Source organism: Aptenodytes patagonicus, chromosome 21, assembly GCF_965638725.1.
Source record: "Aptenodytes patagonicus chromosome 21, bAptPat1.pri.cur, whole genome shotgun sequence".
In the NCBI taxonomy this organism is placed as follows: domain Eukaryota; kingdom Metazoa; phylum Chordata; class Aves; order Sphenisciformes; family Spheniscidae; genus Aptenodytes; species Aptenodytes patagonicus.
In genome coordinates, this window is record NC_134969.1 from 1,652,239 (window position 1) to 1,929,505 (window position 277,267).

General features: G+C 52.0%; 14 protein-coding genes and 1 long non-coding RNA gene across 32 annotated transcripts; 9 read left to right on the top strand and 6 right to left on the bottom strand.

Moving 5' to 3' along the window:
* Positions 1–3,598: 3,598 nt before the first annotated feature.
* TFAP2E (transcription factor AP-2 epsilon) lies at positions 3,599–27,153 on the bottom strand. 2 transcript variants are annotated; one of them, XM_076357106.1, is made up of 8 exons: positions 27,094–27,153; positions 26,539–26,985; positions 26,163–26,214; positions 10,748–10,966; positions 7,821–8,049; positions 7,417–7,535; positions 4,570–4,711; positions 3,599–4,151 (listed from the first exon to the last, which is right to left on the bottom strand). In XM_076357106.1, exons 1-8 carry the CDS (start codon positions 27,118–27,120, stop codon positions 3,863–3,865), a joined length of 1,524 nt encoding a protein of 507 aa, XP_076213221.1. In that variant the 5' UTR covers positions 27,121–27,153; the 3' UTR covers positions 3,599–3,862. The 2 variants fall into 2 exon arrangements, with proteins under 2 accessions (XP_076213221.1, XP_076213222.1); XM_076357107.1 differs by lacking the exon at positions 10,748–10,966.
* A 6,434-nt stretch (positions 27,154–33,587) lies between these two features.
* NCDN (neurochondrin) lies at positions 33,588–37,393 on the bottom strand. The gene is made up of 6 exons (XM_076357417.1): positions 37,205–37,393; positions 35,831–36,817; positions 35,382–35,608; positions 34,982–35,206; positions 34,617–34,759; positions 33,588–34,323 (listed from the first exon to the last, which is right to left on the bottom strand). The coding sequence occupies exons 1-6, from the start codon at positions 37,304–37,306 to the stop codon at positions 33,887–33,889; spliced, it is 2,121 nt and encodes a 706-aa protein (XP_076213532.1). The 5' UTR covers positions 37,307–37,393; the 3' UTR covers positions 33,588–33,886.
* Positions 37,394–37,772: 379 nt separating this feature from the next.
* KIAA0319L (KIAA0319 like) lies at positions 37,773–72,984 on the top strand. The gene is made up of 21 exons (XM_076357595.1): positions 37,773–37,840; positions 39,113–39,279; positions 45,134–45,831; positions 51,181–51,472; positions 53,595–53,696; positions 54,552–54,649; positions 55,812–55,899; positions 57,160–57,252; positions 57,936–58,068; positions 59,162–59,390; positions 60,472–60,595; positions 61,158–61,290; positions 62,195–62,343; positions 62,664–62,815; positions 63,006–63,144; positions 63,491–63,650; positions 65,838–65,980; positions 66,221–66,343; positions 66,889–66,979; positions 67,343–67,434; positions 69,442–72,984. The coding sequence occupies exons 2-21, from the start codon at positions 39,138–39,140 to the stop codon at positions 69,627–69,629; spliced, it is 3,369 nt and encodes a 1,122-aa protein (XP_076213710.1). The 5' UTR covers positions 37,773–37,840; positions 39,113–39,137; the 3' UTR covers positions 69,630–72,984.
* Positions 72,985–76,664: 3,680 nt separating this feature from the next.
* LOC143169656 (interferon alpha-inducible protein 27-like protein 2A) lies at positions 76,665–83,084 on the top strand. Of its 2 annotated transcripts, none has more exons than XM_076357142.1 (5): positions 76,665–76,824; positions 81,450–81,538; positions 81,929–81,967; positions 82,351–82,509; positions 82,844–83,084. In XM_076357142.1, the coding sequence occupies exons 1-5, from the start codon at positions 76,682–76,684 to the stop codon at positions 82,936–82,938; spliced, it is 525 nt and encodes a 174-aa protein (XP_076213257.1). In that variant the 5' UTR covers positions 76,665–76,681; the 3' UTR covers positions 82,939–83,084. The 2 variants fall into 2 exon arrangements, with proteins under 2 accessions (XP_076213257.1, XP_076213258.1); XM_076357143.1 differs by lacking the exon at positions 76,665–76,824 and adding an exon at positions 81,067–81,166 and having other exon boundaries at positions 81,479–81,538.
* A 303-nt stretch (positions 83,085–83,387) lies between these two features.
* On the top strand, positions 83,388–84,770 carry LOC143169654 (interferon alpha-inducible protein 27-like protein 2A). Its single transcript, XM_076357140.1, has 3 exons — positions 83,388–83,505; positions 83,865–84,026; positions 84,492–84,770. Exons 1-3 carry the CDS (start codon positions 83,457–83,459, stop codon positions 84,611–84,613), a joined length of 333 nt encoding a protein of 110 aa, XP_076213255.1. The 5' UTR covers positions 83,388–83,456; the 3' UTR covers positions 84,614–84,770.
* Positions 84,771–86,138: 1,368 nt separating this feature from the next.
* Positions 86,139–134,598, bottom strand: LOC143169845 (zinc finger MYM-type protein 4-like). 5 transcript variants are annotated; one of them, XM_076357553.1, is made up of 29 exons: positions 134,426–134,598; positions 121,751–121,793; positions 120,272–120,802; positions 118,626–118,693; positions 117,864–118,034; positions 114,953–115,031; positions 114,272–114,524; positions 112,202–112,376; positions 111,873–112,085; positions 110,403–110,553; positions 109,615–109,730; positions 109,418–109,483; positions 108,568–108,718; positions 108,121–108,293; positions 107,597–107,747; positions 105,842–105,982; positions 105,515–105,552; positions 104,160–104,304; positions 103,030–103,154; positions 102,511–102,682; positions 101,425–101,478; positions 101,124–101,303; positions 100,501–100,595; positions 99,773–99,944; positions 97,882–98,033; positions 96,418–96,529; positions 94,824–95,072; positions 93,797–93,926; positions 86,139–92,330 (listed from the first exon to the last, which is right to left on the bottom strand). In XM_076357553.1, the coding sequence occupies exons 1-29, from the start codon at positions 134,465–134,467 to the stop codon at positions 92,123–92,125; spliced, it is 4,356 nt and encodes a 1,451-aa protein (XP_076213668.1). In that variant the 5' UTR covers positions 134,468–134,598; the 3' UTR covers positions 86,139–92,122. The 5 variants fall into 5 exon arrangements, with proteins under 5 accessions (XP_076213668.1, XP_076213666.1, XP_076213665.1 ...); XM_076357551.1 differs by having other exon boundaries at positions 103,030–103,151; positions 109,211–109,483; XM_076357550.1 differs by having other exon boundaries at positions 109,211–109,483.
* A 378-nt stretch (positions 134,599–134,976) lies between these two features.
* LOC143169809 (uncharacterized) lies at positions 134,977–146,843 on the top strand. The gene is made up of 3 exons (XR_012996942.1): positions 134,977–135,371; positions 138,280–139,349; positions 146,229–146,843. It is a non-coding gene; the product is annotated as an uncharacterized LOC143169809 (long non-coding RNA).
* Positions 146,844–147,783: 940 nt separating this feature from the next.
* Positions 147,784–163,478, top strand: SFPQ (splicing factor proline and glutamine rich). Of its 2 annotated transcripts, XM_076357498.1 has the most exons (13): positions 147,784–148,511; positions 148,890–149,078; positions 149,173–149,474; positions 149,589–149,684; positions 151,052–151,248; positions 151,544–151,628; positions 151,922–152,039; positions 152,245–152,293; positions 152,373–152,494; positions 155,131–158,323; positions 161,481–161,525; positions 161,821–161,895; positions 163,399–163,478. In XM_076357498.1, the coding sequence occupies exons 1-10, from the start codon at positions 147,861–147,863 to the stop codon at positions 155,266–155,268; spliced, it is 1,947 nt and encodes a 648-aa protein (XP_076213613.1). In that variant the 5' UTR covers positions 147,784–147,860; the 3' UTR covers positions 155,269–158,323; positions 161,481–161,525; positions 161,821–161,895; positions 163,399–163,478. The 2 variants fall into 2 exon arrangements, with proteins under 2 accessions (XP_076213613.1, XP_076213614.1); XM_076357499.1 differs by lacking the exon at positions 155,131–158,323.
* A 3,555-nt stretch (positions 163,479–167,033) lies between these two features.
* TMEM35B (transmembrane protein 35B) lies at positions 167,034–168,286 on the top strand. Its single transcript, XM_076357118.1, has 3 exons — positions 167,034–167,158; positions 167,537–167,717; positions 167,809–168,286. Exons 1-3 carry the CDS (start codon positions 167,051–167,053, stop codon positions 167,937–167,939), a joined length of 420 nt encoding a protein of 139 aa, XP_076213233.1. The 5' UTR covers positions 167,034–167,050; the 3' UTR covers positions 167,940–168,286.
* A 2,142-nt stretch (positions 168,287–170,428) lies between these two features.
* On the top strand, positions 170,429–171,433 carry LOC143169834 (platelet-activating factor receptor-like). Its single transcript, XM_076357527.1, has one exon. It carries the CDS (start codon positions 170,429–170,431, stop codon positions 171,431–171,433), a length of 1,005 nt encoding a protein of 334 aa, XP_076213642.1.
* Positions 171,434–174,427: 2,994 nt separating this feature from the next.
* DLGAP3 (DLG associated protein 3) lies at positions 174,428–202,603 on the top strand. Of its 2 annotated transcripts, none has more exons than XM_076357292.1 (12): positions 174,428–174,512; positions 191,158–191,241; positions 193,878–194,958; positions 195,989–196,194; positions 196,627–196,741; positions 196,878–197,112; positions 197,633–197,973; positions 198,101–198,186; positions 198,877–199,301; positions 199,618–199,709; positions 199,910–200,053; positions 200,565–202,603. In XM_076357292.1, exons 3-12 carry the CDS (start codon positions 193,936–193,938, stop codon positions 200,781–200,783), a joined length of 2,886 nt encoding a protein of 961 aa, XP_076213407.1. In that variant the 5' UTR covers positions 174,428–174,512; positions 191,158–191,241; positions 193,878–193,935; the 3' UTR covers positions 200,784–202,603. The 2 variants fall into 2 exon arrangements, with proteins under 2 accessions (XP_076213407.1, XP_076213408.1); XM_076357293.1 differs by having other exon boundaries at positions 196,675–196,741.
* Positions 202,604–203,509: 906 nt separating this feature from the next.
* Positions 203,510–204,820, top strand: SMIM12 (small integral membrane protein 12). Its single transcript, XM_076357369.1, has one exon. It carries the CDS (start codon positions 203,786–203,788, stop codon positions 204,062–204,064), a length of 279 nt encoding a protein of 92 aa, XP_076213484.1. The 5' UTR covers positions 203,510–203,785; the 3' UTR covers positions 204,065–204,820.
* A 6,477-nt stretch (positions 204,821–211,297) lies between these two features.
* Positions 211,298–222,220, bottom strand: GJA4 (gap junction protein alpha 4). Of its 3 annotated transcripts, none has more exons than XM_076357242.1 (2): positions 222,151–222,220; positions 211,298–213,583 (listed from the first exon to the last, which is right to left on the bottom strand). In XM_076357242.1, the coding sequence occupies exon 2, from the start codon at positions 213,560–213,562 to the stop codon at positions 212,531–212,533; it is 1,032 nt and encodes a 343-aa protein (XP_076213357.1). In that variant the 5' UTR covers positions 213,563–213,583; positions 222,151–222,220; the 3' UTR covers positions 211,298–212,530. The 3 variants fall into 3 exon arrangements, with proteins under 3 accessions (XP_076213357.1, XP_076213355.1, XP_076213356.1); XM_076357240.1 differs by lacking the exon at positions 222,151–222,220 and adding an exon at positions 220,761–220,825; XM_076357241.1 differs by lacking the exon at positions 222,151–222,220 and adding an exon at positions 214,595–214,657.
* Positions 216,561–222,217, bottom strand: GJB3 (gap junction protein beta 3). Of its 4 annotated transcripts, XM_076357246.1 has the most exons (3): positions 220,761–220,832; positions 217,885–218,669; positions 216,561–217,576 (listed from the first exon to the last, which is right to left on the bottom strand). In XM_076357246.1, exons 2-3 carry the CDS (start codon positions 218,637–218,639, stop codon positions 217,561–217,563), a joined length of 771 nt encoding a protein of 256 aa, XP_076213361.1. In that variant the 5' UTR covers positions 218,640–218,669; positions 220,761–220,832; the 3' UTR covers positions 216,561–217,560. The 4 variants fall into 4 exon arrangements, with proteins under 4 accessions (XP_076213361.1, XP_076213359.1, XP_076213360.1 ...); XM_076357244.1 differs by lacking the exon at positions 220,761–220,832 and adding an exon at positions 222,151–222,217 and having other exon boundaries at positions 216,561–218,669; XM_076357245.1 differs by lacking the exon at positions 220,761–220,832 and adding an exon at positions 221,443–221,468 and having other exon boundaries at positions 216,561–218,669.
* Positions 222,221–226,083: 3,863 nt separating the features above from the next.
* On the bottom strand, positions 226,084–229,749 carry LOC143169788 (gap junction beta-5 protein-like). 5 transcript variants are annotated; one of them, XM_076357413.1, is made up of 3 exons: positions 229,453–229,749; positions 228,670–228,767; positions 226,084–228,235 (listed from the first exon to the last, which is right to left on the bottom strand). In XM_076357413.1, exon 3 carries the CDS (start codon positions 228,209–228,211, stop codon positions 227,381–227,383), a length of 831 nt encoding a protein of 276 aa, XP_076213528.1. In that variant the 5' UTR covers positions 228,212–228,235; positions 228,670–228,767; positions 229,453–229,749; the 3' UTR covers positions 226,084–227,380. The 5 variants fall into 5 exon arrangements, with proteins under 5 accessions (XP_076213528.1, XP_076213527.1, XP_076213526.1 ...); XM_076357412.1 differs by lacking the exon at positions 229,453–229,749 and adding an exon at positions 229,222–229,441; XM_076357411.1 differs by lacking the exon at positions 228,670–228,767.
* Positions 229,750–277,267: the final 47,518 nt, after the last annotated feature.

A 277,267-nucleotide genomic window follows, 5' to 3' on the forward strand; every position in this document is an offset into this window, starting at 1 on the left:
TTTACCCTTGGGATAGCTGACTGTTAGGGAATGAAGAGTTTTTGTTAATGTTCTTTTTTACTTGTCAAGGATTGTCATGTGGTTTCCCTAGACTTGTCATTCATTCAAAATTAATTCAAAAAAGATTTTTTTTTTCAATTCCCCTTTAGGATTGAAATTCCAGAGTGTTCTATAACAAGCGTAGAAACCATGAGCCTGAATCTATTTTTACTCTTTGACACAATCCCATGTATTTTCCCACGATAACATTTGTAATCAGTATGGGAATTTATATCAGGGTTGAGCCGTGAACTGTGTAAAATGCCTTTTTTTCCTCTTAGGATGGAAAGGCAAAGAACACATCAGGGCATGGCCTTGTTTGACAGTGAGCTGGGAGGGGAGCTCCAGTACTAACTCATTACAAACAATAATTGGCCTGGTACAACCTCTGAAAGCTGTGCTCTTCTCAGGTATCTCTGTGGGCCTGCAGAAATGAAGGTGCCCAAAATTTTGGGAAGTGGAAGTCTCAATGCTTTTAGAAAGTTGATCCTACATGACACATCCGTCATCAGTCTTGAGCATCTGTGGCGGAATCAACAAGTGAATCCAAATCATCAAACTTCCTCCCAATTAAAAGGTAATTGGTGGCATCCTGGCCTTTCAGGCACCAGACTGTTCCTCATAAAACATTCAAAAGCCTTGCAGTTACCCAAAGAGGAAAATGAGGGAGGTATTTTTCCACCCGATGGACGTGGCATGTAATTACTGTAGGCATATCCTGATTCTTTGTCTGTATTGCTCATTGCTGCTATGTCTAAAAAGTCCTTGATATTCAAAGAGTGCCCTAACCAAGTCAGGTTTTCATAATACGATTACATTATGAAATTATATTTCATGCCTGTATATTATAGTGTGCACACATATACTTTCATCATGTATCGGAGTGTAGTTTGCTCTTCTCTGATATCATGCACCAGAGGATGTCTACAAATTGAATTATTTCAGGATAGTTATCCTAAATAACTCCATGTAGAGAAACCTGTATTGTAGCAAAAAAAGCACCTTACTCTCCTTTATCATAATCCATTTTAAACATGGATTATGCTGATGCAGAACAGGGCACTCCTATTTTGGAATAATTTTAAATAGGAATAGTTTTTGTGCTTTTGGCTCACACCCTGCATTATCCAAAATAGCTTTGAAGTGTAAACAAGCCTCTAATGTGTCTCTAGTATTTCCATTCCGCTCCCTGGCTCCTCCTTGTTCCCTGGCTCTTCCTTTGGGAAGGTCCAGAGCAAAACCAGACCTGCGGAGCCCGTCATTTAGGTCTTTGCTTTCACAAACTTCATAGCAAGGGACACTTCCAATCTGATTCCCACTTTAAATGCATCCCTAAGCTTTTGAAGGGAGTATTTAGATGCAGGTTTCTGACTCTGAGCCATCCCCACAGATTATATTAGTACATAAAATGTTTCCTTTCACACTTTTCTGAAAGGGAGAAAGGTTTGTATTTCTAACCTCCTGTGGTCCCTTTTGGGACAGGGTTTTTTTTTTCTCTATCATCATCAGCCTATTCTGCAACCTCCAGGCAAAGCTGATGGGTACAACTCTGAGAAAGGTCCGATATTACAAGTGCTGTAATGACTCAGACCCACGTCCATCTGCCTAGTCTCTAGCCGTGATGAGGAACGGATGTGTAGGGAACACTGCAGACATGCTCTCTAAAATCGTCCCTCTTCCACTGTGTCAAAAGCCATTTACGCGTCTGCTTCCATGAAATGCCACGGCTTCTTACTTGTCTTCTGTTCATTTATTTAAACCTGCTTCCTGACTATTTCATTTGGCGTCCTGCCTCTAGTTTTAGTGTCATCATTCCCTGTTTGTATTCGTTTATACCGTTGTTCTCCACGCCTCTGTCATACACCGCTTGTGTCCTTTACAAGTGGTGCAGCTCTAATCCCTTGGTCTTTCCTCGCACAGGAGTCAGTTCCCACCTGAGATCTCCCTGGCTGCTTTTCTCCGTGGCTTTACCAGTTGGGCTGGCCAGATCTGCAAGTGGCATTCAAGATAGAGGAATACCATGCAAGCACATGTATGTCATGCACTATAATCCATTTTCTGGTTTGTTAATCCTTTTTTAACAGTTCCCATCATTTTGTTTGTATTTCCAGCCTCCTGTGAGTAGGAGGTGGCTGTTTTCCGAGTTCTATCCTTAATAATGCCACAAACATAGCAGCTAATTTAGAGAGCTTCATTGCATATAGATTAGTAGGGTTATTTTATCTGCTAATTTATCACTCATTGTCTTGATACCATGAGGTCCTTCTGCAGCTCTTCACAGACAGGTTTAGATTTGACTATCCTGAGTGGTTCTGAAACATCTGCAAACGCATCGTTTCACTATTCATCTCCGGCATCACCAGAGGCGCCGGCCGGCTCGGCTGCGATGGCTTGTGAGATCAGGGCATTAACCCCAGCTCCTGTCATTCTCTGAACTCTCTGTTTGTGACTGCACAGATCAGTCAAACGTTGGCCATGAAACTGGAGGATATTGTTTCTTAAAACTATATAATATTTCAAGATACAACCACAGAGGCAGAAGGGTCCTTGTTCACAAAGACGATGGAGGTGCTTTCTTCAAATAAAAAGAGGTTTATTAAGATAATGAGAATGACATTGTGGTGTGGGTGTTGTACATCTATTGCAGCATTAAGAGAAACAACAGCAAGTACAAAATCCTGCAGAACTTCTATAGTCATTATCATCACAGCCTATCTTGTCCATGCTACGGTTTTGTGTATCCAAAACTTCATTCCCATTTCTAATGGCAGAAAATCCAAAGACTTTCATCTTTCAGGGGAAAAAAAAAAAGGGGGGGGGGGGGGCCCAAACAAAAAAACCCAACTCAATTTGATATAAATAACTTGCACTGGACATTTTAAAACTTTCAGATTTTAATTACACATAAATAAATATATACAGATTTAGAACAGTTCAGTTTGGCCTAGTTCAAGTTCTGCTCCTTGTGCTTTATTAATTATTATTAATTTTAGAAACTTGTGTGCTGTTATCTGTAGGTTGTGGAGTTTTAATTAGTCCTGGGTTTAACTTAACCTGCTTTATCCCCAGCTGTGACCATAGCAGTCAGGAAGGCTCTCCTCGAGCGGTTCCTGCCCTGGGAACCATCGCGTGTGCGGTTTGTTCCTCCCCTCGTGGTACGGCTCAGGGATCCTCAGCCCCAGGGAAAAATCCACGTTGAGTCTCAGTTTGAAAACTGTAAACGAAGTCTGAAACTGCTTTATAATCCAAAGCAGTTCTGCTGGCAATTTTCTCTTGGCCTGGCTTGAGGACTGGGCTGTAGGTGGGGAAATAGGAAGGTTTCCTCTGTGTTTGCCTGTCAAACCAGCTGATAAATCCAGGTACAGCCAGTGATCCAACTCCCTGCCCTCTGCTGCTCGCGCCTCTGGTTCTTGCATTGATGAGGCTTTTGCTCGCTCTTCTCAGTTTTTCAGTTGGAACGAATTCCTGGAGCATGTCAGGATTTCACTATGGGTTTTTAAAAAACGAAATAAAATAAAATTGCACATGACTTGGCTTCCTGCATCCACGATTTAAAAAAAAAAAAAAAAAGGCAAAACCCAAAAGCCATCAACCTGTCTTATTTCTCAATCTCACTACGTCCATTAGAGTTGTTTTCTTCTTAAATTCTTTAAATCTTCTTTTTTTGTCTTTTCTTTGTTTGCTTTACGAGTTTCATCCCAAGTTCAAATGTAGCAGTTCAGAAAACGGTGCACTGGGTCCTCTTCCCCCCCCCCAGTGCTGTTAAGCCTTCCTATTGTGACCAGGGAAAGCTCCCACCGGGGAGAGGGAGGGAGACAGCGCGTTATTTCCGATGCTTCACTTCTTTTTCTGACGCTTTGGAGTCTCCGGCTGTGTGCCCGTTCCCTGTGCTGTTCATGAACATTTTATCCAGCCCCTTAAGGGACTCCACCAGGTAGTTCTGGAAGGCTGTGAGCGCTGCACAGATGGCTGGGCCCCCAAAGCCGTGGGTTATCAAGCTGAAATGAGTCAAACAGCTCTGGATGCCGGGCTCTAAGATGAGTGAGGGGCGGCTATTCCCCAGCGGCGAGCGATCCTGGGCTATCAAGTCTGCAAACTCTTTACAAATTTGCCTGAAAGAGAGAGGTTTGTGTTACCATAAATGCTCTTGGAAAGCTGCAGGGACATAGGTACGTTTGAGGTCTCTTTTCCTGCTCCTTGCCCAAGCAGCTGCCTCCCCCCCCAGGAATTTTCAGCCCCAGCCTGGGGAAAGCCCCTGCGTGCGGAGTTGGAGCTGGTGCAGATGCTGCTGCTTTGAAGGGGCACGTGTGGCAGTACCGAAATGCTCCCTGGCGTTAGGTTAACGTCTCCCATGTAGGAGCAAGCCCTTAAATCCATGCAAATTATTCGTCTTGCTGCACGTCTTTCAGATCTGCATGCAGCGTATGAGACCATCTCTTTGCTGCAGAAGAGTAAGCTTTCAGGGCTAACGCTGCCCTTCTGGCCTGCGGGTACCTAACGCAGCGGTGGCTCATGGCCATCTGTACTCACTTGGTAGCCAGCAGCATGTTTTTCCTGGTGTGGAGCTCCGTGGGGTCGGAGTGCTGTCGGCAGAGGTATTCTGCTGCCGCCTTGGCTGGGAACTCCGTTTCGCACACGTACCCAAAATCCCGAGCCAGGTGAACGGCTTCGCCTACGAGCAGGACAGATTAACAAGCTGTGTCAACACCCACGTGAAAGGGGAGCACTTTCTGTAGCAAATTCAGCCATCCCACTGATGTGGCTTATTTCTGCCGGGACTGGAGCACTTTCTCATTTGCCACCCAAGAGCTCTCTGGGTGGCAGAGGTGTTTCTCACTTGGAGGCGTCCCTTGCTGCATCTTTCTCTCCCTACTTCTTCCAAAATTTCCTGCTTGGCCTCTCCAAATTGAGCAGAGATTTAAACAGGGGCTGGAGGGTGAAAAAGCGACCTTAGCCCCATGACTGCTAGACAAAACGGGGATGTGAGAAACGGGCAGAAGGACGAGGTTTACATCTTCCCGCAGTGAGCAGGGGCCCTCGGGCTGGACGCGCAGGCAGCGTATCCATCACCCTGTGGAAATGCCCACCCATTGATGGAATTGATCTATCTCCAGGCATCCCCGTGGAAATAATCAGAGCTGATGGCAATTGATCATGCCCAACACCCGAAATCCTGGTTGGGCAGGCAGAGCTAATTTGACTTGCCCCCCTGCTGCTCATACATATTAGGCCATCCATCCTAATAGCATTAACCTAGATCCCATCACAGTCTCCCAGCTCCCGGCGCTCAGTCTGTGAAGCCATGTTATGGGAAAGTGTCTGTGCTTCCTGCGTAACAATAATACTTTCCACTTTATCTCCTCTAAAGGAGGAGCCGATAAGGTAAACCTAGAGAATCGGAACTGCGGTTCTTTGTATGTTAAAAAACAATCAGAAAGTAATAGCTGCTGAAAAACAGTTATTGTGACAATAAAAAAAGGCTAAGTGACCTCGCAGCGAGAGCCAAGCCTGGAGCCAGGATTTATTTCCTCCATGAGTGTGTGCGAGTGGCTACACAGCTGAATGTTTTAAAGGCAATTTGGATGCTGGCTTAGAGAGGTTTCGGCAGAGGGGACAAGGCGGTCCAGCTTTTGAAAGTGGTGTTAAAGCCACACCAAGTCAGAGCCCAGGGGAGGAGAGGCTGGAGGAGAGCGCTCGTGGGGCAGGAGGCCACGGCAGGCAGAGGGGCCACAGGAGCCTGTCTGAAGGCACACCTCTTTCTGAGAGCTTAAGGATGTTTCTGAAGTTGAAATATAGCCCTACTGCTCCCCTGGGTCCATGCTGGAGCTACTCCCGTGGAGCAGGTGCCCAAGAGAGGGCAAGTGCTCGATGTACATGGCAAGGGCTCCCAAAGGAAGCTGTGTTTCCCCCTGCAGCCCTCGTAGTGCTCCCTGGGTTCCCTGGTACCCATTCTCCCCCATCTATATGAATGGCCGTGGGTCAGTGTAAGAAAAAGTATACCATTAGCACTCAAAAAAACACCCAGTGTTTTTTCTAAATGAACAGACTTTGGGAAGGCAGAGGGGAGAAAACAAATTAAACCAAGAGAGCAAATGTCCAAGAAAGAGGGTGCCTGGGGCGTAGGGGCACAAGCCAGTTTCTGTGTACTGAGTAATGACAATGCAATAGCACCTTCCTCTGGGTGAAACATCTCCCAGTACCATAACACTTATGTGCAGGAGGAAATTATATCCATCAAGCACACATGGCACCACTCTTTTATTTACTATGAGCTGGTAAGCGGTAACCAAAACATCAGCAGCCACCTGAAATCAAAATGTACATTTCTTCCTTCCTTCCTTTCTTTCATTCTTTTCTTTCTTTTCTTTTAATGGAAATCAGCATTTCATTCAGCACGAACCAACTGCCCCCAGTAACAACCTCCGCCTAATGAAGCGGGTCATTTAATTTGCTGGCAACAATGGAGATGATTTTCTATTCAGAAACTGCAGGCAGCTGCCTCCAACACGCTGGGCGCAAACACAATGGATTCCAAAGCTCGAAGGGAGTCGGAGCTGTCATTGCATTTGTTTGCGTCCCGTGTCCTTTTCTCCAAAGATGCAGTGGTGACATCATCATTTCCATAGTGCAAAAAGTAGGAGGGGAGCAAACAAACAAGCGGCTTTAAGCAGGGGCACCTCACGCGTCAGGGCAGGTCGCACGCTGTGCTGCCCATAGCACGTTTTCCATAGCTTAGCCTTTAATGCCACGCTCCGAGGACTGCTGCTACAAACTTTACCTCCACCTGCAAGACCTCAGAGCTGTGCGGCATCTCCTCGATGTCTCACTTGTCCCCTGCTGACCCAGGGGAGGAGGGCAGGACTCAGATACGGGGCATCTCCTTCTTACGGGGGACAAGACACGGACCTGAGTGTGGTGATGGAGCCTCGACAGAACAGGTCGATGCTGCCGGAGGGCAGCACAGTCGGCAGCACTTGAGTTGTGTCCTAAGCAGGCGCGCAGTGCTACAGAACAGCTGCTAAATTCTTGGCAGCTTTATTCAAGACTTTTTTGTATTTGGTTTCTGACTTAGCATTATTAGAACTAGTTCGCAGAAGTGAACGGTACACTTAGACACTGCCGAAAGGAAGCTCGCAGCCCTGTTCAGGCTGTGGATGCCTTTTCCTAAAGGGCTATGACTGGTCCGACAGAAATGTCTGAGTTTCAGAAGACATGCTTGAATCAGCATGGAGACTTACACGGGGATATTTCCAGTCTCAGTTGGCGCTGACCGCTGCATACTTTGTTTTAAGTGTTCTCGTTTGTGGAAAGCTGCAAATGAAGGGTATTGAAGTTTTGGCACTCCCATCCTCCGCGGGAGTGGAGAGCAACTCTTACCTTCCACGAGGGATGTCAGCAGGGTGACGTTGGCAGCTTTGCGCCTTCCTGCAGGTAGATTTAGTCCGATTTTCTCTAACCTTTCCCTTAAACACCGACCCCCATTTTTTGATTTTGCTCTGAAAAGAGAAAAGAAGGAGAGGAAAAAAATTATAATGTAATTAATGTTAAAATAACTATAACTAATTCCAGTTTAAGCTTTTAGGTTTGAAAGGAAAGAAGAAAAAGCAACAAAAATGCTATTCCCCAATATACCACACAGCAGTAATTTCTCGTCTCCGTTAATCTGAGAGGTAAGAACTGGTGCTGAACACAAAACCTGCTTTGGCATTACCCCCTGCATTTCAGCGCACAGCACAGCCCTGCGTCCTTGGGCTGTCCCAGGGCTCTCGGGAGCAGCTTACCTGCGGAGGACTCCACCGAGGAGAGAGGCGTTGAGACACTCGGGGGGTGAGAGCCTTCTCTGCACCTCCCCGACGGTCACCTTGTACTTGGAGGTGGAGCTGAGAAGAGAGAGGCGGCCAGGCACGGAGCAGAAGACCTCGTTGGGATTCGTCACCCCTCCGATCAGGCCATCTTTGTTCATTGACAGGGTGGAAATGGTGGTGCCATTGGCCTTCGAGGGGATGGGCACTGGGAGACAAGGAAGGGAGAGAGGAGACCATGGCTGAGAGACTCCAGAGCCAGGGAAGCCGCTCGGTGACTCTCCTGGCAGCTTTCTATCCCCCAGCACCCGTGCACTGCCATCCGCAGACATCAGCATGGCTGGCTGGGGTATCTGTTAGGTTTGTATTTTCCTCGATAAAAGAAGAGAGGTGGGGTGATGAAACTAAACTAAATGAGGAAAAAAAAAAAAAGAAAGAAGCTTGGATTCTGCTCTCGCCTGCTTTCCCACGCCTCCCAGCTCTACTGTAATTAAACCCAAGGTTTTGGGCTGGTCTCCTGGAAGGCTAAGGACTGTTCGCAGCATCGCTGTCTGGACCTGTGACCAGCTTCCCCTCCCTGCCTCCTCTGGGCACTCCGTGGAGGTGGGGTGGCAGGGCGAAGGGCTGGGTCCTCACGCTGGCCTGGGTGCCATTCCTCTCCCGGCTTTGGGACGGGATCGCAGCTGCAGCCCAGCTCTGCGCAAGCACACGGCTGCGTCCCACCAGGCAGGATGAGCAGGGCTGAGCTCCGACCTTCGTGCCCTGCATAAAACCCGGGCGATGCTGGGGTGACCCAGAGCCGTGTTTGCCAGTATGCGCCCACAGGAACCACTGGAAAGACTTTCTTTCACTTCAGCTTTGGGATTAGCTCCGCAACAAGCCGCAGCCCTAAACTTTCATCACCCCTGGCTCAAAGGAAGCTTGAGAAGATCAAACCCAATTAATCCGGCACAGACTTCCTTTTACTTAATGGACAAAAGTCAGTTAAGGCAAGAGGTTAGACAGGCAATGGTGACTGCAGCATCGCATCGGGCCCATGGCATCATCACACCCGGGGTGAAGTGGGCATGGTTTTCCCATACGTCATTCCAGTAAGAAACGTTCTTAGACGCAATAAAGGTTTATAGGTTAAAACTGTGGCTGAAACGTGCCAAATCTCTTTGGCTTTTATGTTCTGAAATTAATAACCAATTTAACTCTGGAAAAAAAAACAGGTTTTGAAAGAATCCAAAGAGGACTGCAAATGCCATCGCTCCAGATCATTTTAGCCCTGGCATTCTTTGTGGTTCCTCGGTAATGACTGTTCCACAGTGCACATTCAGATGGTTCCTGCAAGCAACGCAGCAACGAATACCAGAGCGAGATGCAGGTTTTGTAAAGGAAATACACATGCCCAAAATGAAACAGAAAACACGAAAATTACTTGGGGAGGGTACGTAGACTGGACCTATTAGGGGGCGCTTACAATCAGCATATTGTAAATACAGCTCAACAACTTGTTAATACGGCCATAAAAAAGTAGCACATGTTACATAAAAATGGCTAATATTTTAAGACCAAAAGATGAATGGAAAGGAGCTAAGGTACATTAAGTTTCCTCTCAGTGTGAAACCTGGACAAAATCAGGGGACTGAAGGGCAAGATGCATTGGTGCCCTGCTGGCGTCAGCCACTGCGGTGTTGGCGTTTGCCACGACTGTAGCTGGTTGAGGGATGTTCAGGGAAGAACAAACACGGGACCACCACCATGCGACGTGGGAAACCAGAGCTATTTCCAGGAAGCGGCAGCTTCAAAGCTTTCTTCCACAGTCCCAGAACAGGTTATATTTGTCTCTAGGGGACACCCTTAAAATAAAAAGTCAGAGCGTGTTTTACAAATATCCATGTGTTACTGCCAAGGCGTGTGTCACTTCAGGTCCAGGTACCCAGCGGATGGGGGTTCTGCTGCAGCAAGGGCCACCCCCAAACCAGACACCCCTGGCGAGCTGGTGTTGCTTGTAGTATCAAACACTTTGTCTGTCCACGAAGAGCTCTGCATAATTTATATACTCGCATATTTGTACAAGCCTGAAATCGTGCGGTGGCGTGCATTCAAGCTGCATGCGTGGCTGGGGACCTGCGTACACACGAGGGACTGAACGACCATGCAGGAGAGAGGGGAATCGTGCCTCGCCACACGTGTCCATGAAACATGGCATCTGGGGAGGAGGCAAACCCAGCTGGCACCAGTGTGAGTTAACACCGGAGCCTATGGAACACCGGGCTGGAGATCGGTCCGATACAGCTCCAGCGTGTTTGCGAGTCATCCCACATGCACCAGCAGCGTGTGGGGAGGTGCAGGGCAGGGCGGTGGGAAGGCACGGATGGATGTTGATGCACAGCAGGGTGATGACACGGAGACACCACGACACTTTTGAAACACGTACTGGCTTTTTTAGGAACGATGCTACTGTCAGAAACAAATCCCCCGGAGAGCTGTAACCCAGAGCCTACCGCTGTGAAGGTTAATGCCCAGGGCAGTCAGGTGAGCCCTGCTCCGTGCCACAAGCAAACCGTGCAGGCACCGGGCATCCGTAACAGAACATGAATATTGGCATTGCTCTTCTGCCTCGAGGCCTCAGCCAAGGCAAAGCCCCGTCACATTCGGCACGTGCAGGCATGGGACAGGGCCGCCCGTGTCACGGGGAGCTTGCACCCTCAGCAGCAGGGCACAAAGAGTGCGAAGGGAGAAACAGAACGGGTGGCTGGCTCAGCATCACGCAGAGGTTAGCGGCAGCACTGGAAACTGAGCCGGTCTCTTGAGTCCTGTAACAGTGCTTCATCCATTAGACAACGTTGCCTCAGTACAACAAGAATAAACATAGCCACATTCGCCATTAATTATTAATTATTGTTATTTGGCCTCACCTGCTGCTGTTTGCCTGGTCTGATCTGCAGCTTGTTTGCCCATAAACATGCTGCAGGAGGGAGACAAGCTACCATTAAAGCCTGACAGCTTTGTTTCCTTGGCTTTTGGGGAACCAAAATTGTCTCTTGTCATCTGAGTAAACCAAAAGTCCCCCTCGATCTTCAGTTGCTGCTTTCCTGCTCCCGCAAGCAGCAGGTGATCGGAGCACCTGAGCCAGCCTGCAGACAAGAAGGAAGCATGAGACCATTGCGGGTCGGCACGGCACGCAGCCAACAGCCCAACGCCCCGGCACACGAGCACGCCGACCCCCTGCGTCCGCTGCCACCATGGGCAGGAGCTGTGGGACCCTTCCAAACCAAGACGGGTGCATGCAGGTGCCTGGCCCCACTGGGAAGCGCTACGTGCTGCTTCGCACAGCCTCGTGTCGACGGTTCATCCGAGCTACGGGGCAGAGAAATAAACTGCTGGAGCAGAGACGGGGTTTTCACAGGAAGGTTTCTGGGCACCAGGCGCTGAATAGCCACAACGCGAGCGGGAGGCAGTCGGTGCCATCATGCCTGAGCGGAGGAGTGGTCGGGCAAGGCACGGACCTGAGCCCCACACAGAGCTTTGCAGCTGGGAATAGAAATGTCACGTCGGTGTCACTGCACTGGTTGCCCCTTCTGAGGTTTCCTGGGTTAGGCCATAGGAGACACCTGCCCTTGGCACGGGGGCAGGACGTCGCCTTTTCTCAGTGAGACGGCTCTAGCCCTGCTCATCCCCATGGCAGGGACTTGGGCAGGCTCAGCTCCCACTCTTGACCATGGAGGACAAGGTTTTCAGCAGAAACATGCCCCAGCGATGCTCGTTCATACAGCGATGGGCCGACGCATCACACAGGCTGACAAGGAAAGGGTTAGATGCTGGTGCCCAAACTGCCGGCTGCCCAGGTGCTTGGCCCCCTCCCTCCGGGCCCTGCCTGATGAGCGGGACAGGGCTCAGCTGGGGTCACCCTGCCCCAGGAGGCTATAAAGGGCAGGACACAAGCTGTATTTCTCTCTGTAGAGCTGTGTTTGGATTGATTCAGTCAAGGGAAGGGGAGGGAGAGGACATTGGGCTGTTAGTGACTGCTCAGAATCCTCTTGATGAGCATGAGGTCTTTTTCTCTTCTTGTGTCCATCTTTGCTATCTGCTCTTATTATTATTGTTTCCTAGCTGGACCCGTGTGAGCTCTGCAAGCTGTGTGAGTGGAGGGTGAGCTGAGGAGCCTGCAGCAGGGCTGGGGAAAGGCTGTTCCCAAAAGCTGGGAGGTGCAGCCAGACCCACCAGTGCTGGTGGCCTCTGATCAGGAGCCTCGTGGCAAAGACACAGCTGAATCTGGGGGAGCGAGAGGGTGAACATCCGTGCTGTGCTACTGGCAGACTTGTTCTCAAGCAAGAAATGCTGTGAGTGCTGGGGGCTTTTGGGAAAATGAGCTGCCAAGCGGGTTAGCATTGCCTGGGGAGCTGGGGATGGTGGGAGAGGGACCGAGGCCCTGAGCACGGTCCTGGCAGGGTGAGTTACTGGAGAGAATGTAGATGTGTCTACATGGGGGAAAGGAGAAAAAAAAAAAAAAATCTTAGTCTGCTCCCTGAAACCCCTCGGTCATTGAGGCTTGGTTGCTACACTATGTCCCCTTGAAGTTTGTTTGCTCTTTCCTTTAGCTGCCAGGCTCTCCTGGGAGCTTTTTTTTCCCCCATGAGAGGGCTGCTTAGTTCAGATTCATCCTGCTACTTCTAATTCAGCAAATCCAAAAGGCCCTGACTGGTGTTGCTGATACTCAGCTCCTCACGTAGAGGTGAGCTTGGCTGCGGATTTCACAAACTAAAGCCCCAGTGAAGCGTTTTGACCTGGTGAGCCTCCGGTCCTGGAGATGCTGCAGCTGGGCTAGGGAGCGGCGGGGCTGCACGGCACACGGGTCAGAGGGATCTGATTCGAAAGGGAAAACTGATTTTGAAATAAGGTTATGCTGACAGACCTCAAAGAGCTTCACAAGTTGCTAATCCCCAGCCCAGTACTGGTACAGAACCAGCCACTTCAGTCATTAGCTCGCTCCCAGTGCCTGTGTGAGCTGGCTCATTATTGCAGCTGGGGAAAATTGAGGCACAGAACAAGTTAAATGATTTACTAAATATCAGGTATATGAGCATGATCTGAATGCATGCGCTTCTGGTCTGTGGGAATGCTTTTCTAAACAATCTGGGCTTTAGCTATTGCCCAAGTGTGAGGAAGTGCTGTATAGAAAACTGGTTAAGTATGGCCTCTGTTTTTGTAACTCCAGACTTTCTTTTTAGTGCTGGGAATAGAGGTGTTTGTCACTGCATCATCTTGTCTCATGATGCCCTTGTATTTTGAAGTTAGCTGCTGAGAATGGCAGTGTCAGTAACAGGTGTATGACCTCTTGCTGAATGTGGGAAGGGAAACGATCCTCATTTCTTCTGTGTAACGTCACAGGAAGCATTTCCATGAGGCTCAGCATCTCGCTGCTGCCTTTAATGTTGCAAGGCAGGTACCACTGGCAATACGTTATACATTTCACGTGTGCATTGAGCGGCAGTGCAGAGTGACACAAACTCCCACACGAATCGCCTGCCCTGGTGCTGCACAGCAGGTACACGTGGCTTCGTCTTCCCTTTGAACCCGCAAGGCTTGTGATCTCCCAGAGATGCCTTTTTTTGTGCTGAGTCGGATCTAGTTTGTCTTTTAAACATACCTTGGGTGTAACTGTCAGATGATGAAACTCACACAGCTCCATTTGCTGTAGCATGAAAACCCCTGATTTGAAGAGAGCGCGATTTCAAAACAGGTCCTGCTTTCCAAGAACACCAAAGGCTTCATCCCCTGACTTTCCTGAGATGGAGAGCACCCTGCCCGCGTGCAGTTCTCTCCCCATGTCCTGCACAGCCAGCAGTCTGGAGGTAGCAGGGAGCCCGCAGGCTGGGACGGCTGCAGCCGGCTCTGTTTCGTGACACTGGGCAGGTCACCTCCCCAGTTTGGGCTTGACTGCCTCCAGCAACAAAATGGAGATAATAATAATATCTACCTGGGATGGATGCTGTGATACCCAATTAAAACTTGCCAAGTGATCCCTGGATGAAAGATTTCTCCAGGTGAGAAGTCCCTGGGTGGTAAATGTAGCCAGAAGGAGTTGGTCCAGCGCCTAAGCACGGGATGTGATGATGCTCCTCGGAGAGGCAGGCAGGCGTGGAAAGGCAATCCCCATGAACACAAGGTCCTGATACCTCCAGCAATGCTGCAGTGTGATGGGATGCCACAGCCTTGTTTCTGTGAGGGCTTTTCGCGAGATACCGGGCAGCAGGGTGAAAGAGAAGAAACACCACTGAACTGACGATCGCTCAGTTGTGAATCTAGTGGATGGAGTAAGGAGCCTTGTGCCTTCAAGGTGTCCCAAGATAAAGTTTCTGACACTTTTGTTCTGGTTTGCTGAGGTGCGTCCCTCGGCTTTTAAGTTCCAGGTACAAAGAAGAAGGAGGAAAAGAAACCCATTCTTCAAAGGCTTTTACCCAGGGAGCTAGAAAGCCTGAGAGAATTTCCTGCTTTTCCCCGACGAGTTTCAGCACGGACTGATCCGCAGCCCTGTGCCTCTGCTGCCTCATTGTCCCTCTCCTGTGTGGTCCGGGGTGACAATACTTCGTCCCCGAGCTCCTGCGCTCCCTCTCCTTCCTTGTCTGTGTTCACAAACATTTGTGTCTGAAATTACCACTATGATTCCTACAAACAGCTATTTTTACATGTAACTATTCAGTGCAAAAGGCGCATCATGCAGCCTGGGCTCAGGCTCTGCGTGTGGGTGCTGCCGGGAGCTTCGGGATCGTGGTGCCCGTGCTCGAGGGCTGACTGCACGCCATCAACTTTGGGTATTTTAAGGCAAAAGAGATTTTACCTACAAAAAGAAAAAGGCGAAGTACTGACTCATTTCCATATGAGAAATGTGCTACCTGCTTGCAAAATGATTTGTAAGCAGGAAAATTTGTGGTACTTGGAAATTGAATTGCTTATCGTGGTGTTATTTGTTCAGTTCCATTTCCAGCTGGAGCTCGGGGTGCTGCGAGGGGAAAAACAAGTCCAGAGGGAACATGCAAATCACTGCCCGTCTTACAAGTCTGTTTTCTTCTCTCCTTAGATACTTTACAGGTAAATCCTCCTCCTCAGCAGCACTGAATCCCTGGATATTGGAGCTTTTGTTGCAACATCTCCTTCAAAAGTGAGAATGTGCTACAGCTTATATGGCATTTTAAAGAGGTATCAGTTAATCCTTTTAGGAGACTACCTGGGACAAAGCAATCTCTCATCTTCGGGCACAGCGCTGTCTCCAGCCACCCCAAAAGCATCTCAGCCCCCCGGTCCCGCTCCAGGGCCACGCGTCGGTCAGCTCGGCCACGTTGGGCATCGCTGCAGATCTAGGGCAGCCCAAAAAAAGGCTGCGGGAGGCCTGTGTCATGCTGCCCTGCAAAAGGGATGCCTGCACCGTGCAAACCTATTTCGGCTGCTCCTGGCTGCAGCTGCTGAGGTTTGCTTCCATGATATTGCAGGTCCAGTGATGACAGCCCCGAGCCCCCCCCCAGGTTTTGTTCCCTGCAGCAGATCGGCTGTTCCTGCAGCTCTGCCCCGCTCTGGGCAGGCAGCGGTGGGAAGCTCTGGCTGATGGATGTTTGCGCGTAGCCCCTGACGAAAGGTGCTCCAGAAAGGTGAGGGATTACTGCTGTCTTTCAGGAAGAGCTTTCAGTGAACTAATCTAACCTTCGTTTGAATGTCTCTGATGTAAATTATAAGACGGAGATACATATATAAAGAAGTATCTGCATGTGGGTGTGAGCCAGAGGCGACTGCTCCTACCATCACTTTAAAAGCCCTTTTTCACTGAGGAGGTGCTGCAGAGTTCAGCTGCTTCAATTTCCTGGTGTTTCAGCAGAGAGGTATTTATTGATGGTCCAGGGAAGGAGGTCAGTGCCATCAGCTATATTTCAAACCCGGTCTGTAATTATCCTTTCTTCCCAGAGGGGATTATACAGGTATTTTCTTTATCTTGAATGCACAACCTGAACCGAGTCCCCATGTCAAAGAGCCTCTCTAGGAAACGCAGTAATCAGCTCGAAGGCCTTTTCAAATGGAAGGATGGAAAGAATCTTGGTTTTATCTCTGGGCTTTCCAGATTGCTGAGTCCTGATAGGGAAATGGATCTCGGACCCTCGGAAGAAGAGAGGGAGCAGGGATACAACTCAACAGCCTCAAACTATTCCCATGAGAAAGCTCATCAGGAGAGGTCCCATGCCTATGCAAAGCTCCCGTACTTAACATTTTGTTTCCAATGCAAATCAATACATTAGGTTACGAACTAAATTTTAAGGTGCCATGTGATATTAATTGCATTTTTCTTTCTGTGCCTCCGTTTTACCCAGCAAAGTACCTGCCGTGTGTCACTGCAGGTCTCTGCTCCTGGGGAGCTTCGGGCCGGATCGATGGGGCAGGAAGGTTCAGCCTCCCCGAGACCGGCAGATACGACGTCTCAGTTACGGACGGTACCTTCTTTAGTACATCATGTCTTGATAGGAACGGCCAATCAATATAATAACAAAATTTACTCAGACCTTTGCAAAAGCACCCTGTGCTCCTTCAGGGCTGGGAAGGGGATTAGTAAGCGGTTTGCAATTAATAATTTCAGCTAACGCATTTCCCTGCTTTACCATTTAGGAATGACTCGGCCTCAGATGTGCTGCTTGTTCAGAATATTTTGTGAATCTTTTGAAACTGCTCACAAACAATTTGTTGTGAGTTCCCACACATTTCCCTGCCGTACTTCATTTTATGGATTGGGCCGTGCTGTCTGGGGAGCCTCTGATGTAGCAGCCTGAACAGTAACCTCAGGAACACCCCGCTGGAAAGCAGCAAATATTAATGATTAAAATGTCCTCCTAATGGGTGAAACCCAAGTGCTCGAACCTTTGCAGGAAATGAATAAAAAAGGATTTGGATTCTGCTTTTGAATGTCAAAGTGTATTTGCAGATATTTACTGCACGTGGGTTTTGCTATTCGTTGAAAGAGCTGCTCTGATACAGCAGGGCCCCCGTCCCCCCCCCCGAACGCTGCACTCCTCACTCGTGCCTTTGCGACTTCATTTGAAAAGTCAGTTTAGTGAGGTAATTCAGATTATTTCATTCCCCTGATTCAAAATTTTTTTTTTCTGAATCTGCAGCCAATCCCTTTCATATCTGATTAGAAAAATAACAACTATTTGAAATTCAGTTCAATTACTTAACTGCTCTGGATGGACCATGTAGCTCTGCCTCTGCTTGTATAGAATTCGTGTGCTTCACAGCAAAAAAACATGGAAGTGTCGGGAAGGCAAGAAACTGAAACGGGAGGCTGGAGAGCCCGAAGATTCAGGCCAGAGGAACCAGAAACCTGCGCTGCTCCGTGCTGACACCAAGGAAAGTTTCTCATCCAATGTCACCCCCAGCCCGGTTCAGCCGTGCCGCGCGGCAGCGAGCGCTCCCGGACTCGCACACGCTCCACGGCTCTGCCCTGTAGCATTAACCATCACAGGTTTATTCATTTAGCTGCACAAACTCCCATTACATTTTGGCAACCAGTCTACGGGATCTTTATGTGTTTAAACAGTATAATCCATTTTACAGTAACATGCTTGAGAGGTTTCCCTGTATTCCCTATAGAAGCGCCTGAATTTGTGTGGCTTGGATCTACATAATCTAAAAAGGGAGAACAAAGATGCAGTGTCTTTTGCAAGCGGCGGCGGATCCTATGTAAGCCACGGTAATGTTGCTATCAATTTGTTAAAATGTATTTAGATTATTGAAGGGCAAAAGACCCTTCAGCAAAGATTAGAGACGAATAATAATAAATACTTCTCTTCATATAGACCTTGCTGCCAATCCGCAGAGCATGCAGGAGGGTTTCGATCTGAGCCTCAGACCGCAGCAGTGTAAATCTGTCAGTTCACCTGCCGTTCCGGAGTCGCCGGCTCACCCGGGGATCGCTCCGGGGAGAGCCACCGCTCGCCCACTATCACAGCGAAAACGCTTTTACTTTTCCTTGCTCAGAAGCTGCCCTGGGTTTCTAGCGCCCGTGCACTGGTGGGATGTCCGGCAAACCAGAAGTGTTGCAGCCGGGTCGGCACCATGCCCTGGCCAGGACACACGTACCGGACCGGGCTGCCAGGGCTCACACCGGGAAACCCCTCTGCAGCGGCCGGGACCCACCACGGTGCCAGGCACGTCTTTCTATGGGGAAAACAACTCTGACCAGCCACAGAAACAGCATGGGAAGAATCCAGCCGGCTGTGCAGGAGGGGGCACATCTGCACACAGGGGACTGAGGCGCAGCTCTTGCGGTGTCTACAAACCCTCTCAAGACGTTTCTTCAATGACTGCCCCTGTCTCTTGCTAACTTGGATCTTGTGCTTGAAGCAACCCTGAATACCCGTGGTCAGGTCCTCTGCTCACACCTCACCAACCCCAGGACTGCGGCCCCCGCTTTGCCCGGTGCATGGGGCCATCTCGGGGCACCCATGGAGCCCTGAGGACATGCTGTCCCCAAGCAGCCACCACCTCGCTGGGGACACCGCTTGCTCCCTGGGACCTGTCCGACCAGTCTGGAGGGAATAGGGCCTGACCCGATCCCTCGCTCCCTGGCGCCTCGGCACTTGGGTGACTGATGTCAGATAAATGCCTGAGATAGAGGGTGGGGAGGCTCGGCCTGGCTGGAATCCCAAGCACGCGCCGCAGGAGCTGCGACGGCTTTTTAGGCTGCAAAGGTGAACCTGCTCGCAGCTCTTCTCATCCCGCTCCGGAGCCCCTTGCTCCTGAGCTGCGGGCACACCGTATTCTGGGATATTTAATTGCAATGGGTAGTTTGGGCTCATTTCTAGCAATTCTTTCTTGCTCCTTTGTGCTTCTCTGCTCTTCTCTACCAAGCCACAACACTTAACCTCTCTCCAAACTAAAGGCAATATCCAGACACGGCAGAGCTGGGTGTGGGGTAGGGCACAGAGGCGAGAGCTGAGCATGCAGCAGTTCCAAGCATTATATCCATATTTGCTAATTAGTTCCTCCATTAAGAATTAAAATAAACAAACAAATGGAAGGACAGCAAGAATGAGTAATTCCCTAGGATCACACAGGAAAGGGTGGGATGGTTTAGTGGTTAGGGTGCTAGTCTAGGACTTCAGAGAACCTCATTTAGGCTCTTCAAATAATTAAGACAGATTGCAAACATTTTTTTTCCTGAGATCACGTATCTTGGAATATTACTAAACAGGGAGGAATGGTCTACGTTTGCCTCTGCTCTGCTGCAGATTTGGTGTGACCCTGGGCACGTCCCTGGGCTGGAGGCACACGAATGGGTCCCTGTGTGTCTGCCCGTGTCCATGCTGCCACGGGTTGGTGCCCTGCGAGGCATGTGCCTGCTGCGTGGCACCGTCTGCAAAATGAAGATCTCGGCACCACCTCCTTTGTGGGGCTGACGTGGGGACAAGCACCACGGGGTGTATGTCACCCGGCCGAGGCCGCTCCTGCTGGCCCCACTGGCAACCCACCAGTGGACAAAGCAGTCCTCATGGGAGCCGGGGCTGTGGCGTGGCAGTGACCCGCTGCCCAGGAGGGTGGGAGCATGTGCTGTGCTCTTCTCCAAAAGCTTTGGAGAACTGTGCCTTTACACAGTTCTTCAAATTACAGAGGGAGTACATGGGGTGATGGGGTGACCAGGGACAGCCAGCCCCTGGTGACCCCTTTGCCCACGAGCATGTGTGGCTGCAGCCCTGCCCGCCCCAACGAGCAGGGTCTGCAGCAGCCAAACACCAGCCAAACCACCGAGCTGCAAAAATGGAAATCAAGGAGGAGCTGCTCCAGAGCCAGCCCAGCGTGTCCGCGGTGCCTCGCTCGGTGCTGTCCCATGGAGAAGCCTCACCTGGGGTCCAGCTTCTGGAGGAGAAGCGCTGTTGGTTTGACTCACAAGCCACATGCCAAAAAGTAACCCAAGCTGGCTTTTCTGAACCTACCCTTTAAGAGCTGCTCTTTACTTCTAACAAAGAAAAAATTTCATTTAAAAACATCTAATTAAACAGTAAGTCATGACAAGGTACGTGAAACTGGGAGATAACACATGCCTGGGAGGCACTGGGGAGGTTGAGACAAAGCCCAGCGCCTTCACCGGTACCCGCGTGTGTTATCTCACATGAACACACACCTGGTTTTATCCTGGTGCAATTATAGGACATTAAAAATATAATTTTAATGGAGGAACGGTGATCTGGATGCGGTTCAGAGTAAAAACTTTCTTTTAAGTCTCTCTGTTTGATTAGTAGGTGTTCCTGCCACGCACGCATGTGTGCGCAGGGAGAAGCGCCCGGATCGGGAGGTGTGACTGTGTTTTGATGAACGCTGTATCTCGTGGTGTGTGCAAGGGCTTGTCTAAACTTTAAAGCCTTTGTGAGCAACGCTAAGGCAGCAAAGCCTCCAGTCAAGACCCGGCTTGTCCCAGGTGAGCCCCTTTTCCCGCTCAGGCAAACTACCGCAGCAGATAAAGCTGCAGAAAGCCGGGAGGGCTCTGCCAGCAGAGCTCAGCACCCTGCATCTGACTGGAGTCCAAGCACCCCCGCCCACGTCCGTGGACAGTCTCATAAAAGACGTGTCTTTGCAGCCCCGGGTGTTTTACAGGATGACCTCATTTATTACCTTGCTCGTCACAGGAAATGATGTTTATCTAATCTACCATTCTTTCGGGGGTTTTTTGTTGTTTGTTTTTGTTTTTTTTTTTTTTTCTCCTGCCACATCTGGCTTCGCGCGGCATTTCCTACAGCTCGATCCCTCTCCGCCCTGAAACGAAGGAGAAACGGCCCCGCCGCCGCCACCCCGGCCCCGCCGCCACCCCGGCCCCGCCGGCAGCCCGGTCCCACCGGCAGCCCGGTCCCGCCGGCAGCCCGGTCCCGCCGGCAGCCCGGTCCCGCCGGCGGCCCCGCACGCGAAGCCCACGGGGAGACTTGGCATCGCGACCCGGACCCCGCGTGCGGTGGCGAGCGGATCTAAGGATCTCGGTCTCAATCTCCCTCCTCTGCTGCATTCTTTAGTAGTGACAGCTACTTTTTGCAGTATGTCTAAATGTGGGCTCGGAGCACTCTGAGGCGCAGCTTTCCGTCCGTCTGTCCAGCATCCAGCCAAACAGGTCCACATTCCTGAGCAGAAACGCTAGCGCTGCCACTCGGGAGCAGCCGAAAAGCCTCGGGTGGAAATTTAAACAAGTCACAAACACGAAGGAGAGCGCAGCGGCCGAATCCTGCTGCCTCAACGCGAAGCCAGGCGAGTTCAGCCCCCACCAGCCACGCAGCGCCTGTGCACCGTGCGTGCCCGGGTGCCAAAGCGAGCCCACGCTGGCTACAGCCTGCTCCGCCTGTACTCCGGGTTGTAAGATGCCAGAACCTTGCCCGAGCGGGGTGCGCAGGCCCCCCGCGGCCCCCCCCGCGGCCCCCCCCCCGGCTCCCGCTGCTCGCGGGGCCCCGTCTCGCCCCGGCCCACGCCGGCGGGACCCCGGGCTGCTCCCGCACCCCAGCGAGCCCCCGGGCTCCGGGGGAAGAGACCTGTATTTTTCTCCGTAAGAAACAGGCTCTGTCAGAAGCTTTCCGCTGATCCTGAAAGGATGTCAAAGCAATAAAACCCCTCCTTATTTTATGACCAAGCTGCGGGATTTTTTGCTAGCGAGTGCAACGGCGTAATGCTCGGTTTCATAAACAGAAAATCACCCTCTCCTTGCCCAGCCGAGGGAAGGACCCGCACCGGGAGCTCGGCGCTGGCTGGGTCTCCAGCCCGTTGCCTGGGGGTGTCGGGGCCGGAGGGGAGTAGCTGCCCCAGCAGGGCAGCAGGTGAACAGCGCGGAAAGCGCCTAAAGCAGCCAGAGCCTGGGACTAAACTTTTTCGGAGTTAATGTCGCTGTTTTTAAGTCAAATATCTTCCTGGTCTTACATAAATGCTTGGGAGGAAAAAAAAAAAAAAACCACAACCCACAAACAACAAACCAAACAAATAATACAACAACAAAAAAAGACACAGAAAACCATTTCTGAAATACTTTTGAAAAAGGGGGAGAACGAACAAACGCGTATGCGAAAGCTATTCATAAAAGCTCTGCCTATCTATCCAAGACTTTATCCATTTAATTCCCAAACCAAATATGACCTGTTCGTCACGCCAGCACGGGGGGAAGCTCATCCTCCGTTTTTCAGTGCTATTCACAGCTCCCCGTGCTGGAAGCGAAGTCCCAGCTCTACCTCCGTCACACACAGCATCCCCGCGGCCGAACCCGGCCCCCCCCCCGCCCCGGCTTTCCCCCGGGACCCCGCGCATCACCCGCGGCTGCGCCCAACTCCTCCGGCCTGGGGGTTGTCCGCGGGAGTAACGAACCGGAGCCAGCCCCGGGAGCGATGGTGGAAATGGAGTTTTGAACGCCTGTTTTCAGCCCGGATCTGCCTCCCGGCGCCGTCCCCGCCGGCGGGACCCGGCTCCCCCCGCCCGGCGATGCGGGAGCCGCGCAGCCACGGCCGGGGCTGCGGGACGGGGACCCCGGGGCCGCCCCCCGAGTCCTTGCCGAGGCGATTCCCCCCCCCCCCTTCTCCTCTCCCTCCGCCGCTTGCTAAATTCGAGGCCACCTGCGGCAAAAGGGGCCGGAGCGCTGCGGGCTCGGGAAAACGCGCATGTATCAGGGGTGTATCAGGGCGCTGCATCCCTCAGGTCTCCAAAAAAGTCCCCCGTAATGACATTAACTGCTAAACCGTTGAAGTTTATTTAAGAAGGAAAGGCGGGGGGGGGGGGGGGGGAGAAGCAAACGCGCAGCCAGGGATACTCTGGCACCGCGCAACCCCCGCTGCTGGGGCCCGTTCGTGCGGGGGGGACATCTGCAGTTGCAGCCCCCCCCGCGACGGGGACGGGCTCCGGAGCCCCCCGGGGCCGCGGGAGGTGACGGGCTGCGGGGGCACCGCCGGGGGCCGCGGGCGCTGCCCTCCCGTTTCGTGCTATTTTTGGCCGGGGGTCCCCGCGCTCGGCTTGAACGAAAAGCGCCTCCGAGTAGAGGAGTCAAAGGTGGCGTTGGGGATTCGGGGCAGGTGATTAATATTTTGTTGAACCAGGACAACGGTATCTCGGCAACTAATTAAGGAGAGATTTATCTGTTTTCACATGCACAGATTTATATCAGGTTTCTGTCCGAGGGCCATACCGTCAGGAATTCAAGGATTAATCATCCCCCGTGCGGTATTTGAGATCTCGGCGCGATTTATGTCAAAACTGTGCTTTTTAACGTCTACCCTCGCTCCCCACGGAGAGAGGCGCACCGAGAAACCCCGCCGTCCACCTGCACACCTCCGCGCCGTCACTGCCTGCCTGGAAACCGCTCGGGATTTGTCTCCGATACCTTTAATTTTTTTTCCGAGGGTGTAATTCATTCCTGCCGCGGGGTCCGGGGCTTCGCCTTGGGCTCACCTCTCGCCCCCGTTGTGGCTCCGGGAGTCAGCTCAAAGCAGACGGAGCCAGCGGAGCAGGAACGACCCCGTATTATGTATTAAAAATTCTAAATAAATCAGGCTGCAAAGCAATTAATTCGCCCGGTTCGAGCGGGGGGCAGCGGCGTTTGCCGCTACCGCCCGGCAGCTCCTGCGCTCAGCGCTTCCCCCGACGCCGAGCAAACCGCCCGGTTACTCGCCTGTCCCGGTCCCCGGGGGTGACCGGCCGCCCGGGCTGCGGCGGGATCGGGGACCCCCCACCCCCCCGGCTGCAGCTTCCATAATTCCTCAGCTTTCTTTTGAGCTCAAATCGCTCGATTTGGGGCATCGCTTCCAGGGCCGCCCCGCAGAGAAGTGGGAGCGCGGCCATCGAAATACGGGCGAACGGCGACCCGGACGCCGCCGGCGCCCGGCCCGAGCCCCGGGCAGCGGTGCAGGATGCGGCCCTGCTGCGCAACCGCCGCGTCTGTTCCCGGGACGGAGCCGCGGCCCCGAGCGGACCCCCCGGCCCCGCTCCGGCTCCGCTGCGAGAAACCCTCCGGCGCCTCCGTCCCGGCCGTGCCGCGGCTCCCGGGATGGCTGCTGGCCGCTCTGGGGGGGCCGCGCCGCGTCCTCCCCGTCCCCCCTCCAAACACACACTTTGCTCTGGATTTATGGATTTCCCAGGCTGCTGCAGCAAACTGGGGGGCTTTGAGCTCCCGAGCAGGACGGGGACACCCCGGCAGCGCATCGCCCTCATGGCTGCGGTCGGAATCCGACTATTCTCCAAAACACACTTGGCATCTTTATTCCAAACACAGTAGGGAAAAAAAAAACCAAACAACCAAGAGAACCGGCGTGGGAAGAGCAAGTGTCTGTAGGCAGAGGGGCTGCAGACGCCCCGCACCCGCAGGCCCCGCTTTTCAGCCGGGGTTTTTAGTTTTTATTTCGAAAGAGAGACTAGAGGATCCGCAGGCACAAATCTGGCACTGAACAACAACAAATCCTCCCGAACGGAGACGAAGATTTCTAAGTAATGGCGCGTTTTGAAAAAAAAGGAGGGGGGAAAAAAAAAACCAAACCCCACTGCAACTTCAACCCAACTTCCAGACAAATATTCTCATGGCAGAGTGTTTTACGAAGGTGCCTCGAGCGCTGCTGGCGCTCGCAAACCAGCGAACGCGCGGCCAGCGCTCCTGCCTAACCAGCGCGCACACGCACCCCGCAGCTTGTTGCAACCATTTCTCATGCAAGGATATTTAATGAAATGCCTCTCCTGTGTTCTAATTAAAGCTAAAATAATTACGGTCATTAATGCTCCGCAGAAATGCCGCGTGTAATGAAGCCGTGTTCTTAGAATAACAATTTTCATGGCAAAGGGGCTGTGAGGCACCGTGAACGCCGCTCCCCCCGTGTACGACCGCCACCGCCGATGTCGGCGGGGGGAAGAGCCGCACGATCGGGATATTTTTCCCGGATTGCCGGGGCTGGGCAGGTACCGGGGGTTCGGCTGCGGCCGGGCACTGGGAAAGGTCCCCCGAGCCGCGGCGGGCCGGTACGGGACCGGGACCGGGACCGGAGCTCGCTGCAGCCCCGGATGCTTCTAATGGCCTAAACCCTCCCGGTTTCAGCGGCGGTTTGCCCGGGCCCGGGCCGGCCGGAGCCAGCCCTCCTTGCCCCCGGGGCGCTCGGCGTTTCACCCAGCAAGCCCGCACCCCGCTGGGCTGCGGGCACCGGGGCTGCCCGCGCTAAACCCCCGCCGAACCCGCACGGGCGGCTGCGGTTTCGTTTGCCCGCCTGTGTTGGAGACCGAACCACGGAGCAGCAGTTAAACAGGTCCTTTCCATCTACGTATTTTTGTAAAAAATCGCGGGGAGAAGCCAAGAGCAGCGCTTGAACGTTGCATACGAGTTACCGCCCCGAGCAGCCGCATAAATCGCTCGCGTCCCCCCTGCTCCCAGCAATGGCCCGGTGAAGTTTTTATTAGAAAAATATTTTACGACGTTGAGCTGTTTTAACCGCGGGGCTTTGTTTGGAAGCAGGGGGGCTGCTTAGCAGGTCGGGGAGAATCAGCGGGAGACACCGGGGGCCGTGCGGGGCCCCTGCCCTTAGCCCCGCTTCCCCGCTCCGGCCCCGGGAGGGAGCGGCTGGCCTCCTCGCCGGTCCCCGGGGCAAAGCCCCGTTTCTGGAGCCGCAGACGGGGAGTCCCCGCAGGCCCGGGTTGCTGCCGAGGCGACGGGCGAGCGGCGGCGGCGGGACGGGGGCGGCCGCCCGGGGGTCTGCGGGATGCTCTCCGGCCGCAGGGACGGGCAGCACCGGTTCCTACGGCCGCGCCACCTCCTCGCCCCCGTTAAACGCGTCCTTCCCCCCGGTACGAGCCCCGCCGAACGGGCCCGCTCCGCCGTGGCCCCGCGCTTTCCCCGCCCGAGGCGGTGCGGAGCGGTGCGCGGCCCGGGCCACCTCCCCCGCCGCCGGGCGCAGGGCTCCGGCCCGGGGCGGCGGGACCGGGAGCGCCGGGAGCTGCCGCCGAGCCCCGCCGGGGCATCCCCGAGGCTTCCCACGCAAACCGTCCGCGGCCGCCGGCGGGGGGGGAGGCCCCGGTGCTCCCCGATAGCCGGGTCCGCCCGTCCGGGCCCCTCGGTCCCCGGTACCGGGAAGGAGCGGCGGCCTCGGTACCTCGGGCCCGGGGCGGACGGACACGCTGGCCCGCCGGGACCCGCCGCTTTCGTTTCAGCCTCGCCGGGGACAGCAGCGAGCCCTTCCCGACGGGAGGGGAGCGGCCCCGCGGGACGGCTGTCGCGGGGGGAGACCCGACGCCGGGGAGCCCCGAGGGCAGGAGCGGGGCGCGGAGCCCGGCCCGGTGCCGCGTCCCGCGGTGCCGCCGCGCTCTTACCTTTCTTGATCACGGACTGATCGAGCAGGTTCATCCCGCCGTCGTCCACGGCCTGAAAGTACCGAAGCAAGAGCCGTCAGCCGGCGGCTCCCGGTACGGACGGGCACCGGGCCGCTCGCGGCGTGGGGACAGAGCGGCCGGGGCCCGGGCCGCCCGCTGCTCCCGGCCAGGAGGGATCGTTGGGGCACGGACGAGCTCTTGCAACGGGGCTCCCGGCCCGGCTCCTTGCCCGGGGGTACGGACGCCGCGGGGCCCGACCCGTACCGGCCGGGACACCCCCCCCGCCCCGGGCGCACAGGCGACGGCGGGATCGGTCCCCGCCGTGCGCCCCCGCGGCCCCCCCCCCCCCCCCCGGCCTCCCTCCGTCCCCCGGTACCTGGATGTCCTCGATGCCGTGGTGGCCGAGGCCGTGGAGGCCCAGCGGGCCGTCGGCGAGGCCGTGTCCGCCGTCGGGCAGCCCGTGGAGCAGGCGGGGCACGGCGGGGTACTCGCGGCGGGGGTCGAGCCCCAGGGCGCGGTGGGTCTGCGAGAGCAGCCCCGCGTCGTCCTGCCGGCCGCGCTGCGGGGGCCAGGCGGGCTGCTGGTGCTGGTGCAGCGGGCTGAGCGCCGCGTACGGGTCCCCCAGGTGCGGGTAACCGGGCTCCTGGCCCTGCGGGTAGGGCAGCGGCGGCTGCGGGTACGGCGGGGGGAAGTAGGGCGGCTGGAAGTCGGCGGCGGGCGTGTGGCAGAGCGGCGGCGCCGAACCGTAGGGCGCCTGGTTGAGCGCGGGCAGCTGCGGCAGGCGGGCCCCGGCCGGCGCCCCGGGCAGCCCCTCGGCGCGGTCCTGCGGCGGCGGAGACAGCGGCGGTGAGGCGGGCGCGGACCCCCGGCCCCGACCCCCCGTCCCGGCCCCGTCCCGGCCCGCCCCGCCCGCGCCCCGGCCCGCACTCACCATGCCCGGGTAGCTGTGCACTAGCATCTGTGCGGGCCCGCGGCGAGCCCCGGGCGGGCCGGGCCCCGGGGGTGCCCCCGTCTCCGCCCCTCTATCCCGCCGGAGCGGCGTCTCCCATCGCCCGCCCGCTCCTCTGCGCCGGCCCCGACTCCATGCACGCCAGTTATAGCGGCGGGGGCGCGCCCGCCGCGCCGGGAGCGCGCGTCAGAGCGCGGGGCCGGGGACGCGCCGCCCGCTCCCGCGGGGCCCCGACGGCTCCCGACGGCTCCCGACGGCGGACGGCGGGCGCGGCGGGCCGGCGGCGAGAGGCGGCCGGGGCGGGGTTCGAGGGGCGCCCGCCGCCCCCGGGAGCGCGGCCGGTGCCGCTCCCCGCGCCGTCGGGCGGCCCCGCTCCCGCCGCTCCCGTGTCGCACGGTGCCTCACCGCCCCCCCCCCCCCCCCCCCGGTGCTGCCCCCGGCTCCCCCAGCCCCGGGCCGCGCCGCCTGAGAGCCCTGTCGGGGAGCGCCCCGGGCCGGGCCGGGGGCCGAGCCCCGAGGGCCGGGAGGGCCCGGGGGTGCCGGCGGGCTGCGGGACCGCGCAGTGCTCTACGGTTTGACTTTATTAGCCCGAGTAGGGAGCGGGTGCCCCGGGCGTGAGCACGGCGAAGGCCCCGGCGGCAGCCACAACCTCCGCCTGACGGCGGCCGGAGCGGGGCCCGGGGCCGGTCCTGCCGGGAGAGCCCGGGGCTCCCCCCGGGGCGCTTCCCCCTCCTCCCCGACGGGGAGAGGGGAGCCCCAGCCCGGGTCTGGGGAGAGAGAGAAGTGTCTGGGGGTGCTCCGTGCCTGGCTCCTGCCCGAGGGGACGGGCGGGAGGGCGGGCGCCGGGCGAGACAGAGCCGGGGGAAACCGGGGAGCGACGACGGGCAGCCTGCCTACCTCCCCGGCCCTCCCCTCCCTCCTCCATCCCTCCCTCCTCCTCTCCATCCCTCCCTCTATTTGGGCCCTCCCTCCGGGGCAGGGCGAGGCGGGCCCGCAGCACCGGGTCCCCGAGCGCGGCACCGGGCACCGGGCACCGGGCACCGGGCACCGGCGGGGCGAGCCGGGCGGACGGGGCGGCCCCGCGGGGCCCGGGGACGGCGGCGGCGGCCCTGCCAGCGGCACAGAGTGATCCCCATTGACCCCCACACCGGTAACACGCCCACGCAGGCGGCTGCACACGCCCACGCCCACGCCGGTGCAGTGATGCACCCGCGCAGTGATGCCCGGGGATGCACACCAGCACAGGCACACGCACAGCCCGACACGCACTCGCGGCACTCGGACACCCACGGACACACGCGCAGACTCGCGCACGCCCCGCGCGGCCCACGGGCGCCGTGGCCGGTCTCCGGGGCGGCCTTGTCCCCGCGGGGTCCCCGCGGTCTCACCGTGCCACCCGCCGGGAGCGGGCTGCCCATTGCTGCGCAGGAGTTTCCATTGGTGGCGGCGTGTAATTTGTGTGCGAGCAGAGAACAAACCCTTTACCCCCAACTGTAACACACCGTGATGTGTGATAGACATTAACAAACACAATCCCACATTGCATTTAATTTAATTCCACTCTTCCTGCCCCGAGCTACAGCTCCCTTCATTTTCATTTTTCCTCTGAATTCCCACAACTCAGACCTCTTTGATTTCCAGGTTTAATTAACAATGCTCATTAAATGAATTTTTATTCATTTCTTTTAATATTACCCTGCCACCTGTCTTTAGGAGGCAAGGGCTGATCATTTATTCTAATTTATTTCTATTAAAGATGGCATTTAAGGGAGGGAGGAGGGATGTGCAGAGGTGTAAAGGGCTGATCTATTAAAATCTCTTCACCCCCCCCCCAAACACTGTTCAAAGATGCTGCTCCTGAAAGTTCTATATTTATTTTCCACCACATCCGTTTCATTTGCTAGGAAAAATTGGATTGGACATGCTGTATTTTGCAGTTATGTTCCAGTTCATTCTTAACATCCCTTGCTCGTCTAGTCCGTATAATGCCGAGTCTTTATTCATCAGAAAGAGGTGAAACTGTGCAAAATCCAGGTGGGAAGGGCCACGAGCCGGCCTGCACACAGGACTGTGGGGTGAGCAGGAGGATGCTCCCCGGCGGCAGCTCGGAGGGAAGCCGTGTTTCCACCCAAAAATGAGACAGAGCAGGGGAAACCTGCAACACTGACAGACAAAGGGAAGGAAAAACAAAAGGCAAAGCTGCCCTGCTGCCACCGAACACGCCGGGCAAACTGGGCTCGTGGCAACGCGGTAGGCTGGGGCAGGGGGCCGGGGAAGCCCGAGCCTGGGGGGGCTGCAGGGCTGCCAGGGGTTCAGGTCGGGGCTTCTCACCCCCCCAGCCCAGCAGTGCCCAGGAAGGGGACAAGGGGCCTTGCAGCAGACAAGAGCGAGTGGCTGTGACTGCTGTTGGGGGTGGTGTGTCCATGCCAAAGGCGAGCTCTGACTGTTCCTCTCCCCCGGGCTTTGTGCAGCCCCCAGCAGCTCCTCCACCCTGGCACCCTCTCCGTTGGCAGCACAAGCAGCACCTTCCCAGCCCTCGGGTCCTGCCCAGCAACACGCTCAGAGCCCTGCAAGCACCCGAACAGTCCTTGCAAGACGCCTGAGAGCTGCCCGAGTCCTTCACTGCCCCATCCCCTCCGTACAGCTTTGCTAAGAGCGTTTTCACCCGCCTGGTGGTGAGGGCAAGCTAAACCCATGGGCCTCCCAGGGGCAGGAGGCAGCCGTTAAGCCACCAGTGATGATGACGAACAATTATTTGCTTTAACCTGCTGTCACAAGGTCCCAGGCAGGGCCGAGGACTGTCACACTGGGTGCTGTACACACGCTGTCCCAGCAGCTGCCTCGTTCTGTTACTGGTTCAGCATGGCCAGAGCAATTGCTGGGGGTCATCTAAACACAGGGTGCTCAAACGCGGCTCTCCACAGCAGCCTCCTCTCTGGAGGCTCTTTAGCCTCGCAGTTTAAGGATCATGTGCACATCCAGCTGTGCTCATGTTTTGCTCTGCCAAACGTCCTTTGTGTTTGCTAAGAGAGGGACACGATCATGCTGAGGTCCTCAACGAGAGACCTGCCCCCTCACCCCCCAGCTACGGGGAGCATTTGCTGTCGGTCTGGGCCAGGTCTCCGCCCCAGGGACCACTTGTTGCATTTGCACCCAAGCCAGAAATCTCTGAAAAACTGGTTTTGTAACAACGGTCCCAGTGCTCCTACCCAGGGAGATCAATGTGTTTGCCGGCTCTTCCAGGGGTGCGTGAGGGTCTTGAGGCAGCAACCTCTGCTTTTGAGGGTCAGCAGCGAAAATACCTGCCAAGCAGGGCGGTAGGGGCATGGAAATAAAGGTATGTGAGCACAGCTCTCTGCCCCAGTCAGAGATGAACCGGTTCTTCCCCAGAAGCCCAGCTCCCATTTCTCCAACACCTTGGAGAAATTTGCACTGGTCCTATCATTTCCCACATCCCCTCCCTGGGAATCCAGGTGGGAAAGGAAGCTCCTTGCTATGGGGCTGGAGACACAGGCAGGGCTTCAGGGAGAAGGACAGAGACCCTGTCAAGGTGTGGGCAGGGAACGGGGCAGCCCCCCTCGCTGCTCAGGCCTCCCACCCTCACCACCCCTGTTACATCTCGCGGCAAGAGGTTTGTGGGAGGGGGCTGCACTTGGTTCCTGTAGCACAGCAGCCAAATAACAACCTTATGAAATATTTAATTTTATTGCCAGTGCTTTTGGGGTGATATGAATAAACACTGTAAGATAACGTATGCCATGGTCGGGTTTGCAATGGCGTTCTGACATTTAAGCTGTCAAAGCGAAACAGAATGTGCATCTGCTCCTCCGGGGCCTTATCCATCTTGTCCAAGCCACGGTGAGCTATCATCTTGTTCCTGGAGAGCTCGCTCTGGTGTTGAAAATGCACCAGGAGATAACGCACTGTTTGGTCTGGGATCCCCCTCTGTGCTGGGATCTCAAAGTGCTGTGGCAGACAGGGGACGTTAGGTGATGCCATCATCCACCTTTCTGGCACTAGAAGATCGATGCCCGCAGATGCCAGCTGCCAGTGGCAGAACCTGTGGTTGGGCTTGCAAAGCTCAGGGTGGCTGAGGAGTCACCCCACAGCCTTTGAAGCCTTGGCCAGGCTGCTGGGGCACCTTCTCCCTCGCGCTGGGCTGAGCCATCCCGGGCACGCCGGGGCCTGCAGACCGGCACAAGCAGAGCCAACGGAGACGCCCACATGGCAGGAGGCCTCTACCAGCTCCGGTGCTCTCCCCTCCTGAACGTGCTGCACTCTCTGTTGTCAGAGCCCAGGGGTCCTGGGAGGGAAACCAGCTTTTTAGGCGTGCTCTGTCTGACAACGTGTTTGGAAAGTGGTGTCCTGGGACAAGAGAGCAGTGATATTGCTCAAGGAGCCCCGGCATCTACACAACGCATCTCCTCTGACATTCAGCCCACTAACATCCCAGAGCAAGGCTGGTGTCTCACCCCATCCACTGTCAGCTCACGGGCAGCCAAGAGGAGTGTGTTTCGTGTTATGCAAAGAAACAAATATATGATGAGCCATCAGGGTCTCTGGGAGGGTCCAGCTCTGGCAAGGCATGGATGCTCCTTCCCACACCTGATGGGACTTTCCATTGAAGAGCGTGAGAATGAGGGCCAGGTGCTCCTCTCCAGGCACCTGCTGGTGGCCAAAACCCACTGCCCTGCGATGTGGTAAAGGATAAAGCAGAGGACTTCCCCAGGCTCTTGGTTTGCTTCCAGGGAGCATGGCTGTGCTGTGAGCAGGTAGCCTGCCTGGGAATTAAAGACCAGCAGCTAAAGGCCTCCAGGTCTAGGACCGCTCTGGTCTTGGACGGGGTCCTGCAGGCCCAGACTGGATCTCCGGTCAGGTGTTGTGGAAGCTCCTACCACTGCCTGCGGGGATGAACAGCCGCCAAGCCAGCACTGCTAACCACAGCGAGCCCAGCGCAGCGCTGGGGGAGAGAGGAGAGCATCCTCCTGCTGATACAGGCGCGTATCTCTCATTAGTGCTAATGATAGCCTTTCATTAATTGGAAGCCCGCACCCTTTGACCAGAGGCAGAACAGCGTACGGGACTGGGAATAGTCAAAGGTAAAACATTTGAGGGTTTGGATGTTTTTTCTGACAATCTGAAATGCGTTTCTGACTCTTCCAATGCATTGATGTTTCCCTGCGGTGCAGGCATGAGGTGTTCTTGGCAGGATGGGCAGACCCTCCCAGCCCACGCTCTAGCAGAGTTACGCTCTTTTCCAAGGCCAGGAGGCTCATTTGCTTGTTTGGCTTGCATCGCTTTCTTCTGGTAGCACCTACCTTTGTTCCAACTTGCATTGACTTTTCAGGGCTGAGCTGAAAAGATCAGAAAGATACTTTTCCTGAGCAACAGCAGGCACCTCCTCTCCGGTTGTGTAAGGCATTTGCTTTTGTAAAATGGTGAGCTAAAAATATGTGTAAAGCAGGAATGCGCCCAGACTCAGCCCTCCTTTTGAGACAGCTCCTCGCTCGATTTTTCTCTCAATCAGACGGTTCCACAGCCCCCCCGGCGTGAGTTTTGAAGGCAGCCGGGATCAGTGCCTTGCTCTGCCCGCTCTGGGCAGAGGCTGCTGCTCCCAAAGAGCTCCTCGACTGACACCTGGTGGAAAAGCCTTCCCGGACCCGGCTGCGGTCCGAGCAGGGAGCTCTGCTCCGGCCACAGCCATCCTCCGTCTGACGAGCTCCGAAATACCACCCCGGCCCGGCTGCTCTTTCTGGGAGTTTTTACGCTCGGGCTCACAGGGTACCCGAGAGCTGGCAGCCCAGGCTGCCAAGCCAGCGGTACGAGTGATTTACTCCCCCATCGGACATGTGGCCTTTCTCTTCTGTAAAGCAAACTACTCCCCGGTCTGCAGGGAGTCCGCGAGGTGTAATTCACATGTTTCTGCTGTCACAATCCCTACCCGAAGGCTCTGAAGAGAGCCAAGGCCTTTGCAGGTTGAACCCCTCACCTTGCAGGAGTGGAAAACTCCCCCTGTGCATCCCATCCCTGCAGCGAGAGGGAGCCTGAGCAAATACAAATCCTCGCGGCCGTGCCTTGTGCAGGTGTTTTACAGGGCAAACCAGGCAACAGCAAGTGGTGCTGCGAAGGTTTTCTAGGCATGAATTTGGGATGACGGTACCAGTCGTGGATACGAGCAGGGGGGGTCGTCCCACAGCACGGCAAAAGGGCCTTGGTGCAACTTTGCCCCAGAAGGAGACAGGTCAGAGTTATCCTCGCTGCTACTGGTAAATTTTAAAGCTCTTCCCGTTCCTGCCTTTTGCAGCCTTCTACGTCTAATGCCGAGTTACTTTACTGACACGTGCAGGCCTCTGACAGAAAATAAGGTGACATCTTGAAGGGCTTACTGTGACAAAATTGGGAGAGCATGTTAAAGGGAGAAGCAGGCAACCTCTCAGGGCTCTGGGCAGAAATAAATCCCGACACTGCATGAGTTTGAAAAACAAAGCAACAGAAAACACCTTTAATGATAAAAAGTACTTTTTTTCAGAAAGAAATACTGACAGAAGGTCAAGCAGGTGCATGTTCAAATGTTCTGAGGCAGCAACGGTTCTGCACATCAGGTAGTGGACAGTGCAAATCCCACTGAGCTCTGCTGCATCACTCCAGTTTCAGAAAGTTTGGTTACTTAAACGTTTTTTGTCCCCATCCGGCACCAAAGGGTGCGTGAGAAATGTTGAACAGATCTTGTGCAGGTGTCTGGCTTCATTTCCCACCCCGGGGTGCTGCTGGCTCTTCACTGCTCAGACAGACACTGTTCCAAAGCTGCCATACCGTAAAGGTTGGCCCACTCCCCGCCGTGGTGTGACAGGATCACGTCCCTGCACGGCTTGCTGGCTCTGGCCAGCTCTACCAGCACGCCCTGGAAAGCGGCGATGAGTTCAAAATCCACCGAGGCTGGAGCGACGCGGGTCAGTAACTCCGAGAGGCCTTCCAGCCACCGCGCCTGGAGGACGGCTTGCGGCAGCCAGGGGAAAAGCGGCACGCAGCCGGCCAAGGCCTGCATCCCCAGGAACCAGAGCTCACGGACGTCAGCCCAGGCACTCGCGTAGGCAGGCGACACGGCCGCGGCCAAGCCGTCGCTACCGGGGTCTGCTTGGGCGGTGTGGGCCTGTGATAGGAAGCGAATGGCGGCTCCGAAAAACTCCTCGGCAGACTGGGTCCCCTGAAGAACTGGAAGAGAAAGGAAATGAATGACTCAATACAGAGCTTGCTCGGCCAAAGGAGGGACCCTTCGGTGGGTCTGTCTGCAGCAGGGCTTTCAGGGAGAGCAGAATACCATCCCCATCAGCCTACTGAATCTTCTGCATATTCCTTGCTCCTCCAGGTTTTTGGTTTTGTCACTTTTCCAATGACAGCAACTGGACCCGTTGCCCTTATATTTGCTTTTGCCAGCCCAACCACCCAGACCTGGTCTCTGCCCACGCAGAGCAATGTGCAACTTTGCCAGTGGGAACTCTTCTTACCTGCTGAACTTGCAAGGATCCTGGCCATCATCAGGCCCAGAGTCGCAATGTTTGCTGCTAGAACCAGGTGATCTTTCTGGGGCAGCAGAAGCGGAAGAGACTTCAACAACATGTCCATCAAGGAGGAAAAGGTTTTGTCTCGCCTAGAGAGAAAGCAAACCCTGAGACACATTTCCTGAGCAGAGCCAGAAGCACCTGAAAATGTCAAGGTTAAAGGCAGTGTCAAAAAAGTAATACAACTGGTGTTGAAAAAGGGACATCCCTCTTTCAGCATAGTGTCTTAAAAGATCCTGCAAGCTCATTTCACAATGCACTCTCTTTCTTCCCACTGACAATCTTAAAGCAGGCTCCTGCGGCTCTGTTACCTGATGAGGTCCGGTGCAGTCACGACCAGGTTAAGGAAAATCCCACACGCCGTCTGTAGACTCATTTCAGTGCTTGTCAGTGGAGTCAGGGACCCGGGCTCGGAGGTCAGCACCTCCCACTGATGGAGGAAGTACTCACACAGCAGTGCTGGTGCTCCTTCTGAGATGAGGATGTCCCGGGGCCTGTCCTCTGCTGTTAAATGGCAAAAGCCAGGTAGCAGAAATCTGGAAGGGGAAAGACATTGGGAACGTGAGGCAGAATGGGTCTAAGCTCTGCATTTACATCCAACTGGGGGGAAAAAAGAGCCATGGAATTGGCACTGCAGGGAGAATGGAAAATAGAAAAAGATTTGAACAGGTTTGTGCTAAAACACATCAACTCTGTGCTTAAAATACGCACCTCAGAGCATCCTGAGGCAAGCCAGAGCCCTCGGTGCTGACCAGCTCTGGCTGTGGAAGACCCGCAGCTGGGCTGCCCTCTTTGAAAAGCTTCTTGGCATAATGAACAAGGAAAGGCAAGAGCTCACAGATTTCCTGCTTGAGGGAGGATGTCTCTTCTGCCATCCAGGCTCCAAGGATTCGAACAGAAGCAAATATGAAAGGATCTTGTAGCTCCTCCTGTTTAACCTGCATGAATAAGAAAGCAGACAGAAAATGACACGTTAGGGCCGCTGTCCTATCGAGGTACCGCAGGCAGGAAAACCACAGTGGGTGAAGATGCATGTTTTGCTCTACACAGCTATGGCCATGAGCTGCTGAGCACCCATTAAGCGTCCCAGTGAACAGCTATCAAAGCCTCCCAGAAGAAACCCACAAAAACACGCTCTTTGCCTGAAAGCCCTGCATTACCTGTCTCAAGTAGAATATTACAGCTCCAAATGCCTCCTCCATGATCCTCACAAGCTGCATTTTCTGCACCTCTTCTAGCAGTGGTTTCTCTTCTCTCAGGCACTCCTGGATCCCCATCTCAATAAGGACATAGCAGGCTGTTACCACTTCTTTCTTCCCCTCCACCTCCAAGGGATCTGGCTCCTCTAGGGTCAGGCGGACCTCCACACAAGCCAAGTTCACCAGCAAGGCCAGGAACTTGCTTCCAGCATTCCCTGCTGGGATCCACTCTGACCCACAGGCCTGCACGAGGCAGGCAGCAAGCTTCAGAGCAGGGTCCCGCTGCGACTGGCTGAGTTTACTGCCCAAGATGTTAGCCAGCCCTTTGTAAAGTCTATGGAGGCACTCACAGCCCTGCGAGTCCTGTGTGAGGGGTGGCGACAGGGGGATGAAGTGTGGCAGAACCTCACACAACTCAAATTTGGTCATGTCTTCAGTCTTGAGAAAATCATTGGTGAGCTTGCTCAGCACGGCCAGGAGGTGTGGAGCGTCTCTCTGCCAGCACTTCGCCTCTGCTATGGCCAACAGCCCCAAGAGCAGCGTCAGAGCACGGTCAGAGCCATAACTGCAATTCACATAGGCCTGGCACAGGGCAGACACCGTCCCTTTGGTCACCAACTCCCTGGGGCCCCTGCTAGTGGCCATGACAGCACTCAGGCACTGGTATGCATCATCGATCATGGACGTGCTGTCTGGATTGCAGGAGGAAACCAGGATGTCATTGAAGGTTGGGATTTTGTTCAGGATTTGGGAGTGACCAGCTAACTCGGGATCGGTGCAGAAACATGCCAACAGAGTAAGGCCCAGTGCCCGGAAGGTGTGCTCGGGGCATCCCGCTGGGGGCTGCCTGGAGGTGAGCAGGCGATTCGGAAACGTGAATCCAATTGCGTCAAAGATCTGGCGACGGGTCTTAGCGTCTACTTCTCCGGCTCTGACCGCTTTGGTCACCTGTAAGGCAAACCAGGGGTGAGTGTGCAGCATAGCAAGAGCCTTTGCTAAATTTACAGGATTGAACAGGCAAATAAGAAGCCTAAACAACTGTCATTAGTACAGAGAAGTACCCACTGAGCTGGGCACTTAGACCAAGTGCTGACCCAGAGCTTTACCAGAGCGCGGCACCGCTGACTACCCCTCAGCACACCCAAGCCAAGGCCAGGCTCCCTCCACTTGGGAACACCAACGCGTGGAAGCACCTTGCCCCGAAGCCCCCAGCGCCAGCGAGCACAGCTGCAAAGGCCGCTCGGTCACTCTCGTTTCCAGCGGCGGGTTTCGCCTTCCCCCTGCCCGCTCCTGAGGCGATGGCGCCCACGGCGCCGCCCCGCAGCGGTTCCTTACCAGGAGCAGGGCTGCGAACTGCTCGCTGTCGTTTCTCGCGTCTCTGAGCACGCCGAGGCACCTCTTCAGCGTCGAGTTTCTGTCTCCGGCGTCCGAGGCCATGGCCAGGTAGGTCGGTTTACGGACGGGGAGTAAAACCGGCGCCGCCGGCACCCCGGGTCTCTCAGCCCGTTCCCCTCACCCGTGATGCCGCCCGCCGCCGCGTGCCGCCTCCCAGCCAATCCGCGCGCCGCCGCCGCGCCGCCGGCCAACCGCCTGCCGCCTTGTTGGGCAGTCCCCGAAGCCACCGCCTCCGCGCGACCTGTGGGCAAATCACCCGTGGCTGCGCGGCCTCCTCACCCGCTGGCTGCGGGAGGGCGGCACCGCCCCGCCCCGAGCCCGGACAGCCGGCTCCGGAGCCCCGGCACCGACCGGACGGCGCCCGCAGCGGCCGTCCCGGTTCCGGGAGGCGGCGGTTCAGCTTCCGGGTGAGGGGTGAGCGGGCGCCCGCCCGCCGCTGCCGAGGCGCCGCTGCCATGGCCGCGGGGCAGGAGGCCGCGCTGCCCCCCGGCCCGCCGCGCTGGAGGCCCGGCCCGGCCCCGCCGCCCGCCTGAGGCCGCCGAGGAGCCGCCTCGCTCGCCTCGCCATGCGCCCCTGGTACGTACCCGCCGGCGGCCCGGTGCGCTCCCTCCTCCCGCCCGTCCCGGCGGGGCCCTGTCCCGGGGGCGCTGACAGGCCGCGGGCGGCTCCGTGCAGGGGGTGGGGGATGCTCGGGCCGGGTGCGCCGGGGCCTCCGCCCTCGGCGCCTCCTGCCAGCCGGGCTGGTGCGGGGCGAGCCCGGCTGGTGGGCGCCTGCGCCCCGGCCCCGAGTCACCTCGTCCCGCCTGGACAGCCCCCGCGGGAGCGAGGTGTTTGTCCCCGCAGGGGCTGGCGGACCGGAGACCCGGGGGGGGGGGAGCCGGAAAGTTTCCTTAACGACCTGTTGGCTGAGCAGCCTCCCATCGTGAGCCCCCTGAAGTTTTCCTCCCGCGCCCTTCCTCCCTTTCAGCCCTCCTGCAGCTCCCGCTCGGCGCTGCCGGGCGGTCGAGTGACATTCCCTCCAGGCTGAACGAAGGAGGAGCGTTTAAGCAATGCGCTGATAGATCTCTGACAATATTCCCTTTTGGTTCTTCAGAAATGGCAGATTTAACTCCTTGTGCCTAATGGTGCTTCGTCACTCTTTGAAAACAGATAATACTTATTACTCGTGAAGTAATTAATGTTTTAATATCGCATCACCTAGAGCTAATTTAGATTTCAGTAGCATATGAGGCTGTAAAAGAGCCTTTGGCATTAGAAAGGCTGAGAAGGAGCATCGATGTTTTTGTGATCTGTGCCCCACAGAGCGAAATACGAGGCAAAACAGGTCTTCAGCCCCGTGTTTCTCAGCATTGCTGTCGTCTTGTTTCTGTTTGTTTCTGGCTGGTACCAGCCAGCACCAACATGCAAGCGATGACATCGCCAGGCAGATGTGCTGGGTTCGTCAGTGCCAGTGTTGTGCTCGTGGTGCTGGCTGGCTGTCCATTCCCTGTGGTATATCTAAAACTGAAATTTCCCAAATGCATCTTTGGAATCCGGTAGACTGTGATATTAGATATTTTGCCACTGAAAGCAGTGGGGTCTGGAGGAGGAAATCACAAGGGTGATGGGAAAGGCCATCGTGGTGGCCCGCTGCAGTTCAGCACCAGAAACTTTGCTACTATGGGTTTTGCTTTAGTATTGTATATTGATAGTTACTTAGCAGCAGCTGGACTAAGTCACAGCAGATAAGATAAGACATTCCTTTTCCTCCGCAAATGCTCCATGTTCTTCATAATGTCGACTGAATCTGTGCAAGAACATACCAATTGCCGGTGGATGTTTTGTGTTTCATATCTTATATGTTTCTAGAACCCTGCCGCTGCCCACAAAGGCCATGGAGGAGAGGTTGGAAGCCAAGTTCAGCATTAGCGCCCGATTGCTGTCACGATACTGCCTGGGAAAACCTGCAAGGGAGCTGAGAAGTCTGCAGCTGTTCTACCTGTGTGCTTGCCTGTGTGCCTTGTGCTCCTCAGCAGGTGATTCTTCTGTTCTGTCTGGGACTGTGTCTATATTTTTTATGATATTTATCCCTCTTGCTTGTTTAAAATCTTCTGAGAGGAAGGTGAAATTATTTGCTGCTAGACATTGTAGCTGGTTTAAAAAACAAACAAAACCCCACCCTTATTAGTTACTAAATGAGCTGTCAAAAGGGTAGGAGGGATGTGGAGCATGAGGGGGTCACTTCTCATAACACTGTATTGCTCTGATAACCAACTGCTATTTTGAGTAATCAAGTGGTCAGCAGCAGGGTGTCTGTCTGTCCCACGCAGCTACTGTTGCGCATCTTCACACGTGGTGCTGGCTTTCAGGCATTTGCCTGATACCTCATAGAGAGCTTTCTCTGAGCATTTCTGCAAAATGAACAAGTTATACCCTGGAAAATAATTTCATCTAAGGAATACTTGAAGCAAGTTGGGAAGGCAGGAATGTTTTTTTTATCTCTCAAATGTTTAAGGCTCTCCCCAAATGCAGTATGTCAATAATCTGTATTTGCCTACAGGCAATTGTTATGTTTGTTTTTTTATTTCCTGTTCAAACTTGAGTAACCGACCTCCCGCTCAAGTAAATAACCAAGTTAGTGGCTTGTATGTAAGTTTTCCTGTAATGGATTGTGTGGGTTTTTTTTTATTTAAAAAGTTCAGACTCTGACTTTTCAGAGAGACGTGTTAAGTTCCTGTGAATGTTTTGAGGCCACATCTTTACCAAGAGGTGGTATTTTTCCCATGCGTGCATATAGCATTCACCAGATCCTTGTTCAAGTTTTAGTGAATTATAGGTTCGAGGCAGTGGTGACCTCAGTATATATCAACCTGTGTGACAGCTGACAGCTGCTTTCTTTTTGCTGGAAGGTTGCTGTCTTAATAGTAGCAAGATTTGAAAAGGGGGTTGTTTTGCTTTGTTTCTTGGTTACGTGGACATGTTCTCTAGGCTGCTGCAGTGTCTCTGTTGTTTCACCAGGCCTTCCTGGACACTTACCGAGTGACAGATTTGATTAAGCTAATGAGCTGCGTGACCTTAATCTGCTAATTTAGAACCTGGAAAGACATATTTGTATTCCTGGTCCTAGCAAAGGGTTCTCGGTGCTCTGGGTTTGGATGGTGTGTCAGGTGGATCGTGTGTTTCCTTGTAGAATGGGCTTCCTGCGTGGCATTTCCAGTCTTCAGTAATATCTTAGAAGTCTAGAGCTAGAGCTGTGAATCCCGTGTCTCTCTTAGAGGGTGTTCTGGACAGCGCTGCAGTGTTTGAGGGCTGGTCTGCTTGGGAGAGTTAAAACCATGAAGGCTGATGCGTGTGTGGAAATAAATGTAATTATATGTGACGTAGTTATCCTGATGTGGACACTTTTTCCATTGTAGAGTTTTTGTTGTTTTGGTCTTGTTTGTGTCACTTAGGCAGCAGAGTTTGTTAAACTGAAGAGGAATTATGGCTGCCTAGAAATTAGTGTGATCACGTGGAGTTACGTAAGAGGAACTGTGTTGACATAATTGGTTACATGTGACAGATTTTAAAAGTCCATAGAGTCAAGTCTGATCATTGATCTGATATCAGGAGGGATTAACTGCCTGAGCAAGTCTGTGAACCTGAGCTTATTAATAGAAACTGTTCTTGTTCATTCCATTCCCCTGCTGTTCAGCAAAGCTGTGAGCTGCATTGCCGGGACAGGAACTCCCAAGTTCCTGAGAAGCGCAGCTTTTTTTGTACTGATATACTAGGGAAAAAAAAAGACAAAAACAACATTAAGAAGTGACTAAGCACACCCACTGTGCAGGCGTCATGTGGTTTGTGTTGTGCTAGGCTGGGTAGGCTGCTGGGGCTTAGGAGGGAGCTCGTTCCCGGGGATGTTCCTGCTGACGGGTTTCTCGTGCTTTTCTCTGAAGCTGCTGGCATTGCTTCTGTTGGTGACCGGATTTACCGGTCTGCTGGTCTGACCCACCCACGAGTTCCTGTATGCGTCTGCTGTGTGTGGTAGTCTAGGGTCCGGCACAAGGGACTGGAAGGGACTGAACAGGCTGCTCTCTCAGTAAGCAGGAGTTAGTACCTCTGCCTGTACTCCCAGCTGCCTTCTTCTGTTTGGTGCAGGTCCATGTCTGCTTAGCGCAGGTGCTGCCCCAGGTTCTGTGGAGGTCCCCATTTGCAAGACTGCGAATAGCAACGTGTGGCTTCTCATCACAACGATTCGTTTGGCCCACAGTGTGTTCCTGCAGGACTCTCAGGGAGGAAGTGTTTTGTGAACAGACCGGGTGAATTTTCCTGGCAGAAAATCTTTCATCTTTCCAGAGATGAAATGCAAGCGTAGACTGAGGAGCTCTGCTTTCTGCCATGGCACGTAAATAGTTGTGTGAATGCATGATGCCCACCAAAGACCATGGGATTTGCATAGATGAAAATCAGTATGGTTCTGTGGAAAATGTACATCTAGAATGCTGGGCTGGCATGTTGTGAGTTTCCTGTTCGCTTCTACTGTTCCTGAGAGTTAACAGAGTTTTAATCTATCCATGTACAGCAATTCAGAAGCCATATTGGCTAATTTCAAATAAACATGTCCTAGGTGGGCATTAGCAGGGTTCTGGAAATGAAATCTGGCCAAAATATAATTCAAATCTCTGCATCTTGATTTAGCAGTGGGTTAAAAGAGAAGCAGAATGCTCTCAGCATGGTAGTGTTGTGTCATCTGGGCTAAGTCATGGCTCTGGCATACCTAGGAGATGCTTACAGGGATTCAGGTTTTACATTTTAGATTAACAAATACAATACTTGTGTATGTAGTGATTTTTCACAAGGGATATCTTCCCTGGGAAAACTCTTTTAAATATGCCCTATTCTGTTTGTGCTTAGTTTTAAGACTGTTACTAGAAAGCTGCTGCTGAACTTCACTGGGTTCTGTATCAAGCCTTAATTTGAGTGGTATGTATGAGCCAGGGCTGACATCTAAGGAGAGATGGATGAGCAGTGATCAAGGAGGAGGAGGCATTTTAGGGATGTGGGAAGCAGCACATTTCCCTTTTGCACGGGGTATATGAGGGACAGTGCTTCACCTTTAATAGAAAGTGATTTTTTTTTTTTTTAGGCTAACTTGAGTTAATGGATAAGATCTCTTGAAATTCACAGCAATAGTGTTACTCTTCCATTTGTTACTTGTTTCTCTAAGTCTGGGGGGTGTACACCCCCCCACCCTGTACTCTGTCCTAATTCCAGGCCCATCAGGTTAATGCCAGGTGCTTGTCCCTGCCTGTGCGCACAGTTGTGTCAGGGTGACTGTCAGTCCAAGCACTTCGGAATGTAATGAGGTCGGTTGTTGCCCTGGGCAGACAGGCTGCCGGTCTGCTTGCTTTCGAAGGAAGTGCCATGTGTTGATGAAGTGCGACAAGGATGGTGCTGATTTTAAAGGTGCTGTTGTCAACTTCTCTCTCTGAATGTATGCAATGTTTCATTTCCACGTTGCAGTTGGACGTTTCTTGAGTGAAGAGCTTCCCTTCCTTCTGTGCAGTTGTGGGTTCAGACACTCATAGGGAGCTCTGGTCCCCTGTGACTTGGTCACAGATCTTGAGTGCATTCTGTTGCAGCTGATGCTAGCTTTCTGGAGCCTTGTCTTCAAACTGCCTTTGCTGAGCTGGTTTCACAATAAGCTATAAATAACACTTCTGCTTCCTGCTTTCTGATGTCTCAAAACCAAACTTTTCCTCGTGATGGTGTGAGTTGCCTTTTTGGGTTGAAATTCTTGGTGTAGCAGGAGATTCCACACAAAAGGTGCATGAATATGGCCATCACCCTTTATTTTAAACAAGTGGCTAATCCATTCTGGGTGAGCAAATCATTGTATGTGGATACCTTTAATGATCAGGAGTACAAGAGCTGTTACACCTATTGTGGTGTTTGGGATAACTGAATTACAACGAAATATGTCCTCCGTCTTCCCCTCTTGCTTTCTTTGGTCGTACAAGGTTATCCAGGTCATACAACATTATAAAAATGCTATGACTTTGCCCTTCCTCCTGCACTGCCCCCAGGTGCAGTCCTTTGCAGGAAGGGCAAAGTCATAGCACTTTTATATCACTAACTTTGAGTATTAGCTGTGATTCAGAGGGTCAGAGTTCCTTGCCATCTCAGGAGTGTGAGGTAAGTGTCTTCGTGGCTGGAGTTTAAAGTCCTGAAGTCAAACGCTTCAAATAGCCTAAAACAGCCAGTGTGGAAGACACCTGCATCCGTCTGTACTGTTCTAGTCTCACAGAGTTTTCCAGGATTGGTGCTTCAGGAGGTTGAGGTTGACAACTGCTTGTGAGCTCCAGACTTGATCAGAAAAATACCTCCCCCTCTGCACTTCTGTCTGTGTCGTGGTTGATGCTTGGAAAGCTTCCTGCTATGTGAGCCTGCCGTGGCTCAGCAGGGCTGTTGGAGTTGTGCCGGGCAGTTGGGGACCTTGCATGATTTCTTTCAAGAATCATAAAACGCACTGCAGTGCCATCACCATTACTTCTATTTGATGGGTGATGACATGGAGATTTTCTTGTGGCCTTTCTCCTGTGCCTCAACATATTCCATCTTTAATGTGTTGGAAGTGACAGGAGAAGTGGTGTGAGAATTCTTCTCAGGGGAGACAGACAGACAGATCAGTAGCCTCTACATCCATGCCTGTTAACTTGGTTAGTTCCCACTGTAGTGAATGTGGGTATAATGCAACATGAACTCTGTATTCATTCAGAGTTACTGGAATAGTAATATGTTACTGAACTTTTCTTTATATGCTGTCAAGAAATGGGGATCCAGGGTATTATAATTTAAATTCAGACTTCTTTATTTTAATGGAGAAAAAAGTTTCCCATTTGTGTTGTGTTCAAAAACTCCATTCTTGACAGGCCAGGAGCCAGAGCATATTCTCTAGCTGCACCACTTAGAGTCCAGCAACATAGTTTGTAAAGTAATCTTCCAGTGACCTATTATCCCTTGGATGCTGAACACAGCACAGTGTAACAGTCCCATAGGTCTTTAGTCTATTTTTAGGGAGTCCTTAATCTGCAGAGCTCTGAATTTTGGAAGCCTTTAATCCATTGATCCCTGCAAGCACTCTTAATTTTTCGTGCTGAGAAAAATAAAATAAAAATCCATATGCAAAGCAGTTGCTGCTTTACCGCTGATCTGAAATCTGAAGTAACTTTACTCTTAAAAAACATGTTTGACAGGAAAATTCTGTTATAGAAAGCACTACAGTGGAGCAGGTGGCAAGGATAGGCCTTGCAGACCTCTGTTCTAGAAGATGTAATGACTTCTCAAATGGAGCAATTTCAGCCGAGTAACTGACTTCAAACATCAGCATGGAAGAGGAAAACATGCCTTTATACTGTGAACCAAGCCAGTGTCACTGTTTCCAGAATTCTCCTTCAAGGCAAACTATGGGCAGAGAGGCAATGCTGTTTACTGGGTTACAGTAAGAAACTGCACTCGGGATTCCTGGGTTCAATTTCTGTCTCTTAACTTGCTGTGTAACCTCAGCCTCACTGTTCAGTCTGTGCCTTACAGTCTTCTCTGAAACAGGAACGTTTCTGGTTTCACTTCTTTTGTTGTAGATGGATTTAGTTCCATTGCTATCAAAAAGGGTGGTGGTCCCGTTGGTAGGAGGTGCAGGTAGTGGATTGTTGCTTAAAAGTTTATAAAAGTACTGGATACTGAGGCCAGGTATAGATTCTGAGAAGCCCCCATTTTACTGCCCTGTACCCTCTCTCCCACATTGCTCCTGTGCCCTAAATTCATCTTGAGAATAGTGATGAGGATCTATTGTCCACTGCTTTAAAGGATTGAGAATTGTCTGTCTTTATCTTCCCTCCCCTTTCCCAGATGCAAACTGGAACAGAACTAAATGCGAGCCGGGGAAGATCCTGTTTGGTGGCCGTTTGAGATCGTGGGGAGATCACCATTTACAGCTTCTGGAAGGATTTCATACTGTATTATCCTGTCAGATTGCTTGCTGCCAGAGCCCCACCTGTGATGCCTTTTGGTTCTTGGAAAATATGTGCATCCAGGTGAACTGCTCTATGCCTGGCATGTGTCAGGCAAACAGGACTGGCTTTTCTGACTCTGTTTTGGTGGTTTTAAAGAAATCAAAAAGCACAGAGCACTCCTTAAAGTTTCAAACAGAAGGTGATGTGAAGACCTGGTTTCACAAGTGGTTGGACTGGGGCATCCCTGTCCAGGGGAAAAAAAGACTGCGGAGGTCATTCCAGAAATGGAGCTTGGCAGGTGACAGGGTGGAACTCCTGAAAAGGGATATAGCAGCAAGCCCCAGCAGTGAGGCTGCGGCCAGAGCATCAGATAGCAAATCTAGAAGCAGCCGAAGTGAAGCAGAGCGCTTGAAGGATCAAGTACTGAGGCGCTTAGTGGCAGACAGGCCTGTTCCTGAAGGCCATCCAAATCAAAAGAAAGACTCGCTGAAAGATGGACAGAATCCAAGAGAGCAGAAAACCAAAAGCCCGTTCCCTCCTAAAAGCAATAATGTGAATAGATCAAGTGATGCAGACGATGTTGGCTTGCTACAGGTAAGTGTGATTGCTGGGGCTGAAACGGGGCTGCCTTGGACAGCTGTCACCCTCCTGCTCAATCTTGCTTTACGTAGACTTTGACTTAAAACTGCCTAAGTGGTAGGATACCTTTCTGGATGTCTGTTTTCAGCCTCCTGTCAACAAGGCAAGGCCAAGGGTTGGGTTTTTTGTTTGGTTTTAGTGGGGTAGGTTTTTTTCCCCCCCCCCTCTTCCTAGCTGGGATAAACTGTCTTTGGGAAGGTGAGGGGAGGTGGAGGCCATGATAATGCTCATCCTTGTATAATCACACAGCATGCTTGCCAGATGAGAAGGAAAGGTAATATGTGATATCAGTGGGAAGTCCCTGGGAGTTGAACACTGTTACCCGTAAAAGTACCTTTTTAGATCCACAAAATAAAATAAGCTGTTTTCCTTTGAGTGCTGAATCGAGGCAGTAAGTACATTATTTTATAGACTCATGCATAGAGTTTCCAGTGTACTTTCATGTCAGCCTGCTTGCTTGAGTTGGCATCTTGATGCCAACTTTTTTGTTCTGTTTTTGAAGACTGCTTCAGTTTCACAAATCCACAAAGGCTTACATTGGCGTTGGTTGAATAAAACCAGTTTGGTCTCTACTCCAAACATGTAAAATGTTAATCTAGTAAATCTAGATGTTAGTCTTAAAGAGAAACTGGCACATTTGAATTGTTAAATGAAGTTTGTATTTTTAAATCTGCAAATAGTTTTTTGAGCCTTGTCGTACAAAAAAGCCCATGCGCTTGTGATGGTGAAATAGAAAGAATTCTACTTTGTGAAACTGTTCCTTAAATACCTTTTGCCATGTTTCTAGGATTTGGCACCGTTGAAGCCTGATGCCTTCTGGAAATTTGACTGAATTTATTTCTCTCCCTTGTATTCAAATCTTGGTTCCAGGTAGGGCTGTGACTGGTCTGAGCTACCACCCTGCAGAGCAGGATGTGGAGAGCAGCCAAGGGACACTGCTGAGAGCTCCAGGGCAGCCCGGGTGGCGTGTGAAATCGTGCACTAAAACTTTACAAATGTTTGATTTTCCAGAACCCCACAGCATTTAGGGCTGACTCAAGATCTCAGTTTTCTCTCTCCCCCGCAGTATTGCAGCATTTCCACCGCCTCCTCCTAATATTTGAGATTTACACAGTGACCCCATTCTCTCAGTTCTTATGCATGCAATGGCTGGGGAGACTTCTGCGCAGCCAGTCTTAAATGTCTTCTGCTGCTCTTGGGTAATAGTTGTTATATCTCCCTGCTTGTTCAGTGTGCAGTGTTGCATTCTGAGTTGTCATATTATTACTATTTGGTGCCTGTCCAGTAAACTGGTTGCAAATGTTATTAAATAACATGGATTAATCAGATTCTGAATATTGCTGAGTATCCAGGATTTCCCATCTTTAGGAAGCACTCTCCATTGTCATTAAGGTGCACTTTTGGATGTATGCTGGGGAAAGTTTTTTCTTCTCCTTACTGGTTTTTGCTAGTAAGAAAGTCCAGATCTCTTGACAAAATGCAGGTTCATCAAAATAAAAACTTCTTACTAAAATATATTCGCTGTGATGGAATTCCTGGCAGTCACATTTTTGAGGTTTAGGGTAGAGTTTTTGAGGAGGAGAAAGAATTAAAAAATCCACCTTAACAGGAGTATTGAGTTGAAGCCGGTTCTACCCAGCCCTGGGCTAATTCCTTGATTATTGAACCATCCAACTTTCACTGGCAAAATATGAGGCAAGCTATGCAGCTGTCCTTGCATTGCTGATCTGAGAGCAGTTTAATTTAGGCCAAGGATATAACATTCAAGGCTGTGTACTTGGGACACAGCCAGCCTTTGCAGGAGGGAGATGCTAAAGCAGGGAGTTTTCCAAGTTGGGTTGGTTATGAGCCAAACTAAGTAAAGTTACACACATGCTGAAATCAGTAGAATTTCACCTGGGCTAGATTTGGTCCAGTACACGGAGCACATGGCTTCAGCAGGTGAATGCTGTGCATTTAGTACTGTGTTCTTAAAGAAGGTTTGGCAGGTGGGCTGGAAGGTGGGGAGAATACTGGATCATTACTGCATGCAAAGCAGTTCATACCTGGGAGCATCAAACATCTGAAGTGGGAAAGGACATTTGAGGTCAAAGTGGCTCTTGACTCCTCTCTAAAAGGGGAGAAAGAAATTAATGTGCATATTCTCCTCTTCTGTCGATGAGCATTGAATGTGTGGCAAGGCAAATCTTTTCCTTTGCTCCTAGAGACTCAGGGAGAAGTCAAGTGACTGTTTTAGGAAAACGTTGCCTCACTGAGTTTTAATTTTCCTCTTGCTGTTCTGATAGCTCCATAGCCATCTGCAATGTCCTTTGCTAATGTGCAGCTAGCATTAATTTGTGGTTTTACTGTATCCATGCTATAGAGCCAGAGATGGGTGAAGGAGAGTGTGCCAGGATAAACTGCAGTGCACCCTGTTCATCAGCCCTTAACTAAGGAAGAGAAATTTGTGCTTTTCCATGAAAGTGGGTGACATTTTCCAGGCACCAATTTTTTTCTGCCTCGTTGTAGAAATACTTGTCAATTTTAAAATATAGCAATGCATTTAATAACCGGTCAGGAGAAGCGTTTAAGCGCAGCACTGCTAATGAGAAGGGCTGCTGCAGCACTGCAGCAGCTCTGCAGGCAGACTGTGGAAAAAGCTACAGCCTTTAAAGTGGAGTTGTTACAACAGAGCCAGAGAGCTCATTCCTGCACTCACAATTCTGGCTACTAGTGTTTGACTCTTGCTGTCATGCTTCCTGCTAGTGCTGGGAGCTTTTTACCCTACGAGGAAGGAGGAAAGGTCTCTCTTCACAGCCAGCACTAACTTTGTAATGGTTTGTGACGTTACCCACGTTTTTGCGTCTTAAGGGTCTTCACAGGTACAGCACCTAGTGCAAACAACTAAGGGCACAATCTAAACTGAAAAGAGCCTATTTTGTAAATCCAGACCAGGCTTAGCAAAGTAAGGCCCATTTAAACTAAAAAATAAAAGAAAATTCCAGAGCACAGGTATTTTTCTTTCAAGTAACTTAGGTTTAAGTGTTGATTCTGAGGCATATAGCTGCTTTAGTTCCATCTTAGATGTAGGACTCTCATACAAGGAGACCAGGTCACTTGTCCCAGGCCAAAGGCAGGTAGGGATCGTAGGAGTGTCAGACACTTTCGATTCCGTTCACTCAGGCCAATATGCCACTTCTTTCTATTTTCTAAGCTAATAAGATAGGACAGCTGGCAAACTTCTAGTCTCCTCCTTGTTTATCCCGAAGAATGAAATCTTCTGTTCTTCGCTTTAAAGAATTCTGGGTTATGGAGTAAAGATAAGAAGTGTCTCAGCTTGCAAGCATTAGAGGCATTTTTGACTGTTATGTTGCCCCAGGCAAAGCTTATCTGATTCAAGCTCTCTGCAGACGTTTGGCTGTCAATTCATCCTGAAGACTTCTGGGAGGAAGAGGATCTCTCTTAACTGTAAAGTTGGGGGTTTTTAGGCATTAAAAAGTGAGTCAAGGAAGCATCTAGCTCACTGAAAATGTTGCCGAGTAAAGTGGATACTCGGCTGCTGTGCCCAGCGGGCAGATGCTGGTCTTCTGCGTGCTGTTTGTGACAGCTGTTCTTGCAACCCGTCTGGGTTGATTCTTGCTAAGCAAAAAGTGGTTCCCCATAGTGGTATGAAGTCACGGAGGCTTTTTGCTCCTGTGCCTTTCCTGAAGAGTCTGTTTCAAGTGTCTGAGTTCCTGCCTGGCTGTTCCCTCTTGTTGTGCCGGTATTTCTAACTTTATCTTATTCGATTACTTGGCAAAAGGGTGTCAGTATCCTGAGTTGACCAGAGTTATGGATGGGTGTAAGATGCTACTGCTTGGGATGGCCAACTGTCCTGAGGCTGCCGATGAAGAGCAGCACAGAGCAGTATGCCAGATTTTGCCTGCATCTTTGTTCCAAAGAATCCATAGTTTTGTTAAAGATAAAGGAAGCCCATCAACAAGTAAGCAAATAGAGGAAAAACTGCTTATGTCTGTAACACTAACAAATAACGTTTGATTCCTTGGTCCATAAAGCTCAGACGTTAATGAAACATATCAATGAATTGAGATGTGTTAAATTCTGTGACTGAGGGAAAGTTAACTGAGATACGGGGAGAGGAAATGATTTGCCCAAGACTGCAAAAAAACCTTCTTGCAGAGAAGCCTTCAGTGCCTTCATTGCTACTCTTGGCTTGGCTGGCTGTTTAGTACGTGCAGCATGGCTTTATTTTTACAACTGGCATTTAGTGTTTTCTGAAGCCCAGCCTATTTACTGACCAGGAGGTTACCCACCATGGTCTGGAGTGTTTTTCCAGTTCCTGTTTCCTGGACTGAATGCCAACAGCATGGTATAAAAGCTTGGGAATATTTCCTCCAAGATGAGCTTTTGACCAGCACCTCTAGTGGGGAGTAGTGGTGGGCAATTCAGCTCCAAAACACTCTGCAAGTCAAAGATGGTAAATTGCTCCATTTTAAATATTTAGCAGATGTTCTCAAAATAGAGTTAGCTCGACAAAATGAGCTACACACATGTACTTCATGGTGGAAGGTGAATTGTCAAGAGTATTGCCTGGCAGGCTAAGAACTGGAATGGCTAGGTGCTGTAAAAGGAATTTTCTGATGAAAGAAAGGAAATTGTTCCTGCCACTTTGATTATTTTCAATAAAGTGGCTCATCTTGTATGGATGTGAGCAAACTTTCTGCCTGCAAGCTCGGCTCCCTGCCCCAGCAGCATCTCCTGTGGCATGCACGCAGGGAACTGTTTGTGTCAGGTCACCTTGCTTTGAAGAGTGATTCTGAAATAAATTTCCTTTTGCTGCAATGATTCGATTATTACATAAAAATGCCATTGCAATCCTCCTACTTTGTGCTTGCCAACTGCACAGCTTTAGAAAAAGGAATACGTGGCCAAAATACATGGCCCAAATGAACCCCAGTTCCTGGTCCCTGTTTCTTGCTTCTGTCTTATCCCACCTCTCCGTTCTTTTAGCTCCGCTCACTGCAATTTTGAACCTAGATCTTCTGTCATGTTTGCCACATCAACAGCCATGGTACTTAAGATTTTGTAGTTAAATCTATGGTCTTAACCGGTGTTCAGCTGAGCTAGAAATGGCCTATCTGCTGTGGAGGAAGAACATGGAGAAACAACTTGGAAGAGAAAGCAGTAAAACATCCTGCTTCCGGGAAAAACAAACCAGGGACTTTTCAGCCTCCCTAACTGGAGGAGGTGAAGTGCTTAAACACAGTAAAACAAAACTGACGTTCAGTGTTTTAAGTCAAACTAAGACAACTTTTTCCTTTACAGACCCACACAGGAACATCTGCACCAGAACCATCAGTGTTGGCTACATTCTCCAGTCCTGTAGCACAGGGCTTGACAGCCACAGGGAAGACCGAGAAGCCTGGGCAGCCAGATGATGCTTTGGTCCATCCTCACTCCTCAGATGTGTTGCCCACAGTCAGCCCCATGCCGGGGAAAAGCACAACGAAGATGCAGACAGCTACTTCTGTGCCAAGTGGTGTTCCCACAAATGGCAGTGTTTCTACAATCCAGACCAACACTGCTGCGTCACCGAGTACTACTGCCACCACACCAGGTGAGAACATGCAGTGCTCCAGCAAATGTCATCTGTTCAGGTTTTGGTGACAAGCCGTTGCAGTATTGAAAAATATGAGATAATTTCAGAAATTATGGTACCTTTGAAAAAGTGCTGAGATACATGCTTCAGTGCACGTGCCGGTTGGACCCCATTAACTCGTGAGGTCTGAGAATGGGACTTTGGCATCATAAATCTGCGTGTGACCATTGGATCTATTTCCAGGAACAGCTTGAAAATAATGCTGATATCTTAATTCCCAAAGTGAAACTTGAGACGTGGTGCAAGGCATAGTCCCGTGAAGCATTCGTGCAGTAGTCTTGACACTCTGCTATCTATCAAGTTGAGCAGAAATCTTAATGTCTGCTTAAAATGGGGTGTAACTGATTCTTTTCTCTTCTGTCCCTGAAACGTCAATGCACAGTTCAGCCATGGAGAGCAGTGTACTTGGCCGTTAGCCCATGCTTTGCTTTGCTTTGCAGCAAAATGATGTTTCTGTTTGCACTGGTATTTCTTAAAACAAACTATTGAAAATGTATAAAAGCCAAAATGCACTTTGGACAACTCTGTTAACTCACCCAGGCCGTTAGCTCACCCCGTAAGGATGTGTACGTACATTGAATGGTGTGTACTGGTCGTGTGATATCTCAGAATTCAGTTAATCCAGTTTGCTGAAGTATTCACAGCTGAATTTCTTTTGAATTTAGGGTTCCTTTCCCTTACAAGGGAACAAATGGAAAGTGTAAAGGAAACGCTGCATCCAAAGACATTTTTGGCAGGAAGGTCATTGGATGCTTGTGCTAACAAGTTAGTATTCTTTTTAAGGGCTTACCCCAGCTAAAACTGGAAAATATATTTTAAACATCTTCAGTGGCTTGTGTTGGAAAAGTAACGTAGCCAGGGCCTCCTAAATAATACAAAGATGATGCAAAGGGTAGTTTTTCCAAGCAGGGTTTTGGTTTTTTGTCTGTTTGTTGGGGTTTTTTTCCCTACTGAGATCAGATTTCTTTTTGCCTTGGAACTCTTTGCAGCTGAAAGACTGATGGAGTTGTAATATCCCAGGATCTGGAGTAATTGAGAGGGGAAAAAAAGAATTTGATGAATTTGGGTTTTTTTAGTTAACTGGTTAATTCCAGTAGCTAATAAACAGATGGAAGAAAGGCTAAATGTTTAATGACATTTTCCCCATCTTTTTTAACTTGGATTTTTTTGTGCATATTTCTGAAACATTGTCTTTGACAGGGTCAAACTAGGGTAAAGCAACTTTAATTCTTGTTTTCTATGTGTAATTCTCAGGCCCGATAATAAAAAGACAAAAATAAAGCAAATGGGGAGGGAAGAGGAGGATGAGGAGGCCAAGAGGTACTCTTAAGAAATGCGATCAACTTTCTGGTCATCTTAATGCTAATAACAAGCAGGAAAAAAAATGTCACTGGCCATAGTTTTTGAGTCTTTACCCAGTAGTCTTTAAAAACAAACTACCTGTCAATTTATTTGAAATGGAATAGCAAGAAAAGTCTTAAGAAAGGGATGAAAAGAAAATATAAATTAAAGGAACAGGTTTGTATTTTGATTTCCCATACTCAGTGTGGTGGCTATGCAGATTTTTAAAAAGTCTCTTAGCCCCCAAGCAGTTTTTCAAAGAAGAAATACCGTGGATTCTTCATATATTTGTGAAGATCTGAAATTGCAGTTTGGTAAATAGCAGTTTTTGTCTTGCTGTGCCATGAGACTGCAGCTGGGTTCTCTGCCGAAAACCTGTCAGGTAAAACCCTTCCCATCCTGCTGGACCTGGGTGAATAGATTCCCCTGTACAGGGCCCGAGGGTCACGTTTCAGCTCTTTAGAAAAGGAGCAGGAGCTGTGCAGGAGCTGCAAAGAGAGAGAGATGACTGAGTAATTTTGGGCTTGCCTTGAAATTGTAAAACCCCATTAGTGCTTTTGCATTAACAATGAGAGCGAAACCTGAAACGGGAGCTATACTGAGTGATGGGATGTTTACAAAATACAGCCGTTTGTGGCTGTTTTTTATTCCACAGACTCTGAAGCCAAGGTGGTTTTATGTATGTATCTAATTTTTTTTTTTCCTGTTCCTCTTTCAATTCTGTGTTTCTCCCTCACAGTTATGAAGGAGCTGGTAGTTTCTGCTGGAGACAGCGTTGAAGTGACCCTGCCAAAGAATGAAGTTCAGCTGAATGCGTTTGTGCTTCCTGAACCACCACTTCGTAAGGCTTCCCTGGGAATTCTGCTAAGGGCTTGTGATGGTGAAATGGCAAATAGGCGTGTTATACAGCGTTAAATAAGGACAATCTTGAAAACGTCTTTTGTCAGAGAACACTTTCCTGTAGAAATTTTTCATCCTGTGCTATTACCTCATGCTGCCTCTCACAGAAAATAGCAAGACGCACAAAGCATTGAAAGTGCCACAAAGTCATTAGATTTGGGAGACAGCATATTCTTAAAGTGGTATGTGAGGAAGCAGTGGCTCCTCGGCATCTCTTTGTGATGTTTACTGATAGGCAACAAGCTGTCTTAGCAAGTGATCTCTCATTTGGTGGATTGAAATCTGATTTGGGGGTTGACATGCTGAGGAACGCATTTCTATACGCTCCTCATTTCATCATGCAAATTGTTCACAGGTACTTGTAAAGTTCATATCTATAGCTCTGTCCACAATGGCAGTGGGAGACTGCAGAGGAGAGGCAAGCATGTTACATGTTGTGCAGCAACAGGGATAGATGCATTCCTGTTCAAAAACTGGCGTTATGTTGTGTCTGCAGGATTTGAGGGCTTGATAAGACTTTTCTCTCTTATTATCTTGGAGCTGTGATTGCTCCAAAGCTCTCTAATGCCTTAGAGGCTGAAAGATGGGTTTTGGCTCCAGAGTAAATGTGTTTAGAAGCACAGATTGTCTCTTTCCTGGGTACATTCCCAAAAAGCTGCAGCCCAAACTCCAAGCTGTCTCATTTCTCCATAGTGCAGCAGCATGTGCCTTGTAAATGTTTAATACCTTTACTTTTCTTTAGCCTGGCAGAAAGGCAGTCTTTTAAAAACAAACATCTGGACTTTTTTTTTTTAAGGAACCACTTATTCCTATGAGTGGGAATTGATTACTCATCCAAAAGACTACGGTGGAGAAATGGAAGGGAAGCACTCCCAGACCCTTAAGTTATCTAAGGTAAAGCTTTTGCTGCTTCGTATCCTGTTGTGTTAAGTGCCAAGTGGAGAAGATGGGGACCCTGGCAGCCAGGAAAGACTTGTATGTGATTTCAGGATGAATAGGAAATTGCGTGATGGGCAGGCAGCCAACATTTGACTGCAAGCCCTCTTCTAAGGCTCTTACAAAAAGGAGATTGATCTGGCATGAGGAAAAGAAGAAATTGATTTCAGGATCTAAAAGCTGCTTACAAGCAGTATGTCAAGCCATACAAATGGCACAATTTAACATTAACAAAGGGTTGTGGCTATTTCTGCTACTGAAACAGTGTGGTGGTCTGTTTAGGTCTGAAGCCTTGTACTACCCACTGGAAAAGGGACTTGCTGATTCCATTAACGAGAGCTGTGGAGTACCTCGTAACATGTCCCTGGCTGCTGCTTTTAGACAAGCTCTAACAGTGGAAGGATTGCCAGTTTCTGCACATGGGGATTTTTAACAAGGAAATGGCTTTAAATGTTGTGGGAATATACAGTTCTGTATTTATGAGACGTTCCTTTGAGCACCTTGGATTCTGCTGCACTCGGAAAAAATCTACAGGCTTTAGTCACAATATCATGCAGAGAAAAGCCCTTTGAAAGGAGCGTGTCTGTCTCTGTCAGGGTTTCAGCCTTCTGGATACCATGATTGTTGTCCAGCACCTCGTTCTTCGCCCTCTCATCTTGGTTCAACAGTGAATGATGAAGGGGTGACTACCTGACTCATGTCACCTAGAAGAAAGAGAAGAAATACTTTCCTTTGTAAAAATAAGAAGAGATTTTCTTCTCTTACATGTAGCCTTTCTCATCTCAGATGCAATCTGCTAGTACAGATTCCTGTGGCCAGACAACCTGAACTAATCTGTTATCTCTCTTCTGTTTGCCTATTGTTGCTAGAAAATAAAGCTTGACTGAAAATCCTGTGGCACCTGTGGTAGAAAGAAATATTAATCTTTGGTTTCTGCATAGCCATTCCATTTTGGCATGGAAACCATCCTTTGCTGTGTATGCATTGGTTGAAGCATAATTGCCTGTGTTTTATGCTGCTAATGTGCTACTGTGCCAAAGCATGGTAACTTGACCTTCTAATAGCTCCTGACAAGGTGCTACCATCCTGAAGGTAAATAATCTTTTGTGTTTACTTCCAGCTTACTGTTGGTCTGTACGAATTCAAAGTCATTGTTGATGGGGAAAACGCACATGGAGAGGGTTACGTGAATGTAACAGTGAATCCAAGTGAGTTGGTGGAATTGTATCTTTTCTTAACTTCATCTGTCTCTGACAAACCATGATACCCGTATCATCGTGTTCTGTTTATTTGACTGGACCCTGGTTTAACGTAGTGAAAATCTGTTGTGCTGTGAACTCAGTATATATGTATGTGTATTAAGTCATTTCCTGAGATGTGAAACTATTGCTAATACGCATAGCTACTTCTGCTATACTGCATACAGGCCAACAACTCAGTAAAAGAGCTGGAATACTGATACAAAAGTGCTTAGCAAATGCCTTGCCCTGGAAGGCCACTGCTTCAATAAAAACTGGCTGTAACCGGCTAAAAAGCTTACAGCAGCAAGAGCAAAAAATGAAGGGAAGCCAGAGCTTTGAAGCTCCTTCGGAGGCTCTTTTCTTCCCTGTGCAGTAAAGAATATAATTCCCAACTACAGGCAGGTTACGTCAAATCTCATTCCTTACTGTAAGACATGGTTTGCGGATGAGCTGGTGTAGGTACAGTAGCTTGAGCTGACTGTCTGACCAGGTCTCACTTTTTAGATGGCCTGTGTAAAGAGGCAACCACAGGTTCTGCGTCTCCTTTTATGCAAAAAAACCCTTTATTTTGCACACTTCAGCAAGACTTTTTTACAACCTTTGTGGGCAAAGAAGTGCTCTTGCACTCCCTAAATTAGCAAGAGTGCGTGGCTGGCCTTCTGGATGCTGTTGCTGATCATTTCCTTATAAGCAGTGAATCTGCAGCTGGCAGCATGCATCAAAATCATTCATTTTTCGGAGCAGCAGCCAAACTTTGGCGAGAAGCTCTAGGTGCTGCTCTGTTAGAATGGTCTGTGCTTGAATGCTTGACCCAGTATGGGAGAACTGATGCAGTGCAGCCATTTCCAGAGCAGCAGTGTGGCAGTTCGCCTCCTTGCTTTTTTAAATCCTTTTTGTTAGCACTGTTTCCCTGCATTGGTGTATAACTTGCTGAAAGCACGAATCACTGTCGTTGATTGTGCAGTTCTCTACAGTCAGGCTGATCAGTAGTTGTCTTGGAGCTGTATGGCACAGCAATTCCACACTTTGGACTCCTCTCCTGGACTCGCTGACTGCAGGACTGAGGGGGTAGATAGGGCTGGGGAGAAGGAAGAGGATGTGCAATATGTATTCTGCTTGCTACTTCTGGTGCGCAAAGGCAGAGTAGTTTTGCAGAGTTCCTTGGCCAGGGCTTTCTATCATGATCTGCCTGTAGATGTCATTGTAACAGCTTGGGTGTTGTTGCAGAGCCTCGGGTGAATCAGCGTCCTGTTGCCATCGTGTCCCCACAGTTCCAGGAGATTTCACTCCCAACCATTTCAACTGTTATTGATGGCAGCCGTGAGTACCTGCTGTTTTAAATGCAGTAGTCTAGCAAGCCTGGTTTCTGTGTGTTTGGTTCTGGGCTGGCCCTTTGGATGAAGTTTTAGAGGAACTGGCTGTGACACTATCAAACACTAGTGAAAAGAATCAGCCTCTCTTGCCAGGAGAAGGGGACATGCACACAACAGCACCTCTCCATGTTTCCCTTTTGAAGGGCACTGGCCCGAGCCAATCTCCTAAAAAAGGAAAAGCTCTAGAGGTTGCTACCTAGAATAAAAAAAATTACTGTCGGTCAAAATTACTGGCCTCTTGTGTTAAGCTTCAAATGTATTAGTTAGCTAACACACCACCTTTACTGATCCTGGCCCACACCAGAGCTTTTCAGGAATGTCTTTAAATATGTTCAGGTTGTCTTACCCCCAACTAGTATTATTCTGTTATTGTTTTGTTTGGGTTTTTTTTTTGCCTTCCCCCAGCACACATACAAACCTGGGATTAAGTGTGTTCGAGTATACCTGTGAAACAGGGTAGAGGAGAGCATACAGTTTGGGTGTCTGAGCATAATGGAGACCTCTGGGCTTGGACCAAAAATGCCTTTGCCCGCTAAGCCCAACACTGAAATGGGGGGCTGAACATCTGGGTTTTGTGAAGCAGCATTTTCTAACTCCTTGTATGTGCATTTTCTTCCATAATTTAAACAGAAAGCACTGATGATGATAAAATTGTCAGCTATCACTGGGAAGAACTGAAGGGTCCTTTGCGGGAGGAAAAAGTTTCTAGTGATTCTGCCGTATTGACGCTGACCAACCTGGTACCCGGGAATTACACATTCAGGTACGTTATACCTGGAAGAGTTGATCAGTTCTCATCCCTTAAGAGTAAAATGTACAAGATTCCTGAAGTGTTAGTCTGGTTTAAAAACAAAAAACAAAACAACAACAGGGAGAGAACTCTATTTTGTGATATACTCTCTCTCCACTCCTACACTTTGAGGTAGTTTCATAGCTTTTCACCTCAGAAGAGAGAAGCTATCCAGCTACTTCTTATTCTTAAGCTGTAGCACTGGTTTAAGATGATGGCAGAAGGGAACGTACGGTCTGCCAGCGCTACAAAATGTCTCTTGAAATGTCGAACCTAAACTGTTTGGGTAAAGGCTTAGGAAGAAATGCAGTCTTTAAATCCAGTTTTTAAATGCAATGTGTTTGTCCCAGATAAGTGAATGAAGCCTAATGGTTTTCTGCATGTATCTGAGTAATAGGTAGTAGCTGATTTTACTTTAATGTTTGTTCTGTGTTTTTCCTTTGGTCTGCTTTTTGGTGTGATGTCCATGCACTGCATCAGCAAATCTATTTAAAATAAAATAAACCTGAGTACCTATAACTGAACACTGTTTTCCTCTTAAGCACTTGGTATATGCACTAATCAGATCGATGTTCAGGCCTAGATTTAGCAAAAAGCAGTTCTGTTTTGTGGTACTAGCCTACCTGAGGAGGCATACTGTGTTCAGGCCACTTGTGGGTTAGTAATGAACGTCTTCTGTTGGGAGGCAGTGTCATACTCAGGGAGGTCTTCTTCCATCACAACTGTGTATGCGAAAGCTGATGATCTTTCACTAAGACAGTTTTATCTTCGTACTAGTTAGTAGATTTCAAGTGAGAGACGGACGTGACTGTTGAATTTCTTGCATCACTTTGCGGCTGATAATTGGGCATTTGGAGGAAATTTCTGTTCAGAAAAAGCACAGTTGCCTCCAACCATAAGTTTTTTTCACTCCTCAAAAAAATTACTATCCTGTCCTTGAAAGTGTCTTAAGTTTCTAACTCTTCTTTTGCATTTCAGTTAACTCCAGCCAGTGTTTTGTATTCAGCTCTGATAATCATGACTCTTCACTGCTTTTGCTTTTTTTTTTTTTTCCTCCCCTCTTCAGTCTAACAGTAGTGGACTCAGATGGTGCCAGCAATTCCACCACTGCAAACTTGACTGTGAACAAAGCAGTGGATTATCCTCCAGTGGCAAATGCGGGCCCAAACCAAGTGATCACCCTGCCTCAGAACTCCATCACCCTCTACGGGAATCAGAGCACCGATGATCACAGCATTGTCAGCTATGAGTGGCTGCTCAGCCCTAACAGCAAAGGGAAGGTGATGGAGATGCAGGTCAGTGCAGTCTCCTGTACTTATCTTGGCTTACTCACTAGCTGGCTTTTTTCTATAATCAAACCATTTTTAATTGACTGTTAGCAAATATTTCTTATAATCCTACAGAGCAAGCATGTGATGATTAAATATATACTTAAAACTAAATCCACATGAAGCTGGTATTGGCTTAGTGGCTGAGCTGGTGCACCAGTCTAGCCACAGGTTTTCATTGGCATCCTGTTTCCTTTCTTGAGCAATGTAGTTTTAAATACTGCTCAAGAACGGAGGATTGAGAGAGATGGGAACTTGATAGCTTTGGATTCTGATGTCCCATACAACAGGTCTCAGCACAACATGATCACACCCATGTATCTCACTTTAACCTATGTGGCTGCTAGGGAATTGTGTTCTTTCTCTGTTCAGTTGCTGACTTCTCAGAACATCAGTGATAACTGAATCAACGATGGTATAATAGGGATGCTTAAGTGCTGTCAGCAGATGTGGAAGCCAGATGGTGTGATTTTTTTTTTTAGGTAACTATCAGTCAGAATGGCATTTAGATGCACAGGATAACCTGTTGTGCCAGGTCATGCATTTCCTAAGCTGGGCGAACACAATGGACTGGATCTTTTGAGTTGAACACTGGAGTCTGAACTTTGCTGATACTGCCCAGACACTCCTCAGTCCTAAACAGTAAAATCTGGAACTTGTTTCCATGTCATTATTTTTCTTTTAAAGATTATTAGTACTGTCAAATTTCTGGAATAATAAAGTCCATGAATCGGGTTCACAATGTGTGTAATTTGCACAGGGCTCCCCAGAGGTTTTGCTTGCGTTGCTAGCTATTGAATCTCAAAAGCTCTGAACACCTATGTGGCATTACTCTTGTTACGTTCCACAACAGTGTCCTTGTTGCTGTGCATAAATTTAGCTGTAAGTGCCTTGTATGCTTAAGTGGCGCAGACTTCTGGCCCCATAGCAGGAGTTGTTAATAAGCCTCTAGAATCTGCCGATAACAGTTGTTTTAGAAGCAGAGTCTTCTGGTCTATCATCATCTGTTTAAGGATTCTTCTTAATACATTAATGTCTTCTCTCAAAGGGGGTAAGGACACCAGTCTTACAGCTCTCTGCAATGCAAGAAGGTGATTATACTTACCAGCTAATAGTGACCGATTCTGCTGGGCACCAATCCACTGCAGAGGTCACTGTGATAGTCCAGCCAGGTAAGCTGCCCTTAGCTGCTTTTGCCACTTCCATTCCAGAGGTTAGAGGTGAGCATCAATCTGTCAACATACCCTAGATCTTATGATAGCTTTGTGTTGCTTTCAGAAAAGATGCTCTAATTTAGGACCATTCTGGGCTGGTATATTGCTGATAAACCAACAAAAGAAAGTTTCTAGGAATATTGCCTTTCCAGGCTGTTCTTTTATTTTACGCAATGTAGTCTAATTGATGTTATCCCACCATAATGGCAGGATTGTATTTCCAAGCAGCTGACTCTTCCCACAGTGCTTGGTCCTGGGATAGGAGCAGGAAAAGTGGAGTAATGCTTAGAGAATGAGAGCAAAAATCAGAACTCCTAGATTTCATTCTGGTTTTATTGCAGATGTGTGAATGAAACACTGACCTGAACTCTTAACTGCTTTTAACCTCACTTTCTCTGAGTACAAGGTTGAGATAATGGGCAAGAAATATACTAGGGTTCATGGAGAACTTCTTAATGCTGGGGTTTTAAGCTCCACCTTTTATGGCATGTGCATGAAAAATATTGCAATCCTTTTTCAGAGAACAATAAGCCCCCAAAGGCAGATGCTGGTCCAGATAAAGAATTAACTCTTCCTGTGGACAGCACCACTCTAGATGGCAGCAAGAGCTCAGATGACCAGAAGATAATCTCCTTTCTTTGGGAAAAAACACGGTGTGTATCATCTTCCAGACTGTTCTTATGCAAGTATCTAGGTCTTTCATTTAAAACAAGACACACCCCCACATACCTCCCTTGTGTTAAATCCCGGTCACGTCGGGCCTGACAAGCTTTACCAGTGACTAGAATGAGACAAGGATTTATGTGTAATTGGAAAGAGGTGGAGTTTTGTTTGAGCATTAGGAATATCTTTGCCTTCACCTCTAGGCCTGATTCCCATTCTCAGTGTGGTTGTGGCGTGTAAAGGAGACTGGCCATGTTCGAAACACAGCCGTGTGATGTGGTCTTGGCTGTATGAAGAGACTGACTCTTGTAATCAAATAACAGTAGGGCCTTCTAACTTGATCCTTTTGCAGTATGTTTGAATGAGGCAGTGTTCTTCTCTTCTCGTTGTCATGCTTCCCTTCAGACTCTAAATTCCCTGAAGTGCTTTAGGGAATTCAGGAAAAAGCCTATGAGCAACTTGCAGTAGCTTTTTCCGTTTGCTAATGCAAAGTCTGTGCAAAGCTTTTATAAATGAAGGAAATATTTTTGCTCTATACCTTTTCTTAAAAAAAATTGGCTTATTGTGCAGTTCATGAGCCAATTTTGCTGAAAGTACCACTTTTTGTAAACCCTACTTAAATTCTGGTATCGGTGCTCCCCTGGTTTAAAAGTAACCAAAACACTAAACCACCAGAAATTATGTTTTTTGTTCCGAATGCTGCACTTACTTTTTGGATTATCTTGCTGTAACTGGAGAAAGTAATTTTGCTTTTTGTCGTGGACTGTGTATTTCCAGGCAGCTGTCTGTTTGCATCCCCATAAACTCTGCTTGAGCTTGAGCCTCCTGTTTGGTGTGAGGCTAGCTCCCATGGTCTGTGCAAAGTTTAAACTGATCCTCTTGTGCTTTGGTTAGGGGCCCAGATGGTGTCAAGCTGGAGAATGCCAACAGCAGCATTGCCACTGTAACAGGCCTTCAAGTTGGGACATACGAGTTTACTCTGACAGTTAAAGATGAGAGGAACTTGCAGAGCCAAAGCTCCGTCAACGTCATTGTCAAAGAAGGTATGTCCAGCCATGCGCTGAGCTGCCTGAGATGCAGGTTATCTCTAAGCAGTTCAGCAAAACCTGTGTTCAGAGGCACACCAAGAGTAAGGAATGGGTGAAGAATAATGTGGAGAGCACTGAAACAGCCTTCTCTAAGTCAGGGGTCTACCCTTTTCTGGAGGAACAGTATCTTCGGCTGAATCCTGCAGTGTATAATTTCCCTTCTCCTCCCCCAGGGTTAGATAGAGATTTTTGGGTTACAGTGGAGATCTAATGCAGTAGTTTTTAACTGGGCTTTACCAGATTTTTCTCTAACTGCTTTCTTTCTGTTTGCTTAGAGATAAACAAGCCGCCAGTTGCAAAGATTGCTGGTAATGTTGTCATCACCTTGCCCACAAATACAGCTGAGTTGGATGGATCGAAGTCCTCTGATGATAAGGGAATTGTCAGCTACTTGTGGACCCGGGACGAGGGGAGCCCTGCAGCTGGGGTGAGGTTTCTGTTTTAAATGGCAGTCTGCAACATCACAAAAGTCAGTGAAAGGTAGCATTGACAGCTCCTGAGGAAATGTAAAGCTGGTTGTTGCACCTGTTACCTTTTAGTGATATCCTTAAGTATGATGATATATCATGCTAGTTTGATCCTTTGTTTCTCGGTACTTATTTTGCTCTGCCTTCCAGGAAGTCTTAAATAATTCAGACCATCATCCTGTCCTTCTCCTGTCCAATCTGGTAGAAGGGACCTACACATTCCACCTCAGAGTAACAGATGCTAAAGGAGAGAGCGATGTGGAAAGGACCACAGTGGAAGTCAAGCCTGGTGAGTCTGGGTTTTGTGCTGTACCACATTTGCCTACAGCGCACTAGCAAGCCCTGTGTTTGTCTGGATACAGTGTACTGAAATTAAAACATGTAGGCTAGTCCAGCTCAGAACTGTAAAAGGTCACAAGTTTTGGGGGATGTGATTGTATTTTCATGTGGTTCTTGGAGGCTGACTTACCGCTTGCCATTACCTGTGACGGAAAGACTTCTGTCCCTTCCTACAGTGAGATTCTGTAATTTTGTGTTCAAAGCAGAAACATTCTGGAAGGATACTAGAAACCTGACTTGTACCCAGACTGTTAAATAGAAGTTCTAAAGATCTGTATTATCTATATTCTCACTAGATCCTAGGAAAAATAACCTTGTGGAGATAATTCTGGATGTTAACGTCAGCCAGCTGACTGAGAGGCAGAAGGGTATGTTCATCCGACAAATAGGCGTTCTGCTGGGGGTCCTCGACTCGGACATTACTGTGCAGAAGATCCAGCCGTACACCGAACAAAGGTAGGGTTCGTCCGTGAATGTACACGGAGAGGGATTGCTTGAGGATTTATTAAACCAAGGGGTGTTTTCTCTTGGGAAGCAGATTGGGCAATCGGAACATGTGGAGACATTGCTTAAAATTGATATTCCTGCTTGCTCGGGTCAGAGAAGGTGTGTTGCCAAGCAGGTCTTGGGTATCTTTCCCCTCTGGAGAGAGTGTATTGTCCTCAAAAGCTGTTTGCTGCTGCTAATGTCTTTGCCCCCCAAATCTGTAAAATAGGAACTAATCTGATTTGGTTTTGAAAATTGTGAAGACTATCTGAAGGATGTTCTACAGCTGTGACTTATAACTGGACAAATAATGGTACAGGGGTAGTTTGGTGAAACACTGATGCCACACCAGAGGTGGTGGTGTAGCGATCCCCTTAGCAGTAGCCCTGCATGCCAACTTTGTAGTTGTACGTTAGCTTTACTGCCTACACAACTGCTTCAATTTAATGTAAAATAAAATGTTGAAAACCAGTGTAATTTTTGTTTGAAGAGATAAGGAAAACTTGGTTTTGATTGCTATTTAGCTTACAATAAACTATAGCTGTTCTCTTCTAAACAAGTGGAAGTTTGCTTATAGGCAGGGCTGTAGGCCAGGGTCGTGTTACTTGCCTGGACAATGTTGCTCAGCTCCAAGTACAGCAACCAGCAAGTCATACAAGGGATGGTTTGGCCCAGCTGGATCCTGTCCATGCTGCTTTGATATGAAAGTACCTGATGGAGTTCAGTTTTCCACCTCTGCACAAATGGCTGGTCTGGGAAATTCACTGTTCTGCAGAAAACTTCAGCGACTGGTGCTGTAGCGTTGTCACAGCAACAGCTGCACATATCTCCGTACTAACAGCGGTCCGTCGTTACCGTGGGTGTGTTTGAGGATGCCTGAACATGCATGTGAGTGGCATGGCAACAAGCTTGTCAAGGGCAGAGTGGTAATCTGTTGAAATAAGTACAATATTGCACTTAATTTTTACTGAAAGTGGAGTAGTTTTAAGGTAGATAAAACAGTGAAAAAGATTTAAGGGACATGCTTAAAGTCATGCAGCAAGTCAGCAATAAATCTGCAGTTATACTTTAGATTTTCCTGAGTTCAGTAATGTATCGATTCCTTCGTGTCCACGTTGCCCGCTGTAGCAGTAAAATCAGAATTCATTGTCCGTGCAAACCTAAAGAGCTCAGAACAGAAGAGCCAGCACTTTCTGTTGTAGTATTATCTTTCTATCTCTGCCGTGACCAGGCCAGTTGCCACTGTTCTTCACCAAGTAAGGCAAGTAAGGGATTCTTGTAATTAATGCTTCATCTGTTTATATGTTTGTGAAGTAGACAAAAGAGTGGGAAGTGTTAGAAAAGAGCAGAGATTATTTTCTGACAGATGGCTTTAAGATCCCATTTTTGCCTCAACTATCTAAGTAACTTGTACTGTTTAAAAAATACCTTTTTCCCCCAGCTGCTGTTCTTTCACATACTCTGAGGGCTCCACTAATATCCTGTTGACTCATAGGCTCACTGATAATAATAAATCTGAAACATTCATGCATCCTTTTGTGAATCTGAAGGATACACAGGGGCTCTGCAAGGCTAGCAAGCCTAGGGAAGCAAGTTCTTCTATCATAACGTTAATGCAATAAAAGGTGCAGAATACGGTATCCTCTACACCTGTGCTTTTTTCTGGCTATAACACTTCGCGCATTCAAACTAAGCTTTGCGAAAAATTGTAAACCTTCATTGTCTTCTCTGTTGCTGGAGCTCTGTGCCGAGCAGTTAAATGAGCCCCCAAGTTCCACATGTAGTAAGGTCTAAGGATCCCACAGTGAGGGAGGGGATTATGAAAATGGCAGGACCTTAAAGTTTGGGGAATTGTGTACTTAGTGTGAACATGCAAAGATGTGCTTGATGATGTTTGAAACTAGACTTGACAAAACCATTATCAAACTCAAGAACAGTCCAGCCCTAGCTTTGAAAATACGGATGAATTAGATGTCCCAAAGGGTTTTCTACTGTATGACCAGGTCTAACGTTATTGCTTCCAAGATGGAGACAGATGTCTGGTCTTCAAATAAATTTGGGATTCTGAATAAGTCCCTCTAATGACAGACTGGGGAGAATGCCTCTCTGCCTGATGTTTGGAAAAGCAGCAGATAATCATTTTTGTCTGACTTCCAGCACGAAGATGGTGTTTTTTGTACAGAACCAGCCACCCCATCAGATATTCAAAGGACGAGAGGTAGCCTGGACGCTAAAAAACGAACTACGGAAACAACAGTCAGACTTCCTCATCTTCCGGGCATTAGAAATTAACACAGTCAGTAAGTAAGAGTCACTGTCTTACGTTGTTAGTGAAGTGGGACTTTATAGTTTGGCATGAGGCCTAGGTGCTTATATTTGCGCTTCTTGCTGCTTGCGATTATGGCTAAGCTAAGAGGATGAACTACCGAGTAACAAGGTTCAAGTTAGAGCCTACGGGGGTTGGCTGTATTGAACTGTACTGTCCCATTTTTGCCTTGCGTGTGAGTCATTTAGTTCACCTTGCTGGTTTTGGTCCCTAGCATGTCAGCTGAACTGCTCTGAGCATGGACGCTGTGACTCCTTCACCAAGCGTTGCGTCTGTGACCCCTTCTGGATGGAGAACTTCGTCAGGGTGCAGATGGGGGACGGCGAAAGCAACTGTGGTACGTGCAGCCTCCCTGGGATTGTTCACCTTTGGAAAGCAAATGGTGTTTGAAACCCAGGGCAGGCAGAGTACCAGCTACCTGCTTTCTCCCAGTATCTCTGACATGATGCTCACACAAGGAGATAGTCCCTGCCCTGGCCTCACTACACGTTACCTTCTAGGCAGCTGATACTTGATAGGGAAGCGACTCCTCTTCACACCCTCTCAGTGAACACTCAATATGAGTTGAGTCCGTTCAAGAGGTGTATAAATTACACCTCTTTTTTGTCGTGCCCCTGCAGAGGGTTTCCTGCCACAGGAGAGCAAATTTTATAAATCAACACACATTGAAAAATGCCCTTGTGCAGCGAGTCCGCACACTGGATCTCAAGCCTCTGGCTTCCGTAGGTGAGCTAGTGGTGCTGTCAGTGATGGATGCTAGCCTCTAATTCTGCAAAGAGTCAGGCTTTTCTTTTTCTTTCTCAAGAATAGTCATCTAAAGCTCACACTGTCAACTGTATGGGATGCCAAAATGTCTTTATCTCTGGGGTGTTTTGCTTTCAGAGTGGAGTGTGCTGTATGTGATCATTGCATCTTTCGTCATTGTGGTTGCCTTTGGAATCTTACCCTGGATGGTGATCTGCTGTTGCAAGAGGTGGGACTGAGGCCATAACCCCCGCTGTATCAGTGCTTCAGAGCCAAGTAGCTGCATTAGGAGGTGAAAGATTCAAACCGATCGCCCCAGCAGGTCATCTGCTTAGCCCTGGGATATTAGTTTTTGTCACTTAGTGTTTCAAGTGAAACGTTGAAGTCTTAGAGCTCTGGGTTCAGTTAAGAAGCAAGATTTGGATTAGCCTATAAATGTGCAACTAAAGCAATGTTTTTAATGTTTTGCTTTCTGATATGTACATAATCTGAAATAAACAAGTACTCTAGCTTTGAAGATCAGAGTTGTTTTTTTTTTCTTCTGGCTTTTTTAGAAATGGCCTGCTTCTTAATTCCTTTTCTTCCCCTTTAGACGAAAAGGAAAATCCAAAAGAAAAAGCAAATACAAGATTTTGGATGCAACGGATCAAGAAAGCCTGGAGTTAAAACCAAATCCCAAAGCAGGTAAAACATGAGAGGGAAGAGCTCAGCGTTTCCAGAATGCTGACTGAGAACACTCGTCCTCAGTGGACTAAAAATCACAGAGTGAAACAAACGTGATGTTAGGCACTGACAGACGAGTCTCAGAAGATCTAAGAGCTTGTTTCAGATCTGTATACAGGGTATTTAGTCAAGTTCGCTTACTCTTTGGTTTAGAAATTGGGGCTGAAACTGGCCTGGTCCCGATGTCTCCACTTTGTATCACAGAAGTAGTAAGTGGATGCATGTAAGAGACCGGCCTGATCCAGGAAGCCCAAAACTGGGTCTTGACTATAACTTCTCTTGCTCTAAAGTTTTCCACTGGGTTCTCGTAGTTCACTTCTTGCCAATATGCAATTCCTTGGACTTGCTCTACAGCAAAGCATGAATTCAGTGTCACTAAGCATTTCGCTAAACTGATCGACTTTGGCTAGTAAGCAAAGGGACACCTGAAAGCAACCTGAAAATACTCATGGACTGGAGAGAGCGATGTTTATTTCTGCCCCCATATTCTCCCACCCCAAATGACTTGTTCATAAATTTATTCATTCTTGTCCTTGTGAGCATCAGGCTCTGAAAGTTTCACATTTTAGCTCATCCTCTAATTTTTCCAGGAAGGAGATGTTTATCTTAGGGGGGAGACCCATGAAGTCCTCAGTGCTCCGTGTGGCTACAGGCCCGTCAGCCCATTCCAGAAAGGCAGTCATTTCTCTTCAGTGTTCTTAGCCAGCACTTTCCTGTCTACATTGCTGTCCTCGAGAGTGCTTGTCAAGTGCTTTCCAAAGATCGCTGAGTTATTTCAGGCTGAAGCATTTTTGCTGCGATTGTATCTGATACCTGAACGGAGCCGCTAACTCACCAGGAAAGGAGGGAGATGTGGGAAAGTATGTGCAAAGCACAGCCCCACCAAAGCATGTCAGCTGCTGAAGTATATGTTTCAAATATGAGTGTTTGTCCTGTTTCTGTTAAGAGGAGGGGTTATTTTAACTGTGCGTAGAAAATAGTCCCTGATCCTTGTTTGCTAGTGGAAAATAACTGCTCGTCCTAGTATTATCCCATTTAATGGTGTTCCAGCAAAGTGAACAGTGCCTAACAGCAGCATTGGAGAGCATTGCAGCGACAGAGCTGATCAGACAATTCCTCTGAGAACCGGGCCATCCCAACTGCACAAATATGGATACCCTCAAAGAAAAACCATGTGTGTTTTCCTCCCTCAGCACCCAACTCTGCTTTAATCTGACCATCTGTCACCTCACACAGAAGAGCCCCACTGTTAAATAAAGGGCTCATTGTTCTGCAGTCTGTAGCAAATGTGCCTCAACCGTTTGCTCTCTGGTAACTAAACTCATCTTGCTTCTTCCGAGGCTGGCTGCTGACTAAAGTCTTTTTGCCTGCTAGGTATGTCCAGGGAGCATTCTGCTAACAGAGGAAATGTTGCATTTCTCTATTAGGGAAAGGCTAAACTTAAATATTTCCTCTGCCGACAATATCAGTAAATGTCTCTCTCCTGTCCTTGTGCTTTAATCTAAATTCAGCCTGCTAATTTATCTCTCTTCCCTTGCAGGCAAGAGAAGCAGAAATGAGAGTAGGGAGGGTAGTAAGAACACAGCGATCTTCCCTCGCACACCTGCATATTCTCTTTACTACAGCCGTTAGCCCTCAGAGAGCTTTCTAGGCAATGCCCCAAGCAAGGTCAGGAAGACAAAGCTTCCACGTATACTCACAGCCCCTTCTGGTAATGTAATTTGCTTTCCTGCCTGTTTGTTGTGCGTTGCACTATCTTGAAGTGTCTTTGTGACCTCTGTCATGCCAAAGTATCTGAAGCAGGATCGCTTTGGCTTCAGCATTTGAGGGAGTAAGTGTCAGACACAGGAAAGTCTGATTAGGCTTTGACATGACAGGAAAAGGAGACTTAAAGGGGGAATGGAGTATGGTGAGGTTGTTGACCAGTATTAAAAGTATTTTTAACCTCAGAATCTCTCTCCTTCAAAGGCGGCAGACAGAAAGCCCAGGTCCTCAACACTAGCCTGATGCACTCTGAGTCTGAACTGGACAGCGATGAAGCCATCTTCACGTGGCCCGACCGTGAGAAAGGGAAACTGCTCCGTAGCCAGAATGGCTCCTTGCGCAATGGACAAGTGATGCTCAAACCCAAGAACCAGAGGGAGGAAATCCTATAGCTCCCCTCAGGCGGCCTTTTGCTGGAGCTCAGTGGGAAAGGCCACTCCCGTCCCTATCCTACAAGGGCCTTTGGAGGCCAGTTTGATTAGGACAATGCTGCTAACTCGTTTCATAGAAAATAACTTTGTTTTTGTGGGTTTCTTTTCATTCAGTTAAAACTGGTTGTACTTGAACTTGAAATTCAAGGGAAATCAAAGGGAGGAGATGGCAGCTGTGAACCCCAGGCGAAGCATCAGAAAAGGACAGAGCTGGCGTCTGGAGAGCAGCAGGACAGAACCACTTGGAGCAACTGTGAATGCGTAGGACCCTCCTAGCCCACCTCAGACTGCAGTGGAGGAAACACCCATGGACTTCCAGCTCACTTGCCACAGGAGCTCCTGGGAGAAGGAAGGTCAAGGCTGTGCTTTGAGCTGTGCTCTGAGCTCCCTTCAGGCTCTGGTAGCCTACCACAGGCTACTTTTGCTGCCGAACAGCTTGCTTCTCTTTTACTCCCACCTTCCCTAATGGTTTGAGCACTATTTCAATTTAGACTCGTCCTTTCACATGCACTTAGCTGCTTTTGGAGTGTAGAGGAGGGGGAATCTAAACACTACGGTCACACTCCATCAGCTTGCAGGTAGGAGAGGGTTTTGTAGCTGTTCTAAATTACTGTCAGGCTCTTCTCACTGGGAGTGTTGATGACATGGTGCCTGTTCAGATGTGAAAAGCTGACCTGTCTGCGGTAATTGGCTGGGCTAGGAGACCCCCTCCTGCAGCAAGCTCTCCTGCTGGGTACCAGAGCCAGGAGGGAACACCCACCTTTGGTACCTCTGTCTAGTGTCTGGCTTAATTCCAAAGCTGTGAGATGTTCAGTGGCCCCAGCACCTCCTGTTGGTCACCAAGCAGTCCGTGAGTCTGGACATTAACCATATCTCAGTTATGAAACGCTACATACTGTGGGTTTTTTCTTTTTTCCTTAAAATTTGCACAACCCAGGCAAACGGGGGGTGATATCTTCAGTCGCCGGCAGCTGGCTGCTCCCTCCGGCTGGCAGCTTAGTGACCTCATGTTGTTATGGCTGAAGAGCCCTGCGTGCTCCTAACGCAGTGCGAAGTACACGCTTGGTGTCCTTTAGTTGGTGGCAAAGGGAACTCTCGGTACCCGAGGACATTGCATGGTGAGTGCCAGCAGCAAGTGGCCGTGTGTCTCTGCTGCCTGGGCTCTGGGAGGAAGGTGTGTGGTGGTCCTTTCCCATACCCGCTCCTTTATCTCACTGTGCTGCTTTCGTGAGTTGCACCCCGGTCCTTGGGCAGAAATCGGCCTCTTGCTGGCATGAAGGATGCCACTGCTCCTCTGTGGATGGGTGGGCAGTATATTGCCTTTCTTTGTGTTTAATTTAAAAACTGGAAACTTGTTTCATTGGCTTTTTTTTTTTTTTTTTTTAGCTATGAAAGCCAAAAGGCTTTAACTTCCTCAGTTGTATTTATATTGCTGCACTACTGATTTGTGTTGAGCTAGATGAAGATTAAACACTATTGAATGCGAGGGAATGTTCCCTCGCTGAATGTAGTCATGGCTGCTGCTAAGTTTATTTTTCTGGGCAATCAGCTGTCTTCCTCAGGCACCAGCACTGGAGCCTGCTGCTCTCCCGAGTACCGAGGCATTAGCCTCGTGCCCTCCCAACTCTGCCAGGCACGGGGCTTGCCTCTCGCTTGCCTGCGTCACGGCACAGGCCACCCTCCAGCTTGTCTGTCTTGTGCGCAGCTGGTGCTCCGAGCCAGGCTTCCCCTTCCCGGGCTGCTCCTGCACCCGCTCTCCCAACGGCTCCTTCCCTCCAAGCCCGCCTGGGACCACACACGGGGATGGCCGACACCGGGATGCTCCCCGTGGCGTGCCTCAAAGGGGCACAGCCCAGTGCTGGCTGCAGCCACTGTTGCGAGCTGTACAACAGCCAGACACTTAACTCTTGGGTAACGTCACCTTCTGATGCGTTCCCCTTCATTTGGATGTAAGATGAACAAACTACGAGGAAAATGAGGTTTTGAAGCTGCAGGGATTGATCAGATGTGGTCCTGGGACTGTGCCTGAAAGCGTTTTGTGCTGTTAGATTAGAGTTGTTGGACTCTCGCCGATTCTGGTCCTTGGGGCTTGTGCTTTTTGAGCCTCTTGCTCCTGCCCGTCCCAGGGAAGTCCTCCCTGCAGTAGATCGGGGCTGGGTGCAGTGGCGGGGCGTTCGTTGGTGCAGAGCTTGGTACCCCTCACAGGAGATGCAGAGTGTGCTTTCAAGCAAGCCTGGCTTCTTGTTACGGAAGAGGGAAGAATTAAAATCTGTGCAGCTGTTATCGCCACACCTTTGTTTAGCCGAGGTTATTTTCTTCATCCTTACATTTCACTGTGGGGTAACAAACGTTTGGGTTGGGGTGCTTTAGTCAGCTGGCAGCACCGCCCGCTATGGCTAGATTTTGCAGTGGGCTGTGGCGTTCCCTCCACGCCGAGCGGTTCGGTTAGGACGGCTTCCTCGCTCGTCAGTCATTTGTCATCGCCGAGTGGGGGTTTGTGACAGAGCACAGTGCAAGCTCCCGTTAGACTTCTGTCTCCCATTAGTATTCCCTGGCTGTGCAGCCCTCTTCCTTGCTCCACGTGTTAACCCTCGGTGCCGCTGAGCCCTCACCTTCGCGGGGCTGCAAGAAACAGGGACGCGCAGCAACCGCACCCTGGCCTCGTGGGAGCACGAGGGCCTGTGAAGCTGACGGAGGCGAGGAGACCCTCCCAGGCTGAAGGCAGTAACTTTTGGCCCAGCATAGGAACCCCCTGACCCAGGGGACGGGGCGGACTGTCTGCTTTAGAGCACTGTTAACGCAGACCTCTCCCAAGGTGTCTGCACATAGAGCAAACGTGTTATTTTGAAATCCCTTGCCACCCTCTCCTCCTCCCCCGTGGCATCACTAATATCGCTGCTGTTTTGTTACCCGAGCACCATGAGCGGGGCTGACCTTGCTCGGGAAGGTCTCTGCATTGCTATGCATTATGATTTCACAATTAGAGACACTGGCTACAAGTTACCCATGTGTGGAAGTTAAAAGCTGAGACATCTGTTAGATGAACCATCAGCTTCACTTGATTTTGTTTTCTTCTTTAACATATTCAAACACTGGTTAAGATGTTTGAGGCAAATGTTGCGATCTAGTCATAAAATAGTTTGCTCTTAAATCTTTTCTTCATTCTTCTGCATAGCAGGGGCTGCCCAACCTGTCTGGACTTTGGTTTAACAATGTTTGTTGATTGCAGTGTTACTTGGATCAAGACTAAAAGTAATTTTTTTTTTAAACAAGATGTTTCTTGCAAATAAACAGGGAAGATGTTTTGCTGCTGCTCGGCTTGCTTCTTTCTCCAGTTTCAGCTGTGGGACAGTTCCTAATAACACCACTGTGCTCTTTGTATAAGAATTGGAAGTCCTCCCTCATTCCTCTCGCCCAGTGCCCGGCAGCGGGGTCTCAGCTGGCGCTGCTGGACAAGGGACTGCCTTTGCTCCAGCCACTGTAGCGTGCCATGGGCTCTATTGCCAGCGCAGCTAATGGGGCTGCCAAGAGCTTGCTTGACAGACGGCCGAGTCCGCTCCTTGCTCAGTGACCAGTGCAGCAACCTCTACGTGTTGATCGCTGTGCTTTGCGTAGGGAGCAGGAGATGCTGAGCCTCATGCTACAGCCCCCACGCTTGTGTTTTGATCCCTGGTTTGTTTATCTGCTCCTGCTTTAGCACAACCAAAATTCGCTTCTGCTACTTGAAGTTGACTTTCAGCCTAAGCCCCCGACGGCTCTTGCCCCTGGTCTCCTGCTGACCGGGTACGGAGTCCCCTGGGCCTGCCCCGGGCTGTTCCCTGACAGCCGAGGCAGGGTCTGACTGTTGATTTCACTGGAAAGCAAAATAGCAGCAGCGTCGGGGCTCAAGCTGCACCCACACCTGGGATAACTGTTCCTCCTAATGGAGCAGAGGAACATTTATTAATTAGCGGAGTCCTTGAAGGAGATTAAGGCGGCTGCCCAGCTGTCACTGTGGCTGGCTGCTGTAGGGAACGCACTTTAGCACCACCACAGCCAGAAGGGACCTGACAGCACCACGGGACACGGATTTTTCAGAGGGGGGAGGAGACTCACCTTCAGAGCTGCCCTTCTGTCTGTGTGCATCTCACGTGGTCCATGGGTTGTGCTGGAGCCCTTAGAGTTCACGCTGCTCAATGTCTCCTAAGGACATGAGAAGCCAAATCTCCCGGGCTCCCTAGCCCACTGCCTCTGCCCACAAGCGTGGCAGCAGCTGCCTTCAAAATAAAGCCACCCCAACCCTCTCCAGACATCAAATGGCTCCCGATGCTGTAGCACACCTCTGCCTGGCATCAGGGCAGGTGTAGCCCTACTGTCTCCCAGCAGGAACCTGCCTGGGAGCAGCCCCTGTCTCTGGAAATCCAAAGCGGCAGGAGGCTCCTGCCTGCCGCCCCTCTGCCATTGGTGCTCAGCTGGGTCCCCTCCAGTTGTGTTCATGCTCTCTGCTATTTTTTTCCTTCTCCTGTTCACTCGCTGTCCCTGTGGGAAGCTCTCTGAAGGGCTGCCCTTTCCCAGCTGCTCCCAGCCAGCTCCCTTCGCTGTCTGCTCAGCATCACTTAACATTTGCTGGCTCCTTGCAGAGGTGCGGGAGGAAACCCAGCAAGTGCTCGCTTGTGGTGAGGGACAGGGGTCGGTGGCCATGGGCGAGGGAGCCCCACGTCCCCCAGCTGCGGGCTTTCAGGGCTCAGCTTCTGGAAGGGAAAGCTTGCACCAGGCCCAGGGCAGTGCGGGGAGAGAGCCAGGATTTCTCACTGCACGTGGGCAAACAGCTGCTCCTGCCTACAGCTGCGTCACCTCCCCGGGGGGATCTGGGTCTGGTCTGGAGCCTCAGAGCAACCCCAGGTTCGTTATTTGAGAGAAATCTCAGAGAAACAGGTTTTGTTGCAGGAGTTTCACAGCTCAGGAAACTGAGGCAGCGGTGACTGTGGCCAAGGCAGCAGCTCAAGGACTCTGCCCACCACTGTCACAGCCGTCCTGGCATTTTGGTGGTTCAGCAGCCCGGGGAAGCCCTGGGACCCCTTAGGGAAGGGGGTGCATGGATGCGGCCGCTGGTGCTGCGATGCTGCAGCTGGCTGAGGCTGAGACCAGGGTGCCTGTCAGACCACGAAGGAGCCGGGGAGATCAGTGTAGCCACAAATACAACCCCGAGCTCCCTGGCTCTGCTTGATCCCTCCCTAAGCAGTGCTCGTGGCTAGGAGGAGTTAAAAAAGAAAAAGGCTCTTTCTGGAGGAGAGCACGTTTTTTTTCTCTCCGCACACCGTTTGCACCCCTCTGCTTGCACTGTCCTTGCTCCGACCATGTGGATTTGGCGCTGCTCCCCAGCACCTTCCTGTCGTTAGGATTCCCTGAATTGCTGCTGCTTTACCTCTTCCAGCCGGGCTCTCCCCGGCCTCAGCGGCCGCACTGGCAGGAGCTCCCACACCTCGCCCAGCACCCCTGCAGCCGTGGGGGTGACACGGTTACGGTTATGGTAACGGTAATGACCTGCTCATTAAGCGGGGAATAGCTCTGAGGCAGCATCGCTGTGATGATGGGTGTGGGCAGCCCCTGCGAGCAAAGGGCATTGCAGAGATGCTGGTAGTTCCTGGGGAGCTGGGGACACCGTGGCACTGCCGGCACCGGCACCCCGCACGTCCCTCCATGGTCGGGCACAGACTCAGCGTTTGTCCCTGGGTTGCTGCTGGCCCAGTGGGCTAGTTGTAGGCATTTTGGGGAGAGCACGGCTGGCTCGGGACAGGGGCTTCGCACAGCATCCCTGCTGCAGGCGCCTCCTCCCCTCTCCCGCTGCTCGTCCTGCCAAAGCGGGGCCCCGAGGGACATCGGGGTGCGATGCAGGTGCTGCGGTGCAGGCCCATGGGCACCGTCACCCTCTGTCCATGCCTCCCTCCGTCCGTCTGTCTGTCCATCCGCGCGGGGCCCCGTGTGCCGAGTGAGTCCGTCTTTCCATTGTTCAAACAATCTCTTTTCCACACTCGGTGCCAAAGCCTCCCCGCTTGCTCCCGCATGCGCCAGTATATTTAGCTGCCTCTAAGCCTCTACCTTTCCTTATATAGGAGAGGCCAAACGAATTTCGCACTCTCATTATTAATAGCCTGAGAGGAGCTCTTAGGAGGCTGCCAAAAATAGCAGGCAAACAGAGCGCACCCGGGATGGGGAGGGCGTTGTGACAGGCAGGGAGCTGCCGGGACCGCCGCGGGAGGGACACCGTGCTGCTTTTTCTGGCTTTTCCCTTTGGGAACCACAATACGGTGTCTCCTGGCGTCCTGCCCCGCCGCAGCCCCGAGCGGGGGGTCCCCCTCGTCCCGCCAGCCTTCCCCAGGCAGAGGTAGGACCGGTGGGAGCCCAGGGGCAGCGGGGTCCTGGGGTGGGCAGAGCAGCCCTGTAACCCTGGGCTTTGCTGCTCTGGATGCTAGAAGAGCCGTCCCGTGGGTGTTGTGGACACCCAGAGTGGGTGGCCCAGGGCAGCCTGGGGATCCCCATCCCCGTGGGGTCCCCCCGGCCCAGGGGAGCCCCTGTGGCTGCAGTGGCAACAGGTTTCGCCCTCCTGAGCGACCCACGGGCTCCACTTTGCCCTCCGAGCTACCCCGGGCTGCTGCTGGGCCCAGCAATGCATGCCAGCTCTCCCCAAGGCAGTGCTCTGGGACCCCCACCAGGCACCCAGGGGATGCAGGGCAGGTGGCGGGGGGCAGAGGTAGCTGGCTGCGTGCCACTGGCAGCCCTGGCTGCCTCGTCCAGGAGGGAGAGGGCTTCTCAGCAGAGATGACCCGCGCAGTATCCCCAGAGCTGGGCACGCTGCGAGTCGTGTGCCGGGGCACCAAACCTGGGATGGGGTGTGCGAGGAGGGGGCTGTGGGGTGCCCAGCGAGCAGAAGGTCTTCACCTGCGCCTGGAGGCGTCCGCATCCCAGGCAGGGTCTGCCTTAAATCCCTCCCTCCCTCCCTCCCTGGCGAGGAACTTCTCCCGCTGAACTGGAGGATGCTGCAAGCTCCTGCGGAGGAGCCGGAGGAGTCCTGTGGCAAAGTCAAGGCGAGCGGGGAAGCATCGTGCTCGTGCCGGGTGTCACTGCAGCCCGCTGCTGCCAGCCGAGCCTGCACCCAGCTGGTGTCACCTCCAGGACCGTAAGTGGCCGTGTGGGGCGGAAGGTGTGGGGTCTGCGGGAGGCAGTGGGGCTTTCCCCGCCGCCGGCGTTTAACCTTCAGCCAGCCTGGCTGGTGCCGAGCCCCGCTTGGGCTGGGGACGCTGCTGCCGCTCGCAGCCCCGCGCTCAGCTCCTGGCAGCAGCTTGGTGTAGGCAGGGAGGGGGCAGCCCCAGGGCTGGGGGTCACCGTGGCCCCCCCTCCGCTTCGGGCCAGCCTGGGTGGAGGTGGAGGAGCGGGGGCAGCAGCAAACTAACTCTCTGTGGGGTTGAGGGGGGCAATGGGGCACCCCCATCAGGTTCCGGCTGCAGGGGGGCCGTGGGTGGTGGGTGCTTGGGTCAGCGGGCAGCACAGCGGGGCAGAGCCCGGCCCATCTGCCTGCGGGTGCCCCCCTGCAGCGGGGCCGGTCACCCCCTCCCCAGGGAGCCAGGGTGCCCTCGGCCATGCAAAGCGGGGCCACCCCACGCCAGTGGGATGGGGCAGGAAGGGAAGCCCAACTCCTGGGCACCTTGGCATTGTATTTTGGACATGCACGGGGGGAAGCGCTGACTACTGCAGCTGGGTGCACCAGGGCTCCATGGGCCACGTGCCCGTAGCCCCAAACGGGCAATGCCCACAGGCGAAGGGGCAGCAGGACGGGGCTGGGGTACTCCCCTAGGTGCCCCCTGCCAGCGTTCCTCCTGTACCCACCTCCCACCTCCTCGCTGGGCCTCTTTTTTATTTTTTAAGCCGCTCAGCGGCTGGAGTGGCTGCTGCAGTGGGTTTGCCGGGGATGGATGAGCCGGGGAGAACCGGTGGGGGGGGCAGCGCTGAATAGTAAAACTTGGAAAGGCCCCTGTGAGGCAGCGACTGCAGAGCATGGCCGGGCACGTGGCGCTGGGGGGAGCGGGGGAAAAAAGACGCTTCCTTTTATAGACAGGCTGGGGCTGTTCGGTGCCATGCAAGCATGTGGGTGCCACCACGGTCAGCCCCGGCAGCCCCCCTAGCTCCTCCGCCTTCCCCCTGCAAGGCCGTTTGCCCCCAGTGCCCACAAGCTGCCCTGCCCAGGGCAGGGAGCTGCTCTTGGGGCAGGCGGGGGACCCGGGGGCTGCCCAGGTTGGGAGCTCCTGGCTGGTGTGGGGACACAGAGGAGCCGTGGGAGAGGGGCTGCCCCAGGGCAGAGCTCCCTGCACGCAAGGCAAGGAGAGGCTTTGGCTCGGGGTGGTGTCTGCAGCCGTCAAGGGCAGCGCTGGGGCTGGGGAGGGCTTGGGGCTGCCTGCAGCGGTGGGGCCAACTCCAGGGCTGTGGAGGGGCTTGCGCTGATGACTGGGAACGTCTGGGCACAGAAAGGGCGGTGGGGCAGAGAGGGGCTGTGGGGCAGGGCAGGGGCAAGGAGGGGTGGTGGGAGCATGCAGGGGTGGCCCAGCCTGGGGTCGGGCAAGACAAGGCACCCCGGATGCGGCGAGCATCCTGCGGTGCTGGGTGCAGCCCCCAAGGTCACCTGGAGAGCCCGACTGAGGGCTGTGGGGACAGTGCCATGGGATGGGGCTGTGGGGGCCCCCCGGGCTGGGGTACCTCTACCACTGCCGTCCTGGGAGGCTGCCGAAGGTCAGCCGAGGCAGCTGGAGCTGAAGTGGGCTGGGATGCGAGAGCCCTGACCTGCGCCCTGGCTCTGGGGGTTCAGGGTGGGGGCTCAACAGCCGGCTTTTGGCTCCTGCTGCACCCCAACAGCCCTGCAGGCCCCTGGGATCTCCTGCACTCCTACAGCAAAACTGTGCGGCAGCATCCCACTGCACTGCGGGGCTGGCGGAGCCTGAAGGGTTAAGAGGGTACACCTCTGCAGCCCCTAGATGCCCACTCAGTCTGCTTTTTGCGGGGGACAGGGATGCTGGTCCAGCTGGACACACTCTGCCCCACCACTGCTGCTGGGCTGGGGACTTGGGTCCTGGGAGCTGTGTCTCTGGGGTCCCCAGTGCCGTGTACCTGGGGACCGGCCATGTGGGAGGCCCTGGGGTGCTGTCGGAGCATCCCGGGTGGACCGTGGCTGTGCTGGCAGCAGCCCTGCACCCCATGGTGATGGCTGGTGGCTTCAGGGGCCACCGAGCAGCATGTCCGCTGCCTGCGGGTGCTGTGAGCAGGGCCGGCGAGGTGAGCGCGTACTTGGCACCCACCTGCTCCTTGCAGAGAGCTGCAGCGCGTGTGGCCACGGCTCCCGGCGCTGAGTCACGGCCGCACCGGGCCTGGCCAGCCCCGCGTCCCTCCTGCCTGTGGCCCAGCCCCCCGCGCACCTCTCGCTCCCCTGTGCTAGGAGAGGGCAGGGCTGGGACCCCAGGCATGGCTCCCTGCGCCCCACCGTCGCACTGCTCCAGCTACAAATTTGGGGGTAGGAAGGTCACTGGGGTCAAGGCACAGATGGGCTGTGGTGACACTTGCCCCTTCCGTGGGGCATGCTCCCTACCCATGCTGTACCGGGGCCAGGGAGTTCCCCCGCACTCCTCTTATGGTCTCCAGCCCCTGAGATCTCAGCTGAACCCCCTCCCCTGGGCACAGGCATCTCCAGCCTCCCCTGCCCAGAGCTGTGGGATGGGGAGGGGGTGGAGAGGGCCCGGACCCCCGGGTCCTTCTCCCGGCCTTGCAAACGAGCCAGGCAGGGCGGGTGGGGATGTGGGAGGTGGGTTCCCCCCAGCGCTGGCCCCAGCTGCACCGAGCTGCAACTGCTGCTCTGGCACACGGGCTGCAGCAGGGAGGGCGACAGGGCAGTGTGGGGTGCAGGGGGGTCCTGGGGGTGTGCTGGGGTGCTGCAGGGTGCTGGGGGAGTGTGGGGTGCCGGGGGGAGTGTAGCTGATGCATCCTGACCCAGCGCAGCAGCAGCAGTGGGGACCCCTGCCAAGAGCCAGGGCCAATGGGGGACCGCCCATGCAGAAGCAGCTCCAAGTGCAGGCACCCACTGCCGCCATCCGTGCTGGCCCGTGCGGGCTCATGGGACACGGCACTTGGCCATGGCCCCATCACCTCAGAGGTGCAGCCCCCCACAGTGGCCCATGGCCCAAACTGCTGAGCCTCGGCCACATCCCAGGGCGTCCCATTGCCCACAAAGGGCAGCCACTGGCCAAAATACCAGGCAGCGGGTGCATCGCCAGCCTGGACGCCCTCCAGCTGGTGCAGAGACTCGGCGTCCCAGGCACATGCATTGGCCGCGGCACTGTCTCGCTCTCCAAACACGTGGGTACCCTTGCTCTGTCATGGCTGTGGGCACTACGGCACTGTACGGGCAGTGTCACGGCTGGGGATGCACCCAGGGCCGGGCGCAGGCAGAGGCCAGATCCGGGGATAGGCAGGAGGTGCTCCCCACAGCCCCTGCCCGGCCGCAGGCTTCACCGCGGCCACTGCGTGCCCAGCCCCATGCTGCCCACCTCTCCCTCCCAACCCTACATACTTCTTCATATGCCCATATGGAGTCGGCTGGCGTTATGGAATGTTAAGAAGTATGTATTTTTGGGCTGGGACCCCCGCGCCAGGACGCCCATGCCCACACCAGCCCAGACAGCGCCTCCGGAGAGACGGTGCGTCCCTGGGGCTGGTAAAAAGGAACCAGATCAACTTGCAACTGGATTTGGTCCCCTTCAACCAGCTGCAGCGGCGCATGCGCTACGGCACCTGCTGTGTCCTCGCCACCCCGGCCCGGAGGGGCTGCCGCCGGGTGGGCTGGCTGCGTCCTGCCCCAAGAGGGCTCAGGGTGAGGAGAGGGTGCAGGGAGCAGGGGAAAGGGGGCTTGCAAAATGGGGCTTTGGCCGTTTTTTGAGGATGCCCGGTGGAGGGGAGGCAGCCGGAGGGGCTGCACCTCTGCCGCCAGCCAGTGGAAATCTCTGCGCTGCCCAGACCACCCACACTGCCCGTAGTCCTTGTCAAAAACCACGGAGCTTCACCGGTCCTGAACCGTTGGGAAATGCCCATGAAGCCCCAGCCGCCACAGAACAGGCGTGAGGAGCCTCCCCCCTGCCCGGCGCATCCTCCCTGCGGCAGCCCCGGCACCTCCTGTCCCCACGTCCCCACGAGGGGGTCGGGGGGGAGAGGGGTCCCTGTGGGGAGCAGTCCTGGGGTCCGACCCCCGGGGACAGGCGAGCCACTGCCCCGCTGCCCGACCACCTCCTGCAGAGGAGATACACCACCGGCAGAGCCAGGCACACCAAGGGTAAACGCCGAGATGTGCCAAGAATTCAGGGAAAATGAAACCGAGCAGAACGGTTTCTTGGAAATTTGCTGTCCTGACGTCACCTGAGGCCCCTGCTATCAGTGGCGGGTGTGCTCCGGCAGCACTGATCTCTCAGTGGGCAGCAGACAGACAGGTTGGTGGCATGGGGTGCCAGGGCCCCGCGACAGGTGTTTGGGGACAGCACCCCTTTTCCAAGCTGGGGGGGCAAAATCAGGGGGCTGCTTGCCCCGCTGGGCTGGCAGAGGGGCCGGGGAGCCCTGGGCTGGGAAGAAACGCGGGGTCTGGGGGGTCTCTGCTTTTGTGGGGTGGCCGGGGACTCTTGGGGGGCAGGACAGGGTGGGAGAGGGGGTGGTTGCGGGTGCCCAGGCAGGAGAGCAAGGCCTCACTGGCCCCGCTCGCTGCCCACGCTGCCGTAGGAAGAAACTCTTGTTCTTGCTCCCTGAAGGACCAGGCTCAGACCGGACCCGGCACACGTCTCACTCCAGCCCAGGCCAGCCCACCATGGGTAAGCTCACAGGGTCAAAGGCATGGGCCCTGCAGCGGGACGGCATGGGGGACATGGGGCACTGGCCCCTGGGGGCACGGCAAACATCCCTCTGCTTTTGAGCAAAGGCACAGGGGGGCTCAGGGCTCTCGTGGCACAGGGCCACGGCCGGCCACAGGCGTCAGGGCTTCCCCGGCATTTTGGAGAAGGCGCGAGCCACTGTCCCAGTGGTGTGAGGCACCGGGATGCTCCTGGGAAGAGGCACACGCTGCTCCAGTGGGCAGGAGGGGGCCTGCGGGTGCAGGCAGGGGATGGAGAAGCCCCTTGCAGTGCTGCCCAGAGCGAGGGCAGCAGCTCGCCTTCGCTTTCAGCCCTGCCGACTGACCGCCCTCAATCTCTCCTTTGTTACAGATTTTGTCGGCCCTGCCATCGGGGTGGCCATAGGGATCGGTAAGGTGGTGGTGGGCACGGGGATGGCTGACGCCACGTGGAAATAAATCACTTTCTGGGGGCTTCACGCTGCTGCTCTGCACACACAGACCCCTCTTGGGGGGGGCCGCCCCCGCACCAAAACGCTGTCCCTCAGCCTGTCCCAAGAAGCCCATGTGCAGGACCCCCTTGATGCCCTGGCTGAGGAGGTTTGGCCCTGGGACCCTGTACCACCTGCTCTGCTCCAGGCTGCCCCAGGCGAGCTGGAGCTCTGCCTCCACACCCCCCCTGTTTTGGGGCTGGGGGATGCATGTGTCTGAGGAGCAACCCGGGGCTGAGGGTTTTGCAGCTTGGGAACACGCATGTGTCTGCCAGAGCGTCACCACTGCTGCTCTCTGATGCAGGACTCACTGCTGCGATGCCGGCAGCCCTATGTGCTCTGGGCTTCACCAAAGCAGGAATTACAGCCGGATCCGTGGCTGCCAGAATGATGTCTCTAGCTGCCATGGCCAATGGCGGGAGGGTGGCTGCTGGGAGCCTGGTGGCCATAGCACAGTCGCTTGGTGAGTGCTCCCAGCGCGGTGCCACGGGGTGCCCATGGGGTCACCACAGCACATCCCATGTTTTGGCCTCCCCGGGCGGTACCAGCAGCATGGCGAGGGCCTGGGGTGGCCACGGGAGTGGGTACCCCCAGGGTGCCACCTGCTCTGGGGTGCCCGGTGCGGCCCCGCTGGCTGCGCTGGCCTGGCTGCGGGGATGCCTGATGGCAGCAGGGAGGCGAGGTTTGGGGGGGGGCTGCTCCTCCTCGGGGTGCTCCCCCAGGAAATGGGGCACAGTAGGGGCCCCATGCCGGGGCTGGGCTGGGGGGCTCGGCTGATTTCTCCTCTTCTTCCTCAGGGGCAGCAGGAGTCCCCACAGCTGTGACAGCTGCCCTGTCAGCTATCGGGGCTGTCATCGGCGCTATGATCCCCCGGATCAGAGCCCTGCTGTGATCCCCCGGATCCCCACCGGGACCCTCACTGATGTCTGCCGTGACCCCCCACCCCGGACCCCCGCTGGGACCCCCTGCATCTCTCCCGTGCCCGCTTCCCCCCCGCTATATCTGACCCCTCCCCAAATAAAGACGTCCCGACGCAAACCTCCGCCTCCTCCCCCGGGTCGTGATGCGCCGAGCGGGGGCGGCCCCGGGGCGGGGACGGGCGGGCCGGGCCGGGCCGGCCCCAGTTCCGGGTCGGCGGGCGGGCGGGCAGGGCAGGGCAGGGAGGTACGGCGGGCAGGGCGGCCGCGGGCGGTGGGCACCCCGGGGTGCGCCCCTTCTCCCCTCTTCTCCCGGCCCGGGAGCAGCGGGGCCGCTCCCAACGCTGGCCGCTTCCCGGGGGGGGTGCGGCGGGCCGGGGGAGCTGCTGCCGGCACAGCCGCTCCTGCCCTGCCCGGCGCAGGGCGCTCGGCCCCGTCCGAGCGAAGCTTTCCCGCCTGCCCGCCCTCCTGCCTGCCTTTTTCCTTCTTAGCGATGAAAAACAAAATCGAAGGAGCAACCATTGGAGCCGCTGTCGGAGTAGGTGAGGGTCTGGCGTTGGATCAGCAGCGCTTGGGTTCGCTGCCCGGTCCTGTCCCCAGGCTGGCAGTGGGGGACCTGACCGGGCTGGGGGGCTGCGAGTGCCGGGGAGACTTTGGGCGCAGCTGTGAGGGAGGGGGCAGCGCTGGCCTGTGCCTGGAAATCTGTCTGCACCTGCTGCTGCAGCCCTGCACGCCTCTCCTCTCCTCCCCGAGGATGGGGTGTCCCCATCCCTGCACCCCGCAGCCCTCTCTCCCTGCTCTGACGCCTCTGTCCTTCCTGGGAGGCTGGATCCGGCATGCTGGTGGCAGGGGAGATGTGGGTCGCAGAGACCACACTGACACCATGATGGTCTGCCTGCAGGAGTGGCACTCGTTGGCATCCCAGCAGGCATCTGCGCGCTGGGGTTTACGGCAGCCGGCATCACCGCTGGGTCTGTGGCTGCCAAGATGATGTCAGCAGCTGCCATAGCCAACAACGGAGGAGTGGCTGCCGGCAGCGCTGTGGCCGTGCTGCAGTCGATCGGTGAGTGGGGAGGGCAGGGGAGCTGAGCTGCGCTGGGTTCATCCCCAGAGGTGTTGCACGGGGTTATACACTTGGCTTGCTGTAGAGCCAAACCAGCCCTTTAACCCATCATTGGCCTGAATTACCCAAAACTGTGGGGAAGGGATAAATCCACAATGTAGTAAGAAGAGTCAGGACTTGCTGGGGTAGGGCACCCAAGGCTGAGGACATCGGGGGCTGTGCAGGTAGGCATCTGCTCTTCTGCCAAGAACAACGCCTGCATTCGTCGGCAGCACTGGCCGGAGCCAGAAAGGGGCTCACTGTGCTCAGGGAGCAGAGTCCGCTCCCAGGCCGGCTCTCCGGCACAGTCTGGAGAGGTCCTTGGCTCTCTGCCCAGAAGTCCTTGGCTATCTCTGCCTGGTGCTCGGTCCCTCAGCAGGCAGCATCGATGATCCCGGGGCATCACGCCTCTTTCTGTCTTTGCAGGAGCTGCAGGTTTCTCTCTTGGTGCCAAAATTGGGCTGACGTCTATGCTGGGGCCGCTCGGTGCGGCAGCTGGTGCCACGCTGTTTAAGGGGAAGACAACTCCAGATGACGAACCCAAGTGAAGCCGAGAAGGTGCCTGAGCCCGAGGGTTCTGCCAGGCAGCATGGCAGGCGCTGGGAAGCCCTCGCAGACCCCCCAGTGACTCGGCCGCCCTCTTAAGAGCTGCGGATCCGCTTGAGCAATGAATATATTGAAACCAATAAAAGTGGTTTGCAGGTGGGGGTGTTGTGGTGGTTGGTGTGTGGTCGGGGCCCAGGTGCCCACCAAGCGCCTCAGGATTCGCAGTGGTCCAGGAACAGACCCAAACTGGCAGATTTTTCAGTCCTGCACTCTCTCCCCTAAAAAGCCAAGACGCTGGCAAGGCTGTAGATAGGTTTGTTATAAACTATGTTTAATTTACATTGTGTGTGGTGACGGATGATAGACTGGACTGACATGTGGCACGTGTCCCATACTGTGTCCCAAGCATGGGTGAACAAGGCTCTCCCTGGCAATCAGCTGGGTTTCAATTACTATACTCTCTATAATTAATTACTTAAATGCATCAAGCAACAGTGTTGGTCAACAAGCGGACACAGTCTTTCCCTACCACTTCTGCAGTTCACACGCCATTGTTCTCAATCCTATTTCCAATTTTCCCTGTCTCCTGAACACCGGCCATCCCTGTGCAAACCCAGCTCACCTCAAATGATGGCATGAAAGTCTCAGCTGCATAGTAAGAATAATATATTAAGCCTCCATTAAAACAGATACTCTCCCTTGCACCCCCAGACACTCATACGGTGCGCCTGTGAGGTCTGTTGGTGACTGTGGCTGCACCAGGGTGTGCATGCTCGTTCTTCAGGCTGCTGGGAACATTTAATCAGCACTCGTGTAATTTTTTTTGCTTGTGAATCCCGTATCTGTTTTCAAGGACCATCTCTGGTTCCTGGGCTTGGTGAGGCTACATTGGCTGCACAGGCACTCGCCCGGCTGTGGGTGCACCAGCACGGTGCAAAACAAGGTGTAACCCAGCTGCATGATCGGGGCCTTAAAAGCTGCACTGAGTAAAGCTCCGGTGGCTCCTAACACAGAGGAGCCTTAGGGACTGCACTCGGAAACCCATGAGACTTTCCCTGCCCTTACTGGAAGCCACATCAAGCGCAGTACGATGAGGGTCTCAGGTGAGCGATGGTGTTTCCGTGTTACTGTGGCTCTTGGGCGATTGTGGCATTTCAGGGTGACAGAGCAAAGGCGATGTTCGGTCCCGAGGACTCTCCTCGCTGACGGCGTCGGGCACCGCTCAAGCAGCCACCACTTCCCCTGCATTCAGTTTGGGGGGCAGGGGTGCGTGTAACAAACTCTGTTGGTGATTGATCTGATTACAGCCGATCCCAGAGGCTTCAAAGAGGAGCAAAACTCAGTGTGAGATGCTGTACGGCCACGTGGGAAAGACCAAGCCTTGCCGTGAAGATATTAAGCTGCCGTTTAAATGTTGGCTTAGAAAAAAAATACACCACCCCCTGCCCCTTAAAATCTGTGAGTTTCTGCTTTTAAACTTAGATTCCAACATCATACAGGAAATGAGGATGTACTCTTTTATTAAGGTTAAAGGTTTTTAATCACTTTTCCAGAATACAGATACGATTCAAACAAAAACTATTTTGGGGGGTCTCAATAATTCACTTATTAATACCATACATTGAACTCTATAAATTCTCATATAAGAAAAAGTCTTTTTAATATAGGTTATGATGCACTGGTGACCTATTTAAATCTTTTGAAGTAACACTTTGCAGTTATATAGCACCTTTCATCACGGGGCTGCAAAGCATCCTACAGAATTTAGCCTCATAATACCCAAACGAGGTAGGAAAGTCTGGCCAATTTACAGATGGGTACAACCGAGGTACAGATTGGCAAGGGACGAAACATGAGGCTTCATCGATACAACAGTAGTGACGTGAAGTGTACGCTGGATCCTGGGCTGTATAATGAGTCAGTGGCTTAACTGGGGAGAAAGTCAAGAGTCGTCACCCACACCCTTCTCTTAAAGGAAGAAGCCTGGCTCCCAGCAGGTCGAAAAGACCTTTTCAAATTGTTCTGGCTTTTTGTGTTATAAATATGTAGAAAAGAGAACAAAAAGTCCAAGACTCGTAGACCTAAGACCCTAGGTATGCCATTCGTTGGCATATCTAATAGTCGACTACGAACCACAAAATTAACCAAGCCATAGCTAATGTGGCTATTGCAGCCTGCATCCATAAGTCTGAACGCCGAGAAGTTGGACCACATTTGTGTTAATTAAAATTGTGCACTTGGGATGCATTTTGAGATTTGATGTTTGATGTTTTGTTTAGCTTAACTGTTTAGTTGTAACGAATTCCCTCTTTCCCTCCAAGCAGGTGATAATCTAAGATATTTCAGGTTTTGTTTCTTTATTAAACACCATATATCTGCTGAAAAAACATCAGCTTAGTGAATGTTACTGTCCAAAGAAACTGAAGTACTGTGGCTAGAAGAATCCAAGATGCCTGGGCTCCTTCGAGCCTTTATGACTCTTAAAACCACTCTACAGCCTTGCAACACTCCTTGGACCAGATCTAGCACTGGTGCCATCGACTGAGCGCTAATGACCTCCATGGCAGCAGCATCTATTGATGAAAATTGAAAAACAGAAAAGCTGTTGCAGATTTTGCAATTTGCCACCACGCTAGGTGCAGGAACTGAAATGCTTTTAAATTGAGGTTCTCTCTAAGTTTGTCTCATGCCCATATCCACTAATTTTTCTTAATGGCATCCACTTGAGATGCTTTGAATATAAAATGATGAAACCTAGACACTTAAATATTCATATTAGTTTCTTGCCGTGTACAATCACTCACCTGCCCAAGCTAGGCCAGGACACGGTAAGAGCACCCTGCCGCCCAGACCCTTCCCAGCACCCTCCAACGGCTCCTCTGCCACCACTCGCTCTGGTATTACTCCCTCTTTCTGGTGTGTCCTAAATAGTTTCCTCATAAAGCACAACACAAAAGAAAAGTTACCAAATGCTTCTTGGAAATGGCAGGGGGAAGAAACTGAAGATAAAAATGCAAGATCTTACAGCTCAGCCAGGTGCTATGGGCTTGACGTGGGAGCCATGGGATGGAGTTGGAGGGGATCTGTTCGTGCCACGGGACAGACTAAACGAGTAATTTCCCCCTTAGTTTAAAAAAATCCAACTTCTAAGAAAGGGCCGGAGTCAACTTTTTAACAAATGCAGTAACACTGTGCAGAAACACTCTAACCCCCCTTTTCAAGCCAACCGTTTCCTCCCAGGGAAGATAGAAAAGCAGAGTTAGTCCTACCTGCCTGACAAATCCGCAGCCGTCATGCAGGGGAAAGAGATTTCTCTCAAGCAGCTGACCACAGTAAGACAAGAAAAGAGGTGATCGTGTAGGGACTAGTCTTGCTGTTTCATCTGCCGAGGAGATGAAAAGCAGCGGCTCCTGCCTGCTCCACTCATACCAGCCACCAGCGAGGCAAGACCTGCAACTCCAAGAGGCAGAGTACACTCCTATCCAGCTTCACTGCTCCTAAAACTCCTTCTAGACTTTCTCCTCAGCAATGGTCCATGATTTTTACAGATTTTTGGTGCTCATACTCGCTTAAAAAACACCGTCCTCAAAAAGATAGTTTCTCTTGCAAAAGAAGGGGACAGTAACTGCTCAGTAGCTCAGCTGCTCAAAACTTGTTATTTCTTTAAGTCTTGTAAGGCTGATCATGCTACTGGACACATACTGCAGACGAGCAGCTGTTTAATAGAAGACAGCAAATCTTAATTTTGCCTCTGCTCTGTTAGGAATGTTTAAAATGGACGACATGTGAAGGAAAAAGAGGGAGGGTCCTGTTGTGCTGATGGGAGCAAAACTCCAGCCTAGAGAGCGAGCACGGACAGTGATTTGAGAAGAGCATCATAAGGATTTTATACACGGGCATTTGTTCTGTTGGGTTTTTTGTTTGTTTTTTTTTTTTAAGGCAACAGTGAAACTATTGCTCAAGGGACTGGGAAGAGTTACTGAGATTGTTGCCAAAAAACAAAGACTTTATTGCACATTCAGAGTCACTTCTGTGACCCTGGTACTAAAACGGCATCGGTGGAGCCATGCCGTTGTGGGAGCACACCCTGGGGAAACGTGAAATGAGTGACTTTGCTGCCATCTTATTTCAAGTCTCCGAGGAGCCATCACTCGGCTGGTGACTACTGCCAGAGAAATCCAGGGGTTTCTTTTAGATCAGTAGTTAGCAGAATAATTCATAAGAGAATTTAACTTCTTTTTGCACCTAATTCTGTGGCATTCAACGTGCCCCCAGTTTCCTTCTTTAGCCAACCGAAGACAGGAGAGAGCAGCAGGTTTGCACCGAGCACCTCTCGCAGTGAGAACTGCCAGGAAACTGCCGGCACCGCGGAGGTAATAGCCACACTCCAGAAGCATTTTAAACAAAAATCTCTGCAAAATCCAAAGAAAGACTTGCGTTAGCAGCCAGAACTGTGAATACACTCAGTAAGGAGTAACACGACATGCTCACTTCCACGCTCTCAAATCGGTCTGCACAGCTATGCCATCATCCCTGCACACTGAAAATTAAGGGGAGTTAAACAACGTGTGTCTAGCAGTGGGAAGGGATAGCGACAGAAACGCTGTTAGCAGGAAGCATAATCTTCTATTTTTCTTTCTCACACTCATCTTTGCCGTTTCTCTGTCCACACTGAGACTACAGCATGATTTTTCTCCTTAAAAGAGTATTTCAAGTAATAAACATTGTTGCACGGTCAGCAAATGATTCAGATATGTTTATTATAGACAACTCTGTCTAAGTGTTCAGAACTTTGATCCTGTGTGTATAATCTATAAATATATTTTAACACTTCAAGGTAATCCATCTTATAAGTCAGTGTGAACTCTAGCCGGGCTGACTAGAAATTCCTCGAGAGGCAAAGATAGCCCAGGCACACCCCAGACAACGCACACCGTTGCCAAAGGGCCTCCAAGCAGAAGGTATCTGACCAGAGAAATTGAAACTAAAACTACTTGTCCTGTTAATTACCTCATCGAACTGCAATGAAACCTTTCTCCTCTCAGAGCCACTAAGTAAAAGGAGTTAGCACAATGTTTAACAACTTCGCTTTCAGCCAGTCAAGCTTAAAGTGATTTACCTTTCCTTGCTGAGAGAATATGAAAGGCAAATATCCTTCATTCCAAGTACCTGGAAAAAATTAATGTACATGAAAGTGTTCACAGACAAGAAAGAGTGAGGATCTCCAGAGAAAGAAAAATGAGTACGTTTCTCATAAGATACAAATATACTACTTTATTCTATGGGAATATTTCTGTTAATGTCTATTAAGGGAAAACTCAGATGTGGTATTATTTTTTAGACAATCCCACCCAGCAAAAGCCAGCCCTCCCAACAGCTTGTCCTAACTGCTCTCTTGCTTATTCCCTGGGGGCGGTCAGGGAAGGAGGGAGCTGGCAAAGGCAGCCTGCTGCAGCCAAGAACAGCTCCACTCTTGCAGGGGATGCCCAGGAAATAGAGAAATTCCTGGATCCTTCCCCTCCTCCTACTGACATCGAGGTTCTGGGCACACCTGTGTGCAACAGACACAGCTCGGACTTCTTTTATCCCCTACAGACCTATACACTAATCTTTCCAGAATGATTTTATTTTCCCTGAAACGTTCTATCAACCATCCCAATACAAAATACCATGCCTGCTATTTCACTATTTAATATAACTACGGGGAGGGACAGGTTAGTGTTCACAGAACAAGAAATCAGCCCTCAGGAGCATCCCTGAGCCTCCAAGTGCCTGGGTAGTTTACTGGCAGGGTACGTATCATGGCCGAAACATCTCCCCCGAGAGTGCTAGGCCAGGACGTGAGGAAAGCAGTATCTTTGATCAGAAATGACAGACACAGATGGGCTTTGATCAGACAGAATCAGGGGCAGGTTTACTTTTCACATAGTTTTCTGTATTAAAAAATACATCAGTGAAATCTGTTACAGGCAGGGACAGGACTACCGAGTACACAACGTCAATAGACTACTTTCTGATTTTATTTTTGTTAAATTACTTTTGTTACTGCTAAAAAAATAATGAAAAAACAGAAACAAACAAAACAAAAAAAAAAGGAAATATAATTCAAGGCTGTTGATTTTCATCTCTTGAAATTTTAGTGACAAGATCAAATATCAGACCCCTGTTACAGAAGATGGATAACTGACCAGAGCTAGATAAAAACCATACAATTATCTTCTTTAAAAATAGTTTGGGTTTCCAATGAATTTGTGACCACTGGTCATCAGAAACACAGATCTATAGCTTGAGAAAACGGAGATACAGACAGTATCTGATAATGTCCTGTCCTCTAAACACAATGTGGGAGCTTTTCTCTTCAAAAAGACGCAGTAACAGCCAAGCCTTAAAAAAATCTCTTTCGATTTCCAACACTATGACTAAATCTCTTTGGGTGGGGTGGGAAAAAAACACACAAGGTAATTTTCTACCACAGTTCTGTTGTCAAAAGTAATACTGCATCCTTTGTACAACACTGCACGCGTTGCAAAGGTGGAAAGAGAAAGAGTGCATGTATCTTTCATTTGAAATGACAAGGCCCTCCAGATTTGCCTTATAAAATAACCAAAAACGTAAGAGTAGGGAAAGAGGAGAAAGGAAAGCTGCCTTAAGGGAAAAAAAATTTCCGCGCACCACAGTATTTGCTAGATTATATCGACAGACTGCAGAGCTACTGGGCTAGGTAAGGGATTTTCTGCACATACCCCAGGACAGTCACTCTCCTGTACATACCCCAGAAATGTTCGTCCCGTAACATGATCGCTCTGAAGTTTGACCTACAGCACCTCTTCCACGTCGAAGACTCAAGAGAGCTAGAGCTGGTATTAGCCTGGACTGAGAGCTAGATTCTGGCATCGTGTGACCATTTAATAGCAGCCAGACAGTTGTCCATTTAGATAGCTTCCCTGGCAGACATGCCAGCGGCTTCTGCCTTCCTAACATTTGATCCCAGTTTCAAAAAAATTATAAAAGCATGTGTGTACGTGTATTTATAACGGAAGGTGTCCGTTTGTCTAAATATCGCCACTTTCTCTCCTGTCCTCGTGAAGAGCTCTAGGATCTCCACGTGTTCTTTGGCAGCAAGGACTGCCAGCCATCAGGCTGAGAAGTCACGTGAGCCACAGTCTAGCTCTCCATGCCCAACATTGTTATGGTGGATTTTACACAACCATTTTCCTTAAAAATATCTCACAACTTTTTAAAATCCTAAACAGATAAAGGATTTATGCACCACTCAAATGGGTTAGTTCATCTTGAATTTGTTCAGAGGATTTATCGGTGCCACAGGATGTTTTTTCTTGCAGCTTACACAGCTTGCTTCCTTCCAGTTCCAGTTTGTACATCCACTGTGGTTCAAAATATGCCTGTAGGTGACATTATCTTGGCTTATTTGATACACATTTTCCAAAGGCTGGACGTATTCACAGTTTGGTGCTTCTGATGTGTATTCAAAGGAAAATACCCCACTTCAGTTAGTCTGATAACTCAATATCAGAGTCCTCTGATTTGACTTTGGCAAGTTCTTCGTGTACCTCCCTCACCATAAGAATACGTGTTAACATGATGTCCAAGGTTCCTGGGTCTATTGGCAATGTGGAATACCACATGGGGCTATTGGGTACACAGGAGCGCTCAGGTTGAAGGTAAAATACATCACTTCTCTGCTTCACGCTTTCAGAACTGTCAACGTAAAGAAAGGAAGAGCACATTATCGGAAGGCAGCACTAACAATACTACTCACAAAAACGTTCAGGAGAAACAGTGAAGAAAATGAAAGTTACATTGAGACAACACCACTGTAATTTAAACAGCATAATTAAAATCTTGCCGTTAGTGACTTGGTTTCCCCCCTTCAACTTAGGGAACAGTTAAGTTGTTTCCAGGTCACTTAGCATTAGTTGCTTACAAAGAAACAAAGAAAATTAGTGACTCCTTTACAGATGTGGTTCTTCAATCATAGTATCATCCAGTTAATGGTACTAGCATCGTGATACGATTAATAGATACATTTGACATTCAATCTCTGAATGAAACTGGTTCTAGTATTCCAGAATTGCTGTGGACTTTGGCACAGGGAATGTTCAAGACCTAGCAAAACTAAATCCTAGCCTGCCTGCTCATGGTGCAGAATGGTAAGCCCATCTGCTTGAAAGGCTGACTGTCTGACTGTGAGGCAGATTTCAGGCTCTGGTAGGAAGACACAAAGTCCTCTAGAGCAAGGATCCCTCCTGCCTGACTTTGGAATATTCACATTAAAACAGCAAAGTGAATTTTTACTGCTGCTTGCACCACTGCAGGGGTTCAGCTATGATATATGATGAGGAGCATGAAAATGTTTTCCCAGCCCAAGGACAGCTAAAAGCTTCTAATGATATGCAAGTCAATACAAGGAAGGTAAGAAGAGGGAGACAAAGAGTCAGGACAGCTGCTAGGCACGCCTTTGCCTAAGTAATGGGACTATTTGTAGTAAGCTCAGTAGGTGCATTTTTGAGGGTGATTTATTTGAGTTTTAGCTGACACTAATGAGATGCTGTTTCATTTTGCATGTTTTCTTTGAAAAGAGAAGAACATCATATTCCACCTGCTCAATGATCTAACTAAAGTTTATATAGAAACAGGATAGACAAAATGATTTACATCTATGTCCTTGCTATATAGTCTCCTTTCTAACTCCTAAATAAAAATTAATCTCACATTTCAGCAGGCAAAAGCTAGCAGCAGTTTTACCTAATTCACACTTTTACCTACGCTCTTTCCCAAGGAACATGATGTCAGGATATTAGTTATAAGCTTCTCAAAAGAAGGATCCTGTATGGGAATTAAGGGAGATGAGAATGCCATGGTCACTGTAGGAATGCCCCCCATTTACATTTACACCCTGTGGATGTGTAAACAGACATTTAAAGAATACATATCTCTCTGTAACTCTACTCTGGACTCAACACCAGTAACAAATACTACCTATTTGCTGAGTCTAACAGCATCACTGATGCCGGGAGTCCTATCAGCATGGTTCCATTCCCACTGGGGGATTAGGAATTGGAGAAAGGAGCCCACAGCACAGGCATGGAAGGTCTGAGTGGCATCCTTGCCCAAATGCCTGTTCTAGTCTACATACAGATCAAAAATCAACTTCTGTCACTTACCATTTTGATAAGTAAAATTCATAAAGTCGGACTGGACATCGCAGGGGGTTATCTGTATTTTCAGCCATTTCCACTGCTGTTGGAATCTCCTCATCTTCACTGCGTTTCCTTTTGCCTACAGATAATTTATCTGGATACACAAAAATGGCATCACAGAAGTTCAGTGAAAAACAGCGCCTTCAAGAATAAGCCCTGGTCACTTAGCCTAGCACCTAGTGATGGGACTTCGCATCACACAGAAACGCACTACTTGAACGGATTATGAGTTAAAAGAAAGTCAACTGGTTTGATCCGCTGGATGGGCAAAAGATTGCATATGCTATAGGCTGTCCACAGCCCATTCCTCTTCTAGAAAATCAACAAGAACTAGTATCTAGCAGAAAAATATGGAGGATATAATTTTTCTTAATAAAGCAGAATTCATGTAACATACTGGAACTATTAACTGAAGAAGCCAATAGAATCAAAGACTTCCCTTTTCCAAATACCAAAAATTAACTGCAAACAAAAATCTCTATTTCTTTGCCTCTGAGGTCAAGAGGGTAGTCCCTACTCATGTGCAAGCTCCTAGCTTCATCTAAACTGCTGCTCTCCATTTGGCCTGCCTTGTTTATCCACCACACAGACCCAGGATAAATCTGGGAATTAAAAGTGCACAATAAGGGTCTGGACCTCAAGAATATGAAGTCCTGAGAAAGGGACTTCAGAAAAGGCCTTTAAGTCATGCAGTAGTTAACAAAGCTTTATGCAAGCCTAGGATGTTATAGAAGACTATTAAATTTGCAGCCAAATGTGTGGCACCTCTTTCGTAAGTTTTTACTGGATACCTTGGCTCATGCAGAATTTCTCTTTAAACCTTACTAGAGTAAAAAAACTTTGAAAATGTACAGGATAACAGCAGAAGTCAAACTATTCATAGCTCTGCTTACTGCATAACATATTTTTCTTCCCAGTCCTTTTTAAAAAAAGGAACAGACAATACAAATATGATTGCCAAAATTCAGATGATCAGAAAGCACTCACTTACCTGATTCTGCCTCTTGTTTTTGAAAGGGTGGGAAAAAACGTAAATATGTCATCTTAGTATTATACTTCAGAGTTCGGGTGCGTCTCATAACATGGGCAAAGGATAGTTTCAGGTGCTCACTGACATTCTTTAGTTGGAAGTATTTGGTGTTGAAGAATAGAAGTGTGTTCAATAAAACGATAGGGGAATATGCACCCAGCTGTTTACATTCCCACAAGTGTTCCTCTTCAATTCTTGAGAACATATAACCTAGAAACAATGGGCAAAGAAAAAAGAAGAGGGTTATTTATGCAATTTTAGGGCTGTCCCCATATTCAGTTACAAATGAACAGCTTTTACAGGCTGTGACTAATCTAGCAGATTTTCAGAATTTTCCCAAAGCAATGAAAGCATCATACATGAGCAGGGTGGGAGGGCAGAAATGAGTAAAATTAAGTAGGTAGATTTTGCCAGAGATGCATGTAAGTTCTCTTTCAGCTAACCTTCTGTATTAATGAACTGCATATTAGATCAAATTCAGACCTATCATAAGCAATTGTAATTCCAATAAAACCAAGAACACTGCATGCACGAACATAAGAGGGAGCATGGAGAATCAAGCTGTGGAACAGCATGATCTTCCAATACTTGAAGAATGGAGAGAAGGATATAAAAGAAGGTTGCAGACACCAGCAGAATCTCAATAAGTTCTAATTTCACTGTATCAAACCACAGCCAGCCAACTGCAAAAATGTGTAATTCCTAAGACATGGAGCATGCGTTTAAAATGTACCATCTTTATCTACAAATAGCCCATTGTGCTTACTGTAAGTCAGTTAGGGAAAGGAGATATGGGGGCTTGTAAGAGATTTGTTGCGGAAAAAAACATCACCGTACGCAGCAGTCTATAAGTAATTGGGTTATTTCTGTATTAAAGAAAAAGTTTGTTTTCTAAATGAAAAGCCAGTCGTGGATCCACGTATGGAGCTGCCAACATCACTCAAGTTTCGCTGATACTCTGAAAAAGATCTTAGGTACTTATACGGCTGGTGTCCAGCTTTATAAACTGCATGATCATACTTGAAGACCAATTAAAAATAGCTGCAGAATTTGGGAACTCTTAATTTGGAAGTGACTGAGGTGAGAAGAACTTGGAATTAAGGAGTCGAGACAAGATTCCAATGATTTGCTAATGTGATCCCTGGATTTATCAGAAGGAATATTTCCAGCACTAAAAGGGAAATACCAGTGCAACTGTACTTGCAGTAACTCATCTCCAATACTATATACAATTCTGGCTACCTGTATTCAAAAAAGATTAGCTAAAACTTGAGGGAAGAGAAGAACTAGCATGTTGACTACAGGAATGGGAAGCCTTTCTTTCAAAGGAGTTGAGAGATTGATCAGAGGCAAAGGTATATTTAAGTGTAATCCGTAACTGGTAAGGACAGACATAAAATCCATGATGCTAGTCTACCACAAACAATTACGTGGTGGAGAAAGAGGAGACTAATGTGAATGCCTCAGATCACATTCTTCTTCATGGCATTGAGAAAATACTAATTTATAATATGGCTTTGTCATGCAGCTACACAAAACAAAATAATTGTCCTACCATTTGGAAGAATTGTAGGTTCCCAGATTTTCAAAAGTTTTGTAAGTTCAATCATAAACCTGGAATAGGGCTCGGTAAAAATGTTATCTATTCTACCATTCTCAAACAGGTACTACAAGAGAAAAAAAGGAAGACATACAGTTTGTGATTATATAACATTGCAGAGAAGATACAGGACATCAGATTCTTTTCCTTTCTTATGTCCCAGTCTCTTATGGTCCAAAACACTTTTTTGAAATATTCACTAAGATATCAAATCAAATTTTCTGCAGGGACTGGGACCTCCCCAGTATGAAATGAGAGATCTAGGCAAGAATTATTGTTAATATTCCAAGCTCTAGAGCTGTTTTCTGAAAAATCATCATCCTCTAAGTGTTAGATATTCTTAAAAAAAGTCTGCCTATAAAAACCAGAAGAGTTATTGAGTATTTTTCTGTTGAAAAGAACTTCACATGCTAATACCTCCTGACAATAGATATAGGCCCAGCACTAGGCTGCTGAAATAGCTCGACTTACAGCATCGAGGTGAAAGTCCCTTAAACTCTTGTCAAGCAGCAGTTAAAAAAAGTTTGCTACAAGTCAGGAGTGTGCATCAATAAATAAGTCAAAACTGGAACACACAAAAATTGCTAATAGTCCTAGACCTTATCAATGGCACTTTGAATTTTAACTCTTTCTACATTTTTTTCAAGCATAGCCAGGAAAAAAAAATTAAGATAATTCCATGCCTAGTCAAACAGTAGGTTTTACATTAGAAGTAGCTTTTGACTTCTTACTTCCAAATGACTGTTCAAGGAAAGGAACAAGCAGGCTATTCTAAAAATAAGCCCCTAACAGAAATATACTGAACATTGAGATTTAAACAGAAGTTAGTATTACACTTAGGTTTGTACTGCAACTGTTTCAAGGCAGGTAGCAAGGCAGGTATCAAGGACTTAGTACATTACCCTTAGCATTCATTAATTACAATGCTATTATTCCCATTGTATTTTTTCTGTAAATATTGCCAACACAACAGGTATCTGCCTAGCCACTGAAGAAGCTCATCAGTCTTAGCTGGGTAACCTCTTCCATGTGAACTTGTATATTAGAAGAGCATTGTGCAACTGTTTTAGATCTGAAACATTCCATCATAATGCAAATATTTCTGAGGAGCAAATCTTTCCTATACATGAAAAAGGATCAAAAAGGTACCAAACCCAAAGATTTGTGTCTAGGTAGAAACACCTAGCCCTCCACGCCACATTCCTCCCAAGTACAGAAGAAGCCTGTTCACTCTGATCATAAAAAGGTCCAGACAAGTTAGGCAAATATGGGATTAAGACAGACTAAGAATAAAGCACAAAAAAGATACACTCTTGCCTCCTCTACAAAAACCAAGCAGCTACATGGGACTATGGATACAAGCATAAATAACCAGAGCAAGTTTTGTATGTTCTCAGCAATACCCTAATTCTGACTTACCTGCTGAATTCCAAGGCACAAGTATAAGATGCTGTCAGGATCATATTTTTCTCCATTTGGTCTCCGCACCTCTTGAATAAACTGGCACAAGCCAAAACTCAGCTCAGCAAAAGTGCATGAGAGAATGTCCTCCTTGAGTTTCACAGGACGAACTACAGCCAAGAAAATTATTAGAAAAAATAACTTAATTCAACAGATTAAATCTTCACACATTCCTTATTATTTCACGTAGGCAGAACTATTAAATCTTCTATCTCATACATGAAGTACCCTGTATGTTTAAACCTGTGAACTATTTCCTATCTGTTGGCTAACAATTAAATGAGGATTTGGCCAATAAAAAACAAACCACCTGCATGTGCAACCAGTACAAATGCTGCGACTGAGTAATAAGGCTGCAGGTATTTAAAGCTAAGACATATAAATGTTTGGGAGTCTGCTGAATCCGAAGATGTGGCATGGCAATGGTTGCATGTACTCAAGGCTGGCAGCGTAGGGTTGATAAATAGGTTTCACCTCTATAGCCGGACTCAGGGGAATCCTGAGTAAGAGAAAGATCTTGAGTATTTCCTAATAGTTCTGGACATGAGTTGAGTGCAGCATATTCATCTCCTTAAAGGGAGAAGGGATGAAGAGTTTAACGGGACATGCATGGGATTCAGAAAGGGAAGCAGAGCTACCAGGGAATCAATCAATCAAAGGATCCGCAATGAAATTACCAGGCTTTGGCTGCTCCACACCTTACAAAAGCGCCTGCTTGAGACCAAGCAGGGAACCTTTCTGAAAGGGGTGGGGGTGGACACAGTTTCCTGGAACTGACTGTAATATTTGCTTCCTTAGCCACAAGAAGAAAACACAGTAACTCATGTGATCACTCTTCTTCTGGGAAACAAAAACCAGCTGTTCTCATGTAATGACAACAAAAATTCCAAATAAGAGAGGAAAAAGCAGATCACGTTCTAACTAGAATTTTCCCTTTGGGATCTTTCTTATATAAGCCCTGCCACGCTTAGTTCTTTACATTGCAGAAGTATTTAATATGGTTTGCTCTCTTCCCCACCATCTCCAAAAAGCTCAGTTATATTCCTAACTTAAATTCTCTGCTTGACTCTGAAAATTTGCCCACAAAACTCTCAGTGCAAGCATGTAAGACAGATCTGAGACCAGGGAAAAGGGGAGTTAGACACGGCCAAATCCCAGGACTGCTGTGCTTTTGTAAAAAAAATAAAATAATCCACAATTAGAAAAATAAACAAAAGTGACATTTATATTGTCATTATTATCTATCGCCCTAGTGAGACACAAGGAACAATTCATGCCTTTTAAAGTTAGTTTCAGGCAGGGTGCAGTACAGAATGGGTAGATTTTTGGAAAGCTTCTTTCCAGCTGGGAAGCCTAGAAATAAGGTGTTAAGATTTTAATGTTGAAGCACACAATTTTTTTACAGCAAACAGTTATGCTGACAAATACTTTGTGAATGCGTTAGCTACAGATGAAAAAGATGGGGCCAAGTCGGTGCTGTCAACTTAGAATTATGGCCCGATAATAGCTCAGTAAAGCTCTGCAGCTGCATAAAGCATCTCTTCTACAAATGAAGAATTACCACATGCAAATGAATGCAAAGTGGAGGTTAAAAGACTAACATTTCTAACGTTGAAAAGAAATCTGGTATTTTAGAGCCTGTTTTAATAGGTAACAGATAAATTAAGAATGTAATAGCTATGATTTTTAAATGCATGAAAAAACGCAAGACAGTATTCCATAAAATCTTTTCTCCACTCATGGATATTTTAAAACTCAGTAATATCTAACCCTAATTTTTATTTGAATAACATATCATGCCAAGTGCTCTTCAAACTATTTCTGTTTCCACTGAGAGAGAAAAATTCACCTGAAAACTTCAGGTCCCCTTGTTCCTCCTGTGCGTTTTTCCATTGGACCCAGTTTTTCCAGGCGTTTACCCCATACATATACTTTAGGGTCATCCCAGAAACAGAGCATCCTGGGTAGGAGCCCTGCATCAGATTCCGGGGCTCTACAGAAACTACAGACTTCTTCCGTCCCTACAGGCAAACAAACAAATCAAAACATTTAATAAGCTCTTCATCTATGGATGCTTAACTTGATCTCACATAAAAAGGCCATTATGCTGACATGATAACAAAATCCTACTCTCATGACAGAGTCTGAGTGAATATATATGTATTTTTAATATGTGGACAAATATTAACCACATTTTACAGAAAAGGTGCAATAAAATACAATAATTCTCATTGTGATCAATATGCACAGAAATATATTCCTCTTTAGCTACACAAGAAAAAATTTATTCTTCCCTGTACATTATGACACTACTTAAAAGACATCTCTTTTGGAGTTTTTTGAAACGATACACATTTAAAAAAATGTTCTGCACTAAAAAGAGCATTTATTCTACCTAGTTGCAGAGGGGGAGGAAAGGAAATCTTATATAGCAGAACAGGAAAAAATACACAGCGTAGTTAAATCGAATTCTCATTTTCACCCTGGAGCAGTATTTTTTCACTTCTGAGAATAAGCATGCACATAACATTACTACTTCAAATGCAAGGAACTTGTGTTCCAGAAGTATTTTCTTACCCGTCTTTTTGGCTGTGGGAAGCCATCTCTATGTCTCCGTCTTGCTCGTGAACGTGAGTGCAAACCCAGTCCTTTACTGAGAGGGTCAAATGAGTCTGAAGTCAAATCAACACCATTAAGAGTTTAATTGTATGATTTAACAGCCCAGGTAGAAGTGTCACTTAGATACTATGGAATACCTTACAGTTGGCAATCACACCTGTATATTCAAATAATGCTTTACCTTTGAATAATTAGGCAATATATGTACCTTCTGTATAAAGAAAGTAAATTCTCAGAAGACGAAAAAAGCCCCCGCCCCCGCAAACAGTGGGTATACTTATTCAGGCAAACTTACATTCTTCTGCGCCACTCACATGGATTATACCTAGGGACACAGAAGTGACAAATTCAAAGGAGTCAAGCAAGACTACCTGCCACTCCTGTTGGGGGTTCTGTAGAATGCTGTCTTTAACGATAGCAGTAATATTTTTAAAATAGCAGAGCTGATATATTACTGCAGCTTTAAATATCCAGTTTTACTAAATGAAAACATATACCCTTCATAAGCAGACTGCTGGTACAATGCTTACTCAAAAAATTGCGCATACTTTTATACAACAATGCATTTTTCTTATACAGACCTGATGGAAAATCTGCCTCCAGGTCCTGTTCCACATCACCTTTGGAGAACTGCTTCAGTTCTGGATCTGGTTCTGGCAGGGCATTTGATCGTAAGGCATAGTGATTTAACTCATCCTCCCAGCTGTGTGGAGTGGACACTGCTTCAGATTCTAGATCTCCACTATAAGTGCTACCTTGGTCTGTAATGAGAGTGATCAAATATACCGTGTGCTATAGGAAAGGGCAGACAAAAAGCGGATTTTGCAAGAAAATGTACAACAGGATCCAAATCCATTTGCAAAAAAAAAAAATCCAACTGACCTTTCTCAAATATCTTGGGGTCCAGGAAGAGCTCATGCTCAGATGTTTGAGATCCTTTAGAAAAAGAAGGAAATCTGTATCTACAAATGACTGACAGCTTACATAACTAATACAAAATACTTTGAACACCAAAAAAACATGTATTAGGTCATAATACTAACACACATGATGCGTCTTCTCCACTAGGCTTCTCCTAACAGCTTTCTACCTTGGTCATGCTGTTATGGGAGAAACAGAAATGCAGAACTAACCCATGTTTGCTTTTCCAAACGTTTCCATCCCTCCGTGTTTGTTATTTGAGTCATTTGTAGACAAGTAAGATATTTTGTTCATTTCTTTTCAGCTTGTTCCACTTTTATTACATGGGATGATCACTATCCAACACATTCTAACCTGCATCACCCTCCAAGAATCCACCATAAAAAGCCTGATAGGAAAATATTCTTGTAAAGCAGCTGCTCTGTCTTCTTGATTTTGACTCCTTCTGCTAATGCATGATGTACTGATCTGGAGATTACTACCTCTAGCAATCTGTTACTGTCAACAAAAGTCAAATCAGCACCTAGGATCAGGGAAAGGGAATGCAAAGACATTTAAACCACTGTCAGTGCTCTGTATCTAACGTGGGTTCTATGCTAAGCATAGCTCTACTGAATACTAACTGATAAACCCCTGTGAAATTACAAAAGCACCCGAGATGGGAACTATAGAGGAAGAGTAAACTAACCTTAAAAGAAAACATGTTTTCAAAACAAAGAACAGAATATTGTACACAGAGACAAAATTCTCTCCAAATATACAGTTCAGCTGAATTCCCCCAGGGCCTCCTCATTTTAAAAGAATAAGCCATCAAAATTGCTAAGACATGACATAAACATTATAGTCCTGTCTAGGTTGGCACTTTACCTGCATGAACACTTGCATTGTGGAAAATAAATGTTGGTAAGACAACAGGACCATTTAACTTGGCATGCATACTTGGGAAGCAGCCAATATAGGCCCTACATCTATTTCTCTATCTATTTTCTGTGATGAGAGGACCTTCATCTCACTGCATTTAGTTTCCTTTTTAAAAACACCACATACCACCATGAGAGTGTGTTTTTTCTTTCTCCTCATCTTCTGCAATCATTTCTGCCATCTGAAGGAGATCAGCTTCAAATGGATTTGTGGGAATCTTTTCCTTGATATCCTGAATAGTTTCAATGATCTTATCAGCATTATCCAGGGTAGTTGGGAAGAGCATGGGAACTGGTACCTATGGAACACGCGGAAAATATTAGAGCATGTTTGGGGGTGAAGGGAAACAGCAAATACATAAGGGAGATTCCTCTCATTTAATCTTCCATATATTTTAGGACTGCTAAATTTAATTTACAAATAACTCCAGCCTGGACAGCTTGTTTCACTTCTGCAATAACCCTGCAAATCAGTAGTTTTGTGTGATGATGCTTAACCAAACATGATCCAATAAGGAAAGAAATGGCTTCAAGGACTCCACATACCACTGGCATGACTAGTCACAAAACCCAACGACACTGCTCTGCGCCCTCTTCAGAACCAAGACTGTAAACCAGTTCTCTAGTGAACTGAAGTATAACTTACAGGTACTGGCATCCCAAGTGGAACTGGTGTGTACTGAGTGTAGAGGTGAAGGGGCACTGGCACAAACACTGGTACAGGAACAGGTACCACAATGATCTGGGGTTGAACTTCTTCTTCTTCTTCTTCTATCAAAAATAGAACAAACCAAAAATTGTTTAACCATATGACTATCCACTACACTCCAGAGTGTCCATGATAATTGTTTGGACTTCTGCTTGTAACTCAGTGTGCACAGTACCACGTCTTGGTTTGTAGCCATCTTTCACTTTAGCATTGTTGTAACAAGTATTAATACTACAGTTTGGAAATAAACAGCACTGTGACCATATACATGAATGCTGGAAGGGAAGAGTGGAAATAAGTATTAAATACATCCCCGTAAATGGTGTGTTATTGCAATTATCTCACAAGTTAACTACAAGACTGTAAGAAGGTACCATTAAAAAACTAACAACAATCTTCCCACTTAACTTCACCTTCCTCATTAAGAGGTTTCAACACTAGATACCCTTCTTCTATAGTAATAATGATGAAAAAACCACTCAATGGCAGTCTGGACTATGTAATAGCCTTTGAAGGTGTTTCTATTTCTTCCTGCCCAAAGAGGGAGCTTAGAGCAAATATGAATCTAATGAAATTATCTTAGAAATAGGGACTTAATTTTCAGTGGTTCTTAGTATCTGTATCTAATAATTAAAGGAAAGTGAGAGCTGAAACAATCTTTGAGAAATCATGCGCTTTATTAAAATGAGTCTGCTCCTGTGGCTTGTGCTGTGAGAGCTAAGAACTCACAAATTCTGTCCTGAGGAAAATGAGTTCCCTCTGTTGCCTTTTGCATGTCATTTAATTATTGCACTTCCTTTTCCACAGTTAAAATGATCGCAGAACGCTAAAGATGAGTTAAAGCAAATCTCAAGATTCATCACACATGAAGCTTTAAGGATTTCAAAGAATAGCAAATGTTTTACACCTGTAAGGCAAACTGCTACTTGGAAAATACCATACGACGATCTGAAAACTATTTAAGGTTTTAAAATATGTTAAAAAGTATTCGCTGTTACATAAATCATGCATTACTCTCTCAACTGCAACACAGACTTTTATAAAATGGTAGGAGATTAGATACATACCTGTCTGGCATTCTTTGTTTTGTGTGTGAGGTTTGCATGAGGTGGCCTTAGTCTGTGTGATCGGCTTGCACAATAATGCTTTGTTTTTTAGAAGCCTAGGTGGTTGTGATGGTGGTAGCTTTAGGGCATCTGTCTGAGTACTAGCCTGTTTGGAAAAATACAAATGAGGGCAGAGTCAGTATTGGTTTGAAGGATATCGTAAGATTAGTATTTGTTCTCTACTATGGGAGGTTGAACGATTTAAAACTGTCCTTGCTGATAAAAATGATCATTTAAAAACTATTGCAAAACCAGCTTGCTAATGTATTTGGTGCTTTCTGGTCTTCACCAGATTTATTTTAATGAAACAACAGGCTTTTTTTTTTTTTTTGTTAACAGTGCAGTGAACAAATCTGCAAGAATGTTTGGTTTCTGTAGTCAAATAACCTCTATAAACTTTTGACATTGGAATCTTACTGATGGCAAAGATATAAAGAGGTGTTTAAGACACTTCTGATGACTAAAAGTCTGGCTGATACAGATACCCAAAACACTTAGTAAACGGATGTGAAATCACTGAAAAGAAATAAAAGTAAAAAATGAACACAAATGCTGGCAGTATCAGTATCACTTCCTGATTACACACAGACTGACTATTCGTGCTTGTACTAATTTCATGTCCTGCTAACTGTAATTTTCAGTCATGCATTCAAATAACAGGATCTGTTTCATTAGGGAAAATTCATACTCTAATCCATAAATGACACTTCAACTAAAAGCAAGGGTGTCAGTCTTCCAGAACCTAAGAGCTATATAATAAAATCTTCGTATTTTAAGAGAGTTGCAAGATGTATACCACATACCTCAAAGAGCTCAAGAATAGGAACTCTAGGAGTTATTCAGAGATAAGCGGTGACAATGGTTCCCCACAGCTCCGTTACCACACTACTAGAGAGTGGGGAAGGAAAGCTAAGCTGCAAGAGCTTGGTCACGTCAGCCCCGGCAGCCCACGGTGGTCCCCTTCCTCCCATGCTAGTCCTTTTGACATCACATCCCACTTCTGGGCACAAAAGGTAGCCTCAAGTACAGAAGCCACACATGAATTGCTTGAGAACTACAGCCATCTCACGAGCTACAATTTGACAAGCTTTGTCTTAAAATATCTAATCAATCTGTCAGTGGACACAAAAAGACTTTTATACCATACAAGTTCTATCCATTTCAAAAAAAAGCATCTGCAAGCTGCATGAATTTTAAATCCCAATCACAACGAGGAAAAGCAGTTACAAAATGACGATGCAAAATTCTTGGATACTTTACTTGTTATTGATACAATCTGGGCGAAAGTGAGAAAAAGAGTCTCTTGTAAAACTTACATCTCCTATTATTTTTGCTGTCACAGTAGGGACTGCACCTGTGAAGAAAAAACATACAATAGCCTGTGTACTTATCATCAAGGACCATAACCCATACTCTGCCAAGGTCAAGAAAAAGAATTCCCATTAAACCTCATTCCTTGGTGTATGTACGTAAATTTAAGTCATTTTTTATACCTAGGTAAAGGAAGGACAAAACTGTAACCATATACACTGATGTGAAGCATAATGAAGAAGTGGCTGTTGTCCTCAGCAAAGATCCCTGAACAAATTAAATGTTCAGGAATAGAGATTTAAAAATACAGGCATCATATGCAGCAGTCTTACCCTGTAAAACATTGTTGGAGTTAACTGTAGGCTGGGCAGCAGGGGTGCTTGCAAGGGACACCACATTTGCTATGACAGGGGTTGAGTCCTTTCTCAAAGAAGGAGGGCCTGATGAGGAAGCTGGTGCCATAGAAAGGTTTGCTGCACAGAGTGAACAGAAGAAAACTAAAATAAGCAGTAAGATAATTTATAAAACAGCATTTCTGAAACAACACCCACCCTCCAGATTTATCTCCAAATGAAAAAGCCTGCTGTATGAGAAGGGAATGTAGGTGTCAAACTGCAGTGTTTCAGTTTACATAGGAGCTGGTTCCACAAGCAAACTTAAGTTGTTTTCCAGTCACTGAAACATTTCAGAAGTTCACCATAGTATGAAAGCAGCTTTCTCTTTGTAATAGTATGTGTATTACAGCAGCACTCGGGAGATAAGAAGACTGGATGCCTCACTGTGCCCGGTACCGCATATACATAGTATAGGAGACAGTTGAGATCCTGACAAATAATGAATGAGGTGAATTTTATGAGGCTCTCACAGTTAGAGGAATTCTTAGGTTCTTTCCATTTGAAAGCACCATTCGTTACCACATTACCATGAATTACCACATTTCATCAAAAAATACTGTTCTGAGACACTCCATTATCCTGGCAGCCCCCAGTTCAGAGAGGTGCCTGGAGACCAGTTTTGCAAAGGCACTGCATACTGGCCTCAGCTGAAGTTGCAGGCACACTTCGGAAGAAGCAGGCCCACCATACATTTTGCTATCCTTACTAACAGCCAAATGAATGTCACATGGTATAGTTATGGCCTGAAAGTATAAAGTTACTTATTATTACTCTTAATCAGGGAAAACAGCTCCCACCAATATAAGCAGCAGATGTGCACAAAGTTGAAGAGCTGAATATGGCCTGGTGCCTACTATAAACTTTCAGTTAATATTCTTTATTGCTTGTTGGGTACCTTACTGTTGCAGTCACCATCACTCAGTGGGAGATTATGCCCCTCTTTAGGATCAGTGCTATTTCTGCCCTTTGTTTCGCTTCCTCTTCCTGTCTTTGTGGGCCTTTCTTCCTTTCTTCCCTTTGCATTTCATTCCCTACAGAAACTCACAGTTCCTATTCCTGTGGGCTTCATTCCCACCCTCCTTCCCATTCCATCTGCTGAAATAATGAGCAATGAAACAGCTACAGCACACATTAATCTTGGCATTGATACTTTAAGAATCAACACTTAATGACATAGAAACGGTAACTCTTCATATGCCTACAGACTACACAGAACTAGATATTTTAAGTTCATATATGGAAGTCTGTATTTACAACCATTAAGTCTACTAATTTCACCACTTGATTTTGTTTGTTAAATGAACATTAACATTCTACTGTATCTGGCTATGTCTTATCAAGTACAGAGACAAGCTAGGTATTTAACATGTCTTCAATAGATACCAGCATATTTTACCCTAATAAAATGGGCCTTTGTTTTATGAAAGTGATTGAAAAGTAAGTGCTTTTGTTTCATCTTCTTTAAAATCACAATCTAGGTTTGGTATATGAAGCAATCTCATTTCATACCTGCAGAAGTTTGAAATTGTATGAAGTAAGATAGAGATCTAAAACTGAGCCCATTCAATGGCAATGGACAAGGCGCCCAGTAGAGGATATATCTCAAAAAGTTCACTGAATCGAGTTTCCAAATAAATGTTCATATCACTATCATGCACATCAAAAGGCAATACTATTCCCAGCCTGTTTTACCTGTGTTGTTTGGGGGTGGAGGGTCAGAAACACTTTGCTGATTACAGAACAACAGAATACAAAGCAGATTGCAAAAATGCTTGATCTCCCCTTGCCATTTCATGGACTCACTGAGTTTACCTTGTCTCTTACAACCATCACACTTTGCCATCTAGGAAAACAGAGTGAGGGAGAAATTAAACACACTTGTAAACAGCAACAAAGAGTATGTGTATAAAAACCTCTTTGCACCCTGCTCAGCAAATATAATGTAAAGAAATCTGTAAGAGCGCATCATTTTTGCAGTGTAACACAAAGCAGCAGAAGACTCAGTGTCTGTCTTCCCACAACCCATATCAGGTTTTCTCTATACAGAAAACTGGTACTCAAAAGTTAAGAAGGATTTACTCATCACTCACATACATGTCATATATCCCATGGACACAGAAGTCAACTACAGGTAGTTCACATAGCTCCTAATGTACAACGGTTCTTTTGCTAACACGTTTACATTCTAGAGGATGCTATGTGAGAATATTGCTTACCTGGTAAAACAAAACTGTGAATTTAGACATGCACTCCTCTGAGCAAAATTCCTCCATTTTCCCCCCAAAGTGATTCTGGACCAGTTTGGGGGAAGCCTGTAAACAGTAACTGCACATTTTACAGTGGTTTCCCCAGCGCTTAGCCAAGTCATGTTTATAGAGCAGTTTACAACCTAAAAGCAGAGAAAATAGCAAGAAAACAAAAGCATCCTTCAATATCAAAATGACATTTGCTCGACACTTCTAATTCTTGTATTTCATTATGTCTGTAATAATTTGTTGAAACATACCATTAAAATGTAAAGTATGAACAAAGTTCTGTGTTTCTAAACCTAAAAAACAGCTTTCTAACCTAAAACCATTAGGTTTCTCTTAGTATCACCAATAATTTTAAGGCAAAACACTTCTGACTTGATTTGTCTGAGAGACAGTCTTGCCCTTTCTTACCTTCACTACAGAATGGCTTATCTATGCCTGAGAATCGCACTGTCTCCTTGATAATTTTCTCAATTTTGCAGTATTCACACATTGCCATTACACTGCTCCTCTTCTTATATTCATCACAGCAGGTCTTCCCACAAAACTGGAACATTTTACCCTGCAAAACAGCCAGAATGTTTTGGTTTCAATGTTTCACATCCCAGATAATACATTTTAATTGATAATAAAAACTCAGAAGCATATTTATGCCCTTGGAAATCAACAGCAGACAGCACTAGCGAATAAGTCTCCCTACTTAGCTTTATAAACAAAGACAGCACAATTTTCTGCAGAAAGCCCTCACCAATGTGCTTTGTCCTGGAATTAAAAGGATCATCTCTGGGACCAAGAATCAGGAATGTGCTTACCTAGCCAGGCAACCATAGGGTTTGGGTTTTTTGGAGGGTTTTTTTTTCTGTTTTTAAGCTCAAAGAGCTAGTATTGGTATTAATTTTGATAATGATTAAATGATACCAAAATCAGTTTGAAATTCCTCCATAGCTGGTCATAGTAAGCAACAGAGCAGTACTGACAGACCATGTCATATAAGCTACAATTTCTTGGGTTTCTGTTGAGAAATATAAGCTTGAAAAGCCCTAATCTTTATTACCTTGTAGTCAAGCAGTTCTGGTTTGGTTGCAAACAATCTGTTACAGTGCTGACACCTGAGTTTTACAACAGGGCGGGCAAAAGTGACTTGCTGGGACTGGGCAGCCAGCCTCTGTAGACCAGCTGCAGCTGAACTGCTCATGGAGCTGGGGGACACAGTCGAGGTGGTGCCACCTGCCGATACCGTTGCCCCTGAGGGAATGCTTACAATGACTTGACCTTGCGACAGAGGTACCACTGAGGAGTTCATTCCTGTAGGCTTGTTGAACAAATTCTGCAGGAAAGCAAATTGAGGAATAGACTTTATTTTACAATATTACATATTTTACCTGACATCCCAGGTATTTTACACCATCAATTTATTATTCTGTTAATTCAGCTAAGAAGAAATCCTAGATGTCACACCTGAAAAGCTACTACACAACTGTAGCTGCAAAAATTGCGTATGCTCCCATCTGACATAGCCAAGTGATACTGAGGGTTTGCTGAAGTTTTACAGCTGTTGCACTGAACTTGAACACCTGAGGGTGAAACAGAGAAGAAAAAGTGATTTATGCAACATCAGGTTGTATTGCAGATAATTTTGCACTGTGCATACAAAAACAGAGAATCTGAACGACAAGCCAAGGTACACACAGAAGCCCAAGATGAAGTTTCTACAGATTCACAAGCAGACACTGCAACTGCGGTGCTTGTTGCTTGCCAGATCCTTTAATTAATCTCCCAGTATCCCTAGGATGTCAGTAAGCATTTTTCTATTTTACAAGAAAAATAGCTGAGAATATGTTTGCCTAGCTCAATGCAACATTAGGCAGAGGTAACTAAGCTAATCATCCTGGAGAACAAGGGGCAGAATAGTCACAGTGGTGGTATGGCACATGTCCACAGAAGTGGATTTGTCTAGCTGGGAAACCTACCAGCTGCACTTGTAAGAGCAGAAAATAGATTAAGGTTTATTATCATGTTTAAGCTCTCTAAAAACAAGGCTGAAATGGCTGTACTGTCCCTGTTAGGTTTATCTGTGGTAGAAAGTCCTTATGTTCCCATCTCAGCACCTCCCTTTAAAAAAAAAGCCACCTTCCAACTCCCCCCCCCAAAAAAAAAGAATATTGGCCTTAACTTTCAAGACAAATTAAGTTTGGATATGAGCTACATGAAATTATGCTTCTAAAGAAGTAAAAGGATAAAGTTACCTGCAGAAGTAACCATTTTCACTCTATATGCTGACAAGCAGTTAACAGAGCAAAACAGTTCAGTTTTTCCCAAGTTATTTGTGCTCTCTATCATCTCGGCTGAAGATCTCAAAGATTTACACAGTGCGCAAGGTGTAATTTTAGCTGACTTCTGTGGAAACATGGAAATCTGTCATTCATGTGAAACTTAGTATTTTTATTAACCTGGAAATTAATCACTAACATATAAAATGCGTATAAAAGTGACTGCCAGTGCACTTGAAACAGCACTTATTTTACAGCTCTATTACTTATCATGCAGATATTTGAGTTCTCTAGTACACTTGCTATATTCACACTTTGACCACCTGAGACTTGGGCTGTCTCTCATTCAGGGTAAGCGCTACCTTTGCGGGCCAGTTTAAACAGTACCAAGGCTGTCAGGGCGAAGGCCTCCAAGTGCAAACAACACTGTGTTGTAATAGCACGTACCAAGCACCTTGTATCAGACGACTTCAACATTTTTGCCGAGAAGCAATATTTTGCTTATGATTTTTAATACATCAGCTATGTATGTAAGCAATATTCCCATTTAACAGATGAGAAAAGCAACTGAGAGGAGGAGGTTCCTCTCTCACCCACAAAATCCCAGAAACTATCAGAATGTATCTGACAATTGAGTTGAATGCTGTTTAAAAATCAACAGGAAATAGGTAAGACTTATAAGCTTTGAACATAATGTATTATCAGGAAGACTAACAGGTATGAGGTTTTGATGTGAGATGAAAAAGCAACATGAAATCCCTCTCCCTTCCAGCTTATTTAATTTAATTTCCAGATTTGTTTCAGAGGACAACTAATGCTGTAGGTAATTTTCTGGATGAAATACTTTTACCAGATTTTTTTTTTTAATTCATTAGGCCTTTCTTGGCCTAAGTGGCCTGAATAATGAGGCAGCAGAGTCAAGTCACAAAATGAAGTTACACTATCTTATCAGAGAGCAATTTTTCCTAAAGTAATTGCATTAAAATAAGTCAGTCAAAAATAATTGAGCTATTATAATAAATTAAGGTTCTCTCAACTGCTCAGCTCTTTAAAAGGCTCCATTATAATAAAAATTAAAATATTAAAGTTTAAAAATTAAAATAAAAATTATCAACTAATTATTACTTTTCCTCTCCACTTAATTCAAATGCTACAATTTAATAGAGAATACTCAAACAGGGAGCATCTCAAAGGCTGAAAAAAGGTCACAGTGGACTGCTGCTGAGTAGTCCCACTGTGTCTTCTCTCATACTGGAATACTCTGGTAGCCAGTTCAGTGGTAAGAGAAACAGAGCAACATGTTTGGGCAAAGACTAAGCAGCAAATGGCAAAAGGAGTTATCTTAGATCAAGACAGTAACTGAAATAATCAACTAATAAATTGGGTGTTTCTTAAAACACCCAAAATCTAATCAAAGACATATTTTTATATTCTGTCAAAATATACCTGCTTGTATGCTGTCACACATGTTGAACTGCAGAACTTTTTTGACTGTCCCTCTATTTGAAGCATGTGACATTGGCCAGAGCCACTGTAGCAGTATCCTCCACAATTCTCACAGCAGTTCATGGTCAAGTTGTTAGCAGAGCGGAACTTGGAGAAGCAGGCATCGCTGCAGAGCTTGTGTACAACATTCTGGTAATTCACTTCGTGTCTAATCTGGAAGAAAAGAAAGAATATATAACAAGAATAGAAAGAATATGTATGTTCATCTCTGAGATAGCAAGTTGTCCTGATCTAAAGGAAATTCAAATGAAAAAGAAGTTTGCAATTACCACCGCATTCTTCTGGCACATGCTGCACTTGGTTGAAATGCTGTTAGTATGAATAGTAACAACAGGTTTCCTTTTCAGTTCATATGTAGAAAGACATGACTGGCTGCAGAAATCCTTACTGGAGTTTGTATTGTCAAACTGGGCAGTGATTACATCCTTTGGATTTAGAATGTCTCTATGGAAAAAAGAAAAACAAACAAACAAAGAGATAAAGAATTAATGTTGGTTTCATGTCAACTTGCTGTCCTTTCTTTTTCTGCAGACTAAACGTTCTCTAGAAGAGGGTGGATTCATTTAATTTAAAGCTTTTCTTTTTGCTGACCTAAGTACCTGACTTCATTTTTCTTTTCCTATTAGGAAAATAGCTAAGAAGTACAATTCTTGAGTAGATATTTTGTGAAACATTTTGTACCTGGACTTAGGAGTGGCCTATAAATACATCAAGCTCTATAATTAAATCTTTTCAAAAGGAACTGGGAAAAGATAACTGTTTTGCACGGTCTTTACTAAAAAAAAAAATTTAGAAAGCAGGATATGTGGAATAATTCCCTTTAACAATGAAAATACCAATCATAATGGGGTAGGGGAAAAAAAGGGGGAAAAACAAAAGGTCACAATTTCTAGTCACCATCTAGTTCAGTTCAAAACGGTCTGACTAGTATTGTAACTTTCCACCGCTTATTTCCCATCTACAGTTTTGTTTATTTGTTGCTGGATTTAACAAACTGAACTTTCTCCTTATTTCTGCTCTCTTTTGAAACAGTCATTCACAGAAAAGTTTCAAAGCCCTTAAGTCAAAAAACTAGGAGGAAATATCTATATAATTTTCTTGGTTGGAAGGATGCCTCCTTCTCACTTGTCTTGTCAGAGGTAAACCATTTTTCAACAGAAGAAATACAAATTACAGCCAAGACTGCTAAACTTTATTACAAGGCCTTTTCACACTGAGACAGCAAGTGAAAAGAATAATTAATTGAAGTCTCAAGTTTAAGTTCAGCTGACCTTGTAAAACCGAGAGTAATAAATTTGTTGTTGAAGAAATGATGAACAAAGCAGTATTCCTTTTGCGAAGGAACCTTCATAACTAAAAATAATAAATATGGATAATTCTCCTCTATAAACAGACCGTAGCACAATCAGTCTGCAAAGTTATTTATTTGCCTCAAGTTATGGTATAGTAATATGACATCTTAAAAGCGCTAGTCACAAAGGTCTCCTTTTGCTAATTTGGAGATAATAATACAAATGAAAAAAAAAAAAATCAGTAATTAAAATATTTTTAGAGCTGAAGATTCAGGCCTGTGTTTCCAACAGGACTGTGGAAAATGCAGATCTTTTTTAAAGAATTTTTTCCAAGTAGACTCACAAAAGCAAACCTTGCCTTTCCACTCTAGGCCTAGGTAGAAAGTAACTGATTTAGGTGCTGAAACCCCAACTACCTGAAAATCTCAATTCTTAATAAATTTAATCTTTCTACATCTTATGAAGGTTTAGCCACCATCAAATAACAACAGCAGCGACATATTTTGAAGAGCTAAAACCTACAGACATCTAAGCTCACAGAATGGAGCCAGACTGGAAAGTTAATTTTTTTTTAGAATGTAAGGAAATATCCTGCCTCAAGTATATCAATTTACCCATGTTTTATTTCATTTTACGGGATTTAGCAAATCTATTTTCATCTAGAAGAAATAATACATAAAATATTTTTTGAAAATGTACTCGTTAGTGGTTTTGAGAGTGCAACAACATTTTAAAATGGCAGGAAAGTGTGGTAACTTTTGAAATACAGTTTTTAATATTTGGCTCATTTAAATTAAAAAAAGACAAGATGCATACTTCACAACAGAGGCTTTTAAATCTATGTCTATGTAAAATCCCATTAACGAAATGGAACTGAAAGCGGACAGACCAATCATCAAGTAACAGCATTGGCCACGATTTTTTGAAGAGAAGCGTAACAGAAGTGGGCATTACAGAAACAGCATGTTGCCTAAAAAGAGAACTGAAGCCTTTCATTATCTGCTTGAATATCAATTATTACTAGAACAAATTAAAACACTGTCCTACTTTGAGCAGCTTGAGCAGGTTTTCTTGGTAGAAGCTGGTGGGCGAGAAGCTGGAACAGTGTATCCAGTGAGGCACAGTGTGGAGCAGAAGAGCTGGGTAGAGCCTTTCCTCTGGTATGCAGTTTGCCCCTTCTGCAGGATTTTTTTACAGCCAGAACAGGAAACCCGAACAGCTGTGGTTGGAACTGAAGGAAGCATTTTACTCATGCCAGAGGATGCCACAGCAGGCTGGAAACCTGATGACAGCTGTGGAGCTAAAAAAAAAAAAAAAAAAACCACAGAGAAAACAGAGTAACTGTTATGTATGTATTGCACTTGTGTGCAGGGGGCAAGCACAAAGCTTATGACTTCATTTGGGTTGTCAGGGTCTAAGGGAGAATTAAATAGCAGATGAACTCTCCATAAATACATGCCCTGTGCTGGTTTTCTGCACAGTAGATTGTTTCAACTACTCTTAAGACTGAGAATGCACTTTTAACATCCCTTTCACATTCAATTTTCCTTTGCCTCAAAAATATAATTATTTTCCAATCTCTGAATTCCATTGTCTCTAAAACAAACTGGTTCTTTTTTTCTACTGGGGTCAGACATAGCAAAAGAAATGCAGAATAACCTGCAAGACTATTTGCAAAGGTGATATATTTTACAGGTTTAAATAAAGTTAGTCTTGCCTATTCCTTACCAAGAGGACTGCCACTGACTGAAAATACAGCACTGATTTTCAGCTCCCCTTCCTGAGTTTTTGGCTGTTGGCCGTACTCCTAAAACAAAGGGAAAGGAAAAGGAGAACAAATACACAGATGTAATAACAGGTTACATGATTTCCATTCTTTCATAATGCTGTATTGAACTTAAGGTCCAGGAAGGCAAGAGTGAGTCTCCTAAGCCTGCTCCAAAGGCCAGGTTTACAGATGTTGCTGTATGAGCACCACACACAGAACCTGCTCAGAGGTTCACAGCAAACTACAACCAAGGGTGTCGTGTAGAAATGGAAAAGCACAGCTGCCTGGTGCATTCCCCTTTCCAGCTGTACTCCAAGACACCTCAGAATTCAGCCAGACAAAGCTTAAGAGAAATCTCTGCTTTCCACTCACACAAACTTTCCATCTAGAAGTGCTCCGCAGTCCTTGCCCCTACTCTGTGAAACAAGCTCTATCTTCACATTCATAGATGATAATAATGAAATAGAGACTGGGACCTAGATGGTGAGAAGCATTCTGTACTTAACCATGAGTTAAGTACCTTGGAGGAGCCTAAGGTGAAGCTTCGCAGCAGATCAAAGCTGGCACCACTAGAGCCAGACCATCACAGTCCTGACTTAGACTGGCTTCAGTCTAATAGGGGAGAAGGGAATAACCTCGCATTTTCTACAGGATGAGAAAATCCCTACAGACAGTCGCTTGTGGAATAGCTGACATACTATAAATTACTAGCTTACTCCACAGCAGCTATTCATACTTTGACACCATGCTTCTTGCCCGTGCTCTCCCTAGAAATCTGAACCATAAAGCAGTTTGTAACACTCTACATGTAGATCTTAATAGGCTGAAAAGCATAATCTCTTGGAACCACAGAGATGATAAGATTTAACCTACTTACAGTCATTTGAGAGTAGTCAGGGCATGATGTCATGTTATGACTGAGCTAAATTCACAGTTGCTGTCGGGCTGCAAGGTAAGCCAATTCAAAATCACTAAGCAAAATTAAGCTCTCCCTTTTCAGCGGCAGTGGACTGCTCCCTCATCTTAAGCTGCCTCCTAAAATCACACACTAACATCCACATAATACATGCTAAAACTTAACACTTCTCTTACGCCTGTGGGAAAATTACAAGTTTCTATGCTAGGACAATCAAACTATTTCTCAACAGGTTTCCCAGGAGAACAGGCAACGGTATTCCTTCATCATGTGAACCATCAGACAGAAACACTCAAGTGTCAAGTAAGAGAAGCTTTTAAGCTGTGTATGGGCATGCCATGATGACGGGTTTTAAAGCACCATGTTTTTTTTAATATTACAATTTAAAAACTAGTTATTTGCAGAAATACAGTTTTTTAAGCATTTTAACTGCAGTTTTATCCTTAGTCAGTACTAGTAAGAGAAATGGAGGTAAATCCTGACATCAACTGTGCATGATCAAGCATAGTTTCACAGCAGTGTAACAGTGTTGAAAGCCAAGAACCTTCAGCTCCAACTATCGGTTACAGCAAGAAATGCTCTTATCTTTCAGGATGCATGAAAAAAAACAAAAAAACCCGCATTAATTCCAATCTAAAGCAAAACAAAATGAACCACCTTCATCAGTTCTCATATTTTTCCAGTATCAGGCAGAGTTGATAATTACAGGATTTTACTCCAGGAATTAGTATTTTGAAGAATATGATATTGGATATTTAAATTCTTCAAGTCTTCACTTTTACTTATTAATATGATCTTTGATAACCACAGACATCTTGCATTGCATTCCCCACAAATCCACACAGCAGATGCCATCTTGGGAGGACAAAAGAATAGACAGATTTAACCAATGTACACATGGTTTGACATTATATACGCTTAAGGAAAAATAAAACCAAACAATCTCACGGACACTGAACAAATCGAAGGGCAGTAAAATCTGAATAGTTTCAAATACTTAGTTTACTTCTTTATTTTATTAAGCCAAGAGTATTATGGGAAAAGAAGAAAAAATGCTGGGAAGACAGGCCCAGAGAGAAGAGGAGGTATAGCAGAAGTACACAGAAAGATGCTGGAAAAACTAATGCCTGCACAAGAACACCAGCACTCTAGTGTCGATGCAAGTGGGATGAATCACTGGGAAGTTTTGCACACCTTTAACTGCATGTAAAGTTTGGCATGTAACCCAAATAATAGCAGTGAGGAGACAGGAATTGCAACACAGATCATTTCCCTGGTGTCACACGGCAAACCAGTGGCAAAGAGACCGGTTAGAGCTCAGCAATCCCTGCCCCAGCACCACTCAATCCATAGGTCAGACTTTCTCCATTTTGCAAGTATTGAACTTTTACCTTTATCGTTATAAAAAATGCCAGTGTCAAATGAGAAAGTCACCTTGACACATGCTTAAATTGACTTCACTGATGTGTACGTATTTAAATATTTTGCTAAGGTAAGACTTCTAAGTGTTAATTTAAAACAAGAACAAACAACAAACCACTGTGCTCGCAAAGATAACCTTTAAGAGGGAAGTAGCAGGAATAGCACTGTTTCAACTACACATCTCTAACTGTGACAACTCACAAAATATTCAGTAAAACATGATTTACATTTTATTTCCTAGTGAGACCGAGCTGAGATAAAGTGTCTATATTGCCACAGATTTAATAATGAAAGTTTTACAGCACTTTGCTTTGTCTCTAACTGAAAAGCAAAACATTTTCAGTGACATGGTAACATGACATCAAAAAGTTGGGGGTTTGGGTTTCATGGTAGTATAAGAGGGAAAAATCCTTCTACTAAACTATGTTCTTCAAGTTAAATTTCGGTCAACAAACCAAATAAATTGCTGAATTTATGTCCAGCTTATGCGGTCAGCTGTCAGACCAAAATGAGAAATGCAATGGGAAACTTACCTCGGAATTATCAGGTTCATCTTTAATTTTGTCTAATAGTCCCTGCTGTGGGGCCATAGCTTTATCATATTCGTCATCCAAAGGCTCCTCCTTAATTCTAATATTTGGTGCAAAGGAATTCCCCAGCTCTTGTCCAATAGATTCCTTACTAGAAAATAGGTAGCTAGACTCCTGAAACAATAATATGAAAAAGAATTCACCCTCCTGCATCTGCCATTAGGAGTTGGGCTGCTGCCAAGGGGAGTTTCTGTTGCAGACCAAGAGAAATGGGTCCTGCCACTGGAAGGTGGGAGAAATGATGGGCAGCAGCTGCTGCCTCTACCTCCCTGCAGCACCCCTGTCATCCCACCCCCAATCCTTTTCACTCCTCTGGACAAAGCAGAAGCCACCCAGCTCTCTAAGGTGGTTGTCAGTAGGGGCATTCGGCTGTTTGGGCAGTGTCTCCTGTTGATACAGCTGTTCCCTGTCTCATCTGGAAAAAAGGCAGCAGGTGAGATGGATGCATCCAGGTCTAGATTCGGTTCACCAGTCAGTCAGACCGTGCTGAACATGAAAGTGGCTATCAAAAGAATCCTCAATCCAAAGAGAGGGTCAGCAAAATTTTACAAAATTATATGCACTGTTTAAGTAGCAAAGATGTCTAAGAGTCAGAAGATCAGTTTTCTTGATACTCAAATTTACACTCAAATACAAAATACGTATTTTGAATTATTCCAGTATATCGCTGCACTTGCAAAAGTGTTTGAAAGATCTATAGCTTACCCTGAAGTTAGTTTCTGGAGTTTGTGGCGCTAACTGCGTCCGTAATGTTTCTTCTACTTGATTATGAACTGAGGAAAACATATACATTAAATATAAATGAATACAGATTCCAACGCATTTCCTTTAAAACTATCTAGAGTCTCATACTGATCCCCAGCCCCATAGTCCGTCAGCACCTCAGAAGTATTAAACTACTCCCTTTCTCCTCCCTGCAAGTAAGACGGTAATCCTTGAAGAGAATTGACATTTTTTATTATTCTATTGGGTCATTATTTTCCCATTCCAGCAAAATGGTTGTAAAATTCTGAGGCAAATTGTTCATTCAGAATTTTCTCCACCCCAGTGAGTTCTGAACTCTGCCATGTTTCGACATTTATATCAGACAATATTTTTCAGAGCAACAACTTTCATCCTTTTCTTTGCTGTTCTGGTCTTTTGCCTCTTCCCCCCTTCTCAGGAAACAGTAGCTTATGCTTTTTTAGCATGTAGCTTTTTAAAAATACTGGATTTGCCTGGATACTGGATGCTGCCTATGAGCTGTTTCAATTACTGACTACTCTACCTGAGGCTGCACAGCTTTCAGCCACAATCTTACAACTGTAGGTATTTACAATTTTCTGAAATACGTGTTTTGCACAGAAATATTCTTCACTTGATTTCTACCTGAAGGTAAAAGTAAAGAGACATCTTTAACTCTTCTTTATTTTAAAAACATCCATATTGTTTCTCTATCATTTGTGGAACCTGGAAGCACTGATTTTAAGATGCTGTTACTAAACATACACAGTTTAAATATCAGAATTGTAAGCTGTGAATCTGAACAAGTAGCCAGGAGGCTCTCGCTCGCTGGCCTACCCTCTCTCCATACAGTCTTCTGAATAAAATTAAATTGCATGTTCTAGCCTGGTTATTCTTCCTTCATTCACTGTTCTACTGTAACTTTCAGAGCCTGGGAAGTCAAAAACAGGTGTGTGGGCTGCAAGACTACTGGTGACTGTCAGGCTCCCTCAAATGAGAAACGGATTACAGGCATCTCTGGTTCTCCCCATGTTGGCTGGACAAAGTCCAAGACATAAGTATCTGAGGAAGAAGGAGAGCAGTCTCCCAGGACAAGCAGATCTCAAGTTACTCCCTGGCTGACTTCCTGCAGACACTAATACATTTCTAGCAAGCCTTTCCATGATGCTACTATGAAATGCATATTGCTTTAAATACATATACATTAATGAAGAATTGGTACTTTGCTCAAAAAAATCTTTCCTGGCCACCAACTTAACCTAAACGTCATCATCTTTTCTTTTGAGGAGTTCCAAGGTCTATAAAAAACAGTGAGAAAAAACAAAAGTAAGCCTGAATTGTCACCCAGCTTGGTTTAGTAAACCACAACAACAAAGGATGTGTTGAGGCTTTGAAACAAGCTGTGGAGGATGAGACCCCCGCAAATGCTGCCAGGCCCTTTTGCAAATCCTAGTCCTAATACAGAGTTCACTGTATTTCAGGGTTCTTTGTAAAATGCCTCCCTACATAAAGCTATGCATATTCTTTTCAACAAGATGATGTTTTTAATAACTAGCCCTATTGCTAATTTCTATCTGCTTCTTTCTTCCTCTTTGTTGGGTAGCCAGGTCTACGATGTCAACAGTTACCTGCTTTGTCAAGAAAACTGCTTTTCAATCTAGAATCCATATCTTTAGGGATTTTTTCCAAACGTTTTTCACGTTCTTGAAAATGTCCTTCTCTATTCTTGTCCTTTGCTGAAAAAGTCTCTTTGCCATTATCTCTTGTTATGCTAAAATCTTTTCGAATTGATTTAAATACAGGGCCCTGCTCAAATGGTGAAGTGAGATCCTTTTGGATTGCATTCTGAATCTGAATTTCTTTTTCACTGTCCAATTCATGTTCTGTAACTCTCTTGCCCTCTTCCAGATGGTCTTCATCATGAATCACTGAAGAAAGAGTGTCTTTTGCAGTGAAATTTTGATCATCTTCGTTGTCACTCCCAACAACAGGTATGCCTGCAAGATCCCCAGAGTTCAGAAAATAATCATCATCATCGTCATCCAGCAGTGAGTTTTCAGATCCTGTTCGATTCTGTATTCTGTAAGATATGCTGTCGAGGGCAGGTGTTAAGTTGTGGTCAGTGTCCTCAGACATTTCTGCATCCAGAATTTCACCACCTAGGGAGAAAAAAAACCATAAACAGTCAGAAAATTCACCAGCTTTATGTGTAAAGAAGGACGAGTGTAAGTGTCCTTTGCAAATCCGTCTGATGCTGCAATTCCGTGGATACTCTAAGCCTTCTTGGGCCAACATTACAAATAAAACATTGCTGACATAAGAAACAGTTCTGTCCCACTCACCACACAGTGAAGCAGAAGCTGAACTGAGTAAAACTAACCAAAGAAAGAAAAAACATTAACTTCAATTCATCTCATTTGTAAGACTTGTGGAGAAGGCAATTGTCATGGCTTAACCTGGCAGGCAGCTAAACACCACACAGCTGTTCGCTCACTGCCCCCCGCAGTGGGATGGGGGAGAGAATCGGGGGGGGGGGGGGAAAGTAAGATTCATGGGTTGAGATAAAGACAGTTTAATAGGACAGAAAAGGAAGGGGGGGGGAACCACCAAAATAAGTGATGCACAATGCAACTGCTCACCACCCGCCAACCGATGCCCAGCCAGTCCCCGAGCAGCCGCCCCCCCGGCCAGCTTTCCCCGTTTATATACTGAGCATGACATCGTATGGTATGGAATATCCCTTTGGCCAGTTGGGGTCAGCTGTCCTGGCTGTGCCCCCTCCCAGCTTCTTGTGCACCTCCAGCCTTCTCAGTCGGTAGAGCACGGGAAGCTGAAAAGTCCTTGACTAGTGTAAGCACTACTTAGCAACAACTAAAACATCGGTGTGTTATCAACATTATTCTCATACTAAATCCAAAACACAGCACCGTACCAGCTGCTAGGAAGAAAATTAACTCTATCCCAGCCGAAACCAGGACAGCAATGCAGGGAGGGAATGAGTAGCAAGGGCTAGGAGAAGGGCAGGATAGTCTTTTTCAGCAGCAATGATACTTCTAAGAAATGTTTTGTGAAACTATGGCCTTATGTAAATAAATAAAGATACTTACATTTTTCTGTAATATCAAATACCGCATCAGATTTATCTTCAAACTGTAAAAAGGAAAGCACTATATCATTATCTTGGTCAGCTGCCATGTACTTTGCTAAAAAGTATCTGATCAAAAACAAAACCAACAAGAAGGATCACAATTCCTCCTCCTTCCTTTCTTGCCCCAAGCAAAGTTCTACAAATTAAGACTGTTACATTACTGAGAAGTCACATTTACCCTAACAACTTCAGAAGTACACAGAAAAAGCACACAATGAAAATATAGAATTAGCGTTGCTTCCCAGAAAAGGTGGAGGAGAGAGGGGAGGGGAGGCAATGTCAAACTTTTCACTTCTACATGAGATACTTGTACCAGGTCAAGATCATAGATTCCGCCCTCTTTGACACTCTACGAGCCTTCATTTCCTCTGAACATTATAAATGGAAAAATAGCCCATATACATGGCTGCATGGATCCAAAGGTTTCATCTCTCTAACAGGGAATGTCTCCTTTCCAGGAACAGTGAAATGTAATGCTTAACTTCCTAACAGTAATGAGACAATGAGTGTCAGTATGAGTGTAACCAAAGAAGAACCAGATGATGACTCTGAGTGCTGTACAAAACATCCGTTTACATTAAACATTCTCTGACAGACATTAAAGTTGACAGCATGCTTGAATGCTGTCTGAAGAAGTATGCGCACTCAGCGTAATTAAAGTTTCTTTTAGAATGTCCAACTCATTAGCATCCTTCCTTTCTGCCTAAAAGATAACAGCAATTCATTTAAGTCATCTCTCCTTTCTCTACTCTCTACTCTACATAGAGTCTCCAGCTCTATGCTTTCTTTTCCGGTAGATCCTGCTCACACTTCAATTCTTAAGCCATCTTAAGGAAAGTAATGGGATTTGATACCAAAGGGATGATCTCTAATTTCATTTAACTCAAGTCATTTAGTTGATAAATCCGATATTCCACAGTACTGTGATGGGAACTATCAGTTCAGTAGCAGCCAGCTCTGGGAAAGGATGACAACATATTGTCCCAGGGTTCCTCTGACGGCAAAAAGTCCGTCAGTCTCTTTCCAGTATCACTTGCAGGTCTACAAAGACAAGCTAGCTCCTTCAGCTTAATTTGACACACATGGAATAGTGAGGACCTGTCCAGCACTGTGACTATCAAGACAATTTGATACTGCACCAAAACTTTCCAGCTTCTCTGAGCAGATAGTTGAGGTCGGAAAAGTGAAATGCAGAACCAAAAGAAAAAAAAAAGTTACACTTTTCCATGAGGCTCATGCAAGTCTATTCATTGTAATTATCTAGAGGGAAAGAGTAAGGAAACACCTTCCAGGAAGGTTTGCAAGGCATGAGTTCTGTTACTGCTATAGTGATTCTAGGAGGGTCTCCAGAGATGCAAGTTTAATGTTGATCTAGAAGTCCACTTGTAGTCAACTAAGTTTACACTAGTGTAAAATTAATCCCCACAAATATTGGATATACTTAGTGCTAATACCAGATGCTGAGGACAAGGATAGCGGTGGTGTACTGCTTTATAGCAGAACAGAAAAAGGAACTTGTTGCCATTTGATGATATCAGAGTATGGAGCCTTGGGAGGCAAAAACGATAGCCTAGGTCCTTTTCTCTACAGTGACCTTCCTTGATCCTTTTCTTGCTTCCTGTCAGTAATGCTCTTTCTTCTCCAAAAAAGTCTCAGACAATTTGCTGGCAGAGCGAGAGAAGTTTTCAGCTGAGATAAAGCATTAGATCATACTTTTCTCGAAGTAGGTTTATATCAAAGTAGTTCTTTAACTCTTTTGAGATCCAGAGTATCTGTGGGAAAGTATTCTAGGTTCTACCACAGTCCTGGTTACCTTATACATCTAAACCCTAGGTATTCCTCCTCCTCTGGTGATACCAAATCTTTTAACAATAGGTGACAAAACCAGAAATGCTGTTTTTAGGAAAAAGAATACATTTTGCAGTCTGGATCTCTCTAACTGTTTCATTCAAAGAAATGACAACATGCAAGTCAGCACAAGGGGCCACCTGCAAGACCACATTGGGGACTACCATAAATATTTTGGACTACTTGGAAAACATTTACAAGCTACCTGGAAGGAATCCAAGACACTTCCCAACCACAAGGTCATTCTAGGAAAAAAAAAACCCACCAATTTGTTTCTTTTCTCTTTCTTTTGTGAGGCTATCAGAATAAGAGATCATCTTGAATATTTTCTTCCTTTAAAAGGTTTTAGGGTATGGAGGAAGATCTGTGTCTGTGGTCAAAAGCTTCCATTGGAAATATTTATAAAACAGGAACTTCAGCATCTGCTAATACTAGCAGTCGTACCTAAGCCACCATCTAGTTTCTGATGGTGAACACCATCAGAGCTCCCACATGGTGTAAATCCAAAAAGAGGAAACTAGGGGAAGCGTTTGTATGCTTGTGTGTGTGGATACATATGTATCTACATACACATAAACATATATATATATGCCCAAGAAATTACTCATTCCGTAACAGTCTGTAACTGGACTATGCCCTGAAATGAGGGCTCATATACTTTTTTTCTGAATTAGTGTGGGGTATTCTCTCAATTACATACACTTCCATTCCCTTCCTGAATCCTATTACAATCTTGTTTAATGCCATCTCAGGAAGAAGTTTTGTGTATCAATAATTACATAAAAATGTATCACCTTAATCAGTCATATAAATTGGCTTTCACTGGATTATGGTCTTGTATTACACAGAAATGTAAGTAATAATGCCCAACTTACTATTTCTATATTATTCTACTACATTTCTGCAAGGCAATTCCCTCTCTCACCCGTCCTCATACTTCCTCCTTTGATTCGTTGTCATCACTCTTAATTCCCTTTATTTCTTCTGCTCAGATTTTTTAAGATTTGGTGATTAGCAGAACAAAAGTACTCTAGAGGCAAACATGAAACTGATTCATCAGATGGCATTTCCTATGGGTCATTTTTGACAGATCTAAGAAGAGGCACCTCAATATCCCAGATTAAGTCCTAGATAACTCCAGAATGGAAAGTATCAGGAACAGAAAGTTTTCTGTTAAAATACTCTAGGCTTCAACTCCTCAACACAGTCCTCAAAATGCACTTGCAGTTGTAAAACAAAATGCAAGAATATCATATTTTAAAACACCCTCATTCAATCACTTTGGCTAATATTTTGCCAGAGAATAACTTCATGATACTTAGTGCTTTTAAGTAGTGAGCATTTCCTAAGAACAGTTAAAGTTTGATATTAGCAAAATTAAATGTTTTAGGATATATCTTTCTTAGTGACTCTGTCTCACTAGCTAGCATTGTACACAAAGCAATGCTCTGCCTGCTCAGGTTGTAATAAATAAATAAATGCAACAAGAATACAGAAATGGTGACAAAACAATTAGGTATTTCTGGAAGCAACGTGTTTTGCTTTAAATTAACTACTCTTTACATAAAGACAGTACTGCTTTTATAAAAAAAAATATTCCACTAGGTATGTCGCTGGTTTTTTATAATTGTATATTAGACTGTAGGGGAACAGTGTTACATCCTCACCACTAACCCGTCTTTGCTTGGAGCGGGTGACAGAAGGACGCTGTTTACACTTTAATACAATGTACTAATTTGAAATAACTAAAAACCTGTTCGATACTTTAACGGTGTTCAAGGTTGCCATAGCATCCATAAATCAAACAATTAATAGATAATTTTTGTGCAATATAAAGAGAGAAGCTGCCTGTGGCTACAACCTTGTTTTGTATGCAAAATAGAGGATTTCTTTAAAAAATAAACAAAACAACATAACAACTTTACAAACACAGGCACGTATCTTTCTAGTAAGCCTTTTGAAGTTTGATCCTAGGTTTTAGTGCATCCATAAGCAAACTGTGGAAAGGAAGCAGATGTTAAGAAAACTACAATTAAAAATAGTCAGAGATGATTCTCAATTTCTTGTCTGTACAGTTTCCTTGTCCCTATATACACAGCATAACCCCCCACTTCAGAATTCGTTAAACTGACAAGGAAGACACCATTTAAAAAAAAAAAGTAATTTAGATTGTAATTGCTATTCTCGAACCAGGTGCAGTGAGCTCAGGAAGCATCCCCTGACCTTTTACACATGACATCCCTGGAAGGGATGCCAGGCAGGCAGCCAGCCGCGCTGCACCTCTGCTACGGGAAAACTCCGCAGCACGAGCAGAATTAAGCAGCGGGTCTCTCCCGGAGCTGCTTTCCACCGAAACACAGACAGACCTATCGATTCGTACCTTCGGAGCACCTAGGGAGGGAAGAGCAGAGGGTAACAAAGAGCCAGCCTGCTGCAGATACCTGCTACAGGAAAAGAACCGCTGCGGCAGGAAGAGAACCCGGCGGGGTCAGGCAAGCCATAGAGCTCGACGCGCAGTGCCGGGCCTGCAGAGCCCCCTAGCCGCCCCGGCTCCGCGCCGGACCTCCGCGCCGGACAGCCGTCCGCCCCGGCCAACACGCGGCCCGGTGCCCTGGGAACCCCTGGGGTCTGCTGGTGGGGGGCCGCGCGTTGCTCTTTGTAGGTGAGAATGGGTTCAGAGCCCATGTGTGGGGAGAGGGAGAGCCTGAGCTTGGCAGATACTGCAAGGTGTGTCCTTGAGACCTCCCTGGGCATCTGAGCCATGCCCAAGACTTCAAAAGATTGTTTTTAATCTAGTCTAAGGGTAACTAAATGGATACTATGATGGGTATTTTTAAAGGCAAATCCCAGACAATCGTCTATACGTGTAAAAAGACAAAGGCAGGCATTTTTCAGTTTCTTGCGGCTCCCTATCTTTCTGTTCGAGAAACACGGTTTTACCTTGCATCTCACTTACTTATGCATCTTCAATTTTTAAGTTTCAGGAAAGAAGATTTAGGCACATGCTGCTGCCATTTCGTTTGTGCATTTTTAGGATTCTGAATGATTCACCAGAAATCACAGGGAGCAGTTCAGCATGTAAGTGTATCGCCCCTTTCTATCCCCAGATTCTTCTGACATTCCTGAGTTTTCTGAATATTCACAGGCCAATTCCAAACAAAGCCCCTGTCGACCTTATGGTTTCCGTATCCACCAAGCGCACACACAAGCTGCATACAGTTACCAACCTACATGGGGCCAAGTAGATGAGTCTGTCAAACACACAGAAAGTTACAGCGTGCCTTACTTTTTCTGAATGATTGGCGGTTTTAATCTATACCTACAAAAACCAGGGGGGGACCAAGCCCTTCTCCCATCCGCCCACAAAACCATTGATTTGAGAAGGAAGCGGCTCCACACGGGAAGGCTTCACCTTGCAATGGTTTTTGCAAAGACACCAGAGTTTGATGTGCTGATCTGAAGCCTGCTAGACGTGTGGGTTTTGCAAATTAAGAAACACACACAGACACAAAACACACATCAAGCAAACAAACCAAGACATCCACAATAAAGGCTTTCTTTTAAAAACAAAGAACTTCTCCCCTCAAAACCTCACCCCTGGCTACACACTGTTCCTATTGCTGGTTAAGACACTACAAACAACCGTTGGTGCTGGGATTTTGGTTACACTAAATCTGTAAGTCAGCTGAAATTAGGAAAATTCCTATTTCTCACAGCATAAGTCAGAAAAACTAAGCTGAAGTTAAATGGATGTAAAAAACACCAAAATCTGAGCAGGGTCCATATCATAACAATGTATGTTTCTGCTATGATACTCAACAAGCAATTATTCCAACCCAAATATTTCAGTCCAGTTACATATTTTAGCATACCACAAGAAAGACAGCATTTTCCAGATTACAAATGTATACTGTTGGCCAAAGCTTTTGAAAGTATAGCTTTCTTTTTATAGAGATTATGTTCTGCAAAGCATGCAATCCCCTTAATTCCACTTAACTCAGAAGCCGAGTAGCTCATTAAGAGAGAGCCATCACCACGTCTTTTAAGAGAAAGCCAGTCCATATAACACAACTAAGAAGCAATGAGGGTAACAATCTGGGGTGGAGGACCAGTACTATAACCTTGGAAGGATCCCTGTACTCAATGTCTCCCCCAAGAGGATAATTAACCATATTAGTAATTGCTTGCTACTAGTTATGTTACTAATAGGGGGAAAAAAAACCCTCTGTAAATTATCTTTAAAGAAAGTTAAACACGTATAAAACTTAAGTCGCCTGCTTTTCATTATAATTTGTCCTCAAATAAGAAGCCTACAAGATGGCTTTGCATGCAAATCAGGAAAATTTACAAATGTAGCACCTTCTCCTTGTTGATAAACACAGCAGGGATTATCAGCCCTCCTTCACAGAATCGTTTATATGTTAATAGGCCCACACTGGTGAATCATCTCATCTACCATTAGGTACGGCAAGTCTTTTCCCTTCTTTTAAGAGTTCGGTGCCAATAACAACAATTGGTGGTGAAAACTGGAGAGCCTGTATGTATATTCAGTTCTCTCTATGTCAGTATTTCTGTCCTTAAAGAGAGAAAAGCAATCATGTGATCTACTTTATTCTTCAAAGTATGTTCCTAACTCAGGCTTCCTTTTTGCCTGTTCACTTCTCTTCCACATTCCTGTACAGTTCTACGATTTTCTCCTCTCCTGTTCTTATAAAAACTGGTATTTCTTTCTTTCGGGTAGGTGGCTACAGTTCCAGTCCCATTTGTAGTTGTTGCCCTAGTTGGTTTCTAATTTTTCTTTTCCTATGAAGAAGTGGTTCTTACAACAGGCAGCTTAGTTGGATGTTCCACCTTCTTTGCAGATATTATTACAAGTATCCAAGGCTCTTCAGAATGAAATGCCTGAACACCTGTAAAAACAGGCAGAAAAAACACTAGTACTATGTGATCAGAGCTCTCAGCAAAGCTCCTGCGATTGCTTCATGAAGCGCTCGAGAACTGCCCTGTTATATGAACAAACAAGACTGCACAAAACGCCTGCAAGGACATAAACAACCATCACAGCGAGACAGTCAAAAATACCGACCCACATCTGCTTGATTCTTCTGCCTGCAAATAAGTGATGGAGGTGAAGCTTGCCTTACATAGGTATCCTCCCCCCAACAAAACTTTCTTTAAATGATTTTAACCAATCAATTTGGTAAGTTTCTAGATAGCAGAAATTTTGCCAAAAAACACAAAAAAGTGTTTTTTCATAGAGCACTGTAACAACTCCTACCAGGCAATATTAAACACAATAAAGACCTGTTAACAGTCTGCATTAACTAAACTGTATTTCATAAAAGCTTTCTTGAGCAAATAGCACCATTTAATAGAGACGAAATCTTTCCACTTATTTTTAGACTGTTTTAACAAATATCAAGATTCAAAAACCTACATAACTAAGTTATTAAAAAAATAATAAAAGCAAGCAAGTACTCCAAAATTTCTCCTGTGCTGATTCTGTCTCAGGTTCCTCTCACCTAAATTTAGACAACTAAATGTTAGTTTATTAGGGTAGTGATTCAGGTTTCCTCTCTTTCCAATGGAAATGAAGAGATTCCTCCAGCAGCAATTCATCCTGCCCTGGGAATGGGCAGATGACCTTTCAGAGATTCCCATCTCTTACACTGATGGCAGAAAGAGTCCAGAGAACCTGGGCGAGACTAGACAGCTAACTTTTGTGGGTACAGCTTATAGCGTATAGATTGCAAATGGAAAACATTTATTTCTACACTCTCCTTTACGCTGCTAAGAAAGTAAAAACAAGAATCTCCTATCACAACTATTTGTCCTGTATTTCTCATCTAAAACACAACACAGTCTGCAAAGACCGTTTCAGCACAGACACAGCAGACTGACACACAAAGGCAACTTCGCAGTGTTTGTTGGTTCAGAAGAGTCCAGGATTCTTGCACCGTGCTTGTGCTCTCCTGTGCCACCCTCCGGGGGGAGTTTGTGCTTTCTGACCACCACCATGGACAGCAAAAGTCTAAGACATAAAGACTGGGTCTTAAGTACCTGCTAATCCTGATGGCTCCCAGATCCAAGTACTTAGCTAACTCAGGACCAAGACTCAGATTTTTGATACTAAACTTCTCCAAACTCTTAGAAGACTTCAAATATTTTTCTGAATCTGGACCAGCTATCAAAAGGGAAAAGGACCAAATGTAAAATTTAAGTTTTGGTTTTGTTACCAAAAATCTGATAAACTTTGGTTATAAAGATAATCGTACATTTTTTACTAAAAACTTCAAAGGTATTAGATACCACACACTTCAAAACTATCTAATGTATATGTAAGCCCTTTAATACTTCAAGCTACCTTTAAAATTAAACAGATATATCTAAAGCAGACAGCAAATATGGTAACCGAAACTCAATACATTACCATCCTTCTTCAATCAGTATTTACAGAAAGGACAGAATACAGCATGCAATTTTTGGATCAGTACCAGTTCGGTAAAGCAAAGTTACAGTCTTTTAAACTTTTTATTTCCCTTGAAGTTTCTGAGTAGCACTTCCAGAGAGTCAGAGTTAAAGGAAAAGAGTATGGTGACACAGGTCATCTACTCTAGGTCATGAGACTAGCACCAAGCTGCAGCCCGCTTGACACTTAAATCGGTCTCCCTTTTCCTGATACAGTTCAAGAGCAGCTCGTGATAGCAGATTTCAATCTCTTTCAAACTCAGCTGCCATGTGGCTTTTGCTTCAGTCTGGTACGAGCTTCTAGAAATAACGTAACTGCTCCTGGGATCAGCAACATGCAAGGATTAGTTTATCACGGCCTCACACCTACAGCATTCATGAAACACTCTGCTGGACCTTTCCAATAACAGAGTTCATTTTATCCTCAAGTTATTTTCCCAGATCAGCTCCTGCTCACTCTCTTTTTTATGTTTCCACTGGACAGCTAATTAAAAAAACCCCAACCTTGTGGGTGTACTCTACCCATCTCCCTCTTTTGCCCCTGCAGAAACACAATTCTTTTCTATTAAAGAACGTAAGGCAGAACACAGGCTAAGATGATAGACACTGAGAGCCCACACGATTCTACTAACATGCCCTTGATTAAATATTCTCTGCTGGAGAAGCCTTATTTTGAAGCGTTTAGACGATCACAGAGAATAAGTGTTACGAGCAAAAGCAGGAGTGAGGCACAAGAGCACTGCTTTTATGCCGTAACGACACTTATAAAATGGATGATGGAAATCACCTGAACAGAGTCAGTCATTGACAGAAAACCTTGAAGAAAATTCACTAGCTAAAACTCCCTACAAGACTTGTTTAGGGAAAGGCCAACGTGAATTGGAATGTCTGGAAGGAATGATGGGATACAACAAGTCATTAAATGAGAGAAAAGTTGAGATAACCTCTTCAACAACATTGGGAGTGATTTCAGAATTAATTTCCACTATCCTAATCATGCAAGGGACCTTGAAGTGGGCATAAAGAGCTTACTTAACTTTTCTGTATTTTATACAATGTGAAAAGTCCTAATGTAAAAGACTGAGATCCATTATGCTTATTTTTAGAAGGTGACTTCAAAGATTATGACATCAAAGCATCCTTGGAGAGGTGCACAAGCCTTTGCAGAGAAATGTTTTCATCGCCTTTGTACCATTCAAGAGTAGTTCAGTAACAAAACTTTCTAAATGAGATGATCTCCTTCAATTTTTAATTAAAGCCATGCAAAATTAAAAATCTTTTGCAAACAGCTGTTTTATTGATGTGGACACCCAGGTGTTCACCTATTCACGCCAAATTAACTTCCAAGAGCCCAAGTGTCAAATTTCAGTGGTTAGCACTGTACACCCCAAATTGTCCTGCCTAGTTCAATGGGCCGACAGAGTATTGTCGTAAATAAATGATCATTCTATTCAAAATATAAACTGTTCAAGACAGTGATATTATATACAAATTAAAGTTGAAGTGCCACAAATATTTTGATAAACTAAATAAAAAACCATACAAGCTGACACCTTTCAAGTTCATCTTGATATAATTTACTAAGTATGAAAAATTAAATATGTTGATATCTTTTCCTTAGAAAATACAACAGTTTTGATTTTGGGCAGAAATTAACCTTCTCTAAAATAACAATTTTGCCATAAGAACTTTCCAGATACTATTAAAAACCAAAATTAGACCAACTTCCATGTCAGCCTTACACTGGCAAAAACTTTCTGTTTTAGTTTGTTGCTCATTATTGTGGATTAAGCTAAAAGATGGCAACTGCTTATCAATGGGTTTTGCAAAATGCCAGTTTCAGTGTCTGCGCTTCTGGAATAATATTTGCAAAAGATTTTAATATTGAAAAGAGCAATTCTGAATGCACCAGCACTTGCTAAGTTCCTCTCTGAAGAAATTATTAAATCAGCCCTTATTTTTTCCATACGAAGGAACAGAATTTTTTATAAGAAATTCTCGTTACTCCTTAGGCACAGGATTTGGAAGAGTCCATCATTTTAACCTCCTGTAGAATGGGAACTGGACCACTATGGGGAGGAGAAATGGGATATGCAGGTTTTCCAAGACCTCGTTAATTCTGGAATGGAAGATATCTTTAATGGAAGATATACAAGTGTGCCATATTTAAGGTATGCTATTCTCATGCTTCACAGGTTCCATCAGTCATTCAAGCAGCCAGGAAGGATTCACTTCTTCCCATGCTCCTCAAGAACATCTTGGTGCATAAACTGACTTTGGGATGAGGAGGGGAGATGACGAAATTCACCTCTCAGACTTTGAAGATTACAGACTGATACAACGCAGTACACTGGTGCTACTATTGATTTTAAAATCTCACAGGAGTCTTTCTGGCACAGTTAAGATTAACCTCACTGTCAGACTTGGGACCAGGAAGGTATTTTCCTTCAAGCTAGATTGGCAAGTTGTGTTTCCTCTTTCCTTACTAACTCGCCTGGGGCGACTGCCACTTTCCTGGATCATCCCTAAATTTTACCAAACAAGTTCTCTGCTTCTGCAGGAACGGAGAATGTTGTCAATGCCAACAGCATGAGAGGCTTTCCATAATGTACAGGGACAAGTGGAGTAATAACTGATGGAGTCTTCTGGACTTACCACCCAGCGGATGATTAGCCAACCGATAGAGAAATGATTTTTCCTGAGACCAATGAAGATGATACTAACTTGACGATACTTCATTATTCCTTAGCAGATAATTGGCAAGCTTAAGAAGAAAAAAGGCAGCCATCTTTTTTTTTTTGTTGGTAATACCAGGTAACTTGACAGATAAATCGAGCCTATGAAGGCAATGGGCACGAAGAGGCCACTAGACACTAGGATAGAGACTGCACAACCTTTCTGAGCAACCTCGTCCAATGCTTGACTGTCCTTATGGTGTAAAAGTATTTCCTTATGTCCACTAACATTTCAATTACTGGGAATAAAGTTTAATTTAAGATTTCTTAAGTTATTGTCTTACATGCAGCCACTTCCCTTTAAACTTCTTGCAGATAGCCAAAATTTCGAACCCCTAAAGACTTACAAATTTATGTAATATTTGTGAGCAATTCCACAAAATTTTTTGAGTTTGCTCGTAAATAAGTGCAAGTGTCTGAAAGACATGGGTCTAAGACAGTTCAGTGATGATGTTTATTTCCATAACTGCAGAGTAGCCGAACAACGTCTGTGCAACTCCTCCAATTAGACCCTGAAGGTCAATTGTTCTGTTTAGCAACAATTAGCTTCACCGCAATCACAAGTTTCATGTTCTCCGAAATAAACTCAGCAAATTAAACTTCTCTCACATATAGGAATGGTAAACTTGAGCTAGTGTTCTTGTCTTTCTCAAGGCTGGAGAATGGGAAAACTTCTTCATCTTTGAGAAAAGGGAACTGGACAGCTCTGAGTCTTGTAGTGGCCTATGGACTCTTCCACACAACTTCAAATGTGACTTAACCTCATTTCTATCAGAAAGCTTTCAGTCAAAAGTTACGTGCATGCAGGAAAGAGGACATGACTGTTTGCGAGACTATTTTGAGCACTGCTTAAAAAGTTATTCTCCCTCAGCTAGTTCACAGGCTACAAGGCGTGGGCCACAAAGAACCTTCCATTTGTTTAAAAGACGAAGTATTTCTTCAAGTGGATGAGTATGCCCAGTGTACTTACAGACCAAGTCTCAGGATTAGCACGGCTAATGGCACTCACGCAACGGTTACAGCCTGAGTACCTAAGAACTGGATGAAACTGCCATCTTGACTCACTATGGTTTGACACGGACAATTGAAATAAATTTAAAAAGAGCAGCAAGAGCACTGTGTTTTAAACAAGGAAACAGACGGTGACGATGGATCCTAGTTAGCTGTAAGTTTATTATTTAAGTGATGCCAAGACGCGTGTGAGAATGATGCCTGGAAACTCTCCTTAAGGAGAACTAAAGAAAACTAAAGAGGAGGCAGTGTGGCTCAAAGGCCAGCGGGGACAGCACTGCTCACCGGCCTGGAAGGAGCGGGCAGCTGCGACGCACCGGCCGGGGGCCGCCTGTCCCCAGGCTGGAGGGGGCCCCGCACGCCGGGTCCGGCCGCTCGGCGCCTGGGGAGGCCGCTGGTCCCCCGGCCCGGCGGGACCTCCTGTCAGGGCCTTGGACAGCGGCGGGAGCCGCGGCGCCTCGCACGCTGCATCCCCGCGGCCGGCGCCGCTCGGCGATGCCCGGCCGCCCCGGCCCCGGCCCCCTCCCGCCCTGACCCCTCCCCTTTGACCTCCCCTCGCGCCCCCCACTCACCCTGGCGCGGGGGCCGGGCCCCTCCTCCTTGGCCTCCGCCATGTTGCGCCCCCCCTCAGCCGTCCCAGCCCGGGGCGAGGGGCCGGGGGTCACTCCCTCTCAGCCTTCCCCCCCCTTCGGGGGGCGCTGGGGGGAGGGTCCGCGGGGTGCCGGGGCCGGCCCCGCGCCGTGCTGCGGCAGGAGGGGGCTGGCGCGGGGGCCCGGCGGCTCCCTCAGGGCGGCGGGGGGGGTCGGACCCGCCAGGCCGCGAGCCCTCTTAAAGCTGCAACGACAAGCCCAGCGCGGGGCCCCAGCGCGCATGCGCCGCGCGCCTGCGCACGGCCGCGCGTCCCCGCCTCCCGGCCCCCCCCGCGCAGGCGCACTGGGGCCTCCTCAGGGCCAGGCTGAGTGGCTCCCCCAGAGCGCCAGAGGCCGGGGGGGGGGCCGGGGCCCGGGGGGCGGCCCAGCACGGGCACCGCCGGGTGGGCTCGGGGCAGGAGGCGCGAGGCTCGTCCCGGGACGTGTCAGGCCCTGGCGGGCCTCGACTGGCCCCATGGTGGCCGCAGGGCCCGTGACCTCGTGGCATGGCCGCCAGGCCCGCTCTGTGGTGGTGACGGGCGGTGGTGACCCGCTGCGGCACTGTGGGCCAGCCGCACCTCGCCGCGCCTCACGCTCCGCCAGGCCGAGGCTCTCTGGCATGTCTGGCCATGACATGGTGCTCCCGTGCAGCACTGCCAGGCCACGGTGCCCGCCTCACGGCATGACACCTCCATGGCACGATGCTCACACCGTGTTCCCCAGCATCCTGCTCGCCCCCGGGACACCCCGCCTCGTACCCAGCACCAGCGGTGAGGTTGCCCTGGGGGCTGGATCCAGTGGTGCAGGGTAGGCCAGGATTGTTGCGACTCCCCTTCAGGAACGCTCCAGAAGTTGCCACGTTGGACTCGCGGCCTTCCTGTTGGAGAGGGTATGTATTTGTTTATTCAACAGGATGTTCAGCACAGTACAAACCATAATTTAATGAAGTAATTGCATTCCAAACCCAAAGCAATGAGAGGTTTTAACGTACCTTTCAGCCCAAGTCTGTTCACTTTTAATTTTGTACCGCTGTGGAGTCTAGAAGCACTTCCTTCCTGTGCTGAATCTACTGCACAGTGGTTTTGCAGATGGCATGGAGTACTTGCAGGACATTCGGTTTGTTCCGAATGTAGACCGACCTGGTTTTTGTTTGTTGTGCCTCTGCTGTATCACTCATGAATGAACCGTTATGTAATTTTTTAGTTAATTTAACATTTGCTGGTACAACTGTAAAACATCCATGTTGTTAATGTTGGAATGGATGGTTTATATTTGACCACATTTTTCCTCATCTGGTGTTGATCAAAAGTTCATATAAAGGTTGTTTCTACAGACTCTGGGGACTTAATCCCATGAAGATTTGCATATCTGTTTAACCTGAAATACCTGAGAGGTCACATTTTGGTTGCAAAAATCAGTGTAACCTTTCAAGGTTAAAACCTAAATATTTAAAGCTTTGTAATGTTGCCTGTCATTTTCATGCTTTCCAATAATTAAGACACTCAAAACGTTAGCAAGACATAGGCCTGTTATGCATAGTTTCAAGTTTTTTCTTAAGATACAGATTGTTGCCTTTTTTATTGTGAACAACATCAAACATTACCAGCACCCACAAGCCGTTGATAAGAACAATGTGTTCCCTTCTCCTTACTACTTAAATAATCAAACTGCTAATTAAAAGTTTGTCTTAAAGAGAAATCTCCGCTTCCGAGCTTTAGCTGATTTGCACAATTAAAGGGTGGTATTAAGCAGCAGCTGCATTTCAATGGTGAATGAAGTGATCCTTATATAAACGCTGTCCTTCATCTGGCCTAAAATGCTAGATACATAATATTGGGATTAATTTAGGAAATCCTGTCAAGTCTCTCTTTAGAAATGACTGCATTCCAATGACAGTGAAATAATTAATGTAATAAATTAATAAGTTATGAATAATGCTTTTCACTTATACAATAATCCTCATCCTCAAGTATAAAATAGTTCTACTTGATGAGTCATTTTGTGAAATTTCTTAAAGAATTTGGGATTTTTTAATGACAAAAGATGTTATGTGTAAACTGTGAGCTTGATGTGAAATTTAATAATAATTCATAAAGTACTTTTATCCTTAGATAGCTACAGATGAAAATAATGAATATTTTAATCTTTTTAATGGGCACAAAATATAGTAACAATAAAATATTTTAATATGACTTAATATTTATATTGGTATTGTTTTTTGAATAGCTAGAAATTCTAATATAGTCTAAATATAGGGCTGCCACATGTCAAGGTTCACTTGGACACGTCCTCTAGTGCCCTGAGCAGATGGTGGGACGTGTGGATGTTGTGCATAAATGGCCACTGTGCACACACAGATTTCCCAAAAGCATGTGTGTAACAGCACAGATGTGCTGTACATGTGCAGATCATCTGAACACTGAAAATGCACACATTTCTGAATGGGATTTTCTAGGAAGGCAGAAAATAGAGAGAGAGAGAAAAAAGAGGCAATAGCCTCTTAGAATATAAATATTTGTAAATTACCTAAACAATTGGTAACAATGTTGAGAAATCCAAGTATTCAGAAGTCAGGAGGAAGACCTTAAAAGATGAGGTTGGTTTATGAATTAAGATCTTAATTTGCTTTTTCTTCTTGACCTCTGGTTTCTGAGGCATTATAGTGCACTGCCTTCGCATTTTTAGGCTTAAGTTTAGAAAGTGTATGTGTGTCAGGGGAGTTATTTGTTTGTTTTTTTGGTTTTATTAAACCTATATTTTCATGTAATGGCAACTCCAAATGCTCAGGCATTCAGAATAACCTCAAATAGCATGAGACTTCAGTAACATCACAAGGCTTGACAAAACTGTTATAACTTCTTGGGGCTGCATTCAGTATTTTATAAAATGAAAATTTTATGTAACTTGTTCAAGCATGCTAACGGGAACAAACATCTTTATTTCATTGCATGGTTCTCATAAGTAAATTAGGGAGTCGATGGAAATATTTGAACTTTCAACATGCAACTGAAAATGCTTTCAGACCACTAAACAAAATATTTTGTTAGAAATAGATCCTGTCATTAAAATAGATCATGATACGACCATATGCTGTTGAAATCTATGCCTGATGGAGGTTTGCTTAAGCTGATGCTATGGACAGATGAGAGGGTGACAGTAAGCGTGGACCATTTAAAACTAGATCCCCCCTGGTGTGTTCTGTAGACGTATCTCAGCCTGTGCTCGGAATAGGGCACTTGAACTAGTGCAGGATGTTTTCCAGCTTGTTCAGACCTGACTTACTTTTGACTCTAAATGAACTGTATATGTATTAATGTGGCTAAAAAAGACACTGTATAATATGTAGATAATGTGGTGATAACTAGTGCAGAGCAGACCTAGATAAATGCCTGGATAAGGCAGGGAAAAGATAAGATTATTCCACAGTATTGTTTTTGAATTGCTTTTTAATTTACCCCTGGAGTGCCCGTATTATAATCTGCTGCACAATTCTGCATGAGGCTATTTGTCTTTAAAACGGTGACATTTAAAAAAGAAACCATGAAACTCCTTTCACATGCAGGCTGCAGTTCAATGAACTGGATGAATGATCTTTCCACATACCCACGGGCATGCACAGCTGAATATAGATCACCCAGAAAACCTGCCAGCCATACGTATTGAGATCTAGGCACTCCTTCCTCTGTTCCAGCTCAGGTTCTTTTCAGAGAATTGCAGTTGCAGGTGCTTACAGTACTGCTGCGTGTTTCGGGCCAAACACAAATTAATAACAACGAATAATCTTGTTTCCTTTCCAGTGAGCTCAGTGAGCATCCAAATAGGACAGGCTTTGTAAGGTGGGCTGAGAAACATGGCTGTTGCATATGTCGTACCCACGTCCGGGGCCCAAGGAAAGACTCAGAAGAACAATGTTGGATGTACTATATAAAAATATGGGACTTCGGAGTTAGCAAAGCATTCTCTCTCCTGACTTCCAAGGCACTGCATTAGGAAAGGTTGAACGAGCATAGGTTAGACCAGTGTAGCTATACTGGCGAGTCACTCCTGTACAAACATGCTTTGTGCTGCTAACAATGGGCTGTTGCCAATGGAGTTTCCTGAGCAAAATCCAGAGATTCTTCAAGGTTGTCCTCAACCCCTCTGCAAATTCCACCTTTTGCCAGGACGGCGTTTGGCCACCAGTGGACACCACGACACAAGGAACAGGCATCTAGTCCAGACAACAGGCACGACACTTGTTAAGAGCAGCGTGCCCGTTCGCTTGGCACGTGACACCAAGGATGGAACCAGCACAGCGCTGTGTGGTTGTGGGATAAAGTGGCCTGAGAGGAGGGACAGTGATGAGAAAACGGAGGAAACAGAACTTGGAGAATTGAGGGAACGTGAGAGGTGAAGAAAAGGAAGGCTTGGAGTTGAAATGTGGTGCTTTGGGCACTTCTTTGTCCCCATCGTTGCAGGGGACTGAGACTGGATGTGATGAGAGACCAATTCTACATCAAGTGTGGAGAGATGCACTAGGCAGTGCTAATGGGAGTGAGAGCTACAGCCTCCCTAAATCCCAGTCCTCAGCACATCTGGCCTGGGTGCACAGAGAAGACTGTGTTTAAAGCTCAGAGGAGGCTCTTTTGGGGAATGAGCTTGAGTCTGGTCTAGGCGAGACAAACTGGAGCCTTGCAGCTTTATTTCCTACTCTCCTTACTGGTCTCTTGAACCTAGAAGCACCTCCCCAGCAGAGCAGTAGTGACAACTCTGGAGGAGATGAGCAGCTGGCAGCCTTTTCTGTCCCAGAGATGCGCAGAACTGCTGAAATCTCCTAGCTTTAGGTGGCCCCATGCTGCAGACACCTCCAAGGCAGGGCTATAATGAGGTAAGCAAATCCAGTGAATATTTCAGTGGAAAAACAATTGCTAGTGGAGTCTCCTCTTGGTGCCTGAGCAGATCAGGGGGACAGGCCATCCCAGGGCCAGCAGTGAGGTGGGTTTGTCTCCCAGCTCCGGAGCTGCTCTGGCTTTGTCCCCCGGCACCAGGCACATGGGGTGGCCGGCAGCAGGGCTGCTCGCCGGGCGGGACTTGCATTTCCCTGGCACTGGTGATGTCAGGGGCCTGCCTCTTTGAGATCCCCCGGGGCTGCGAGGACAAAGGGGAGCAGGAGGCTTGAAACAACAAAGATCAAGGAAAGAGAGAAGCCAAGTTTTAAAAAGTGACGCATTCAGCGTGCTTAGTCATAGATACACAAATGCAGGAGGGCTGGCAGAGGCCTATTTTCATCCTGAAACTCCCCCTCACGTCCCAGACTTGCTGGGCTGTGTTTGCTGTTGAGATAACGTCCCCTTCCCCCACCACCCACAGATTACTGAAGGAGCAGCCGTTGCAAAAGGGAAAAAAAAAAAAAGGCAGTTGCCTTGCTCTGCCTGCAGGAGAAATGTCAGGAATTGTCTGATGGTGGGTGGGATGAAAGGAGGAAGCTGAACTCTAAAGAGAATATTCTAGCTCTGCTCGTGCAAACAAATGCCCCTCTGTATTTTGCTTGATAAGAACATCCAGGAGCAGGTCTTCCTGTGTGCAGGCAGGACAAGAGTGGAGTAGTCACTTCCACATCTCTGAGGGATTTGATTTGTACACACTGCATCATCCAAAGCACTCCAGGAACTGGAGGGTGAAAAGATGTAAACAGTTAGGAAGAAATACAAGCGTCATCAATAATTAATAGTGTCTTCTTGTAATGAGAATGATCCAGTATTAATTATAAAGTTAATTTCTATTTGGATGGATTTGTGGGTGTATATGAAATTTGGACCAGGATTTAAGTTCAGTGCAATCATGCTTTTATTCTAATTACAATAATTATAAATCTATTCTGCATCTTCTTTTTAAGTCTAAATAACACAGGCTTTTGTTTCCAAACATGCCAGACGTCAGTTTTTGTGCACCAAATATGGCAGTTCTTAGATCCCAAAATCGAATCTGTTTATAAATACAAAGGAAATTGTTTTCATTCATTGTCACTGTGCAACCCTGTCGAAATGGGAAAATAAGCCCGGAACATAGATAATGATAAGTACACTGGGTTTCTAAAATCACAGAGTCAACAGTGATGAAGGAACTTAATTGCATACATCATGAAATATTTAAACAGATCATGACCAACATGTGCAAATGTGGTATCTAGACTTTTACACCTAATTCTGTATTATAAACAGCTGATGCTACTCTGCATCAGTGGCTCTCAGTCTTTTTTACTCTGTAGCCTTAAAAATTGTCAGTACGCCATCCACAAGTCACTGTTTCTTGCAGTACTTTTGAAACTTATTTTTCATACTGGGTGATCTATTGTGAAAAAGTCTATGGCAGAAGCACAAAACTCAGAGGGAGAAGAGAACTGGGTTTCTTATTTAACTGTAGACCATCAGCTAGACACATCTTTGAGGCATGGATGCATCTAGTTCATAGCAGATTGTGGGTGGAGGTTAGCATAGAAAGCGAGCAGAAAACTCATCTTTGTTGCAGTAGGTATTCTTACACGGTCATTAACTATTTTCCAGCTATATTCACGCCTTGCTTGTGCTACCAGTGTAGATTTATTGGCAAGTTATTCTAATGGAGATCCAGTTTATAGTAACAGAAATTTTGTACCAGGCTCATAGCAGATTCATGCGTCAAGGCACAAGAGAGGAAATACAATTTTTCTCTTTGCTTTTGTGTCTTTGCTTTTGTTTTTTCATCTGCTCTTCTCTCCTTGCTGAAAATCTAAACTCCCACCCCACGTAAACTTCCTTCCTGTGACATAGCCCTGTGCTTCTTTGATCAGCAGTGGAAGAGTTAGTCTTGGCAACAAGCTGTCATCTCTGAGCACCCAGAGTAAGACAGGGTGAGATTAGTAAGACCTCAGTAAGACATTGTTTCAGGCTGCTTGCAGGCTCTGCTAGGCATCGTGATACGATGATGTTTAGAGAGTATTATTTGCCATAATAAGACGCCAAAGCTAATTAAAAAAAAAAGTGAACTGTTAGACTTTTGCAAAATCTGAGTGTGCTCAAGGTCACAAATTTTGCCTGGCATAGGTATGAGGTTGCCAGACCTATAATCCTCTGGGAAGTCTATTCAACTGCCTGATGCTACAGCAGTATTGATTTTATCTTTGTCTTCTGAGAGTTACTGAAAAATGACATGAATAATCTATGGAGTTGCTTGGCCATTTCTGTTCTTTGGAGACCTCCTCTTGATTCTTGTAAGTTACACAGGAGTGCCCAAACTCTGGTTGCTGCTTTTTAACATCATCCTGAATTTCGTGCTGTGACTACATCGCTTTTTCCAAATGCAGAATAAAACTGTTTATTTGAATACTTCTACCATTTTCATGTTATGAAGAAAAGGGTTTCTGTTTTTCTTATGGTTATCTCCCGTACGTTTCCAACGTTCCCCCTTTTGTGTGAGTTTATGTTTTGGAAATAACAGTGGATTAAAAAAAATACAGAGAGAAGACATTGCCAGTCTTTAAATTTTTAAGAAAGTCATGGCAGTCTGATGAAATACGGCATTGTGAGTCTACTCACTTTTTCTGCCCCAGTTACATTCTTTGCATAGCCAAACATTAACCAGAACTGCAGTTCAGAACTGCTGGTATTTTTGCAGAGCTGATGTATCTGTTTTCTGTTGAGCGCTTGTGTTGTCTGTAAGAATGAAGAACAGGATTCTCTTTAACAGCTATCTCCCATTCTTGTCACATATTTATTGTCAGTGACAAAATTTTAAAATATCTTAATAGAAGAAATGGAAGCTGCTAACTGTAAGGCAGCAGGATAAATTTTAGTTATGCGTATCTTGTTTCTCTCCACAGCTCAAGGAAATTTATAGATTGATGGCTTTGTTGTACAACTGTGCTGAGTGCTTCTGCAAGCCAGTAAGCATCCTTAACTCCAATTGACTTCATTGGAAACGGAGGGCTCTTGGAGCCTCTTGGAAGGCAGACTTGGCATGCTCAAGTGTGCCTTCAGCAGACATGCACAGTGTGTACAAGCATCACTCTGCCGACTGGCAGAACACAGCTACTGCTGAGAGGAGAAAGCAGGCAGCCAGGGGATGGGAAGACCAGCTGTTCCAGTGCTCAAGACACCAGATTCCTCTTCTCGCCTTTCTATGGATTGTGTGATCTTGGACAAGTCACAGGACTTCCCAAGCTCGGAGCTCTCTATTTTTAAGCCAGGGTATGAAGTTAAACATGTTAAAGGTAATGAGATGGTCAGATACAATGGCAGTGGGAACTGCATGAGTATGAATGATAAGTAGTTGCACTTCTCAGGTTATAATAGCAGCGTAAAACATTTCCTTCTTGGGTTCAATGATTCCATTGATTCTTTCTTCAGGCCCGGTGCTTGTCTTACCCATCCAGTCTCACCAACCAAGCCCTCCCTCATGAAGACTAGAACACAAAGCAGTGTCAGAAAAACCACTGAGGAGTAAAGCAATGTTCTTGGATCTGCTAAGTAGTGCAAAGTAATTGTAAACAGGCTAGAGATTCCCCCTGTGACATTCCACACCACCTGCATTGCCCATCATGGGAAGGGTAGGGAGAAGAGGGAAAGGGAAAGGGAAAAGAGGGGACATGACTGGGAAAGTTTCCCGTTGCACTTCCTCACTGGTCTGCTGAACATTTCTTTCGCGGAAATAAATCTCTTTTGTGACTGATGCTAGTTTGGATTTTGACAGATGACTCAAAACTACTGCTGCTTCAGACATTTCAGTAACTTAATTTAGTTCAGAGAAATTAGAAATGGAAAATGCTGAACTTTAACCCTTCCAGGTTGAGAGAACAGAGTCTCCAGCAGAACTGTGAACTTATGGTGTCAGTAGTGTTCAGATAGCAGACTTCCCTGCAGATCCAATATTACCTTTTTTGTAGACTCTTGAGCCTGATTCGGATCTCTTTTGTTCCATTAGGAATCAAGATTACATCCACTGAAATCAGTGATGTTACTCTGCAACCCCTCCTTCCCTTCTTTCAGTCTCTAAATTTGCTTGACTATCACTGTAATCTCTTATCTGGCCCTGCATTACTTTCACTCATCTGGGTTAAAAAATGGCCTACAGGCATATTTGTCATGGTATACAGGAAAAACCTCTTGGAGAGCAGATTTAATCCATGCTGAAGGAGGGAGTGAAACAGCACAGGAGGGAGAGGAGAACTCTCATCATCAGTTGCCATGAAAGTTGCTCAGAGCTCTGCTAGCTGTTACAGCAGCTATTAGCCACTCCTTTCATCCTGCCTCAGCTTTATGTATCAGATGTTGCTGTAGGCATTTTACTTCCTCCTTTATTCTATAAAAGGTGATGCTGTTATTCATGAAACTGTGTTGAGCCCTAGAATAATGAAACCGTTCTGCAGAAACCCCTGTTGTTCCAGACAGGTTTACCCGAGTGCACCACACTAGCACTAGCAGAGCCTGCAGCAGGGTAAGGACGCTACCCTGCACCTTCTGGGTGCCTCACTGCTCTGATCTCCCTGTCCACTCCTTCTTTTGCTTCCTGATTTTTAAAATTTCTGAGCATCTCTAGTTCTGTGATGTACTTAAATTTGTGCAAACAGCCATTAAACTGTTTCCTTCTTGGTCAAAAATGCCCAGGGAATGCCCAGGGAATGCAGACACAGCATCTCCTCACAACATTTAATTGCTTCTTTAGCGGTGGTACACGTTACTGTGATTCGGGCGATTTTACTGTTTGTACGTGGGACACTTACAGAACCTCATGGGGTAATTACTCTTAATTAGCAGGTTGGACACATGCCGCTCTTTCCTCCTGTGATCTGCAATTAATAATATAGAGATAATGCAGATTTCTTCTTGTCAGTCTTTTGTTTATGTTTATAGGAGGAGGAAATGGTTTAGGGAAAAATTATCTAAATCAACCACCTGCTGAGATCCATGTCCTTCTTACCTGAAGATTACCCTGCGCTTGATGGCAGCTGAGACGTTCATAACTTCAGACACCTCAGTGTCAGCCTGATTCCCTCTTTCATATATTCCTCTAAGGCCTGCTACAGGTCTTTTTCTCTCTTCGGTCATGGACCACTTCTTACCATGGCTTAATTCACTTTTGTAGATCAGTTGTACAGTATGAAAAATCTTCATAAGTAGTAGCACTGGTGTTATCTTTTAATTAGATATTAGTATTTTGGGGGAGGGAAGGGTCTTGAGTTCTCCCTCCTTTTTTGCTTCTCCCAACAGGCCCTGTTAAGCTAAACTAATGTATGTATGCACTAAACACCCCAATAACCAGATCAATATGAAGTGTGGAGAAATTGGGACCAGCGCTGTTTAACATCTTTGTCGGCAACATGGACAGTGGGATTGAGCGCACCCTCAGCAAGTTTGCCGACGACACCAAGCTGTGTGGTGCGGTTGACACGCTGGAGGGAAGGGATGCCATCCAGAGGGACCTTGACAGGCTTGAGAGGTGGGCCCGTGCGAACCTCATGAAGTTCAACAAGGCCAAGTGAAAGGTCCTGCACATGGGTCGGGGCAATCTGAGGGGGAAGCACAAACACAGGCTGGGCGGAGAATGGGTTGAGAGCAGCCCTGAGGAGAAGGACTTGGGATTGTTGGTTGATGAGAAGCTCAGCATGACCCAGCAATGTGCACTTGCAGCCCAGAAAGCCAACCGTATCCTGGGCTGCATCAAAAGAAGCGTGGCCAGCAGCTTGAGGGAGGTGATTCTCCCCCTCTACTCCGCTCTGGCGAGATCCCACCTGGAGTACTGCGTTCAGCTCTGGGGACCCCAACATAAGAAGGACATGGACCTGTTGGAGCAGGTCCAGAAGAGGGCCATGAAGATGATCAGAGGGCTGGAGCATCTCTCCTATGAGGACAGGCTGAGAGAGTTGGGGTTGTTCAGCCTGGAGAAGAGAAGGCTCCGGGGAGACCTTACAGCAGCCTCCCAGTACCTGAAGGGGGGCTACCAGAAAGCTGGAGAGGGACTTTTTACAAGGGTCTGTAGTGATAGGACAAGGAGTAATGGCTTTCAACTGAAAGAGGGGAGATTTAGACTAGGTACGAGGAAGAAATTCTTCACTATGAGGGTGGTGAGGCACTGGAACAGGTTGCCCAGAGAAGCTGTGGATGCCCCATCCCTGGGAGTGTTCAAGGCCAGGTTGGATGGGGCCTTGAGCAACCTGGTTGCCCTAGATGATCTTTAAGGTCCCTTCCAACCCAAACCGTTCTATGATTCTATGATTCTGTGAAATACTACAGAGCTGCTTCAAATGTTACCGCAGTTGTCATAAAGTTTCCAGTCTCAGACACAACGTTTATTTACAGTGGAACATACTGGGGAGAACATCTCAAGCTTTCCTCCTCAATGTTTGTTTTTGTAGGAAAACAGCAAGCTGCCAAGTGCGAATATTTACAAAATAGGTGATTGTTACCAGAGGTCATTTTTATTTCAAGCCCTCATAGCGACATTGCTCTTTCTTTGATTTCAAGCCCAGGATAAATACTCATATTGCAGTTACAAAACATGTAATCATATCCTGGCCTCTACTAGGTAGCATGGAAGCTCAAAGCTACTTTGTGGAGTTCAGATAAGTTGTACAGATTTTTACAGGACTGGGAGCAGAATTACACTCTTTATTTCTTTCAAAGGATGCTAAAAATTAACAGCTCCCTACAATACAATTAACTTATACTTAGGACACAACAAAGGCAAAACCAACCCTTTTACACTCTTTTTTTTGTTGTTGCTTCCTGAACAGACATAACCAGGTGTGACAGCAAGGCAATGCCGGTTGTTTGTGTGCAGTAAGAGCCAGTCCCAAATTTCTTCTTCCAGTGCTTTAACCTCTGAGACACCTCGTGGTGGAAACATTTACTGCTCATGGAGAGGGGCTGACATCTCGGTGAGAATCCATTTTAAAACAACTTGGGGCTTCCATTCTGCTGTGCTTGGAAGTGGTCGAAGTCACACAGCTAGTACAAAACTGATTCGGGGAAAAGATCGATCTGTAGCGGATTTTTATTTAAAAAATGTAAAGCCACAAGGAAATCCATTTCGTTAAGGATGAAGTCAGCCTAGGATGAATGACTGCCTAGGGCTTCACAAATATTTGAGAGATTGATTGATAATATTTTATCACAACAATGCAACAGTTACAGTTTCTGTGCAAATAAAGCAAACGTGTGGCTTTCACTTGGGTTTCACATGGGGTTTGGTTCCTCAGACCCGAAACTGAATGTGAAGCATCAATGGGAGCTTGGGAGCTGGACGGATTGAAACCCACATGAAGCGAAAGTATAAAGATGTCACGTTGTTCTAATGTTAGCGTGCCTCCAGTGCAACACCACTGAAACCAGTGACATTAAATAGATGGAAAGCACTTGTGCCCTGTTTTCTGTATTAGAACGCGGAATGTGGCGACCATAACCGCTATGGATTTTTACACCTGCTTTATTTTTCTACTGAGGGTACATTGTTCTAAATTTGGGGGGAACTGACATCTACTTTCTTGTCAGCAGCGGGCACGGAGCACCGAGCTGCGTCCTGCGCTTACAGGGAGTTTGTGAAGTGCGGATTGCTGTTCTCCGCCCAGAGTTCGTTTTTGGTACGTTTCTGTCCGGCTTTTCAAACGAAATGGAGTGAAAGCCACCTCCTACGTTAGAGCTTGGTTTCCACTACCGCCCTTGAATGAATAAAGGGGAATTTTTTTTATATCAGATTTGCTTTCAAAGTACCAGCGAAGGCTGCTGGCCGCGTTAACAGCAGCCAACCGTATTTATTTGAAAATATATTTATTTGAAGTTTTTCCAGCTGAAGCCTGTGGCTGCTCAGCCGGGGGTGCCATAAGGCCCCGCGGCTCTGTTCCCTCTGCGGGCGAGCGGCCTCCCGAAGCTGGCGGGGGCCGCGGCCTGCTCAACGCCTGGCTGCCCCGGCCCGGCTGCCGTGGAGCGGCGGCCCCTCCGCCGGGCCGGCGGGCTGCCGTCCGACTGACTCCCCGGGCAGCCAATCGGAAGCCGGGCTTCTGTCGTGACTTCGCCTCCCGCCGATCAAACTGCCCAATCAGCACACAGGAGGTTAACGGATCATCCCGTGCCAACGTCGGCGGTCAAATGAGCCAATCGACAGAGGGCAGGTTCTTTACCAATGAGACCAAAGAGTTAACGGAATAGGGACATGTCATTGGTCATTCCATCTATCGGTCGTTGTCACCGCGGCCGGTGGTTGGCTAGCGGGGAGGAGGGGTGGTTTCCGGGGGCGGGGAAACTATATTAGGGGCGGACAAAGGCGGCGGCGAGGCCGTTCAGCTCGCCGCCATTTTGAGCAGCGGGCTCTGAGAAGCAGCAGTCGCGGCCGGAGCACCTCTTCTCCTCCGCCTCCTTCCACCACCACCATGTCGCGGGATCGGTTCCGTAGCCGTGGCGGCGGCGGAGGCGGCTTCCACCGGCGCGGCGGCGGCGGTGGCCGCGGCGGCCCCAACCACGATTTCCGCTCTCCGCCGCCCGGCATGGGCATGGGCCAGAACCGCGGCCCCATGGGAGGCGGCCCGCAGGGCCCGGGCGGCCCGCCGGGCGGAGGCCCGAAGCCCGAGCCTCCGAAGCCGCCCGCGTCGACCTCTGCTCCGCCTTCTTCGTCCTCTTCAGCCGCCGCCACCGCGGCGGGGCCTGCCGGCAGCCAGGCCGGCCCGGGAGCGCCTCCGCCGTCCGCGCTGCCCGCGGGGCAGCCGCCGCAGCAGCAGGCCCCGGTGTCGGCGCCTTCCTCGGCTCCCTCCGGCCCGGGGGTGCAGCCGCAGCCCAAGCCGAGCCCCAGCCCCACCCCAGCCGGCGGCCCTAAGAAAGGACAAGGACAGTCGCCCGGCGGCGGGCCCAAGGGACCGGGCGGCCCCCAGCAGGGGCCCGGCGGGCCGCACAAGGGCGGGCCGGGGCACCGCGGCGGGCCGGGCGGAGAGCCGCGCGGCCGCGGGCAGCAGCACCAGGGACAGCAGAGCCTCTCCTCGCAGCAGGGCTCGGCCGGCGGCGGCGGCGGCGAGAAGCTCTCGGACGAGGTGAGTCATGGCCCCCTCCCCCTCCCCGAGACGCAAGATGGCGGCGGCTGCGGGCGGGCCCGGCGCTTCCGCGCGCCCTCGCCGCCATCTTGAGGGGAGGAGCGCAGGGGCGGCGGGCCCGGGAGGGGGCGAGCCGAGAGGGGCGGCGGCGGCGAGCGCCGCCGCGCTGCGGGGACGCCTAAACATAATGTGCGTGTTCCCTAGGTGCCTAGGCAGCTCCCGACTGCAGCCTGAGGGGTCTGTGGCAGCATGGGTTTGTATTCGCTTGCGGTGCCCTGGAGGTGCTCTGGGCTTCCTGGCGGGAGAAGGCCGCGGCTTGGCGGTGCAGGCGGCGGGGCTGCACGCAATGATGGCTCGAACTGGTCTGCTTCTTTGTAGGGATTTAAAGCAAACCTCTCTCTTCTGAGGCGACCCGGGGAGAAGACCTATACTCAGCGTTGCCGCTTGTTTGTTGGGAATTTGCCCGCTGATATAACAGACGAAGACTTTAAAAGACTGTTCGCCAAATATGGGGAGCCAGGAGAGGTTTTTATCAACAAAGGGAAAGGCTTTGGATTCATTAAATTGGTAGGCTTTTGTACTGTGCGTCCATCCGTTTAATTCTCACGAAATAGTAATTTACAACTTGGTTTTCTAAAACTGGATCTTAAACTTTCCTCAGGAATCTAGAGCTCTTGCAGAAATTGCGAAGGCAGAACTGGACGATACCCCCATGAGGGGTCGGCAGCTTCGTGTTCGTTTTGCCACACATGCTGCTGCTCTTTCAGTGCGTAATCTTTCACCCTATGTGTCCAACGAGTTGCTGGAGGAAGCTTTTTCCCAGTTTGGTCCAGTGGAAAGAGCTGTTGTGATTGTAGATGATCGAGGTAGATCAACAGGAAAAGGCATTGTTGAATTTGCATCAAAGCCAGCTGCAAGAAAAGCATTTGAACGGTGTACCGAAGGAGTGTTTTTGTTGACAACGTAAGTATTCTGCTGCTTAGGATTTTTAGTTTGAAGCTGAATAAAATTGTCAGCTTCTAGTTTTTCAGAATGGAGATTCTTACGGAAAAGTAAAATGAGTATTTTTTTGTTCAGCACTCCTAGGCCAGTTATTGTGGAACCATTGGAACAACTGGATGATGAAGATGGTCTTCCAGAAAAGCTTGCTCAGAAGAATCCGATGTATCAAAAGTAGGCACTGTCTTTTGGTATAAAGATTATATAGATGATGATGTATGTAGTATTGTCCCAGGCTGAAGGAAACAGAGTAATTTTTCAGAAACAGGCTTTGAATTTTGCGTAATACTTTCAGTTCTTGGGTTTTTTGGTAGTAGTTTGTTTGTAGATAACGTAACGTACTGATTTGTTTCATATATTCACTAAGCATTACACAAGCAATTTTCTACATTGTATTGCAAAGAAACAGTAAAGCCTAAATAGCAGCCCAATAACATGTTTTTTTGGTATGTGTAGAAACTCTTGAAAATCAGACTTCAACTGTTCATCCTATTGTTGAGAACTGTCATCTCACTTAAGGTGTATCTCATGTTGATGATCCCATAGGGAATTTACAAACTGATGTTTATGGTATGAAATGAGAAATTAAGTAAAACTTTAACTCATTCCATGATTAATAAAAACTAGTTGCCTATGGATTTGCCTTATGAAGCTGACCCCTGGGCATAGAAGAATAGGTAAAAGTCTATAGGAGTCTTTTCCTAAGTAGCAGTTTTAGGTTAGGATCTGTATATTAAACCTGTTGTAGAAATGCTGTATGTTCTCACATTACAAAAGGGAGTGCAGGGGGGAGATCCAGTCAGTTGTTGTATGCGAAAGTGTTCAAAATTACTTGCTTTGATCAAAAACTATAAATGGTTTTAGAGGCAGTGTCTTTGAAAACAGTGTCGATTAGTACAGTGTTCCTAAAGCGTTGAAACACTTTACTTTGCTAATGTATGGAAAGCTTTTGAACCTTCCTAGTTTTGTTCCATTAATTACTGAATCTTGGCCTCCGATTTCTTTATATGACAAAATAAACTGTTGGCCCTCAGGCATTTTGAAAACTATTTAAGTTAAAGTGAAGATTACTACTTGCCTTTGACACATAGTGCTTTGGCTAAGTCGGTACTGAAAAAATCCATTTCTCCATATGCTGTTGTTTTGAGCAGCTGTACCTGCTTGGGCAAAGGCCTGTCTTGTTTGAGGATTTTGCATCTGGCAATTGCCAGCAGTGGAGTGTCTAAGGAAGAAGTTAAGAACAAGATAAGTGTGAAGTAGAACTGTAAGTGGGAAGATTTGCTTGGATGTGTTAGTGCAGGAGTCTCCATATTTGCTATGGTAATGGTAGTATTTATATTAAATGCTGCTGTTTAAGTGTGTAAAATGCTGTACTGTTACCAGCATTCTGTCACAGCAAGTTTTCTACCACATAGTTGTGAGGTAGTATTTTCAGGGCTCCTTTGATGTTCCCTGGTAATTCTGCTATTCTGCTTGCAATCTTTTATTGACCTTCAGTTTCCAGGTTTACCCAGTCTGAATGAGTGTCTTCCTTTCTGCAGGGAAAGAGAGACTCCTCCCCGTTTTGCTCAGCCTGGCAGTTTTGAATTTGAATATTCCCAGAGGTGGAAATCTTTAGATGAAATGGAAAAACAGCAGAGAGAGCAAGTGGCAAAAAACATGAAAGATGCCAAGGACAAACTTGAAAGTGAGATGGAGGATGCTTATCACGAGCATCAGGCAAACCTCTTGCGTCAAGGTAATTTGCTCTGAATTCTGTATCATATTTTTGCTCTAAATGCTAGCTTAAATGTATGGCTGTTTAACGGTTTAACGAATAATTTCACGCTTCCTCCTGCTAACTTGAGAATTTCAGACTTAAAAAAGAGTAACTGGTAGTTTTTCAATTTTATTTAAATGAAGTCTTGTTAAGAATAGTGACACTCTGAAGGTAGCTGTCTGCCATAGTGCAGATGAGGTTGATCTAACTCAAATCTGAGCTTAAATCTGATGAGAGTTTGTGAAATAGCTGCTGACAAGCTTCATTTCTGCAGACCTTATGAGGCGTCAGGAAGAACTGAGGCGTATGGAAGAACTCCATAATCAAGAAATGCAGAAACGCAAGGAAATTCAGCTGAGGTTGGTTTGGCTTTCATGGGATTTTTTTCAATGTTGCATTTGTAGGTTTTTTAAAATGACTTAAATATGAAAGTTTTTTTTTCAAGAAACACCATTGCTGCTTCACTTTGTGTATGAGAAATTGAACGGCAGTGTAAGTTTTTCCTCAAGTATTTGAGCATCATAGAGTATCTTTTTTTGCTTAAGTGTAATCATTCAGTGCTTTTTAAATTGCTCATGCAAGTGATATTGATGAGATAAGCGTTCAACATGTCACACTCCTGGGGTTTAACAGTCTGCTTTGGGATGATCAGGCAGGAGGAGGAGCGTCGCAGGCGGGAAGAGGAAATGATGATACGTCAGCGGGAGATGGAAGAACAAATGAGAAGACAGAGGGAAGAGAATTATAGTAGAATGGGTTACATGGATCCAGTAAGTGAAATCATGATTTTTTTGATACATTACCATGTTCGGGAATTTTTTTGATGTGTTTTCAAGATTGATGCATTTTGCTTCCTTTAGGATAGATAATGCGATGTCTTTGTGTAGGTGAAATGGTAGTAGTTTGCTTTATCTCCTGAAAGGCGTGGATTTCAGTAGTTGATTATCCGTGCTAAAAGTTGTTTCTTCTATGCAGAGGGAGAGAGACATGAGAATGGGTGGTGCCACCACAATGAACATGGGAGGTAAAGAATTTTTAAATAGTTACTTTAAGTGGTTAACTTAGAAATTGTCAGAATATGATTATATATTTCTCTTTCTTAGATCCTTATGCTTCTGCAGCCCAGAAATTTCCACCTCTCGGAGGTGGTGGCGGCATAGGTTATGAAGCTAATCCAGGAGTTGGCCAAGCAGCCATGAGTGGTTCTATGATGGGAAGTGACATGGTAATGTATCCTGTGGTGGCTTTAGTTTAGCACAAGGGAAAAGTTGTGGTTGGGAATTGAGTTCTCTACCAGTGTTCGGATGGTTGTGTAAATTTCACTGTTAACTGCTGACTTTCTTGTCAGGTATTTAATATGAAGACTAGTGTGGCAGTATGTAGTACTAGACTAGTTCTTAACCATTATGGTAGCTTACACAGTCGGAAGTTGTTTGTAAGTAAATTCAAATGTGCTGTCAAGCATATTTGCAATTAACTCGACTTTTATTGGACTTTGGAAATTCTGCGTCACTGTTAGGCTTGGAAGGATTTTTTATAAATTCTAGAGAATGACAAATTTCATAATTAAAATACATATGTAGTAGCTTTTCAGTAATTTGACATTCTGTATTTATGGACAAGAGAGATTTTTGTTCTCCTTTCCAATGTGTAACATTGCATTTATTTTGGCCCTTCCAAGCCTAGTTAGGATTGATGCATGTTTGTATGGGTATGCTGTTAATTAAAAAATCTGCGCACATGTCTATTTAAGCAGCAGATTAACTTAATCAATGGTAAACAGCATATGACTTATTCTGTATGCTGATGTTTGCCATAGAAGAGCAGAAATGCTGTTTTTTAGATTTAGGCATGTTCCAGCGGTCCTTGACTGTAGCCATTTTGTGGTTCCTATCTCACAGAGGAATGATAGCCCGTTCTTGTTTTTCCGTGTTGGGCATGACTATATAGGTAGAGATTGTTAAAGCTACGGCATATCTCATGTTCTGAGGTATGTTTCCAAACTGTACTATTTTTGGCACACCATATGTGTGAATGGGCTTTGAGCCTGCTTGGTGTTATCACACTGAAGCAATACGGATGTAGATTAAAGAAATGCTTAATGGGTAGGATGGAAATCTATGTTGGTTTAGGTGGTGATATTAGTGTGTTTTCACCCTCCTCAAAGGGTGTACACTCTGTAGCGCAAGCTGAAGTAAATGATTTTTGGGTGGGTTTAGGCCTCTGGCTTAATGTGGTGAGCTACCATAGTAGCTTGTCAGGTATCTTCCATTTTTTTGGGGAACCATATCTTTGGAATGATAACTTTGCAGAGCATCATTGATTCAGTAGACAGTGCCGGTGGCCTTAATGTATCTATATAATCTACTGATACTTAAGCAGTTCCTAAGCTTCCCGTGAACAGTTAAGCAGTCTGTGGTGAATGCTGTGTACATTTTTCTCCTGAAAATCATCGTACAGGTGCATGCTGAACTTGTGTAATACTTGAAAACGTGATGTGGTCAAAAGGTGTGACAGTAAGATGGTTTAACTGCCTTGAGTTTCTTAGGATGGGGATCTCTGCCACACAGTGCTGTCACAGTTACTGGGCTGATATCTTTTAAACAGAATTGGAGATAAGCTTAAGCTGCCATGAATTAGGCAGAAAGAACCTAGATAATCTTTCTGAAATTCTTTTCTTGGAAGGATTGAAACTAACTTTCAGAAGTCAAGAACTTGAAGTGTGAATTTTCAGTTGCAGATACCTTTTGTAACAAACAAGCTACCATTGTTCTGTTACTCGGTAGTGGAAAACTTACTTGAAATGAAAGTTTAAAGCTATCTTTGACTTTATAATTTGTCAGTTCTGTAGATTGAATGCTGATCACACCTACTGATACAGTAACTGAATGAAGTACATGCAACTAGAGGTACTAGTAAAAATACCTGAAGTCTCTGCTTTATTGCAGGGTAATTTAGCTTTTACATCTTGGTGTGAAACCTTTCAACGCTGTGAAGTTGTGAATTTTCCAAGAGCTTGTGGTGGAAGTGGGGTGGGAAGGGAGATATTGACTGGATGCACACAACCCTTTGTGCATAGTTCTAACTGGAAACACTGAATAAATTGTAGTTCTTTGAACACGTTTTGCATATTATACAGCAGCAGTTCCGGAGTACGTGGGATTTAACAAATGCAAGTCTTTTGATCGAGCAATTGCGTTGGTTAGGTAAATCACTGGTCATTAGCTTTTTTCACACTTTTTTTCTTCTTGCAATCCAGTAGTGCTCACAATCAGTTTTGGTTACTGCCTAAGGCCTCTGCAGTTTAGTCAGCAGACCGTAGTCTTAACCCCATCTTGAAAAGCACATGGTCTCTATTGCAGCACATGCCATTAACTGGTGAGTAGGCATTCTGTTTACAATGACATTTTATGAATGTCAGCTCATACTTCAGTGAACAGAAGATTTGTTCTCTGGCTAGGCTTATTTGGAAATGAGTGATGTAATCTAAGCTTTTACTGCACTAAAGGTGAGAAGTTTGCAAGCTATTTGCATTAACTTGGTTGAAAATTGCTAGAGCTCATTTGGAAAAGTTGTTAATTCACATCTGCACTAATGCTTACATTTCTAGCACTGCAGGGAGGATCTGTTCTTTGTAACAGATGTATGAGAATGCATCAAGTGGGAACATACCTCAAGGCATGTATTACAATAAACTAATTTTTAAATTACCCTTTTTTCCTTTCTATGTTCCCGGTACCTGTGGATCGGCTCAATGGTGATTGTATCGACGAACCTTGACTGCGGAACCTTCTAAAAATATATACTTAACACACATGGACATCAACTACATATAATGAACTGTTAATTCTGTTCCAATAGCGTCCTGAACGCTTTGGGCAGGGAGGTGCGGGGCCTGTGGGTGGCCAGGGTCCTAGAGGAATGGGGCCTGGAACACCAACAGGATATGGTAGAGGGAGAGAAGAATATGAAGGCCCAAACAAAAAGCCCCGATTTTAGATGTGACCTGTAGTTTCATTCCAGTTTGTTTTTGTCTGTCTTGTTTAGACACCAACTTTTTAATTCTTGCATTTTAGTAAGAAAGCTACGTTTTTATGGATGTTAGAAACTTACTGACCTAATATTTGTAAGTGGTCTGTTTGGGCGAGTACAATTTAATTATGTAATGCAGTGTTTCAAAACAAATTTAGCTGTTTTTTTGATGTATAACGTCCCTAACTTGATGGCAGTGTACCTTGTGCCACTGAATTCCCAAAGTGTACCAACTTTTTTTTTACTGTGCTTCAAATAAATAGAAAACTAAATGTAGTAACTCTTCTTGCCATTCGTGGTTAAACATACGAGGCTAAATACCACACCTTCCGCAGTAAACCGAGGGTCTTGAGTAGAGGTCAAACTAGACCAGGGTGTGGAACTGTAGTGAAGAGTGAGATCTCTTCCCCTAATGCCTCTAGCTTAAGATTGGGTCAGGTAGTACCCTAACTTTCCAGTAGGTGCAGATTTTTTTAGCATTAACTGTGCTGCAATAAGGAAGCAAATGGAAATCTTGCAAGTGCTGTAAGATACAATAATTAACGCTACACTGCAAGCAGTGCAGTATATAATGAATTTCATATTTTAGCTACGGATAATGGGCGGTGGGATGGTAGCACTTACCACCTTGGCAGTTACTGCTTGGAATCTTTTAAAGACTTTAAGCAGAAGACTAGCAATGGTTATTTTAAAATAAATTCATAGAATGACTTGTATTGGCTGACTTCCTAACTAAAGGATTGTTAATGTGATATTTATATGCTCTCAAGCTGTCTGAGATTACAGGATCTGGCCTTGCTCCGTATTGTATACTTGCCTGAAATTGCTTGGCAAAAAGACCAGAAGTGTTACTTGAGTGATTACGGTTAACTTGCTTATGTCCTCATGCTAACTGAGTGGACTAATTTGCATAGTTCAGAATACAATTATTTGTATTATGGGGACTGCAGGAACTATTCTTAAATCATGTAGCTGGTGGTCAAATCCTAAAAACCTGTATGTAAAATACAGAAATTAGCTTGCTTGCATGATGGTTATCGCTCTTTTATTATTGATGTTTGGAGATAATGCATCAAAAGTAGTATCTGAATCTGGAGTTTAATAGTTAATCCTACACAGTACAAATAAACTCCCTTTAAGGTTCTTTTGTAGAAGATTTGATGAATTCGTTAGCTTGCTGTTCATTTTATTAAGCCCCAGAAGAATTTCAAAGCATTCTGGACTCATTGATAAGGTAGTTGCTTTGCTTACTATTACATTGTACCAGATAAACTGGGAACATGACTTCCCAGTGTAAAATACCTTGGTGTTAATGCAGGATACATCAACCTGCTTGGCACAAAGTAGGTAAACTTAGTTTGGCTGTACCTTCACACGATTCCCCAACTACTGAGCATTCTGTGAGTAGCTTTAATCTTCCAAAGATCTTTCCATTCCTTGTGCTAAGCATTGGCTAATTCTAAATTCTATGCTAAATTTTCTCTGCGGTTAAAACTTCAGTGTCAGATTGCAGTATTTTAGAGTGCAGATGATCCCTCTTGAAGTACTCACTGTAAGTGCTGTTACTCCTCAAATGAAAAAATAGCATGTTGTGAAATGCTGATACCAGGTAACACTGACTTGGAATATTAAGCGCACTAAATAGCGACTCAGCTTGTTTGGTGAATGCTTCTTATTTTCCCAGAAAAGTTTGGGGGTTGATAACATGCTACGATAATGAATTGCTATTCAGGAAATTCCGAATTGGCAGTTCCTAAACTGCGGACCAAGTATTTGGGAGTACTTGTATTGGATACTTAGTTTAAAAATCAGCAGTACCGATGCAATTTGCTTTATTGAAGTAGTATTAAATAATGCATATGTTTTTTGGAGGGTGTTCATGGGACACCCGCAAAAGGTGAAGGTGTCTGAGATGGGGAATTCTGAACGTAAACATTAAATTAATTTTTTCAGTTTATTTTTCAGATTACATGTCATTCTTTATTAAAGAGATGCTGGTGCATATCCTAAAGTATGTTCTTTTGTAGTTCTGTAACTTGGAAGAGTGAAGGATGCTGATGTCCTTGTACCTTACAGAGGTTGTCTTTTGGTACCCCTGTTTTGTACGTAAGCTACTGTTGCTAGGTATTAAAAATAGCTGAGTTGCAAAACCATGATTAGCAAATATATTGAAAGATTTGGCAGTTTTCAAAACATCTGAAAGTTTGGTTAAATCTAGCTTTGTTGTAGCTGCATAAGCAGAATTTCTAAAACAAGTTCTGCTTTGAGTTGCATGTATTAAACAGGCATACAATTGACTAGCCAACTTCTTTTCAAGACCTTTTAAAGGTGGTGTCTTAAAAGCTGGCAAACATGTCAACTTTAAAATCTGATAAAGTTGCTAAATGTGGGAGGCGAGAAAGTTACGTTCCTTTGATCTGTTCCTATGAGGTTTTGGACTTTTTTCATAAAATCAGATTTATATAATTGAATCTTTAAAACCATTTAGAAAAGTGCTTCGTTGGTCAGACCTGTTTTTGGATGGTCTGGATCACATAACACATTTTTGTACTGGACTTGGAGGACATTGGCTGTTGCAATTTAGCTTGCTTTATCAAAATTGAGCCCATTTTGACACTTAGATCTCTAAAAACTGCAGCATGCAGAAACTGGTATCGTTATATCTTCACGCTTTCTCAGAAATGAATACAGAATAATCTTATCTTCTGGTGTAGACACATTACACTAATCATTTATACAGCTGATGAGAAACTGAAACTGCTTTTGAGATTTTGTGGTATTTTTGTGGTAGAAAAATTCTTGGCTTCTCCTTGGCAACCATTTACTGTGGCAGCAAGTTTTTGCTGGAGTTTGAGACTGCAATTTACACTTAAAACTAGTGGCCTGCTACATAACTGCACTTAGCCAGCATTTCTGCAGTTCATAACTGTGAGGAACGTAGTACCACAAATGGCAATGGACATTAGGACCCGGATGTAGTATTCCTGCTTGCTCCAAGATTCTCATTGCCGACTGCATACAGGTAGGTAACAAGCAATATAATATAACTTGGTGACTTTCTATGTAATCTTATACTGTGGGTATTCTGACATCACACTTCTGACTGTGGAATTACAGTGCAGCACTCTTCATACCTGTATGTTAAGCTTGCATCAAAGCTGCGTGGTTTTCGGTTTTAAGCTTTGTCTTGTTCAGAGTCAATAAGCAACTTACTGTGATTCTTAGATAAGTATTTTCAGACCCGATTCCTTTGTACATGTGACTCGGCTTGTGTGGATTTTTCTTAGTTCTGATGTAACGAAGATATTCTTAGAACGAGCTCTGTGGGGAAGAGGGAATGTGATCTTACACTCACTTAACTAGTCAACTAGGTGCTGTCAGTGCCTAGAAAAGGACTGTTTAAACTTTCTGTAGTGACAAAATGGCCCATCTGCAGCACATCCCTACAAGAGTCTTGGTTCAGTAGGAAATGCGTTAGTAATCACTGCTCTAGCCTTGTGTGTGCTACGTGATAGTCACTTAAAGCTTGCTAATACAGTCAACTTTGAGACTGATGTGGAATATTTTTGAGGACATACAAATGAGTGCTTGAATGAATCCCTGTGGGTAGTTTCATAGAGCTTATTGGACATTTCAGTTGTCTTTATTTTAATCTTTGATAAGTGTAATACATTCCTCTGCCTTTAATTGACAGTGATGAGATTCTGTATTTCTGCCTCGTAGAGTCATCTTGGTAGTATAATGCTCAATTTCATTTTTCATCAGTCTTGGGGATGTAATTCTAAATTCTTCGTTACTAGAAATACTGAATGTAGTGTTTCAGGATTAACATGCTTACACTTCCAGACATCCAGACATGCTGTTCTCCAATTCTTTTGCATTAGCTCTTGAACCTGAATTTCAAGGTCCCTTGTTTCAGCACATGACCTAGCTCTTGTCTGATGTTCAGTTCATTTCAGAGGTGTTGTAACGTGTTTTCCCGCTTGTTCTGCAAAGTTCTGCTTTGCACACTTGTTTCTGGTATTATTGTCACATTTGGACCCTTCTGTGTTATCTTCCAGGCGAGACTCTTGCTGGTGAACAGGGGATCTGCTGGACAGCCTTGCCCTCTGCTGTAGCTATCTTTTCATGTTCCATTGAAAGCTTGAAGTAGCAGCTACACCTTAAGATCATAATAACAGGTCTTTGGTTACACCACAGTGAGTGTAGCCGAACTCCAGCTAGTCAAGCAGTGACACCACTTGTCACAAAGTCAGTTTGGCTTTTCGTGATGCCTTACTCTTACCTGTGACTAGAATTCGATAGCAAAACTGATGGCAGTATGCGTACTGTCGTGTAGCAAAACTGAATTATTAATCTCTAAACCAGTGCTCAGATCCAACTAGTTTTTCCAGTGTGCTCTGGATACTTGACCTGCAGGGATGTCGTGGAGGGGTTACTGGCACATCTGCCTCATTCTACGTACTTGAACTAGCAGGTTTTTTACATTCTTGGAGCAAGCAATTTGTGACTGAACCATGGGTCTCATACCAGCTCTGACTGTCTGCAGTAATGAAACTTGGTGTGGTAGCTAACTTAAAAGCAAATAGTCATGTCTGCTCTAAGTCAGTCTGTAACAAGTGGGTACAAGAAATGACATTAAAGTGCTTGCATTGTGTTTCATCTTGGTTTTATCTGTGTGTGAAATACACTTTTTCTCAAAAGCTTATCTGAAGCTCAGAAGTGTGGTGTCAGAATACATATGCGTACCTGCTAGGCCCTCAGATCCAGATACTGGTGCTGTCAGGAGAGAGCACAGCATAGCGTGTATGGGGGCTTTACTGTAACATTAAGCATACAAAGTGTTGATTTGCTTGCAGTTTTCCCCATAGCTAAACACTGAGGCCTGTGAGTAGTTTTAGGACTTGAGCAGTAATGGGGTTGCATGTCTCTGTTAATCATTGCCAGCTGCAGTGACATGATCAGGAAGGCCAGTGTTTTGTTCCATTATGTTAAATGAGGCTAAGCATGTTGGAAAGGATGCATAAAAAGTATGCTGTTCTGGGTAATTACTTGGCTTCTTCCACTATTAGCAAGTTTGGAATCGGCTAATTAGCTTCAGATTTTTTTTCTCTCCATACCAGCTAGTGGGGCTCTTTAAATAGCTGCTTACTGGAAAAGGAAAAAAAGGGAGGATTGGCCTTCTCCCACCTCTGTCATTGCTGCTAGATAATGATTGACACGTTAGGACTTGGCTGTGCAATCCCGCAGTGGTCTGTGAATACCCCATCTCTATAAATGTTGCTTCTGAACACCAGTACTGAAGAGCTAACTGGGGAGGGTTGGGAGGAGTGTGGCTATAAGTGAATCTGGAGTGTTAAAAGGATGCACAAAGATATAGTATCCCTTATGCATGGTGTTTGTTGCTATGGCATAGAAAACAAAACGTGCATACTATACTTCTGCTCCTGAGGGCCATGATAAAACCCGGGTGGTGGGTTTGAGACTAAACTTGAACTTTGCCCTGCCTGGTCAGATCACATTGTGACCATGGTGTGATTTGCCTCCCAACTAGAGGTGTGCACAGAACCTTGTACTACTACATCCCCAGCTGCTGACCATTGCAGTTTGCCCTCAACTTTGCTATATAGCAAAAGGGTGGGTCTTCAGAAGGGAAGAATCTGTTGCCGAGAATAAAAGCAGTAGACTGACAGTGCTAACCTCTAGTGTCTTCCTTTGGCTTTTGAAGCACTTCTAGGACTATCGAACCTGAGGGCTGCTAGGAGTCAGGGACGTTGCACTCCTTCATGAAGGGGAAGAGAGAGGGCGTTACTACAGGAGACAAACTAGGGTAAAATAGTTGAAGTAGCTTGACAAAATTGTTAATGCCTTCACATAAGGGATAGTATACCTCTGGCTGCAATCAAACTTCATTGTACTCAGACTGGTGATTTACGGTTTGTGCTCAGACAAGGTGCAGTTCTTGAGTCAACTACCTGCATATTCCTTCATCTCTTTACAAGTGTTCAGGCTAGCCTATTTCTGCCCCTTATTCTTCCACTTAATATTTTGGAATAATTTGTAAATTTCCCCTCGTAACTAATCAGTCCATGTATCTTAAAACCTTATTTTTAAGTTAGTTTTGAAATGGTCAGAATTTTCTGTGTATTACTATAATAACTTCAGTTGTTATCCTTTAGGTGAAGATGAAAGCTGAGTGAAACCAGAGTGCTCATCCATGGGAAGTAAGCATAACTTTTCGTCTTGTTCTGAATGGGTGGAATAATAAAGGCTTCTGGGCACTTGATTTTCAGTCACTGAATAACTTTGAATTGGTGAATATTGAGAAATCGGTACGAGTGAATACATGAAATATGTAGGGTAGAGCTTAGTACCTGCTGTCAAGCTGTGGGGTTAAGCACCCAGGCTCCATCTGGGCTTGATATCTTGACAGCAGTGGTTAAAAATACTTGTCTAGACGTGGGTTTGTACAAAAGATATCAAAATCGCCGTGAGTATAACTTCTGAATATTTTTCCAGTTCAGGAGCCGAGCATGAGCACATCCAGCACAATGCCCAGTGATCTGTGGAGGGACCGAGATAACAAGTGAACAAGTAAGTTGTCGGTGTCCTTATACTGCTGTAAGAACTCGGTAGCCCATCACCCTGTGATGTATTATGTAGTTCCTGCCTGAAATTTGCCCTTGATTAATCTCATTTTTATATAAAATTTCTGAATATTTCTTTTGTAGAGCCGAGATATAACCATTCTTTGAGGCTTTTCAGCCCTGCAGCATCAAATAAACTCTGTCCTTTGAATGCTATAGGTGGTCAAACAAGAAATAACCATTCCTACATTCGGGCTCCAGTGAAAGGGGTGTGAATGGGGTGGGTGATGGTCAGTGCATGTTGTGGTTTAACCCCAGTTGGCAACTAAGCACCACCCAGCCGCTCGCTCACCCTTGCCCCCCCAGTGGGATGGGGGAGAGAATCGGAAGAGCAAAAGTAAGAAAACTTTGTGGGTTGAGATAAGAACAGTTTAATACTTGAAATAATAGAATAATAATAAAAACTTGTAATGGAAAGTAAAATGAGAAAGCAAAACAAACCACCCCAAAAAAACCCCAAGTGATGCAACTGCTCCCTGCCTGCTGACCGATGTCCAGCCAGTCCCTGACCAGCGGTTGCCGCCCCCCAGCCAACTCCCCCCGGTTTACATACTGAGCATGACGTCGTATGGTATGGAATATCCCTTTGGCCGGTTTGGGTCAGCTGTCCTGGCTGTGCCCCCTCCCAGCTTCTCGCTGGCAGGGCGTGAGAAGCTGAAAAGTCCTTGACTAGTGTAAGCACTGCTCAGCAACCACTGAAACACTGGTGTGTTATCAACATTGTTCTCATCCTAAATCCAAAACACAGCACTGTACCAGCTGCTAGGAAGAAAATTAACTCTATCCCTGCCGAAACCAGGACAGTAAGGAAAAAGGGGAACAATAGAACAGCTGCTTCTCAAATGTTAATCTAACTAAAAGTTGTTAAAAAGCTACTTTTCTGAAATATTTTAATGAACATTGAACTTTGAAAATAACCTGGAAGATTAATTAGCACATACAAGAGCACAAGCAGATAGTGATTTAGGGAAATAAACTAACTTGCAGAGCTGGAATTAATGAAATTTTCCCTCTAATTTACCACTTAAACTACAAGGGGGAACTGCAGATATTTAAAATCTTGTGTGAGGCGCAACGTGCAAAGTACCTTAACTCGGGAGTGATGGGTAAGTAACAGCTTAGATATGCCACAACTGAACCTGCAAGACACGGAGCCGGTGAGATTCAGTTGGTGAACTCCTGTTGAATCGTGTGTGATTTGTCACTGCTGCTCTTGTTTTTCTGGGTAATAAAACACAGAGCTGTTTCAGATCTTTGAAATTTGCACAGTAGATGAAAATGTGAATGCCATTCGTTTGATCTCAAGTCTGACATGAGAACTTAGGATCCTAGAGGACGTTTGACAGGTGCATGGCCTCTTGTGATGCACTGGTTCCCTTTCCATGTCATTACCTGTGATTTCTGCTGGTGTTTTTAATGTTCTTGCTAACTGTGTGCTTTGCACTTGCAGAAGAAGATGAAGTCCGAATGCAGTGAAGACGAGCCAGGAACATACAATTTTTAAAAATAAAGTATCTATTTTTTTCTAAATGACTTCTGTTTTATTCCCGAGTGTATTCGGTGAGTAAGCAATCTGTTCAGCTTAATGTGGTACGGATGAATTTGAGGAACACTGCCACAAATGAGGCTGCAGAAGGGGACACAGAACGTGCTTGGAGCACTGGAGTGAGAAGGGCATGGGTCGTTGGATCCTGCTCTACAGTGACAAGCACAGGAAAGATAACCACTCATAACTAATAAACTGACAGATACGTAGTACAGTACTTTTTTCCTGCTGGGCTTGTGCCACGGGCTTACTCTTGTAGTTAAAATGCTCCAGTTTTCAGGCTAGCTGTATTCCTGACCAGTGTGCAGCCATAGGTGCTTTTGCTAAATGACTAGCTTAATTTTTTTTTTATAAATTACGCTTGCACCTAAGGCACTTCAAGTATTTCTGGAAGTTTCACCCATTCCTTCCCCCATCTCGAGTCCTGTATACTGCTGTATTTTTAGATCATAGAATTAGAAATGTTGACGTGTGCCTGGTTGGTTTTTAATAGTTTTCTTGGTGATGACTGTAGTAATTGAGCCTGAGATACCAAAGTATAACAAAGAGTTCTTTGGAAGCCAGAAAAGCGCTGGGTTTAGCTCTTGCAGCACAAGTTACCGTGGTTCACGTGGCTTCATTTGGTTCTTTGGACAGCTGTGCTGTGCACTTATGTCGTTCATGTCATTTATTAAATACAAACCTTTGTTTAAATACCAGGTAGTTTAATGTGTTAAAATATGCCAGCTGCGTTGTGCGAGGTTTTCCCCTACAGTGGCATGAAGAGTCACAAGCATTTGGCTGGGAACTGCCTTCCCAGACTAGGAAGATCAAAATTGGATTTAATGTGGCAAAGCCATATGAAATACTTGAGATGTGTCTGGGTGTCCAGCGATGCAGGATTAGTGCCTGGCTGGAACACGACTCGCCTGTGCTTTAAATCCCAGCCCGGAATATGTTTTGCTTTGGCTCAAGCACTGTTTGTGTACTTCCCTCTAGGAAAGTTTGGCTTGCAAAGCAGAGTAAGGTTGGTCAGAACTGCTGTAGCTACATTTCTGATGTCGACTCCGTGTTTTATAGCAGTAAGCATAGATGAGCAGCCTGGGTGCCCACCTCCGCTCCCTTGGCATGGTGGCCTTGGTCAGACGAGAGGAGCTGCTGTTGGACGGTCAGGCCCGTGGCTGCGCCCCAGTCCTGAGCGTCTGGGGCTTGGGTAGAGGGAAGGGGCCCGGCAGCCGAGGCCAGCGGGGTGCAGGGGTGCTTCGTGGCAGCTGAGCAGGTTTATGGTGGAGAAGGTTGGTGCTGCATTACAAGATTCTAACTGCTGCGTTTCACTTTCTCATGCGATCAAGCCAGCGGGTACAGGATAATCTGAGGTACTTCATGCTCTGATTTGGCTTCCTTACGTTATTGTCCAGATCCTGAAAAGGCTTCAGCAAGAAGAGGTTTTGTGGTTCCTCAGTAGCCGCGCTGCAAGGGGGTGGGTTTCCAGTCTTTGTCTCCACAGCTACTGCAGGCTTATGCAGCCTTTTTTTCCTCAAGTTCTGTTATTTTCCAGTAACTTGTCCTAATTTCTTTTCCACTGTTGCAGCATCGGCTGCTTCCTATGTGAAACTGTTCCAGCCTGAATGTGATTCCAGCATTCAGCGTGCTGAACTTCACCTCCTACAACTCCCTTTATAAGCAAACGGTGTTTTGCTTTCTGTATTGAAATGGGATGTGGAGAATGGCAAAAAGCCCCCCAATTTCTCCGTCGGCCATTCTGTCATCACCTGGTAGATGACTAGCACAGAGGTGTTCCTCGAATGGCTGGGCGCCGTGCCGATGGGTGGTTGTCCTCTGGCTGGCAAAGCCGATCCCTTGGTTCTACCAAATGTTTCATTAAGTAGCTCCTGTAATTAAAAAAAAAAAAAATTGGAGGCTAAGAGGTACCATGTGGATGGTGTTAAGAGTCCTGCCCGGCCAGGCGGCAGCGTTTATCTGCCATCGTGTCCTGCTGTGAGGGGCTTCTCCGAGCCGTGGTGCTGTGCCGGGGCTTGGGAATGGCGTGGGCCCCGGAGTGACCCCCGGGGCAGGACGGTGACCGGCTGCCCCATCAGCGGTGCCGGTGCAGCCCTGGGCTCAGCCCTGGCTGCCTGGGAAATGCAAACACGCAGTGAAGGGATTTTGCAATGTTTTGCACAAAAAAATCTACCTCTGTCCTGGCTGTGAGTGGGCTCTGTTCTGCGGCGGGGGCGAAACCCCGCTGTCGGAGAAAGGAGATGGTTCTCTTTAAGCTGAAGGAAGATGATTTCTGCGGGTGGGTGTCTCCTTGGCTTGCTCGAACAACAAACCTGGGAACAGTGACAAATGCTTCCTGCGGTAACGCCAGTGCCTGAAGGCACGACCCGTGCTGCAGGCGTGAGGGCGCTGAGCTGCCGCAATCCATTGTTCAGGATGGGTTTGGTCTTTTTTTTTTTAATCCTTTTTCCCACCACGGGGCTTTCTGAGACAAGAAGGGCTGGAGCCTGCCCTGGCCTGTTGCTGTTTATCATCCCTCAGCTCGCGAGTGGAGCAGGGAGAAGCTCCTCAGCTGCGCTGCTGCGGCTCTCCCAGCAGAGCTGGGGAACGATGAGCTGCCAGGAGTAAAAATAGCGCTGCCGCTGCACCCCCGTAAAGCCAGGTGGCCGTGGCAGCCCCTGCAAGGCAGCAGCGCGGGGCCACGGCTGCGCCGGGGTCAGTGCTGGTCCAGGCCAGCGGTGCCCCCTTGGCTGCGCGGCGCTTCCCCGTGCCTGGAAAATAGTTCCTGCTCTTTCATGATTTATTGGCATTAAAAAAAAAATATTTCCACTTGAATTAAAATAACGTCGGTGTCCCGGCGGCTCCCCTGGGCCCTGGCTCTCGTCAATCCAGGGCTGCCTTTTCCGGGAGCCTCGGCGTGTGCCGATGGCCAAGACGTGACGCAAGCAGCGCTGGCGCAGGTGGTGACGCAGGACCGGGGAGCGCAGGGAGGGCGGCAGCCGCCTCCTTTACCCCAAGCGGGCCTCCCTGGTGCCAGAAGAAAATCCTTGCTGCAGCTGCCTCATTAAGCAGAGCTGCGGGCAGGGCTGCCGGCTTCCCTGCCTGTGCCGCTGCCTGCCCCGCGGTCTCCACAGCCCCTCGCACCGTGGCCCCGGTCACCCAGAGCCAGTGGCCCTTCGCGGGTGCTGGCATGGAGCTTGACCCGCTCATGGCACCCACAAAGCCCCAGCTGCGGGATTTTGGGGTTTTTCCCACTTTTTCTCATTTTTTTTCACCCAGCTCTGGTTTGGTGGGAGGATGGCGCTGGCCGGGAGCGGGGGGGGATCACAGCCTCGGGGGGGGGGGGGTGAAGCTGCAGATCTAAGCACCCCCCGCCCCAGCAGCACCCCACGGCTGGGGAGGTCCCTGCCCCCGCCAGGACGGGGCTGCGGGGCCGGGGGCCGGGCAAGGTGCAGGGGCCGGAGCAGACCCGACCCGTGCTGAGCCGTGCCGGGCTGAGCCGTGCCGAGCCCCGCCGCGCCGATCCGCCGCTGGCCCCGCCCGGCCGCCCGGCCGGCCCCGCCCGCCCGTCCCCGCCATGGCGGCGGCGTTCACCGCCCTCCGCGTCCTGCTGGGGCTCTTCTTCCTGCTGACGGGCGTCGCGAAGCTCTCGGACCAGCTCTCGGCCGACCTGCACCGGCACATGGTGAGCGCGGCCACGGCTGCGGGGTGCGGGGGGGCGGCGAGCCTAGGAGGGGTGAGCGGCTGGGGCTGGGCTGGTTCGGGGGGCGCAGGACCGAGCCCCTGGGGTGCAAGGCTGAGTCCTCGGGGGGGATGAGCAGGTTGGGGTGCTGGGCTGAGCACTTTGGGGTGGAGGGCTGAGCCCTTTGGGGTGCAGGGCAGAGCCTTTCCGGAGAAGGGGCTGAGCCCTTTGGGGTGCTGGGGTGCAGGGCTGAGCCCTTCGGGGTGAGCAGGCCTGAGCCCGTTGGGGTGCAGGGCTGAGCGAAGCAGACCCTGCCAGAGGGGCTGTGCCCCCCCCAGCGCCGGGCTCAGGGCTGCTCTGCTCCCCTCCCGCCCTTCCCAGAAGTCGCAGTTCGTGCGGTTCGCCGAGGTCTGTCCCCTGAAGGAGTTTGGGTTTGCGCCGGAGCCGGAACAGTACCTGGAGGTGGTGGGCTGGGTGGAGGCAGTGGCCGGGCTGCTACTGGCGTTCGGGCCCCAGCTCCTACAGGAGATCAGCAACTTCGTTCTCAGTGTCATCATGATCGGTGAGAACGAGTGGGCGCCCGCCGCCCTGCGTGGGGTCTCAGGGGACGCTCAGGGAGGGACCTTGGTTCCCACGCTCTGCTCCTCGCCCAGGTGCCATCTACACGCTGCTGGTGCTGCGGGAGACCCTGGCCATGTGCGCCCCTGCCACCCTCTGCCTCGGCCTCCTCCTGCTGCTCAACATCCGCGGGCATGCGGCCCCCACCAAGCCCAAGTTCGAGTGACTGGAGGCGGGAAGGACGGACGGCTCAGCCAGCGGGAAGCAATGCCCTTATGGTATTTTTGGGGATGGCATCGCTTCCCGCGGGGTAACTTGCCGCTGAGGTGTGGTATGTCCTCTCCTGCCACTGCCAGGGGCTCTGGTGCTGGTTGTCCCCATGCTGCAGGACCCAGACTGGTGCTTTGGGATGGTGGCCATGGCACTGCCGTGGCACCGCCACTGCTCCGGCAGCTCCGTTGCTAAACTCACACAAGGTGTCCAGCTCTTCCCAGCGTTCGGCCACACTGGGCTGGGGCTGGCTCTGCTCTCCTGGGGGCTTTTGTACTTTGGAATAAAGCCTCTTGTTTTTCATGTTTTGCCTCCCCTGTTTATTTCTGCCTCCCCCCATGCTGAGTTGTGGGGGCTGAGGGGCTGTCCTGGGGCTGGAGGCCCTGGTCCCCTGGAGCAGTACCTGGGGACAAGGACTGAGGACAGGCAGGAGCCGGCAGCAGCTGGCGTGGAGGCAGACAGCCGGCAGGGAGAGCCCGTGTGGGGATGGGAGCCCCCTGGCCACCCAGAGCCACCCAGCAATGTGCCAGGCCACTTGCTGCACATCCTGGGGGACAACAGCGACAACGCAACCCCCCAAACCCTGTGTCCAGGCAGGCACATGCTTTTTGGGGATCTTGCTCCAGTGGGGCCACACACCCACAAGGGACCCCTCTGCCACCCCAGATGGGCACGGCCAACGTGGTCCACTCGGGATGAACCCCAAGATCATGTTTGAACCCGGTGCATCTCCCAGCAAGGCAGCTGGGATGGCTGGGGGGGGAGACTGGCCGTCTTGAGATGAGCAGAGGGAGTACAACACCTCCGTACCCCCAGCGGGACATGAACCACCTTGGGGTGGCACCTTTGATGTCCCAAAGGAGCACCCACAAATTGCAGGGCCATGCGAAGGAAGCAAGTCAAATGCTTGCAGAGTTTGGGCGGGCCCGGGGTGCTGCTCCCCCTAAATCCAGCTTTGAAGCCAACTAAAGCATTAAGAGCCGAGAGGAGGCAGATTCCAGCTTTGATCTCTTTCGGGGCATCCCCCTTTTCCCCCAGCTGCTGGATGTGGAAACTTGACCCTCTGCCACTTTCATCCCGGCGTGGGTGGGAAAAGGGCCCTGGGAAATGGTCCTAGATGGGGCTGGGGGCACGTGGGGGGGGGCTGGCCGCACTAGTATCGGCATGGCCAGCCCCTCCCCCGCATAGCCCCAGCCCCGTCAGCCGGCGCAGGGGGTCTTAGCATGGCTCCGGCGGGGAATCCCCCGTTACATACACACACAGGTGCTTTCCCCACTCCAGCTGCCATCCCACAGGCACTAACCCCCACGGAGGCTTGGGACGGGGAGCGGGGGATCAGGCAGCCCCTGCCTCCCCCCAGCACTTAAAGCCTCTCCCAGCCCAACTGGACCAGACGGCGAGGAGCAGCTGGAGGGGACACAGCCGGTCCAGCCCAACCTGGTGGGGTAAGTAACCAGCTTGGCATGGGTGAGATGGAGCATCCCTGTGCAAATGGGGGTGGGGGAAAGAAAGGGAAAGGGGGACTGTCAAGGAGCTGGGGGCTCCTTGGGGGTCTGCACTGGCTCCACAGAACAATGGAAACCCACCGGGATGAGCCCTGAATCCCCCCCTAGCTCGGCAACTTGCGCCCTCCATGCCTCAGCCTGGTGTTGGGTGCTGCATGTGCTGAATCTGGCCCTGTTGTGCTGGAAAACACCCGCTGGGTGACTCAGTGCCATCGGCGAGGTGTGGGCAGGCGGTGATGGGAGGTGAAATAGCTGCAGCCCTGGGATACAGCCATTGCGGCACAACGTGGTTTTCCGTGGCCAGGACCTGCAAACAGCGGGGTGGCAAGCCTGCCTTGCGCAGAGCTGGGGGGCGTGGGGGGCTGCTGGCCCCATGCTCGTACCCCCTCCCCATGCCGGGATCTCTCCACTCTGGTGCACACTGAGCTGGTGGGTGACTTCCCCATGGGTGGGCTCCGTGCGGAGACTTGGAGAGCTGGGAGCGGGACAGGGCTGGGTGGCCCCAGCAAGCACGCGGCTGCGTGGGAGGTGTCAAGCCCCGCAGCTGCCAGCTGGAGCCGGCGCAGCACCTCCGGGTGCTGCCGGCTGCGGCTCTGCCCCTCAGCTGCGGTGCAGCTGTGCCTGCCGTTCCCCGGGGAGCCCTGGCCGGGCAGCTGACAGCGGCCCTGGGGCTTCCTCATGGCGTGGGGAGACGTGGCTGGTGTTGGGCTGGGAGGGGATCCCGGAGCCCCTCGTCTCCTGCGAGGAGCCGCTGGAGGCTGAGCCCCTCCAGCAGACGAGGGCATCCCCGTGGGGGGGCTCTGCCTCCGGTGCCCAGCAGCTACTGCAGGCGCCAGCTAGAGAGGTCGTACTGTCTGGGTCAATGTCCCTTCCCTGTCCCCTGAGGGCTGTGTTCAGGACTGTGCCACTGACTGTCCCCCCATCTTTGCAGGAGCCCGGGATGAACGTCTCAGCACCGGGGCCGCTGCCGGCGGGGCACTCCGGTGAGTGCGTGCCCAGCGACCTGGTGCAGTTCGTGCTGGTGCCCGCCGTCTACTGCCTGGTGCTGTGCGTGGGGCTGCCGGGAAACCTGGTGGCCTTGCTGGTCTTCCTGCAGAGCGGCAAGGTGAGGAAGGCCATCCGCATCTACCTCATCAATCTCACGCTGGCCGACATCCTCTTCAACCTCACCCTGCCCCTCTGGATCCCCTACTACCTAGCTGGGGGGAACTGGCTGCTCTCGGAGGCTGCCTGCCGCCTGGCCGGGGCCGCCTACTACCTGGCAACCTACAGCGCCATCACCTTCATGGCGCTCATCAGCTTCAACCGGTACTGCGCGGTGCGGGCGGCACGGCGGGAGCTGCCACTGACGGGGCGCCGGGGTGCCACGCTGGCCTGTGCCCTGGCCTGGCTGCTGGGGCTGGGCTGCGCCGTGCCCACCTTGGCTGCCCGGCAGACCTTCCCTGCCCACGCCGGGGCCACCGCCTGCTTTGAGCAGCACGGGCAGCAGCGGGCGTATGCCTATGCCATGGTGGGCTTCTTTGCTGCCGCCTTCCTGGTGGTGCTGGGCACCTACGCCTCCATCGCCCGGGAGCTCTCAGTGCCTGCTGCCGCCTCGCCGGGCTCCCACCGGCAGCAGGCGCGTGCCATGGTGCTAGGGATGCTGCTGGTCTTCGTGGTCTGTGTGGCCCCCTACCACCTCACGCTGGCCCCCTGGGTGGGCAGCCGGCCCCCTGTGCCACTCTGCGGGCCCCCTGCCACCCTGGACATGCTGCACGCGCTGAGTGTGGCCCTGCTCAGCCTCAACAGCTGCCTCGACCCCCTCGTCTACTGCTTCTCCATCCGGCGCTTCCGTGCTGACCTGGGACGGACCCTGCGCAAGATCGGCCGGTGCCTCCCGCTCTCCCCGCCGGCCCCTGCTGGGCCCATGCCCAGCGCCCGCACATCCTCCTTTGCCTCCTCATAGCGGGGTGGGCACCGGGGTCCTGCCCCCCAGCTGCCCCGCTGCCACAGTCCCGGCGGGACGGGGTCCCTGGTACCCGGCTAGGGATGGGGAGCAGCGTGGGGGGAGCTCTGGCTTTGTGCACCCCCCCTCCTCCTCCTCCCATCCCCGTTCTGCTCTCTGTGCATCCCCACGCGCGCACGGGCCCACGGTTTCCGTTCACGCATGGATCCTGCCCTCTGCATTCGCAGGCACTGGGGGGGCGGCTCGCCTGGTGAGGGGGGGCTGAGCTGCCGCAGGGGGAGGCTGAGCCATGGCAGGATGTGGTGAGACAGGACAGGGAGGGATGCCCAGGAGTTGCTGTCCCCTTCCGGGGGTCTCCATCCTGCGGGGACATGCATGACCAAAGACACCCATGGCATGAGCCGGGCTGCCCAGGGCGGGGCTGTTTGGGGCCCCATGGCCGGTCCCGTTCTGCAGCGTGCCCGAGCCTCGCGCCCACATCCCTCCTGCTCTTGGCCAGGATTAAAAATGAATGAGCCAAAGGCTTCCCCAGTCTCTTTGCTGACGGGCGCCTGTGCTGCACACCGAGCAGCGCCAGCGGCTCCTGCGCCCCAGGGCAGGGCTGGGCGTGGGGCAGCCCCCGGCCCCCCATGCCCAGTCCCCCGGCCCCAGCCACGGCTCAGCCCTGCTCCTGCACCAGGGGGCTGCTGGGCCCTGCTCCCCCCTGCCCCATCCCCTGTCCTGCCCACGGGTGGGTGGCTACGGTAGGCACAGCACAGCCCCCAGCCCCACGCCTGCCGCCCACCTTCCCGGCGAGCCCCGGCGCACAGCGGGGGCGGCAGAGCTGGCGCAGGGCCGTGGGCGGCTGCGTGGGCGGAAGATGGTGTTTTCCCAGCCCTGGCTCGTTCCTGCAAACACCGCAGCCCCGCTCCCCGGCACTGCACAGACAGGAGCAGCAGGTGCTGCGCAGCCACATGGGCTCTGGGGCACGCAGGGACAGGGGGACGGTGGTGGGGGCCAGGGTGCATCAGCTGCCCCCCGACCGGGGGTCTCGCCCCCCAGCACAGGGCTGCTCTCCAGCATGCTCCAACCCACCGGTGCCTGAGAAGGAAGCTTGAGGCATCAGGCAGGAGGAAACGGACTGCCTGGGGGATCGCTGGCACAGCATGGGCAGGGTGGCAGCCGGGCACCGGGACAGCTGGGTGCTGTCTGCGTCTGTCGGCGGTGGGTTATTAAAGGCTGCTCAGCTACCAGTGGGGAGGCAAAGGTGCGGGGCAAGGCCAGGCCCTGGGGGGACCAGGTCTCTGTGTGCCATGGGAATCGTGCACTATGGTGACTCAGGGAGCCCACGGCACAGTTAACCCGGCATGGGCTCACAGGATGCCAGGGTGCCCATGGTGCCCGGGTACTTTGCTTTGGCTCCATGCAGCTGTGCCCATGGGCCAGCCTGGACGGAGCTGGTCTCCGTGTGCCACAGTGCCATGTCTCGGCAGAGCCGGGACATGGCCAAGGGTGCCTCTGCTCCACACCCGGCGCTGGCCCAGCCGTTCTCGACCACCCGGTTGTTCCCCTTTTGAAGTTCATATTAAATTTTAACCCTTTTATATAACTGCTCAGGGAGGTGGGCAGAGCTCTGCTCCCCGCATGCAGCAGGAGCAGCTGTGCTGGTGGCAAGGCAGGGTGCTGCAGGGTCTGGCGAGGGCTGGGGCTGGGGCTCCCCTCCCCGGGGGCAGCAGGACTTTCGGGGGGGCTCTCTGCATGCCAGCGGTGGGGGCAGCCCCAGCTCCACCTCTGGCTCTGGCAGGGTGTCCCAGAGAAGGGACTGTTCAGCAGGGGGAGACCATGGTGGGGGCCACGGGGCTGCTGAGCAGACTGCCCTGAGATGGGGGTGGCTCTGCAGAGCCGCAGCACTGGGAGCAGGGCCTGGATCCGGTCTCGCTCTCCCCACAGCACGCTGCTCTCCTGCTGCCCCGTGCCACCCCGGAGAAACACTTGTGTCCACCAGCCCCGGCCGTCCCACTGGGTGACTGATGGCATGACCGCTGGGGACAGCCCTGCCTGGCGACACAGCCAGCCTGGCTAAGGACCACAGCGCTGGGACGTGGACACAGAACGCCAGGATATGGCTGCTTAAAAACCTGCTCCAGGCGCTTGCCTGGGCCGTGTCCCCCCACGCTTCGGGCAGGGGCTCCCACGCGGCATGATGGGCAGCTTCAGGGCCGGCACGGTGCCAAGGCTGGGCACGTGCCACGGTGTGGCTCCCGCCACCACGCGCAGCAAGGCATTAACCAGGTTATTGTTCCGCTGCACTTCTAACCCATGTGCGCTGTAATTATTATTATTAGCAAATTACATGGTGTGGTGCGAGGGGCTTGGTGGGCGGGTGGCAGCTGGCGGCCCCCGGTCTGCTGGGGGGATGCTGGGCCCCCGTGGCTGTCCTGGTACCCCAGGGCTGTTCCGGTACCCCGGCACTTCCCGGGCAGGTAGTGTGGCCACCGGCAGGGGTGGGTGATGGGTCCTAGGGTGCCTCCACCGCCCCGGGGTGCTGCAGGGGGATGCCCACGGGTGGGTACCACCTGTCCCGGTGCCAGCCCAGCACCGCGGGGCAGAGCCCACGTAGCGTGCCCCGCCGGCGGCAGCTCTCCGGCCCCACGCGTGGCACCCGCGGCGCCCCCCGCTCCCCCCCCCCCCGTCCCGGCTGCGCCCCGCCGCGCTCGGGGCCGGGGGTCCCGGGGCGCCGGGAGGCGGCGGCAGAGCCGCACCGGAGCCATCTTGCGCCGCCGCCGCCCGCTCTGACTCCCGGGGAAAATCCACCGCCGTGTCTTGGCTGCGCCGCGGCGGCGGCCCCGCTCCGCTCCGCACCGATCCGCGCCGCTCCGCGCCCATCCGCGCTGCACTGCGGGGCCGCCGCCACTCGCATGCTGCCGCCCGCCGCGCTCCCACGCGCGGGGCGCCGGCCCGGGCCGCGCCGGGACCAGCCGAGCCGGGACGAACCGAGCCCGACAGAGCCGCTCCGGTACCCGCCGGGCCGGGAGCAGCCGGGCCGGGCCGTCGGGGAGCCGCCCGGCAGCGGCCGGAGGATGTAGGCGGCGGGAGCGGGGTAAGAGCGGCGGGGGCGGCGGGCTGTGGGCGCGGGGGGGGGCCGGTGCCCCGGAGCTGCCCGGGCCGGCCGGTGCCACGGTGCTGCCGCCCGGGGCTGGTGCCGCCACGGGGCATCGCCGGGCGGGCGGGGGCTCCGGTCCCGGCAGAACGGCGGTGCCCAGCGCGGGGGGGGGGGGGGGCTCGTCTCCCCAACGGGGCGCCGGGGCCGTGCGGGACAGGCCCCGGGGGGACGGGACGTGTCGCCCGGGGACCCATCCATCGCCGCCGAGCGGGTGCTGGGGGGGGAGCCGGGGGGAGGTGGCAAGATGGCTGGGGGCATCTCACCGGCACCGCGGTGCTCAGCTCAGCCAACGCGGCTGGTCGGGATCCCCCGGCGGGTACGGGAGAAGGGGTGCGGGCATCCCCTGTCTCCTGGTGCGTGAGGCGTTGGGGAGGGGGCTCTCAGCCCCTCCAGCCTCCCCCCCGGAAGGCGACACCAGCCATCCTGGTGCTCTCCCGCTGCGGAGGGCTCGGGCCAGGGTTGGGCAGGCCCAGGACCCCTCCCCAGCCCGGTGGTCTCCCCTCTTGCCAGCGTGTGAGGCTGCGAGGCAGGGAGGGTTGGCGCTGGGTGTGGGAGCCATGTCCCGGCCGGGCCGGTGCGGGTCCGGGGCTGCCGGTGGGTGCTGGGAGCTGGCACAGAGCACAAGCTGAGCAGTGACTCTCACCGCACATCCAGGCTCCATGGTACAACCCAGCCTGGCAGGCAAGGAGAGCTTTCCGGGGGCCCGGGTCTGGGTGTCTCTCTCCTCTTGTCACCTTCCTTCTCCCGGACGGTTGGGTTCTGTTGGAGGAGCCAGTCTGGTCCCTCCAGCCCGTGCCAAACCTGCAGAGCAAGTTGGTGCTGGGACTGCTCGTGTCTCTCCATCCCGCGACATCCAGCCCTGCATGTCACCTCCCTGGTGGGGCACAGGGCAGCACTGCCCGTAGCGGGTCCCTGCCTGCTGCCCTAGGCAGGCACGAAGTCCCAAGCAGGCAGGAGGGGACAGAGCCGGGCTGTTGGGTGCCCCTCTGGGAGTCCGGGCTGGGAGCAGAAGGCCTCCCTTGGTGTAAATTGGGGCAGGATCCAGCCAGCAGTGCAGATTCTCCTTTAGGAAATGGATATCATTTCCCATCTATCTTGGTTCCTCGCCACTGTGCTCCCAGTGTCCTCCTGCATGCGTCTGTGGCTCCCAGCCCTTGAGGACCCCATCTGCTGGGGGATGGAGCAGGGGGATGGCCACCAGGAGACGGGCATGGCCACGCTCCAGAGGCTGGAAGGAGGCACGTCAGCCCTTTCAAAGCATTTATTCAAGCACTGGCAGGGCCGAGAGGGAAAAAATAGCCATCAAAGTGATCATGGAGCATCTGAGCTGGAGGGGCCCCTCCTGGCTGCGAGGGTGGCGAGAGCACCGGTGCGGCAGGCGTGAGCCATGTTTGGGGCTGCCTTGGGCATTTTTACCCGACCAAGCCTGGGCACCAGGACCGGCTCCAGGCATCCCTGCTGCAGGGAGTGGGGTGACACAACCGTGGCGTCTCCATCCAGCCTGGGCGAGTTGGTGCTGAGCCCTCGGTGCCCAAATCTCTCTCCTGGGTGCCAGGGCTTGTGATGTGTGGGCTGGAGACGGCAGCGCAGGCTGGAGGAGCAGCACCCAGCCCTCCTGCCGGGCCTGGCCCCTGGCAGCCTGGGCAAGGTGCAGGGAAGGAGCGGAGGGCGGTGGGGACCCCAGGCTGGGGGTCCCTGGGGGGACAGGATCCGGCCCCACGTTGGGGTCTTGTGCCCAGGTGGTGCTGCTGCGGCTGGGGCTGGGGCTCCAGATCCAGGTTTTGCAGACGCTTGTGTCTCTCTGACAAGCTGGTCCGAAACCCTGGATCCCACCCAGCCAGAAATTTGGATCTGGAGCCAAAGGTGACTCTTGGCCCTTACTGCCATCACGGGCGAAGCTAAAATCTGGATCTGAGCGGCGACATGAGGAGCCTGGATCCGGCTCAGGAGCTGAACGTGTGGCTTGTGCTCCTTCTGCCCATCAAATTGGATTTCCTGAAATAGCCTGTTGAAGACCAGAGCCCGGCAGGGACCAAATGACAGGTCACCAGGGGTGTGGAAGCACCACCACGATCCTGGCTGCCTGCTTCAAGACGTTGGCAGCCAGCAATAATAGTAATATACGGTGCCATTGCTGGGAGAGCACAGCGCCGGAGAGCTAAGAATAGCAGGCGAGACGTGCCGGCAGCCGGGGGACTCGCAGGGAGGGCCGGGGGCCAGAGGCATGCAGTTGGATGTGTTCTGGGGGACATCCTGGTGATGGGGTGGATGGAGGTGGCTGCCTGCCTTCCTTATGGGGGGGGGAGGACATCCCCGTGGTGCAGGTGGCACGGGGCACGGTGGGTGCCAGCAGAAGGCAAGGGGACGGGGACGTGCAGAGCAGTGCCCGGTGCTGCCGACCCTGCATAGCACCCTTCAACGTGGCCTCGGGGCTCTGCCGTCCCCAAGAGCTGGGATTGAAGCCTGCACTGCTGAAGTGCTCCGTGGCCTTGGGATCATGGGCGTCTTGATGGCCCCGTGATACCCGGACCTCAGCGAGCAGCAGCACAGGGGTCCACCCTGGGATGAAGCAGGGGGCCAGACTCCGAGTGTAGCACCCTGTGCTTGCCTCCCCTCCACTGGGCAGGATCAAGCCCCTTCTGCTCCCCCTGCTCTGCCCTGTGCCTTGGGGCCATACAGCATCAGCCGCGGGGGGACAGAGGGGGCATGGCCTCCATGGGCACAAGAGCTGAGCCGTGGGCAGGCCGGGCTGCTCTCTGCCAGCTGCGGTGGCAGCACATGGCAGCAGAGCAAGTGCCCATCAGATTAAGGAGAATTAATTTGTACTTTCCCCATTTCCGTGGGGCCGGAGGTGCTGCGGGCGCTCGGTGTCCCCTTCCCTCGAGCAGCTGTGCTCCCGCAGCTCCCGTGTCAGCACCTCTACAACCTGCCCTCAATCCTAATTAGGTTTTCTACATCCCCCCCCCTCAGCTCACTCCTCCCCAAATGCTGGAGCGGGAAGGAGCCATGACATGGTTTCTAATCAGCTTCTGAATTCAGATTTCTCTTGGCTGTCGTTGGAGGAGGCTTCTCACAGCCTTTGTCTGGTGCTGCCCAAGCAGGGTGCTGCTCTGCGGTTCCCCTCTATGCCACGGCGGCAGGCGATGCTGGCACCCCGGGGAGTGAGCGGCTCAGCGCCGCGCGTGGAGGCAGCCGGGAGACCCTACAGAAACACAGTGCTGTTTGGAGCCGGGAACTTGCAAGAACATCACCAGCACCCACAGACCCTGCCACGCGCGGCCGGGTGGGAGCCAAAGCAGGCGGCCTCCCTGCCGCAACCCAGGTCTGGCGGGCACTGGGACTGCCATGTGGTGCAGCGGTGCTGTGCTGGCCGCGCCGGCTGCTCCTGGCAAGCACTGAACACCGCTGCTGCTGTTTTCCTGGGGCTTGTTCTGTGTTGCTCCCGGGGGGCCGGGTGGCTGGTGTGGGAGCTGGGCACCGTGCCCTGCGTGCCTGGCCTGGCGCGGCTCCACTGCAGCCGGTGCATTGCTGGGTTTGGCTCCTTCCCCGACACCCGGACCTCGTCGGCAGCGAGTTGTGGCTCTGAGTGAAGCCAGGGGTTGCAAACACTTCCCAGTGCTGCCAAGCCCCAATTAATAGCCTGTGAATCATGATGCCATTGGAAGAGCAGATGTTTGTGGCATGGTTGCCAGCACTCGGTATTTCACCAAGGGTCTGTTTGGCCTTAAACTGGCAGCTTTGGCCAGCAGGTGTGGTAGGAACCTCGCTGCCTGCCTGGTCCTCTCCCCTGGCAGGGCCGGGAGCCATTTGGGCTGGGAATTAGCTGAAGTTTTTGGTGGGCAGAGCAGAGCGGGAGAACAGCCTGTCTGTGGGCGTGTGGGGGTGCCGCTTTGGAGTGAGAGGACTGCAAAAGCTGAAGGTACCAAATCCTGGCGTGATGCCCGGCGGGGGACCTGCCGGTGTCCCATCCCTGGTGCTGCGGCCTCAGCCCGGGGCATCCCCTGTCTCCCCAAGGGGCTGGAGGGGCTGTGGCAGGACTGGGGACCCCAGGCCCCTCAGTTTGGGGATGGTGAACTGGTTGTTACTGCGGAAACGCTGCGTGTCTTGGATGTGGCTGTCCCTGCCATGGTGGTGCAGCTGGGCCAGGTCGGTGTCCCCAGCCGGTGGGTCGGGGCGAGACCCCGTGGTGGTTGATGCACCCCGGGTCGGTGCAGCCAAGCCGAGGGACGGTCTCAGTGTTTCATGTCACGACACACATCTGCTCTGGGCTCCCCCGGGCCCTCTCTGGGTGGGGGGGAGTTGGGGAGAGCCCTGTGCCGGGGGAGCGTGGCGGGTACCAGCGGGTGTCAGTGGTGTGGGCGTGTGGGGGGCTGGTGGGGGCGAGGGCTGCGCACAGGTGCCTGCAGGGTGCAGAGGAGTGTGTGGGCGGGGGGGGGCGTGGGGATGCTGCGGGGTGGGAGCAGTGGGGGTGCGGGGTGCACAGCACTGCAGCGGTGCAGGAGCAGCTGGGTGCGTGTGGCTGCGTGGCCGTCCAGGTGCACAGGGGTGCGGCGGTGCGGAGCGGCCGTGTCTCCGTCTGGGCGTGCGGGGCTGCGTGTCCGTCTGTCTGCGCACACGGCGATGCAGCGGGGCGGTGTGTGCGGGGTGGTGTGTGGGTGCGCGGGTGCCGCTGGCGTGGGCAGTCCCGTTCCCGGGGGTGCCCGGGGGTGTGTGGCTGTGCGCGGGTGTGGCCGGAGCGCACCAGGGAGCACGCGTGGGTGTGTCCCAAGCGCGCGGGGGCGCTGGCTCCACCATCGCTTCTCACCGGCTGGAAGGTGCCGGTGTCGGCCCAGGCGCTGGGAGCGTGGCTGCCGCCGTGCTTCCGTGGGTGGCCGTGACCCCGGGGACGCCTCTGGCTGGGCCAGTAGCCGCTCACTGCGCGGCCTCGCCGCGGCATGGGCAGCCTGCAGGGATTTCGCAGGAAGAGAGCAAATCCAGCCGCCGCGCCGCTTCCGTCCTCTGGCTCCTGCAGAGCCCAGATGGGCAACTTCATGGCTTAGCGGCAGCGGCAGGGTGAGTGGGGCGGCGGGGACAGGAGAAGGGGCTGCTGGGCGGGAGGGGAGCGGGCCTGGCTCCGTGCAGGGGGGTCTATGCCTCTCAGAGCCCCTCTCCCGGCAGAGCCCCACTTTGTGCCCGGTGCAGGCACAAAGCGGTGCGGGTTGCAGCGGATAGTGGGGGGGGGAGCTGAGTCCCCCCAGCCCGGGCGTAGCGGGAGCCCCCCAGGCAGCCCACACCCCCGCGAAGCTGCTCCTAACCCTTTCCTGGCCAAGTCCTCCTCCCTCGCAGCCACCTCCTCGTCTCGGTGTGCAGGTATGGCTCCCAGCCAGCCCTCACCCAGACAAGCCTCGGCACAGCCTTGAAGCTCGCCCGGCCGGGATGGGGAGCTCCCAGCCCAGAGGTCTCATCTCCCGTTCCCTGCAGCCCTGCGCTGGGCTGGGGGCTGTGTCTGCTGGGGCCGGGGGCTGTGCACGTTGGGGGGTGTGTGCTGGGGCTAGGGGCCAGGGGCTGTGCACACTGGGGCCAGGGGCTGCGTGCACTGGGGCTGTGCACGCTGCGGGTGGCAGCCTGGGCTGTGCCTGAGCTGAGCTCACCCTGGGGACATGGTGCGCTCAGCCTTGGGGCCATGGTGGTCTGAGTGTGGGCGTTTGCTCCAGGCCCAGCACTGCACAGGGCCACGCTGCGCTGGCTGTCCCCAAGCCGTGCAGCACTGGGGTCCATGGCTGGCTGCGCAGGTGAGGAGGGAGTGGGCTGTGTGCAGGGGAGGCTTTGCTGCGTGCTCAGAGCTGGGGGGATGTGCTGGCCTTGCCCGAGCCCCTTGTGGGGTGGGTGTTCATTTGCCTGCCTGTTGCATTCCAGAAAGCAGAGCAGGTAGCATGTTCTGGCAGCGTGGGCAGCGGCACAGGGCTGCGCCTCCGTGTGTGCAAGGGATGGGGTCCCCTCTGCAGTGTCTGTGTGTTGGCCCATGGATGGATCCGGGGAGCCCCGGGTCTGCCTGCCTGCCAGACGGCCCTGCTGCCGGGGAGCGGCACAGCCGGTGCCGACATCTGTGCTTCGAGCCCTGACTGTCTTCGGTTTGCTCTTTGGCACAGTCACGGTAGCAGTCGGGTCCCTCCGTACCTCTCCATGGTTTTCCCCCACCACTTTGCCTCTCCATGAGACGAACCTGTATTCTCCGGTGTAGTTTCTTGGAGGGGAAACTGAGGCAGGAGGGAGGGAAGTAGCAGAGCCCTCTCCTGAGCCCCATCATCCTCAGGCTTGATCCCACGCCTCACCCTGGGTTGTTTTTTCCTGCCAAGTGATGCCAAGAGCCAGGGGGAAGCAAGGGCGTCCTGAGACACAGCTCCCGGCTGTGTCTGCCCGGGGCCCTGGAGCCGCCCAGCTCCTCCTGCCGCCGCCTGGCACGTCCCTGGCCTGGGGCTGCGAGAGGGGCTGGTGGCAGGGCCGCGGGGCAGCTGTCTGCAGCGTGTGCTGCCGAGCGGTGCGGTGGCCATGGTGGCTGTGGCGGCCATGGTGGCTGTGGCAGCGGTGGCCGTAGTGGCTGTGGCGGCCATGGTGGCTGTGGCAGTGGTGGCCGTGGTGGCTGTGGTGGCCATGGTGGCTGTGGCTGTGGCGGCCATGGTGGCTGTGGCAGTGGTGGCTGTGGCAGCCATGGTGGCTGTGGCAGTGGTGGCCGTGGTGGCTATGGCAGTGGTGGCCGTGGTGGCTGCGGCAGCCATGGTGGCTGTGGCAGTGGCGGCCATGGTGGCTGTGGCAATGGTGGCTGTGGCAGCCATGGTGGCTGTGGCAGTGGTGGCCGTGGTGGCTGTGGCAGTGGCAGCTGTGGTGGCTGTGGCGACCGTGGTGGCTGTGGCAGTGGTGGCTGTGGCGGCCGTGGTGGCTGTGGCAGTGGCAGCGGCAGCTGTGGTGGCTGTGGTGGCCATGGTGGCTGTGGCTGTGGTGGCCGTGGTGGCTGTGGCAGTGGTGGCGGTGGTGGCCACAGCAGTGGCCGTGGTGGCAGCGGGCGGGCGCTGTCCGCGGTGCTGATCCCCCCGGCGCTGCCTGCCCGGCCCCACGCTGCGTGGCCGAACGGGAGAACCGGCAGCGTGTCCCCACCCCTCGGTCCCCCCCGGGGGTGCCGATGGGCGTGCTGGGGCTCGGGGTCCCCCCACTCCCCCGGGGACGTCCCGGCCTGCCCCTGGCCTTTGATGTGCGGCAGCTCCAGACAGGGCTGGTGGGGTGGGCAGCCAACCCACGGCCGAGCCCACCACCCCATGCCCTGCCTGCCGGGCTGGGCATGGCCCCGTCCACCACCGAGCCCTGCTAATTGCTCCGCTGCGCGGGTCGGACGGGGACCGGGCGCTGCGAGTTGGGCTGGAGAGCCGGGCAGGGCAGAACAGGGCACCTGGAGACATGGGCCACCAAGGCTCCATCACTCCCTGCCGGGTTTGGGGCAGGCCGGAGAGGTGCTGCCAGCTCTGCTTGGTGCACCCAGGTGGGCGCAGGGTGGCCGATGCGATGTGCCCGGGGCAGCACTGCTGGCTGGGGACACTGCGCCCACCTCTGCCCCCCGGAGCTGTGTCCCCGACCACAGTGCTGGTGTCAGTGCTCCCAGAACAAAATGTCAAACCATGCAAATGAGGCTGCGGGAGCGGCTGATTGAAGGGCCCTGCCCCGCCTCGGAGTTGCAATCAAATATGCAAATGGCTCCCGAGGAGGCTAGTGAAGGCTATTAATAGCGGGGGATGAGGCTGTGAGAAAGCATGGTGTTCCTTGAGAGGATGAGGCTGGAGGCTGAGCTGGCTCTGCTCGTCCTTCTGCCCTGCATGAGCCACCCGGGCAGGCACCCGCCTCTCTGCCGATACCCCAGTCGGGGTGTTGGGTGGTCCCTGCGGGGAGCCCATGGACACCAGGTATCATTTTGGCTGCCATGACCCTTTGCAGGGCAGGTGCCGCCTGTGTGCCTACGCTCCTGCCCAGCATCCTGTGTGAATGGTGCGTGTCTCCGTGTCGAACAGCCGGGAAACCCCGCAGGGAAATCGCATTTGTTGAAAATGCTGGGCTGAGATTTTTCCCCTTGGGGAGTCTAACCTCAAACAAGGAGGAATTAAGTACCCGGGGGGACCCAGGCACTGCTGGGGGGGTTTACTGTGGCTCAGTCTGGTGGGGGGAGCTCAGCCTGAAGCAGGCGTCACTGTTTCAGTGTAGGGAGGGAGGAAGGAGCTGGGGAGGGCTCCTCCCGGCCCCCCATCCTTCACCCTCCGCTTTCATCTCCCCTTCTCTCCTGGTTTCCTTCCGTTGCCGTTGAGGCAGAGGACATCCCTCTCCTGCCAGCTCCAGTGTGAGCACGACACGGGTTCCCACCGTGGCGCTGGCAGGGACTGTGCTGTCCCCAGTGCCCCAGCTGGCACGGGGAGCTTGGTGTGCTTGGGCCCCCGCTGCAGCCCCTCTGCCCGGTCTTGTGGGTTTTGGGAGCTGGGAACCACCTGACCTTTTTAGAAAATTGTGGAAGTAAGGCTGGAGACAACAGTAACTAATTATTTAAAATCTGAAACTGGAATAATTAGCCCAATTAACAGTCTCAGGTGACGTCTTATTCCATCTGATAACAGCCTGAGGAAGAGGTAAATTAATTAACCCATCAGCCTGACGTTTGTAGGTCACCGTCGTCTCCTCATGCCTGTCCGGGCGGGAGCAGGGGTGGTTTGGGGGTGCCCATCCTGTTTGGTGCAAGGGGTCTGCGTCTTTTGGGGGTCTTGGTGCAGGGAAGGGGGCTGTGGGTGAGCCCAGGCGCCAGCTGGGGGAGACGGATTGGGGGCTAGCAGGTGCGGGGAGAGGGTGCCGTGGTCTGAGGCCGGGGTGATGGGCAGGTGGACGGGGCTCAGCGTCCCCTGGGAATGCTACCAGCGCAGGTTCGTTAGTGAGGCAGCAGCTGTAGGCCTTTAAGGTTGCTGTGGAAACGGTGGTGCTCGCTACCGGGAGGAGCCTTCTGCTTTCCAGGCAGGGCCCCCCCCATCACTGCGGGAGGGGGACCCCCGCCCCAGACACCTGGGACCACACAGACCCCCGTGTCTGGGGAGGGACATGGCAAGGGCATGGCTGTGCACACGCAGGCAGGTGGCATTGGGTGTGCAGCTCCCCGCAGGCCAGGCCCCCTCCCTGCCCTGTCCGGCACGGACCACCCCAGCCCCAGCTTGTCCTTGGCATGGCTGGTGGTGCCAGGCAGGGCTGCACACACATGCACACGTATGGACACACATGCACACGCATGGACACATGCACACGCATGCATCTCTGCACAGCGCGGGGTGCCAGCGTGCACACCTCCCCGGGCAGCGCAGCTGTGCCCCTGCACCACCTTGGGACCCTGTCCTCGCACCTCCGCTGGCACGTGGCCGTGCACGCTGCTGGCGCGGGAGCGTGCACATGTACCTGCCTGCACCCCAGCCTGGCAGCTCTGCCCAGCCTGGCACCGGGGCCGCAGTGCCGCGCTGCCTGCCCTCCCTGGCACGGCGTGGCATGGGGCTGACGGGGTGCAGAGCATGCCGAGGCAGAGCCCCTGGCTGCAGCCCCGTAGGCGGCTCGGTGAGGCCTCGGTGCTGCTCTCAGCTCTTGGGAGTTTTAATGAGGTAAGTTGTATAAAAAGCTCTGTTTGCCCTAAATGCCCATCCCTGCGTGAAGCCGCTGCAGCGCAGCCTGGGCCCACCCCAGGTGCTGGGCAGGGGGCTGCGGGGCTGGGCACATGCTCCCGAGCTGGGCACGTGGCAGCGACAGGAGGAGGAGGAGGACGAAGGCGTTTTAGCACATTTGCAATCATTTCCCTCCTCCCTCCACAAGTTTACAGCTTACCTCAGCGGCTTATCAGCCTCCAATCTCATTAAATCAGGCAAATTGTAGCATCTGATATTTTATGGAGATTAAGGTGTGCGCCCAGACTCTATAATTATCGGCAAAGATGTATTTACAATACCTTGTTGCTAGTAAACAAAAAATAACTTCAGTTCAAAGCGCTTTTACAGGGAAATAAATCTGCCGATAGAGCCCCGCTGCGGCGTGCAGCGGGGAGACGTCGGTGCTGCCCGGGGCAGGCGGGCGTTGCAGGGGAATGCATGGAGGGCGGTTCAGGGATGTCCCTGGTCCCATGTGGCTGCTGTGGGTCCCATGTGCTGGGGCCACCCCCAGGCTGGTGCCCTGTGCCTGGGTCTCCCTTGCTGGCATCTTGCATGGGTGCCTGGTGGCACCCACCCCTCCAGCTGTGGCTCCCTCAGGGATTTCTACCCCAGAGACCTCCCCGTGCCCCTGCTGACACAGGACCGGGATTTACAGGCACAAGCATGTGAGCGGCGGCAGTAGCGCCTTGCCCCTCGATTTTTCACCGCGGTGGGAGCGCTGCGGATTACCGATGTGGTGACGCTGGTTTATTGCTGCCTGAAGTGGATTTATCTACGCGACGGGGCCCGGGCTTGGCGCCGGTGTAAATCACTGCAGCACGGCCGGCACGAGCCCGAACACGGTGGCTGCCTCCCACCGGGCCAGGGTGTTCCAGCCTCCCTGGGGGTTTTTGTGTCTGGGCTCCCCACGGGGCCGTGCGCTGCACACCCCGGCACAGCTGCCCAGCAGCAGGCACGGTCATCCCTTCTCTGTCTCACTCTTCTGCCCTCTGAAATGAGAATAAAATGGTGATAATGCTGCAGACGTCCTCTGGAAAGGGCTCCGAGGCAGATGAAAAGCCCTACTTAAGAGTGAGGCCATTATTATTAATAACTCGGAGCAAGGCTGTAAATTCAGCCGACACAGCTATTACGGGAAATGAACCTGCTCCTGTGCCGGATCCAAGGCTACCCGGGCGCAGGGTAGGGATGGGGACAGGAGAGCGGGGCTGGATGGCCGCGTGGCTGCTGGCTGGGTCATGTCCACAGCCGTGGGGGCAGCATGGCCGGCAGGGGCAAAACCTCTTGGCAGACACCAGCTCCATCTGGGCTCGCTGGGACGATTTCTCACCTTTTCTGGGAAGGTCGGAGGTGTGAGGGAGGGGACCTGGAGCACGGGTCTCCTCCCAGCAGGAAAGGAGGTGGCTGACGTTTGCAACAAGGCTGAGACCTGGCTGAAGCTCAGGACAGGGGTGACACAGGCTGTGAGGAGCATGGCAAAGGCTGGTGCCAGGGCTGGGCACAGGGGGAGGGGCCGCAGTGCCGCAGCCGTGACTGTCCTGGCTCAGGCTGGCTGTGCCCATCTGGGGAGCGTCCACGGGAATATTACACCTTGGCAAAGATTACATTAAAATAAAAATAACCCAGTGTCATTCGTTGCCCAGTGCCTGCAGCCAGGTCAGCAAAAGGCGGAGAGCTGCCATGGCTCCCACTCCATTGGGATAGCTTCATCTCCGGCATTGCCATCCCACGAGCCGTGCAGCCGGGGCAGCCCTGGGGCCGGCGGGGTGCTGGTACCCAGGATGACAGAGCTGGATGTGGGGCTGGGCAGGGGGTCCTGTGGGGGAGTGGGGTGCTGCGGGGTGCTGGGGCCGTGGCCATGGGCTCGTGGTGCTGCCTGCACCCGGCTCAGGAGCTTCTGCGGGGGAACGAGCTTTGATATAAATATCTTCTTGCTCAGCACACGACCTACTTTCCAGACAATGCCATTAGCCTCCCGACTCCCTCATTCATCTTCCGCCATCCTCCCCCAGCCCGCCCTGCGGCGGCACCCGCGCTGGTGCTGCACGCCTGGCCATGGTGTGGCGAGGCAGGGTGGGCACCTGGCTCGGTGGCACCATGGAGACCCCCGTGCTGGGGCTCAGGGCCAGCCGGCAGCCCTGTCCCCATGGCTGGAGGGGGGCTCTTGCTGCCTGGCCCCTGCCCCTGCTCTGGCCTTGCAGGGGGTGGCCGGGTCCCCTTCAGAGTTTCTCCAGCCCGTCCTGGAGGGTGCTCAGCTGCGTCATCCCTTCCCACTGCCCCTAGCCCTGTTCCCTGGCACAGTCCTTGCCCTGGCTGGCAAACAGCCTTGTCCAGGGACAGCCTCGCCTTGTTGGGGACATCCTTGTCAGGGCAGGGGGGGAGCGCGGCGAAGCAGGCAGCAGCCAAGTGCCAGTTCCAGGCTGGCTCATGGGCAGCGTTCGGGGGCCAGGACTCCTCCTGAGCCCTCCCGGAGCATCCCTGGCACTGGGGCCACACACGTGGTTCATCCAGGGACGATCCCATGGGAGCTCCCACGTGGCGGCAGAGGCTGTGCCACACAGTTGGCAGCCGGTGAGCGGCTGGTGGGATTAGGGGCAGGTTGGGTAGAGGGTGCCTGGTCCCACCAGCATGGGGCTGCCCGGCCCCCCCGGCCCCCGGTGACAGCCGTGGCATCAGTTTTCCCCTGAGAGCTGGAAACGCCTCCCCAGAAGGCAGGGCAGCCCCTGGGCCCACCACCCGCACACCTCCGTGTGCCCCCGGGGCCGAGCCCCCACTCCTCCCCTGCAGCTAAAATTAAATATTCAATTTGTATTGCTGGTAAATCCTGCAAATCTCTTTTATCTCTAAGCTCTTGTAGCAGGAATATCGGTGGTGTAATCTCCGCGGGGGCCCATCCCGCCGCGCTTTGCAGCTCCCCAGCTTGGACCATACTCCCCTTTCCCCACGACTCCCCATGGGACGCTTCGGAGGCTGGTGGTGGAGCGGGACCCCAGTGCCCATGGCAGAACACCCCGTGACAGAGCACCCCATGGCACCCGCCCTGCCTGCGCTGCCCGCTGCAGGGGCGAGGGCGTGTGCCGTCCCCACGCTGTGCGTGATGGGGATGCCAGTGCCTGGGTGACTGACGTGGTCCTGCCAGAGTGCCCCCTATCCCCGCCGTGCCCCCAGCTCGTCAGCCGTGTACCCCCCCTTGCTCTGCCCTCACGCCAGGCCCACGCTAAGAGCATTGTGCAGAATTATGTATTTAAATATTTAGGTTTTCATCAGCTTTGCAAATTAAGGCCATCCATTAAAGCAGCAGTTTGGGTCTTCCGCTGGTGAGCTGGGCTGTGCTGTGCCCCGGGCTCGCTGCGCCCATCCTAGCCCCAGCCCCGAGGGGCCCCAGAGGTGGGATGCAGCCTGGGAACAGGGCACGGTGGTCTGGAGCATCCCTGCCGGTGCAGGGACCAAGGGCTCTGCTTCCTCGCCATTCCCAGGTCCTGCTTGCTGGAAACCCTGGCTCCTGCAGCCCTGCTGCGGGAAGAGCTGTGGGACGGGACGGTGTTGCAAAGGGAACTGGTTGGGATGGGTGTTATTTGAGGTCGGAGCGGAGGGTGCTGCGTGCCGGGGAAAGCAGGGCGTGGAGAAACGCCAGTGGCAGGTGAGAGCCTTGGCACGGCCGAGTGCCTGGCTGGAGCGGAGCCGGGGATGGAAGGGCCAGCCTGCCCAGGGGCTCGGCGGGGACGGGCAGGGGATGGCCAGAGATTGTTGCCACTGCTGCACTTGGCGCTAACGCTGTGCCGCCCCGAGCTCACCAAAGCAGCTTTGGAGTGATCCCTGGCTTAAGTCATTACACCCTGTGGCCGGGGAGATAAGTGGCTTTTTAAGCCCAGGCAGCATGGCCCGTCCTGCCAACGGAGCGGGCTGCGTGCAGGTGGGGAGGGCGAAACGGCACAGCCCAGGGGGTGGGTGGGGAAACAGGGTTCATCTGGCACCGCTGCCAGCTGGGGGCCCTGGTGCAGCCGCCAGAACCTGGGGGGGCTGCCATGACCCCCAGATGCCTGGAAAGGATCCTCTGGTGGGGGGCAGGTCTAACTCCTGGGGGATGCCCAGAGCCCACCTCCTACCTGGGGCTCTGCTGGGTACTGGAGTAAGGTGCCTGGTGGGGATGTGGACAGAGCCCCCAGGGCCAGCGTGGCGTGGGGACATGCCCCTGCTCGTCCCTTCCCTTTGCTGCAGATGAACATCAGGCACATTGGTCTCGCGTCGGCTCTCCCATCACGCTGGGCTCCCCGGGGTCACCTGCACGTCCCCCTTTCTGCCAAGCACTGGAGGGGCACCAGGGGAGTGTGCTGGCTGCTGCCAGCCCCGGGCAGCGCAGGCAGATGTTGAGTGTGTCCGTGGGAGGGAAGCTGTCCGTGGGCATAACCAGTGATGGGTGCTCATCCGTGCAATGCAGCGCCCATGAACGCTGCGCTAGCTGGCATGGGCTGGGGTCCCTGGGGCCCTGCCTGGCCTGGGGGTCCTTCCAGGGTGGTCTCCCGACTCAGTCAGCTGCGCTCCTGCTGCTCTGGCTGTGGGGTCCCACCTCCGGCAGTCGGCTCCCCATGTGCCGTGTCCTGGCTCCCGTGGGCAGGATGAGCATCGCTGTGGGGCCGAGGGGGCCGGAGGTGCCTGTGCCTTGGGGCAGCTCACCCCTGCCAGCCCTGCCTCTGCCCGTGCCTGCCCAGGGATGCTCGCACGGCTCCTTCCCTGTGCCACCTCTTTCCTTCTCAGCCAACTTCTTCACGGGCTCTGGCTGCCGGCCCCAACCGCTCCCCGCTTGTACACGGCTTTTGAAGAAGTGGCTCTTCCGCCGAGATCCGGGTTTGGGCTTTGCAGGGATGGAGCACCAGGCTCCCTTCTCTGGCTTTGCCCTGGCAGCTCCAGGATGCTCCGGCTCCCTCGCATGCCCCGGCACAGGAGCATGGCTCTTGCCCTGGGGAAATCGGCTCTGGGGACCAGGGTGCCCGGGCGGGCGGTGCTGGGCTGCGCGTGCTGTGCGAGGCTGGGGGTCCCGCCTCCCCCACGGCGGCAGTGGCCAGAGGCATCTGCGTTGCGGCTGGGAGTCCCGGTGCTGGCGGCCGTGCCGGGATCCCTGGCAGCTGGGGCGTCGTGGCTGTATTTCCTCGCTCTGCTCCAGGAGTAATTGCTCAGATGGGGACTTGGGGCAACTCCCATCCCTCTCCCGGCATGGTAATGAGTCAAGAAGACTCAAAGACAAATGGCTCATTAAGAAGCAGTGCTGCATTGCAGGATTTTTCATCCCACCAACCGCTGCATCAGCAGAGGCAGCACCTCTCGCGCTCGCTCTCCCCAGCCCTGGAGAAGGAGCTGTCAGGCAGCTGGTGCCGGTGCCAAAATTAATCATGTGCTTAATAACCTGCCCCTCCCATCGAACGGCCAGTCCTCAGCCTCCCCGCACGTGGAGTGGGGCAGCAGCGCTGGACTTGAGCCCTGGGACACCGTGGGTTTGGTGCCTGGGAAGCACCCGTGCTCGGCAAGGAGGGACATGCCGGGGCAGGGCTGAACCAGGGGAGATGCCCTCCGGCATCGGGGTGCCAGGGCCCCCCAGCCCAGCTCTGTTGGGGTGCCGGACGGCTTTGCCGGGCAGCATGATGCTGCCGGCCCCTCTCGGCGGCCTCGGTAAACCCTTCTCACTCTGCTCATATTTGCAGTTCTTCAGCTGGTGTTTGTCCTTCACGACTTTTTAAAAATCTCACCTCATCCCTTATTTACAGTGGCGGCCGGTTGGTTCCTGCCCCTCACAACCCTCTCCGGGCAGCGCCCGCCTGCTGCCCGCTCGGTTTTCTTTTGTTAACAGATTTGATTTCCTGATTGCATTGAGCACGTTTGCTGCGATCTTTGCATCCTGCTCACGCCCCTTCCCCTTCTCCTTCCCCTTCCCCTGGCCAGCCCTTACCTATGGGGGTGACAAACCTCTCCCTAATGACATGCTCTTCCCTGCCTGACACGACTAATGAACCATCGGTGAGCTGCTTTCAGCTAATTCAGCTTCTAAGAAAATAATGACTTGGTGCAGAATTATGTACTAAATTAGGTGATCTCTTACTAAACCCCCCTTTTTTTTTTTCCAGGCTGAGTAAGTTTTACTAATACAGCCTAATAAAATAACATAGCAATTAGTAATAAAATAAAATGTTTGCTTTCTACAATCCTTCTCACTTACAATGAGTTGGGAAAAAGTAAATAGATTAAAAGCACGGTGGAAACGACCTGGCGGCATTCCATATTTATTTTCTTCTGACGACCGTAGATCAAATTTGCTCAGCTCCTAAGTGGGAAGACCACTTTTTTTTTTTTTCCCCAGGCTCCAGTTTGCGCGCGGCGCCGGGCACTCACGCTGCGTGTTTGTTCTCTCCTGCTTTCATCCCCAGCCATAAAGATCCCCAGCAGGACCCACGCTGGCAAAACCTCACGCTAATTTGCAAAGCAGAACGGGCCGAACTCGCGCCTCTGTCGGGCCGGCAGCTGGAAAAAATCCCTTCGCTCGCGCCAGAAAGCTGGGGTGGCGGGAGGAGGCTTTGTGGAGCATATGGCCAGATCCGGAGCAAATCAAAGTCAATGGCAAGGCGGCCGCTGGGCCAGCTCCGGCACCCGCTGGCAGGGAATTGCATAAGAGGACGGGGCTGGGGATGGTTTTGGGGCTAAGCTGGGCGAAACACGTGTCCGCGGCCACGCGGAGCCGTCCTCGTCGTTGCTGGTGCAGGCAGCGCTGCCTACGGGGTGGCCTCGGGGGAGGAGGGAAGGCTGGACTGCTGAAAAAATACACAGGGAGTTGGGTCAGGCTGTTTTTGTGGAGGACCACCTTTGCTCTTCCTCCCTGGGCTTCATCCCCCTCGTGTCACTCCCCCCAGAGCCTGCTGCCCCTGGGAGACCCAGTGCAGAGGAGCCGCCGCTGGCCGGGGCCATGAGGACAGCATCCTCCTGAGCGCCGGGCGGTAAGTGCCACCGACGGGCTTCGCTGGGACCCCGACACGTGCTGCCCGTGGCGGGGGCTGCTTGGGAAGGGCAGGGGGCTGGGACCCTCCGGGCACGGGACCGTCGACCCCAGGTCTCAGGGTTTGACCTGGAAATCTTGGAAAGCCCAGCTTTGCCCTGTGCCAGGGCGGTTTGCTGGGAAGCAGAACTGCCTCTGCCAAGTGCCCTTATGGGAAATTAAGTGGAGGGGGCTGAATTTCAGCGTGGCCCACAGTGTCAGGGGCTATAGGCCCCTCTCCTCCCTGTGCTGACCCTCACAGCGGGTAGAGACACAGTGGTAGCAGAGGGTAGTCAGAGGGAAGGCGGTGGTGGGGGAATCGCTGGTGGGAGTTTCTCCAGGCTTTGGATGCAATAAAGGCAAGAAATGAGTTATTTGTAATGGTAATTATGCTCTTCCAGTTTATCCTAGCACATAATTGTGTGGGCGGTAGGTTCCCACTGGTGGTAATTACCCTGGTGTTAAATGGCACAAAATTCAGCCAGGCTGGGTTTTTCCCCCCCTTTTTGATTCTGCAGTTCGGTGGTGCAAATCCCCTCCTTCCCGAGGGCTGTATGGCGCGAGCGGCATTCAGCGGGACGCAGCTCCGTCTCTCGGCCACGGCCGTCTGCCCATGAGCCGCGCTCCGGACAGCTCCCCCTGCCCTGTGTGGCAGCCTCCTGCCTGCGCTGCCCACCCTGGATGGGGGAGAGGAGCAAGCTCGGCGGCTTCTCCTGCCCTCTGCATGTGGCCGTCCCCGCTGGGACATGGGGATGGGGACCCCGGGCCGTGGTGCCTGTGCTGAGACCCACAGGATAGCTCCTGACCCCTTCCTCATCCCCAGGGTGCCCGTGGGGGGACCGGCTGGTCCCTGGCCAGGGTGCAGGTACCTGCGTGGCTTTGGTGAGCTGGTACTGGCTGGGACGTAGCATCCTTCACCATGGCATGTCCCCATTCTCTGGCATTGCCCCTGCTCCATCACTGCCTGCGGCTGTGGGAGAGCTGCGGCGCTGCCTCGCCGGTGTGGTGGCGGGGCCCAGCTTTGTTTAATTCCTGCGCCTGCCGAGCACAAAAGCCCGCCGGGCTGGTGGTGACGGGCTGCTCAGCTATTTTGACTCCTTCTTCCCGCCGCAGCAGCAATATTTGGATCAGCTGAGAGCTTCCCTCCCCGAGCAGGAGATGATAGCTCAGCCCGTGGAGGCAGAGCCGGGGCTGGGAGCCCATCTGTCTGTCCGTCCATCCTGCTGCAGGTTGCCAGCTCGATCCCAGGGCAGGGGAGGCAGCCCCCTCCCACACTGCTGTGCCCGCTCCTCATAGCAGCTCTCCCGGGAGGGGAGAGGCATTTCTTTTTGCAACAGGCTGCAGCATCCTTTGGTTAAGATGCAGCAATTAGGGAGCCTTGTTAGAGCAGGAGCGCGATTGTGAGGGCGGGGGGAGAGGCGCAGGACCGAGCCATCCAGCCTTGAAGCCGGGAAGGAAGGCAGCGGCGGAGGCTTATTAGGGCAGACGCGTTCCCTGGGCGCTGCCGTGGCCCTGTCTGCCGCTCGCCGCCAACGCACACGTCGCTGCCCGCCCCCGCGCCCCTCGGGGGCCTCCAGCCCCTCTCCCCTCCCGGGGCTCCTCGGGGCACGCAGCCCCTCCCTCCCCACGCATCCCTGGCCCTCCCTGTGTCCCTCATTTCCAATCCCCACGTGTCTAATGGACCCCATGTGCCGCAGGGACTGTCCCACAATCGGTCTCGGAGACAGGCTGCCTACAGCACCCTGCCCAAATATGATGACAAGACCATTAATGAATCCTGTAAGTTAGCTGAGCTACACTGGAGAATAAGTAATTTCCTCATTTACAGTCATACCAAAGGCAAAGCCTTTGAGAGACCGTAAGGAAGACAAACCTCCATGGGTGCACGCAGCTCCAGCGTCCCAGCGGCCAGCGCGGGGCTCAGCGCCGTCCATCATCCTGCTTCTGCATGGGGATGCCCCACACGCAGCATAGCCATCTCCACTCCCTGGCTCCCCGTCCGTGGGGGCTGGCAGGGCTGTGGGGGCCGGCAGGGCGGCCGGTTGTGGGTCTCCATCCGCAGTCAGGTGCCATGGCTGGGGCCGTGCGGGGAGGACAGGCTGGATGGAGACATCAGAGCGCAGCCCCCCCGCGTCCCACGGCAGCTCATTAACAGCTCTGTGAATCGCAACGGCTGAAAAACTCAGCCAGAACCGTTTTCCTAATAGAGAAACGCTTCATAATATTTGGTGTCAGAGAAGAAAACAAGTTTCTGATGATGGCAGCGTGTCCTCCCTCATCGCCTGCAGGCCCCGCACTGCCTGCATTGCTGCCGGCAGTGTCTTCTCCTTCACGCTCCCCCCTTAGCACTGCCCCCTTCAAACAGTGGAGCCGGGGGTGACCCTGGGTGCCCGGCCCCGGCACCATGCCCCCCTCACCCCATGGGGAGCCAGGTTTCTGGCATTCCAGCCTGGCTTCACAGGGGCTCAGCCGGGGGCCAGATCCTGCCCTGGGAGCCTCCCAGCCCCCTCAGTCAGTTCCCACGGGACAGCCCCAACATTTCGCTGGCAGTGGGGTGCAGAGTGGAGCGTGACGCTGTGCCTGTCCCTGTCCCCACAGATGAGCCCGCAGGGGCAACCCTGCAGGATGCCGAGGCTATGGGGTGGGTGCTGACACCATGAAGGGCTACCATGGGGAGCGTAGCCAGGTACAGCCCTCCTCCGGCCACCGCTGCCAGTGCATCCCAGAGGACTGCGAGCATCCCGCCAACTACGTCCAGCAAGGCCCCGAGGGCCGGCTGCCGTACCTCCTCAGCCCCAGCGAGCCGTGTTCCCTGGAGCATCCCTACTGCCCAGTGCGGAGCCCCGGCGCGGCCAGCGAGTGCCCGGGCGGGCCCCTGAGCGAGCCGCCCTCCACCAGCGCCAGCAGCACCTTCCCGAGGATGCACCACGTGCAGCAGCCCTACGACTCCTGCGACGAATGCATGGCGACCGCCCACCCTGCCAGCAAGATCAACCGCCTGCCCCCTACGCTGCTGGACCAGTTCGAGAAGCAGCTGCCGCTGCACCACGACGGCTTCCACACTCTGCAGTACCCACGGGCCGGCGGCGCCGAGCCCCGCAGCGAGAGCCCCAGCCGCATCCGCCACCTCGTCCACTCTGTCCAGAAGCTCTTCGCCAAGTCCCACTCCCTGGAGGCGCCGGCCAAGCGGGACTACAACGGCACCAAGATGGACGGCCGCGGGGACGGCTACCACCACCACCACCACCACCACCACCACCACCACCACCACCAGTCCCGCCACGGCAAGCGCAGCAAGAGCAAGGACCGCAAGGTGGACTCCCGGCACCGATCCAAGATGATGGGCTGGTGGAGCTCCGACGACAACCTGGACAGCGACAGCAGCTACATGGTGTCTGGCCGGCATGCCACCGACCAGGGCAGCCAGTACTGTGTGGACGCTCCCGAAAGTGCCTTCAGAGACTTGACCTTGAAGAGTCTAAAGGGCGGTGGGGAAGGAAAATGCCTGGCCTGTGCCGGCATGTCCATGTCTCTGGACGGACAGACGCTCAAGAGGAGTGCCTGGCACACCATGACCGTCAGCCAGGCGCGCGAAGCCTACCCCAGCGCCAGCGGCACCGAGAAGACCTTGATGCTTCAGGAAGCAAAGGCCAAAGACCGAGCATACCAGTACCTGCAGGTGAGGGGCCAGGCAGGATGGGGGGCTGCTACCTCAGGGACGATGGCTGGCGATGCCGTGGGGCAAGCTGGGGCTGGACCCTCCATCCCAGCAGCCTGAGGCACTGTGGGGACGCTCCAGCTCCGCTCCATGTCCCCAGCGCCTGCGCCCCATCCCCCGGGGTCCTGCGCTGGACCCCGCTGTCCCCTTGCTGGCAGTGTGAAGCCCCATCTGCTGCCTCCTGCTCTGTGCCTGCTGGATTTGGGGTCAGACCGGCTCTGTCGGCTCAGGGCTGTCGGTGGCCCCGCGCCTGCTCCCTCCTCGCGGCTTTTATCCCACTTGTGCCTGGCTGGGTGCCACTGCCTGCCTCGTCACTGGGCTCCCTTCTAGGTCACCCCCCTTCCAATTAAAAACTAATTAACTCTTCTCTCCCTTTCCCGGGGGAAAGAAACAAGGAGCGGCAATACCACACTGGCTGGGGGTAGGGGGGTGGCCAGGGCCCCTCTCTGCTGGCAGCGGGGGCATCAGGGCAGGGTTCTGGCCCCACTGCCCTCTCTGTGGGGACTGGGGACACCGTCCCCCCGCTGCAGCCTGGTAAGGATCCCGTGGTGCCAGCGTCAGCAGTGCGTGGCAGGACCGGTGGCCGCTACGTCAGCCGGGCGGCTGCGCTGGCATGGGTGGGATTTGGCCCAGCCGCGCCTGCCGGGGGGGCTGTGAGGTGAGGGCGGCTGCGCTGCCCCGCGTTTTGGGAACGGCCCCGCATGGGGCACAGGGAACTGTGGCTGTTAGGAGGGATCAGCTCTCCTGGATTTAGGGGCTTTCCTAGGGGGTCAGAGCCCCCAGGGTCTGTCCCTGCAGCTCTGGGGTGCCATGGGGAGGGTAGGGGAGCTGTGCCAGCATGGCCTTGGGCCGTGCACACATGCTGGGTTTGGGCCATGCTTGTGCGCTGGGCTCAGGCTGGCATGTGCCATGTGGTAGGTACGGGGCTCAACTGTGTCCCAACCGCGGGAGCCCGGCCACCGCCTCCTCCCACACTTGCCTCCTGCCCCAGGTGCCACAGGATGAGTGGAGCGGGTACCCCGCGGTGGGCAAGGATGGGGAGATCCCCTGCCGGCGGATGCGCAGCGGCAGCTACATCAAGGCCATGGGCGATGAGGACAGCGCCGACTCGGATGCCAGCGCCAAAGTATTGCCCAGGGCAGCCACGCGGCGAGACAGCTACCGCCGCTCCTCCAGCGCTGACCAGGCCAGGACCAAGTAAGGGCTGTTGCCTCCCAGCCCTGTCTCGGCACCGCGGGCGGTAGCTGGGGCTCCCCGGGAGCTGTAGCTGCCCTTGGTGGGCACCGGGGGGGACGCGGCTGCGCTGGGCTTTGGGGTGGGACCCACTGCTGCAGCCATGAGCGAAGGTTGGGGAGGAGAGGCACATTCAAAAGGAGACGACTGGGATGTGACCCAGTCCTGGCGGGTGACAGGCTGGCTCCTCATCCCCAGCCCTGCTGTGTACCCCTCTGGTGGCCCCGCACCGCTGGGGGACAGATCGAAACAGGACAGCGTTTCGGGGCAGTTAGGAGTGGGGACAGCCGCGGCAACCAGCGGGAGCATCAGCAAACTGCAGCTGCATTTCCGAATGCTCTGCTTGAATGTGTTGCTTTTGGTGCGATCCCTTCTATTCCCACTGTCTCTCATTAGGTTTGCAAGTAGGCACTATTCTGATTCATATATCTGTAACTGTCCCAGCTGCTGCACGCCACCACGAATGCTCCCGCGGGGACAGGGCTATGGGCGTTCCTTCACCACCGGCCAGGTAGGGTCCCATCTCACGGGCGCTGTGAGGCAGGTTGGGGCGGGGGGGGGCGGCGGATGCTCCTCTGAGCATCTCCTGCCCCGCTCGGCCCTGGCCCCGGCTCACCGCCCCCAGCCTCACCTGCCGCTCTCCCCAGATCAACGACGAGCTCAACCACCAGTTCGAGGCCGTCTGTGAGTCGGTTTTCGGCGAGGTGGAGTCGCAGGCCGTGGAGGCACTGGACCTGCCCGGCTGCTTCCGCATGCGGAGCCACAGCTACCTGCGGGCCATCCAGGCGGGCTGCTCCCAGGATGACGACTGCCTCTCGCTCTTCTCCATGTCAGCTCCCGCCGGGCCGCCCATCACCAGCAGCATCCTGAAGCCCAGCACCTGTGAGTCCTGGGGGGTGGTGGGGGCTTGGCTGCATGAGGGACCCCCACGTCTCCCCACCTGCTTGCCTGGGCACCTGCCAAGGGCTGCTGCTGCCCCCACTCCTGCCCCTGACCCCGTGCAGCCCCTGGCACAGGGCGTGAGCATCCCGCTCAGGGCACGAGCACCCCGCTCATGGCTCAGTCCTGGTCAGGGGGCTGCTCTGTGCCCCCAGCACCCGTCTGCCATTCCCTGCTTCCCTCCACTTTCCTCATCTCTGCCCCTTGCTGGGTGCCGCAGCAACTTGGCCATCGTGGGTCTGGGGGTGGTTTCTGATCCTTTTCTGGGGATAAACTGGCCAAACAGCCCCTCTGAGCTCCAGCCCAGATCTCAGCCAGCCGAGAGGCAAACCCTGGGAGGCCGTGAGCCCCGTGCTGTGGGAGGAGGTGGTCACCATTCCCCCGGGGCCCCCATTTGCGGCGGGAAATGAGCAAGTGTCTGTGTTTTCACGCGCCTTTTCATCCTGCGCCTCTCCCACAACAGCCTTCAGTTACAGAAAAGCTCCACCTCCCATCCCTCCAGGAACCAAAGCCAAACCCCTCATCTCCGTCACGGCGCAGAGCAGCACCGAGTCCACCCATGAGAGCTACCTGCCCAGCGAGGTCACCCGCAGCCCCGCCTGGTCCAAAGACGCCACGGCCCGTTGCAACTCGGCCGAGAGCCTGGAGAGCTCCAAGGTGACGGCCGTGGCCCTCGACCTGCCTCCGGTCCAGCCCCGCGCCGCTCCCAAGCCCTCCACGCTCATCATCAAGGCCATCCCCGGCCGGGAGGAGCTGAGGAGCTTGGCTCGGCAGCGGAAGTGGCGCCCCTCCATCGGCGTCCAGGTGGGCTTCGCTCCTCCCTGTGGGCTGGGAGCCAGCTCTGAGCCTGCCCGAGTAGCGTGGGCAATGCTGAGCCCCCGCGTTACATCTCGGGGCCGCCCTCCAGCGCTCTCCCTCTGCCCCTTGGCAGGTCGAGGCCATCTCTGACTCGGACACGGAGAGCCGGAGCCAGAGGGAGTTCCACTCCATAGGGGTGCAGGTGGAGGAGGACAAAAGGTACCGCACGGCTGGGCTGAGTCCTGCCACGCTCGCTGCACCGGGGGATTGGGTCCCCCTGGGGCTCCCTGAGCTGCCCCACAGCATTTTTTTCCTCTCTTTTCCGGATGAGATTCCCAGAGCTCAGCACCATCCCTGTCCCAGGCCGGCTGCCCCCACCTGGGGCAGGATCTGGCCTTCCCTTTGCCCTTGCACCTCGCTGCTGCAAACGGAGTGCCCAGGGAAGGGGCTCCCCTGCTCCCGCCCTGTGCTCGGGTCTCCTTCGCTGGGGCTCAGCCCTGGGGTTTGAACCCGGCCCAGGCGCAGATGAAACCTTTGGGCTTTTTTGCAACAACACATGGCGTTTTGTCCAGGGTGGGAGCGCCGTGTGCTGGGACCTGCACGGCCTGCGGGAGGGGAGCTCCAGCAATGTGCCCACACAGTCCCGGTGCACACTTCTCTCCATCCTCGGTCCAGCGCCAGTAGCCATGGAAACGGGTTAAGAGCAGAGGAGATGAGGGACCGGCAGGTTGTGGCTGCTCAGGGCTGTCCCCGTGGCCCCGCATGCTCGGGGGTCCAGACCGGTGTCCCCAGCCCCATCCTGCCTGAGGGCACCCCTCACCCTGCCGTGATGGTGCCCAGCGAGGGGATGGGGCAGCAGGGCTGTCCTCGCTGGCCATGAGGGTCCCCACGCGCTCTCACTCTCCCCAGGCGAGCACGCTTCAAGCGCTCCAACAGCGTGACGGCGGGTGTACAGGCAGACCTGGAGCTGGAGGGCTTCACCGGCCTGGCCGTGGCCACCGAGGACAAAGCCCTGCAGTTTGGGCGCCCCTTCCAGCGGCACTCCTCGGAGCCTGAGTCCGGCCGGCAGTACGCGGTGTACAAGACGGTGCACACGCAGGGGCAGTGGGCATACCGGGAGGACTACCAGCTGCAGTATGACACGGTGGAGGTACCCCGGCGGGATGCCTGGATGGAGCGGGGCTCCCGCAGCCTCCCCGACTCCGGCCGTGCCTCCCCCTGCCACCGTGATGGGGAATGGTTCATCAAACTGCTGCAGGCAGAGGTGGAGAAGATGGAGGGCTGGTGCCAGCAGATGGAGAGGGAGGCCGAGGACTATGACCTGCCGGAGGAGAGTGAGTCGGGGGGATTTGTGGGGTCGGGAGGTATTGGAGCTCCCATGGGGCTGGGGGGCACAGACACAGTCCTGCAGTGCTCCCACCTGGGGATCACCCTGGAGCGTCTCCCCTGCCAAGGCTAGAGGTTGGGTGGGGGCAAGAAACACTGGGAAACCCTCTGGGACTAGCAGCGTCCAGAGGAGGGAGGAGACCCCATGCAGGCTGGGGGGATCCGAGCTGTCCCGCTGCCCCCGAGGCTGTGCAGGTCCCCACCGCGCAGGGGAGAGGCTTCGTGTCCTGCGGGAGCGCTGACCATCTGTTCTCCCCCCACCAGTCCTGGAGAAGATCCGGAGCGCTGTGGGCAGTGCCCAGCTCCTCATGTCCCAGAAGGTGCAGCAGTTTTACCGCCTCTGCCAGCAGAACATGGTGAGTGCCAGGCAGCGGTGCCACGGGGTCAGCCATGGCGGGCAGCACGTCTCGTACCGTAGCCAGTGGAAAAGGGACTTTGTAATGCCTTGGGGGAAAGCCAGACAGAGAGCCCCCCAGCAGTGGGGGGGTGGGATGGCCGTGTGGCCAGCAGAGCCGATATGCTGCAGGCGGACATGGATGACACTCTGTCCCCGCAGGATCCCAACGCGTTCCCTGTGCCCACCTTCCAAGACCTGGCCGGCTTCTGGGACCTCCTGCAGCTCTCCATCGAGGACGTCAGCATGAAGTTTGCGGAGCTCCAGCAGCTCAAGGCCAACGGGTGGAAGATCGTGGAGCCCAAGGTAAGGGCAGGGCTCTGCTGCTGGCACTTGTCCCCTGTCACCTCTCCCTCCCTCCTCCCCAAGCACATCTGTGCCCAAACTGCCGCTGCCAGGCTGTCGCTGGTGACTGCTTTTAGCAAACACTTGAAAAACAAAGATCTGGGGAAAATGAGGCTAAAGAAGGGGCTGTTCCCCCGCCGCAGTCTCGCAGCTGGCTCGCTGGGTGTTTCTTGGCAGCGCTGCCTGCAAAGGGCCGGGCAGGGTCTCAGCAGAGGCAGGGACAGCACGCTGCCGGCACCTTCATGCCGTGCAGATGGATGAAGGGATGCTCAGCCCTGCCTCGCAACTCGGCGTGGTGCAGGAGGGGCGTGGGGCTGTCTCGCCGTGGCTTTGGCTTTGCCACCTGTGGTAGCGCCGTGCATGGAGGTGCATGTGTCCTGCATGCCTCCTGGCTGTGCTGAGCCCGCTGGGACGCCTGTTCCCTGGAGGTCCTGGCCCCGCACCCACCCTGAAGCCCCCGTTGTCTGTGCAGGAGGAGAAGAAGGTGCCTCCCCCGATACCAAAGAAGCCGCCGCGCTCCAAGGTGCACCCGGTGAAGGAGCGCTCCCTGGACTCGGTGGACCGGCAGCGGCAGGAGGCCCGCAAGCGGCTCCTGGCAGCCAAGCGAGCTGCCTCCTTCCGCCAGAGCTCGGCCACCGAGAGCGCGGACAGCATCGAGATCTACATCCCCGAGGCGCAGACCCGGCTGTGACCGCAGCCTCCGCTTTTCTACCCGGACTGGACGGCGCGGCCGTAGCTCACTGTGATGGGGGGCCGCGGGGACACCCTGGGGCAGCTCTTGGCCCCACTCACAGCTTCTCTCTTTTCTATCTTAGACCTTTCGTGGATCCGACGGTGGGTGAACAGAAGCCCGATTCTGCCCCGTCCCATCGCCCCGCGCCCGCATGCCCCTGCCAGCCTCTCCCGGGGTCCGGGGCTCTCCCTCCTTCTGCCCTCCCTGGGGCCGTGTCCCAGCTCTCTGTCCCCTTCCCACCCCCCCCACAGCCCTTCTGCACCCCCCCATAGCCTGTGTCCCAACCGAAAGAGAGGTGACCCTCAGCCCCCGGCCCTGCCGGGCTGGAGGGGAGGGGGCTGCAGGCAGGCCCCCTGCCTCTCCGTACTCAGTGCAATCCCCCAGCGTGTGGCAGGGACGGGTCTCCCAGCCCCTGCCCGGCTGGAGCCCCCCCCAGCCCCGGTCCCCGGCCCTGCCGGCATGAGGCTTTGGGACACGGTGGGGACAAGGGGCTCCCCCGTGCTGCCCCTGCCTGCTTCTGGCTCGGGTGCCACGGGGGACCCAGGGCTCCTTCCCCTATATACATATATAAATATAACCTGAGGAATAAACCAGAAACTACACATGACCAGCGCTGTGTTCTGGCTGGTGGGATGGACCAGAGCAGCAGAAACCCCCGGTCACGGCAAGCTGCCCCGCTTCCCTCGCACGGAGCATTGCGACGCAGTTCTCCCCTTCCCGCTCAGCCCTCCTTCCCCATAAGTCTGTCCCTCCATCCGTCTGTCCTTCCCTCCTGCCAGCCTGGAGTCTGGGAGCCCCTCTGCAGCATGGCACCAGCCGAGGACATGGCACACCGCTTCCCTGGTGTGCAGGCGAGGCGGTAGTGGTGGGGAGAACTGCCCGCAGCCCGTTTGCACCTGCGGTGCCAGGGTCCGCGGCGGCTCTGCCCTGGGCCAGGCTCGGCGCTGGCGGATGGGACAGGAGCATGGACATGGCCAGCAGCTGTCCCTCGAGTGCGGGGCTGCTAGAGATTACCCTGGGGGGGTCGCCCCTTCTCCCCAAGATCCTGGTGCCCCGTGTGGATGGGACACCCCAGGACGGGGCTGTCGTGCGCCTGCTGCCCCACGGGGCCAAGGGACACCCCGGGCTGCTGCTGTTCCCAGCTCCCCCGTCGCTGCACACAGACCTGGGAGCAGGGTGGGGGGGGTCCCCAAAGGTCCCCTCCTGGGCAGAGCAGTGTGGCAGGGCAGGAGGCTGCATCTGCCCCATCCCTGTCCCCATCCCCAGTCCCTCTCCAAGCATCCTGTCCCCCCCAGTGTCCCTTTGGTGGCAGAAGGGGGGAGGACCCCATCCCTGTCCCCCACCCTGCCACGCCAGCAACCCCATGCAGCATCACCAGCCACCCCCCAAACAGGGCCGATGGGTGCCGGGTAGCTCCCGAAATCCGGGGTCAAACGTCGCCCAGGGCCCTCGGGCAGGGCGGCGGGATCGGAGGCAGCTGGGGGGACACAACTCGTGCCCCCCATGTAGCAGGGGGGGCCGGGGCCGAGCAGGGGGATGCCTTGCCGGGGGTCCCTTGCCCCGGGGGTCTGTTGGTGCTAAACACCTCCGGGATGGCAGCAGCCAGTCATCCACCCAAAGCCCTTTCCCACCGCGCTCCCCCCGCACCCCAGATTTAGGGATGTGCCTGGGAAGGGCCCCCCGGCCCCGGCCAGCGCCGTGCAGTGACCGTGACACGTGGCTCCCTTTTTATTGTAATGAACCGCCGCAATTAATAAAGACGACTTTGGTTACTCTGGGCCAGCGGCCACCTCCCCACGGGGACGTGGCCGGCGTCAGGCTCGTCTTTCCCCTGTCTGCTGCCCCTTCGTGTCCGTGGGGTGGGAGAGGGGTGTCCGTGGGGTGGGAGAAGGGTGTCTGTGGGGTGGGAGAGGGGCTCTTTCTGGGGCAGGAGCAGATCTCCCTGTGGGGTAGCTGGGGGGTGTGTGCAGGTCTCCCCGTGGGTGTTTTCCCATGGGTCTCCCCATGGCTCTTTCCCTGTGGGTCTCTCCCCCCGTAAGTCTCTCCCCGTGGCTGTCCCCATGGGTCTCCCCGTGGGTGTCTCCAGGTGGCTGTCTCCCCCAGGTCTCCCTGTGGCTATCTACCCGTGGGTATCTCCCCGTGACTCTCCCGTGGGTCCCTCCCCGTGGCTCTCCCGGGGGTCTCTCCCCGTGGGTCGTGCCGTGGCTCTCTCCCTGTGGCTCTCCCGGGGGTCTCTCCCCGTGGCTCTCCCAGGGGTCTCTCCCCGTGGGTCACCCCGTGGCTCTCTCCCCATGGGTCACGCCGTGGGTCCCTCCCCGTGGCTCTCCCGGGGGTCTCTCCCCGTGGGTCACGCCGTGGGTCCCTCCCCGTGGCTCTCCCGGGGGTCTCTCCCCGTGGGTCACGCCGTGGGTCCCTCCCCGTGGCTCTCCCGGGGGTCTCTCCCCGTGGGTCACGCCGTGGCTCTCCCCCCGTGGCTCTCCCCTGCCCGCGGGGCGGCCTCAGACCGGGCCGCTCCTCCAGCGCCGCCGATCCCGCGCTGTCCGCCAGGGGGCAGCACCGCCCCGCCGGGCCGCGGGGGCGCCTGGCTTGGCCGCGCTCCCGCCCGCCGCCGCTGACCGGAAGGGGCGGGGCGGCGGCGGCGGCGGTGGCGGCGGCGGCGGCGGCCGGGCCCAGGTGAGCGGGGGCCGCCCGGGGCTCGGTCCGGGTCCGGCTCCGGCTGCGGGGGAGCCCCGCGGGGGCCGGGCGGCGGTCCCGGCGCGGCCCAGGCTGGTCCCGATCCCCTGCGGGTCAGTGCTGAGGCCCCGGTGCGGCCCGCCCGGTGCGGCCCGCCCGGTGCGGCCTTGCCCGCCGGAGCCTCGCCCGGGCGCTGTCAGCCCGCAGGCCTCGGGCGTTGCGGCGGGCCGGGCCCGGCTTGTGACCGCCGCGTTTCGCCCCCCCTGCCAGGCGCAGCCCCCGGCGCCATGTGGTCCGTGCTCTGGGCGGCCGTGCGCTCCAAGGCCCCGTACGTCACCTTCCCGGTGGCCTTCGTGGTGGGGCTGGTGGGCTACCACCTGGAGTGGTTCCTCCGCGGCGACCCCCCGCCCGCGGCCGAGGAGGAGAAGAGCATCTCGGAGCAGCGGGAGGACCGCAAGCTGCAGGAGATCGCGGGCAAGGACCTGACCAAGGTGGTGAGCCTGAAGGACAAGCTCGAGTTCGCCCCTCGGGCCGTGCTGAACAGGAACCGCCCGGAAAAGAGTTAATGAAGTTGTTTGGGCAAACGCCGTGCCCTGGAGCGACTGTTCCCGGGGCTGGGGCCCGCTGCCGGAGGGCTGTGTCCCGCAGAACCATGCTGGGGACTCCCCTGTCACCTGCACCAGCCTGCCTCCTGCGCCGGGCCGTACCTGGGCAATACGCTGTGCCCACTGCTGCTCTTCACCCTCCCGGGGCCCTCCGGAGGGTCAGGGTTTACCCAACCCACGGATGCACTCAAGACACAGCACCCAGACCTCCCCTGTGGCAGAGCGGGCAGGGAGCCGTGCTTTGGAGGTGGAGCGTGTCTGAAACTCATCAGCTCTCGGTCTGTCCCGGCCCCTGAACCACGAAACCCTCTTGGCCTGGTTCCACCCGCGTCTCTTTAGGTCTGGTTTCTTCCATGGCGCGAAGATAGAAGAAACTTGCACCTGAGTGACCTGGGGTTGGGGTCAGGCTAACCACCTGCGCAGGAGGACCTGCCGTCCTGCTTACAGCTCTCCTGTGGCTCTTTGCGAACCCCGACCACAGCACCACACTACCACGTTACACCCACGGGAGCCTGAGCAGCGGTGGAGGTCTCTGGGGAACCCCTCTCTGCATCATCCCCAGGCTTCGCAGCGAGGAAGGGGGACAGGGGGAGGTGGAAGTCCTGGCCCTGCTTCCGTCCTGGAGCACCGAGCATGGCAGTGGCTTTGGGCTGGCGTGTAGAGAACGGGGAGATCTCTGCCCTGTACGGGAACAGCCAGAATAAACTTCTGTCAGTCTTTGGGCCTCTGTGTCTTCTGCATCAACACCTGTCCCTAACCCTGGCTCAGAGTGTGTTTCTGCTCCCCATGTTTTCAAGAAGCAACCCCTTCTACAATGGGAGAAATGCCATCGTTGTCCCTGGCTGGGCACTGACCTTGGGGCCTGGCAACAGGGTGGCGGGCAGGAAGGAGGGGGAGGCACCGAAATCCCAGCCTGTGCTGCGGTTGTGCCTCCCTCCCAGCTCCCCCGGCCACGTCATCTGCTTCCCTTCGACCTCCTTATCTAGACAAGAAGGGCTGTGGCAGGGCTGGGTGGGGTCCCAGGGGACAGGAGGTCCTGCTGGGCTGGCTGAGCAGGGCAGCACGTGGTGGCAGAGGCTGGCAGCGAGTGCTGGGGACTGGTGGCCGGTGTATTCTCCAGCCTTGGGCATCACCAGCACAGCAGGACCAAACCCTGGTGAGAGCTGCCCGAGCCGGGCCAGCTGGTAACCGTGCCGGCAGCATGCCGGGGCTGTAGTCGGGGTTATCGCTGCCTCCCGGCTTGTTTTTTCCCCTGGTGCCTGAGCGAGGCCTCGCCGCTGCCCCGGCCCGGCCTTCCCCTCGCAGGGATGATAAATCTGTCGCGTCTGGTGTGAAGCCCTGAGGTCAGCAGCCAGTTCAGCATTTCGCATCGCTCCGTCCCACTTCCTCGAGGCCAGCTCCTGCCCCGCTGACAGCTTTACTGCCGGCATTGCCCGGCTGTGTTTACCTCCTGACCTGCTGTCCTTGGGCTGGATCGCTGCCCTCTGGCCGGGCTCACAGCCGGCACTGCCAGGAACTTGCAGGCCTTTGCCGTCGCGGTGTGCGAGGGCAGCTGAGGCTGGGTTAGAAGGTGCAGGAGGAGTCTAGGGGCGATGCAAAGGCTGTCCCAGCCCTGCCCCACTGCTGCCTCCTGCACTAGGGCTCACAGCACCTCTCGTGCCACCGCCCCGGCACTGTCCCCTGAGCCAACCCCTGCCCTTGGCTTCTTGCTTTCCCAGCCTGGCTGCGGGGCAATGCTGGGCGATGGCTGTTCCCTATTGTGCGCCAGGGTGGGAATGGTCCCGTCCCTTCCCCCAGCCGGGACCAGCCGGACCCAGCTCGGAAACGTCTTCCGAAATGCCTTTGTTCACCCCACGACGGAGCAGCTCCCTTGGCTGTTTATAGCCCATTGATCTGCCTGTTCCCAGAGCCGGCCGGGCACAATTGGGCTTTGTCGGGGCCTCGCTGCCCTGTTTCCTCCCCTGGGCCCACACGGTGTCGGCTGGGGGGGGGCTGCTCCGGCGCGGCGCTGGAGCGATGCCCTTGGGAAGGGCTGAGCCCTGACAGCGGCTGCACGGGCACTGATGGTACCTGGCCGGGCAGCCCTTGCCCTGCTCCCGCCGTGGCTGCCTTGCTGGTCCTGCCGCGTTTCCAGCTGGTTTCTGTGTGTCTGGGGACTCCCGTCCGTCCCCACGGCAGACGCCGGCGTTGCTGTGGGGATGTGGTTCCCCACAGGCACTGGGGCAGGGGTGAAGCTGCTTCCCAGAGACCGGTTGCCTTTCTCCTAAACCCTCGGTGCCGTAAACCCACCCTTCCTCCCATTGAATCCCAACAATGTGCTGCCTGGGAAGTGTCGGCTGGACAAGAATAGGAGCCGGCAAGCACTCAGGGCTGGGGTGAGCAGCCACGGTGGCTCACGAAGAGTGAGAGGAAGCTTTGTTGAATAAACCATTATGGCAAAAAACCTGGCTTCCCGAGCCTGCACACAACCGCTCAAGCCCAAGTCCTTGTTCTGGTCCAGGGCGTTTGTAATCCAGCTGTTCCCAGCACGGCACAGTCGGGCGCTGCAGTGGGAGCGTGGCAAGGAGCCGTGCCAGCAGCACGGCCGGGGTTGTGTGAGGGGGGAGCCTGTCCCCAGGCAGGGAGTCCCACACCTGGCCTGGAGGCTGGCATTTTATGGGAGAGCATCCTCCCAGGGCTTGTCCGGCTTTAAGGAAGTCCCCGTGGCTGGGGCTGGCTGCGGCTGCACTGTGCCACAGGCCAGGGATCGAATCCGGCAGCTGCAGAAGTGCTGCCTGTCCCTGCCCAGTCTGTGGTGGCCGTGCCCCGGGCTCTGGGGGAGCAAGCCAGCTGCTGTGCTCTTGGCACGGCCCTGCTGCCTTGCTGCTTCCTCCCTGCCGGCTCCGAGGGCGGCTGCAGCTCCCGGGCTGACCCTCTGCCCTGCCCGGGGCCGTGTTTGCTCCCGAGGATCCATTGCGAACAGCTTGTGAGAGGAGCAGGTGGCGGTTTCCGGAGGCAGGATGCAGGGAGCGAGCCGGCGCCGTGGTGGGACCAGGTTGCGCCACAGCTTGCTGCGGGCCAGCCTGGGGGGCCAGGACAGCTGCTGTGCAGGCAGGGGGGGGGGGGGCGGCCCAGCAGCCGCTCGGCATGGCTCGGCACACCTGGACGGCCGCAACGGACGTCCGGTTAGCTCAGGGCAGGGATGCACCAGCTGTGCGGGGCTGGGGACTCTGTGACCCTGCGCTGGCACAAGGGCTGCTCAGAGTCATCGGTCCCTTCCTCAAGGCCCGGAGCAACAATGCTTTGGGAAGGAGAGGAGCGGTGCAGGGGGCTGGAGGGGGAAGCTGGGGCCCGCGAGCACTCACGCTCCTGTGTCCCATCCTGGAGCAGCGCAGTCACCCCGGGGTGCCCAGGACGTGCATGCAGCACAGTGTCCCCACAGCCCCGGGATACAGAGGGTGCTCACCCTGGCTGCACTGGAGAGCAAATGGCATGTCCCCCCTGGCGCATCCCCCGCAGCCCCTGGGGACGCTCGCTCCCTGCCCTGGCCAGCCGAGGCTGTTTTCCCAGGCTCTAGTTTTGCCCTTTCCCTGAGCGCAGCCAAGTCCTTTCCCAGCTGCCTCATCTCGTCTCTTCCTACCACGGCCCCACGGTGCAGGTCTGCCACGCTGTGCCCGACGGCTCCTTTCTACGACCGGCAAAAGCCCTGAAGTGTGATGAGAGAGGAGCAGCTCTGCTCTACACCGAGACACATCCCCTGAGCCCTGGCCAGGGACAGCTATAGTGGAACATGTTCCCGTCCCACTGGGCATCGCCTCTTCTTGCAGTCACAGCTCAGGGCTGAATCCCCATCCCCAGCACCCCGGGGCCACTGCAGCCTCTTGCTTTTAGACCACATCAACCTCCCCGCGCCAGGAAAAACTCCTGGCTATGCAGGCAGCAGCCTGTGCCCTCCCAGTGCTGCACCGGGACGATGGCCTGAGCCACTGGCAGGGCAGGACCCATCCCAGGGTGGGCATGGGGTGCCGGGCACTGCGGTCCCACTGCCTCTGTCCGAGGAAGTGGCCAGAGGGGAGCGACAATGTCAGGATGCGGGAAGTCATCGGGGCTATTGAGTGCGTTTCCTCCCGCCCGCGGTTCTCACACGGGGCCACATTGTCTGCTGTGCCCGCGCGTGGAGTGCTAAATATAACCCCGTGCTGGGGACGGGCCCGGGGGAGGAAGGGAGCTGTTTGGGGTTTGCTTTTCCTTCGTTGTGCGCTGTTGGCAGTGGATTGTACCTGGTTTGGTGTTGCCTCGATGGTGGGTGCTGTGGGCAGGCGGTGCTGGGGCTCAGGATCCATGCCTGGCCCAGGAGGATGCTCCTGCCTGGGCCCGCTCCCCCTGAGGGGCTGCAGGAAACGGGGTGCTGGGGGGCTGCGGGCAGAGCCCTGGGCACAGACAGGGCCCCAGCGGGACGGGGGGGACCATGCCGTGGCCCTGGCTGGCATCCCCCTGCCCAGCCCTCTGCCCTTCCTCCCCTCTCAGCTGCACTTTTGCTCCCGCCACGGCTCTTCCTGTGAGCGGGTCGGATTTAGACACTTGCTATTTTCTGTACGTTGGGAAAGCTTGAAAATAAACTCCTTGGTGCTCGGCCAGCACCTCGGGCAGAGCCTTGCGGGCGAGACACGCTGTGGCAGCCCTCATGGCTCCTTTCCCCCAGCCCAGGGCAGGATAGTGCAGGGGGAGCCCAGCACGGACGGGTCCTAACTGGGAGGAGGGCAGGAACCTCCCTGCAAACCTGTGGCTGTGGGGCAGAGTCACTGGCGCAGGCTCCTGGGGGCGGTGGCTGGCATTAGACCAACATCCCCAGCAGGAATTGGGGCCCCAGAACTGGCAGAGCTGCCCCAAAGCCTTTCCTGACTCAGGGGGTGCTCCAAGCAGCCACCCCCACCCCCCCCACCCCCCCAGCATCCTCCCGAACCTCTGGTGAGCAGCAGGGGGGGTGCACAGCGATGCTGGCCATGCACCCAAGGGACACCCCACGCCTGTGCACCCCCAGCCTCAGGCTGTTGACGGTCAGGTCAGGTGCGCATCCATCTGTCCACCTCTCTCCCTCTTCCTTTTGCTCCTTTGGCCACATCACATCCCTCTCTGGGCACTTGCTTTCTTCCAGGAGCTGAGGATGCGGGAGCAGCTCCACGGCGCTGCCTGCACCCTGCTGAGGAAGGCAGCCTGGCTCCTGCGCCACGGCACAGTGCAGGCAGGTGGCTCTTGCTTGCCGAATTAGTTCTGGGGGGCTGGAAAGTACATCCAGCCTTGGATTGGGATAAATCCCACAGAGCTTTTGGGTGTGTGTGTGTGTGTGTGTGTGTGTGTGTGTGTGTGTACAAAAGCTGCTCTCCCCCAAAACCCATGCCGAGGGCAATGTCAGCGTGGGGCTCACAGCCTGTGAGTGGCCATGGGAACAGCCCCACGGTGCTCGCACCCCATGGCCATACCCAGGGAGCTCCTGCCATCCTGGCTGGGTGGCTGTGGTGGGTCCCAGTGCCCGCTCATCACAGCACATACTCAGGGCTGTGCTCGCTGCCCGTTATCCCAGAGCTGGACCTGGAGCTGCGTCTCGGGGGTGCCCACGGTGAGCCCCTCACCGCAGCCCCCAGGCTGCCCGTGCCACCGCTGGGCTCAGCATCACGGTACAGGGTCAGGCACTGGGGCAGTGAGTGCCATTTCCAGAAAGAGACCGGAGGGGCCTGTTTACTCAGGAGGGAGTGCGGAGGTGTGAGAAAGGCTGTTAGTGTCTGGCTGGCCGCTATCCGTCCCCAGGCTGTGCCAAAGGGCTTCGCCAGGCCAGCCCGCGCCCTTATCAGCTGCAAACTTTTATTTGCCTAAGGGCCGCCCGCCTGCTTTCTGGGGGGCTGCTGCCAGCACCGTCCCCCACTGCCGCCCCCTCCTCGGCCCTGCCACGCAGGTGAGCCCCTCGCTGTTGTTCTTGGCGTGTGCTGCGGGCAGGTCCCGGCGGCGTGGGGTCATGCCGGCTGCCCCGAGCCACCTTGTCACAACACGGGAACAATAGCAGGGCCGGAGCTGTGTTTGCGCAGCACCCACAGCCAGGCACCGTGTCCAGGCAAGGGGGCTCTCGGCTGTCTTGTTTTTCACCTTGCAGGGCCGTTCGGAAAAGCGTGATGCTCCCCTGGTGCCAACAAAAATATCAGCCCAGGAGAGGGGAGGCGAGCGGGGGAGTGCTGCCGGCGGGTAAACACGCGGCGCGGCTGCACCGTTACCTTTCACACGGGCATTTCCTCCCAGCCGAGCATGCTGGGCTGCTCTCCCCAGAAAACTGCAGCACTACGGGGCTTTGCAGCTCTGCTGATGCCTGGTGAGCACTGAGCTGTGGTCCCCCATTGCACTGGGGTGCCCGGGGGGGGGGGGTCCCCACCAGGGAACAGTGGGAGCAGGGCAGGGTCCCTCCAGAGATGGAGGGAGCAGGGCAGGGTCCCTCCGGGGGGAATCTGCACCAGCATCCTCATGGAGGGCACAGGGGAGGGCTGAGAGCTAGTAGTGTGCACACCAGACCCCCCACCCCAGTGGATTTTTACCTCCCTCATCCCCAGCAGGGAGGGGAGTCAAGGGCAGGCTCGGCCGCCAGCCCAGGCTCTGCACCGAGGGCAGCACAGCCGGGTGCCTCCCTCTCTGCTTCCTCCAGTGGCCGATGGCAGCGATATCGCCCCGTATCACCCATATTTCATTTTCTCCAGGGTATTTTTAGCCCGTCCCACCCTCGCTGAAGAGGCCCTCGGCAGAGAGCAGGCTCTGCCCTGGGCTGGCTTGGCTGGAGAAACTAAACAACAGCCCCAGCCACATTGTGTGCCTTTATCTGCAGCTCATTTCCACCTATTATGCAGCTGTGAGCGGCTCCACAGCCTCCGCTGGGTTTATCTGTGGCAAAGCCTAGGCAGAGAGGCTGGCTGCGGGGTCGAGCTCTGCTTTGAGCCACCCAGAGCCTGCGCCACGATGGCCCTGTGACAGCCCCAGCCTGAAGCTGGGCTGAAGGGGACAGGACACTATAGCAGAGAGCGTTGTGCTTTCAGTGGGTGAGCAGCACAACTGGAGCTCAGAGGGTGCCCACACTCACCCCACCACCCATGGGACAGCAGCTTCCCTCTCCCTTGGCCCCAAACCCTCACCCACCCTCCCCGGGGCAGCTGGATGAAGCACAGTCACACCACACTTCACCTTTTTCATTCATTCAACTTTATTCAACAAGATGCAACACTGAGTCTGCCGGGGGAAAGGAAACAGCACTGAGGGCAGTGCCTCCATCCCACACTCGTGCCTCTGTCACACAGGACCCACAGTCCCTCAGTCACAGCAGGACTTCCCCTTTCACAACATCAACAGGCTGGGGAAGTCCAGGCGACAGTTTTCATGGCAGCCATCGGTTCTTTGGTGTCCCCCCCAGCACCTCAGCCCACAGCAGGAGATGACTAGTGCAAAGTAATAAAACCAATAACCCCCCCAAACCAGCAGTTGCTAGGCTAATTCCTCCCCAAAAGCGCAGGCGCGAGGCTGCGTGGCCCAGGCTGGACACAGCTCCCCAGATCCCCTGCACAACTGCACCTTTAAGGCAGAAAGCTCCGTGCTCAGGCCAGCAGGTTAAAAATAACTTAGAGACACACATCACACAGGAAAGGGTCCAGGGCCAGGAGGCGGGGGGGGGGGGCTCGCACTCCTGGGGCACCCGAGCGGTGACCCTGCAGCCATCGGGATCAGCCAGTCACCACAGAGCCCCAGCTGTGAGCTGCCGCTGGCTTAACCCCCCCGTGCCTCAATGGGGAAGGGGCAGCTCCTGCAGCAAACCCTGGGCAGGAGCTGCTGGCCCCTCTGGCTCCTTGCCAGGGTCACAGGAACAGGACAGGGCTGGTGGCCAGGACCCGTCAGGCAGCGCTGCCCCAGCCCAGCTCCCCCCAGCCCTCCCAGGTTCAGCCTGCTCCGCATGGAGACTGGAGGCGAGCAGCTTCCCACGGCCACACGCCCAGCTCTCACGCCGGCGGGGGCTCCAGCAAGCTCCGGGGTCCGGCTGAGCCACGGCTCCCGACAGGCAGCAGCCTCTCGCTGCGGCCCTGGGGACAGCCTGTTCCCAGCTGCATGGTCCCAGGGATTTCTCCCTTTCCCACGGCGAGGCATGCAGGACATGCCGTCCCGGGGAACTTTCTGCAGTTTCCTTCCTTGCAGGGTCTGTGGAGAAAACAGGAGAGAGCGGAGGCTCCGCTCCAGGGCAGTGCTCAGCCCCGCTCCTGAGCATCACATCCCAGGGGCAGGCAGGTCTCCGCGGGCACAGCCTCTGGAGGGCGGCCTGTCCATATGGCACAGCACCAGGCAGGAGGCAGCTGTCTGCCCGTGGCCAGCACCTTTGCAGGCACGAGGGACCGAGGAAGGTCGCCCCGGCCAGCCGGGGCCAGCCCGGCACTAGACATACTGCTTCTTGGAGGCTGAGCTCCCAGGACGGCTGCACAGCTTCTCCTCCGGGGCGGCGGCTTCAGCAGCCCTGGGGGCGTAGGGGTCCGACAGGGGCCTGCTGCCACTGCCCAGTGCCAGGTTCTCCTCGTTGTGGAAGTTGGCCCAGTTCTGCTCGCTGGAGAGCTTGTTGTAGGCCTGGTAGGGCGGTGTGTGGCTGTCGGCCATGGGCAGGAAAGGGTAGTGCTTGGGTGGGTAGGGACCCGAGACCATGTCATCAGCAAAGGTGTCCCGGCTCGGGACGGCCGGCACAGACACCTTCTTGACATTGCTAAGCAGGTTCTTGCAGCAGAGGTGGAAAAGCTCCAGGAGGTTCAGGATTAAGGAGATCAGGCCCATCACCAGCATGAAGATGATGAAGATGCTCTTCTCAGTGGGGCGGGAGATGAAGCAGTCCACCTGATGGGGGCAGGGGTCCCTCTTGCACACGTAGCGGGGCACCATGGAGAAGCCGTACAGGTACCACTGGCCAATGAGGAAGCCAGCCTCAAAGATGCTCTTGCAGATCACACTGATGATGTACGTCCACATCAGCGCCCCTCGAATCTTGAGCCGCCCATCCTCCGTCATATAGATCTTAGACATCTTCTTCTCCACGGCTGCCAGGGCCTGCTCGATCTTCGGGTCCTTGCTGTGGATAGCCCGAAGCTCGCTCTCCTGTTGCTTCAGTTTCTCCTCCTTCCGGGAGAGATAGACAACGTGGCCGAGGTAAATCAGGGTTGGGGTGCTGACAAAGAGGAACTGGAGCACCCAGTAGCGGATATGGGAGATGGGGAAGGCTTTATCATAGCAGACGTTGGTGCAGCCTGGCTGCTTGGTGTTGCACACGAAATCTGACTGCTCGTCCCCCCACACGGACTCCCCGGCCAAGCCCAGGATGAGGATGCGGAAGATGAAGAGCACGGTGAGCCAGATCTTCCCGATCACAGTTGAGTGCTCCTGGACTTGGTCCAACAGTTTCTCCAGGAAACCCCAGTCGCCCATCTTCTTGGGAGCCTCGTGCCTCTGCCGGCAGAGAGGGGAGGGGAGCCAAGTCAATTCTCTGCTTCCATGCTGGAGAGCACAGGGCAGACAGGGCTACCTAAACCCCAGGCTTTCTCGGGATATGACTGCTCTGCAGAGGGTCCCAGCAAACCCACCAAGGAGCATCCCACACCTGGGGGAGGGAGCCAGGCAGGATTTCTGAGCCCAGGAGTGCTCCTCCTACACCCCACTGCCCAGTGCGGAAATGTGGGGCTGGGGGAGAAGAGGCAGCGCAGGGATTCACCTCCCCCAGCAGCACCCAGCCCACAGCACCCACGACTCCCGGCTGTCCCGGCCTCCCAGGACACAGCCCACAGCTAAGGGCTCACTGGCCGGTGGTTTGGGGCTGCCCTGGAAGGTCAGGGCCACAGCACCCAGAGAGGGGGCACAGCAGGGGCTCACAGGAGCAGCCCAGATTTGCCTTTCTGACAGCCCGCTGCCCCGGCTTTACCGAAGGGCAGAGAACAGCAGGGTCATGAGAGGGAAAGCACAAACCCCTGGGGTACAGCAGCCACCCCAATGCTTATTCAGGGCTCACCCCAAACTGAAGGGACAGTCGCCAGCCAGCTCCCTTGCTGTGGGGCGATAGCACCCCAGCCCCAACATGCTCCCCCTTGCCCAGGGCTTTCCCCGGCCTGGGGATCCCCAAGACCACTCACCGCACACAGACCCGATGCCACTCTGGGGACCCCGGGGTGTCTCAGCCTCGCCCCCGGCTGCCGGCGAGCCCAGCCCGCATCCCCCCGCGGGAGCTCAGCACCGCAGCCCGGCTGGGAGAGAGGAAGCGGCCGCAGCCCTGGCTCCTAATTAACCTCTGCCAAGGGAGCAGGCAGAGGGGCCAGCTGGGCCGTTAAAGGGACACTCAGCCGCGGTGGGGCGAGGGGGGTGCCAGCGGTGGGGGTGCCCCCTGCCCCCAAGCACGGTGTCCCCGAGCGCTGCCCGATGCCCCGCGGGAGCCGCAGCCGCCGGGGGTCCCGGGCGCCGCTCACTCACCTCCGCCGCGCCGGGCACGTCCCGCCTGGCTCGGGCCGCGCTGGGTGTGAGCGGCCGGGCCGGGCCGGGCGGCTCTGGCCGTGCGGGGCCCGGGGGAGCCGGGGGAGGAGCGTGGGCAGGAAACCAGGGGCCGGGGCTTAGCGCCGTGCCGCAGGTGTGCGGGGCCGCCCCGGCCCGGCCCGCTCCCCCCCGGCCGAGGGGGCGGCCCCGGCGGGGCGGGGCGGTGGGTCCGCGGAGCACCGCCCGGCCGGGACCCCCGGGGACGGCCGGGGCCGTCGGGGACAGCCGGGGCCGTCGGGGCCGAAGCCGGTGGGAGGCAGCGGGGGCGGTGGGAAGGCCGGGTGTCCCTGCCCGCTCGTCCCTGCCGAGCTGCGGGGACAGCCCGGTGGCCGGCACCGCCCGCGCCCGGCAGCCCCGCTGTGGCTGGGGCTCCGCCACCGGGACAAACCCGCTGAGCGGGGGAGGGACCTGCCCGGGGTGCCCGGACCCTGCCCACGGGTGGGACCGTGAGCAAGTCACCCCACCGGGCGCCCCTAAAGCCGCCGCGCTTTTGGTGCCCGCATCGCGGGCGGGGGCACCAGGGGAGGCAGGGCCGGGTCGGGGAGATGCCCCGGGGCGTGCGGCGGGGTGTCCCCGGGGATGCTCCGTTCCCCGCCCGCTCCGGCCGGGCCGCTGCTGCGGCGCTCGGCGGGTCCCCCCGCGGGTCCGTGCGGCGCGGCGGGCGCTGGGTGGTGCTGGAGCCACACCGGAGCCCGGCGCTGCCCCAGCCCCGCGTCCCCCGCCGGCTCCTGGGCTGAGCTGCGCCCAGGATCCAGGGGCTGGGACCCGCCACCGGGTTTTAAGCGGAGGTTTGCTGTCGGGGGGCTCAGACGGGGCGCTGCGGGGGGTGCAGAGGCCCCCCCACAAGGAGGGGGGACGGCAGGTGGGCAGATGCTGACATTTTATGCACAGGCTTAAGTCCTGCTGGCTTCAGGGGGGCAAAACCCCTCTGTGTGCCCCCCCCGCCCCTGTCCTGCAGTGGCTGCAAAGGGCTGGCACACTTGGCGTGGGCTGCATCGGGCTAGCTGGGGGTGGCGGATTTGGGCTCGGGCTATCGAAACCAGAAACTAGGCCAGTCCGCACACATAACTGGGAGCTGCCGCCTCTCCCACACCGAGACGTGGCATTTCCTCCTCACAGACAGTACCGGGGCTGAGCAGAGGGCAGAGCCTGAACAGCATCGTTATGTTTAATATGAAATAATTGCCGTGCTTCAGGCACCATGCCACCCCATGCTGTCACACCAGGGTGCTGCAGAGCCCAGTGCCCATCTCCCAGCCAGCCCACTGTGAATACCACTCCTCCCTTCCCACCACCCCTGGGCTATGTCTGCTGCTACGGCAAGGCCCTCCTTGGCCCCGTTCCCTAGTGATACTCTGCACCCTGCCAGCCCTCAATGGATGGAAAAGATCACCTCCGGGGAGCTGCTCCAAAACCACAAAGGAACCGGAGTTGCCCTCACCCACGGATGTGCCGGGTCCCACGTTGCTTTACCCACCAGGAAGACTGTGCCCAAGCACAGGCTTCACCCACACCAGCCACAGGTCCCCAGTGAGCCATGCGGGTGTCCCAAAGCAGACCCGCGCTGGTGCCAGAGCCGCTTCCTGGTCCGACACCCTCTGCTGTCCAACCTCCTGGAGCATCTTTCCAGGTGACACAGGTGATGCTGCGCTGGGGTGCCCACAGGAGTAGCCCATGCTGGAAGCACTTGCTCCATGTCTGGCACAGAGACACATCACACGTCACCCTGCCGGCAGCATGGGCATCACTGTCACGGCCTCTCGCAGTGGCATGAGCCCCGGCTGTGTCAGCGCATACCGCGACACGCTCATGGGTCTGGGGAAGCGCGAGTGGGCTGAGCAGAGCTGGAAACGTGGCTGGCCGGAGCACCAGCAGCCCCTTAAGCGCTGGTTAAGGAGAGATTAAATGGAAATAATTTCTATTTATTGTAATATTTATCAAGGTTTAGTAAATAATTGATGCTGATCCCTCCTTGATTTCCTTGGGGGCCAGTGTGCGGTTCTGGTGAATTAAAGTTTAACAACGTGTGACAAGCTGGGAGGAAGCAGAGCGGGTGGATGCCAGGCGTGCTGTCCCTGGGGCTCGACCCGCGCCCCACCAGCTCGGGCAGGAGCAAGGAGCACCCGACCGCGGGCTCCTGGGTAACCTCTGCAAATCCATTTCTTCTGCCCTCACCAAGTCCCCTCGATTTACAGTGTGCAGAGCAGATCCCAGTGTCTACAAACAGCACGATGTTTATTGGCCTTTTGGATCCATAACTGATGCTGTGTGTGACATCCGTCTGAGGCAAGGGGGGATACAAAGGCACCGAGGGAAGCAGCAGAGTCAGCAAGGGCATTTGCGCAGGACATCGGCTCGGTGCTTGCATGAGCAAGGGGGGAAAAGCTGCTCCTGCCCCAGTATTGGCAAACTGGGGACTGTCACCGCGCTGAGTGACACCAGCCCTGACTGGGCACCAACTGATGCATTCGTACCCAGTATGGGAGCAGCAGAGCTGGAGGACTCAAGAGAATCTGTTGGGACATGGGAGCCCCCATGCTCCCTCCTGCCAGCCCCAGTCCTGTGTGCCCTTCAAGCTCAACGGCTTCATCCCTGCAGCTTTCGGCTAGGCTCACTGCCGAGACGGCCAGTGCTGGCTGCCGTGGCAGGGCCGGCTGCTTGGCAGAGTCGTGCATGGCGTCTGTGTGTCGGTGTGACATCCAAGCCCCGTGGCACCACTGCGTGCAGCCGGCAGAGCTCCGGGGCTGCCCCTGCCTTACCTGCATCTGCTAGAGGGGGCCTCTCTCAGGGGACTTCATTGGGTTTAGTCATTTTTCACACAGGTCGACTCTTGAGGTTTCGGGGACTTGGCAGGCTTGAAAAGCTGCTGGGCCAAGGGGAAGGCGAACCGGCTGGGACGGGCAAGCTCACAGCTCCTCTCCTCTGTGGAAAGAAGAGACACGCTCAGGCATGCCCACGGGAAGCTGGCACCCACCTGGTGCCGAGCATGCCTGCACCGCTGGGACACCCGGGGACGTGGCCATGGTCCCAAGCAGGAGAGTTCCTGTGGATGTGTCCTCCCTCCCCTTTAGAGCCATCGAGGTCCTGGCTGAAGAGTCTGGTGGTGGCATCACCAGTGGCCACTTCTGGGGCCAGCTATCCCTGGACACGTCTCCCTTCCTATTCCCCTCCCAGCACCCCATCAGATGGCAGTCAGGTTGGGAGCCGAGGCCCGCAGGGCTGCCACACACCTAGTCTGGGACTTGTCCTTCTCCTCCGTCTTGAGGTGGCACCGGCAGGTGGAGGCCTTGCTGTAGCTGACGGAGTGCTTGGTGGACTTCTTCCACTTCCGTGCACTCTGCACAACCCGCTTGAAGATGAGGTAGAAGATCTCACAGACGGTGAGGACGATGCAGATGGAGGAGGCTCCGACCATGAAATAGGTGAACACTCTTTTCTCGGTTGGCCGAGCAATGTAGCAGTCTACAATGTTGGGGCAGGGGTCTATGTTGGAGCATTTGACCAGCCGTGGCAAGTCGAAGCTGTCCCACATCTTGTGGAGGAGGTAGAGGAACAGGATCTCTATGATAAGCTTGAAGAAGAGGCTGAGCAGGTAGGTCCACCACAGCCCGCCGTGCTTCTTGCCCGTGTTGCTGTAGAGCTTGGGGCAATTTTCCCCGTTCTTCTCACGGTTCTTCTTCTCACGGTCCTCCCGGTAGGCCACGTGCATGATGACCAGGAGGGAAGGGCAAGTGACAAAGATGAGCTGCAGGGCCCAGAGGCGGATGTGGGAGATGGGGAAGAAGTGGTCGTAGCAGACATTGGTGCAGCCCGGCTGCCGTGTGTTGCAGTCAAAGTCCTTCTGCTCATCTCCCCACACGCGCTCAGCTGCCACCACGTAGACCAGCACACGGAAGACGAAGACCACGGAGAGCCAGATGCGGCCGAAGGCTGTGGAGTACTTGTTGACCCCGCTGAGCAGCGCCTGCAGTGTTTTCCAATCCATGGCGGACGGCGGAGGCCAGAGTCACCCGATCTGGAGAAACAGCAGCAGAAGCAGTGGGCGAAGAGATGCGATGGGAGACAGCAACGGGGCAGCTCATCTCTCGCTGCACTTAATCTCATTGACCTGCCAGAATCTCCCCCTCACCACGTTACACTCATTTGGGGTGAGGGGACCATCCCACTTGTGGACAGTAAAGCCCAGCCTCGCACTCTCCCGGTGACAGTCAGGGGTGACCCAACCTCTCTGCACTTCCTTCTGGTGGAGGCTTTGCCGTAAGGGATGAGCCACCTGGCCAAGTCCCTGCCACCAAGTCCCCGGCCTGATTGCACATGTTGGTGTAAATTGGCAGCACAATCTCCTGGAGCGGGCCAGGATCAACAAGGGGAGGCCGTGCCTGGGTGGCAGGCAGGGACGGCTGTGCGAGGCGCTTGGCATGTCAGCAAAGCAAAGGTTTGTGTGGACACCAGCCCCATGAGCTGGCAGGTCCCTTGGGAGAGGGATGGGAGGGGACCCCACAGCGCATTTCCATGCCTGACTGCATCTTCCTTCTGCCCTGCTGCCCACAGGGGAATGTGCTGATGGCCACCAGGGTGGATCCCCAGAGCCCTGCCAGCTCCCTCTTGGCTGCAGAGGCACTGGCTCCCCGTGGGGCGCAGCACTGGACCAGCATGGCTCCCGCTCTGCGCTCCCCAGGCTCATCCTCTTTCCTCCCCAGGGTTTTGTGTGGCTCAGCCATGCTCCCCTGCATGACCTCCACTAGCATGCTTTGGGAATGAATGGGGACCTTTACCATTAGAGAAACTCCAGGGGATCTCAGGCTTGGTCCCAGCTGGTCCCAGCCTTCCCTGAGCCTCAGTTTCATGGGTAAAACGGGCTAAACCAGCTGCCGTGCTTTGCTAATGCTGAGAGCCAAAGGGGAAGTGGCTGCTGCAGAGCTGGGATGCCGGGACAGGCCAGGAACTGGTTTTCTCTCTTGCAGGTGACGCCTGAGGCAGCCTGAGCATGGGCGAGAGCAGGGCTGCTGAAAGCGAGAGTCCATGCGCATCACGGGCGCCCAGCACCCTGCTCCTGACAGCGCTGCCGGCAGCCCTGAGGCCCCACGCCGGCCAAACTGGCTCCGTGGCTCAGCCTGGGGCTGCCTCAGTGCAAAGAGGATGGCGCGCTAAGCCCGACCTGGAGCTTTACTGCTGCCTGGATTTACAAACCCCGGGTGATTTTTACCCAGAGGTGAGTTGGCAGCTGTTGACTCCATGCTGTAAAGGTGTCTCCCGTGACACAGGGCTTCAGAGGATAGCAGGCTGGATCCATCCCCGCACCGTTGGCTTTTAAGGAGTTGCTTTGAGTAACACACACCACCGCTGATGGGAGCACGGCAGGGTTTGCAGTGTGGGGGTGAAGGCCAGAGCGAAGCACCCTGTGATCCCAGGGTAAGCAGGGAGGGCCAAGCCCTTGAAGGACAGAGCCGAGCACCAGCAGTGCTCAGAGGAGACTTTTTGCAGCCTCTTTGCGTTTGCAAGCATTAGTCCGGTTTTGTGAGGAACTGCCAAGTTTTGCAGGTCTGTGCCCGACGGCGAGGACATGCTGCGGGCCAGCTCCTTGCATGCCGCAGGAACGGTCCAGCTGCGCCCGCAGAGCTGCTGCGGGTCTGCAGTGCTGGGTGCTTGCACGGCTCCAGCAGCAGGAATGTGCTGAAGCCCTGCGGGAGCCACGACTGGCCCAGCAGGTTGGGGCCGGGACCGGGACGCCCAGGGGACCCCACGTGCAGCTGGGGAGGCAGCACTGCGGCGGGCAAATACTTCCAGGGGAAACACGTCCCAAATATTGCCAGCCCCAACTTTTTATTTCTGCATTTTCTACAAGAGATGTTTTGCGTAAGAAAAACATGGGGTTTTTTTCAGACAAATGCTTTGTTTCTGGCTGCTGACCAGCCTGCCCAGGGAGTGCAGGGTGGCCCAGGAGCAAACGGGCTGCTCCAGTTTCAGGCCAGATTGAAAGCTTTGGTCAACCCCAAATGCTAATTCCTTCAATCCCAGCTACTCAGGACAATCAGCACCGCGCACTCGCCTTCCCACTCCCGAGGAGCCGCTGCCTGTTGCCAACCTGGCGCCCTCCCAGACGTACCTGGAAGAGGCTCAGGCTCCTTCCCCACTCACCAGGGGCTACAGAGTGGGAAGTGGGGCATGGCCGGGGGAGCGATGGCACACAGGCATTCAGGGTCCTCTCGTCCGGGGAGGGCTGCCCGGTGCGGCGAGGTGTCCCAGGGCTGTGGGGAAGGAACAGAGCCTGGAGCACTGCCCAGAGCCCGCGGGGCTGCCCGGAGCCCGTCCCTGGCTGGGCCCACCCCACAGCAAGTCCCAAACCCACCACCGTGCTCCCATGCTGCTGGACCAGGGACGCACCGAGAAGCACGGCTGAGCCGCATGGGGCTGAGCTGGGGTCATGTGCCGGCATGTGCCGAGTGCCAGGGCCGTGCCTCTGCCCAGCCCTGCACGCCTCTGCTCGCCACCTCATCTGAAACTTGGGAGATCCTTCTCCCTGGCAAACCCGCGGAAGGTAGCTGGGGTGGGGAGCAATCGCAGCGCTCCTGCCCTGCCCTTCGCTTTAAAATTGGGAGAGGGGTGCTGCTGCTTTCCCCTCCTCAGCCGAAAGCTGGTGCCAATGGTGGAGCCCATAGCCCCTGCATGCCCCCAGGGCCAGTGCCCCCTTGCCAGCCTGGCAATTCACCCATGCCCTCACCTCCAGGGCCCCATGGGCGATGCCGCCCAGCACCCACCTGCCTGGCACCCACCTACCCGGCACCTACCTGCCCGGCTCAGTCCAGCGCCGGCTCTGGCCATGGACCTGCGGCAGGGCGGGAAGGAGAGCGCGAGCTCTGTGCTGAGCCCCGTGCCGGGGTGTGGTGTGTGGTGTCGTGGGAGCTCCGCAGCCTGGCCAGCGCTGGCTGGCAGCCAGGCGGAGCAGGGGCAATGCTCCAGGTGTGCTCGGCTCTGCCTGCAGCGCTGGTTTGCCTCCCACAAAGCCTGGCACCCTCGCCAGCCCCTGGCATGCCAGCCTGCTGTGTCACTGCCGGGTCCTGCCCCGCGTGGGTGCAGGGCGTTGGACCTGAAAGCGCTCAGCTCCTGCCTGGGGTGCAAATGCAGCAGAGCGGGGCTGTGCACGTTCTCCTGGAGGGGATCAGCCTCTTTCGGTCCCCGGGGAGGGTGGTGGGACAGAGGAGCAGGGCCTGGAGTGGCCGTTCCTGCTTCTCGGGGTGCTGTGCCATCCCCCTGCATCACCCCCCAGGTGCGCAGCCCCATGGGCCAGGGACCCTGGCACTGGTTGTGGGGTCCCAACGTAGCACTGTGCGCTGTCGGGGTCCCCACCTTTGGCCACCGCAGGCACAACAGCCCCAGCCATAACACAGCTCCCACCTGCACCCCGTTAGCACCGCGGGGTCCGTCCCCCCACAACCTGCAGGTGCCCGACAGCCCTGTGAGCACCCCGTGCCTCTGCCGCGGTGCGCTGGAGGTACCTGCCCAGCCGGTAAAGGGCCAGAGGGACGTGGCCGGATTCAGGCACCTTTCGGAGTGGGGAAGCTCTTTCCCGTCTGTGTTGTCTGCAGCCTCCTGCGTGCCCAGGTTTTGTCCGCAGCGCTGAGCGTGTGTGGGGAGGGGAAGGGTAGTTTGTTCTGTTCCCAGTAACTGGGTGAGTCTGGCAAACAGCTCCCGTAGAGGTTCTTGTCTGCGCACATGCACACACATGCTCAGGTTGAACAATAAAGGCGGGTCAAATCCTGCAGTGAGATCAACAGAGCTGGATTCCTCTGCAAACAACGCCAGTGGCTCCTGCCAGGTGATGCTCCGTCCCCCGCATGGGTGGCTATGGGCACTGCAAACGCGGCAGCAAACCCCAGGCAAGACCAGGGCGGCTGGGGACCGGCACCGGGCTCACACCGTCCCCCAGCTATGGGGCAGCCAGCAACCGTTGCTAAGAATCACAAATTACACAATTATAACCCACTTTTTAAATGATTTTGCCTTAGTCATAGTTTTGCAACAGCACATCAGTATCTCCAACCTACAGCAACCTGCAGCCACCGCCCTGCCGGTGCTGGGGTGTCCCAGATAAGACCTTTCCCAAAGAGTGGCACAGACCAGGTGGCAGAGCACGGCAGTAGGGACCCCTGCAGCGGGACCCTGCCCTGCCAGCTGCCTCCAGCCCTGTCCATGTGGGACTGGGATATGTCCCTAAGGGGACCGTCCCTCTCCCCAGAGTGCCGGTGGCTCCCAGGAGGCTGAATCAGCCCCTCCCTGCCTGGGCAGCCGGGCCCCCCGCTCAGCCTGTCCCCCTGGATTCATGCCTCTGCAGATACGGCCTGGGCAGGAATGTGTTTCCGCTTGCCCGTGGTTTACCCGGCCTCTCAGCTGCCCAGAGGCTTGCCTGGCATCACTCCGGCATGCCTGGGGGCCGAGTGCTCCGCGGCATTTTCCCAGGCGCTCCCTGGCCCACGGAGCCCCACGCGGCGCCTCGCCGGGGCCACCCCTCCCACGGGGACGTGTTTGAAGAGCCCCATCAGGTGCTTGATACTGTGAGAGGTTTGCTCCCCGCACTTGTGGCAGACAAGGAGCTGCTCGCCCAGCAGCTTTTTGGCTCCAGGAGGTCAAATAAAGTGTGTGGGAGTTTGCCAGGCTGGGGTCATGGCAGGGAGAGGCCACGGGAATGGGGGCCCAGGAGACCCTAAGCAAACCCTCGTGGGAGCCTGGGGGTGCGGAGCAGGGTGAGCCCAGTGGCGGGGGCGGACACAGGCACCCTCAACCCGGAGGAGAGCAAAGGGAGGTCTCCGGAGCAGCCGGGAGCCTCCCCTCACCCAGGAGCTGCCTTTGCACGATCCTATCTGCAGGATCAAGAATTTGAGCTATGTTGTAGAGAGTCTGCATGGCAGGAGCTCCGGCAGGAATCTGGGGGCTGTGGCCTTCGAGATGAAAAGCCCAGGAGAGAGGGAAGATGGCAAGAGCCATCGGCAGGTCTGATTTCTTGCTAAGGCAGCGGCTCCCTGCCCCACCGTAAAACCCTGTAAGGGCCAGGTGAAGAGTGGGGCTGGATCCCCCCAGCAGCCTCTCACCTGCAATTTCGGCATTTCAGGAGGAGCCACGCAGCCACGGCGAGAAAGTTCAGGTGCCTTTTAGCATGGGCAGAAGGTTTCCCCTAAGGCAGTTGGGTGGGGAATGGAAACACCCTGTGTTTTGCAGTGCTGAGCTGTATATTTGGGTATTCCAGCAAAGGGCAAGTCCCTGTGCCCCCTGTCATCCCTCCGCCAACTGATCCGGAGCGGGCACAGGGACAAGATGCTGATGTGGTTCAGCAGCTCTCAGCACCAAGGAGCCCTCGGAGGAGGGTACCCCCGGGTACGTGCCTGGGGCATGTCACCCTGCTGTCACCCCGCTCCGGCTTGGTGGGGTGACAGGGGAAAGGCTTCAGTGCCAGATGCGAACACTAAAAACACCCAGTGACTTCCAGTGGCCTGAACTCGGGTTCTCCATAAAGGAAAAAGCCGAGCAGCAGAGCAGGCGTCCGCCAAAACAGCAGAAAACCCTCAAAGTCTCTTTAAAAGGGTCTTAAATGGGGCGTCACAGGAGGCAGCACTCGGCCGTCCGCCGAGGCTGGGACCCAGCCCTGCCTTTGATCTCCAGCTCCCTGCCAACAGCATCCTGGACATCCCGGCTGTCCCGCTCCGCTCCGGGGCTGTGTTCCCGGGCAGGAGACCTCCCCCGCAAGCACGGGGGTGCAGGAGTCACGGGAGCCTGGGAGCCGACAGCCGGGGCGGCTGCTCGCTCCGGCACGCTGGATGTAAATCAGAGAGTTTCTCTTCAATTCCCAGCAAACAGGCGGTTTTCGGGCAGGGAAGAAACAAGCCCCCCCTGGGAAGGAGAGGCTGCCCCTGACCTGCACCACCGTCCATGCAAGCCCCTCTACCTCCCCAGCTGGGCTGGAGTTAGTGATGGTTTTGTTTTAAATCCCCTCTCCCCAACATTCAGGGGGCCTTCTGGGCACCCACAGAAGCAAACGCAATCCCCTGTATGATGATGCAAAGTCTGGGAAATATTCAGCTTTTATTGTGACATCCCCCAGTTTATTTGCTTTACCACCAACGCCGGTCCTGCCTCTTAACCCAGAGCTCTGCGTCCCAGGAGGCGGCGCGGTCTAAAGCCCCCTGTTTCTGCAGCACCAGCCGGGGCAACCTCAGTTCCCCTTGGTGCAGAGCACAGAAACACATCAGAAAGAAGACGACAAACGCTCCCGTTTGTCTGGCCAGCCACCGCTGACCCCAAGCCTGGATGGTGCAAGACACCCAGAGCTTTGTGGAGCGGCTGCAATGCTTGCTTGGAGCGAGATAAAGCAGCACAACAACAAATGGCAACTGGATCGTTGGGTCTCTCGCAATGGGCAGCAGCTCTGGCTGCCGCTTTGATGTGCGGAAGCGGGGCGGGCAGGGTGGTTGCTCTGGGTCTCATCTCTGCAGTGATTAGCGCTTGCAGCTGGGGAACACCTCTGGATTTTGCTAATTGAGAACAGCCTTGATCAACATCGGCCAACCTTGCTTGAAAACAAACAGCCCAGCCCTAGCTCTTTAAATCAGAGGCAATGGCTTGCACACAAAGAACAACTTGTATCCTCTGACGTTAAAGGCTTCAATAAAGAAAATTTTCAGGTGGATAATCCGGCAATGAGAGCGGACAGAAGGAAGGCAGAGATCAGAACGGCTTCACTTAAAGGAGATGGAAGAAATCCACCTGTATTTCACCATCTGCCTCTCTTACCCCAAGGGTCTCCAGACTCACCAGTGTCTTCCCAAGGAGCTACCATGTGCCCAGAGGGTCCCAGGCCAGTGGCAGGGATCCCCCCAAGGCTTCTCCACGATCCCAACCCTCATGGGGCAGCCGGTCCGGTCCCTGTCCAGCAGCACTGCAGCCCTGCCTGCCCTCGGCATCCCCCCGGCTGTAGCGGTCCCTCTGCCTCCCCCTTCAGCGCATCCAGGCTGGTCCCTTTCCCCGGGGTGGGCTGTGGGAAGGAGCTCAGCTTTGCCCAACGAGGGTCTCAGGTGGGAGCTGGTTCATTGGGTCAGGCATGCTGCAAAGTGGCAGTAGCTGCAGTGACCAGCCCTGGTCTGAAAGGATGGGGTGAAGGCATCTCCCCCGCCCCGTGGCGCTTCCTTTGCAGCAGAGCCAGCGACTGCCGGTGCTGCTGGTGCTCATGGAAAAAATAATAATCGCACCCTCTAAATAAAGCAAAACCAGTAACAGATCGAGCTGCATGTTCAATGTTAATGTTACTTACGAGTGCATTTGCCATGAAATTGTTGTTAATTATTCATCCCGGCTAATGCTCAGTTACCGTTGATGGCCTTAGAAATTGCAGTGCCGCCTGAGTCACAGCAGAACGCGACATATTACAGCAATAAACGAGATCATATTCTGCCATTTAATGTTATTGTTTAATCAATGGTTGGGGTGGTTTTCCGCTCCTTTATTCAGCTGTTTTGCTCAGATGTTTTTCTCTGGCCGGGCAGGAAGAGCCGGCAGCCCACGGCAGGCTCAGCCTGCCTGGCCAGATCCTCACCCCTGCGCTTTGCCACGGTGGCTGCCGCACCAAGCACGTGCTCTTGTCCCCACGCGGCTAATAAGTGTTATTAATGACAATCGCATCAGTCTGAAATGGCCCTGACACCTGCTGTGCAGCTTACGTAGGGTGAGGGACACAGACAGGGGTTCCCCGGGGGGCTCGAGGGCGCATATCCTGGCTGGCCCCTCTCCCCCGCCACCTCCGAGCTCGTTTGAAAATTTGTGACATGTTTAAATTGCTCCAGCCTGTCCCTGGCAGCCCATGGCCGCAAAGGGCGCTGCCGCTCATGGGTCCCAGGACGTTCACGCCTCTGGGTGTGCCTGCCTGTGCCCAGCAGCCCATCTTAAATCAAGAATTTTTTTTTTTTTTTTTAAAGCTTGGGTTTACAGGGAGTTAATGAAGCTGTCTTCCTTGCTCGCCTGCATCCACTGCCTGGCAAACGCAGCAGGAGTTTTGCTGTTGACTTGCTGGGTGCAAGAACAAGCCCTTCCCCAGGCAGCGCAGACCTCATAACACCCCATGCATCCCAAAAACCACCCGTCCGGCCATGGCGCTCCTGCCTCCGGCTGAAGCCATCACTTGTGCCCAGCTCCAGGGGCTGCTCCAATTTTCACTGGCTTTTCTCCAGCAGACCTGAGCCTCCGGCTGGTGGTTTGTCACCACGGCTGGTCCAAACCCAGCCTGGAACTCCCCATGGGAGCGATGCCTTTCCAGGGGTGATGCAGCCCTTACTCCCCTCTTGGCAGTGTTGTGCCCAAGGAGCAGAAGAACAACCGCTTTGGCCATCACTTCTGAGGGACAGAAATTTTTATTCATTGCAAGGATACCCTCAGGACCAGCTAAGCCGGCCTGGCTGGGACAGGCTCGACCTCAGGGCACCGCTGCCAGTTCACAACCACTGTGGAGCTGCTTGTCCCTGTCGGCTCGTGGGGACCACACGTGTCCTACAGTACCCAGTTTTACCCCAAATTCAGCGGAACCATTTAACATGCCTTCCCCAGGACAGGAGAGGCAGAGAGCCCTCAGGCACAGCCCTACTCCGAGGTGCTGCTACCCCCAGCGCTCCTGCGCTGGGGGGATGAAGGAAGAGGAGGAGGAGGGTGCAGGGCAGGTGAGCGGCTCCTGCTTTCCCCTGGGCAGCTCTAGGGAAGAGCCTCCTCCTCCTCGGGCAGTGTGACGGGACTGGAGGCCGTGGGGGGGATGGAGGCTGTGGGGGGTTTGTAGTCCGCCCCGTGGAAAACCTGGCCCCCTGTGCCCACGGGCTCTGCGCAGGAGAACGTGCAGTCCTGGCTGTGCCAATGGCTCTCCCCACTGCCAGCCACGAGGCACTCGCGGCACCGCTTGCCGATCAGGTAGGCGGCCTCAATGAGGCTCAGCATGACACAGACGCAAGTGGTGACCACCATGAAGAGGGTGAAGATGTTCTTCTCGGTGGGCCGGGAGATGAAGCAGTCCACCACATTGGGGCAGGGGGGCAGCTCGCACTTCACCACCCGGGGCAGGGTGTAGTTCCTGTAGAAGCGGTAGAAGATGTAGAGGAAGACCACGTCCACGCCAGCCTTGAAGATGAGGCTCAGCAGGTAGGTCCACCACAGCCCGCCCCGCTTCTTGCCGGGGTTGGGGTAGATGCAGCGGCAGTCATCCCCACCAGCGGCACGGTGCCTCTGCTCCTTGGCCTCCCGGTAGGCCACATGCATGATGACCAGCAGGGATGGACAGGTCACCAGGATGAGCTGCAGGGCCCAGAGGCGGATGTGGGAGACGGGGAAGAAGTGGTCAAAGCAGACGTTCGTGCAGCCCGGCTGCCGCGTGTTGCAGTCAAAGTCCTTGTGGTCATCGCTCCAGACCCGCTCCGCTGCCACCACGTAGACCAGCAGGCGGAAGATGAAGACGAGGGAGAGCCAGATGCGGCCGAAGGCTGTGGAGTACTTGTTGACCCCACTGAGGAGCCCTTCGAACACCCCCCAGTTCATGGTCCCCCGATCCCGTTAGCTAGCCTAGGAGGAGAGAGAAGATATAGTGACACCGAAGAAACAGTGAGAGGTCCCCATCGGAGTACCTGCGTGCCCTGAAGCACCGAGCTGCACTCCTGCCCGGGTGGTCTTGGGGACCGTCTCTGGCCTTTGCTCGCACACAGGGACACACATGGACATGTGCCCCAGCACAGACCTGGTCTGGGCGACACGTCTCCGCAGATCACTGTCCCCCTCTGCGGGGCCACGGGGACCCAGCAAAGCTTGCTGGTTCTGCCGCAGCAAAAGCATCCTTCAACCACTGCCAGCTACGGTCCATGCCAGCTCAGCCCTCTGCCATCCTGCACCACCCACCTCATCTCTCGCCCCGTTGCCCAGGTATTTGTTATTAATTTTCCTTACGTTGCCAGGTCTGGCCCAGGTAGACGACAAATAGGAACAGCCAGGGCATGACTCACCCGGCAGCTCTGCGGCTCCACTGCACCGCCACGTCCTCTCCCATCGCTGGAATCCGCCGTCACCTCCGCTCCCCCACCTGGGCAGCGCGGGAGGAGCCCTGCACCGGGGAGGCCACACCAGGCATGGCGCAGCACAACAAACGGACACCGTGGAGCAGAGGCAACGGGCAAGCTGGGGGGGCTGCGCAGCCCCAGGCAATGCCAAGTTGCTGACCCAGGGCTGGGCGGCCACAATCACCAATTTTCATCAGCTCAGACTGATCTCAGCCCCTACCAGTGCCAGGACCCCGAGCAGCTGGTTTGACCCTGGATTGCATTGTGCCAGACAAATGCACCCCACGCGGCATGGTGCTGCAGCCAAGTGGGACTCCCAGGGCTGTGTTTGGCACCAACTCTCCTTAAACATTTTACCTATCAGTGAAATAACAAAATTCCCCCCTCGCTGGCAGCGCTCTTGGGGGTGAACACAACCCGCTGCTCCGCACAGCCCAGCCTGTGCGACGCGCCTGCTCACGGGCCCGGGGCGGCCGCAGACGCTCCCCAGGCACATACCTTGCACGGGAGCCGGCAGCTCCCGTCTCGCTGGGGTGATCCCTGGGGACACACACGCAAACCCCAGATTTCTCCTTCCCCACGCACGCTTCCGGCAGCAGCCCAGAATGCGCCCAACACCCCGGCATTGGGTCGGGCTCTGCGGCGTGTGGCAGACGCACCTTCCCCAGCCCCAGCGCTGCCTTACCAGGGCCGGGGGCTGCAGCAGAGGAGTGTTTTCCTGCTGCTTACCTGTGGGATGTCCCTCTGCTGAGGCCAGCGCTGCTGCCAGTCGGTGCTTGCCCGCGGCAGGAGCACATCGCCCGGTGTGAGAGGCGCCGGTGCCACGTGAGTCATCCCATCCCTGGGAGCAAGGAGGAGATTCCCAGGGGGAAGGGATGGAATTCGAGGCAGATCCCCACGTGTCCTGTAGGCTGCCAGATTTCCTGGGGCAAAGGGCTGCCCCAAAGCGTGTGGGGGCCCAATCCTGCTGCTGTGCAGGGAAGGGCTACATCGGCTGCCCCACCGCGGGGAAGAGAGCATGCTCAGGGTGTCTGCCCTCAGCCATCACAGGAATGCCAGGATGCCCAGGCACGGCCTGGGGTCCCTCCATCCCCTCCCTGTGCCTGTCTTTGCTTGCTCAGACCTGCAGGGGTGACATGGCAAAGCCCTGGGAGCACCTGCCCGAGGCACCGGGAGCCGCTCAGCCAAACACCTCCCTTTATAATCCCTTTTTACTCAAACTTTGCACCATGGAAACAACTTAAGAAGAGCCTTTATCCCTCCCCACCTTCTGACGAGTGGGCGGCAGTTGATTATTTCACTGGGAATTAATTAACCACTTTTCCTGTGCTCCCCTCACCTGCAAGCTGGCACAAGTCTCTTCCCCATCACACCCTCCCCATTGCCAGAGCCCAGGAGCTTTCTCGAGATGAGCCCCTAGCTCAGATAACCCCCTCTTTGAGGCCTGACCCCCGGCTCGCAGCTTTGGGGCGCAGCGGGGATCACAGAGCAAGGGTGGGGAGTCAGATGGGCGGGGGTCCAAGGAGCGGGTGCTGCTGCATGGGGTGCGAGAGCTCAGGTACGGCTGGAGCCATCTGAGGAGCAAACACGCGTTTCATTTGCAATTCTGCTGGGTTTAAAAAAAAATGTAGAGAAACAAATCTAAACAGCTGTAAAGTAAATTACCACTGTTTGCGGATGGCTCCAGGGAAGAGTTCTGCAGTTTGAAATCAAACAAGCCTTTTTTTTTTTTTTTTTTTGTTAACATGCCTGTGCTGTGGCTGTTGCTGGGAAGGGGGTTCCTGGGGGCTGCGTCCCCCCGCGGGCAGGCAGGGAGGGCACAGAGCAGCACCCATCCCAGTGGTGAGTGGGGGGAGCGTTCTGCCCCAGGCTTGCGGGTGTCCGAAGGGGCTCTCGTAGCTTGCTGTTTTCTGGGTTAAAATCCCCTCTTTTGGGGAGCTGCCAGACGTGATGGGCAGTTTCTGCCGGCGTCAGGCTCCAGGCAGAGCACACCTCTGCCCCTCCACAGCACCCGGCAGCCCTCCTGGGAGTGTGGGCACGGCCACCGTGACCCCCCCTCGTCCCCCTGCCCTGCTTTGACGGCAGGATGAGAAGGTGAGCAGCCACGCAGCTTTCCTCCATGTCCCGCTGGTTAGGACTGTCCGGCCAAGCCGAAGTGGAGGTCAACCCCCATCTGCCTGGCAAATACCTGGTGGAGGCAGAAAACAAATAAACAGGGAGAGAGAAAAACAGAGTGAGGTGAAGCAAGAGGCAGGAGCTGCTCTGCTGCCGCCTCTCCCTCCCAAGCAGCAGACAGGGCTGACACCAGCCAGCAAGAGCCACGGCAGGTAGCAGTGCATCTGCTCTGCAGCCAGTGGCTCGTGGTGCATCCTCTGCCCTTGGGATGCTCCCGCAGCCAGAGGTGCTGTCCCACCGCTTAAATTTGCTGGAGATTTCAGTTTGCCGGAGGCAGAAGGGGGGGGGGCGAAAGCTGCACCCTCCACCAGCCGAAACCAGCCAGCCTGTGCGAGTCCACGGTGCTGGGGAGATGGAGGTGTATTAATGGCAGCACTTCATCTTCCAGGAACAAGCCCCATTAGTACATTTTCACTACAACATGAAATATTAATAACACTTTGCATTTATATAGTGTCATTCATCCAGGAGTCACCAGCGAAGCTCCTGACATGAATCAACCACCACAGCCAGCTCCGGAGGAGGCAGGTAAATGGGATTATACCCATTTTCCTGCTGCACACACCGAGGCACAGGGTTTCCTCCAGGGCACCGGTGCTTTGTGCCGATGCCTGTCACGGGTGAGACCACCAGCGCTTTTCTGCCCGCCCTCAGAGGATGCCACCGCTCTAAAGCTCACAGGGCCGCCTGCCCTGCATGGGGCATCTCCGTCCGGCCCACCCGCTTTGCAGGGAGTTTTGCTATCGTCAGACAGAAGTTGCTGTAGAAAAGCAAAACGCTTCCTTAGGCCACTGGCATGTTGCTTTTTCCTTGAAGGTTTTGGACTTGCAAGAAAAGTTTTTCCACTTTGTAAAATAATAATAACAACAACAACAATAGCAACAATAACAATAATAATATTCAGAGGTTTTTTGGTCCTTTTGGTCCCTTCCTTGACAGATTTTGCAGATGTGAAGCACAGCAAACCTTGTGCCTGTTACTTTGCCCCCTCAGCACAGCTGGAGGCTGCTCCACTCCCCGGGAAGCCAAGGGCATTGCTGGGTGATATTTCAAAGCATCTCCCGTCCCTCCGCCAGCAGCTCCTGCACATTTAGCTGCCCGACACCACGCGGGTGATGCGTTCCTGCTTTCTCCAGCCCATCTCCAGGATCGGGTGCCTTTGCTGAGGATGCCAGCAGCCAGGCTGGGGCGTGCCAGGTAGCCAGCACGAATTTGGGGGTTATTGGCTTGGATTAAAAATAACAGTCAAGGAAGGAAATGTGGTTTACATTCGTGCTGCAGAGAGTGAGCTGTCTGGGTCCTCTCTTTGGAGAAGGACCCTGCGGGCACACGGCCGTTCTCCAGGACCATCTGCTGAGCTTCACCAGCTCCAGGGACTCGCAGGGTCCCAGCAAATCCCGCTCTCAGGCACCGCCATGACCAGGCAGGTCCCGAGGTCTCTGCTTCACTTTCAATCAGGTGAAACCACCAGCAACACCTGGGTTTTCTGCTGAAAAGTTTGATTTTTTTTTAAAAAAAGTCCAACTGAGGAAGTTCTGGGGGACATAGCCCAAACACGCACGGCCAGCAGCTGCTCCCGAGCGGCACTGGCCGGCGCTGAGCTGCTGCAACGTTACTAATATTGTGCTGATGGCACAGGGAGGGGAGTTGTTCGGTGCAGTTAGGAAACCTGTCAGCCCACAGACACCCGGGCCCCGACACAACCGGAGGGCTCCTGCGGCATGAAAGAGCAAGCAGAAAAACAGTGGGGAAAGGGCTATTTTCATCTTATTAAAAAGCCTTATATTTAAACCCTCCTTCAGGTCTGTAGCATAAGATGATTGCAAAGGCTTTTACACGCTAACTCAGCAGGAATCACTTCTGCTTTTGGTGCTGTTGCATGCAGATGCCAGTTAGCAAGGCGGAATCCCATTATTGATGCTGGATAAATACAGAAAAATAGGTGAAGTTACAGAGCGGCAGGGAAGTGCTGTTTGCACAGACCAGCCGCCCGCTGCTCCCTTTACCCAGCATCGTTGTTATTCAAAGAAGAAGGCACCTTGTTTGCAGATAATTAAAAAAAAAAACAAACAGACGAGTGAAAACTAAACACACGGAGCAGGCTGGATGTTGGCTAAACCACTGGGAAAGTCATGTGAGCATCCGTCGCTGTTGCAGCCAAACTGACTGCTCTGTGCCTGGGCCAGCCCTGGCCCCATACACCGGCCCATGGCTCCCACTGTGCTGCAACCTGCACTCCCCCATCCTGGGGCTCATGCGGGCTGTCACCACCTCCCCACGCCGCCAACGCCTTGGGAGACTTGCAAAAACCCAGGGATTTCCTAGGAGGGCTCCCACACCGTTTTGGCCTCTACCTCAGGCAGGGGGGGTGTCAGCAAAGGGTGGTGAAAGGTCCTGCAGATGCTGGTGGCTCAGGGACACGTGCCATGGAGCTGACCTCCGATCTCCCAGCAGACATGGGAAGAGTCAGCGCAGCCCCAGCACCGCAGGCAGGGGCTCAGCAGGAAGGGAGAGTGGCAAGGTGGCTTCAAACCCTGTTTTTAACAGGTCCCACAGGGCCCTGGGGGGGTTCTCACCCAAAGCACTTCATGCAGCGCTGCTGGGGAAGGAGGGAGGTTACAATTAAAGGGAGGATGGTGAGAAGGTGGCACTGTTAACGGGGCTGAGAGCAATTAAACTGCCCTGCTGGCACAGCAGGGGGTGAGGGCAGCGTGCTAGTGAGGAGGGGGCTGCGGCACCTGGGGAGCACGGCGCTGCCTGGCGAAGGCGTCTGGATCCAGCGTCACTGAACAGATGCTGCAGCGGTGCAGGGGCCGTGGTTCTGCTGCGGCTGGACCTGCGGGTACTGTGGGACAAGGGGAGCTGCAGCCCAGAGCAGCCATGAGCTGTACCCCACAGCACCCGCCAGCACCGGCCCCCAGCACAGAGGCACTGAAAGGACATTTTGCTGCCTCATGTCAGCATCAACCCCGAGCTGCCCTAAGAGCCACTGATATTAATGCTTCCCCTGGCGCAGGTTTCCTTCACGTGGCCAGGACAGTGGTTTGCAGATATGCTGGGTCTGTTCAGAAGCTCTCCTATGGCAAGCCTGTATTCGAGGACTGTCTGGATGAGAGCAGGCAAACCCTCCACGGCCCAGCCTAGTAGTGGCCATCTAACATGGCCAAGACCCACTAATCTGCTAATATTTATAAGTGAGACTGAAGGCAGTAACCTAATTTGTAGGGAGAGCTTAATTAATCATGGAATCAAACTGACTCGAGGAGATGGTTTGCTACTGAGAAGATAAATTTACATGGTCAGTGGTGGCTGAGGATGGGGACGAGGTTAGCAGGGACCTAAATCATAGCAGTTGATGGTGGTGAGCAGAGAAGGGGACAGGGCGAGCAGGGTGCCATGGCATGCCTGTCCTGCGAAACCTTTCTCTGCACTGGGAAACAAATGAGAGGGGCACAGAGGGGAGATGCTGCTGTGGCATTTTGCCCCTATGAGGACAGAAGTAAGAGCATTCCCAGTCTGTCCAGATCATGTCTCTGCAATGGTGGCAAGGGAAGATTGTGGAGGGCAAAATCATAAGCTGGAGGGGGACCATGGGCACTCACCTGGTCCTAAAAACCCAGGCAGGGAGGGGTTGGGGTCCTGGGATGCTCTCAAAGTGGGAGCAGAGTGCAACCCAGTCCTCAGCCGCCGCTGGCTGCCACAAAGGGGCCCAGTTACGTCTGTATTAGGTCTTTTGGCCAAATAATCATCGTGCAAATGACATCTTTTCCCTTGCCGCTGACCTTGGCGGCATTCAAATGGGCAACCCTCAGGTCAAAGTCTTTATATCCTATTACCAGCCTCCTGAGTCATGCCTGTCCCCTGGCAAGTTATATTATTTTGAAATGGCAGCTAAATGGGAAAGAGGTCATGCTCCCAATACGGCGACAATAGGACATGACAGCACTTTTCTGAGTGATTAAGCCTCAGGTGATGTCGGGGCTACAAGACAAGTGGCTGAAGGCTGAAAGACTTTAATCACCCTGGACATGTCATTGCATCCTCGCGCTCCATCCTGCCGGGGTGGGCTTTTAGTGCAAAACAGGAGTGATAGAAAAAGTAATCAAGCCCAACCTGTGCACTCACCGGTTAGTTATCCGTGCTGCAGGTACCGCTGTTAATAATCAGCCTGAGCAGCCTGTTGGCCCTCAAAGATCATCCTGCAATAAATAAGCTCTGATGCCTTAAAATAACTGTTTGGGGCCGCCGGAGCTGACGCTAGATGGCATTGGGAGAACGTGCCGTGCAGCGCCGGCCACCTTCCCTGGAACAGTCTGGCAAAGCAGAGCAGAAAACTCAGGATGACGGAGCAGAAAATGTCTCTGCCGGGGAGAAGCTGCCAGCTCACCTTCAGCCTCGCACCAACCTTGAGGCAGAGCAGCTTCCCGGGGGTGAGCGCAGCGGCATGGTGGAGCTCATGGCACTTAGCCTCTTTGCTGAGCTAATAAAATAGTTTCTCCCTATATATATATATATTTTTTTTTTTTTTTTTTTAATAAGGAGCTGAGGGCCGGACCCCGCATGGCCACTCGCTGCTCCCCAGAGCTCAGCTGCCCCTGCCAGCACCAGTGCGGCTGTGCGGGGCTCCGTGGGTGCCTGCTCGCCGGGTTAGCGTGCACCCGGCTGCCCTGCACAAGGGATGGCTATGAGGAGCAGGGCTTCAAAGTGAGTTCAAAGCTGAACGCTGCTGCTGACCCGTCCCTCTCCTGCTGACACCAGAAACCTGCTAGCTCCCTTCACATGAAAAGGAAGATTTTTCTCCTGCAGACTTGGCATGCACTTTCCTGGCCGCTGGCAGACAGAGGGGTCCGTGGGGGAGCAGGGCAACACCTGATGTGGGAACTTGGGGGCTGCATCCCCACAGCCAGGCAGAGGCTTCAGGCACAGGAAGGCAGCTGAGGATTAACCCTGGAGAGGGCAGGTTTGCTCACGCAGGAGAAGGCAGAGCAGCAGCAGGGGCTAAGATGCCCCAATCCACCCCAACTCAATGCCTTAGGAACCCCAACAAGGCAGACCCTGCCTGCCACCCGCCATCCCTCTAGCCCGAAATGCCTGGCCCTGGGATGGTTTGCCTCGAGAGGTCTCTGCCAGTGACAGGCTCTGCATCTCAGCGCTGGCATTTTGCCCCAGGGCAGTGTTTTTGCAGCTGTAGCCTCCGGCCAGCTCAGGGCTGTGACAGCAACAGGGCCTCTGCACCGAGATGGCTGAGCTTTTCAACCCTCTGTGCTGGGGGGACGCCCTGGGCCAGCTCCCCACAACACTGCAGATCTCGCCCATGGGATCGATACCTGCCTGTGCCCCTCACAGCCTGGTGGGACCCACCTGCCCCGCTCCCATCCCGGGGGCTGGCATGTCCCTCTGCCTCCCTGGGCACAGCCTGCTGGTGGGCGAGGGCAAACTGGTGTCACTGGACCCACTCTGGGGGGGGACACCCTCCCCCAGCAGTGCCTGCACAAGCCCTTTGTGTCCAGAGTGAGGGGGAGCACTATTGGCCCTGCAGCAGCCCCCAGACCGTGCTGTTCAGCAGGGTGCTTCCCCCCCGTTCCCACCAGCTATTTCTCCTGTGTCCTGATCAACCCCTCCCTCCAGATCAGCCTACCAAGACCTGTTTGTCTGTCTATCCAACCCTCGGCATCTTGCTCACCCCCTTGTCTGGGTGCGTCAGCATCCCTAGGGCTGGTGCAGACAGGCCCCTTCTGGGAACAAGCCTGGGGTTATTCTTAGTGGGGCGGCATGCTCAGCCCCACAGACCTGCAACACCGTCTTGGAGCCAGAAACTGTTTGCAGCAGCCAGGATCAGTCGGGCTTTTCCCCCTTTCGCCCGCTCCCCATCACCTGCCAGCCCCCTCCCGCCCGCAGGAACAGCGTCTCCTTCCCCCCAGTCACCTCCCACATCCCCACTGAGCCAAGCCGACTTTTGCGCTTTGTCTCCTAAATGCTGCATCGTGCAGGCAGTCCAACAGCCACAATACGTCTCTTGATTGCAGCTTGCTCGCTTCCAGCCAGCCCCGGCCTCGCAGCCCGCGTCTCCCCTCTGCACTGTCAGCAGCAGACAGCACGGCACTGCCACAGCCCACCCGCTCCTCCCCTCCCAGGGGTACCCCAAAAGCCTCCAGCCCTCTGGAAAATGGCACAGCTGGACTTTATGTCACTCTGCTCGTTCAGGGGAGAGCTGCTGGGGTGATGCCACAGTTTCTGGGGTGTGGGCTGCTCTCCTGCCCCAGCCTGCCCCTGTCCCCTGTTCTCCCCGTCTGAGCAGAGTAACACATAGCAGAGCCAAAATTCAAACACCCTCGCAGGCACCTCTGTCACAGAGCTCAGCTTTTTTTGCAGATCTCTGCCCAGGCAGTCTGACATTACAGCATTCTTCCAAAGGCTAAAAACTTGCTCACACTCTAAGAAAAATACTAGATTAAAAACAACCCACTGCCTCCCCCTTAATTTACTTGCACCGCTCCCAGGGACTCTGGGCAGCAAATGTGTGAACTGAACTCTGAAAAGGGCCCAGACTTGGCTCAAAGCAAGAGATTTCACATCATCGTGTCTTAAAATGTCAGCACTTTAATTAGCTGCCATCTGAAGCTGGAGTAGGTCTGTCTGCAAAACAGCTAGCAAACTGTTTTGCCCCTCTGTGTTTTCAGTTCAGGTTGAGAAATTTGTTCAAGCTGACCTTTTCCCTCCCAGACCCAAAAAAAGTTCCCAATCCATATTAGCATTTCCTAAAAATAGGACAAAATAGCCCCCCAAAAATACCAACCAGCTGTAGGGATGATGTTGTGCTCGGCTAAACTGCATCACGCCAATGCAGGGAGGAGCCGCGCGTCAGAGGACTTCAGCAGTGAGATTCCTGCCCTGGGAGAGACAAGGCGATGCTCCCGGGCTCCCGCAGTCACACGCAACTGTCGTGTGCCCCGGCACATCTTCCTGGCATCTCTCCAGGGCTCCCACCACGTCTCATCACTTCTTCATTAACTCGGAGGGCTCCATGACATTCATTAGGTGCAGCAAACACAATGGGACACTTAATGAGCTGGAGATTCAGTCACTCCATCAGCCTGCCCGTGGGCTGGGAGCTGTGGCTGCCTGTGCCTGGCTGAGCGGGGATGGCTGCATGGTGCTCCCCACACATGCTGCCACTGTCCCCAGAGAGGCAGGGACAGGCTGGCATGGCAAACCAAGCGAGCAGGGTGAGGTTTGGGGGATGCAGGGTGCTTTTGAGGGGAAGATGGTCCCTGCCATCACCCACTGGACCTGTTTTCAGGACCCAGGCTTTCCTGGCATCTCCCTTGAACAGCACCTAGCACCTCTCTAACCCCCACGGAGCTGGACCTGAGCACAGGGATGACACAGAGGTGACCAGCACCATCCCCCAGCTCCCCTGGAAGCCCCCAACCTGCTACCAAAGGGGATGGAGCTGCAGGGCATCACCCCCTGCAAGCAACCTCCCGAGGCAATGCAGGCTTCCCCACTGTTCTTCTACCTCCAACCCCATTTGTCGTTACCACCAGTGTCAGGGTTTTCCCCTTCATCTCCTTCTGACACTGCTGCCAGGTCACCTTCATCCAAAAGGAAAAACCCCAGCTAAAGTTATCTCAGATCGAGGTGCCACCTGCTCAGAGTTTTCTAGTGCATCATTTAAATCTCCAGTCTCACCCACCCTTTTCCTTTTATTTTTTGTACCTGTAAGGCTGCTGGAGTCATAACTTATACTCCAGGATAATTTCTTGCTCTAAAGGATACAGTGCATTTCTTCACAATTTGCTGACCAGCCGAGAACGCTTCTCCGGGTGGGTTACGCTGCGTAGTTATTGAATTTCAGCTGCTGGAGATGGAGGTTTGAGCCTCCTTATGCTCTGTGTGCGTGTGTTAAATTAATCAAAGCAAAGCCAGAGGATGCACCTGAAAAAACACAGGAAAGTAGGAGGCCACAATGCCCCACTGTGGCTGCTGGTTTTGGGAATCTTGGTGCCACACCACCTCAAAGGGCTCCAGTGCCCCAGACAAGGCTGTCTCCAGCATGACATCTAAGCCAGGGACCACTGTCAGGAAGGGCCATGCAAGCGTCCACCATCATGATGGCTGGGCACTGCGAAGGGCTCAGGGATGTTGGTTTTGGGTCTGAACTTGACCTGGAGCCCAGCGAGCATCTTCTGCAAGACCGCCTGGTGCTGCGCAGGCCACCGGCACAGCCCAGCACCGTGGGCCGCTCTGCCCTCTTGAAATGGCAGACCAGTGGTTGGTCCTCTTTGCAGAGCAAGGGAAAGCTCGAGCCAGAGAAATACCTTCCTCAGAGCCTAATAATTCTTCAGCACGTCAGAGGAAGAAGAGCGGGATCAAAAGCATCCTCCCTGCCTCCCCGCTCATTGACAGAGAGCCTGGAGTCCTGGCCACGCGGTGCTCTGGCTTTGGTGGAGTGCGACACTCATCTGCGGCGTGGCATGCAATTATGGCTCGAAAAAAGAAGGGGCAGATCACCCCGGGCGTGGGAAGAATAAGAGCCAGCCGCCTTTCATCCACACCCCACCATCCACTGCCTGCCGCTCGCTATTCTTATCCCTCCTGATCAAGGCGAAGCGTTTCCTCCTCCTGCAATTGAAGCCTGGAGCCCCAGCATTGCGCGGGCGGCACGGGGAACCGGCTGGCTGCGCCAAGCAAGGGATGGAGCTGCTCCCGGCCCCACGCTGCAGGGCACGACCCTGTAAAGATGGCTTTCAAGCTCAGAGACCGCCTCATGGAGACAGATATTTATGTGTGTATATATATATATACACGTACAGCTCTGCCGCTTCTCCCACATGGCGAAAGGTCAGCCTTGGTTCATGCTTGATGTGGGAAATGCCGTAGCTCAGATGATGGCGGGCAGTGGAGGGACCGTTCATGCACCTGCGTTGGTGCCAAACAGAGGTTGCGCCCCAGGGAAGAGGCAAAAAGGGGCACTAGGAGGAAAATTTGGTCATTGGGATTTAAAAATCCTCTCATGTTCTCATGAGAGAGACTCTGACTCTTGTTTTCTGCTTGGGCAACTTTGCCCCAAACTCTAGTCCTTGTGAGAAAAACAAGATCCCATGAGTTATGACGACAAGTGGTCACTTGGGGCTTGTGCCCCGCTGCCCTGGAAGAAGATAGAAGTTGCTACTAGCACCATCCATGAGTAGAAAGCAGAGCTGCCTTGGTGGCAAGAAACAAAGACTCCCCAAGAGCCTGTGTCCGTTCAGCCCCCACGGCAAAGGCTGATGCCCAGGCCAGACAGTGTAATGCAAGTTCAGCAAGTGCTTGAAGAAGGTAACTGGGTCCATCTGTACTAATGTGAAGACAAATCAGCAGAGCTATCCCAGGGACCAAGAACGTTTGAGGAGCAACCAAGGAGACACCAAACTCACCTGGTGATGCTCACAGCTCCCATCTGCTACAAGACGACTTTCCTCGTGCAGCAGATGGGCGTTGCTGATGCTTCCAGGTTGCCTTTGCCACTCATCTCTGACTTGGCCGTCTCCAGTTCTTACAAACCGCTCCAGGAATTAACCAAACCCAAGGTTTCTGGAGGTGCTGGAAGAGTGCACCAAGGAGCACTGGGCAGGTCCCCAAAAGGAGGCTCTGAAGATGTCCAGCTCCCCATGCCCTCAGGAGCAGAGCCAAGCCGGGACTGCAGCCCCCAAACAGCCCCAGGGCTGGGCTGGAGGGACCCCCCAGAGTCGACCTGCTCCACCACCACGTCAGGCCCTCACCTCTCCCCCAGCCTGGCTGGAAATGGGGCTCTGGGCAGCCTGCCCTCCCTCTCCCACAGCTTTGTCTGAACCCCTGTCACCGCAAGGATCTCATCACTGAAACCACCAGTGCCGTGGAGAAGGACAAGCCACCTGCTCTCTGCCAACCTCCCACCACTTCAGGTGGAGCAGGATCCCACCTCTGGTCTCCCGCACAGCAGGCAGCCCAGCCCACCGTAGCTGTGGCCAGGATCATGAGCAGCAGGCCACGTGTTATTAATTGGCTGGGAGAGGCATCGTTATTCCCAGGCTCCTTCCTAGCACGTTCTTCGTGTCGATACAGCTGCAGGAAACCAGCTTCATTATCTTGAAGGATCCAGGAGCTCTTCCCAGATGTCAAATGCAGAAGCAGCCCTGGGTGTTCTCGCAGAGAAATAGAAGTCCAGTAAAAGTTCGCTCTTTACTTTACTCCCAGTGAACTTCTCGACACCGACCCCAAGCTTGCCGGCGACTCACGTGCTGACGGATGAAGCCTTGTGTTTCAGGAGCCAGGGTTGCTCTCTCCCAAGCACCGGGGATCACACGTGCTCGGTCCTCTCGCTCGCCCCTCGCAGTTAAGGATTTATGGCATGTTGCACTGCGGATGCTTCAGCGTCCTGGGGAGATGCTGAAGCAAAACAGCCCCGTGGAGAGGAGAGCAGCTCGCTCCCCCATCTGCACAGTGCGGGGTGGGAAATGGCATAGGGCTCCTTGCTGCAGGTTCATGCCTGACTGCAATCAATATAACCTTTTAAAATTAAGCTACTTTCTCCTCTCTTTTGCACACAAATACAATTGCTGCAATTCCTCCATTTCCATGATATCTGGGGAAAAAAAATCTGCTTCAGTGTAATGCTTTCTTTACACTATAGACTTTATTACTTTAGGGTGAAATTAAAATAAAGGCTATTTTTTTTCCTTGATATTGGGAAATAAAGGTTCTTTCCCCCACCTAATCACTGCACTGCTGTATGTGCAAGCACCTGCCAAGCGGAAAGAGCAGAGCAGTCAGGACAGCCGGGGTCCGCTCCCAGTCATCCTGCTTTGAAACTGGGGGAAAACCACTGCCAGAAGTTCATGGCCAAAGAGCTGCACCCCAGGTCGGTCACCAGAGAGCCGGGGCAGCTGCCCAGCACGGCCGCGGGCAGCCCCTGGCATGACCGCAGGGAGCTTCTGTGTTTTACTCTTGCTCCTGATTTCTAAATATTGGCAGCAACGGCCGTCGGGCTCTCAATCCCCCGCAGCCTGGACAGGGGAGGGCTGCTGAACCCGAGCTGACAAATTGATAAGGAAAAGACGACAGGCCCAATTTACGCATCACTCTGCTTTTTTACTTAAAATAAGAAAGCGGGTTTTCTTCCCCGTTTCCCAAAAGCAAAGCCCAGGCCCTTCCTCACCCCCTCCCACGCTGGGCTGTGCCCCGGGCTCAGGGGCTGTGGGGCGGCAGGGGGGCGAGGAGGGGGGAAGTAGGGAGCTGCCGCTGCGCCCTGCGTGTCCCAGGGGACAGCTCTGGGCCGTGATGCAAAGGGACGCCTTGTCAACCAGCTTGTTCCCATGTGCACATCTGTAAAATAAATAACTGAATCGAGCAAGGGAGAAGGGTCTTCACCCATGCTGACGTGGTGGGAGATGCCTCCTCTGTAAGTGCAGAGATAAAAGCGAACCCCCAGATACAGTGGACCTGTTGTGCTTCAGGACAGCAGCCAGACCCCCAGCTGCCTCGGGGAGAGAAGGAAAAGGGTTTAAACAGCTAATTCAGGCTTTGCATTCGCCTCAGGCTCTCCGGGTGCAGGAGTGCTGATGCAGCTCACCCTCTGTCCAACACGTCTCACAATTGCTGGTCTGTAGCCTGCTGTCCTGCGGGGTTGTGCTCTGCATCCCTGCCCTGAACAACCCCTGCTCCCACGGAGCCGCTTCTGCCAGACCTACCAGGCACACCGCGATCCCAGGTAATGTGTTTCTGTGCACAGATATCCTATTTCTGTGCATCTAATGACGCATGTGTTTGGGCAGAGGACATGGGCGGTGGCAGCAGGACCCCCATGGACCACACGACCCCCTGGCAGCACCACTCCCTTGGGAGGCTGATGGCAGAGCTGGAAAGGGCAGGGCAGGAGAGCGGTGCCCCGCGCCCGGCCAGGCAAGGCGAGGGGTTATCGGTGTCGCACACGCTCCCCGGTCCCCCGGCACGTGCGGGATGGTGCCACTGCCCATGACAGCCCTCTGGCCGCCCCTCGCTCCTGACGTCCCCGGCTGCAGAAGACAGGGCTGGATTGCCTGGAACAAACCCAGCAGCAAGCTCCTTCTCTTTCCCAGGCTATTTTTATCCTCCTCCCAATGACAGATTGAGGGCTTCAAAAACAGCCCCGTGAACTCTCTCCTGCTTCCCCGCCATGGAAATTACTGCACAGCGGTTCAAAATGGGAGAGCAATTTGCAAAACAAATAAGTCTCCGATTAGCTAACAAGCGGCAGGCTGACCTTACAGGGACCCTTTCATTAGGAGACACTTATTTCCTGATACTTCTCTATAGAGCACCCATTAACTGCATTGGGATGGAGGGAGCTACTTCATACTGTTTTAGTGAATTAAATACATGCTCCTATTTGGCTCTTAATGTTAAAAAAAATATTAAGTACAGTAATTGTCACATTCCCAAAGCCAGTCATCTCCCTATCTAGCAGTTCATCTCTACTTTCCCCTTCCCACCACAAAGTTTAATCTGTTAATGTGCTTCTCGTGTCACAGTATTTTCCCATATTAACGCCAGTGTCCTGCACCATCCAGCTGGATGAGGGAGGACAACAGCAGCGGAGCGAAGGAGAAGAATAAATGATCACAAACTGTACGGGGAGCTCAGGAGCTCTCTCGTCCGGGTCTCCTCCCGCTCTCCGAGGGTACCCCAGCGCACAGAGGAGTGCTCCAGGCCCTGTCCTGGCCATTAGCTCCTGCTGGGGCTTTATCTTCTCCTTCCCTGTTTCTCCTCTTCCTGCTCCCAGCATCTGCAAACACAGAAGCAGGAGATGTGCCTCCACCGCCGGGGCTCAGCCAGCCCGTCCTTCTGCCCGGGGTGATGCTGTCGGAGCAATGTGGCTCCCAAGGGATGCAGGGAGGTTTTGGGGACAGGTTAGAGGGGCTCAAGAGGAAACGTCTTCTCCTGGGATGTTCCTCAGCCTGCTCTACGGAGGTGATACCCACCTTTGACTTTCTAGAAGCACATCCCCTCCCGGGATCTCTGAGGCGCTGGGAAAAAGAGAAGGGGAAAAAATAATGACAAGGAAACAGTGGAGGAAGCAAGTGACTGAACATCCTGGCCATGGGGCTGGCTGACCTGAAGCTGTCCCCCGCTGCCCACGGGGCTGCAAACCTCACATGTTATGTTGATGTGCCTCTGACTGGCGTGTAATTTAATTACCCCATGCTTAAAAGATTAAATCCACGATTAAAAGAATTTATATGGATTAGCACAGGATGATTTTAAATCACTGCCAGCTCACAACAAAGCGAACCAGCAATCTGCAACCTGCAGCAAAAGCACCGGCAATGCGAAGGGCTGGGCGGCAGCCCTGGCCCCCGCTCCGTGTGCCAGCCGGCCCCACTGCTCCTCGGGGAGCGGGAGAGCTGGGCACGGGGACCTGCCGAGAGCCCCGAGCCCCTTCCTGGCACAGCCGGCTCTGTGCCGGCGGCAGCACAGGCACTGCCGCAGAGACAGGAGTGCTTTCACCTCCCCAGCATGCTTCTCACCCAATCCATCACTCTATCGCACACATCGCTGCTTGACAGCATTCCCCTCTGAGTCCCCAGTCATGAATTTTAGGCCATTGTTAAGCCCATCTGTTATTTTTCTTAAGTCACTTATTAGATGTCCCTTTATGGGGAATAGAAAGAAGCTGGATGGGAGGAAAAATAAAGCATGCAAACTGGGAAGATTTACGAAATAAACTGGTTTAAATCAAATTCACAGGTCTCCAGCTAAAGCTGTGCTCCAAAAAGTGTTATTGTTTCCCTCTCAGGGGTGAGAAGGAGAACGTGAAATTCGTTTTCCTGTGCTGGGAGGGAAAGGGAGGATCAAGGGCAGCATTTTCATCAAACTGCTTCTTCCAAAACAGCCATTTACACACCTTCATCCCTTTACCTGAGCAGCTGCCTCACCTGGCTGCTGTGGGCATCCCCAGCCCAAGCAGGGTTGGAGACCGAGTGGGCCCAGGGCCAGCCCAGTGAAAGAGCTCCATCAGCTCAAACAAACATTTTGCAGCATCTCCGAGAAATTTCTGCTTTCCTAAACAGTGACCGGAGTGACCACCTCGCCCCTCTCGCCTACCACCACCCAAACACGACAGCTAACGCTGGTGCTCAGGTTTGCTCTTGCTCCTTTGGCAAGCGCGTGCCTTGCTCAGCTCGCAGGCTGGCCGGCAGCCGCAGGCACGCGCCAACGTGTGCAGCCGCAGCGCCGTCTCCTGCAAATCCCCGACGGCTGGATGCGGTTGGAGATGCCAGCCAAGGACACTCATCCAGCCATCTGCTAATAGCACGTCCGTGCGAGGATGCTGAGAACAGCTTCCCGACCTCCAGACCTCTGTATCGCTGCTGCATTAGGATATATTCGGTATTTTTGTTTGCGGTATTGCAGTGCAATACTGGGCCCTGTGCAATCTGTTTGATTTGAAATATTAGTGAAGAGATTAGAAACAGTGCTCATGATTTTGTGATGCATATGGTAATTAACATGTTACATTGCAATTATGATGTAATTAAACTGTGGGATGCTCTTCAAGATGCAATTGCTGCTCATTTGCATAACTGACGGATTTGCTTATTATCACCCTTTTAATATATGTATTAAAAAAAGCATCAAGAGCGTCGGCTATGGAAGCTCGCAGCAGCTCTACCCAGTGCTCAGCCTTCCTCCAGCACACTGCAGGGCCCAGGCTGTCGCTCCCTAGCTCCGACCGCTGCTGATTCACCTCCCCTGGCCGGGGCTCCCCCTGCCAGGACTCGAGAGCGGCTCCGCTGACCGGCAGCCCCCCTAAAGCCCAGCCCTTGGCAAGCACGCCGGCTGGAGCAGACATACCTTCATGCACATCCACCCTCCGGCAGTTGACGGAGGCTCAGTGCAGCATCTCGCTGGGTCCTCCCAGGCAGCCGCTAAGCAGCCTCTGGGTCACGTCCCTCCCCACAAACTGCTGCCAAACTCTCCCCTGCCTCGTAGCCGCCGGGCTCTTATTTCAGAGAAAAAGGTTTTCCCCTATTCCAGCCTCTTTAAGCCAGTTCTTGGTTATTCACCCTTTCAAGGATGCTGTTTGGGAAAAGCCCCAGGAACCCACCAAACCTGACCTTTCCAAGCAATTAATGCAAATCCCTACACCCTGCTATACCCACCGGCTGTACACATCCAGCACGGTGCAGCCAGCGAAAGGCACGCTGTGTACACAGCAATTATCCTCAGTCATGCAGAGACCTTTCTGGATCTGTAGATTTCTGTAGGTACTGAGAAAAAAAATCACCTTATAAAATAAGACTGATTTTCTCCTTTTTAAATTCATCAGAACTTCCTCTGAGGAGCTAAAATAAAAATACCCTCAGAACAGGGCTGTCCATAACCTTGTCCCGATCAGAGGGCTGTGAGTGGGCATAAGACGGGGCAGGGATGTGGGAACATGCTGGGGCAGCCTGGGAGTAATGGCTCAGGAAGAGAAATCTTCACTGAAAGCCAAATCCTATGTCTGGACTTCACTTTTATCCAGAGAAGGCCATCCCTGACAGCTGGTAATGCCTCAGTCTGACTCACTGAAGAGCGCACAAGAGAAGGAGGAAGGACTTTTCAAATGGTTCCTTTTATCTGCTGTTTTAACCTGCACTGCGAAACACGAGATTCCTGAAAAATGTGATGTCTGGTATTCTGCAGAAATAGATCTATCAGGAAAATAACAGTGTTGCTTTGAGAGGGCGATGGGTTGGGCTCTGCGAGGAGCAGAGCGTTTCATCCCCTGCCTGGCGAGACCCTGGAGAACATGCCCAGGTTTAATGCTCTGCAGCGCAGCGGAGCACCGGGCACAGTGTTTTGGTGGCACGCAGGTAGGACATGGAGCAACTCGCACCATCGGACCTTAGAGAGACGCACGGCTATAAACCAGTGATCTGCCAGGTTTGCTGTTCAAGATGTTCTGCATTTTCTTAAAAATACATTTGTCTTTGCATAATTGCCTTCCCAAATGATATCTTTCCTTTCATTATAGATTCTGTTAGCCTGCCTAGGAAAAAAAAAAAAGAACAGTGATTTAGGCAAATGAGACTATCTCTGTTTAGACTCTGAACACATCCACGTGGTCCAGGATCAGGCCTCTGGCTGCAGCAGGACCAGGTGCTGCTCAGCTGCCCGGCGCTGAGCTAACGGGGCTCTTCTGCTGCTTGGGGAAGGTGGTCGGCTTCCTTCTCACCCAAAAATGCTCTTTGGGAAAAACAGAAAGCGATTTGCTATATGCATTGGTGAAACTTCAGCTGCACTGCCTGGGGGCATTTCGGCAGTCAGCAAGTCTTACTAAACAGGTACAAAATGAGCACGGCCACTCCGGTGTCGAGGCATTTTAGGCATTGTGCTGCAGAAGAAATTTCAGCTTTGCTTTTCACCCCCTTACAAGCAGAGCTGACCTGAAAAATCACATCCTGACTTACAGCCTGGCCAGGTTGGCAGGCACAGACGGCTCTGCAGCGGCCGCCCCAGCTCGCTGTGAAGCCGGTCCTGGCTCTGCCAAAAAGTGGGGGGGGGCCAGGGTGCTTACGCTTCGGGTGCATGTGGGGCTCTCATTCATCTTCAAGGGAATACGATCGCTGCAGACCTAACTCGCTGAAGATTTAGTACAGCTGGAGCTTAATTTCAGTTATATAAGGACTTGTCAAAGTTAGGAGTATGTCATCAGTGAAAAGATTTAGATGTATGGCTCCGTGCTTCTCTTTTTTAATTTTTTTTTCTCCCCCCTCCCTCAAAAAGCCGCTCTCACGAGGCAGCAGCACTGCCCTTGGGGCACTGCTTGGGCTGTGGGGCCGCAGTTGGGACGGCCTTTCTCCAGCCCTCACCCCACGCGCGGCAGTGAGCGATGGTGCTGCGAGGATGCGCATTGGGTGGTTGGCACCCGGGGGCCTCCTGTGTGGGATCCAGTGGCGGTTTCTGGGCTCTGCCGACTGCAGCACCCCCTCCAAACCGTGCCATGCGGTGCAGCGGGCTCGGGAAGTAGCAGGCGATGGTCTCCATCAATCGGGTCAAACACCAGCTCATCAATTGCCGGCCCCCTGTGAGTCATGATCTCCAAGAAAAAAAAAAACAAACACATTTATAGTCATTTAGAGGCCGGTAGAGGAAAAGCTTTTTCCCTTCCCTCTAAGCTACAACAGATCTACGACAGGGCTTTTCAAACTTCAGCATCCCCATGGTAGCCAGTGTGTTAGGCCTGGAGGTGTAAATAAATTACTCCTCGCCAGATTAAGAGATATATGTGACAGCCAAGAAGTGCTGTAGCTGAGCCACATCCAAGGGGGTGCTGGGCACGAGCTGGGCCACAGACCGCTGGTGCTGGGAGGGCACCCGTGGGGCTCGCTCGCATTGGCAGACCTGCCTGGGACCCCCCACGGCCCGGTGAGGGGCTGGGATGCTGGGCTCCCAAAACAAGCCCCGAGGCCCAGGAGAGGGGCTGGGCTGCAGCAATGCCCCTGCCCTGGCAGCACTCTCCTTCTCCCAGTTTATTTTGGTTTAGTTGGGAAACTGTAGAAGCTTGCTAATTAAAATTGACGTTGTGTTCACCAGAGTCCAATTCCACATCGAACTCCTGTTGCTTCCTTCTCCACGAGAGCAGGTCTGCCATATTTAGCCAACTTTTAAACTCATTAGCAAAAGCAGATGCTTAGATCTGCAGTCCCTAATGACTGTAAATGGGAGAATTAGTTGATTGATTGGTGGCCTAATTGTTGCCACCATGACCACAAGCAATAGCTTTAAGGCCAAGTGCTCTGTGCTGAGGGATACCCGGCCTGCTGGGGGAAGGGGAGAGAGCGAGCAGGCAAGCGGGACAGGCCATCCAGCAGCACCCGTGATGCGACCCACGGGCAGATTTCCAAATCATTCCAACATTTGAACAGTCAAGCAAAAGTTAATTAAATTACACTTTACCCAACAGAGGTCAAAGCCTTTGAGTGCGTAACCTTCTGCAGGGTGCACTGACTTGCCCGTGCTCTTTGCATGGTAATGAAGAGACTGCTGGGACCTGTAAACAGCAGCGTATGCTATCCTTCCTTCCCTCCCTCCCCTTTCCCTCCTTCAGCTGTCCATGAAAATGTAAATAAAGGAAAGGAGGGGAAGGTCACAGCTCAGTCCCTGTGCAGCCCTGCAACGGCTGGGAGACGTGCCTGGGTGACCCTCAGCCCCGCTCCTGCGCCGGCCCCATGATGGATGGTCCACAGAGAGCTCACCACCGTGATGAACTGTGGCTCTGCTTTTATTGAAGCATCTACAACCTGGCCCTGACCCAGACGGGCACAAACGCCCCCAAAATCAAGAGGTCCTGAGCATGTGCCCAAATGGCTCGTGGAGCAGGGACAGACGTTAGCCACGGGAAGACATTGCTGCCTCAGGATGCTGTTGGGGAGACAAGGTGCATTGCTAACAGGAGCTGGCTTTGGCCAGTGTCTTATCAGAAACGAGACCGAGAGCTGCCACACAGACCCGCAGGTGTCTTGCACACCTGTGCAAGGTGCCGGTGCCCTGCCAGGTTTGGCAGGCAGCAGCCGCGGGAGCTGCTGCACCACGTACCTGAAGCCCCGAGACGCTGACACGGCACCGTGTCTATCCGGCAGACTTCATGGAAGAGAAATAGCCGAGAAGAAAGCAGTCTCTGCCTTAAGAGTTTGGCTGATGTTTCTCCAACACCTAAAAACCAACAGAAAAAACAGATTTGCAAGAGGATTTAAGAGGCATCAAGTTGCCTGGATACCAGATCCTGTAAGTACCCAAAAAGTAATTATAAAGCAAGAAATCTGTCTCAGCTAAGCAGGTGGATGGGAAATTGGAAATCCATTTGAGAGACTTTCTGCTTTCTAACAAGACAGGTTACAGCTCACCCCTGTTCGCAGCAGCCGCACGCTCCTGCTCCTGACCCTGCCTGCCTGCACTTGAGGAGAATAATGCAGCGTTTCCCCGGCAGTCCCAGCACTGTATCGCTCACACGCCGCATTCGCAGCTCTCCCCAGCCGCAGCGCCTGCCTGTGCAATCCTCCGCTCGCACTCCTGAGTGCAAAGCCACGGCAGCAGCAGCTTATTTCCAAACCAGCTCATCCCCCTCCGCAAGGCGAAGGCTCACACAACCTGACTTACCAACGCAGTGTTTGCTCCCGAGCTTCGCACGCTGCTGCTGACCCCTCCAGATGGCTGGCACACGCATGTCCCCCGAGTCCCCAATTAGCTGCGTGGGCTCTGCTCTCCCATGGCAGCCGCACAGCTCCTGCTCTTGGGCCAGCGCTGTGTTTAGAGCTGCCCAGCAAACCTCTCCTGTGTGGCAGCGAGGTGCAGGGAAGCTGGCAGCGCAGCTCAGGGCTCGCTGGAGCCACTTCCCTCAACCTCCCCCCGCCACGTTTTGGGGTCTGGCCGATGGGCACTGCCACACCAATTAAAATAAAACCCCAATGGTCCTGCCATCGGGAGGTTGGGGGAGAAACCCACTTGGAAACTTGCAGGCCTGGTATTTTCCTTTTGGGGAAAGGTTAAGAAAAATTAAGAGAAATAACCCCCCCTCCCTACAATCACAAGATCCAAATTCCTTTGCAAGGATTCGCTTCAAGCTCAGCAAAGCAGGCTCACATCAGCCGATAATGAGTTTGCAGTCCAAGAGCAAGGACTCCTCAGGGATGTTTTTGGATCAGAGGGGTCAGCCTCATGGAGCATCCAACAGAAGTCCCCCGTGGCCTCCCCAAATGTTTCTGCTCCCAGCTCCAAAGCAAATATTGCTCCCAGCAATAATTGGAAGTAAGAAAATAATTTGTTTCATGTCAATAGGGTTTCAGGTGCTTTTGGGGGATAAGCCCCGAACACTTATACAAGAGTGAATACAGTTACGCACGCACACATAAACCTAAGATCAGAACCTCATGCACAAGGACACCGAGGTTCAAGGGAACACTGCTTTTAGAGACCAATTTCCGCACTCTGTCACAAATATTTCCATTTTAATAATCTCCAAAGCAATAATTTTTCAAGTCCCATTTTCTTCTTAATACTTGTTCCCACTTTTTGCATTTCACTCAATAAAACATAACTACTCAATTTCCCTTTGCTCTCCTGCTGCTTCTCACCACTTCCAGCTTTTGGCCCTGACGCACCAGGGCACGGCGAGCCTGCGGTCTCTGTTTGAGGACAAGTCGCTTTTCCCAGCACAGATCTCTCTAGGTGCACTTCCCTGGATACAACCCACTTAAATCCTTAATAATAGGTGCAGTATTTCAAAAGGCGGGTGGCAGGAAGGATTCGAGGCTTGCTCAGATCACATCCCTCTGCAGGCGTAGGCTGTGAGGGACCAGGAGAGGTAGAAAACAAGCAGAAAAAGCTCTCTCCTCGCTGGTCTCCCCACCTCAGAGACTCAGCCCCCCAGTGACCCCCACGTTGCTGAAACTTGGCCATGCACCTTTAGGTACTTTGAAGACCGAGGTGCAGGGGAGCTTCAAACGCTCTGAAGGAAAGCGTTCAGTATGAACAGGCTGATCTCAGCCCCACGCTCTGCCAGCCTGAGCAGGCTGTCTGCTAAACAGCGCGAATTCCTGGGCTACAAGTAATACAGTTTAGGCACCGCGGGAAAGGAGCGGCATACGACAGAACCCCTGCACTGGCAGCAGTTCCCCAGCCGGGAAGCGCAGTCCCCGCTGCAGCGGTTGATTTTATTCCGAGCAGCGCCGTAGCTATTACTACACCAAGCATTGCCATGGGAAACACGCGGGGCGTGATTCAGTGCTTCCCACAGCTCTGTGCACCCGAAGCCCATTGTCTGCGGCGCACACCGGGCGCCCCGGCAGCAGCGGGTGCCTGAACAGATGAGGTGGCTGCAGCTGCTTGCCCGGGCTGAGCCTCGGCAGGGATTTCTAACCACCACCCAAACCCATCTGCCTTTCCAGAGCACAGCCTGCCGGTGCATTGCACTAAAGTATAATTATGACTATAGAAGACTTTTGCTGCTGTAATTGTTTCTGTGTGGCCTGGAAGGAGATGGGTTGTGCTGGAAGCAAGAGAGATTTTGCTGAAGCATGAAAAGAAAAGCCATTTAATTTAGGTAACCGCTCCGGAGCTTTAGGGGTCAACAAACTGAGAACTCCAGGAAAACACTTTTCAGGGCAGGACAGTCTGGAAACAGGAGAGGAAAAAGGAATGGAGAAATTCATTTATTAGAGCGGCCAATTTACCCCCTCCCAGTCTCTGTCTGCTCCTTTTCAGCACAAAACAGGATCCATGGAGAAGAATTAGCAGCGGCACCAGCAAGGTACAGGGGCAGCAGCAGTGGGAGGAAAAATAAAGACAGGGGAATGCAATAGTGACAGTGAGTTTGAACTGCAAAAAGTTGCAAAAAGAAGGTAAAAAGAAGGGGTGGGAGCAGGAGCCAGGAGGAGAAGCCTGGTGACAGCGAGGTCCTGGCTTGGGAAGCCTGTTCTGCTCTGAGCCACACATGGACACAAAGACACACGGACACACAGGCTCCTTCTCCCTCGCATTCACCCAGGAAACTTCCATTCGGGGATCCCTCCTGTTCATGCAATATTTCTTTCTACAGAAAGTCTCATAATTCTGCATTCCCAAAGTCAATATTTTTGACAAGATAAAGGGCAGGTTGGGAACACTCCCGGTGTAAATCAGCTCATTAATGCCACGATACAAAGGGCTTCGCTGCCTTACTCCAGCTGGGGAACTGCAGACAAATGTATGTGAAATATCTGTCACTGTGGAATTAAAAGCAGCATCGTCCCGTGCGATGGGGGCTGGCTGAGATATCAAGGAGGACGTCAGGGATGGGTAGGTGTAGGAGTAATCCTACATCAAGAGGTGACCTTGACCCAGAAGACTTCTTCCTCTTTGTTTTTAATTTTCACCTCTGCAGCACGGCCAACGTTTCTGTTTTTCAAAGGCAAATTCCAGCTCCAAAGAAATGAATTGCTAAACATTTATCACAACTTGCCTGGAGGTATGTAAATACAAGAGGAAATCTCTCCCCCTCACCTCCCACTGCACCCTACCCTGAATGCAAGAGGAAAAGTCATTTGAGTGATCTTAGCAGAATCAGAACAAGCATTTAGTGGTCTTTAAGGACCCATAAAACACTTCAGTAGTTTGCTGTTTTATATCTGACTATCTTCTACATTAGCCATTTAAATTAAAACATTTATAATTAATTGAACAAATCATTTCCTCTCGCCCCCTTTGGGGACTGGAGCTCGTAAGTCTTCAGTAAATTTTAGTCTCTTAAGCAACGGGGTATCCATTTCTTTTATGGGGCTTATTTTCCTGCAGGGTCGGAATCAAGGGCAGGCAGAGAGCAGTTTTAACTGGAAAATCAATTGATAGGAAAGACAAATTAATGCATATTTTTTTAAAAGAGGAAATGAAAAAGAGAGCTCGGCACTAGGAGCCTGCCCGACAGGCAGCTGCCTGCCCTCCCCTCTGCCCGCAGGAGCCGGCTGCGATAGGCCTTGGCAGCACCGCTGTGCGCAGGAGCCGCAGCCTGGCTCCGGGAACCCGCTGCGTCCGCTCGGGAAAACAGTCCCTAAATTTCGGGAGTGCTACGGTGGTGGGAAGCCCAGGGCTGCCCGGGGTGGTGTGACCTGCCGGGGGTCCCGGCTTCCTGCTGTGATGCTAGAGCTGCACCAGGGCAGCCCCAGGAGCAGTGATGGGGAAGAGGGAGAGGAAGGGCTGCGGGTGGGGGCTTTCCAGGAGAAAGGGGGCCTGGAGCTGAGCGTGGACATGGTGGCATGGTCCTGCCCCAGCCTCGTGCAAGGAGAGGGGCACGCACAGCACCTGGATGCAGGACAGTGAAGGAAGACACACTGATGTGCAGGGTTATCCCAGCTGGGAACTCTGCCTGCAGTGCACAGAAGAGGCAGGTCGAGGGCTAATTCTGCCTATTGTTTCCAAAGAGCCACTTTCAGATAAGCTTAAGCAGAAGGATTATCTGGGTAGCATGATCTTCCCCATCCTAGAACTGCTGCCGAAGACAACATCAGCAAAACCTGGCGGTGCTGGGACCCGGGGCATTCCCTGGACAAAAGATAGTCCAAACAGCCCTACCTGAGACAGCCCAGCCAGGGGTCTCCCACCCCTCGGAGGAGGCAGGCTGGGACCATCGCTGCAGCCTGGGCTGCTGCACGCCACCCCCTGCCACAGCAGGACCCGGGGCAGAGGCAGGTGCGCTCACCAAAAAGCAAAGCCAAAGCCAGCAAAGGGAATCAGAGGAATGCACCAGGATAAAAAAAAAGCAAAGTAAAACCAGACCAAGGCTCAGGAATCCCATAACGAATTGGACCAGGAGCAGACGGGCTCTGGCAAGGCAGGTCAGATGCTCCTGTGCCAGCTGGCAGCTGGAGAGTGGTGTCCAGGCAAGCAGGGGATGAGCAGAGGGACCAGGACCCAGGAGGGACAAAACTGACCCAAGATACACCATGCACAAGACTGCTCCGTGTGGGTGACAGATGGGATAACCCCTGATCGGGCTCAGGAGCCAGGCCCGAGTCTCCTGGGGATGGCTGGTCTGGGTGGCCGCTCTCAGCTGGGCTGCCTGCAGAAGCAAAGGAGCCCTGGAAGAGCCCTGGTCTTCACAGAAAGTCCAGTTTATTTTGATGCCCTGGAAATGCCTTTGTCAGCAGATCTATTCTTTCACTGTGAAAAAGCCTATTAGCTTCTGCTTTCTACTTCTATCGGAATTTATTCCTCCATCAGATCTTCAATATAAAAGTGCTTCCCTTACGGAGATTGATACCGCATATATGAAAAGCTCTGTGTGCCTCTGGGCGAGGCAGCCCCTTCCCTTAGGAAGGATGAAGGATGGCTTTGAGAGCAAAGCACTGAACAGCTCAAGAAGATGAAATCTCAATTCCAAGGTCTGCTGTGACATCCCTGTGACCTTGGGCTGTCACCGGGGTCCCTGTGCAGCACAGGATGCGCTGAGCTTCCAGCAGGAGAGCAGTCCCTGGGCATTGCTGAAACCTCACCGCACACATGCCCGGTGCACACCCCGCACAGGGGAACATCACCCAGCAAGGGGAGAGTGCACTGGTAAAGCTTTACGACCCCATTCCCTGCTGCTCAGCAGGCCCAAGAGCGAGGACAAATCTGGAGGTCATATGCTCAGCTATATGGGGTCTGCCGCTGCCCTGTGCGGCTGGAGCAGGCTCCCAGCCAGCATTGGAGTGGAACGTGATGGGCGGCTCTGCTCGGCCACAGGCTGAGCTCGGCAACAAAGCAGAGCTCCAAGTAGGGCTCTGCACAGAGGTGACACGATGATCTTTAAATTCAGTCCAAGCCAAGCAAAATTCAAGCCCCTTCTCTCTGTTCACCTGTTAATCAGGAGGTAATGCCACTCATGGCATTCGGCACCGATGTTGTCCCTTTGCTTGCAACACAAATAGCACAAATGCGTACAACGCCTCTTGAAGCGCCCACAAGTCCCTCTGGACACACCGGGCTGCCCGTGACTGCTCTGGTATCAACAAATGAACAACAATAGGAGGAGAAACGTGCTTGACCAGCTGTGTGCGTCTCCTGAGCCGGCAGAGCGAGCAGCAGGCTGGAGGCAGCGCGCTCGTGCCATGCACAGAGACAAACTTCTTTAACAGCCTGAGTCCGGGTGGAGGGAGTCACGCCTGCCTTCAAACGGCTCTGGCATCCCCCGCGCCGGGCAGTGCTGGCACAGCATGAGGGGGCTGGCGTGATGACCAGGCAGCACCAGCGCAGCGCCCGCAGGGTGAGTGTCCTCCTCTCCACTGCGGTACCCCCTTGAGCACCCAGAGGTCAGCCTGGTCCCATCCCTGCCTGCCCAGCCCTCTGCCACCACTGGTCCTCTCTGACCAAAAGACTGGTGTGGACATCAAGCCCCTCCCAAATGGAAACCCCCTGCTCCTCCTGCACCCAGACCCACTCATCTCTCCTCCTGTCTCTGCTCCGTGCTCAGCGGCAGCCCCCGTGCTCCTGCCTCGCAGGGAGCAGTGGCCTCGCAGCGCTCCGGCTCCTGCAGCAGGGACCAGGGCAAGATTAAAATAATAAATAACAATAATCATCTGCTCGGGCCATTACAGAACCACATTGCCATGGCAACCGCCTGCTGGCAGCGATGCTGCCTTGCTGATGGGAAGCATTTTCTTGGGACAGATGCAAATTCCTCCAACGCGACATCGGTGCAGCGTGTCACTGCTCAGAGAAAGGCCAGCATGTGGGGAGAGGGTGACGAGGACAGGCGGTGACAGGGACAGCAGTGAGCCCTGACTGCCCATGCGTAAGTACTGCGGAGGGAAGCAATCACAACCAACCACACCGGAGCGCTCTGGCAGCTCCGCACGGCTCCGGCAAGCACACCCCGACACCAATGTGTGACACTGCCTGGCAAGGATGGTTCTTTAAGGCCAAGTGACAGAATAAATTCTCACCAGCAAAGAGCCATCACGTTGCTTTTAATTATCAGGAAAGGTCCCAAAGCATCGCAGACTGTTTAACTTGGGCTGATGGAAACATATTTGTCACGGCTCCATTATTTTTTTTTCCTGCTGCATGGTTTTTCTCAAAGCAAACCAGCTGGAGAGACAAACCCACATGGGGCTGGGGGGGAAGAGGACAGGGCATGCTAACCCCGGACAACTAACCTGCAGTTGGGCTGCGGCTCTGCCCGCTGTGTCCCACTGCTGAGCCAGGACTCAGGCAGGCTCTGGGCTGGGGAACATGACAAAAACACTAAGTGGGAACCTCTCCTGGCTCTGCCTGTGCCTGCATAAACACAGGATTCACATAAAAAAAAGAAAAGAACTATTTAAACTCAAAGATACCCAGGCTGAGAGTGCTCCTCTGAGACGTGGTGCCCTGGAGAGGAGGGTCACATCACTGCTGCCTCCCTTTTTATCCACCCAGAGTCAAATTTAATATGCTACAGCTTTATACCAGGCACTCTCAATTTAATCATCAAAATACCTTGCAGGGGATTAACTGCCAGTTTCCTCTCTTAATCACTATTGATATAATGAGATGACAGGCAGCAAGGAGGGGGGGACATATTTGTCAGGAGGGCTTTTTCCACTGCTGTGGCTTGCTCTCCATTTGCAGAGGCTTAGGAGCTCATCTGAGACAAAGGAGACACGTGTGACATGCCCATAAGAAAGCCGGACTCGTGTCCTCAAAGTTGAAGCAAGAAAGGTGAGGTAGAGACACAAAGAAATCTCTGAAAAACACCTGCCCTGTGAAAAACTTCACTCGGCTGCTGGAGCATCTGCTGCCTGCTGGGACTGTGCCTCCGGGCATGTCCAGCTAGAGGCAGGTGGAGCACTGCTGAGGGGTTTGGGGCTCAGAGCTGCTTCAAATGCAGGTTTTCAGTAGCGCCTTCTCCTGGGCGAGGGCCAAGCCCTGTCTGCAGGAAAAGTTTGCACCAAACCTGGCCTGGGAGTTCCTGTTCTTTGTGCCTGAGCCTGAAGGAAAGCAAGGGCAGAGCATCCCCCCTCGGCAGGGTGTGCGGAGAGCACGGGCAGCTCTGCCCCCTCGGCTGCCATCTCCCCTGCCTGGTGCATGGAGAGCCCTGCTCTAACAAAAGCACTGGAGGACCCCGAGAGCCTGCCAGGAGGGCTGGGCTGCCCTGCCCTGCCCTCCCTCCCCTCCCAATCCCCTTCAGCTTCCAAAATAAAAAAAGAGGAAATTAAAAATTTATTTTGCCAAGCCATAAATCCCTCGATAAAATAAACGCTAAGGCAGCAGGAGAGCGTCAGATTTAATCCTCAGATAGTTTCTCTCCTTTTGTTCTGGTGGGACAATGGCTTTCAGAGACGACAGCTTCCTGCGAGAAGGCTCCTGCCCCAGCTCACCTCTCTGTCCTGCATAAATACAGGAGTCACATAAAAAAAAGAAAGTGGCTTTTGCCACCCGTAAGGAGCCAGCAAAGGCTGTAAACTGGTCAACATCTACCCCCTTCCCACTGGCGGAAGCCCGATGGCTGACACCAAGATGATAGCCCTGCCTATAAATCATATTTTACCCAGATTTAGAGGAGAAAGGAGCTATTATGAGAAATAGATCAGAAGTGACACAGCTCATTATTACGAGGTGAGTCCGAGTTGGAGACAAGGGCAAAGTTAATAAAAAACGTATCCAATCCACAATGGTAACTTTAATTGTTACCACTAATGAAGCCTATTTAGGATGGATTATGTATCTGGCACTTCAGATGCAGCCCTCAATTCATCTTCCACATCAGATGTCTCATTGCATCAGATCCAGTGGCAGAGGGAGGGTTTTTCCCCTTCCGCCGAACGACTGGGGTTGAAAAACAAATTCTGCATAATCCATCAACCGAGAGGACCAGCTGTCCAGCCCAGGGCGGGGACTTTGTGGAGATGCTCACGGGGGGCAACTCACCTCCCCAGCACGGCCAGGAGCTGCTGAAGGACCAGCGGCTGCAGCATCGGCACTGCAGACCCCGCTCGAGGGCAGCCACCTTTCCGTCACCCTCCCTACAGTATTTCCAGCTACAACAGCCACCAAGGTGGCTGCTCAGGACCCTGGGAGGTGGCAAGCAGCTGTGGCTCTGCCGTGGCCCTGCCCTGGACCAGCCCCCTCCTCCCAGCCGGTTTTCTAGGCACACTTCTGGAATTAAGGACAAATTGTAATTACTTTCCTTGGTAACAAAACCTTTGGAGGAAAGGGCTGGTGATAGATTTCAGGTTTTATCGGAGCTGACAAGGAGCATTACTCGCGCTGCACGAGAACTGGCACCTTGTCAGACATGGAGGTCTGTGGTGACCATCCCCTGGGGCACCAGCAGACAGCAGGATTTTTTTTTTTCTTAATATGGGAATTAAGCACATTGTCTTGTTCAGTTCCCTCGGCCCTGCTGAGCGGCGAGCTCAGCCCTGGCACATCGTCCCTGCTGGGCACGTCGGGCTGTGCGGCACGAGGGGCCACCTCCCCCTGCCCGAGAGCAGGAGCTGTGCTGCGGGGAAGCACCCGCTCCACTCCAGTAGAGGGTGAAGCCACAGCAAGGAGAGACAAGTGACCTTCACAAAGAGCAGTGTTACAACACTGAGTGTAACACACCGGACTACAGCATCCAGGGAGGAGGCAGAGCTCGTTACTGCAGCCTGATCCCATTTTGGGGCAAGGGCAATGAATTTCAGGATCCCTTCTCCCCCTGTTTTCTATGACCACATCAACAAGGCTCCCCCCACGAAGTAGTTGAGGCTGCACCCGTCTGCCAGAACCGGCGATGTCCCATCCCTACGTACGAGCCGAGCAGGAGGGATGCTACGTTCCTGCTGCATTGCCTGCCCGGACACAGCGTGCTCCCACCAGCGGGGGCACGACCCACCCCCTCCGCTCAGCTGCTGCCACCGGACCGGGGCTGTGCGGCTCTTGTTGATTAAAGTTATATTCAATCAGTGAACTAATTGAGCTTGTTCAGTTTGATCTCTTAAGCCTAGCTTTAAAGACCATCTCTTCCCATGAGTCACCTGCACACATTAACCTCTGCTGTTCTTGCTCAGACAGTATTTGCGGCCCATCTGGGTTTTCCCCATTTAGCCGTTACTTGAAGCCACTTACTGAAACTGTTGATCGTTTACAAGGAGTATGTACCTTGGGTATGTTTCAGCCCCGTGCAGTGACAGTTTCTCCAAACTATTGCTTGAAAGGTCACTGCAACCCAAATATCAGAGAGAAGAAACTGCAAAGCAAGGAGGAGAGCGAGCCAGGGCTTTGGTGTTAAACTCCCCACAGAAACGGGGCACTGCTTGGGTGTGCCCAAGCCAAACCCAGCCAAAGGAGCTGCCTGCTCCCTGGGTCAGGGGTCTGCCTCTCTCTGCGAGGCACAGATATGCCACACTGGCATATCCCCGGTGACTACCTGGGAATCAGCAGCAAGACACTCAGAGATGTGGACAACATCAACATAACCTGCTCTGAAAGGCGAGAGCAACCCTTCGGGCACTGAGCTCCTGTTTACTCCTGGGTTTGCATTAGGCTGTGCCTCAAGCGTCAGTAATTCACTCCTATTTAGTCTCGATTTAGCTGGATGTAGTCATTCATTATCATGACTTTGTCATGAATTATAATGACTGCTGCAGCCTACCCCGGAGCAGGGAGCCGTTAGTCACCCAGCCTCAAATGGGATCATTCTCCCTTTTGTCCCCATTTTCCCTTCTCAGCAGCACTGTACAAATGGGCAGCAAATATCTTTTCAGTGCACTCAGGATTTTCTGCAAGACAAACCAGGGCAGAGGTATTAATTGTGAAGATGATTACTCGGCATTTAGGTGGGTGCCACAACCGTGCCCTGAGGAATTATTCCATTGCCCTTTAGCAGGACACAACCGTGCTGGCTGGAGCGGTGGCAGCTGGCGCTGGGAAACGGGGGCTGGCAGCCCCAAGGACCCCCACACCACCACCCTTTCCCAGCACAAGTGTGGGGAAGGTGCATTGACCCTCCCATGCTGTGCGGGAACCTGAGCATCCCACTGTCCTCCAGCTTTGCTCACCCTGAAAACGGGAGACTGAAATCAAGTGAGTAATGGGAGCCATTGAAAGTCTGAGATGGATGGATCCATCTCAACATCCACCTGTTGTACCCATCGTACCACTGTATTTTATCTCTGCGTCCCTTTAAATAATGCTGCTTGCTTTCCACTGGGGAGGGAAAAGAAAAAAAAAGATCGATTAAAAAGAAAAGGAGCTGAGGGGGTAAAAGAATAATTATGTTCCACAAAAATTAAGGAAAAGAAAAATGATGTAAAGAAATTACTTCTTATATAAAATGGTATTTTATAATGGACCTTTAAAACATTCCATCAAGTAAAACCAACACATTTATTTGAAGTGTTAAAGAGGAACCTTCAATCAATCAGAGAACTTCATTTTTTACACCGTAATGAATTCAATCGACCTTTGTGTTGCAAAGATACGGTGGTTGAGGCAAGGGGGGAGCCTGCTCCAAGACACGGCGTTACTGCTGTGGGTGCCTGTCTGCCAATGCCAGGCTGCAATTCCCTACAGGCAGCGCGGCCGGCCGGAGGAGATGCCCTTCACAGCCATGGACAGGGAGCTGCAGCCTTACTTTAGGGCTCTGGATTTAAGAAGTCTTTAAGGAGACTTCAGATGCGGCACTCGGGGAAGGGGCCGGCCACCGCAGTGAGAAAAGACATCACTGGAAGCTCGCTCAAAGAGGGACACTTCTGCATGAAAACCTGAGATTAAACCTCTGCTCTCAAAGCAATTACCACCAGCTAATGTGAGCTGGGAAATCGTCTCTCCCTTCCCACCGATTGAAATCCCATTTTGTCCCCCCACGTTGCAAATGGAAGGGCATTCACTTAGTAACCCAGAGATTAAGTTTGTGGCTTGATTTTCCCCATCCACAAGCATTTTGGATGCATCATGAGCCCACACAGAAGTGGAGCCAGAGGGATTTTGGACATTGCATCGCTTAGGGATGATAGGACCTCAGATCTGCAGGCTTTTTGGGAGGATGGGTCCATCTCTCCTGCACTAGTACAGCAGAGTGCCAGCTCCGGCAGAGCAGCCCCTGCCCCAGGACAGGAGGGCAGGCGAGGAGCCCCATTTTCCATGCCGGGTCCCTAAATCACCCAGTGACATTAAACAGTCCCATCCCACCATCAGCCACTGCCCAGGCTGGTCCCAGTCTCGAGGTGGTTCTCTCGGAGGTGCAGCAGCCCCTGCGCCAGCCGGGCACCTTCCCCAAAACACCCAAACCTCTGCTGCTCATGGGGGGTGAACTGCAGCCCCCACCAGCCTTTCCTCCCGGGTCATCTCCTGGATGAACAGCAGAGCAAGTACTAATAAAAATGGGGGCTAAAAATACAGAAGAAACATTTACTATTGAGGGAAGAATCCCTTGAATTGCACCCGGCTAATTAACATTTTATACAAAGTGCACTCATCACAAACATGTATTAACCTTTGAAGCGTATATAAGAGCAGCTGGAAAATATATAACGAGAGCAGAGAGACGCCGGAGCACTAGACTTCCCTACTGAAAATGCCAGCCTCGCCTCCTCTTGGTTGAATTTTGAAGCAGTTTCCCCACAATTACCAGTTTTTCAGGACTCCCCAGGTAGGTCCTTGACACCCCCTGTCTCCCCCTCCCCGGTCAGAGCCGGGGGGAACTGCCCACCCTTCCCAGAGGTCACGGCTGTGCCTGGATGCTGCCCAGCGCTCTTCATCCCCCTTGCCTGCTATTCCACTGCGCTACGCCCCCAAGAAACAGTGATCGGTTCTCATGGCCACGCCAGAGAACTCGGAAGAAAAATGAAGGATTTTGTCCAAGACTTAAATTAAAATAGCAATCAATATCGCTCCCGAAAGCGGAGAGAAGAGCAGCCATGATGCTGAGATATCCTTAATGATTCCAGTCAAAGTCATTAGCAAAGTTAGTTCCCTGCCTCCCCCCCCCCTTCCAATCGGGAATAGGGTGAGAGACCCGACATCCTCAAGGAAAGACAGGAATGTGAGAGACATCTGGGCAGCACTCGAGCTGGAAACATAAGATGTGGTGCCGATCTCTACATGCCAGTTGGGCTGGGTGGGGGAAAGGGAAGAGGAGGAAAAGAAAGCCTCAGAAAGAAAAATTCTGTATTTCTTCACCCCACTTACCTGTGTGGTAAGGAAATGGATAAGTGGTCAGTGTCACACCTCATTTAACGAGAAACTAATAATGATCCGTAGCTGCTCCTTGGCCTCCCCTGCCCCACTTTGCTACTGGAACCGGCACCTTCCCACGGCAGGTCATTAACACACACTGCCAAATGGATGAATGGTCATTTGCCCTCAAAGATGCAACTTCAGATTGCAGGAATAACGCCATCCTGTGGGCAGAGGCATAAAACCAGGTCCCCCAAACAGCCTGTGGTTTTTTATTTTTATATATAGTATTTTATTTTTATATATAGTATAGTAAATATATATATTTATACACATATATATAAGCCCTTGGGGAGGTTCAGGGCTCTTTGCAAGAGGGCACTGCTCCACCATGGGCTGTACCCCGGGGCGGGGCAGGGCAGCACGGGCCAGGTCTCCCTGCCATACCCCAAGCAGCTCAACCCACTGCCGAATCCAGAGAGGGGTCAGGGAAGGAGGAGAAGGGGAAGGATTCATTTCAAAAGCCATCACCGAACCCAGGGCTTTTGTTTGCTCAGCAATCAAGAAGCACTTCCGATTTCACTTGTGTGCAACTCCTCATAAATCCTCCCAGAGTCAACAAAAACCAAAGTCATTTAACTCTGCGCTAATATAAAAGCGAGCAGGAAGGAGCTTGCGCATGGCAGCGAGCACAAGACTTTCCAGAGGAACAATGAGGAGCAATTATGCTTATCGGGAGCTGGGGTGGGATCTGGCACGTCTGCAGGCTGGTGCCAGTAATCACAGTTAATTTTACAAAGTCTAGATGACATATAGGGAAGATTTAGATGTTCTAATTACTCCGCTGAATACCAGGGGTGCTGCTGATGAGGGAGGCAGGCACATGCACATCCACACATACACACTCAAAGCCAATTAAGAAAGAAAAACAGCAACAAGGAGCCTGCAGGCTCACAAGCTCTTCATAAAAAATAGGTCTAAGCTGACCTACCCCTTGCTGTAAAACACAGCAACCACAAACAAGCTAGAAGACTTCTGATGACCAATTCCCAGCAGTGAGGACCTGAAAGCTTTGCACAGGGCAGGAGAGGATTCAAGCCATCAGCCAAGCTACAAAGCTTAATTTTTAGCTAATAACAAGATGGTACCCAATAGCATCACATACAGGGTCTTCCACCCAGCAAGGACCAGGAGCCAGGACCTGGGACAGCAGCGAGATGCTGCCGATCAGTAAAATCCTGACTCTCCAACCCACAGTTTTCTTAGCTCTCACTGGGTGCCTGCAACATGCCCATCTCTGATGCAAAAAACCCCCCAGAACCCAAACCAAGAGGCACCACGGCCCATCCCTTACAACTCTGCATCATTGCACTGAACTCCAGCCTTCTGTGACTGGCACCATTTCTGGCCAACTCGCAGAGAACCAGCAGGGCATTGCCACAGCAAACCCCAGGAACAGGCCAGCCAGGGCTGCCTGGACAAAGCTCCCACAGAGCCAGCTCCCCTCACCAGCACGCCTGGGCACCGGCTTACCTGGGGCTGGTCCCTGCACAGGTTGGCAACCCGGCTCCTCCTCTGCGCAGTCCCAAGAGCTCAGCAGTCAGTGCTGGGGAGGGGGCTGAGCCACTCAAAAATACATCTCCATAAACTTCTTTCTAACTTAGGACCATAACAGCTCCATTAAAACCCCCATCTGGGGTTTTGTGTGCTTCTGGGTCAGTCAGACTCCTCTCTCCCCAACAGCATCTCCCCGCTCTCCTGGGCTATTCTCCCGCTGCTCTAAGGCAGCTCCTTCGTGGCTAACATCCTCCTGCCCACCAACCCTGCGAGCATGGCAGAGAAACTGCCCCTGGGCAGCAGTCTCATTAAGTACCAGGTGGAAGGACTCATTTGCTTGTTAGTAGAGCCGTAAACCAGATGGAGTTGCTGATTTAATTGCAACCTTTTCTCCCGACTTAGTCTGAAACCCACCTATAGGTTCAACAGAAGACCAGAAAGTTGTTAATAGGATACAGGTGCCTCTCTCTGTCCTCTCCTCGAGACTGTTGGTAGCAAGTCCCCCGCAGAGGAATATGGAACAAAGAACTCAAGCCTATAAAAATGAAGTGGACCTTTGGTCCTGGCTGGGGGTGTGGGAATTATCCAGAAAATCCAGCAGCAGAAATTCAGAGGTGCCTTAGTCCTGCGAGCAATGGCACGCTGCACCAAACATGCTCTGCAAGGGGAGACCCGTTAGCGACAGGAAAGGGGATGCTGGCTGGACAAAAATGCAGGAAGCAGAAGTTTTAAACAACCCCTGAGAAGCAATGCTATTATCAATGTTATTTATTGCAGAAAGTGGCATTAATATTACTACACTTATTAATACATAAAGCTGTAGCGTTATTACTAAAACAGCTGCAAAACACTGCATTACTATTAATGCTGACATTAATGTATTAATAATACATTATTGCTGGTTTGTTTTGTGGCTTACACTTCCCTGAAATTATTTTTTTGCTCTAAGTTTTGTTCATGTTTGTTCAGTATTTCAGCAAGTAGTTAGGTCTGATCAGTAATCGGGGCCCAATTTTCTTAGACAGCAGACAGAGTGTTTGCCTGAAAAAGCTGGAAGCTTTAAACGTGGCTCAGATTCAGTGCTGGGAGAGGAGCTGGCTGTAAGGCCAAATCCTGATCCTCAGAGATGGGCTTTTCAACACAGCCATCAAAAAGGGCACGTGTAAGAGGGTTATCCCAAAGCAGAGGCTGCGAGTGCTGCCCTGGGGGGGCTGCCACCACCTCACCCCCTCTTTTGCAAGCTCCAGCCCGCTGCTCAGTGCAGCGGGGGTCCGAGTCCTGCCCTGGGCACGGTGACCAAGCCACTGAGACATGGCAGCCTGGCACACAGGCTCCGTGAGAAGAGCATCATAAATCCTGGCACCAGGTAAGTTACGTTCTGCTGGGCTTTCTCCCAAATCGCACTCATTCCTCACACTGAAATCCTACCCTGTTTTGGCAGCAAATCTGCAAAAATGAGCAGGCACAGTTCCGCATGCTTGTGCAGGAGGAAAGTCAGCGCGACAAGAGAGTAAATGAGGCAGCACCAGGCTTTCAAGGCGTCTCAAGATTTCTTTGCAAGGAAAGTCAGGCATGATTGAGTTTAAAGTTACCTAAGGAGGAACTGGACCCTTTGAACAGCACAAGCCATTCGTCTTCCCACCCTGGCCCAGGAGCAGAGCCGCTGAAGCCAGCCGCACCGGCAGAGCAGCAGCAAAGCAGCCACGTAAAATTACCCAACCTCCAGGCAGTGCTGTGCTCCTCCCAGGACGGTCACCAACCCCCCCTCTGCACTAGCTGCAGTCTGCGGGGCTGCCGAAAAACTCCCTGTGCAGTTTAGTCTTCACCCGTGGGGTCGGACGTCAGCTGCACTGTCTGAGTCTCACTGGATGTAATAACTAAAAAGCAGGATTGCCACAGCCACACTTGTAAAATGGCCCGTGCTGGCTGATGCTTCCTCCTCTGGCACCAGCTCCTGGAGTCAGGTGATGGTGCAGAAATATCAGCTGGTTTTCCAGTGATGCTTATGTGTGTGGATGAATGCTGGAAAGCACAATCTGAAAGACTTCACGAGCAGAAGACAAACATAAACATCAGTATTTCCTTTTTCAGCCTTGTCAGTTATATCAGCTGCTCCCACTGCGAGGGTACCAAATCCAGGCTGGGCTGATGGATCCCGATCCCAACATTGCTCTAGGTGCATTACAAGTGGAAGCTCACAGCTCCTAAATCACTCGAGATCCATTTGCAAATGTTGCTTCTTGCAAAATTGGGTGGGTATGAAAAATGCAGGCTTGGCCATTGCTGAGAGGGACAGACAGACCCAACCCAGCCTGAGTGCCAGGGCAGCCTGGCAAAACCGGCACGGGGCTGCACCTCCACCGCCGGCACTGGCTCCTCAGCACAACGTGCTTCTCCCTGTGCCTGCTCCCCTTTCCTCTACAAAGAAAATAGCATCTATTTAGTAAGTGCTTTAAAGATACATGGCAGCGAACTCTAGCCAATAAGAAAGCTAAATCCTTACATCTTAAATATAAATGATCAAAAACCTCCTAAAAAAACCCCTGAAAAATTAAAGAAAAATCTAAAAGTACACAGCTGAGTTTTAACCTTGATGCCATACAGTCTATGAAGAAATCTCTGTTGCTATTGATTTATGCGGAAAACGCTCTGATATGCTGCGGATGGACAGTGGGATGAAACATGAGGATAGAGGCAGAGATCATGACCCCACGGCCTTCCACGTTTCATGAACGCCCAGCAAAAGCAAGCAGAGCGGGAGTTACTTTGAAATTCATTTTGGTCTCAAACAAGCCAGGACCCAGGGTGCTCCTTCCCATAGCTTCTTTGATTCACATTTTTTTGCAGCTGGAGAGGGGGGAACAGGCAGAGGAAAAGCTGTGTGGCTGCTGCAGCGGGCAGAGCTTTCCTCCACCTCCCCCTGCCCGTGCTGCCTGGCTCAGAGGGACCCAGCTCCTTGCAGCTGGCTAAGTGTAGATACTGCAAGTTTCAAATAAAAACCTTACTTATCTTGCTGGGGAGAAAGCACTGGCTTTTAAATGCTACATGTTCAAACAGAAAATATTTGTCTCAGCCTCTGAAGAGCTTTACACAGAACACAGCCTCATTTTTTCTTAGGATGTTTTTTCCTTCCTCGCAATAAAAAACATCCACTATCAATATTCTTTTAGGATTTTCTTTTCTTAACGTGCACACATGTTTTCCTCTTTCTCTCCCTTCTATAGCTGTGCCATTGCCAAGGCTTTGACCTTTCAGAGCCAGCTGGGGCTGGGGAAGCCCTGTGGCAGTCAGCCGGGCAGCGATGAGGCAGGGGGCTGGACAGCTGTGAGGCCAGAATCTGTGATCCCTCGGACCTGGGGAGACAAAAGAGAGCGCAGCTTTATTTGTACAGCCACTTGCAATATTGTTGGCCACTCACAACTGCTCCATGTAACCACCGCTGGTCCTGGGGCTCCCTGTGAGTGCCGAGGATCTGTAGTGACTGGACTAACAGGGCACTGGTGGGTGGTGTAACCTTGGGCTGGTGGTAGGACAAGACCTAGTTTGCCTTCCTGGATCAGCCACTAGTTTACTGAAAACAAGTAAACCAATTCTGCCCCACCTTTGTTCTCCCATCTGGATGTCAAAACCTTCCTTGGCATTAAGTGTAATTAAGGCTACTGGCTGCACAGGTCCAAAATGCATCTGCTGCAGGGAGCGAGCTCACCTAGGCAGGGCTGCGTGCTGGCCAACAGCTTCTACAGAACATTAAACCCCGTAAGATCCATCCTCAGCTCCACTTCTTCAAGCTGCATCATGATTTCAAAGCACTTAATGGTGCAAAGCAGTTGGAGCAGCTCTGTATTTCCTTGCAAATCAGCAGTGGGGTGTTTTGAAGACACGACATGTTTAAAGTAATTCAACTTGGGACTCACCCAGGACGTGAGTGGCAATTCCAGTGGCCAGTCCATACCCACCACAAACGGTGGCTTTCTTGAAATAAGTGTATCTACGGGACAGCTTAACCGTTGCTTTGGGAAAGGCACTGAGGACTACCACGGATTTCACCTCCAGCAGGCACAGCTCTGAGCGAGCTCTGCCTTGGGCCAGGGAGCTCACCAGCTGTGAACAGAAGGTGCTTAATTTCCTTTGCATGTCTCTATTTATGGGGATGTTTTATTTATTTCTGTATTCACTTGGTAATTGCCTAGTTGGTAGGAAAAGAAGGCGGTTAAAGTGCTTTTTCCCAGGTATTTTTTAACGCATTTTTAGCATTCCTACAGGCCCTGAACCAGCAAAGCAAGAATTTAACTTTGAACACACTGAGATGACATTTTCTAAGGCATGGAGAGGCTGAGGCCCTGATCCCCTGGTGAGACCCCAGCCAGCAAAGCCCCCCCCCTCCGGCTCCACGAGCATGTTGCAAACGTCCCCGCAGATGCCAGCAGTGCAGCACATGGGATTGAGGGCGAACTGCCCGTCCTGGAGTGCTGCCGTCCCAGTCCCTGGCTGGTGAACACGGCTCAGCCCCCAGGCTGGGACCCCCCGGCAGCGCAGGCTCCTCTTGCTGCCTTTGCCCTGGGGTGCATGACTGGCACCAGCTGCGAGACACAGCAGGGACATGCACTGTTCTTCTCCTGGCCCAAGAGGCAGGAGTCACCGTGCCGTGAGCGATCTGCAATTTCTCTCCTTCTGAAAAGAACTGAAAAGCCTCGGCAGTATTTTCACAAAGAGTTCAGGGGAGAAAGAAATTACACTGCTGTAAAATCATCGGGGTTAAGAAACCAATTTCCTTTCCAGCTCTATCACTGAACACGAGGAGAATCCAGTCATTAACGACTTACAAAAGTTTAGGGAGAGAATGCACTAGAGCTGAGAGGGGAATGAAGCCCGGACCTCCTGCGAGCTGGTCCCCACCTCACAGGCACATCTGCAGCCACTCTCCTCCCTGAAGAACACTCGGCACTTTCTATTTTTATCCTCTTTTCAGTGCACATCCCTACCTGTGCCAGAAAGGAAGAAAGAGGAAAGAAAGTTCATCTCACGTTGACAGTCAAAGGGAAGATAAATAAAAGCCCCGTTTGCTCGGAGGCAGCCCTTCAGGATCTCAAAAGCTGTTTTTCCTTCCGCGCTGCCAGTCTGGAGCAGCACCGGCCACAGCTTTGTCATCTCTCACCTGGTGTGAAGGCAGCAATCCATCCCCACCTTCACGAGCATTGGCAGCCTCTTTCAAAGGTCAGGAGACAGGATTTTGTCCAGCGTGTACATTGTCTTCTGCTTTCTCTTACTTTCGCTCCCTTCCTTTGGCCCCAGGCACTGGGAACAGGCTGCTCTGCGGGTTAGTGCCATGAACCAGCACCCAACCAGGGCTGTGGAGAGGAGGAGGGACTGGAGGAAGAAGGAAAGATGTGCACATAAGCACAGTCCCCATCCAGGAACGAGTGCGCCTGTTTGAAAAGAAGCAGGGCACTGCTGATTCGAATCCTTATACAACCCATTTTATGAAGTCCAGCATCTTCCAGGCTTTAACACCTGTATATGTAGGTCATTCTCTCACTCTGGGAGGAAGATAAGTGTGCAATAAAACATATATACAAATGTGCAGCTTTGAAATGGTGATAGGGAAGACAAGCTGAAAAACTGCACTTGGCACAGCAGAGCAGAGGAGGCACCCAGAGCCCCTGCAGCCACCGTCCCCAGGAGAGCTCCAGGAGCTCTGCTCCCAGGCAGACCAGGGGCCGTGGGCAGGGCTGGCCAGCTCTGTCCACAGCCCAGACCTTCACCCTGCCTGCACTCATGCACTGAGCAAGCTGGGGATAAGGAATGATGGTCCTTTGCTTGACTAAATTAAAGATAATATCTGAAAATGCCAAAACTTGCATCGAAATTAATGGGACTTAGATGCCAAAATACCTTTGTGTATGTGGCCCTCTAGGTCTTTATCTTGATTCAATATTCTTTGGAAGTCAGTGTAGAGTGAAGGATAGGTTTTCATCTAAGATTTTGCTGACTAGAAGTCATGGGCTGTAGGTAAATCTCACCTGGTAATATCTTACCCGTCAGAGCCCTTTCAAAACTCTGGGTAGCACAAGCATCCATCAGGGCTGACACATTAATTCAAACAGTGTTATTTTCACATCATTTAAGGCCTCTCTTCCCACTTTTGTTTTGCAATTGAAAATATTTTTGAGGCATAACACAACTGCCATCCTCACCCTGCTGCCTGGAACCACTGCTGCGGTCCGCAGGGACTATTTGCATTCCAGTCAGAATTAAGCATTTGAAGGGGTTTAGATTGAATCCCATTCAAATATGCATTTTGCTTAGGACAAAAGAAAAAAATAGTGCTCTCTTGATGAAACAAATCAAGCCCAGGTGATGCTGATGGTGGCAGAGGTTGCTTTACACCTCATTGCATATGCAGGGAACAAAGATAAATCACATGAGCTGGGAGCAGAATTAGGCTCTGGTTACAAGTAACGCAGCCTCGGCCGAAGCTGCCGTAGCAGGATTAACGCATCCATTTAAAAGAGATCACAGCGTGTGTGTTCAGACAACACCGTATCATCACGTAGGACTGGGAAGAGGCAGTATCTGCTCTTCACTGGGAGGAGATTTGCTCTGGAGGCACGTTAGACCTAGAAGAAAATCAGTGGCTAAGGTGGACCTGACGAGCCCCAAGCATCCTGCGTGGTCACGCTGGGTCCCGGGAAGGTTTGTGGCCCTGTGCTGGACCCGTGTAGGTGAGAGAGGACTACCTGCATGTCCCGTCTCTCTAATGGTGGCATAAATGATGCCAAGACTCAGGGCAGGGGGTGAGCAGAGCTGGAGAGGCTGGTGCACAGCCTTTCAGCAGCACACCCAGGCAGCTGAGCTCCACGCTGCTCCCCTGCAGCCGCCTGCCCTGACTTGTGCCGTTCAGCTGCTGCTCCCTGGAAGAGACGATTCTTGGCTGTCGCTGCAAGGCTGTGCCCAAGGGAGCGCTCCTCACAAAACCGCTGCCTGCCAGGACACAAAACTGCTCCCCCCAAAATTAGATCTCAAACAAGAGGCGCTGCAAAGACCCAGCTGCCAGCCACGGCGCAGGGAGCGGATGTTGACTTTGAAGTGATTCACTCATCCATTCAAGTGCCCAGCAGCTTGCCCTCTGCAAGAAGCTCAACTCCACTGACTTTTAAAAGCAGACTGGCTGCATCCTCACCGGCTAAAATCCTGCTTCCCCCATTTATACCAACCGGAGTGGCAGCTGCCTCCTCTCCAGAGCCCCACATGCTGAGGCCGGCCTTGCTGAGGACTGAACGGTAGCTGCAAGACATGCTGGGAACCCATTAACCTTCAAAAGCCACAGGAGGACCTCAGAGCCAGCGCTGTTAAAAATACAAATTGGCCTCTGCCTCCACGCCTTCCCCTGTAATTACTTTGGAGAGGGTTTCATGGGATCAGCTGGACTTCAAGGGGGTCTCTCACCAGCCAGCTGCTGAGCCGTCCCCCTTGCTGCCCCCGGGCTGTGCAGAGCACCCAGTGAAGTCACCAGCCTCCTGCGCCGCCTGGGCAGGCCAGCCCAGCCTGGGGACAGGAGACCTGGCTCGAGGGGCTCCCCCTGCCCTCTTCGGCCATTCTCAGGGTGCATGGCTGTGCCACAGCGCTCCTGGCCCCCCAGGTATTAAAAGGCTTATTCCAAACCTCCCCTCACTTGCTGTGTTTGTGTCTGAGCCATATCCCTCTTCTGCGAGGTTTAATTCAGCTTTCCTCAGTTTCAGCCAGATTTGGAATAACCTAAAAAACAATGTGTCTTTGAGGATCTCCTTCCCTTTCCCAGCTTCAGGCAGAGAGACACAAAATGGGTCCCAGACGGAAATTCAGGGGTGGGCCATACAAAAGGCTGCTTCCCTTCTGGGGAGAAGACATGGGGCTCCAACAGTCGTGGACCGAGGCTTTCTCATTCTCTGTCTCCTGGTGAAGCTTGGAAATATCCTGCTCTGGAGTTGCTACATCCCTCCCAAGCACAGTGAGAGACAGAGACACCAACACGGGCTTCCCAGCCAGAGAGACAGTCTGATACAGCTTGTTTATGACAGGCAGAAAAGTCAAATTGCTGAAAATGTAAACTGGGAGTTAAAAAATGGGGACAAGTTAAATGAAAAATTAAGCATTTATTTTTGTAACATTGATTTTTTCATCAGTTTAAAAAATATTCATTTTGAACACTTTTTTTCTCCAGCAGAGAGGAAAAAAAAAGCACAGTATATAAGAAAGATTTCCCTGTTAAAAAAGTTGATTTTGATACAGCTCCATATTTCATTTGTTCAGCAGTAGCTGCTCCTCTATATATTTGGATGAATGTTTAAGGAAAAATAGTTTGCTGAGTTTTTTCTACTCCCGTGAAGGGCTCAGGTCACATCCACTCAGTATTTAGGGAAGAAGCAGGACCAATTTGCCTCCATGCAAATTTACCATTTGGCACAGAGCGTTCTCCTTCGAACAGACACAAACAGCTCGACACGGGCACTGCTGCATCTGCTCACCGCTCGGTAACCAGACACAATTTACAGCTGCCCTGATCGTACCCAGCTACAAATGACCACCCAGCCAAAACGCCTCTTCTGTCCGCTAATTATAAAATTAACTTAAACAAGCATAAAATAAAGGCTATCAAGCTGAACTGTTGGACAAATAGGAGGAGAGATGAAATTAAGGCATAGCCGATGCTTTGGGGCACGCAGCTCTGGCCTGGAAGATGGGTTACTCTGTGCTCACAGGCTTCTGGCGTGGGAAAATTCCCTCATTGTGCCTCAGTTTGCCCTTGGCCATGAACCCCAATGACTGCCAACCCGAGCCCTTTCCCAAAGGCTGAAGACAGTGGAGTGACCCTTTGCAGGAGTGACACCCAGCAGCATTTGGCTCAGGTGTGTGTAACAAGTGTTAAGCAGTGCAGAAACGTTCTGACACGCTCCTCTCCTGCACGATGGCCGTTGCTTTCACAGTTGCCTGTTCTTGGAAGGGCACACATGTCGCTGCTCAACAAATACATGCCTGCAAATAGATGTTTTATTAAGGGTTTTTTGCTTATACATTGTAATTTAATACAAAGCATTTTTTTGTCCTAAGCACCAGAAAGGAGGCTCTCGGATCCACTCACTTTCTCATCCCTTTGTGTGATAAATCACGGCAGCATTATTCTGGCCTCAAACGTTTCCAATGAGAGGGGATATCAAAGTGGGTTTGGTTTCCTGTGTGAGCTTTTAAATGCCTTGTGGTTTCTCAGCACATTTTCTTCTCTTTGTGTGGTGCATCTACCTCCCTCCTCTTCTTTTCTTCTCTCCAGGAAGGCTGAGATTTCTTTTTAAGCAAAGAAAAAAGATTTTTTTTCCTTCTTTGTTCTGCTGCTACTTCCTAAATGATTCCTTCTTCCTCTCCTGGGCCCCGGCTGCCCTCTCCCCGAGGCAGCACAAAGGGTGAGACTCCCGAGGCCTCCGGGGATCACAGGAGTCCTTCCCACAGGCTGCGGCTGGCAGCGGGTTGTAGGCAGGGCTGGCACAGAGAGAGGTGAGCAACTCATTTCAGCACAGGGGCATCCACGGGCAGAAACTGGGGAAACTAGCTGGGATGCAATGGCAGGAGTTCCCTGGCTCTGCACTCATGGCAGAAGAGCTGAAGCTCCCAGGTTAGCCCACACAAACATGTCTCTCCTGGTCCTGCCCATATGTTGCTACCCAAAAGCATCCTCAGCTGTGCAGGGAAAGGACCACCAGCCAGCCATGAGAGCTGCCCCTTGGATCTGGCCTCTCTTCCGCTGCCCCAGGGCACGGGCAGAGCTGTGCCGCAGCATGGGTGCTGGCTGGGTGCTGGGTGTCTCTGGCTGTGCAGTTCCTCTAAAGGCTCTGCCGTGCCGTGTCACCTAACACAGCAAGGCTCTGATCTCTGCCAGCTACTATAAAGCAATTAAGAAATAATTTCCAAGAGCACAGTGCCATTAGCATCTCGTACTTGGTAACTCCAGCAGTAAATCGAGGTTCAGTGCATTGTCTCAAGTCAGGCTGATTTACTCTGACAGTGATCAAATGATCTTAATGATTTGTCAGGCAGCCATCATATCCAAATCTGTTTATCATAACGACCAGGAAGCAAAAGCAATTAATTTAGCTTGTTTACCATCAGGACGGGCCTGGACACCCCAGAGTCATTAAAAGAAGAAAAGGCGTCTCAGAAAAGCTAGAGCTATTTGATTGCAACAGGCACCATGAGCGGGCTTTCTCCATCACAGCAAAAGACTTTCAAAGTGCATAAATCAGAAACTACAGCAGCGTGAAATTTGACCAAAGCAAGCCAAATTAGGTGTCCAAAGCCCTGGGCACGAGGGTTTTTCTTTAATAGCTTTGGTGACCTTTAGGGGTAGATAACCTCTTGGCATGAAATGAGAATTTCTCTGATTCGCATGGCTTATCTGTAGATATGCTGCATGTGTAAACGGGCTGGGAGAAAGGGAATGAGGGGGTGCTAGAAATGGGAATCACTTTGAATCAAAACACCCAGGAGAACTGGAGTGCCATGGACACACGCTGAAAAAGCTAATGGCTTTCAACCCACCCTGCAGGTCCTGTGGGACCTTGGGAAGTCCAGAGTGAAGACACAGGCAGTGGTTAAAGAGGAAGAGGATGGCAGCAGAGTAGAGGTCCTTGAAGCCCCACACCACAGGTTCCGAGGTCCAGCTCTGCTCCTGGTCACATCGCCCTGGGAATCGGTGCAATGCCACTTACCAAAGCCCCGGGGCTTTGTTTTTTCCAGACTGGCACTGTCACACAGACACATCAGACATTGCATCTAACCTTGTGCAAAAGAAGTTTTGGTGTCACGTTCCCGTGAACAACGCCCTTTCTAACAAACTGGCATGTCCCGAGGAAGCTTAGCTTTGCTCCCAGCCAGCTCTCTCTGAGAGCTAAAGCAGTTTGCAAATCCGCACCTCATCTTCTATTCCATTTAAATGATCTACCATCTTTAGCAGGGCTGAGCCTCTCCAGAGCCTGTATCCAAGGCAACAAGAGCTACCAGGGAAAAAACGGATCCAAGAAGTTATTAAAATCACAATATCCTTTCTGAGCAAGGCAGAGATAATGAGCGTGTGTTAATGCTGGTTCCCTGCACCATGGGCTGGCTACAAGCCACCTGCTGGGTGAAGCTCCCTGGCTGGTTACCAAACACCAGCTTTGTGGAGGCACTGAATGTCCTAAAGATACTGAGCAGTGCCTCCGTACCTCCAAACCTCAGCCCAAACCCATAAAACCCAGAACTTATTCACTACCTGTGGAATCAGCCTCCAGCAGACAGGACAGCAGTTTCTAAGCATTAGGAAGGGGCCTATATTTCAGATTTACAGACATTTGGGGAATTTCAAGATGTTGAGGGATCAGTAGTTTTGCAAAAAAGAAAATGTGAAACACTGCCCCAGTTTCCAAGCAGTGCTCGTAGCATCCCAGGACCCATGTGCCACGGATGAGGCTGGGACCCCAGGGTTTCTCCTGAGTCTGTCCCTTGGCATGTTCTTCCCTTTTCCATACAGCAGGAGAGAGCACGGAGATGTGATGAGCCCAGACCTGGAGGCACTGATGGCCCTGAAGCTTCTGCATTTGGCAATACCTTGAGCACCCCCCAGAAACAACCCCAAAAAGCGGTGGCTTTGCACAAGCATCAGTGCTGGGGTGTTAGAGGTGAGGGGCCGTGGCAGGCAGCCACCAATTGCTCTCCCTGCTTTGCATACAAGGCTACACGATGCTGCTGCAGTAATGAATCACTTCTGTATGTGTCGCTAAGCGCTTTATAAATCCCAGGATTAGGAGAACATGTCAAAATGCTCACACTCTGTGTGCGCTTGGCACGAGACGAAACCTCCTGGAGTTAGACTGAGAAAAAGATCGCGGTGTAATTTGTTTTGATGTCTCAGGACTCCAGATCCTCCGGTTCCATCGCAGGACAAACTCCCACTGATTTTACAATGAAGGACAGCTTTGCCTTGCAAGCTCAAAGTCAAAATCTGGGATTATCTTTCCTCTCTGCCTCTCCAGAGCAATGCACAACGTTAAAGATTTGATCTGCAAAGAGATTGTGCAAACATTTCTCTTTATCCGTCCCTTTGTTTGAGCTGCTCAAAGATTTTAAAGCAAAATGCTGATCTCTCCTGGGATTTATACTGAAACCAAAGGAATTGGCTGAGCATCCATAAACTGCATCCGTATTTGCTCAAAAAGGGAGCGGATTCTCTTCAAAGTAAGCCCATGAGCAGCAGGTAGCCAGTGAACTGAGGTGATCATTGGAAAGGCTGCCAGTGACTTCAGCAAACCCACAGCCAGACCTAGTGAACAAGCTCTGAATTTCTGCTCACACCAAAACCAAGAATCAAGGGGTTTTATGGATGCTGAATTTTGTCACAAATATTTATAGAGTCATGGTGAGCAGGTTCCAAACAGATCCAGGTAATTAATGCCTGGCATTAATGTGCAAATACAGGCTGACATCTAAACCACCTCCCCGGTCAACACTGCGACAGCTCCATCAAAACCACCCCCCGGCTGCGCATCTGCCGCAGTGGTGGTTGTTCAGTCCTACGGTACAGACGTGCTTACGCTGGCACAGCTCCGGGTCGGGCACCAGAGCAATTTGTACCAGCACAGCGCACCCGTGTACCAGAACAACTGCATCTGTACAGTGTCTGTCTTGTATAATTATGACAGTGAAACAACTGAAACATTTTATGATATTCCTCAGCTTGCAAAATTATACCAGTATAGCTTTTAAAACAACGATTAACCAAAATTCACAGCCTCAATCACCAAATCATTAATTCAGTGGGTTTTAGTGTATTTTTCAAACGAAATGTTCAGCAAAGAGTATTTATTCATTCTTCATTGCTTTCTAGCTGTAAAAATACTCAAATTAAATTTCACTCTCAAATTCAAACAAGACTTTAGAGGTAGAGGCAGTCAAAACAAGCACAGGAGAATGGCAAAAGTGTTCATGACATTTGCCCACCCTTTCCAGATCAAAACTCAAGGCTTTGATCACTGGTTTAGTTTGGCAAATCCTGGTTGAATAATAGGAGCAGAAAACCCTCATTAGAAACGTTTGACCTTTTTTCTTGGTTTTCCCTCTCTCCAAAATGAAAATTTTAATGGAAATACTCTGCCCATGTCAGCCGCTTCCC

Coding starts and splice junctions, on each gene's coding strand:
- GJA4 (XM_076357242.1), bottom strand. CDS start 213,562: ATGGGCGACTGGGGTTTCCTGGAGAAACTGTTGGACCAAGTCCAGGAG.
- LOC143169788 (XM_076357411.1), bottom strand. CDS start 228,211: ATGAACTGGGGGGTGTTCGAAGGGCTCCTCAGTGGGGTCAACAAGTAC.
- TMEM35B (XM_076357118.1), top strand. CDS start 167,051: ATGGCGGCGGCGTTCACCGCCCTCCGCGTCCTGCTGGGGCTCTTCTTC. Junction 167,159..167,536: donor CCGACCTGCACCGGCACATG/GTGAGCGCGGCC, acceptor CGCCCTTCCCAG/AAGTCGCAGTTCGTGCGGTT. Junction 167,718..167,808: donor TCTCAGTGTCATCATGATCG/GTGAGAACGAGT, acceptor CTCCTCGCCCAG/GTGCCATCTACACGCTGCTG.
- TFAP2E (XM_076357106.1), bottom strand. CDS start 27,120: ATGCTAGTGCACAGCTACCCGGGCATG. Junction 26,986..27,093: donor TGCACAGCTACCCGGGCATG/GTGAGTGCGGGC, acceptor CCGCCGCCGCAG/GACCGCGCCGAGGGGCTGCC. Junction 4,712..7,416: donor GCTGACATCCCTCGTGGAAG/GTAAGAGTTGCT, acceptor TCCTGCTCGTAG/GCGAAGCCGTTCACCTGGCT.
- KIAA0319L (XM_076357595.1), top strand. CDS start 39,138: ATGGAGGAGAGGTTGGAAGCCAAGTTCAGCATTAGCGCCCGATTGCTG. Junction 62,816..63,005: donor AGGGGAGCCCTGCAGCTGGG/GTGAGGTTTCTG, acceptor TCTGCCTTCCAG/GAAGTCTTAAATAATTCAGA. Junction 63,145..63,490: donor CACAGTGGAAGTCAAGCCTG/GTGAGTCTGGGT, acceptor TATTCTCACTAG/ATCCTAGGAAAAATAACCTT.
- SMIM12 (XM_076357369.1), top strand. CDS start 203,786: ATGTGGTCCGTGCTCTGGGCGGCCGTGCGCTCCAAGGCCCCGTACGTC.
- LOC143169656 (XM_076357142.1), top strand. CDS start 76,682: ATGCTGCAAGCTCCTGCGGAGGAGCCGGAGGAGTCCTGTGGCAAAGTC. Junction 76,825..81,449: donor CTGGTGTCACCTCCAGGACC/GTAAGTGGCCGT, acceptor ACGCTGCCGTAG/GAAGAAACTCTTGTTCTTGC. Junction 81,539..81,928: donor CCCAGGCCAGCCCACCATGG/GTAAGCTCACAG, acceptor CCTTTGTTACAG/ATTTTGTCGGCCCTGCCATC.
- DLGAP3 (XM_076357292.1), top strand. CDS start 193,936: ATGAAGGGCTACCATGGGGAGCGTAGCCAGGTACAGCCCTCCTCCGGC. Junction 196,742..196,877: donor GTTCCTTCACCACCGGCCAG/GTAGGGTCCCAT, acceptor CGCTCTCCCCAG/ATCAACGACGAGCTCAACCA. Junction 198,187..198,876: donor CAGGTGGAGGAGGACAAAAG/GTACCGCACGGC, acceptor CACTCTCCCCAG/GCGAGCACGCTTCAAGCGCT.
- NCDN (XM_076357417.1), bottom strand. CDS start 37,306: ATGGCCTCGGACGCCGGAGACAGAAACTCGACGCTGAAGAGGTGCCTC. Junction 36,818..37,204: donor AGTTCGCAGCCCTGCTCCTG/GTAAGGAACCGC, acceptor TTTGCCTTACAG/GTGACCAAAGCGGTCAGAGC. Junction 35,609..35,830: donor TAATATTCTACTTGAGACAG/GTAATGCAGGGC, acceptor TTATTCATGCAG/GTTAAACAGGAGGAGCTACA.
- LOC143169834 (XM_076357527.1), top strand. CDS start 170,429: ATGAACGTCTCAGCACCGGGGCCGCTGCCGGCGGGGCACTCCGGTGAG.
- LOC143169845 (XM_076357550.1), bottom strand. CDS start 134,467: ATGGCGGAGGCCAAGGAGGAGGGGCCCGGCCCCCGCGCCAGG. Junction 112,377..114,271: donor ACCTGCTCAAGCTGCTCAAA/GTAGGACAGTGT, acceptor TTTTTTCCATAG/AGACATTCTAAATCCAAAGG. Junction 108,719..109,210: donor CAGAACTGCTTGACTACAAG/GTAATAAAGATT, acceptor GCTGTTTTGCAG/GGTAAAATGTTCCAGTTTTG.
- LOC143169654 (XM_076357140.1), top strand. CDS start 83,457: ATGAAAAACAAAATCGAAGGAGCAACCATTGGAGCCGCTGTCGGAGTA. Junction 83,506..83,864: donor TGGAGCCGCTGTCGGAGTAG/GTGAGGGTCTGG, acceptor GTCTGCCTGCAG/GAGTGGCACTCGTTGGCATC. Junction 84,027..84,491: donor GGCCGTGCTGCAGTCGATCG/GTGAGTGGGGAG, acceptor CTGTCTTTGCAG/GAGCTGCAGGTTTCTCTCTT.
- GJB3 (XM_076357244.1), bottom strand. CDS start 218,639: ATGGATTGGAAAACACTGCAGGCGCTGCTCAGCGGGGTCAACAAGTAC.
- SFPQ (XM_076357498.1), top strand. CDS start 147,861: ATGTCGCGGGATCGGTTCCGTAGCCGTGGCGGCGGCGGAGGCGGCTTC. Junction 151,249..151,543: donor GGCAAACCTCTTGCGTCAAG/GTAATTTGCTCT, acceptor TCATTTCTGCAG/ACCTTATGAGGCGTCAGGAA. Junction 152,040..152,244: donor GAATGGGTTACATGGATCCA/GTAAGTGAAATC, acceptor TCTTCTATGCAG/AGGGAGAGAGACATGAGAAT.